Genomic DNA, 218,920 nt, shown 5'->3' with positions numbered 1-218,920 from the left:
TCTGTTTGCCCCTTATATTTATCATTGTTCTGTCATTTTATATTTGTCAATTTTCCTCTTCCATCAGGATACACACAGAGCTTCTAGGTATCATGACTTTATGTGAACAATCTTTGCTTCTAACCCTGTCTCTTCTGGGTGTTCTCAGCCTCTTTTAGTCCTTTACAGACAGACTGTCTGAGCAACAATTATTCTTAATCTGACTCCATTAACCAAACACCCCCCATTCCCATCACTTCCTCGGCAGGAGGATATTAATCACTTTAATTGCCAGAAGACCTCAGACCTGAGGCTCCTGTCCAATCCCCCATCTTTCATCTTGTCTGTTTGGATGTTTCTGTCTTTGTCTGCTTTTATCTTTATTTGCTCTTCCTCTGTATTAACCCCCCCCCCCCCCACACACACACACACACCTCCCCCTTTCCCATCATGATGTCACGTGCATAAAAATGACAAAAAGAAAAAGAAAAAGCTTTTTCTTTATTCAGCCTCCCCTCTCAAGTAAATCAATTACTCTTGAATTGGCACTTAAGCATTTATTTCATTACTTACCACAATTTCATTACACTAATAGAAATCCAGCCAAAATTCCCCAAAAGTTGTGTATATGTGCACATGTGCGCGCATGCAGGGATGAGTGTGTACTGAACATTTCTTGGCATGTGTGCATGCTCTGGTATTTATTTGCTGTCTGATCTGATTAGTGGCTCTTACACTGTCCCTTTCAAATGTTCATAATGAGGTGCTGTTTCAGTTCACCGCTAGGTTAATGAATAAAAGGAGGAAGATGTGGGAAAATTTGCTGCATCTGGGAAAATATATCACAGTGCACCACAGATGATGAGAAACAGAGAAAGAGAGAGAGAGAGCGCCAAGCAGAGTTGTGTAATATCATTTTGTGTGGTGACCTCTGTTAAATAGTGCAGGCTTCCGTATTGCTGTGAAGCACTCTTCGGGAGCTCTGCCCATGGCTGCCCACTGAGCCTTCAGAATTTAGTATTTTAGTATTTATTTAGTATTTATTTATTTATTGTCATTGTCAAGAACAATGAAATTGCGTTTGGGGCTTCCATACAACCCAAAAAAAAGAAGAAAATAATAAATACCCCTTAAAACCCAAGTGTACATATTTAACCCAGTGTGACTCCAATGCAGTAAGACAATCCTTAGCAATAATGTTCGTAGAAATTCAGACAAAGACCTGAGAAACATGACAAAATACAACAATGCAACCCATTCAATATTATTGTACTGTGAGATATGATATCAGATATGATAGTTATCTATTTAAGAAAGAGGGGGGGGGGGGCAGGAGGGGGAAGAGAATAAAGATATGATGCACCAATGCAGACCAGTTCATTGCTATTAAGAAGTTGGATATGGTTATTGTCCGTGAGAGGGGGGCAGAGAGTTCAGGAGCCTCACAGCCTGTGGATGAAGTATGTGTTAATGACACATTTTGATATATTTGTAATTTTATTCAACAAAGCACGATTGCTGTAGACTCGTCACAGAAATAGAAAGCCACAGGAATAATACTGTAAGGCACTAGGCATGGTGGAGCTTCAGGTGCACGTTCATATGTGTCTTTAATTGACAATGATCTTTTACCCTGGAGCAGCAGCCGATTACACGGATACTGCAATTTTGTTTTTCCAAAATCTGTCCACAGATAGTCCAGCTGTCAGGCAAACACCCACAAAAGTGCTCAAAACCACCTTTGATATATTTCCCACTACAACTGCTAGATGTCTCTAAGACCACATTTTGCTGTGATGACACATGGACACACAAGCACTCATACAGAGACTCAAAAGGTGAACAATACCACCTATATTGGGAAACTCTATATCTAATACTGAAAAACATAAAGAAACTTGTACACATATCTGGTCATAAAAATTGGGCTATGTACACTATTGCATACTGTTAACATTCATAAATCACTTCTGGGTCTTAATGAAATGAGATATCAGACACAATAAAAGGTAGTCCACAGCTTTAGGTTTGTCCCACATGTGTCTTTAAATAAACAACTACTTCAGGGTTAGTCTCATGGCTTAATAAGGTATTTTAAAAATGTCCTATTCTACCTAATTGTTTGTATTACTCTATATTTTTCAGATACATTTGGGACATAGAATCTAAGTCATCGTTTCCACTAAATATCTAATCATTCTGGTCTTAGGCTGGTTTTGTTTATTGCATTTATTACATTTTGGTTACAGTAACACTGTTGAAAAAACTGGCAGCCAGGATAACACTCAGCTCTCTACTAATGGTTTTGCTACAGCTTCACCATTGAGATTCATACTTTGACATGCAAATAACTGTTATTCTCTGAGGGGCATTTTAGCATATTCAGGCTGCAGTGCCTGCATTTTCTCCTGAATAAAAAGTTACCAGATTTAAAGGAGGAGTTCAATTTTTTTTTTAAAATTTGGGAAGTTGAGTGATGGACTGTAACGGTTAATGTCCCACTTTGCTGGATTTTATTTTTAATATGATGATTTTTACTTTTAAACTAGATCTTTTATATAACATTGACCCTGTATTAAAATGACTTTCTGATATATGACTGTTTTGATAATAGACCTAAACCCATAAGGTCATGTTGCTAAGGTTTCAATAAGATTAAAAAGTGTAAAGTTGGACGAATTTTTCTTAAGATCTCACTGATACTAGAAATTCTAACTGTAATAAAATGTGCTTTTTAATGTGTCAAAGGGGACAAAGAACTGGAGTGCACTGGCTTGACTTGAGAAACATGGAAATTGGGATGTATGCACATGTAGGCAGGGAGTTTAAATTTAACTGACATAGGACTGATGATGACTTGGATCTCATATGGTCCAATGTAGCGTGGAGTAGGCTTGCAGAAGAGTGATTTGAGAAGGATGCCAGCAAGCCATACCTTTTGTCCTGGTACATACTTGGGAGCGGGTGTCTGAGGCATCTACCCCTACAACGAATGGTTTCGTGGTATCGGGGTGGACCAGAACGGGTGCAGAGGTGAATTGTTGTTTTGATTTAAGGAAGGCTGCTTTGGCTTCTGGGGACCAGATGAGTAGAATCTTAGTGGAGGTGAGGTGAGTGGCGCAGCTACCTGGCTGTAACTCCGAATAAAATGTCAGTGGAAGTTTGCGAAACCGAGAAACAGGTGAAGGTGTTTCCGTGATGTGGGAGTTGGCCCATGTCTTGCACCTACTAGGGAAGAGGATGGACAGATGATGCCGGCTGCCAATGACTTAAGAATATAGTTTTCCACTGCCTTCCTCCTGGGCCTAGACAGGTTGTAAATTCTGCTAGAGGGTAATGGGGCGCTAGGAAGGAGCTCAATGGCGCTGTCATAAGGCCTGTGAGATCTAAGAAACAACACCTTGTCCTTACTAAAGATCTCCTAGAGGTCCTGATATTTGTTGTGAACTGAGGAAAGCACAGTGAGCCGCCGAACACTAGAGAACACTGCAATAGAAAACCCCTGAACCGACTGAGTTCCCCTTAGAAGGGAGACTGCATTGAAAAACAGGGAGACTGCATTGAAAAACACCAGCATGATTTTCAGAAAAGCAGCAGTGGAAAATTCAGAATGAATCCCTCGGGAGTAGGGAGAGGAGTTGGCAATAAAAAAACGAGGTGACCAATTGGAACCAGGAGCAAAATCAGACCTGAGCTCCAATACAGTAGCCAGAACATCCCCTTGTTTATCACTAATGGTTTTACATTGTTAGAAATTGTAAAGTCTGTTCGTGTTCGCCAAGAATCACCTCAGACTGAGGTAACTGAAGGCACCGGAAAATCATGGTAAATACAAAGAATAAACATGAAGACAAGAAGCAATGAGGCTTGGTTACCGCCATGAGGTAGCTGACGAACGCTGATTGCCGTCGATGGATAGCAGGTGAGCAGAACAGGTGAGAAACCAGAACTCTACTCACAAGACGGATGCAGGAAAACACAGACACTCACCAGGATCATGACAAAATGCATCATGAGTGATGAAACTTCCATCCCATTAGAACAGTTTACATCACAAGCTGCTATGTTAAACTATTGATCACCGAGCTCTCTTCAATGCAAAGCAACACTGCATCACCTTTTGTCCCCCTCAAAGCTCAAACATTAATGAAACATTAATCTGTGTTCCTGAGAATTCACTCACTCATCCAGTCAAAATAGCTACAATTATGAGCATGATAATACTTAATACTATCGCTAAAGCATGTGTCCATATTCAAATTGTGTTTATCATAAACATCCTTGCATTTTGTGTGAGTGTGTTTGTGCCACATGCTGAGTGCCATTTTGATTGTTGTTGTATCCCTAAGCAATTCTTTCCCTATGTAACATAAATAATTTAGCTCTCCAGAGGCAGAGAGTGGAGCCCGAACATTCATGGATAGAAATGAGAGTCATGAGCGCCAACTTTCTTCATGTATTGTCTTGCATGGAGGGATGGATGTACAAGGGCTGCATTTCCCCTCTGCTGGTGTGTAAAACCCAGCAGTACTGCAGCGCATGCACACACAAATCATCCCTCATCAGCTGTGTGCAGCCCTGATGGAAGATTGAGCTGCTGCATTTGCATTTCGCCCAAAGTGCTTGGCACACAAACAACATCTCTTGTTAGCCTTTTTTCTGTAACAAGAATAATAGATTACATCTTGCTAAAACATCAATATGTCCCCTGGAGCTCTTTCAAAGCAAAAATAACAGCAGGCTTGAGCGAAGATCATCCTGATCACTCCTGCTCATGTTTTCTGCCCTTTATATTGGAAAAGGCAATCTGATGCTGTAAGCCACCTGTGCAGACAAAACATGTTCCGTCAATAATTATGTTTTTGAAATCTAGAGTGATGTGGTTTTCCCTCCTTGGGGAGTATTAGTTTTGCTGTGTTTTCCCTATTGTGCTACTTACCACCTCAGGCTCTCTGCTAATACTACACTCCTCCTTCTCTCCCTCCTTTATTCTCCCTTACAGGTTTTGCTGAGGTGGCTAACTCTGTAGCGCTGTTGCTGCCACAGCGCTTCTAAAGGAGAAAAACAAACTTATTTAAAATACCAATCCTAGCTCTAGTTGCATCTTTTTTCTTCTTATTACAAAATGTAGTAATTGAACTGCATTCCTGAAAACACTGCTGTATGTGTAAATATGCTGTTGCTGCTGTGGTCATCGCCTTCTCATCTGGAAGTTGTCTTAATCCACTGTTAGCTCATTATTTGCAAACCTGCTTGTTAAAAGTGACAGGCTTGGTGATAAGGGCTTTCTCATCAACAGCGGATATTGGTATGCAACTGACACATACAAAACCAGTCGGGGTGAATTGTAGTGCAGTGCAGTGCAGAGAAGCTGATATCATTTTTTAAATGCTTAAATATTTGTGGGGCAGCACAGTGGTGTTGTGGTTAGCTCCACTGCTTCAGAGAAAGAAGATCTTAGGTTTGAATCCACCAGCCACATCAGGCCTTTCTTTGGAGTTTGCAGGATCTCTCTGTGTCTGTGTGGGGTCTTTCTGGGTACTCCAGCTTCCTCCCACAGTCCAAAGCCATGTACACGAGGTTTACTGGTGACTCTAAATCCATGATGTACCCTGCCTCTCGCCCTATGATAGCTGGGATAGGCTTCAGGATGGATGGATGGATAATTACTGGCACCTTAGCCTAGGTGTACTCCACCTCATTGCTTATGAGAGCTGGAATGGGCTCCAGCCCAACTGTGACTCTGAATTGGATATGCAAAAGAAAATGGATGTACAGATAAATATTTGTAAGAAGAAATAGTAATCAAGCCTTTACAAAGAACTGTGTGTGGTGTTGTTTCTTTTTGTCTTTCTTTGTTCAGAATTTTGGTTAAAACTGAATTATTTAAAGAGGCTGATGCCATTATTTATTCAAGTGCTTCCAAATTCTTATATGTATATGTAGTACTTTTGCAATCTTTTCTTTACTTCCACTGGTAAAAAGAATTTGAGTGCAGAAATAATATCACTTCAGGCTAAAGACACTGATATCTGATATTTTAAGCCAAAATTTCAAATCCCACTAATTTTACTGAGCATTGTGCATATTCAGTGAGGACAGGATCCAAGCACAGAATACTAGAAACCAGGTTAGTCTGAAATCTAAGTCTTTAATCCACAAGCTTGGGGTCATGCATGGGAAACCAGTTTGTAAAGCAAACAAATGCGTTAAGGGGGGAGTCAAAATACATTGCACATAGAGGCCAACCAGAATCATGAGAAACTTGAAAAACAAAATGCACAATTATAGAAAAATGAAGGACCTTCTTCTCCTCCTTCTGCTTCTTCTTCTTTTTAGGAAGTTAGCATCCAAATGGAAGTGATGAGAAAAAATCAAACAAAAAAAACCAAAACAAAACCGTGACAAAAACATTATATTTTGTTGTGCAGCTGTTTTCAAACTTTCATATTAAAGGTTATAAGCTTATTATCAATTAACATGATCAAAAGACACACTGGTTTCCAGTAGTAATTGTATGTATCTCCTTGCCTACCTTGCCTATCCTTAATCCTTATCTCTGCATATTTCAGCTAAAATAGAGCAGAAGATGGAGAAAGATGATGAGAGAAAACTAGAGAAGGAAGAGAGAAGGAATGGTGGAATAAAGGAAAAGCAGGAAAATAGAGCGAATGTGCGAGGATGTGCTCAGACTAAAGAGAGCATATTGATCTCTATTTCATGATGGACTGGACTGAGAGGATGCTTGTCACACTGACAGGCAAAGATAAACGAAGCATCAGATAGGCAGCATTGTGGCTATGCTGACTGCCTGGAAAGAACCAAAAAGCAAGAACAAAAACAACTAAAAGGTTAAACCGTTTCAGGGGGAGGGGGATTCGAGCTAAGAGCAGCGTACCTCATTAAATACTCAGCTTAAGCCCTGTGGATTTCATTGACTGCTAGTGTCCAGAAATGCATGAACTTTATCCTGCATGGCCTCCCCTGAAAAAGGCAAAATAGGCATGGCCCAAAGCAGGAATGTCTGTTTTTGCATCTTGAGACTATTTCTGACTGGAGATCTTAATGTGAGCTGGCCTGGGTGACTAAAGTGGGTCACAGGGTGAAGCCGACATTAAAGGACTGACACAAAGTGGAGTCATCCTTGCCGGAGGGCATCTCACTGCCTCCACTCTGGAATAGCACATATATAGATAGGCCTAAAGAAAGCAACTGCATAATAATCAACCGCCCTCTGGCTCCCCCTCCCTCAGTTTTTGTTCCCTCTCTGTTTTGATTGCTGCCTGTGTCCACTTTTGTGTTTGCTACATGCAGCAACATAAATGAGATTTTTCATCTCATACTTGCACCTTGCCTGCGGGTATTGTATTTTCAGCCTGTCCAGAATGCTCAAATCAAATGGCATCCCAAAGGACATACATTTGTTTTGCTAAGGCTAACCTTAAACCTCCCCGCTAGATCCCTGGTCTTAACCCAAATCCTAATTCCAACCCAAAATCAAGTCTTGACCCTGGTAATCCTCTTAAAGAAGTAAGAAAAGGCAAATGTCCTCACTTTGCATGTGCACGTTTCTCTTACTAAGCTTAAGAGGGCCTGAGAGTAATTGAAACACATCAAATACAGGGTGAGGACCAACAGGCTTTAGGACCCAGTTTTTCCGCCATAATATGGTAGCAGAAGCGCTGAGAAAAGACAATAAGGAGAGGGAGAAGACAGAGGGGGTGGAGGAGCAGAAGAGAGAGAGAGATGCTTCAATGTGGAAAGTCAGAGAAAAGCTGAGTGTGGCAGAAGAAAGTTGACGTGGTGTAACTACAGCAAGGCCCTTCCTTTCTCCGTGAGAGGGGAGAGACTGAGCGGGATACGATAGGAAATGTTGTATTGGGGAAACGGGAGCCTTTGACTAAGCATGCACGTTTACTGCTGCCAGGTTGCACAGGTGTATTAACGGCTACATCCACATGCATTCACAGCCGCATAGGAACCGCTGATGGGATACTGACAAGTTTGACTGTAACTCCGCGCACACGTCCCACTCCCACACAAACACGAGTGCTCGTATTTAGCTGTACGCTGAAATGTACACGCTTTCTGCACCCTCCCACGTGAAAAGGCGAACAGAACAGCGCAAGATCCCTGTGTAACAGCATCCAGCCCTGTGGACTTGTTAAAACTGGGACACTGGATTCCACCGGGACTCACCTCGAGGACAGGACGGATCAGAGTTTCCGACGTTAAGGTGAGGAAATATTCAAAGAAAATTCCGGTGTTACTTACACTCAACCCCCCTTTTTTAAAAGTCAGAGGATGAAAAGACAGAAAGCTGGATAGATAAAAACGGTCGAACCAGTAATAATATTATTTAATATTTATTATTAATTTATTTAGAGGGTTTATGTTTGTCATGTACAGTATGTATGTAATTCTCTGAAGAACAGGCTGACAGTATTTCAACCACAGTGGGAGCTCGTTATATATATATATATATATATATATATATATATATATATATATATATATATATATATGCTCCATTGTTAACGTTTCTTTAGCCATTTATCGCTGTATAGCAAGCCTACTGTGCAGTATTGAGCACCGTAGCAGAGTCACGGAGACCATCTGATAAAAGCCACTTCCTTTTTGTTTTTGTTTTTAATTTAGCTAGTACATCTAAAGCTCTTTCAGCCTTCAGCCAGCATCTGAATTGGCAGATCAGTTTAAGTGTTAAATGTAAAATGTCCGGTGGGAAACTGCTTAAAAAACCTAGCCCAAGTGCTTTCAAAAGACATGCAGGGTGTTCTGGGTTTTTGGTTTTTTGTTTTTTTGTTTGTCAGCAGTCCTAATTAAGAGAAGGTCTTTTCTCTGCGGGGGGTGGGTGGTGCACACACCATGCCCTCGGTCTGTGATGATGATGATAATGAAACTATGTAAGAAACCGTGCTGCTCATCTGCAAGAAACTAATTTTCTAATCAAGTCATTATTGCATTGCAACACACTGATTTATATTTGTTCCTCAAAGGCTTACATTAGCGCTTAATCATAAACATTCCAGCAAGTACAGCATGACAAGCCAAGTCCTGAAAGCTGTACTTTTTGTGAACCAGCTTTTTCTCTAAAGTTTTAAGGTGGATCCTGACAGAATTTTGTGACCATATTGAGATTAACACTAGTACACATACACACACCACAGATAAAAAATACAGGTGTACAGGTCATTACACTGAAGGACAGTTGATGTAAACACAGTATGAATGACATCTGTGCAGTCTTGTTTAGTACACACATTTGCGCAGGCATAGGTAAAATGAAACTTGCTTTACTGAATAAAAAACGGTCAGATAATATTTCAGGGGGTTTAGGAATTCAAGAAATCAGAAATACTATTTTGGAGTGTAAAAATATTATTTAATACTTTTATGCTGGTCTTACTGGCTGTTAGGTGTATACTTTAATTGTTGTCTATTACTACAATGTTTTGAGGTCCTTTATTGTATAAATTACGACATTTTTAACATTGTATTTAAAGCACAGGAATCTTAAATTAATGTGTTGGATTTAATTTTTGTTATTTTGCATCTTTAATAATAATAATAATGGATTGCATTTATATAGCGCTTTTCAGGACCTTCAAAGCGCTTTACAATACCACTATTCATTCACTCTCACATTCACACACTTTAGTAAGTGGTTTACACCTGAAACTGCAGATTTGTTTAAAAATGTCTCTAATCATCTCCCTGTAGTGCAGCGTTTCACTGTGTGTGTTTTCTAATGCTCTTTCATCAGATTTTCACATTTTATTTTACATGACAAGTACCAAAATTACTGCAAATTACTAGCACACACTGTTTGATATGTAACTGCTCGGCAAGCACAAACAAGTAACATTGTCTTAAATGGTGAAATGTTATTACACAGTAACATTAACATAAACCATTATTCATTTATTCATGTGGAAAGCATTTCCACAAACAACACAAACTATATACACATTTACCACAAATAGCAGCACATTGAGAAATATAGCGCATCTCTGTGGAATGTGTCCTATGATGCGTTCAGATTCATATTTCAGATGACTGACTACAACATACTACATATTCCGCAGAGATGCTGGAGCAATGTGCAACGTAGTACAGATGGGTAACTTCTCATTTCTTGGGCCTCACTGCACATGAGCACCAGCTGTGCGAGCAGTGCGTGTATGTGTGTGAAAAGAGACAATCTGACTATGGTGCAGCTGTGTACATGAACATGTGGGCTGGTTGGCATGGACTGCTTCAAAGGGTTTGTTTTTGTGTGTCTAAAAGGGCAAGGTGATGCAAGGCTGCAATGGACTGCAAAGTGTGTTTGTGAATGCATGTCTTGTGAGGCAAACTAAATGACTGTGTGTGTCCGTGTGTGTGTTAGAGCAGGACATGCCATGGACCGATTAATGAGCTCACACTGTCATACACACATTCTGCGCAGGGGGTTTAAGTATTCCCAGTGTCTGGCATGACTGCACTCATTTGTTATTACAGAGTGATTCTGTGGAAATTATCTATCTTTTGCACTCTGAAATGACAGTTACATTTTTACTGGAAGGCACAGTAATGCTGGAATTATCCCATCCAGTTATTATCAAGCCAAGCAGAGGAACAGTACTGAAATGGCAAATTAGCCTCTGCTTCATTTATCCTGCAGTGAGCACTCCACTCCATGGTGAATGTGTTTCCATAGGAACATGGTGTTACTTTGAGCTTCATGTGCTGTGCGACGCTCTTGACGATCCTGCCTGTTTTTTTGCTTATCTTTTCTGTTCAGCTTCCTCTCCTCTCCTCAGTCATTCTGTACAGATCAAGGAAGAGCAAAAGGGAGAAAAAGAGTTTGGAAATGAAATCAATAGGGCCATTTAACCACCGCTTGCGTTTTCAGAATTTCATTTGGCGTATCTCAGAGCCTGCTCTGGCCTTATCAGCCTGACATCGCTGTTCTTCAGGATGCCTTTTTATTACAGTCTGCAAGCGTTTACAGCTCCAATTTCCTACAGCCACTATGCTATTTCTTTCCCATGAGTGTGTTCACTGTATCTGCATCTTGATCTGTATCGGATGAAATATTGCAGCCGTTACTTCCAGTGAGAATGTGAATGTATGCTGAGAGACAGCGAGTCAGTGTGTGTCAAAAAGACTGCAGAGTCGCTGAAAATCTGTGTAAGAGTCAGCAGCAACAGTTCTCTACTTTCACGACAGGGGTTTAAGGCAATATTTCACTTTAGTTGCATATTTCGATGTCTTAAGAACAAGCTGTCTTTTCATGTAGTAAGTGGAAATGCTACTCAAAGAGACACGTTTTAAGTTTAGTACAGTGGCTTTGCCAAAAGTATTGGCTGGATTATAAAAAAGGAACAGAGTCAGATCAAAGAAAAGGAAGAGGGATATGGAGGGAGCTGAGAAGATGCGTGCTTGTATATGTGTATGACAAAACACCAGACTAAAAGGACAGAGATGGGGAGAGAGAGAAGAGGGTCTCTTGTAAAAGTGGTGCCGGTGATATACGGCAGCGTCCTTGCAACCTTCCTTCTACCTGACTGGATGTTTTATGAGCGTTGCAGAATCAGAAAAGGAGGCAGGCTTATAATACAGCTGACAGAAGTCTTTTTATGGTGGATGGGCAGAGGTGGAGGAGGGAGGGAGAGGGTGTAATAAAGCTGAGTGCATCTCTCCTGGAATGAAGCTGCAGCAATTGGGAGGGGGCAGAAGGGAGAGGGGAGGCTGGTGAAGTGCTACAAATATTAGTGTTACGTGAGCGTGTGTGCAAAATGCACCATATGTCCAGATGTGTGCGTATGTGTTAGGAGAGGAAGGCAGTTTGCACAGAGCTTTTGCTGACGTCACTCTGTTGAACAATCACTCAGCCTCCATAAGGCAAGCAGAAAATGGAGCCCTCAGCATACGCCAGCCCAAAGACACCCAATTAATCCATTTTTTTCCCCCTGTGTGGTGCGGTGAAGCGTGCAGTGAGTCACAGAATTGATCTTGAGCCTGTGAAGTAATATACCGTGCAGAATGAATACTTACTGATGAGATATTATGTTGTTTGTTGAAATGACACTTTGTTATTCTGCCGGGAATGAAAAGACTCTTAACACACAATACAAAGACTTTTTTTTTTTACATCGCTTCCTGCTTGTCACCTGACAGTAGCAAATCTTGACCATTTAATTATGATTGATTAATTTGAGATATTCTTACTTTAGAAAATTAAAAGTCAGTTTTACATGAGCTTAATTTCTCCATTTCAGACAACTAAACTAACAGTTTACATATTACATATTAACTGATGATGATGTAGGGATATCAGATCATGCATTGCAGTCCACTGGATAAAGATCTCCGATGTCGCTAAAATGTGTGAACAGTTGAAAAACTTCAGAATCGCTTCTATTTCATCCAATTTCTCTTGGAAAAAAACAAGCTTACCTAAAGCCAGGGAATGTGATTTCCCACAAAATATAGTCAGCAGTAACTTAAAATATATGTTATTATATGTTATTTAAACCTGATTAACTGCTTGCTAATGCAAATATATAATCAGACAGTCACATGGAAGCAGCTCAGTGCATTTAACCATGTAATCACTTTCAAGAGTTCAAGTGTTATTGCCAAAGTTCAAACTGAGAATTAGAACAAGTGACATGAATTGGTTGCTGGTTTCAGATGGCTGGTCTGATTGTTTCCAAAACTGCTAATCTGGTGTGATTTTCCCATACAACTTCCTCAGTTTACAGATAATGATCCAAAAAAAGAAAAGAAAATGTCCAATGAGCAGCAGTTCTCAGGGTGACAATACCTTGTTTATGCCAGGGGTCAGAGGAGAATGGCCACATGGCTGGTGGTGATGGTGTAATGGTGTGGGGGATATTTTCTTTGACCATTTTGTGCCCATAGTACCAGCTGAGCATTGTTTTAATTGCACAACCTACCTGAGTTGTTGCTGACCATGTCCATCCCTTTATGCCTACAACGTGCCCATCTTCTGGTGGCTGCTTCCAGTAGGATAAATTCCCATAGCACAAAATATCATCACCTCAAACCAACTCACTGGTTTCTTGAACATGAGAATAACCTCACTGAACTCAAATGGCCTCTTCCCTGGGGGTTTCAGTTATCAGATCTCATTGCGATAGAGCACGTTAAAAAGGGAGATTCCCTTCATGGATGTTCAGCTTACAGATCTGAATCAGCAACTGTTTGATGTTATCATCTCAATACTGACTAAAATCTCTGATATTATTTCCAAAAAATAAAAATATATTTCCTGCACCTTGTGACTTTATGCCAAGAAGATTTAAGACAGTTCTGAAGGCAAAGGTGGTTCCACCCAGTAATAGCAACTGAATGTAAGACACAAATAGAAAATGGGAAGGAATAAACAATCATTTCTCTGGAAATAGATGTTGAGAGGGTGGAGATTTCAAAAGCATGCAATGACATGTTAAAGAGGAATACTGGAAAGTTTGGTGTTTAAATAGACCAACATATTGGGACATGTTTGTGTGTGAATGACGCAACACAGCTTGAGTTGTCTACCTGAACAAGCGCATAGGCTTGTTACACACTGCTACATGTTGATGAATTCACAATTTTTACATTGTGTAGCTGTATCAAAATACATAAATACAGTGACAGCAGCTGTGCCCCTCCATCAACAACAGTCGAAAGTGTCTAACTGATGTTTACATATTTATAATATTGACTAAATCTTTGGAAAAGTACTGGAAAGTTACCAGCTCAGGCTCCACAATGGACCAGAATGGAGCAGAAAAGAAGTACTTTCACTCCTCGCTATTTTACTCACAATTTAACCATAAGGAATTTTTAGCTTTTTGGACTGAGATTTTATATATGGCTGAAACTGGTATAAAACTCTGGTTCCTGTAAGAGTAAAAATCCTATAAGAAAGACAACATTTCCTCAGCCATACCTGCTACAATTCATAAAAATACAGATATATACACAATATAAAAAATCCCTATGTAACCAACAGAAAGACTCTTTTTTTTTTTTTTTTTTTTACTAAGTGCATAAGGGAAAGGTTCATTTTCATAGGCAACCTTTCAAATCACGCTAATCCTCTGCTCTACTGGGAGCTTATTAAGTAAATCGATCAAGACTCACAGTCTCACAGTGAGATTCTTTTTTACTGGAGTAAAAAAAAAAAGGGTTGATATATAATAAGAGTGCATCTTTTTTTCTGTATGAAGTTATCTGCGCGCATGTGAATCAGGAGTTTAAGTAGCTTGAGCCCACAACCCTCGCAAACTAAACATGAGTAAAAGTGGAGAGTATAAATATTTTGTGTGACCTTGTTCTTCTCTTAACAGACATCAACGTCCTAACTGGCGATCTGGATAGAGAGATTCCTCGTCCTCATCTATCCTGAATGAAACCCTCTTAAGGTGGATGCTAAGCATTAAAATTGCATGTCCCAGTGGAGAGCTGCCATACCAAGTAGCCAACCCGCAGCAATAAATCAACACTAGAGGACTTTTATTTCTTCATTATCGCTTCCTGCAGCAACAACAAAGGAACAGGCATGTTCACAGGCCTGTTGACCTGCGGATGTGCTTCATAGGATTCTATTTTTGGAGCCTCATTGGTTTTACAGATTAACTGCCCTCAAATATGGCCCCAATCCGTTTGTTGCTCCACTAGTTTGACTGCTGCCGGAGGTTGTGTATATTCATGCTTCAGAACGCCCCACTGTGTGACAGTTTAGTCATCTGAAGGGGCACTGCTTCTTTTTGAAAGCAGTTTGAGTTCACTTTTTTCACACTCTTGCAGAGGAACAAACACTTTGCTGTATGTAATGACAGCTGGAAAGACTTTTAAGTTATTCTTGTCAACTCCTAACTAATTGCCCTCTTTCATTGTGTAACTGAGGAAAGATTGACATCTGAAGCTTTTACACCGTTGCCTAGTCAGTGTGCTTAGATTAGTGCGTCATAATATTTTATTGAAAGAGTTTTTCAGTCACACTACAGTCACACTGAATTTCCATTGCACGTTGTTTTTATTAAACTGTCTAGCACTAATCGAGATCTTTCATCGTCAGATTCGAGATTTTCATAGTGCGTGAAAGCAAAAGTAGCTACCATTAGCAAATACGAACTGACGCGGCCATGTGAAATGGAAGACACAGGCCAAAGCCTGAACCATCAAGTCCTTAAAGAATTGTTTATGACATGTGAAGAGAGGACATTTTTGAATTATCCAACGTCACTCCAGCTGAACATTTCACAGGACAAAGCTACCACTGCTTGTTTCACTCTGACATAAATCTGGCATGCTTTGTTGGCCCCAGGGCCAAGCCCTATAACAAGAGAAAAATTAAAGAATAGGATTAAAGATGGATTATCACTGAAATACTAAAGCCAGCAAAGCAGCTGCCTTTGCATACTGTAAGCCCATTGGACTCTTCAGGGAGAAGCTCTGTTGACCGATTTGTAGATTGCATTTGGTTGTTGATGTGGTCACCTATTGGGTGGCTGGTATTAAAAAGGAAAGGATGGAGAATCTAGATGAGCTGGAGCACCCTCTTCTGGGAGAAAGTGCCAATAACAACTGGGGACCAGGGCCGGGGCTGGGACCTGGAACTGGACAGGCCCCAGGTGGGCTGTTCAAGGGAATCTTGGTTAAGTGTGAGGAGGACAGGGCCTACCCTCCATTAACATGGAGGGGCTATTGTGGACATCCCCCTGAGCTTCAGCAACAGCAGCTACTGGATCCTTGCTCCTTACCATGCACACTGGAGTCCTTTTACCCAGCAGCCCCCATTTGGGGCCACACAGATGCCCTGCTCAACAAAGACTACTTGGAGACCACGTTTGTGGACATTCGGCCAGGTTCAACACTGGAGAGGAAGCTGCTGGCTGAGACGCAAGACTTCCACAGTGCATCCTACAGCATGGACGATGAGGATGACCTGCTCCCTGACTCTGACGTAAGCAGTGTTGGACAAGTTACTTTGAAAAAGTAATTAATTATAGTTACTAGTTACTTTTTCAAAAAAGTAACTGAGTTAGTAACTGAGTTACAAGGTTCTACAAGTAATTAATTACTTGAAAAGTAACTATTGCGTTACTTAAAAAAAAATGTTTAACCCTCTGGGGTCCAGGGTATAATTGGCCATTTTTAACCACATTTCAAACATAAAATCCGAGTAGAAAAAGTTATATTTTTTACTGTAACAACCACAAACATGTTTATGGATAATATTTCATAACTTTAAATGCAAATATAAATTGTCAATTTTAAAATCATATGCAAAAGTTTTGCAGACAACAAAGTTATTTGCAACCATTTACCTTTTAGCGTTTTTTATAACCATTTCAAACTATTTACTTAACAATCAGCTGTTCTGCATTCAACAGGATGCCACACAAATTATTTGTGCCACTCCAAATATTTCTGTCCACTATAAAGGAGAACATCACAGCCTGATACCTGCAGGTCTGACAGCAGCAGGTGTATCACTCCTACTGTTTTCATTGAGCATTGTTCTGACACACAACACAAAACTATCCACAACACTACACACTAACTACACAAGACGACACATTAACTACACACTCCAAACACGCTAAACGTCACAAATCTCTCACATCTCAAAACTCTCTCTCTCTCTCTCTCTCTCTCTCACCCTCACTCCTAAAACTTCCCCCTCTCCCTAAACAACAAAATGTCATGTTGCCACATCATTTTTGATTGGTCGGCATGGTGCATTTTTCCACCAACACGAAAGGGCAGGTTTTTTTTGTTTGTTTGTTTTTCTTTGTCATAAGCAGAGAGTGCTCGCTGCGCTGTCCTTAGACAGTAAACGTGGCGAAACTATTGAGGAAAAATCGCTGCGTATATATTGTTTATCATGACTCTGGTTTTACGTGGCCTATCAGCACAATTTAAAAACTGGTATATATCACCTTGTTGCTTTGTCATCTTGAAGTGGTCATGTGATTGGCTTAGCACGACTACTTTATTCTTCTTCAGTCAAACAGCTGCTTAAAGCTGCTGCTTAAAGCTGTAGCGTCCAGATTACTTACAGCTACTTCCGTGGAACTGATATAAATTGCGGTAAGCTTAAGACAGCTTCAACCATCTGTTTGTTGAAAAATAGTAACGCGACCGCACCGCATTTTCTTGTTAGTAACGGTAACGATGTTATAACGATAGAAATAGTAATTAGTTAGATTACTCGTTACTGAAGAAAGTAACGCCGTTATTCCCATCACTGGATGTAAGACACTTAAAAATGTCTTCTCTTTCTTCTTTTGTACCGACAACAGAGCTTGTGCAACCGTACAGGAAATAAAAGCAGGTCAACAAATTTTCCTGCTATTGTTCAAACAGAGGATTCAGGAATATTTAGATAGGTCTGAAAGTAAGCATTAGTTTCTCAATTAGTCCTTTGTTTGTCTGTTAAGTTTCAAAAGTAACAAACCTGAAAGTTTGCATGTAGATGCCCATATTAGTTTTATCAAATCATTCTCATCCTCAGCTCAACCAGATCCTCTTCATTCCTGAAACATGCTACAGAAAAAGCAATGGAGCCTCATACTGTCAGTGTAGGTTCTGGAAACCAAAGAGGAACTTAAAATAGACATGCGAGCAAAGCAGCAATTGAATGCTTACTGTCAAAAAGCCAGATTACATAAAGCTGCTCTCCTGCTGCATAACAGGTAATGACACCATAGTGCTGATAGAAGATGCCAGTTCTATATCATAGACCAGCGGTCCCCAACCCCCGGGCCTCGGACCGGTACCGGTCCGTGAGTCGTTTGGTACCGGGCCGCGAGAGTTGAGGCTCAGTTGTGAAATGTATGGTTTTCAGGGTTTTTATCGGTTTTCAGCTTTATTTTGTTATAATTTTTATTGTTTACTCGGTTTTCCTGGGTCTTTTCACGTGTGTTATGAATAAATCTTCTTTTTTTCGGTACCGGTACTAGTTTTATTTTGTGTATTTATCCGCGACACTTTAAAAGCCGGTCCATGAAAATATTGTCGGGCATAAACCGGTCCGTGGCGCAAAAAAGGTTGGGGACCGCTGTCATAGACCACCGAGCAAAGCCCATCATAAAGTAAAATATAAATTAGCTACGAGATGCCAACAGCAGTCAACAAAATAATACATACTCTAAATGTCACCAATAAATAATGTTAGTGTTTGTACTGTTTAGTCTCACATCAAGGTCAAGTAAAAGCTTTTTAAATAACTAGAACTAAAAGGCTAAGGGATGTTTAATGATTATTACTTTGATTAAGAATGCAAGTAAAAACACAAATACACAGTAGCACTACACACCGTTAAAATCGACAGCAGCTGGCTGCCACAAAGTTTAGGTAAGAGTTTGTTCCCCAAGGACAAAAGGAGAGCTTGTGTAAAATATTTTTTAAGCTCATTCTGAATGCTGGCAGTAGTGCAGTGATGCAGAGTCCTGGGCCTGTGGGAATAAAACCTTGCAGTGACCTTAAATCTGCACAAGACAACATCTTCTACTTTGCTTCACTTCAAATTGTTTTTATAAAAGAACTTAAACTGACACATGAAACTCACAGATTGCTCCATGATCAACATTATGGAAAAATAAGTGTCGCATCCTGATTGATTTTACATGTGAGCACAGGCTTAAATTGATTTCCCTGCTTCTCATCAACACAAAAAGGATTTTATGTCTATAAAAATACTTCCCAACTATAGAAAGATTTTTTTTTGACCAATAGAACAGGCATAATAGAAATAGCCCTGTGTTCCAAGCTTTAAATAAATTATCTTGTTTAGTAAAAAAAAAAAACCACTTTATGTCTGTGTTTGCTGCTGGTTTACAGAACAGTTACTAAAATATAACAAAAGCCTTTTTTGGAATTGTACAACTGTTTCTTACACAAAGTAAAATGACCAAAGTGGTATGACAGGGTCATTGTGAGAGAGCAAGTCAGACTCAATATGCAGCTGTTTCAAAAAAGATGCATGAGTCATAAAGTGCCCCGCGGTCAGCAGAGCTAGTGCATATCCAGACTAACCCCATTCAATCACATTATCTTTCAGACACTAGCAAAGTTTTTAGTTGTTGTGGATGACTTGAATATAAGAGAAACAGCGTGTTTCACTTAATGTTGGAGTAGATCATCTTTGTATGTTTAAGACAACAAGCTGTATCTTTGTTAGATGGACACAAAGAGGTAGATTACAGAAATGACAAAAAAGCAAGGTTGTTTTTTACTTATGCACCTGTGCACTGGCACCTTGATGAAATAAACTGAAGGAAGTTGACAAGGCTGCAGCAGTACTGATCCATGAAATGGATCTTCAGAAATATGTATTCCTCTCTAGAAACAAAGTCTCAGTTTTTCTCTTAACCCACAAATTTTATTGAGACTCATTTTGAAACAAACATCTTTGAGTCAAAATGTTTTTTTTATTCACTTTACACACCGTCCTTGCACAGTACCTTACATTTGAAAAGTTTCAGTGTAATTTTCATTTGCAGGAAAATGAAATGAATGTAATACCTACTGCATTTTTGTGAAGGCTGAAATCTCACAGACAAATATCTGAAAATGTGCCCAAACAAAAACAAATCACCCTAAAAGTATTTCTTTATAATGTATGTTATCGCTTTCTATCCTGAACTCAACCTAAACGCACTCTGTTTGAATCCCAGGACTCATCCATCGATGATTTTAGTGATACAGACAGTGAGAACAACTTCCCTCTGATGATCCCTCAGGACTACCTGGGTCTGGCCTTTTTCTCCATGCTCTGCTGCTTCTGGCCCCTGGGCATCGCTGCCTTCTATCTTTCACAGAAGGTATACGAACACACACAAACACACAAACACACAGACACACCCTCAGTCCTGAGCAGACAAGATACAACTTGGCTCTATCGTTCACAGCTGAGGGTGAGTTTTTACCCTCTGCAGTATGTGTGGACGATCAACGAGTCCAGTTCTTTAGTGTTGTGCAAGTGAAGGATTTATGGAGGAGAGCTGTGACAAGGAGATTACACCTGCAGAATCACACTTCTGAAATAGTACAAAGCTGAGAACTTTAGATAAAACACTTAGATCAAATCCGAATCACAGTTGTCTATCATATGGTCTCTGTTGGTATCATAACTCAGATTTCTTCACATTGATTTCTTGAAGACATAAGCTTGAAAAAAACCACTGACCTCTGTCCTTATGTATCTTTTTCATTATGTGTTGCTTAATTTAATGGGCATGCATATGTATTTACAACCTTTGCATCAAGCAATACATAGAGCCATGACCAAACTAAGAAGAAGAAATAATAGTATTCCTGTACTGGGGTTTTGTCTTTAAATCAATATTTACATAAATATTTCATTGCAGCGCATAAAAACTGCTCGTTGGAGCTCACTGGTTTAAACAACATGCTAAGGGGCATGTACTGTGTTTTGCCTACATTTATTGAATAATAAAGTCACTCTTTCTACCATATGTATACTATAATATGTATAATGTCTGCCTTTCAGCAGGGATATATCCAGTCCAGATGTATAGGGCAGAAATCTAACAGGATACCACATTAAAAATGAATAAACTTAAAGTTAATATAACTGCAAATGTGCTGTTCTAAGCAAACTATACTATTCATACACAACTTTTTCCTATAAGTGTTCAGCATCTGCACACCACATATTTAATGACAATTTAATTAACAGATACAAAATGTAAACAGAAAAAAATTGAATCACTGGCGATCTGTCCAGGGTCTACCCTCCCTTTGAAGGCTATTTCCAGGATTAAATGTGCTTATTATGTTAAACGGCACTTTTTAGAATCACATACATGCTCAATCATAATTTTTGACTCATTGTTGTGCATATCACTTTAATTTTGCTGTTATTGATTGATGTTAATGTGGAAATATTTAAATAAAGTACTGTGCGTTATTAAAGCGCCTAAGTAAATGTACAAGGCTGTCTTTCTACTCGTCACTGTGTTATACTTGTATAACTATGCATGTGACAAATAAAGAACCTTAACCTTAACCTTAACCATATCCATGCGCTCATCTGGCCAACACCTCTGGCCCCTCACCACAGAAGAAACAGGATAAAATTATTAAATCTGATTATTCAGAAGTCAGATGACTGGTCACCCAAAAGTCAGAATTGCTAGAAAAAAAGAACTTATTAGCCACAGTTACTTATGGTAGTATTAAAATACCCCTTACACAAATATCTCTAGACTCCCTTATTTTATAAACTCATCCCTCCAGCAGTGCAGGAGAGAAAGAAATCCCATTAACACTTTTGCAAAGCTAACTGGCAGCATGCTGCAAAGGCCTTTTGATCAGATCAATGGCCTTCGTTAAGGTTTAATTAGAGTCATAACAAGAAACCTCAAGGTGATAGATTTCCAATATTGTTGAGTGCTGCCTAAAACAGGGGTCAGAGTCAAAGGCAAGGACTAGAGGGAGAGAGAAAGGAAGGAAGGAGGAGAAAATGATGAATGAGCTGCAATCGCTGGGTGTGATTTGGAGATGGAACATAATATGGGCTTAGCGTGAGATTGGAATGAGTGGAAGAGGAAAGTGTAGGCCAGGGAGGACATTGACAAATGATGATAAATGCTGTTCTCTCCTATTTTTTTCACTCTAATCTTTATCTCAGTGTCTCGTCTCCTCTTTTACTCAGACCAACAAGGCATCGGCTCAGGGGGATTTTCAGGGGGCCAACGCAGCGTCTCGCCAGGCTCTCTGGCTCTCGGTGCTCTCCATCGTGTTTGGAATCATAACGTACATCTGTGCCATCGCTGCGTTGATTTCTTACCTGTCCGCAAAACCACCATAAAAGCAACTCTTTGAAACGGACATGCATACAAAAGACTGACCTCTCACATATTTCATGAAGATCAACACATGCCAACATATCACCGTTAAATGTCAAATAATCACAGTGTTTGTCTGTCGACTTGTCTGAAGTCACGTTTCATCTACACCAAGCTGAAAAGCTGCGACGCTGAAAACAGAAGCTGGGAGCTGGTGTGTCGTTTATAATCGCTTTGGGATTATAAAAAGAAAAATCAGCTCAAAGGATGTTCTGAGCACATGAAGAAAAATCATTGAAAAAGCAGTCTGTTACTTGTTTAGTGATTTGAAGACTTAAGTTACCTTCTGTTAAATCTGTGCTGTAGTTGTCATCATATGTGAAGCATTACTGAAGTAAAAAAAAAGAAAGAAGAAAAACAGAAATTCACATTTTTCCATAGCACTGTAGATATCAGCATTACAAACAATGGATGAATAATAAGAAGCAGTGGGGATATGTGTCATTGTCTGCCTGGGAGGAGCTAAGTGGAGGGCAGTATACGATTAGATGGAGTCTGCAGATTTATGAGAGGTCATAGCAAGGACGTGGCAGCAGATAAATCCCGATGGACTTCACTGTGGGAGGGCCTGAGCCAGCACTGTCACTTGAGGGGTGAAAGCTGGTGATGATGTTTTAAAACATACGATGAGCCAGAAGCAATAGTCCTTTGGAGAACCCAGAGTTCCTTGCTGACGGGAGGGACCCCGAGGGAAATGCTGCACGTGAACATCGATAAGCTTATCCTGGTTTCACACTGCTTCAGTCACTGTTTACTGACAGAAAGGACTGCCTCTGCTTTGTTTATACCAACTGAATCATTATCTTCATGTTGAAATACACAGAACACTAAATAACTAACGCACAGAGTGTAGTTGCTGGTATAAGAAAATACGTTCACGACTTTTAAAATTAAATGCAAAACTCGGAGGTAGAAAATGGACTCAAGATATAGACATTAAATGTTATCCTCTATATATACACAGGGTTAAGAAATCATAACATATACAGCGGAGGAAAGAGCTGGAAAAAGTGCCAAAAATACAGAAGAAACTCTGAGGATGATCCTTTTATCAGCTATTCCATTATTAGAAGCAGCCAGGCTGTTCACACCATGCTCCTTAAATATAGATTCTGCTATTTTCTCCACCAAAAATAGAACTGACATCTTCAGGAGCTTGCTTCTTGCAGTATGACTGACTTAAAAAAAAGTCTACTCAAAACTTCTGTTCAAAAACACACAAATGCTTTATTTAAATGGGCCAAGAAAAGTTGCAAAAATTGTGATGCATGTTTCAATAACATCCCAGGTTTGGTCATAAGAAAACCCTGCATGGTGAGCTTGTTGGTTTCCTGCTGCAAACTTTGTTTCCTTCAATTGGACCAACATTGTTGCAAAATTGACTGGATAAAGCTCTGAGCCTTTAACTACATAGTAAATGGGGGGTATCCAAGTAAATATAAAGGAATGACTAAGGTGGAAGCTGACATTTTCTATTTAGATAAATAGTTTTATAGAGCACACACTCAAGTACATATAAAATACTATGTTTGCTGCAATCCCAGTGTTGTTTCAAAGCTGGTAATAGATCACTTTTAACAGATTTTAGTAGACAAACCTCTGGTATCTCCGTGTCTTGCCCTTGTCAGCTCTCTCATTGTCGATGCGCTGTGATTCAGCTGTACACTGACAATCCTGAACTACCGTCTGTCTCCACCGTACTTTCATTTTAATAGAAGAAAAACAAATCACACTTTGTTGTTACAGCTGAGTTACGTCAATTATTGATTTATATGGAGGCATTTCACGTGGATTGCTCCGAACGATGAGGCTGTCGTGCGACAGGCTCTGCTCAGGTTTGTCTCGCTTTGTGTCACTCGTACAGATAATAAGCGGACTCTGAACGTGTGAGTCAGTAAGGTTCAAAGGTTGCAGCAAATGGGATTTATTACTACAAAAAATATTCAGGGCTTTTCTTTTCCCCAGGTCACATCCTTGTATTAAATGTATATATTAAAGTGAAAGAAAATCAGCAAATCCCAATAAATGCACTTGTTTGACATTCACCTTTCCTCCTTTCATTTCTGATCTCTCACAAATGTACTCATACAAGCCTTCCCACCATAAAGCACAGCTGTCTACAACTGAACTGAAGAAATTGTAGCCCACAGGGGTTTCTAAATATTTTATTACGACATCAGTGTTTGCATGCATTGTTAAAATAAAAATAAAAAAGACTAGGCAAAAGAAAGCTCCGTGTTTCTCATAGGCTTTTGGAGTATCGCCGCTTGACAGAGTCTCTGTAGAACTGGAAGATCTTCTCTGATGCTTTCTGACTGACTGCTATGCACTGCTGCAGCTGTGAGAGAAGAAAAACAACAACTGAGGATCAGACAAAATATGAAATGCAACAACAACTGATTTAAGTCACATCAGACCTGAGGCAGACAGGGAGAAAGCAAAAATAAGAACCGTTTTTCCAAAAAGTCACACATGAAGCAGAATCACAAATCTAAACTTAACAACGTTGTAGTGTCAGTATCCAGTCAGCATACTGGTTCCCTGTAGGTGGGCCAGAGTGAACCCCATATTTTAGTGTTTCTGGAATAATACTTGTTATTCAGTCAAAAAAAGGGAATCCCATTTGATTTTTCCATTCAATTCCCTTTTAAAGTGTCCTTAAAGAGGTCATGTTTCGATCCATGGGATGGTCTCCAGGAAAAAGCAGCAAAAGAGTAGATTTCTTATAGAGGCAACTAGAGCTGGGCGATAGAACGATAACGATATGTATCGCGATATAACTTTTTCTCGATAGAAAAATTAACCTATCGCGATAGACCTCGCCGCTCTTGTCCTCTTAAAAAAACAAAACAAAAACAAAAAAACAGCCAATCCAAATTAAGTAGCGCAGAGCCGAACCAATCACAGCCGCAGCGTCACGTCACGTGACTTGTTACGTACAGCACAAGTGCCAAGCCGCACATGTGTATTTGTTTGGGAAGCAGCCAGCCACCGTACCGCCCGGGTAATGGAGGAAATGAGTGTGCCGACTAGAAAAATCAACCGAGCGTGACCGAAGAGAAAACAGATGATGGTTCCAATGCCGGAGAGATTGTCAAACGGAAGAGCCATAGAAGTTCCGTAGTGTGAAGGTATTTCGGCTATTTCAAGTCTGACAAAAAACAGAGTGGTAGTAGTAAATTTTGTAGTAAATTGTGCCGAAAGCAAGTCTGGAAATACAATAAACTGGTGCGTGCGCTACGTCCACAGGTACCCGGTATTTTTGAAAATGCAGATTTTTCTATGCGTTTGCACCTTTCGTCCACACGCGTTTTTGGTCACTGAAAACGAAGATTTTTAAAAACTCCGGCCAGGGTGGATATTTTTGAAAACTCCGTTTTTGCATTTACATGTGGACTAGAAAAACTGAGAAAACGCAGTGTCAAAGGTGTGCGCATTTTTTGACGTCACACTGTGCGCCACGTTATTGTTTCGGTGAAATGAATTTCTACAATACTGTTACTGTTAATTCTACTCTCTGCAGTGTTTAAATGCTGACATATACACACAGTTACTGTCCCTCCACACATGACTCGGTTCTGCTTCTATGCCCCAGCTTTGTTTACTTTTTCCCACCAAGGCTTCTAGACTTCTGATTGGCCAACATTTCTGCACGGTTAGGAATCTAGCGCCACCTGCTGCTTTGGCATGTTCATAGCAGCGTTTTCCTTCATTTCTGCCTTTATGTGTGGACGGGATTATTTTTTAAAACGAAAACGGAAAATCTCCGTTTTCAAAAATACCCGTGTACGTGTGGACGTAGCCTCAGTCTCTGACTGGAAGCGCTAATTCGTCATTCGGCTTTTGTCAGACTAAAGTAACTGTTAAAACTGTTTGAAAAGCTCAGCTATACAACAAGGAGAGATTGAGAATTTCCTTTTAGTTCTCAGTTTATTTGATATTGACAAAAGTTAGTCAGTTTTGTCTGTTCTTCTGTAAAACAAACTAAGATTTATTTTTAGAATTAATATTTTGTTTCTAAGTGGAATTGACAATTTAGTCGTCTGTTTCGTTTGTCCTATTTTGAAACTTAAACGCTTTAGCGGCTGCCTTTTGTGTAGTTTGCAATATTTGCCTTTATTTATCTGAAAAAGTCTCATGTTCCTTAAGTACATCTACCCTGTTGAACTTATTATGGGAAATAAATATTTAAATAAAAACAAGCTGCTGATTATTTCACATTTTACTTGTGAGCAACGGCACATTTAAATCTTACAAATATAGTTATTTGGCTTATATCGTGATAGATATCGTTATCGCCTGAAATGAAAAAAACATATCGTGATATGAAAAAATCTTATATCGCCCAGCTCTAGAGGCAACATTTATTATCATTCCTGTCATCCGCTGATCAAAAGGGAATCCAGGAACCCATGGGACAGTTTCATCTGAGTCCAGTCTTCCTGTTTTATGCAAATTGTCTTAATCACATCAGCTGATGATTTATAGCTTGCATTTAGATAAATGCTGTCCCTCTTTTAGTCTCCATATAGATAGCTGCATGCAACCAAAGGCTGCTCAACATGATTGATCAATAGCGATATAAAATAAATCCCCTAAAATTTCCAGAAACTATGGTCCTTTTGGGTAACAGGAGAAAAAAAATACTCCATGATATTGTTATCAAGACTGCAGAAACTCCAAAATGGTTTTTAGGATGTATTCTTGGTTTGGCAACATCTACAAACAGCCTCTGCAAGGGATGCCCAGTCTTTTCTCTTTGAAGCACGCTTTAGAGAAGTCTTTTCTGGCTTGGCATTCACAGTTTTGTTTATTTGAAATGGTGCACACTTTTTTTCCTGTCATTAATCCACTGACCTCATGCACTGAAAACGATCCTTTGGTCGACGACATCAAAACGCTGCGTTTTGCGCTGTCGATCGCAAAAGTCATCAAAGCTCGACTTTCCTTTTGAGAGAGAAAATAAGACACGGGCAAGGAAATTAAGATGATGTCAATCTGTCCCGTTAGGAAGCAAAACCATTACCACTGATACAAATGGAAGTGACAACAGATGCGCTGGACAGACAGTAAGATATTCCAAAAAAGGGAATACTTTAGCTGGTGGCGACTGTGCTGTGCTTGCCTTATCGTTCCTGACTGATTTTTCTCTAGTTTTGTTTTTCTTTGTCATTTAACTGCATTCAATTTATTTTTATTTATACAATTTCCTCCACAGTTGCCTCAAGTAGTGCAGTATTCAGGAGAACAGCCCAACAATTACATGACAGTGATGTCAAACATATGGGCCAGGGGCCAGAGTTGGCCCAGGAAAGACTCCGATGTGGCCCCCACTGGACAGCACTGGAAAATATGAAAGAAGGTGTAAATGGACTGTTCATAAGTTTTACAGTTTTATCTTTACTGATAAAGACGTACAACATGGCTAATCAAGCTAAACCAAAGTAATTAGGTCAGTTTTTCCCAACCTTTTGGAGTCACGCACTTATTTCAGATTAGAAAACAAAATAAAATAAAAATCACACGGCACACAACCTAACAAAAATGTCACAAAAAGCATGTTGATAATTTTTCCCCACGCACCAGGTATAGAGGAATTGGCTTGGTTTGTTGCCAGTATGCCTTTTTTGCTTTCTTCTGAGCACTACTCGTGCTCGGGCCTTTATCTGGGTCAGTATTTCCTCCAGGACCCAGGTCAGACTGACTACTTTTTCTTTTCAAATATTTATGTATTGCTATTACGGGCTGCACCATCTCACAGCATGACTATTATGTAATTTCTTCTTCATCGTCTTCTGTGTTACTGGCTGTTGGCAACCAATTTAATTAGAGCAGCTGATTGTACTGCCCTCTAGTGGAAGAGAATATAATGGTTCTGCCCATTACTCATGCCGATCGTACTAATCAGGTGGAACCAGATAATCTTCCACGCACAGCGGTTGGAAACACTGAATTAAGTAATGTGTAATTATAAACATTTATTTGTTACAATTTAAGCCCTTACAGTTTATTTCTATTTAAGAATCCTATTGAAGAGTCTTTCAGCAACTACAACAGCTTTTCTTTATTATCATTTTATGTAGAAAAACTGAAAAGTACTGTTCAAACTGCATTTCTTTTCCTTATATTAAGATATTTCAAGGATTGAACTTCTTGATAGAAAAGAGTTTCACACGGTATGGTCCACCTAATGTCAAAGTGGGATGTATCTGAGCCACAACGTAAAATGAGTTTAACACCCCTGCCCTATGAACAAGCACTTAGCAATGGTGGGATGGAAAAGACCTATATTTTCTGTGTCATTTGTTTGAAAAGTTCCCAGGAAATTTGACAAAAGCCACCATCAGAGTGTTTTGGGAAGATTTTTGTCACCCAACATTCTAAAAGTCTTAGATTTACCTTTTCCTGAGCTGCAGTGGGGTCTGTGATGATTTGCCCATCTGTGCTGATGGCACAAGTCACTCCGCAGAATAGGCAACTCATGGGCAATCCTGCATCCATAAGAGCCATACATGCAGCATTCAAACAGCAAGACAGCAGCTGAGGAACAGGTAAGGAAGAACACTCACAGAAAACATCTCAATTTTAGAGCCCTACTTGCAGATTGGATATAAACCTCAAAGCTTGCAGCAGCACAGAGTTTTACAGAAGGATACTGAACCATCATCATGCAGGACCTGAAGGATGAGAGTGAGCGAGGAGCGTGGATGGAGCGTCAGGAGCAGAGAAGCCTCACAGGTTTCTCGCACACACTGCTCTTGCGATCGTTCCCTTACACCTAGAAAACAAACAAATCTCGGTATAAAAAAATGAATGCGAGCAGAAAGCTCACGTACCCCACCCTGTGGTCAGCTGTGGCATAGCAACTTTTCCACAGCAGAAACCTCAGAGACATTCTTGTAGATATCAGGATGCAAAAGGTCTATTTCACATTAGCTTCCCCAAAATAAAAGAAGCAATGCTGCATAATGAAAATTTTTACCCCTAAAAAAAACTCACTTGGCAGCCCTACTTTGGGCTGTACCAACACCTCCAGGGTCGCCCGGTCATAGATCTCCTTGTTGACTTTGACCTCAGCTGGTCCGTACACTCCAGCCATCACACTCGTGTCTCCTTTAGACAAGAACAGAAAGGAGCATTATTCAATAAATAACACTGGATAATTAATGATGTCTTTCCCCACATAAACAGACATCTAGGAGGGGAAAAGTAGTAACATCAAATCATTTAAAGCAGTACGACACCCAGTAAATGTGCTCACAGCACATGTATTTTTTAAAGGGGGGACTTAAGCGCAGACACCCTATTTAGAACAAGCTTTTAATAAGAGAACTAAAGCTGATGTGATACTTCTAAATGACAGAAAGTCTCATCGGGCGACCGTGGTTCAGGGGGTTGGGAATCGCATCTGTAACCGGAAGGTCGCCGGTTCGATCCCTGGGCTCTCTGTCCTGGTCGTTGTGTCCCTGGGCAAGACACTTTACCCTACTTGCCTACTGGTGTTGGCCAGAGGGGCCGATGGCGCGATATGGCAGCCTCGCTACAACTGTAGCTTGCCTCCACCAGTGTATGAATGTGAGAGTGAATGAATAGTGGTATTGTAAAGCGCTTTGGGTGCCTTGAAAAGCGCTATATAAATCCAATCCATTATTATTATCGTGTAAATTTCACATTTATTCTTCCTCTTGCACCACAATATTTTTTTTTCACGACACTGAACCAACCCATCCATCCATTTCCGCTTATCATTATCAGCTACCATACCAAAATCTTGCTATCACATCAAATGGTTGATTAAACTGTGTAAAATATACTTTAATAAATTAAAGTTTGCATATAGACTTCTACCATTAAAATGAACCATCGTTATATTCTTACCTCGCTCTATGTTCCTAATTGTTCCATTGTATAATAATTACAGTCCTTTAACATTTTGGTAAAAAATTCAGTCAGGATCTATATATTGCTATCATACCTGCTATCATACCCCAGTGTCCCACTTTCCATTTGATTTGTTACTTGAAATGTGTCAGACATCTGACTTTATTATACATCGTATCCACACATCATTACCTTTAACAATACTTTGTCTCAGACAAGCACCAAACAATTTGACAGTGCATTGAAAGTGACCATCCCAATGCTTTGCCTTACATTTTATCAGCTGTATTTTTCTCATTCTCTCAGCTCTTTAATGACTAAGACCTTTGCCTGCTCCGGTGTTCCATTTCACTTAATGAACACCTTACAATCTGTTGTCCAGGTTGACTGTATTTTCTTCTGTTTTCTTAATAATCTAAATATCTGCATTTTTCTTGATTAGGTGTTCATTAACATACACATTCGTTCCTTTCAACTTTCTTCAGTAGCTCTTTCTTCTGCTTCCTATTAATAAATCTTATAATAATGGCAGGTTTTTGATTCTTGTTTTTCCTTGGAAGAGCATGGCACTCCTCAGTGTCCTTACTATCCATTTCAATGCCTTTACTTTTGAAAAAGCCCATTGCCTGTTCTTCCAGGGAGCGCAACTCTTGCTCAGGCAGCTCCCCTCTCTCCTCTGCTGCTGCCCATGCATATGTCTGGTGCTTGGTTTCCAGACCCGTTACTATCACATCTGTTATTCTCAAATATTGTTCCAACTCTGCCACTCGTCCTTCCAACATAGCAAACTTCTTGTCCTTTTCCTCACTTTGCCTTCTTAATTCTTTAATATCCTCAATTAAGTTGATTATTATTTGTTGTTGTTTTGCAATGGTTGTTATTTCTTCTGACATAAGGTTCAAAGATTCCTTTATGTCCTCCAGTTCCTCCTCATTGACGTTACGTCTTTTAGGCAGCATCTTCTCAATACTTGTGCCCCTTTTTTACTGCAGCCCCAATCAATCCTGAGGCTTGCTAACCTGCGCCTGCCTTTTCCTGTAGCTTCACTAGCTCTTGATGGAGCCTGGTTGTGGCCTGGTGGCTGATGATGGACCCTGATCGTGGCCTTATTTTGACACATAAAAACAAAACAAAGAACTACACAACACACTAACTATACATTAACTACACACTCCAAACACGCCAAATGTCACAAACCTCTCACATCCAATGACTGTGGAATTGCTCACATCTCACAGTTGATCTCGCTCTCTTTCTCTCTCTCTCTCTCGTTGCCTTGCCATATCATCTTTTGATTGGTCAACATGGTACATTTTTCCACCAATAGGAAAGTGGTGGCTTGTTTTTTCGGGCTGTCATTAGAAAATCCAGTTGTTACCTTTTCTTGGTATATAGCTTGAACTTTCAACACAAATAAAAATGTAATGGAGACTCAGTGGGAATGCATCTTGTTGCTATGTCATATTAAATTGGTCATGTGATTTGGAAGCCTCAGAGGGTTAATTAGAAGTTCAACAATAAACCACCTGTGTTGAAATCTGAAATGCCATGTTGTTGATTCAAAATGTGCACAGTAGATCCGCCCCTGGAGGGAGGTTAACACTATGCAATAAATATATTTATTTTATTAATTAGTTGTAGCTAGGCTCAACGTTAATGCTACCTTATTTTAATAAACAACATTGTCATATGCAAAAGTAAGCTGGCACATACCACCCACGCCAGCATAAAAGATGCACCCCTGATTCTCATTATTATATTATTTTGGGTATAAGGGTAAAGAAATTCATGTCACTAACTGAAGTGGCAGGTTAACTTCCCTAACTTTTCTCCGTCCTTTACGTCCAGTTTAGAGGCAAATAAACGCCCAGATAAATGATTTCTAAAATTTGTGTTACCTTGGACGAAAGAAGCAGAACCATCAGTCCGAGACAGCAAGCTCTGTTCACAACCAAACTCTCTCAAAGAAACAGTCAGAGATCCGCAGACCTCCATCGTGGAGAAAGCAGGTTTGTCGCAGGCGGATGGCGTCATCTGTTTTCCCTCTAGTTTAGGCTCCTTACTGATGACATCAGAATGAGAAAGAAATGTTGGCTCTAATAAATAGTTAATTCACAAGAAATGTGGATCTGTAATATATTTCTATGACAACGAAGAAGAAATAATATTTTTCATCATAATTCACGTTTTCCTGACGCAATCTGAAGCCCTATTTTGCGTTAATATGGTTAATGTATTTTGAAAGTACCGGAAGTGCAGCATCTGTATATTAGTGTAGTTAATCACAATGACCGCTAGAGGGCAGACAGCAGCCGCATTTAAACACAACGGGTTCAACCTTTTATTTTCTCCCCTTATTGGTCATAACCACCCACCAGAATTTTATTTACATCAGTTTATTACTCCTTTTCACAGGTGATCATTTACTGGCATGGTCTGAATTGCAACCACCATGTTGCAGTCTCCGCTATTACCACTGGATGGCGATGAACACTCGTGGCTGCAAAAAATGGTTTATCTGCCGTCTGTATTTACGTCATCAGTTAGCTGTGAACTGAAACGAAGACATTTTTAGATTTTGACAAGTAGTTAAAATACTTTATTTTAATATGTCAACGGCTATACCTGCGATATTACTTGGTTTATCATCGGAACTGGAACTAACAATATTCTTTATTTTGCCACTGACGCTGCTTTTACTATTAATGCAGTACCGCAATGTGACCACGGGATGGCAGCAGAGTAGGATTTAATTTTTGGTAGGGTTGAGAGGACGTAGAAATCGTTGTTTTATGACTGAATTTAAGAACAGCTATCCGACTTTATTCATCGGTTCTTCCGTACTGCTTACGGCTCTCTCCTTCCTGGCTGTGTCCTCTCTCTTTTTCTTTCTTTCCTGTGGCATAGTTGCCCTGTGTCTCTTTAATACCAGTTATCGTCAGACTTATAGGTATACCTGACAGGTTGAGTTCGCCCAGAGGAGCGCTGTTTTATTACAAACTGTTTCACGTGTGTTACAACTGATCTATATGTGCAAAAGACAAATGCGTAAATGCCGACGCAAAGCATTTTTTTCTTTTACGTTTACTTCTTTCTGTAAGATGTATTACATATCATATTGCAATAACTGTCAAATTTTGTTAATGTGACTGCGTTAGTGTGTCTGAATCTTAAAATAGGCAATATTGATTTTGATAAGTTAAAATCGCTCAAAAAGACCATAGAAAAACGACCAGGGCACGTCGTTACGCAAAGTGACAGTATTTTAATTAATAGGTCAGCATCACACAATGGACTTTCATCAGGTTAATCCCCCGATGAGGGCGGCCTTTATTCAGAAAACTGACACTCTGCCTTCCTGGGCATCCCACGCATTTTTCATTTATTTATTATTATTGTTATTCTACCACAAAAGAGTGTTAAATCTCGACAGCTTTAATCAATCATTTCTTCAGCTTGTGAAATACGTAAAAAGTGACAAATAAATTTCTTCCCGTTATACTATCTGTGCATCTTTTAAATCCTCACCTGCAGGGGGAAAGGGTGAAGGAGCGTAGTTAGTTCCACCGGCAGAACTACACCTACAGATTAAATGCTACGTAGCATTTCTTGCTTCACATTTTGGGGTTTTATTTTGAAGGCCTGAGCGGATGTGGAGGATACTGTAACCGACTTTAATGTTGCAATCAGTTTGCGACTCTCGGCCTGTAAACTGTGGATGAAAACAGGACGGACAGCGAGTGGTGGTTATTAGCAGTTCCGTTGGGCAGATTTGTGCATATCCACCAGTGTAACTTCTCCTTACCTGGTGTACGGCGGCGGTTAAATCAAACAATTATTGAGTGTGCAGATGGCAGCTGTGAGCAGCATGAGCAAAATGTATGGGCTCTGTTTCCGCGCTGTCCGTCAGACAGCAGGACTGAAGGCATATCGACTGCTTCAGCGCAGAGGCTTCAGGGTAACTGTAAGTGAAAACTCTCATGCACTGTTTGGATTGAGCAATGAATAAATTATGGGAGGCTGGACTGGAGATAACGCTGTCATTAAGAACCCGGGATACAGCAAGGCTCACGAAAGAGTATCGTCCAACTCAATCAAGTAGAAATACTGTTAAAAATAAACTGAATCTTTTAATAAGTTTTGGGGTTAGGTCTTGTTTGCACAAAGATTCTGGTTAGCTACGGAGCCGCTAACTTGGCTAACAACCTTGCTGAAATGCTATACCGATTCTCCAGTGTATCCGTGAAAAGTCAGACTAACTCTCACATAATTAGTGAATACATGTTTGACATTTACTAAACAACTTGAGTTGCAATAAATACTAATTTTACTTTTTGTTGTTTCGACTCTCACACCGGACTAGTTAGCCAGCCAGCTAAGGACTTAGCTAGCCTCTTTTTCCATTGGTCGAACCAAGGGGCGTGAAGGAGGAAATCCGATGTCCTCGAATGCATCATTTTTTCAAAACAACTTTATTTAATTGCTGTTGCTGCTGTAGGTCCTTCACTGCTATTTTATTTCCTTCGATCGCTCCAGCACTTAAATCTGGATGTAACTCTTTAAAAATAATCTAATGTGGAGTTTCTAAAATCTGTATGGGAAAGAGATTTGTGAATTGTTGTTACAGCGGAACAATAGAACTACACTGGAAGGAGTACATACTTAATCACTTCCTCATTTATAAGAACCCAGACTTAAGAAATTAATTCGTTCCCAAGGGTCTTTCGCAAGTCGAAAATTTGCATTTTGCCGTAACGCGGGCAGAAATATTGCCGTTAAGTGCCTTCATAACTTGAATTTTTTGTTAAATGGGGGTACTCGTAAGTCGGGGTTCCACTGTATTGTATTGTCTTCATTTTTCTGAAATTAAGCTTTCTAAAATCTCTAAAGGTTCAACCAGTGTTATTATAGTTAACTAAAACAAAACTAAAAACTTAAACTAGATGTTTAAAAAGTTACCTAAAATAAAAACTAGCCTTTTGAAAAATAAAATAAATAGTAAAACTAAGAATCAGTCACCAAACTTAATTTATAATTCAATTTTATGCATTTCATTAATGCAGTTCAGAGTCCTGGTGGACAAGCCTGTGGGGGGAAAAGAGCAAAATGAAATGAAGCAACACAAATATAAAACAATACATATATACACAATAGAAATTCAGGTACCGGTAAGTTGTTTGTGCACAGGTCTCTTAAGGACCTACCACAGCATTTCAGTCAGGTTAAAGGTTGTGACTTTACTGGGCCATTGGAACACCTTGAATTTCTTATTTTTCTGCTGTAGATTTGCTGCTTATTATCCAGTTGCATGACCCAGTGGTTGTCAGAGAGATGGCTTCACATTTGACTCTAGAATACTTTGGGATACAGAAGAGTTCACGATTGTGTGGCTGCAAAACAAGTTCAAATCGTCACCCCTCCACCACGTGCTTGACAGTTTGTATGAGTTGTGTGACCTGATATGCTGTGTTTGCTTTTCCTAGGGCCTTTCTTTGCCACAGCCACAATGAGATTGTTAATAAATAATGCTTGTATTCAATCCTTTCAGGTTCTTCAGCTGCAGCAGACCTTTGACTCTTCGCTGGAAAAGCCCCAGTTTCCAGGAGCCTCAGCCGAGTTTGTGGATCAGCTCGAGTTCATCCAGCCCAATGTCATCTCTGGGATCCCAGTGTACCGCGTGATGGACAGGCAGGGAAATATCATCAACCCCTCTCAAGACCCTCAGGTACAATCAGCCTGCCTGTGCTCCTGGTTCCCAAATGTGCCCCTAAGACCCCTGCAGTCTGTTGAGCCAATGTTAATTTGTCGATTATGTGTTTCTCTCCTACGCAGCTCTCCAAAGAGACAGTTTTGAACTTTTATCAGAAGATGACGATGCTGAACACAATGGACCGCATTCTTTATGAGTCTCAAAGACAGGTATGTTTCCTCCTGCATTTCCTGGCTCAACCTGATTATTTAAAACACAACATCAGCAGTTTTTGAACTTAAAAATAGGTGTTTCAAAGGGTATTTTCTTTATCCATCCGTCTATCTCCACTTATCTGCTGTCTTAGGGCGAGAGGCAGGGTACACCCTGGATAGGTCGCCAGTCTGCTGCAGGGCTTTTTTATGTTAATTATAATTTCAAATTAAAAATGAATGCATAAAAATTAGATAGGGGTTCTCGAGGACACAGGTCCATCTCATAGGGAAGTTGGGCGCTGACTAGGGAGTGTTTTTGACTTAAAGGCCAACTGTTGCTGATTACTGAAAGAAATCCAGTGAGAGCTCTTGAGTGATCCTGTGACACAAGCAGATATTCACTAAACCATTAGTTTTATTCCATCCAAATCTTTAGTCATTTTGGCTCGAGCTGAACTAAACAGCAAGTGAGTTTTAGTTTTTATGAAGGGAGGACACCAAATAGCTGTAAAAGAAAGAGGTGCACTTGATTTATAACAGCAAAACACAACGATTTCAGGTAAAATTAATGCAAAAAGTAATTATTTTTTCCCAGTTGTTTTATTTTCGTAATTGCTTAAAAAAAAAAAAATCATACTTGAGATTACAGTCTGATTAACCGTCCAGCCCTGTCCGTTACAGGGTCGGATCTCCTTCTACATGACTAACTATGGTGAGGAGGGGACACACATCGGCAGTGCTGCTGCTCTGGATCCAAACGATCTGGTTTTTGGGCAATACAGAGAAGCTGGTAAGAATGAAATGTGGTTTCGTTTGGGCTTTTCCCCCAACTACTATAGTTCTATTTTTTTGGTCCATTGTTCATATGAACATTTTAATTGTAATCAAAACAGTTGACCACTTCAGTGTTCATTTCTACATCTCCTTTTGTTGTTGTTGTTATCACAAATGTCTTCCAGACAACATTTGAAACTGAACAAATTATTTTGCAGTATGGTCAAATGATTACTACAGAAAAAAACTTGTTTATATGAGAATTTAACAAGAATATTTATTGCTTACAAACTGAGTTCATCCGGTTTCCAAAAATTAGTAAAGTTTAGTCAAATTAATAAAATCCAGTGAGTCAAAAACTATTTGCCTCAGTGCCACACAGTATAACCAGCTGTAGGCTAACTGGCATCAGCAGTGCTCCCTCTCATAGTTTAAGGTTTTACCAAAGTAATAAGACTCTTGCCTACCTTATAAAAAGATCATTCCAAGCATGTTAGATAGTTTAGCGAAAGGGATGTGGTGCACAATAATCACATTCCTCCTGTGCTCTTCTGACTATTCTATTCACCGTGATTTTTGTATTTATCAGTGAGAGAATAACAATCATCACTTCAGTATGAGGAATAATAATCATAGCATCAATATAAGGATTCAGACGTGAGCAAATTCTGAGGGGAAGATTGCTGAAATTATCAGAATGGACACATTTGAATGTAAAACACAAATATGTTTTACATTCAAAAAAACTGACCACAACAAAAAAAGGGTTCCCAAGTCTCCAGTCCTTATTTTAATATCCCCACTGTTTGCTCCTTCAGTCGGTCTGGTTCTCTTGTCTTGTGAGAAATCGTGCGACACATCTTCTATTACAGGAGTGCTGATGTACCGAGGCTTTCCTCTGGATCACTTCATGGCTCAGTGTTACGCCAATGCTGATGACCTCGGAAAGGGCCGGCAGATGCCCGTCCACTATGGCTCCAAAGATCTGAACTTTGTCACCATCTCATCTCCTCTGGCCACACAGATTCCTCAGGGTGAGCTCCACGCCTGTGTATTTACCTCTGCTGCCTGAAGCAGGATAGACAAACACACAGCTGTAAATATGTCTGTGGCTCTGTGTCTCTTTCAGCGGCTGGAGCTGCGTATGCAGTCAAGAGAGAGAACACAAACCGTGCCGTCATTTGCTATTTTGGAGAAGGAGCAGCTAGCGAAGGGGATGCACACGCCGGCTTCAACTTCTCTGCCACCCTTGAGTGCCCACTGATATTTTTTTGCCGCAACAATGGCTACGCCATCTCTACCCCTACAAACGAACAGTATAGAGGTGATGGCATCGGTAAGGCTGAATGTGATTTTTCTGCCACTTTTCTGCTGCTGTCTGATTGATGTTCCAGCTGCTCTTATCCACACACCTCTGGTTCTTTTTCTTTAACAGCTGCTCGTGGTCCTGGTTATGGCATGTTGTCCATTCGTGTTGATGGTAATGATGTGTTTGCTGTGTACAACGCTACAAAGGAAGCGAGGCGCAGGGCTGTGGCTGAGAACCAGCCATTCCTCATTGAGGCAATGACCTACAGGTTTGTTAATGTTTGAGTGATTTTGTCTGCGTTTGAAAGGACATGTGGAACAGTTTTTAGGCTGACAGTTCATCACTAACATTTTCTTCATTCTTTATTAATGTTTCATTTTACTACTGAAATTTAACACTTGAATGGACAGCATCAAATAAATAAGTAAATGCACTCAACAGAATTTGGTTAGGTACACCTTGCCTAGTAATGGGTTGGAGATTTTGTTCCATATTGACATGATGGCATCATGCAGTTTCTGCAGATTTGTCTGCTGCACCTCCATGATTTGAATTTTCTTTTTCACCACATGCCAACGGTGTGCTGTTGGACTGAGATCTGGTGATTGTGGAGGGATGTTTGAGTACAGTGAACTCATTGTCATGTTTAAAAAAAACTGTTTGAGGTTATTTGACCTTTGCGACATAACAAATGATCCTGCTGGAAGCAATAAAATTCAATCCTCAGTTAATACTAAGTGAAAATTTCCCCCACACCACGAAAACACCATCACCAGCCTGAAACGTTCACATAAAGCAGGATGGATGGAGGTTTCCATGTTCATCTCAAATTCCGATACTCCCATCTGGAAAATAAACGGTTTCCTGTTCTTGGCTCCCAGTGTAGTCTTTGGTGCTGAAGCTCATCTACTTCAGTTTGAACAGGTTCATGTGCTCTGACCATTCTCCTCATACCTCGGGAATCAACAAGATGTTTTGTTCAGAGAGCTGCCACTCACTTTTGGCGGACAGACCAACAACAGCACGAGCCAGAGTGGCCCACAGACATACTTAAGAGACCAGTTTGTACGCTGCCTTCATGTAATATAGCTGGACAGGCAGCAAACCTCTGCTGGACTACAAAACCAACTTTAACCTTGTAGACTGACAGCCGTGTCAGAAGTTTGAAGCCATCTAACAAAAATGTGATTATGTAGTTAAAATAGTCAATTTTCTTTGTGTGAACTAAAGCCAGCTGCTAATGAGGACTGAACTGTGCAGTTCATCAAGTAAATATGGCACTTTACAAAAGCCAGGTGGCTTTCTTTTAGCTGTGATCATTTTTTAATTTCGCTGTTGTTTTAAGATTATCGATATGCACCTTTACCAGAATGCAAGGGTTTTACCCCCTAAGCCATAAAAGGCTCATTAGATATTGGCAGTAAAGTGAAAATATATTTGATCATCTAAATATTATTAAAGGTTTATAGTTAGAAACGCTTAATATTTTATGTTGCTATAATGGAAATTGTGATTTGGTGTAGAATTTTAAAAGTACATTTTTGGGTTGTAATTGAAGAGTGCTGTACACCACAGATGTACTCATCCTGAAACAGCGAAAGTATGAAAAGTCATGTTAAGAAAAATGTATTTTGTTGATTCTTCAGAATTGGCCACCACAGCACCAGCGATGACAGCTCGGCGTACCGTTCAGTGGATGAAGTGAACTATTGGGACAAACAGGACCATCCCATTTCCAGGCTGAGACATTACATGACAGCCCGCGGATGGTGGAGTGAAGATGACGAGAGGAGCTGGCGAAAACAATCGCGCAAGACGGTGATGGAGGCGTTTGAGAGGGCTGAAAGGCGGCTCAAACCCAATCCTGAACTGTTGTTCACAGACGTGTACCAGGAGATGATACCCAGCCTGAACAAGCAGAGAGAGTCCCTGTGGAGACATGTGCAGCAGTACAAAGAGAACTACCCACTAGACTTGTATGAAAAATAACTTTTTTGCTACGGGGCAAAACAAGTTGAAGTTTGGTTGATAAATAGACTGTTGCACAGTTTTAGCTGTATTCATAAAAGGTAGTTTTGATACTTGTCATTTCTTTCTGCATGACAGCGGGGAGAAAGATTGTGGTTGCAAAACAAAACTCCAAGCTCTTCATGTGTCTGGGTTTGGTGCCTTAAGTTAATAAGATTTATTATTGGTAGTAAAGCTTCTCAAATTTAAATTCACACCTTTATTTCACATTAATTCCAGGTTCTGTAATGTTCTGCAAGTACACTAGAATCACCTGCTGCAGTGTGAATGCATTACTCACAATATAAACACAACAGCGGGCAAAAAAAATGGAACTTGACTTTGTGTTTCTTCTCTTCTTACACTCCTGTTCAGTGACGTCTAACAGGTTTTATTGTGTGTCACTGAAGTGACCGCTTTAACGTATTTCAAAGAACTATTAAAATGCTTCTTAGTATACACACTCAAATTTTAGATGTGATGGTATGCTGTGGTGATGTTACACACTGTTCGAAATCCCAGAACTGTACACTTACCTAGCTCGTGATTGGTGTTTCGTGGAAAATAAACTGAGGAACATTCATTCTTGTTTTTATTTCATTTCAGTTGTATGGCTGGTTTGACCTACATGTGATTTAATGCCTGAATGGGCAATCAAATGCCTTTCCATGATGACACCCAGTCTGGTAACAAAATCAAGCTGCTTTACGGCAACTTAATTTTGTTCACAATACATTTCTTTTTTTGCTGGCAAGATGGTCTATAGAAAATCAACCATGAATAGTACATTAGTGGAGAAACAAATCTTTAATATGCAAGTGCAGTCACTATTTGCCATCTTCATAACCAGTCCCGTTCAACAAGCCAACAGGGAGCTGTTAATCCCCTTCCACAACTTTTTTAACTCCTGTGGGGACCTCTGGTGAACCAGAATAAGGTTTTTATATGCACAGAGATCCTCACGATCTTCTGCTCTGATATCAAATGTCTGAAATCCTGAGTGTGCCTCAGGAGAAATCCCTAAAGCCATGAAACACATCCCAACATAGGCATCATCAATGGGGAAGAAAGGAATGATGTGTAAAAGTGAATAGAGGGATTCTAGCAAAGATCCAGAGATAAGATAGCCACCTCCACCAGCATAAGGAGGGTATGGGCCATCGTAGAAGCTCATAGGGATGTAGTATTTGCTATTTGAGTCCCTGAGGGGACTTCCAGCACTTATAACATGACCAGCATACAAACTAGATACTTTAGAAGCCTCGAGAGACTCGATGTACCTGACCAGTGCTGGGGTGTTGACAAATACATCATCATCCCCACTAAAGACAAAGGAGACATGAGGACAGCTTTTCAATGTCCAGTCGAGCAACATGTTCATTTTGAGCGTCAGGTTTAGAAATGTTTCATGGAAGTCCCACTGCAGGATATCCCCATAGAGTTTTGCTTCAAATGACAGCAGTGGGGTCAGGTCAGGATCTTGTGGTGGGGAGCTCCCCAGAAGGAACACCATACGCACTTTGAGTCCATTTGGATACGTCATCTCTCGGCCCCACGTCTCTCGCACTGCCTGCCTCTGCTCAAAGTTTCTGGGAGATGACTTGATGGCAAAAAGCAACAAGGTGTGGCTCTCCGTCTTCCTTTTACTGAAACCACATTTGTTGGGCTGATCAATCAGAATTGGGGCAGTCCCGCAGTTCATCCCCTCCAGAAAATCCCGAAATTGGACAGGGTAGGAGCTGAAGTCATGCACGTTGATTTGCAGAAACTCTTGATTTGTCAGCCTGCAGTTAGACCAGTTAGAGTTTTGATTGAATGGGTTTCCTCCCTTGTCCAGATTCATCAGGGCTGAGTACAGTAAACGGTTCCAGTAAGCTCTGCTTTTAGGAATGGTCTGTCTGAAGCCAGCTGAAACATTGTGTAAATGAACATGCCTGGTAATGCCCTTCTGTTGGGGAAATTGTGTTCTTACACTCCGTAAACTGTGGGTGGTCTCCACCTGGACAGTCATGTAGAAAACGATTAAAATTAAAGAGAAGAAAAGAACCAGAACACTGAATGTCTGAATACGCGTAATTGACTTGAGGTAAGTAAGCAAAGCTGCGACTTGTGCCATTCTAGATATGAGTCATCTTTCATGGGGACTGGACAATATGCTGTATTCCAGGTTACACCAACTCAGTAGGTTACAAACGGGAAGTACCTGTCAACAGGGGGCAAAAAAAGCAATATTACATCAGAAACTAAAAAGGGCCCAACCTCAAAAGAAATGCATTCACTCTTTAAAAATAGAAATGTATATAGGGCAGCTTATTTGAATTTTTTAAAAGGCAGATTTTGAAGAAAACACAAAAATGTTAAGCTAGAAATAGAGTAGAAGACTATGATGGAGTCCTGGTCTAATCTTGATAACATATTTTAAATGCTGAGGTGACACAACAGGATCGTTAGCCTCAGTGACATAATTACTAATTACACTTCTGTCAGCAAATTATTACCTATTAAAGATCACAGCATCATGATGTAGTTTTACTAAGTTAAAAATTTGTTACTTATACAGCACAGATTCACAAAAACAGTCACCTCCATGTTTGTTTGTTTTTCCATAGGCCTAACTTCAAAAAGTATGATAGGCTAGAGGGTGGGGCCATAAGATCATTAGTAATCTAATGCAGTTTCTGTAATACAATGAACTCTTAATGCTGAATAAAACACTTCAATGTAAGCAGATTATCCCAAATTATGCATTCGTGAATAAATTGGAATTTACATTTCCCAGCTGGAATTTGAATGTGAATGTGACCGCCCCCGTCTCGGATTTGCTACTCTGAAAGTCAACCCCGAGTTAATGATTCAAGTAGCGACAGTGAACGTGGACAATAGAAAAGCTGTAAACGTTTAATGTGTACTGCCACCGTTGTGGATTTATGACTGCACTGAACAGCCTGGCCATCGCTGTTTTAAAGCGCAAAAATCAAGTATTGTGTTGTGTTGCCAGTGATGCTTGAATGGCTCTTCCTCGCTAATCATGCGCGCGAGAGTGACGTCCCTCCCGAGTTCCGATTAATCCAACGCGGAAAGTTGAATTTGCAAACATTTCGTAGGATTTTTTTCAAACCTTTTACAAGGAAGGGTGAAAAGCGGCTTTTAATTAGTTAAGGCAGAACATTATATAACACATATGTTTCCCCTGAATCAATCTATAAATACAAATACACACACATTTATTTATTTATTTTATTAAAGTACTTATTTAGTTCTACTTCCTAATCGACTTACCAGTGTTCAACACAGTTGGATAACCAATTAAACGGCAGTTAAATTAAGAACACCTCTCCAATCCACGTATAATATCAGTGCAAGTGTGTACTGTTAAAACATATTTCTAAGGATATCCAACTGACAAAGATGGAAAAAAGTAGCTTGTAGCCGAATCTGCTAAAAAATGCACCTGCGAACATGTTTGCTCGCCGGTTTTTAATTAGAGGCGAGCAGAGATATAAAGGAGAAACGTCTCGATGGCTGAGGAGAGGAGAAACCTAACAATTAAAAATGCCTTAAAGGACTTCCTCTCTTTTTCTTTCACGCGAGAGCCTTTGTTTCGTAAGCACAAGACTAACTTTGAACGTTTGACATTTTTAATTTTAATTTATGCATGATTTGGTTCAATTGTTATATAACTGCGCAAACTTTACACCTAAGCGGAAGACAACCCCTTAAAAACAAAAAAAAGTGAAACCAATGATAAATGAGTTGCGGAAAATACTTACTGATCGGATTACTGTAAAGCAAGAGGAAAAAATCAAATTAGTTTCCAAGTGTCCTCAGGTACCGCAAACAGATCCGCAGGAGCGCAAAACCTGATCATTTAGCTTTACAATCCTGTTTCTGTTCAGCAGGCGAGGGAGAAATCCCACTTAATGCAGGTGCAGGACTGTATGAGATCAAGTGTTCCCTTCCCACATGTTGAAACCACGCCCACGAGACAGGTATGTTCAAACGTTTGACCGGAAACATCACAAATAATTTAAGACCAATTGTTCACTGACAAAATCATCTGGATACATGAGCACATTGTTCAGATCACTAGAGCTCTTTTTTTTCTTTAATATATTGCATCTCTGCAGGCGTTAAAAACTGTTTGTTTGTTTTTGTTGTTGTTTTGTTTTTCCTTTTCAGCCTGAGCCTAAGACAGAAAAACACAACTCAAACATTAAGAAGAAAAAAAAACATACACTCTTACACTCCTACACGGATGGAAACCATGCAAATGCTCACAAAGTTGAAGGACATCCATCACCTTCTTTTATGGAAATTTTGTTAAACTTGCTGTTAATGGATATGAAAACAATTAGCAAATTAATTACTTGTGTTTATAAAAGCATGCTTTATAAATCTTCATCAAATCAAGTCCAAATCCTGAGAAATTTGCATCATAAGTCAGAGGGGGTATATATTCATTGGAAAAACCTCAGACAGACACTCTTGGCCTCTGCAGCTGAGATCAACCACTATTTAATTAGAGGCGCTCTCCTTTGTCAAAACAGTACACATATGCATTCAAAATCACCAAAGCAAATTTGAGCCTTTATCAATATTGGCATTTTGGTTTTGGTTGGTATTGGTATTGCAGCACAATTATGAATAACTGAACTATTTCTGGGCCAATACCTGATTCATAATAATATACAACTTACATACTGTGTGAAGCCTGCACTCAGAAAGGTAGTGTTCAGCGGATAGAATTTGAGAGAATACTGCAGGAAAGAAATGGTATCTGTGAATACAAAGGGTAATGGTCAAACAATTATGAAGGCTGCTAGTATGGAAGTGAGAGGTCAAGGCAAAAAAGAAGAATGCAAGTTATTTGTTTAGGGCTTATAAGCAGGATAGGCAATTTGGCGAAGGTCACTCTCCTCATCCTCTGTATGGTTTTCTTGATACAGAGAAGCATGGTGGTGAGCCACTGGGCCAACTGAGAAATGGTGTCAAATTCTTCTATTTTGTATAGTATGTTATTGTATTTTATCTTTTCCTATTCTGTAGTGTTTTTCTTAATTTTTACTGCTCTTGACTTGTACTTTTGTTTTTAACTTAGCTTTTGAAACAAATTAGTTTGACTTTCATTCGGCCTGCACTACACCACATAAATGCAATTTTAAGTATAATTGTACTATTATTTCTTTCTTCTGCCCGCAATGCGGTTTTATTGTAAAGCACTTTGATGTACAGTAGTCTTTTAAATGTGCTATATAAATAAACTTTGACTTGACTTAAACTTTTTTGGTCATGTGATCACAGCTAAGGGCAACTCCCTTTCACCCAATTGTGTTGAAATGATTCATAAAATAGCAAAACCTGTAACAAAGAAGCAAGTGTCTTTTCTAGGAATGTGCTTCTAGTCTCTCACATTTATCCCCAACTATGTTGTTTTGGAAACACCACTTTGCACACTATTGTGCATGGGAAACTGAGCAAGCTTTTTTTGTTTAATTTAAAACTTCAGTTCATTCAGAACAGAAGTCCACAATGTTGCCTGCTGCTGGAGAAGGGAAGAAGCATAATTGTGTTTCTGTGCTAAATGAAGCATGTTCCCCTCATGCAGTTCTCTCTGAGACACCTATTACCTTTAAACCTGATTTTGTTATTATTGTAGATTGTTCACCATCTCGACATCCAGCCACTGGTCAGAATCCAGTGAGCTATGCAGTTTTCACACAATATGGAGTTTTTAAATCTGGTTATTCTGCCTTCTTTACAGTGGGGCAAAAAAGTATTTAGTCAGCCACCGATTGTGCAAGTTCCCCCACTTAAAATGATGACAGAGGTCAGTAATTTGCACCAGAGGTACACTTCAACTGTGAGAGACAGAATGTGAAAAAAAAATCCATGAATCCACATGGTAGGATTTGTAAAGAATTTATTCGTAAATCAGGGTGGAAAATAAGTATTTGGTCACCTCAAACAAGGAAAATCTCTGGCTCTCACAGACCTGTAACGTCTTCTGTAAGAAGCTTTTCTGTCTCCCACTCGTTACCTGTATGAATGGCACCTGTTTGAACTCATCATCTGTATAAAAGACACCTGTCCACAGCCTCAAACAGTCAGACTGTCCTTCTGCCAAAGGCTGTTGCTGTGTGGCAAGCTCACACTAGCAACCCTAACCCAGTTTCTACAGGGCGGATGTAGTTCCTTGAGCAGGAGCTGAGCAGGAGGTGACACGTACACACACAAAACTCCTTGAAGCGTAACAAGGAGTTTGTCACTCTTCAAGTGACAAACAAGGAGTTTGTCACTTGAAGAGTGACATATCTCCCTCCCTCCCTGCTATGCAACAGGTTTCCACTGATGCAGAGAAACAGCTTTGGAAGAAAAAACATGGCTGCGTTTTTCAGGATGGTATCTGGCACGGGCCTAATAACAAACCATCTCTGCCTACACATTTTTTCTCCATAATGCTGAATTGGCCAGAATGTTTGATTCGATTTAACAAAACCGATTCACCACAGGCTTCACTACTTACACACCAACGTTTTAGCAGTCTTTGTGCCTTTGTTTGTGCAACGTATAATTCTAGGCGAGGCACACCACTACCCTAATGGGCACACCCAATTCTGATAAACCATTTTGATATGTGATGATTGATCATTTTTTTAAAGTATTAATATGTGGAAAGCACATCCCATAGGAGAGATTTAAGAAAAAAATTCAATTTTGTGAAATCAGTTGACTCAAAGTCTTCTAGACATCCAAAGTTTCAGCAAACGTGTGCATCCAAACTAAAAAAAAAGTACTAAAACTAAGAATATTTTATTTTTAGCTAGTTTTCCAGATTCACAAAATCATTTTAGCTAGTTCTTAGATTTGTTTTACTTAACTATAACTATCCTGGTGCTGCAGTTTCCTCTTCACAATGCCCAGTGTAATGTAAATAAAGAGCAGCAGGAGTATGAGTCCAGCTTTCTGACAAATGAAGAAACTAAATGAAATGTAGAGAATATATTGTTAGTGCCCACACTGTGTGGTGTTGTATAAGATGCATTGCTTATCCTGGCAGAGTATGGGGATCATATTGTTGGTAGTTGCCTGCTTTGCTCATCATCAAGGTCTTTTGTGTTTCATATCATCAGAAATTATATAAATTCTGTAAATCTAACATAGCTGTGAAGAAAACAAGTTGCATTTGTTTGCATGAATTTTATTGTGACTTGGGTGCATTCATTACTTCTGTGTGGTGATAGAGCTACAATGACGACATTTTTAGTGTTTCTAAGCAGCAGAACTTGCCTTAAGGCATCATTGGCTCTAAGGTGGCATGTAAAACATATGAGATATTAAACTGTACCGGTCCTTTAAAAATCTTAAATAGTAAGAGACATTTGGAATGATACTGATCTGAATTGAAAGATTAAGAACGTTTATCCTATATTTCGGTTTAACCCCCCTGTTGTTCTGGGGTAATTTTTGACCCCCAAAGAAATCTTTTGCCATCAAAATGTGTTTTTTATTCATCAAATGGTCTGAAAATAAGTTGTTCAATACTATTCTATGCATGATTAGAATAAGTTTTGTATATTTTTATTGGTTTATGGATTTTTAAATTTAATCTAATAACACCTGTTGTCCTCTGAGGACAGTACAAAGTGGTGCAAAGGGTCATATTGTCACACCATACTGCTTTCAAACATCTTTGATCTTGGATCATTGATGTGTGGGGTCAAACAGTGGTCATAACAACAACAAAACAGGCAGTATAATGAGAAGGCAGGTGCTCTACATTGCACTTGAGGCTTGCGTGCTAATTTGTTTTTTTACCATGTTGTGCAAAAAGGAATGACCAGAAGAACAATGATTATATTTTCCTGTAATATAATCAGGAGGAAGAATCAACTGATGAGGAGGATCCAGGGTTAGAAGATAAGGAAAATATAGCCAATATTTAGACGGCATGCTACTTCTTTCTCTGCAGAAGTGGAAGAAAGGTATAAAGTGAAGGAAATTGATGAAGATGATGATGAGGAGGAATCTGAAATATGTTCAAATAAGCTCTCAGGCATCCAGACATAGTAGTTGAGGGAGCTTGGAAAGATAATGACTGGGCTTCTTGAAGTTTCTTCACTTTTCAGGATGTGAAACTGAAATAGAAGATGTGTCAGAAGACTGCACATCTTTCATTTCAATTATGATGAAGATGAAGAATCAATCAAGAAAGAGGAGTCAGCTGAGGTATAGGAATATATGCAGTCATATGAGGAAATATTGATCTGGTCTTCTATCGTTCCCAGTGACAGACGATGCGTGACTGTCTCATGTGCCGTCTTTCACTGTCACAGAGAGAGACAATCTACCATGGCCTAAATACATACTCTATGCCAGGTCTCGTATTGATGACTTGAAATCCTCTTCAGTGCTCACTCAAGCACTCAAAGCGTTATACACCATGTATCATGCTTTCTAACATTTACATGCCAATGGATGCATCAGAGACCAAGTTGGGGCTCAGCAAGTTGCCCAAGGACACCTTGGTAAGAACTCCAGACTGGAGCACATAGAGGTTGAACCAACAACCATCCAATTAGTAGATGACCAGCTCTACAGCCAACTCAATGACAAACAAGGAGGGACAACAAGAGATGAAGAAAGGTGGATCGAATGCAACTACAGGCATTCCAAGTAAACCGGGGAACTATGAGATAAAAATATGGGCAGTATGTGATGCCAGGTCCAGCTGTACATGGAACATGCTAGACTATGATGGCACATTGCTGGCCTGCAGTCAGGCACGCAAGTTGCCCTTATCATTAGAGAAGGTCTCCAAAAGAAAATGACCACCTGTGACAACTTATTTACTTCATATGCCCTTGGCCTGGAACTGCTGAAAAGAAAGCTGTACTGCGGGACCAGTACAGAGGAATAAACCTGAGCTTCCTCCTTGTGCCAAATTTGGACACGGCTTGGTTCTTATCAAAGTTTGCCTTCACTAAGACCCATGCCCTGGTGTCCTACCATGCCAAAACACAGGTAGTGAGTTGGAATAAAGTTGAATAAAACCTTGAAACACAGAGATGGGTGATTTTTTTATGCTTTATGCTTTATCAACAGTCAAACCATCCATCCATCCATCCATCCATCTTCAACCGCTTATCCGAGGCCGGGTCGCGGGGGCAGCAGCCTAAGCAAAGAGGCCCAGACCTCCCTCTCCCCAGCCACCTCCTCCAGCTTATCCGGGGGAATACCAAGGCGTTCCCAGGCCAGCCGAGAGATATAATCTCTCCAGCGTGTCCTGGGTCTTCCCCGGGGCCTCCTCCCGGTGGGACATGCCTGGAACACCTCACCCAGGAGGCGCCCAGGGGGCATCCTTGTCAGATGCCCGAACCACCTCAGCTGACTCCTTTCGATGTGGAGCAGCAGCGGCTCTACTCTGAGCCCCTCCCGGATGGCCGAACTTCTCACCCTATCTCTAAGGGAGAGGCCAGCCACCCTTCGGAGGAAGCTCATTTCCGCCGCTTGTATCCGCGATCTCGTTCTTTCGGTCACTACCCACAGCTCGTGGCCATAGGTGAGGGTAGGGACGTAGATCGACCGGTAAATTGAGAGCTTCGCTTTTACACTCAGCTCCCTCTTCACCACAACGGACCGGTGCAGCGTCCGCATTACAGCAGCTGCAGCCCCAATCCGTCTGTCAATCTCCGGCTCCCTTCTCCCATCACTCGCGAACAAGACCCCGAGATACTTGAACTCCTCCACTTGGGGCAGGAACTCATCCCCGACCCGGAGAGGGCACTCCACCCTTTTCCGGCTGAGAACCATGGCCTCAGATTTGGAGGTGCTGATCCTCATTCCCGCTGCTTCACACTCGGCTGCGAACCGTTCCAGTGCGAGCTGGAGGCCCTCACCCGATGAAGCCAACAGAACCACATCATCCGCAAAAATCAGAGATGAGATTCTGAGGCCACCAAAGCGAAAGCCCTCCGCCACTTGGCTGCGCCTAGAAATCCTGTCCATAAAAATTATGAACAGAACCGGAGACAAAGGGCAGCCCTGGCGGAGCCCATCACCCACCGGGAACGAGTCCGACTTATTGCCGGCAATGCGAACCAAGCTCCTGCAACGGTTGTATAGGGATCGAATGGCCCGTAGCAATGGGCCAGACACCCCATACTCCCGCAGCACCTCCCACAGGACACCCCGAGGGACACGGTCGAATGCCTTCTCCAAGTCCACAAAACACATGTAGACTGGTTGGGCAAACTCCCATGCGCCCTCAAGTACCCTCGAGAGGATAAAGAGCTGGTCCAGTGTTCCGCGGCCAGGACGAAAACCGCATTGTTCCTCCTGTATCCGAGGTTCGACTAGCGGACGAACTCTCCTTTCCAGCACCCTGGCATAGACTTTCCCAGGGAGGCTGAGGAGTGTGATCCCCCTGTAGTTGGAATACACCCTCCGGTCCCCCTTCTTAAAGATGGGGACCACCACCCCGGTCTGCCAGTCCACAGGTACTGCCCCTGATCTCCACGCAACATTGCAAAGGCGTGTCAACCAGGACAGCCCTACAACGTCCAGAGCCTTCAGGAACTCGGGGCGGACCTCGTCAACACCAGGGGCTCTGCCACCAAGGAGTTGTTTAACTGCCTCAGTGACCTCGCCCCCGGAAATTGGCGGGTCATTCCCCTCATCCCCAGACTCTGCTTCCTCCTCGGAAGACGTGTCAGTGGGATTAAGGAGGTCCTCGAAGTATTCCTTCCATCGCCTGACAATTTTCTCAGTCGACGTCAACAGCGCTCCACCAGCACTATACACAGTGCAGGTAGAGCACCGCTTTCCCCTCCTGAGACGCCTGACGGTTTGCCAGAATCTCTTCGAGGCAGTCCGAAAGTCTTTTTCCATGGCCTCTCCGAACTCCTCCCACACCCGAGTTTTTGCTTCAGCTATTGCCCGAGCCGCATTCCGCTTGGCCTGTCGATACCTGTCAGCTGCCTCCGGAGTCCCACAGGCTAACCAAGCCAGATAGGACTCCTTCTTCAGCCTGGTGGCTCCCTTCACCTCTGGTGTCCACCATTTGGTTCGGGGATTACCACCACGGCAGGCACCAACCACCCTGCGGCCGCAGCTCAATGCAGCAGCTTCGGCAATGGAGACGCTGAACATGGTCCATTCGGACTCAATGTCCCCAGTCTCCCTCGGAATGCTGTTGAAGCTCTGCCGGAGGTGTGCGTTGAAGATCTCACGGACTGGGGCCTCTGCTAGACGTTCCCAGCACACCCTCACTACGCGTTTAGGTGTACCAGGTCTGTCCAGTGTCCTCCCCCGCCACCTGATCCAACTCACCACCAGGTGGTGATCAGTTGACAGCTCAGCCCCTCTCTTTACCCGAGTGTCCAGAACATATGGTCGCAGGTCTGGTGATACGATTACAAAATCGATCATCGACCTACGGCCTAGAGCGTCCTGGTGCCACGTGCACTTATGGACACTCTTATGTTCGAACAGGGTGTTCGTTATGGACAAACTGTGATTAGCACAGAAGTCCAATAACAAAGCACCGCTCGGGTTCAGATCAGGGAGGCCGTTCCTCCCAATCACGCCCCTCCAGGTCTCGCTGTCGTTACCCACGTGAGCATTGAAGTCTCCCAGCAGGACAACAGAGTCTCCAGGTGGAGCACCTTCCAGCACCCCCCCCCCCCCAGGGACTCTAAGAAGGCTGGGTACTCTGAACTGCCACTCGGCGCATAAGCGCAGATGACAGTCAGGACCCGTTCCCCGACCCTAAGGCGCAGGGAACAAACCCTCTCGTCCACCGGGAAAAACCCCAACGTACCGGCAGCAAGCCGAGGGGATATTAGAATACCCACCCCAGCCCGCCGCCTCTCACCAGGGGCAACTCCAGACTGAGACAGAGTCCAGCCCCTCTCCAGGAGACTGGTTCCAGAGCCCAAGCCATGCGTAGAGGTGAGCCCAACTATATCTAGCCGGTACCTCTCAACCTCACGCACTAACTCAGGCTCCTTCCCCACCAGAGAGGTGACATTCCATGTCCCTATTGCCAGTCTTGGCAGCCGGGGGTCAGTCCGCCAGGGCCTCCGCTCCTGGCCGCCACCCGACACACAATGCACCCGACCCCTATGGCGCCTCCTGCGGGTGGTGGGCCTGCGGGAGGATGGGCCCATGTCTCCTCTTCGGGCTGTGCCCGGCCGGGCCCCATGGACTAAGGCCCGGCCACCAGGCGCTCGCCCTCGAGCACCCTCCCCGGGCCTGGCTCCAGGGCGGGGCCCCGGTAACCCTATCCCGGGCAGGGTAAACTGTTCCCTCGATGTCCTTTTCATAAGGGTCTTCTGAATCGCTTTTTGTCTGGTCCCTCACCCAGGACCAATTTGCCATGGGAGACCCTACCAGGGGGCAAAAGCCCCCAGACAACATAGCCCCCGGGATCCCTGGGACACACAAACCCCTCCACCACGATAAGGTAGCGATTCAAGGAGGAGAACAGTCAAACCAGATAGAGTAATTTTTGACTCCAGAGGACAACAGATGTGATTATTTGCTGCCAGTAAAAAACTTGAAGTGGTTTTAAAAAAACAGTTACCTAAATTAACTTTGACATACCCATCTGTGATATTCTGCCAAAGCAACTGACTCTGGTTGTTAACTATAATCTCAATAACTGTCATGGCCCTGGGTCATGTGACCCAGTATTCTGAGTTTCTTGGTGTTTTGTTATTCTTTTTAGTCTAGTTTAATTTCGGCTTATCTAGTTACATTCTGCCATGTTTCATGTCTAAGTTCTTTGTTTGTCAAGTTCAAGTCATGTCTGGATCTTCTTATGTTTCCTGTTTTATTTTGAAAGAGTTTTGTGTTTATTATGTTTAGTTTCACGTGTCCTGTCATTATGTTAATTGTTGTCTGCTGTTTTCCCCATGTGATTCTACTTCCTTTGATCATTCCTTATGTGTATTTAGTCTGTGTGTTCCACTCAGTCAGTGTCAGATCGTCTGATAACCTCACCACAGTTTTCATAGGTTTACTCCATTGTTTCTCTGTGTTTTCTAGTTTACTCAGTGTTCACAGTTTTGTTATAGTTTTTCACTGAGTGTCACAGCCTTTTTGTTAACACAGTGTTCATAGCCTCCTTAGTTTCCCTAGTTCCTTGTTTTTTCTTCTGCAATCAGCCAATAAAGGCTCGCTTTATTTTTGAAACTACGTTTTGTCTCCACCGTGTCTGCATCTGGGTCTACCTCTTTCCTCACACCGGCGCACCCCGCCGTGACAATAACTGATGACTTGATTTTTCTTTTTTACCAGACTGCTGTTTTATCAGACTTAAATTTGAAATAGAATAAAGAAATAGTGTCAAAATGTTTGAATTAAGTTTTAATTAAAAGTGGGTGAAATATCCGCTGCATATTATTTAAGTATCAATCAAACCAGATTGGGTCTGTTTTGACCCCAGAGGACAGCGGGTGTGATTATTCTCATTAAAGTTCAACATATACCACTCTGTGGTTAGTCAAATAGTCAAAATAATCTAAAAAATGTAATATTTTATTGTCTCATTTTATTTTCACTCAAAAATAGGGTATACTTTTATGGAAACAAGGTCTGGTGGCCCTAAATTGCAAAATGAAGGGAAATTTTGTGGTTGTGCTGGTTTTAAGTAAAACTAAGGTGTAACACAGAATTGATTAAGATTTTATACTATGTACTTTAAAAACACTCTTAAATGAGGTGGGGTCATTTTTGACCCTAGAGGACAAAAGGAGTATGGCAAGGAGGACATTAACTGATCATTGCTAATCTGGGAGTTAAAATGGATAGCAGATCTTAAACTTGAAAACCAGGTTAGAGCTGTTGTAAGATCTAGCTTTCTTTATTTGAGACGGTAAGCCAAAATAAAGCCTATTTTATCAAGGCAGCTATTTGAGACCTTGAGGCCTTTGTTACATCTAGGCTGGAACATGCTTTACTGTGGGGTTAGCCATGCGTCCATCAGGCATCTGCAGGTTGTGCAAAATGCTACTGGCACATAAAAAGTCTGAGCACATTACCTCCATTGTAATTTCACTCCACTGTACACTGTACATCCTGTACAATTTAGGAATCCTTTTTAAAGTTCTTGTATTTGTTTTCAAATGTCTTAATGGCATGAGACAGGATGATCATTAAAATTAAAGGATTGTATTACAGTGTCTGCATATTATCAGCAGATAAGAGTTCCATATTCAGAAGCGTACTGTCCATTGCATGGGTTCCAACCTAAAAATCAAGAACCTTTAGTTCTGATTTGGAGTTCCATACTTTATTTATACTGGACTTGGACTCCACTAGAGTAACTTTACACGATTGACAGTTCAAATTCCTTCTTGGTTACCTTATACTGGGCACTGGTGCTTCCCCATATTTAATTGTCAACAATGACCAGTTTCAGGCCAACTTCCTTTTGATGGATTGCCACGCCTGAACAGAAAGTTGGAAGAGCTGGTGGGTGCAGCTGCGTGTCAGATTAAAAATGTTTGCTCTCGTTGATGTCACACAGAGCCAAAGTCTGAAACAGAGTATTTAGAGCAGTCTGATGCATGAGCTACTTGCTATATAGATGTAATAGGGGTTATTTTTACACATGCAAATGAGCAGCAATCAAATCAAATCAAATCAAATCACTTTTATTGTCACATCACATGTGCAGGTACATTGGTACAGCACATGTGAGTGAAATTCTTGTGTGCGAGCTTCACAAGCAACAGAGTTGTGCAAAATACAATAATGTAAACAAGCAAAATACAAGAATGGCTACATCTGAAACTAATAAATATATGTACAATATATAATAGTATATGCATTTCTGGATGTGTATACTAAATATTTTTCTACTTGTGTGTGTGTGTGTGTGTGTGTGTGTGTGTGTGTGTGTGTGTGTGTGTGTGTGTGTGTGTGTGTGTACACATATTTTACAAATTAAATAGAGTAAACAATAAATAAAATATATAAAATAAATATACAGAGTGGGACATGTGCAAAACAGTGGCATTACTGTACAGTATGGAGTGCATAATGTTAAAGTTCCAGTAGTGAAGCTGAGGTGTATCACAACTATTTGGAAAAAGTACTTAAATTCTTTATTTCTTTAAAGGTACATTTAAAGAAATTAAAAAGTATAAGTCCTGATTCCCAACTTAAAGTCTACAACAAAATGGATTATCTAAAGCAAAAGAGCTCATTGTTTCATTTACACTAAATGGTGCATAACCTTGGCTTTGTTATAGTTTTCCTACAAAGATTACACTTATTTCCTTTTTCTAAAGGCATGTAGTTGGAATCCACATAGTTGTGAGATGGAGGGTTGTGTTCCATGGCTGCTTTCAGTAGGACTATCAACTATGCTTATGTAGACAAGACCCAGTGAGATGTCATCATGAAAATATGGTGTTCTCATCAGTTTCATGCTTTACAGGTGAGGATTAAACATGCCTAGTGTTATCACTGGCAGATTAGTGGATAATCAAAGAACTGAGGTGATATGGGCATAGTTAAATCAAGTGGTTTAATTTATTTTTTCATTATTATTGCTTTTTCAATTTTATGGAGAGACATTGCTTATTAGATTCATTTAATGAGCTCCATGTATTTTGTCATCATTATATCTTTTTGCCCTGGATTCAAATAGCTGCGAAAGAACTTTGGAACCAGTGGAATAACCAGACTTTCAACAGAAGGAGGGCAAAACCTTCTTCAGCTGTGACAAATAGACATACGCAACATACAACCTAAATATGATTGGCATTTGTTGGTGTATGAAGGTAACTGAAGATTATAAAAGGTTACACACCAATTGCATTTGAACAATCTCTCTAAAGTTAGAAACGTCCTTTCTGGGCTCGACTGTTTTAATTCATTATTATTTCAATTCAATTAAATTTTATTTATATAGCGCCAAATCACAACAACAGTCACCTCAAGGTGCTTTATATTGTAAGGTAGACCCTACAATAATGCATACAGAGAAAAAAAACCAACAATCATATGACCCCCTATGAGCAAGCACTTTGGTGACAGTGGGAAGGAAAAACTACCTTTAAACAGGAAGAAATCTCCGGCAGAACCAGAACCACTGAAAAGGAAATACACAGTACATCATGGAAATCCCCCAGCAGTCTACATCTATTGCAGCATAACTAAGGGAAGATTTAGGGTCACCTGGTCCAGCCCTAACTTTATGCTTTAGCAAAAAGGAAAGTTTTAAGCCTAATCTTAAAAGTAGAGATAGTGTCTGTCTCCCGAATCCAAACTGGAAGCTGGTTCCATATAAGAGGGGCCTGAAAACTGAAGGCTCTCCCTCCCATTCTACTTTTAAACACTCTAGGAACAACAGCTCTCTGACTTTAGTCTTGTGGTTCCTAGGGTATTTAAAAGTACATTGGGATTCAGAGGCCTTTAACTCCGTCTCATGAGGAACCTGCTCCAGTTTGGGTTCTGGAGGCAGACACCCTCTCTACTTTTAAGATTAGGCTTGAAACTTTCCTTTTTGATCAAGCATAGGGTTAGGGCTGGATCAAGTGACCCTGAATCCTCCCTTAGTTCTGCTGCAATAGGTCTAGGCTGCTGGGGGTTTCCCTTGATGGACTGTTTCTTGTTCACATACCCTTTTCCACTCTATTTATGCACCACTTTGCATTTAAGCATTAGTAACAGTCCAAAGAAAAAACGAAGTGCTTGGTCAAAAGGGGTTGTTTGATTGTTGGGGTTTTCTCTGTATTAATCTAGGGTCTCTACTTTACAAATAATACTTCACATAGCACCTTGAGGAGACTGCTGTTGTGTTTGGTGCTATGCAAATAAAATTTAATTGAATGATCTTTCATTTCAGGGTGGCACAGTGGTTAACACTGTTGCCTCACAGCAAGAATGTCCTGAGTTTGACTCTACCATCTGGTCGGGACCTTTCTGTGTGCAGTTTGCATGTTCTCCCCTGTGTTTGTGTGAGTTTGCTCTGGGTACTCCAGCTTCCTCCCACAGTCCAAAGACACGCAATTAGTGGGGTTAGGTTAGTTTGTTATTCTATATTGCCCATAGGTGTAAATGTGAGTGCATGTGTTTGTTACCCTGGTGACCTCTCTAGGGTGCACCCTGCGGCAGCTGCAATAGGCTCCTTAGGCTCATATTATTTAAAACGTACAGCGTTTAGCATTCAGCTCTCTGTACTGAAGGTTGCTAAGCAAACAAATCCACAAAAACAAATCACATTTCTTTTTTTTTTTTCTTATTTCAGACATGCACTGAAGAAACTGGAACTGAAGACAGGGGTTTCTTTCCAATTTAAAATAAGATTCTCAGATCATCCATCCTTTTCTCCACAGTGTTAGAAATATTGTAATAAAACTTGGATTTTTATTTATTCTTAAGAGCTTGAAAAGAAGGCGACTGGACTTCAGTAAAACATCTTTATTTAAAAAAAAAAAAAAAAAAAAAAAAAAAAAGTCCATTCACATTCTTTTCAAGCCTAAAACGACTATGACCTGAATGACTGAGGATTAAACAGGTTACGCTGCCACCACCTTTGTAAAACCGATCTGGTGTTCAGAGGACAAGAATTTATGAGCAACATTAGCTTTTAAAACAATCTTTATTTGAAATCAAGTGCATCAAGTTATTATTAAAAAATAAATATTATGAACCTTGCCTTTAGTAAGAAATCCACAATTTACAGGTCAGGTGAACAGAACCCTTATTCTGCCTCAGCCCAACAAAACTCTTCCGGTTGTCTCTTCTCCCCCTGCTCAGCTTTTCTTCGTGAGTGCTTCTTTGTCCCTCCCCACACAGGTAACAACAACAACCCTCAGCCCAAAGTGTAGCTTTGTGGACTACATTTTGTCCACTCCTGCCATCACCAGTCACCACAGTGTGATTGGTGTCTCCAAGCGAGATCGAATTTCATCCCCAAAATACAGAACAATAAAATTTGCTGTCGTCTTGAAAAGAACTCCACCTGCAGAAAGGCACGACTTAGTACACCCATACAGGTCCTGTAAAACAGTCAAAATCTTTTCGTGATCGTCTTTCTCCTCTGGAAGCCAATATGTAGTCTCTTCTCTGGGCTTGCCTTCTAGATGATCATAGATGAAAAGGGCTGAAAGATGTCGTACCCTCAAACAGGCCTGCACCTCTTCCACCCACGCGGCAATACCTATACCAGTCTTATTGAACCCTGGGCATTTCCTCTCCCAAGGAAGATAAATCAGTCTCTCAGTCACAGGAGCTGAAACAGCAGAATACCCATGGGTGGATGAACCTGGGGAATTCCACCTTACGTGCCTAGCCCCATGACAAGCGGCCGCACCTCCACTAAAGCAATAAAACATAAAACAAATCAGTAAAAGAGATAAATGAAACAGATACACCCTAAGGTACAGTTCTTTACAAAAAGCATGATTAAAATATATCAAACAATTCAGAGTAAAAGACCATAAAACCAGGAGTCAGTCAAGGCCAGTCCATACATGTTTGTAAAATAACAACAAGGCTACAGCAGCAGCAGTGTGGCACAATCCTGTAATAAAACAGAGGGAAGCAGTCGCCAAAGTCCACCCTACTATATGCCACATAATAACAAACGCAACAGTCCCACTTACTACTCTCTAAAGGGCAATACTAAAATGAGCAGCTTTCCTGAAGAAATCAAACCGCTCTTGGTCACCTTGGATGGGAAAAGAATTCCAAATGCCTCCGTGTGGTAATGAAGCACAGCTGTTTCTTATAAGGCCTCCAATTATCAACTGGGAAGGTGTGGATGTTAGTGCTGCATTCACGGACATCACGTAAAATCCTACCTAAATCTACTTCACTACATCTCCAAAAGTTGATTCTGTTCATCTGGACGTAGCGTTTTGTGGGAGAAACGTTTCGTCGTCACGTTTTCGCTATGTCCAGATGAACAGAATCAACTTTTGGAGATTTACTTACCTGGATGATTGAGCATGCATCAAGACTACTTCACTACAGTAACACTGGATGCAGATGAGCCGTCCTAGCTCCCCCAAGCGACGAAGATATGAGAGTTTCAGGAGATGATGAAAAATAGTTTTCATAAGCCCACTAGGCTCATGATTGTAATAAAAATATTTGTATAAGAGACTGAACATATATATAAATGTGTACATTAAAATACATGTATATGTGATCTTAATATAACAATGTCTGAATGCATTAAAATACTGTATATAATATACTATATATAGTATTTTTATTGTCGCAAAATATGTATTTGAAAGAAGAATGTACATGAAAGAATTAATTTGGGCTTGCACGGCCATTCACGTGCAGCTGTAGCGTGCTGAGATACACCTGGGAACACCTTTGTTCTCTTGTGTTTAATTAGAAGCCAAAAAACAAACAACGGAAAAACGTCTCGAGGAGTTGGGGGGAGGACGCAAACAAATCAAAATCAGGTGGACTTCTTTTTATTCTTACTTTCTCGATAGGGTTTGCACTGACTTTTTACACCTGAGCGGAAGATAAAAAACATTTTAAAAAGTCAAACCGATAACAAATGAGTTGCATCTAAAGTGAAGAAAAATAATAACCCGATTACTGTAAAGCAAGAGAAAAATTCAAAATAGTTTCCAAGTGTCCTCGGGTATCGAAAACTAATCCGGAGCGCAAAACCTTATTTCGCGTTTCAACAGAAAGCGAGAAATGCCACAGGTGCAGCCTTCCCAAAGGTGGAAACCACGCCCACGATGCGCTATTGAGACAAGTTTATTTAAACGTTTGACAGGAAACATCACAAATTATTTAAGACTAATTGTTCACTGACAAAATCATCAGGGTACATGAGCACAGTGTACAAAGCTCTTTTTCTCCCCCCAATTATGTATTGCATCTCTGCAGGCGTTAAAAACTGTTTATTTTTTCAGCCTGGTTACTTAAGACAAGAAAACACAAATCAAAGATTAAGAAAGAAAAACAAAACAAAAAACACACACACTCTCTCTCTTACACTCCTACACAGGTGGAAAACAGCTGTTTTACATTTCTCATGTATTCCAAACCATGCAAATGTTCACAGAGGTGAAGGGCATCTATCACCTTTTATGGAATAAAAGCACTTTTAATGGAAGTGATGACAACAATTAGCAAATTAATTACTTGTGCTTATAAAAGCATGTTTTATAAATCTTCATCAAATCAAGTCCAAATCCTGAGAAATTTGCGTCATAAGGCAGAGGGGGTATATATTCAATGGAAAAACCTCAGATCGACACTCTTGGCCTCTGCAGCTGAGATCTAGCACTGTTTAATTAGAGGCGCTCTCCTTTGTCAAAATAGTACACATACGCATTCAAAATCACCAAAGCAAATTTGAGTGCCTTTATCAATATTGGCATTTTGGTTAGTTTATTCTAAAGCACATTTTAGAAATATATATAGATATAGTTGCTTGAAGTGTTAGTGAGTTTGTGTCCTCTCATTTGTTCTCATTGAAATGAAGATAAAAATAAAACCTGTATTATACAATTGTGCTGGTATGAGTTTTTGGTATTGCAGCCCAATTATGAACAGCTGAACTATTTCTGGGCCAATACCTGATTAATAATAATATACAATTTACATACTGTGTGAAGCCTGCACTCAGAAGGGTAGTGTTCATACCTAAAAGGACCATCATTTTTGGAGTACTGTATTGAATTTGAGAGAATACTGCAGGAAAGAAATGGTATCTGTGAATACAAGGGCTAATGGTCAAACAATTAACAATGCTGCTAAATGGAAGTGAGAGGCTCAAGGCAAAAAAACAAGGATGCAAGTCATTTTTTTAGGACTTAAAGAATAACAGGAGAGGCAAGTCAGCGAAGGTCACTCTCCTCATCCTGTATGGTTTTCTTGATACGGAGAAGCATGGTGGTGAGCCACTGGTCCAACCGAGAAATGGTGTCAAATTCCTTCACCTGAGAAAGTAAGTATTAACACTTTTAATCCAGTTGCTATTAAACAATACTAAAATGAAGTATTTTTTTTCCAACTGCATAAATGTACCTGTTGAGGCTTCAACAGTTTGGATTAAGAAAGCAATCTTTCAGATACAGACATCTGAAAAGTTTTCACAGCGTTTCACTTGTTCCACAATTCATCTAGTTTCAGCCCTACTGCAAATGGATTCAATTCATTTTTCACCTCCAATTCTATACAAAACAGCCCATAATAACAAAGAGGGCGGGGGGGGGGAAGCTAAGTAGAGCTACTACTCCTCAGAAAAGAACAAAACAGCCCATCTGGAATTTGTCAAAATCCACTGAAGGATTCTCAGATCTCAAGAAATTAAGCAAAGAATGTGAATACTTATGAACATGTTCTATTTTTGTTTTGCTTTTATTTTTAATGCATTTAAAAGAATTTTAATGAAACTTTTTCCCCACTTTGTCATTTTGGGAGATTTGTGTGTAGAATTGAGGTAAAAATTAATTTAATACATTTTGAAAAAAAATAAAAAGGCTTAAAAAAGGTAAGCTCTGTAAATATATTTCAGATGTCTGTACAAGAAAGAAGAAACTGACACAGCAACTATTTACTGTCAGAGGACTGTTCTAATAACACTTGATTTGATCACTATGTAGTGATATTGTAAGGTACTGATGCAAATCGATATTTCAGTCATGGGACACATACAGAAAAATCTGACCTACTATTCTCATTTCCATCGCTATAATATTACTGCTGGACTCCAGTAGATTTTTGGGGGGAAATGGCTTCAATGAATGCACAAACCACTCATTATGCAATCCAATTTCAACAATTTGGATCACAAAATCATGAACAGAAAAGCCTACACAATCTGTTGTCCACCATCTCAAGGTGGCATGTCTTTCAACCTGGAAACGGAAGCTACAGTCTGCAAACTCTTTCACTGAACTGGTGTCAAGGTAGAATTACAAAAAACAAGAAATAAAAGACAGAAGTAAATTCTACATTTTTGCTACTTCCTCTATTCTGCTAAAAAAGCAACTGTTTACTCACTGCATCAGTATAGGCATCCACATTCTGCTCTTCCCAGGCATCTAGAAGTTTCTAATTTAGGAAAAAGGAAAAACAAACAAACAGACAAAAAAAAAAAAAAAAAAGAATCAACCCACTTGAAAACACTTTTCAAGCACAGACACGGCTTACTTTACTTACTCAACCCAGATGACTAAAAACAAGATTAAACTGAATTTAACCAAATAGGTTTCAATTAAATTTCAAGGTTATGGTCCAGTTATGTTTTCAACATTAGCATGTATATTAAACCCAGGTCAATCGCATGTGATTAACATGAGTTTAATAGAGAGAAAGAGAACAGGAAAACAAAAACAAGCACAATAGTGGAAATAGATGGAAAACAGTCTCTTATGTTAAATGGCACTCCAAGTCTTCATGATTACTGGATGTGTCTGGATGAGCGATTTAGTCCCAAAATTACATCAAAGCCTACCTTCAACAGCTTGCACTCTCTCGAGTCTGAAAAGGCGGGAAACATTTCTTCATACTTCTGCACAGCAAGCTGGGAAAAGGCAGGGAGATTATTAAAATCAAAGGCTTGCATTACAGTGTCTGCATATTATCAGCAGATAAGAGCTGTATGTAATGGCTTACTTTTGCATTAAGATGGTCTACGCAAAAGTGACAAAGCGCAGCTTTGAAAAAGTGATCCTTGGCACTGTATTTCAGGAGCGTACTGTCCATTGCATGGGTTCCAACCTAAAAATAAACAAATAAATCAAAAAGCACAATTTATCTTTACTCTCCAACTGAAGCTCCCGGAGGGATAAAACCTTGAAATAAAAGCTGCTGGGTGGCATTAACTCACCTGTTCGTAGATCTCAATAGCTTTTTGGTACTGCTCCAGCTGAGCTGCATAGGTTGCTACTTTCAGAAGGCACTTGTTTGCTGAACTTTAAAAGGAAAAATCCAGCAATATGTCAGACCACACATTAACTGAAATCGAGGGTCCTAAATTTAAAAGTAACGCTACAGCTGTAAAACAAGACATAATATTAATGTATCAGAAATTTTAGATAGCACCTCATGTGCTCATTTGCAGTTCCATACTTTAATTCTTTGACTCCATTAGAATAGCTTTACATGATTCATAGTTCATTCTTAATTATCTTATACTGGGCACTAGTCCTTTTTTTAAATCGTCTACAATGAGCAGTTTTAGACCAACTTCCTTTTGATGGATTGCCACTCCTGAACAGACAGTTTGACGAACGGGTGGGTGGATGGAGCTGTGTGTCAAATATGACCAGATTAAAAATGCTCTTGTTGTTTGCTCTTGTTGACGTCACACAGAGCCAAATATTAGAAAAAAACTAAAGTCTGAAACAGAGTATTTAGAGCAGTCTGATGCATGAGCTACTTGCTATATGAAAGTAATAGCGAATTTTAGTACAGATGCACATGAGCAGCCAGCATAGTGTCTTTACACATTTACATTCTTTACTTCCCCAAAGGCAAAAGATAACCGTGCTTATTTAAAATAGTTACCTGGTGGATTCTTCACCTCTGTAGTAATCTGCTGCCTGTTCATAATGAGCAATGGCCTGGAAAAGAAATTAGACAAACATATACATGAATTGTAAACAGAGCTTATTATACTGCTGTTTGACAATTAATAAAAAGTAAACATAATAAGGATTTAAATAAAAAGCAAGAAGAAACAGTTTTTGACCCAACCTTGTCAACGTCCACAAGCTCCGTTTCATATATTTCAGCAATGCTGATATGGTGTTTGGCTGCAATGGTGAAACGCCCCTAAAATATGATTTTTTTTTTTTTTTTTTTTGGAAAAAGTAAAAAAAAAAAAAAAAAAGACAGTGAGAGAAAGCGAGAAATATGAGCTACCCTTTATGTTTTGCATCTGATTTCCTTAAAGATGCTCTTTAGAAATTAAACTGAAAAGAAACTCACCATATCCGTGTAAATCTCAATAGCTCGGTTTAGGCAGTTAATTGCCTCTGTTGAGAAATATATTCAAACAATTATTTTCAGAAAAAGTTTACAATTATTCAGTAAACCAATGTTAGCAAACCCCCCCCCCCCAAAATACATACTACATAATAAAATACAACAAAATTCAACAAATTAGAAGCTATATAAAGGTTCAAGGTGAGTAAATATAGAAGCACCCTACTGTAAAATGAAATTTTTTATTTGGACTCTTCTCCAGTGTATTTGTTCACATTCCCAATTAATAACTATAATATACAGGTTCATTACAAGGCCGATATACTTTAGTTTGTGGCCTTTACTAGGATCAATCAGGATGCCCTTAGTGGTCTTTGTTGAGTACCACAGAAAACATTTAGGGTTTTTTTTTTTGTCAGATCCTTATCCATCACCCAATACTATCAGGAAGTTGTCTGATTCTGCCAAAATTCATTCTACCAAATGACAACAATCCCACACAGGAACAAGATGGGCTATGAAATGTGTACTATGATGAAGGACCGAAACGATTCATCGGGTAATTCGAATAACTTGATTGAAAAAAAGAAAGAAAAAAAAAAAATCCTTAGTACAAATTCAACAATTTCAACGCCTCATTTAATGTACAGCTCTATTCGTCACCATGTAAACGTGAACACGAGTGTCTCACCCACATTTGCGACTAAAAACAGACCTGCAATACAAATGTATTTAGGGGCAGAGTGAATATGAAATTGAACACTAAACCTACGCAGTCCCCAGTTTTATGACAAAAAGACTGACAACACAACAGCAGCACTGATGCTAGCACAGTTTAACGTGGAGCCGGACTCTGTTCACACACTGCGGAAAAAAAAAAAAGAGGCAGCATCATTACAGAGATGATGAGCGCTCAGGTGGAGTCAAAGAAAATGTGTTTCTAGTATCCAAAACAGAAGCACTGTTCCAGTAATCGACATTAAAACCTTTACTGGAAAATGTCTGGAAAGAGTCCTTAATGAGAGCACCTGATTAATAAACTGTGACATGAAGAAAAGCAAACTTTGTAGCTGCTCCATCCACTGCCGTTTGTTTTACATGGTGAAAAATCTGCAGTAACAGGGAGAGTCTAAACAGGGGAATGGGGTGTACTAGACCATATTTATTTCATGGCTTTTGTAACATTTTTCAGACTTAAAGTGAAATAATATACAATACTGTGTTAATGAAACTGCATTAATAGTTAAAAATAAACTTTTTTCATTAAACTCTTAGCCACTGCCCTGTGGGTTGTTAGATAGGACACTGAATTATTATTATTAATATTGATTAATGTCTGCACTTTCATAACGCCTTGTTTTCAGCAGTACAAAACTTTGCATCAAAGCACAAGGAAAACTTTAGAATGCAGATATTTAAGTCTCATTAAAAAGGCTTACAGACAAACTCACTACACTACTCACAACTATGAAGTATCGTACGTCAAGTTTTAATGCCACATGATGGCACTCTTTTAATATCTCTAAATCATAACAGATAAAATGAAATAATGAGATTACAATTAACTTTAAAAAAAAAAAAACAAACAAGAAAATTTGTTTACTCCAATTCTTTTCCGCTTTTCTTTTATTGATGCAGAGCTTATGTGCAGCTGTCATGTGATAAATAAACAGCAGCTAGATGGGTGCTCATTAAATACTTAAATCAAATTAGGATTTATCAAAATTATCATTCTCCTGACATGATTACTAACTTATCTGCAGCCAGTCCAGCAGGTTTGTCAGGTGAAGCAGCTTAAGCTCAATGAGTAATATCATAATAATCAGACACCTCAGTTTATAAAAAGACACGTGGAGCAGAAGGAAAGAAACCTCAACAGCACTGAAGTACTCAAAGAGTACCTGAAACAGGGTCAACGCATGCTCTCATTAATCAGGAATTTGACTGTTTATAGCATTTGTATGAAGTTAAAGATTTAATAAAGTAAATAAAAGATTTAATAACATTTTTAAACCACTTTCACTTTTATTGCTGAAAGCTTTTATATGAAAAGATGTAAAACTTACAAGTGTACTTAATCGATATTATATACCCCAAAGTGATGTAACGTTTACCTTGTGGATCTGCTTTTTTGAAGGCATTTCCAGCATCTATGAAGTTGGTTGCTGCATCATGTTTGCTCTGCATCTGCAGGTGAAGGTGAGCAGCTTGGGAGAATGCATTTCCTGCAGCTATTAAGAAGATAAATTGTTGCATTTTAAAATCACTGAAAAAAAAGAAAGAGGCATTCAATACATTTGTTGTGTTGAAATGCGACAATCATCTTACCACACCAATTCTTGGCCATTTTGTACATGTTAGCTGCCCTCACCAACATGTCACAGGCTTCTTCCAGCTTTGAGGAGCCACTGTGTGACAAAACATGTTTTTTCTCTTAATAAGACACCCATCCATTGCAGATTATCACAGGATGATATGAACACTTTACTCAGTAAAATCCCTTTGGAAAGATGTATAATAAGCAGATTTTTTTTCTGTTTAGTATACTTACATGCAAAATTTTAGCACCATAATAAGAACATTTTAAAAGCAATGGGATAAAACTTTATTAATTTTATTATTATTTTTTCCATTTTTTTCCTCATTACTTCACATGTGCAGAAGACTGCCTTCTGAAATTTTCAGGGCTGACAAACATATTTAAGCTCCGTTTCAAAACAGCGACCAAATCAATTTTGAAATCCACTCTCACACCCAAGTCTCACAATCTAAAGCCAAAATCTAATTTTTGCCCATAAGGATCATGGGATATGTTATAATTTAAATAGTACAATTGCACCAACTGAATGCCTATGACATAGAAGAAGAGGAGCAAGGATTGGCATGCGAAATATTTGATCTACCTTTTTTTTTTTTTTTTTTTTTTTTTTTATAAGTCACTGGTCGAAACAAGTTATAGCGGTCCTTTTCCCAGCCGGCACTCACTGATTTTTCATTCAGTGTGCAATCCTTTAAACTTTAAGTTACTATTTAATAGTGAGTAAAGGTTTGTAAAACCGTATACAAGTACAAATATAAAAGTGTTGACTTTGCTTGTGATTTCAGTCCCATTATCCACACACAACTATCTTGACAATTAAATTTTCGCCACAAACCTCTCGCGGATTGTACAGCCTCATACATAACACGTAGCCTTTAACCTTGCACGTGAGCTCCTGCTACAATAATTAAAAAAAAAAAATCCAACCTGAAAAATTAACCTGCATTTAGGTTGTTATATGCAAAGCCGGTTGTCCAGGTTAGTGAGAGCTAGTCTTACAGGAACATTCGCTACATCACAAGTGCGCTTTCTTCTTTTGCTGTAAACAAATGTGAATGACACGTGATTTGGACAGAGTGACCTTCCGAAAATTGCCCAACAGACGGCGCTATAGGGAAAGCGCTGCCTTTACAATTAAGTGAAATTATCTTGAATTGTTAAACAATTCAGCTTTGGATTCAACTGAAGCTATTTCTAGCATGAAAGCTGCTTTAAAGCAGAGTCTAAAATAAGCAACTACCGACTATTTCGAGCTATCTTTCACACTAAACGCTTTCCAGATATACGACGAGCCGAGATAAGCTAGATATGCTAAACGACAGCCTTGAAAATAACCGCTTAACACTAACTACAACTTATAAAAGCAACCGACAATTATTTAAAATCGTTTTGTCCTGGCTTTTAACCCTTGTGGTCAGCTTCCAACCTTCCGCATAGCTGTCTCCTCTAGCCGAACGTTAACGTTAGCTAGCTGACAGACTCACCCAAACAACGCTCCAAAAAATGACTGAGACGATTTCATTTTCTTTTCAGCCTCGGCCATCAAAGCATTTGCTTCCTTTTCTTTTCCGCTGTTATCCATTTTCAGGCAATCGGTCTGTTTCTGAGAGAGAACGAATAAATGTAAAAGTCAACAAACTCGCTAACCACTGCTAGTGGCTGCAGGCTTGCCTTGTCACATCACCAGCCGCAAAGTAGCCGTCACCTCTGTCACGTGACACCGGAGAACCGACGCACTACTGTTTCTGCTGCTGGTGCATTCAAGTACTCTTTTGCTATCCAGTATACTAGTCATATCTGGTAACCGTTAAAAGTTAAAACAAAAAAGTTACATTTTAATCTTCGTATGGTTTTAGTGTAGTTATTGACTTTGTTTCAGTGAACTGAGCTGTCCTTTTTCTAACTTTGCTAATAAGTCATTCTAATTTTGTATTTAAACTTTTACGTGTCTTTGTGATTCGAGTCTATTTTTGTAGGGAGTTGTAGTTTTTGTGTCCGATATGGAACTCTTTGTACTTGATGTGTTTCTTTTTACAGTCATTATTGCTTCTGGTTTTTGTTTGTTTGTTTGTTTGTTTTTACCAATAGTGGTTCTGGAATATCTGTTTATTGTCTGGTATGAGCTGGTATGAAAATCTAGAACTGGGTTATCCCATAGTCTATCCAGCTAACCAGCTAACAACTACTTCTAGTATTTCTAATCACCAGTAATGTAAAGGAGAACACATCACAGCTGTACAGAGACTGCTGTAAAGTTAAGTGGTGTCATAACAGTAAATTTCTATTCATAAAACACAACCCTTAAAATGTATTAAATAGCCTCCTTCATTTTCTCTTTTGACTATAACTCAAACACAGTATGAATACAAAATATGCATATGTAATCACAAATAGTTACATCCACAAGCTATAATATCCAGCACAATGGTTCTTGGTTTGTGATCAGCCTAAGAATAAATCGATGGATGGATAGTCAGTTCATTAGAACTGCATGTAACGTTACATGTTAATGGGTATTAACACAGTAAAGTGTTAAAGTGATATCACGTGGTACTTCTCATAGTTTGCATATACCACTGATTTCTTAAATATGTTTTTAAAAATTTTAACAAAGAACAATCAAACAGTTCAACATACACAAAGCAACACCACCCTCTTCCCCCCACAAACACACATCCACACCCACACACCTGACAGTTTTACTACACAGCAAGACAATCAAGGCTTATTTAGAAAAATAAACAAATACATGAATAAAAAGAAACATAATTATAATGGTGTTAATGAGTAATTAAGTAAAACAAGGAAAAATAAAAACAGTTAACTGTTCCCCACAAATTCAAGTGCACTGCATGCATGTCTTTTCAGTGTAATCAGTCAGCAACTGCCATCAAGTTGTAACAGAGTTGAGGTTATTTTCCAAGTCTAGGGGCATACAATCTGAAAAGAAGTGACCACACACTCAGGAATAACTCTTCATTTCCTTTTATTTTCCTTCATTATTTTAAATTCAGGGAATTTAAAATAGAAAGTAGCTCGTCCACAGAAGGACTGGTAGCTCCCCTTACGATAAGGGTTCAGATCGCGCAAACAGGTGTGAAATGTGTGTGTTTAGTTAGTTTGTTGTTTGCTTGTTTTAATCAATTTTAAATCATGCTTTTTATTTGTTTTTGTTTCTAATGTCTCTGTAAAGCACTTTGAATCACCTTGTTGTTGAATTGTGCTATACAAATAAATTTGCCTTGCCTTGCCTTGCCTTCATTTCCATGCAAAATGGATGTTAAAAATAGTGATAGTTGTGATTTTATTTGTAGCAGCTTCTGACAAATCCTCCTGACATAATTACTCATGTGATTTGTGTCTTTTTGTGTTTTTGAAATTATTTTTGGCTCTGTTTAGCAGTGCTCAAACAATATTATTGATATGGACCATATAGAAACGTTTGCACATTATAATGCTGAACAGCATACTTCAGGGTCACCACATTGTCCAGGTGAGCAAACCTGATTATGTTTGTAACATTCAGCAGGTGTTGGCAGAACACTAAACATTTTTTGGAAAGTTAACATGGTCCAATATGGCCTATCGCTTTTCAGTATAACTGCAGTATCCTATATGTATATATGGATATTGATTATCAGACAAATAATTCATATCAGATTTGCTGTGTAAACTGGTACACTATTTCTGCTTGCTTTGTGAGCTGTACTAGGCTACTTTGACTGATAAACACTTTATAGCATAATCCGTGACTAAGGGTGTAATCCCCCTGTAGCAAAAATGTAATTTTAATGTATTTTATTTGAAATTATAATCCAATTATACTTACCCACAAATACCTAAATGGAGGAACATTAGAATAAGGGAGTTACAAGACTAAGTTTTATAGGACACAAATAATTAGTAGTTAAAAGTAGTGCATAACTTCAGTTACTTTATATTAAAGGATGCACAGATTAGTAATTTTTAGTAGTGCACTGCAACTGTATCAGGGATGTGCCTTATCAGGCCCAGACGTTTCCAGGTATGTGCTATTTACTTCGTTTTTAAACATCAAGGGTTAGCTTTTCGCGCGATATCAGCTGCAAATCTCCAGTCCTTTTTCCTAAATTTCAGACTTCAGCTTTACAAACAAAAACAGCCCCACAAATTTACTGAGAAATGTGTTTAATTGTACGAAAAAACTTTGCCAAGCACGTCGAAAGAAAAGTTCTGCCACGGTATACGCAGGAGGATAAGATTTCAATCAGGCAAACCGGAAGTCTCCTGTTTCCTGCCTTGTAGTTGGGTCCTGTACAGCAGCCCGTGCGAGGCTGTCCTGGAGACCCCGCGCTGCCTGCACCTCTATCGTCTCGGGTGAGTTTGTTACAATGTAGCAATTTCTCTATTAATCCAAAAAACTGTTACAAAGCTGCAATATTCGCGAACTGCACGCGAGCCACGAACTGCACAGCTACCGCAATCGAAGCGCCACGCTGCCGCACGAACCGGCGAACATGCTCATTTTCCACCGAATTCCCAAGCATACCCCCCTCATCCAAGAGTATTCCAACATTAACTCATATTTTGCTTACAAGGAGAGATAGCTAGCTACGCAATTGCGTTTACGCTTCAAATCAGACAATACTGCCTTGTCTTTGTCAAATCGAGGCATCGTTGTGCACTAGGGGTGTTAAAATTGTGTCACTCGCTGGTTTGTTTTGAATGTCAAAGCCTCAAGCTAGCTGTACGTCTCAATATTGTTGATAGCTTGTTGGCTTAGCTGGTTAGCTAGCTAGGCTAACGAAAGTCAACCCAGATGCGTTAAAATGACTGAAAATAGAGGCAAAACAGTGGTTTAAAATTAAACGTTTTGTTAAATTAGTGTTTTAAGTCAGCAGTGTGGCTACGAAATACTCCGTGTTGTGAGTAATAAGCGAAATATACATGCAAAGCTCTTTGAAAACACTAGCTAGCATGTAGCAAGCCTCTTGCAGTGACTCCATTCATATCCTGCGTACTAGCTGCGCTCTAACCGAGCAATGGCTACGATCTGCTGCTGCTTCAGAGCGGCAACTGGGTGTACGGTCGCTTTATAGGTCTCGGTAAACTCGTGGAAGCTGATTTGAGATGGTGTTTTCGTGTTGTTGGAAACGAAAGGCACAGCTGGTGTTTTGAGTTGTGGTAAATTCAGCGGGAGGCGAGAGCCCGTTCTCGAAATCTTTGCAGGCGGAGCGAAAACCGCGCGTTTTCAGTTTGTTGTCTATTGCCATCCGCTGTTTTTTCGGATTTTAACAAATATGAGTTCTGCTTGGTCTCTCGATGGGTTCGTTACCACATGGGGATTTCTGTTGTTGATAAGTGTAGGTGTTAAAAGACGTTGAATTTTTTGAAAATCAGTTTCTGTATTTAACTGTAAACTTTATTATTATTTTATAATTTAAGGACCTCATATTTTATTTATCACGTCATGCTTGCTTTATCCTAACAAGACACCGAAATATCTGACAGTGATAGGTGATGTAATGATTTAATGAGTCACACAGGGGAAAATCAAGGACTTTGAAATTAATGTGATGGACTTCATAAATGTTTATTAATATTGTTATTAACTAACTATGTAGCCCATACTACCTAAGAGTAATTAGAGTGAGTTTATGTTATTCGGAAACTATAAGAAAAACATTAACATTGAAATTTGTGTTGATAATGTATATCTAGAATGGGTTAATACCATAAAATTTCTTGGTGTGATCATTGATCATAAGGCCTGTTGGAAATCACATATCACTTATGTGAGGGGAAAGTTAGCACGGGGCATTGCTGTCTTGGGGAAAGTAAAACAATTTCTGGATAGGAAAACATTGTATATGTTATATTGTGCTTTACAATTACCATACATGAGTTATTGTGTAGAGGTTTGGGGCAATACATATAAAAGTAATATTCAGACTATAATCATAATGCAGAAAAGGGCTATTAGACTAATAAATCAGGAGGGGTATAGGGCTCACACAAACGCACTCTTCATTAAGACGCAAACTATAAAATTCCAGGATCTGGTGAAGTTTAAAACAGTGCAAATAATATATAAGGCAAGGAAAGGGATGCTCCCAATCGAAATAAGTAAATGGTTCTTAGAAAGAGAAGGGAGGTACAATTTTAGAGGGAAGTGGAATTTAAAATTACAAAGAGTAAGAACAACATTGAAAAGGATGTCTATTTCAATAGCGGGAGTTAAATTCTGGAATGAATTAAAAGAAGAAATAAAGGTCAGTAGTGATATAAACCAGTTTAAAATAAAACTCAAAAAAGAAATTTTAAATAAGTATAAGAATGAAGAAAATGCAATTAACCCAAGACAGCAGTTAAACTGATGTTTATTTTCTTCTGCAAATTAGCAAATCTAAATATAGTTTTAGTTGAACATGAGAAAATATATTTTTGTGATGTTATGTTCTAAGTTGAAGGCATTGTATACGTTTTTTGTTGTTCAAATTTAGATGATGATGATGTAAACCTGAGGGGGTAGGGCTAAATAAGTATATACTTCTGCCTACTTTTCAAACAACTACATGGAAAGATTTTATGAAATGTTGGTGAATGTATATGTTTGAAATAAAAATGAACTGAACTGAGTGTTTAAATATAACTTAGTCTTTTTGGATGCCAAATGACCATGATGGTTAGTCCAGCTTACTGGATAGCTTTGGAAGCAAGAAAAATGTTTAGATTTTTAATGCTTGTGATTTTTCAATAAAATGCATTTCTAGACCTGGTAGAGTTATGACATTTTTACATTACAGCTTAATCCATACCCTAAACTATGTTGGAATTGAAAGTATTTCTGTATCTTGACAAATTTTTAGTCATAAAGAGTAAAATAATACATTAGTTCAGTTTAAAAACAGAATTAGAAGGTTTTGTGCTTTTAGAGAGATACTGTAAGCTAGTATAGGCTGTTCTTCATCAGTGTTGCACATCGATAGGTAATTAAATGTTAAATGTTTAGTTGTACTCTAATAAATTAAAAGGAACGTATCTTATTGTGAAATTGTTTTACTGGTGTGGCTCACTAGAGATCAAATTCAGTTGTATGTGGCTCATTAACTGAATATAGTTTGAACCCCCTCTTTGTCTAAACTAACGATCTGAGAACATAATATTAAGATCTGTGGTTTCTTTTTGTAGTTCTTCTAAGGAGTGAGCAGCTAACTCAAATCTATGTTCAATTACAATTATGACTTCCAACAGTTATGAAAACAAGATAAATGAGGTAACAGAAATATTTTTGCTTTCTTTTTTTCTTTAGTTTCTTTTTGCAGCAGTACGCTAATTTTGCCTTTCGTTTTTTAATCCAGTGTACTTGTTTTCTTTACAGTGGTGTTTATTTGCCTCTCACTAAAAACCCCAAGTCACACCCCCAGATGCTGTGACAGTTTAAATTTGGTTAACAAGCAAAACAAATTAATCTGTTTGGAAACCGACTGATAACCAGGAGTCCAACGGGGAGCAACAAATATATTATTTCATTATTTTTTTAAGTTAATTAGGAACAAAGTAATAGTGATTATGATATTTGCACCAATAGAATAATTTTGACGTTTTCTCATGATGACAAGCAGTGCTGAAAATATGTTTTATTGCTACTTTGCAGTGCTTTACAAAAAAAATTAACAAAAATTTGTTACTTCAAAGGATTAGTAATATTAAATAATCATATGAAATTAATTCCTGTCATGCTGAAGAAGCATAGGACTTGAAAAACATCACTGTTCTGTAGTTCACTATCAAGTGTGGCAAGCCATAAATCAGCTTCTGTGTAAACATTAGGGCTGCCACAAACGATTATTTTGATAGTCGACTAGTCACCGATTATTTTTGCGATTAGTCGACTAATCAGATCATCATCCATTGGACGTACAGCGTACAGCTTATTGCACCAGCAGCATCTGGTCTTATATAACTATCATTAGCTTACAGCTTGAAGTGTTTGTGCTAACTAAAAATAAAGACAAGATGGTAGTTTATTAATTTTTAATGAAATTTGCAGATTGTTTCGGTGAAGTTTAATAAACTCCTTGCTTTCTAAAATATAACAGGACACCGGAGTATATTCTCCAGCGTCTCACACTTCTGATAATCAGCTGTCTGCTTGACAGTTTTAGCTGTGCAAAAACTATAACTTTAATCTCAGCCAAACCGATTTACTCAGGAACAAATAAAATACTAAAGAAAGCCAAACAATAACATTTTTAAGTTATCTAAGTGACTTATATATATGTTTAACCTGACTAGCAAAAGACGGCGGTGGGTTTGAAAACGATTTGCCGGGAGTCCGGTGTTCTCACGGCTCTAGTTAGCCTTGCCCCCGCCTAGCTGACGAGCTAGTGGGTAACAGACGTCTCCGAAAACGTCGGAGCGCTTTTGAAAATATGTGGTGTCTTGATAAACTGAGCAGATATTTGAGGTTTACACAGCTACATTCTCGCCTGAAAATATGTTAAACGTTTATTTTGTGACCCAGAAAGAATAATAAGAGTAAAGTTAAAACTAACTAGCTGCCGCCATTGTTGACAACTGCGCTGGGCTGCGCTATGAATTCTGGGACACAGCTTCTTCTTCTTCGGGGTTTAACGGCAGCTGGCATCCTTGTACATGCAGTGCTGCCATCTTCTGTTTCAGTCCGTTATTTCAGAATCAGAATCAGAATACTTTATTGATCCCTGGGGGAAATTATTTTTTGTTACAGTGCTCCATTTTAAACCAACATTAAGACAAGACAGACAATACGCTAACTAAGAATAGTACAATATATACATATATATACATACATACATACATAAGTCACTTATAAATAAATATTTGGAAAAGAAACATGTGTAGCTGTAGCAGCAAACAGTGTGTTAAGTGGATGCGTTGTACAGGGAGATGGCCACAGGCAGGAATGATTTCCTGTGTCGTTCAGTGGTGCTTTTCGGTAATCTCAGTCTCTCACTGAACGAGCTCCTGTGACTGACCAACATGTCATGGAGTGGGTGGGAGGTGTTATCCAACATTGTCTTTATCTTGGACAGCATCCGCCTCTCCGACACCACCTTGAGGGAGTCCAGCTCCATCCCCACAACATTGCTGGCCTTACGGATCAGTTTATTAAGTCTGTTGGCATCTGCGACCCTCAGCCTGCTCCCCCAGCATGCAACAGCATAGAGGATCGCACTGGCCACTCTTACACTCTTAAATCCTACTACTCATTCCTGCGTCCTTTGTGATCTTACAAAGCTTCAAACGATGCGTCGACTATTAAATTAGTCGTCGACGATTTTAATAGTCGACATAATCGTGACTAGTCGACTAATCGTGGCAGCCCTAGTAAACATGGAGACAAAAATGGCTGGGTTCGAGTCCACTCTGGACATTTCTTGTGTATCATTCCCCTCACTCTCACTGTTCTTTTGCATTGCTCCCTACTGCCCTATCAAAATAATAATAATAATTAAAGCTTGCACTGACAATGAAATAAATCAAGTTGTCATAAAAACAATTTCTCATCTTTAACAGTTGTCATGGATGATGAAGACGGCAGGTGCCTTCTAGATGTAATTTGGTAAGTTAATGATGACTCGATGAAAATCGGCTAAATCTCATCACAAACTGGTCAGCCATTTCTTCCCTTGTACTGTGAAGATTCACTTTGTTTTCTCTTGCAGTGACCCAGAAGCTCTCAATGACTTTCTTCATGGATCTGAGACCCATGTGAGTATGAGTGGGGGAGGGTTTTTTTTTTTTTTTAAAAAAAAGAAAAGAAAGAAAGATGTCTCCTTTTTTTTTTTAAGTTTATGATTTCTATTTACAAAAAGTGAGTTTGTAATTGATGTGATGAGGAGTCATAATTATGCATATTTTTGTTAGTGCTGGCATCAGTTAGTGAAGTGTGACTCTGTACTTAAGTCACTTTAGATTACACGTTAATGCACTCTGAAACCTGCTTCCCTCACTGCTTTCATGTAATTTTCTTATTGCTGTATCTGCTTAATGGTTTTCTTTGCTTTTGATTTGCACTATTTGTAGTTCCAGCCTCCCTTCCCTTTTTATTTGGCATATTCACAAAATGAGAAACGATAATACTAACGCTTCCCAACTCTGTATTACACCTATCATTTTGCATTTTTGTCACTTATCCTTTTACTGGTTCTTTTACAATCTGGGTTTCCTGGACTGTATTCTGTCCTTTCCTTGCCCTTCCCCTGGCTGATGGTTTGTATATTTATCTGTCCTGGTGACTTTTGCCTGCTGGTTTGGGTGCCTTTGGTTTCCATCTTTCCTATCCTTTGTGGGTGTGTCTGTAGTTGGACACTGACGACCTTTTGGATGGTTCAAGTGACCCCTCCAGCTCATTCTTCTCTGCCACTGGGGTGAGTAAAATCCCCCAATGCTCTTCCTTCTGTTTTCTATTTATATATGTCGCATGCTTCACCTATTACTCCTCTCCCATCTACTAACAAATCTACACTTGACAGGCTTTGTTTTGCTGCATTCTGACAAGATATTTTTGTGGGGTTTTTATATTTGCATTACTTTGTTCATTTCCACCCCTTACCATCATATCTAGTGATAAAAATTTACGTGTTACCTGATTTCACTTATTTCCTCTTCGTTTTCCTCCGTTCCTTGAAGGGCCACGTTCCAGAGGTCCAGCCTACAGCCCAGCTGTCGGCCAATGAGTCAACAGGCCTTCCTAGAGTCAGTGTTGACTTGGACTTCTTGGAGGATGATGACATCTTGGGAGGGTCCCCAGGTGGAGAAGGTGGGAGCAATGGCATTGGGACAAATCATGAGCCATGTGACATCTTGCAGCAAAGTTTGGCTGAAGCCAACATCACAGAGCAAAGCTTACAGGAGGCAGAAGCTGAGCTGGACCTGGGCTCCTTTGGAATTCCAGGCCTTACACAGGTGGTTCAGACACTGCCTGATGCCAGCCTTGCTGGGGCTGGAAACAGTGCTGTTGGTGTAGGCATTGGTGTTGGGGGAGCAGCAACAATTTTTCCCGGGTCAGCCACGAGCACCACTGCTACTCCCCCCAACGCCACAACTGACATGCTAGGGTCAGTCCTTGCTCAACAGGGCCTTCAACTCCAATCCCAGGTCATGAACAAGGCAATCAGTGTTCAGCCATTTATGCAGCAAGTGGGCCTAGGAAATGTGACGCTTCAACCCATTTCAAGTCTTCAGGCTCTTTCTAATGGGAGTCAATCTGGACATTTGGGTATTGGACAGATTCAGGTTGTGGGTCAGCCTACCGTCATGACTATCAATCAGTCTGGCCAGCCAATCCTGGCTAAAGCCATGAGTGGTTACCAGTTGCACCAGTCTGGGCCAGAGGTATCAGGTGCTGGTCCTCAGCCAGGGCTTGGAGGCTCAGGAGGTGGACTTCTGATCCAAAGTAATAAAGCTACTCTCGGATCCCCAGCTTTAAATGGACCGGCTGTTTGTGTCAGCAGCACAAACAGCAGCAGTGGTGGTACAATGACTGCTCCTGCTGGGCTTGTGGGTTTTGGCAACACCCTTCTAAGTTCAGGAATAGGATCCCAGACACAACCTCAAGGCCAAATCATGCAGAACGTGATCATCCAGCGCACACCACCACCTATTCAGCCTAAACCCCCTCAGGGGGGAGCCATCCAACCGAAACTCTTCAAACAACAACAGCAGCAGCCACAGCCAGCACCCCAAGTCTTGCAAAATGATGCCCACAAGGCCCTAGGGCTGCAGCAACTTCCAGTTTCTGCTGCTCAGAATGTAGCCTTCCTGACAGGAAAGCCAGGCTCCAATGTTGTCCTGAGTACTCAAGCCACAACTCAAGGCGCTCAGTTTCAGCAAACCCTCTTCAAGCCACAAGCAGCACAACCATCTGGCAAGCCCCTGAGTGTACACTTGTTAAACCAATCTAGCAGCATTGTTATTCCTTCTCAGACAGTTCTGCAAGGTCAGAACCACCAGTTTCTCTTGCCACAGCTGCAAGCAGGTGGGCAGATCCTGACCCAGCACCCCGGGGGCCACATCATCACAAGCCAGGGTCCTGGTGGACAAATCATTGCAAACCAGATTTTAACTGCAAACCAGAATATCAACTTGGGTCAGGTGTTGACGTCGCAGAGCCATCCTGGGGCAGCCCACATCCTCTCTGCACCCATTCAGCTCCAGCCTGGCCAGATGGGCACGCCTACCCTCTTTCAGATGCCTGTCACATTGGCTCAGAGCCAAAATCAGACACAGACCCAGACTGTCTCAGGTCATGCCCAGACAGTCATACAGGGCATGCCAATTCAGAACCCCCTGACCATGCTGAGCCAGGTGGAAGGACTGAGCCCCGCTGTCAGCCTTCAGCCAGCCTTGCAGCCTCAGCCAGGTGGAGTCCCTAGCAGCACAGTAGCAGCAACTATGGCTCAAGGACAGCCTGGAGAGTGTGTAACTGTGCTGGGAAGCTCCACAGACCAGGCTACTCATCCCACTCAGCAGCTTGTACCACAGCCATCTATCCTTGCCATGCAGCCGGCTTCTACTGTGTCCACGGTTACCACTGCATCTTCCTCCTCTCCGTCCATGTCAGTTTCCACCTCTTCCTCTGTCACAGCAGTGGGGCTGGTCCCCCCTCAGGCTCAGCAAAGTCCAGGGAGGTTACTGTTCACCAACCAGGGCCCCAGCATGATCCTGAGCCAAGAGTCTCTGCAAATGTTTCTTCAACAGGTCAGTGTTCAAACTTAAAACTTTTGCTTACCTTGTGTTCAGTTAACATTGTCTAAAAAGATGAATAACATGCATGGAGTGATATCTTGGTTTGACCTCTTTGGTTTACTATTTTACTCCCCCTTCCCTCCAATCCCCTTCCTCCTTCCTTCCCTCCCTCATCCTGAAATGGTAAATGTACTCCAATCAGGAGCAGCACCACCAAACAGAGAATGAGTCAACCCCCTCTGTGGGCGTACCTGCATCTGTAATCGTCAGCAGCAACAGCATCACTACTCCGGCCCCTGCTGTCCATGACAGCCAATTAACTGACTCTTGGGTGGGCCAGAGCCACAGCCCTTCCCCTATGGTAAAGCAGGTAGAAATGCCCCTTTATGTTGAGCCCCACCCCCTTGTTGCTGCTGCTGCCTCCACAACAATGTTAGGATATCTTATCTTTTCTCCTTACTATTCTGTACCTCTCTTCTGCATTGGTCATTGCTTCTATGGCGCTCACCCTTGCTCTGCATTTCCAAAGAACAAATATGATTGTTGGCTTGCGGCTTCTGTGTGTTTCTTACGTTGCTTAATTACATGCAAAGGCATGATCATTCCAGTTGTCCATACCTATTGCGTGCTAACTACTCTGAATTTAGGACTGGCAAACAATATTCAAAGGAATATCTTTTTCTTTTTTTAAATTCATTTGATATTCTTAATCAGTTCTAACATCCTTGACTCAAAGCTGAAATGGGCAAAAGTTATGGTATAATTGGACTATATATTTTAGCATGCTGAAATATACGAGATCTAATCTTTTTTGGCCTTTTCTGGATTTCTGCCTACAGCAGCAAGGCTAGAATAATCTCTTCACTAACACTGCTTAGTCACAGTAAATGAACTCATCTTCATCTGCTGCATTACTGATTAAGGACTGATGAATTGATTCACTCCACACTATCTTCCACCTCTCACCCCTCTGTCCCCTAGTGTGACCAGGGTAATGAGCCCCCCCAAAACCAAAATGACATGTTCACCTATCCCTCGTCCCTCAAGTCTGCAGATCACCTCCTAATTTACCACCACAGACCCACAGATCTTGATTTCTTGCTTTTGTCTACAGTTTTTCTTTTTGGCTCGCTAAATAATCATTGCCCTCTTCTTATGTGTAAATGCTAGAAATAAAATCTGTGAGCTTCTACTACTTTTACTTTAAAATCTATTAGTTTTTAATTCTAACACTTTGCTTTTGTGTTTGTTTGGTCGTTATTTACTTGTGTTTGTGTACGTCGGGATTGGGTGATAAATCTGTATTATTATCTATTAGTTTATTTGATTGTTTCTTTTTTTCATTTTAAAGTGTGTGAGTGTATTATGATATTTGCAATTAGGATTTTTAACCTAGGTGTAAGTATTAAACTCAGTATTATGATGCATACATATAGTACATCATAATAAATATTGATGTCAAAAACGTGAAAAGCCATATCGCCCAACCCTACTTTGTGTCAAATCTCAGATTGTGTGCTGGACACTTATTCGCTATAGACTTTTTGTATGTGATTTTTCTTCTTTTTTTATGTGCTTAATATCCTGATTTCATTCTTCCTTAAACTGTTTGCTCCCTTGAATCAGATAAGCATACTGTATTTTGATTCCACTTCTTCAGGTACCCTCCAGTGGACATCAGCAGCCTCTGAAGATCCATAGAATGTCTCCTTGTCCACCTGCCACAGCACCACCAGTGGCAGAAAGTCCCCAGCCTTCCCAGTCTCCTCTTACTCTGAGCCAGCAGATCCAGTCACCACACCACCAACAGCAGTCACGCCCTCCCTCTCAGCCTCAGCCACAGTCGCAAACTCCTTCTCGCTCATGCACACCCTCATCTCACCCTCCACTCTTTATTGTCCATAACCAAATTGCAGAGTCCCCCAAACCAGCTCTACAGGGCCAGCCACAGCAAACGCCACCCCAACAGACACACATTCAAGTTCAACTTCAGCCTCAGCCGGCCTCTCAGTCTGCCCCTTACCAACAAGACATGCCTCCTATGTCACAGTCACCGAAGCCTCCACCTGCACAACATCAGTTCACTGCAGCTCCTGTCAGCGCTTGTGCCACCACTGTGGTTAAAACTCATGTTCCCATCCAGGGCCTGACATCAGATCAGCAACATAATCTGCAGTTAGTAGGAGCACAAATTCAGACTCTTTCAGCCATCTCTCAACCCTCACCTAAGCAGAAACAGCTGCTGGAAAGGCTTCACCAGGTATCATTACAATGTTACACATTTCTTCTTACTGAAAACTTGTAACGTAATTAGCATACAATTAGGGATCTTGACTGTAAAATCACTGTGTGTATTTTTGACTTATTCTTTTTTCTGAGGTTCAGCAGCATGCTAAGTTGCTTTCACTAGTACAGTTTGTATTGTCGTGGAAAAATAATATATGCGATTTCTGTATATATACTTAGTTGTTATTTTCCTTTTGTTCAGTTTAGTTCCATTTATGATTTTTTTTTCTGTTATCAGTTGGGTTAAATACATTGTGAACATTACCAATAAACCTACCAGTACAATATCAGCATAACTAAATTAGGAGCCTAAGCATGCTCCAAAATATTTTGAATGTAGGTACAAATATATCTGTCCTGATGGTATTTCCAGGTCCAGCAGAACATCATGCTACAAGCTAAGCAGCCTACTCAGCCTCAGCCTCAAATCACCACTCAGTTTAGTTCCCAGCAAGATGTGCCTCTTGATAAAGTGGTGATTGCATCATCATCAGCCAGCACTGGTACACCTGCTCAGCTACCCTCAATGCTGCAGCCGACATCAGTGCTTGTCAAAACTCCTACAGGTTAGACATTAATTATTGTCAGTGATGCAAAACAGACGTTGAAGTGTTTCCTTTTGTAATTATCTTTATTCTTTATTGCTAGCATCAAGTGACTTACAGGTATTCTCAGGAGCCCAAGGGCAAGCTGGAGCAATGGTGAATCAGACTGTCACTCCTGCCAGCCTTACCCAGCCTGCACAGGTATGTAATATAACCCAATTCCCAGTAAGAACATATGTGTGGTATTTGCCTGGCGTTATTTTGTGCTACTCTAACACCTTTGTCAGTGAATATAAAATTTAACAGGGATAGTATTTTCCCAATACATTCCTTTTGTATGTTTTGTCACTTTCTGCTTTTAAATTTCCCTCTTGTTTTCCTTTCTCAGGTTCAGCCAAAGCCAGGAGTGATAAGCTCTGTTGGAGGGGTGACTCTGGGGAAAGGTGGCATGCAGATACAGGTGTTGGGAGCTAGTCTGACTCAAATGCCTGCTCCACAGCCCCCAGCTTCAATACAAGCTCAGGTAAATGAGCGTTGCTACATGTTTGTACTGCCTCTGGTATTTAAGTTTTAGTATGAAGGGTTTTAACCCTTACACTTTATATTTGTTTGTTCCTGTTACAGACAACAACAATAATGAAAATGCCTTTCAGCGCAGAGCCCAGTAAAGAAGCCAGGTATGTTCCATGGTAATTTTCCAGGGCTTCTTTTAATTGATTCTTAAAAGCCATATTTGTGAACAGTATTAATTTTACACACTTCACTGCAGGATGCTAGAACAGCTAAGGAAACATCAGGGTTCAGTGCTTCACCCAAACTACAGTGCCCCTTTCTGCTCATTTGAGGACACACTGCACAGACTCCTGCCTTACCATCTCTACCAGGGAACTGCCAACTCTTCTCAAGATTATCAAAGAGGTAACAAATTGCCTCTTTTGTAAAGCTACCAATAGGGATGGGTATCGTTTAGGTTTTATCCGATACCAGTACCAAACCGGTACTTTTGAAACAGTGCCGGTGCTTAAACGGTGCTCAAACCGGTGCTTAAAGAATGGAGAACACAAAATTGGTCCAAAAACCTCTCATGTTCAGCTGTTTGTAAAAAGATAATAATGTTAGCCTTTTCTGCAGGTATGGGGCATATATGGTATCACTCTTGGCTGACTTAAGCAGTGCTTAAACAATGGAAAAAACACAAACCTTGTCCAAAAACCTCTCATGTTTAGCTGTTTTCCACTTTTTCTTTGGTCATTTTAGCCTTTTTGGCCAGGGTGACGGGAGTATCTGCCATCAAAAAAGAAGACAGCCGCATGTAACTACTACGGTGTTTGCTAGTTCACCTTACATGCATTAATGTAATAACGTGGTTAGCCTACTCAACGTAAATTACACACGAACAACATTAAGCTACTCACGCAGAGAAGAACGGCTTCTGCTGCCATCATCATCCGTCATCATTTCTGCTACACTGGCAGGGCTAGGGGCCAGGACTCTCCTCTTTGGGTTTTTGGGGGATGTTGCTAACTCCGGGTCCGATAACAGGCAACCCACCCGCAGTAGATGTGTGAGGTCTCGCAGCAAGCTATCAAATACGGTGCATTTCTCGGCTTTAAAAAAAAACCGCTATGCGTTGCCAGGTGTTTCATCGGATTTGAGGTGTTACCTCCTTTGACAGTATCACAGTATCAGCTTAAAGCACTTGTTGCAGGCTGCTGAGTTTGCATCTTTTGCTGTGAAGTACAGCCAGACTTTTGACCGCTTCGCCTTGGGCATTTTTAATCTGTAGCTCTGCTCTAAAAGAACTTACGTACCTGGACCCGCCTACTATCCTCAGAAACGTAAAATGATTGGCTAGAATCCAAAGTGTATGACATCTCAGAAAAAAAAGCACCGAAATGTGCGCTGCTTTTCGGTCTGGTTACTACCGTTTATGTCAGAACCGCTGCCATCGTGGCACCGGATATCGGTACCCATCCCTAGCTACCAATGTATTGCTTGATTTATAGTTGAGAATTTTCAACAATTTGGTTCTCTTTTACACAGTGGATGATGAATTTGAGAAGGTCTCCAGCCAGCTGCTGAAAAGAACTCAGGCCATGCTGGATAAATATCGTTACCTGCTCTTTGCAGAGTCAAAAGTAAGTTTATAAATCAGCATGTTCACTGCAAGCATTCTTAGTGCGTTTTTGTCCTGAATTGATTTTAAAAGTGATGCTGTTTGGCATATGAACATGAGCAGAGACTGGGCCCCTCGGCAGAGATGGTGATGATCGACCGGATGTTCATTCAAGAGGAGAAGGTTGCATTAAACCAGGACAAGATTTTGGCAAAGGAGAGGCCAGGTATTTTACCACTGTCTGTGGTTATTAAATTATTAATAAATAATTAAAAAAATTATTAATAAAATTTTGTAGGTATTCAAAAATAAAGAAGGTGTGTTTTAATTATACATTTGTTTATTTACTTGCAGAAGAGTTTGTGGCAAATGTGCGAATGTTGGAGAGTGTTTCATCCCAGCAGAAATTATCATCTGCTGAACCCACCCCAGTGAGCGGAGGGGTATCTGCTGCTGTCCCTGCTCCAGCGCCTGCTGTTGCTGTTGCTGCTGCTCCTGCTCCTGCTGCCATCCCATCCCCTGTTCCAATCATTGCCCCAAACCCTCCGCCTGCACCCACACCAGTTTCTGCTCCTGCTTCTTCTCCTGTCTCAGTTCCTTCTGCGGCCCCTTCTCTTTCCCCTTTCCCTCCTACCAAGCTCGTGATAAAGCAGGGTGGAGGCAGTGCATCTGTGTCCTGGTCCAGTAGCTGTCCTCCTCCTCCAGCTCCACCAGTCAAGCCAGTGGCTGAACCCACTAGCCAGATCTCTACAGTTCGTACTCCAGCATCGTCATCCTCATTTTCATCCTCGACATCAAACTCTCAAGCGGCTGATGATGATGATGCTCTTCCACAGCGAACGAGCAAACCGCCTATCAAGACCTATGAGGCTCGCAGGAGAATTGGTTTGAAGCTAAAGATCAAGCAGGATCAAACGGGGTTCAGTAAGGTGGTCCACAACACTGCCTTAGACCCAGTGCACACACCTCAACCTCAGCTGAGCAGCCAGTCTATGTCCCAGACTCAGCCGCAGTCTGAAGCTGCTGTATCACAAGCGAAGGTTCACCCTTTATCAACCCCTTCGGCCACGGTTATCAGAACTCAGTCCCCTGTATGCACTACTTCGTCTGGCTTGTCAGTCACAATATCAACCTCTCAGTGTAACCCATCACTGAGAGGAAGTGTTCCCCCCATTTCAGCCTTATCTTCCTCCACCTCTTCATCCCATACTTGGTCTTCATCCACCTCCTCATCTTCCATTCAAATGAATGGGACTTTGGATCACCACGACACAGGTGGGGTCAAACACAACCCTGCCTCTACTGCCACTTCCTCACAGACAACTTGCCGTCTTCCCCTTCGAAAAACTTACCGGGAAAACATTAGTCCTCGGGTCAGACCTGGTGTCCCAGGTGGAGGAGATGAAAATTTGTCCTACCCCAGAACCACACCATCACCCCCCAGACACGAGGCCTCAAATCCTCCCTCAGAGCGGACAGTGATAGCAAGTGTGAAAGTAGAGAAGAGAGACAGGGAGGCTTTACTCACTCACACAGATTCAAGCCACGAAACTGGCCGTTTGGGGAGTGCAGTGCAGGGGCTGGACGAAATGGATGTGTTTAGTCGTGGTATCAAAACCACGCAACACCATCATCTCCCACAGCTTCTAGACAGAGAAGGGGCAAAGGAGAAAGGGGAAGAGCACACAGACCAAGAGACAGATGTAAGTAAATATAAGAGGTTGAGTGGAAAAAATCGACATAAGGCAGGAGGAACATTCAGAATGGACCAGCATGCCCCTGGGCCCCCGTCGCCAGAGTCTTCCTTCACACGAGACTCTTTGCTTCCTGCCAAACGCTGCAAGTCAGACTCTCCTGACATGGATAACGCCAGCTTCTCCAGCGGCAGCCCTCCAGATGACTCACTGAATGAGCATCTGCAGTGCGCCATTGACAGCATCCTTAATCTGCAGCAGGAACCCTCTACCCGCGGACACCATATTAAAGGGGGCAACAGCAGACCCCACCAACACCAAAGTCAGCGCCCTGGGGGCTCAGCGCCCTCATCACACAGACCTTCAGTCCCATCCTCTTCCTCTGCTTCTTCATCCTCTTCCTTGGCCCAGCACCCTCAGGTTGGTGGCCGCGGCCACAACGGCAGCCTGGTGCCCCAGACTCAAAGTAGATAACAGCCCCTCAGCCTCGGACTCACAAGGGGAACTATGAAACAGTTTAACGAGGCAGGGGAAAGGGGCACTGTGAAAACAGTATCACTGTAGTACTCTGCCAGGCTGTGTTGGCTTTGTTTGTTTATTTGAATTGTCCAAACATTTCTTTGTCATTTACAGTCTAAAGTTGCCCCATGATGGAAATACAAACATAGTCAAAAATGGTGAATTGCAGACTTGAACATGCTCGACAGATGTGCTCCCTCAGCCAAATTCGAGTAACAAGATGAAATTGTCAGTGACTATTGTTCTCTAATTCTTTCTTTATTTTTCACTTTGGTCTTTTTTTCCCCCTCATTCACTTGTTCATACATTCCTTTCATGTGGTCTGAGCACCAGTCTCTGTCCACAGCGGTTCATCTTCTGGTTTAATCAGTGTCGTAATGAGCATCAGGCATCTTATTCAAACAGTTTAAAAGGTAACAGCTTTTCACTAAGAGAGCTGCAGAAGAAAGGCCAAAGAGGTTACAGCAGTGTAGTACTGTAAACAGTCATAATACATCCAGTGTGCTGCCGGACCTACCATATTTGATTCTCTTATCGCAAAGATAGTGTTGCTCCAGAGATGCAAACAACAAATGCTAAAATGAAGCAGTCCAACTCTTTATCAAGACCACGCTTCTTTATGTAGTGTATTAACCCTAAATATCAGTTGCTTTGGTCTTAAGGTAAACTCCTCTTGAATTGAAAAAAGTGAGTACCATCAACCTCTGTGTGTCTCCATTTTAAACAGATATCATGTCTTTTTTTTCTTTTCTTTTTTTAAGTAAATGTTGAGGGGAAAAAATTGAACGTTTGTAAAATTGGTTTGAAATTGACTGCTCAGATGCTGTTGTACTGTCAGGATGTAAATGAACTTGTAAGAAATGCATTTTTTTCTGCTTCTATTGTCAGATGATTTTCCAGTTTCTTGTTTTTAGACTGCACCTCCACTCACCCCCCCGTTGCCTGTGATGCCAGGTTAGGACTTTATGCATTTCAGTCAGCAGGGGTCAGGCAAGGTTTCTGTGTTTTCTGTCTTTTGGATCTTCCTGTCACTGTATGCCTGCCTCACTTGAGTTTTTGTTTTTCTTTTTGTTTGTTTGTTTGTTTTTATTTCCCCCCCTTTGTATAAGCCTGGTGGACAATTCAAACACAAACACAGCACAAGCATTGAAATTGAAAAAAAGGAACAATAATAATGTACAAAAAAGACCGTGAGAGAATTTGAAGTATAGTATTACAGATTAATTTTGTATTGTATTTATTGTGTATAATGACACTTTTTAAAAAGAAAATGTACATTTAGTAAAACTGTAAATTAAACCTTGCTTCTTTTATGAAATATTGCAGCGTCCTGTCCTCTGCTCTTTTATTCCTCAACTCTGTTCCACCACTCGAGGCTGCATTCCTTTCGTTTACTAACGCTGACCGAGGAGGACTGTATGATAGTCAGGAGGAGGAGATGGTGGTAATGGTTTCAGCACTGGGGTGTGTTCTCTATCAGACAGTCAGCAGGTGGTGCATAGAAGTGAAATCATAGAGCTGGTTTGTATGCGTCATTGCTTGGAGAATCCGCAGAATTTGGAAAGAATAAGTCATTTTTACATGGGGGGTGGGGGACTAGCATGTCTAAATCTAAGGCATGTGATTATACTGAAATACAACTATTGTAAAACAAGGAGTTTCCAAGGTATAGTCAAAAGATTGCAGAGTGAAGTTGTATATATTTAAAATGTGCATAAGGACTGTGGGAGATTTTGTCTTTTTTTTTTTTTTTTTAAAAAGCAACTCCACCCAAATTATTTATTCGCAACCCCCTCCTCCAGTCCACGCCCTCTAGCCACGACTTAGTTCATCCTTGCCCTGAGTAGAGTGTTAGTGCTGCCCACATATTGCCAGGCATCCCTGGAAGAGGAGGTGTATTAAACTTAGAGAAGCAAGCAAGGAGAGAGAGAAAAAAAAATCCTCGGTGTGGTGCGCCTGTGTGTCTGAGTGTTTGCCTTGGGAGATTGGGAACCCTTTCCAGATGATCTGAAGCTCATCTGAAATACATTAAACCCAGGAGAAGAACGATCCTCTAATTCAGCTGCGTTGACGCTCCACTGAGGGTTCCTATTTGCTGTTAGAGGTACACCCATACATGTAGCTGCAGCTCCCCAAGAGACTGTTTTCATCTCCTTAAGCCAAAATATTTTCCAGGCTCCAGAGGGCAAGATTGGAGAGCTGGAGGGAACTCCCTGAAGAAGCCTGCATAATAACTTGGTAAATACTCCTTTTAAACTTTAAATGTGGCAGTAATGATTGGCTTGCATTTTAACTGAAAATATGTAGCTGTAATTGTAAAGTAGAGGGAAAACTAAGCTTTGATTTGGTATATAATGAGTGCAACAATTTATAAAGTAGCTAAATAACTTTCTGTATAGGCTTCTGATATTTTTCACTCCCCTGATACTTGCTGCTCTTGCACATTTCAATGTTACTTTCCATGTTCCAGGTCCAAAATTTTGTTGCAATTCCGGTGTGCAAACCCACGAGGCATTTTCCTTCATCCTTAAACATTATAAACGGATCCCAAAGCCTAAACCAGCTTTTTGATTTTCACAGTGAGACCATAAATCCACGTTTACTCGTACAGCTTGGCCGCAGCAGAACTTTTGTATATAATGGCTACATTTAATGCCTCTCCATTAGATCTCCAGGGTTCGCCATTTTGACAAGAGGGCTTTCCACACTGGTCTTATGACATGTCAGGACTGTGATTACTGTTTTCCTCGGGGGGAGATTTTTTAATATCCTAGTTTAAATTGGATTTGCAAGAGAAGCTCTTCACAGATGAGCTAACATCTGTTGACATGTGTCTTGCCTATCTTCCTTAATGTCAGTCTCTTTCTATAATGAGTTATGCCTTTGACTCTTAATCCAGGGTTTCTGTTTATATAGACTGCTGTAAAAAGATAATTACTCAAGGGTTACATTTGTTTTTCCATGAGAACACTATCTCCTGAGATGTCTCCTTGTATGAGCAGTCTGTGCACGAATTACATGTTCCACTTAGGGGAACTGCAGCGGATAAAAGAATGTCTTACTCATTTCACTGTAAAGGCATGAGCTGTGCCTGAGCAAATCCTGATGCAGGGCTGGGTTTGCAAGTTTTCCAACATGAACACCAACTTTTTCCAGGCATCCACTGAAAATGCTTGGCAGACTGAGGGTGGGCTGAAGTTTGCTTTAGATTCCACATTGTTTCTCTAGAATGTGGCAGACTTTGATCAAGCACACACAGGTTTCTTTTGGGATGTGGAGTTATCTCTTTTTTTCTGTTTGATTAAACCTCTACCTGCCTCATTTTCTCTCTGCGTTTCAGGATCTAAAGGTTTCAGTGTGTTGACTCAAAGGAGAAACTCCCAACTTTAAACTAAACACCAGCCCTATCGTTTCTCTAAGTGTGTGCAGAGAAGGGCTCAAGGACAAGTGAGCAGCATTCGTATAAATACAGGAAACACCTGAAGGTTTTTCCAAGGCTTGGCCACAGGAAATATAACTCCAAGCAACTGATATAACTCTGACACTGATTTTTGCAAGAAGCTCTCTATCCTCTTGTCAATCAATATGTCACGCTGGGGGAGAAAGAATGTGAAGAAGGCGCCTGAGGTGATCCACACTGTGACAGAGGGACTGAAGTCCCTGTACCGCGAGAAACTGCTGCCTCTGGAGCAGTACTATGGATTCCATGACTTCCATTCTCCTAGTTTGGAGGATGCAGATTTTGACAATAAGCCTATGGTGCTAGTTGTTGGACAGTACTCCACTGGAAAAACAACATTCATCAAGTAAGACACTACAATGCTATGGTATACATTTGCCCATTCTTATATCTCCTGAGTATTTCTACTTTATTTAAGTGACAGCAAATATAAACAAACAAACAAAACAAAACAAACTACAAGCTTTTTGTCTGATTTACAGGTATCTGCTGGAGCAGGATATTCCTGGGAGCAGGATAGGTCCTGAACCCACCACTGACTGCTTCACTGCCATCATGCATGGGGACGTGGAGTCAGTCATCCCAGGGAATGCCCTTATTGTAGACCCTAACAAGCCTTTCCGCAAACTCAATCCATTTGGAAACACCTTTCTCAACAGGTGAGAATCTGGCTTTTATTCACAGTGCGTTGTGATTTTTTTCCCCACTAAGCGAGACAGTTACATTTTAGCATGAAATAGGCAGAACATGTGAGAGAACTCATGGAGGGAAAACAGAGAAGGAGATATTAAGATTACAGAGAGTGTTTTAGCTCTGGAATTTCAAGTGCTTGTGCCAAATTTCAGAGGAGGAGGCACTTGCCTTATTTGTGGAAAAATGGTGAAACAGAGCGATATCACCCAAGAGGGTGATGAAAGTTCATGTACTCAGGCAGGAACTGCAATGTATTAAAGTTGAAAACTGAGGTTAGTGGGGTCTACAGCCTCTTAGGGTAAAGAGAAACACAGAAGTCACAGACTGTGGAGGGACTGGAGAAACTGTAGGACAAACGTGACGTTTATTCCTGTCATGTTTACTGCCCAAGCTGATGTTTTTCCACTGTTGTTAGCCAAGGAAGAAGTTACGTCTTACAGTGAAGTGAGGTACTAGAGGCATAGCCACGCAGGCCAGAAGTGACAGGAACTTAGAGTGCTTCTGTTAATGGGCTCCATCATGACATTCTGGTGCAAGTTTTCCAAGCATGCGTTCCTGTCTCCCTCAGCAGGGTATGTTTGAGAATGTATTTGCGTCTCTCCTTTTGCGTTGACTTCCTGTTCTAGGAACCAGTGGGCTCGTTAAGCCCATAAGCTGCAGGAAGCAGTGGTGTTGTTCTAAGCCCCACATCGTTAGCAGGCCTTATTGTTTGATTCTGGCAGTAATGGTCATTTTCCTTCAGGAAGCCCAGAGCAAAAGAGGCCTGCTTGCACACAATGGCCTTCAGTGGGAGGGACAGGGTGTGTGGACAGAGTGGCTTTCAATCTGCTCCTGAGATCGCTCTGGCTTTTTTTGATAAGAATTGACTATTTCCACATAATTTAGACTCTTAAACAATCTTATGTCATTCTTTGTTTGCTGATGAATATGCTAGATTCCAGTGTGCCCAAATGCCTAACCAGGTTCTGGAGAGCATCAGCATTATTGACACACCAGGGATCCTGTCTGGTGCCAAACAGAGAGTGAGCCGAGGTGAGGGAAAAGGCAAAGGTGAGGAGAGGGCATGGGGGGCCTGCAGAGACACACGTCCTTGAACATCAGCTCACAAACTCATCTCCTTGGCACGCCTGGCTAACTCATGGGACCAGTATGCTCTGTTGCAATGACATTTGGCAGCAGAGATAAAAAAAAACAAAAAAACATCTCTGCAGTACACAGCAGCCATAAAATCATAATAAGGAACAGAAACAGTGCAGTCAATTCTGCGAGCACATCTGGAAGAATGTACTGTTGAGCATTAACTATCACAATCACCTCACACCATTTTGTTTTTTTCTAATTTAATATTCACTCATGCTCCAAGCAAACCATTATTCCAATCAATCTGCATGAGCAACTAACAAGTTTAAAGTGTCAGTATACCCAAATTATGAAAACATATTTCCTTGCTTACCGCTGGTGGTATTTAGCCATGTAAACAGTTTTGGTTTGATCACTAGAATTTTTTAAAATATTCATCTGCAAGATTTGCTTCTATATCCTAAGAGGATGGAAGTAAATAAGATGTTAAAAGAGAAGTCTCAGTTTCTCACTCAACAACAAATGGACTGGATTATTCAGAGATACTGAGATGCTCTTTTAAAAGTAGGCTACTACTTTTTTTTTTTTTTTTATCAGTTCTTGTGCTGTGTGTACCACAGTTCAGTTATCAAAAATTTAGAGATGCTTTCTTAAAACCAAAAAAGATAAAAACCAAAACTATCTATGTGGCCATCCCACAAAAAGTATGTGGAATGTGTTTTCTTTGGGGGGATTTTGATGAACTTATGATTTAGTAGAATCATGTTGATACAGATCAACCAGTGCCTGAAAAAATATTAACTAATTTATTAGACTTTCACTTTCATACATTAAGTCAAAGAATTCTTTTTCATTATGTCTTGCACAAAAATGAAGCCTCTGTGACCGGAAATTCAGTCTTTGGGATTTTACAGATTATAATCTTTAGGGTTTGTGTCTGTGTCGACCTTCTTCCCTCTCCTGACCCTTGTTTGTTCAATGCATACTCCACATTTAGGTCTACGGATGAATCAGTGATTGCATCTTTTTTGTTTAAACAGGGTATGACTTCCCAGCTGTACTGCGCTGGTTTGCAGAACGTGTGGACCGCATCGTCCTGCTGTTTGATGCTCACAAGCTAGAGATATCCGATGAGTTCTCTGAGGCCATCGGTGCCCTGAAAGGCAACGAAGACAAACTGCGTGTGGTGCTAAACAAAGCAGACATGGTGGGCACCCAGCAGCTGATGCGAGTGTATGGTGCCCTGATGTGGTCCCTGGGGAAGGTATTTGGCACTCCAGAGGTTCTACGTGTCTATATTGGCTCCTTCTGGGCAGAGCCATTGCTGGTAAACGACAACCGTAAGTTGTTTGAGCTGGAGGAGGAGGATCTCTTTGCTGATATTCAAAACCTTCCTCGAAATGCAGCCATACGCAAACTCAATGATCTGGTCAAGAGAGCCCGTCTGGTTAGGGTGAGCGAGTTGCATATTTGTTCACGTCTCAGCATGTTTTCATTAAATGATTATTCAGAAAGTCATATTGGTGCACTCTGTGTGTTTTATTTCTCGAAATCCTAGGTCCACGCCCACATCATCAGCCACCTGAAGCAGGAGATGCGTTCTGTCTTCAGGAAGGATAATAAAAAGAAGAATCTGATCTATCAGCTACCAGTTATTTTCTCCAAGATCCAGCTTCAGCACAACATTTCTGCTGGAGACTTTCCAGACTGTGCTAAGATGCAGGTTTGTTTGAAACACTGGCTTTGTTTACAAGCAACTTCTGTTAACTTGTGGTTACAACAGGAAAGTTTATTCTAATGTAACTATTAATCTAAGGACTAACACATTATTCTCATTTTTAAAGGAACAACTGATGGTTCATGATTTCACCAAGTTCAAATCCTTGAAGCCTAATCTGATGGCATCCTTGGATGAGTTGCTCTCCAGTGACATTGCCAAACTGATGCCCCTCCTGAGGCAAGAGGAGCTGGAAGCAGGTGATCAACCAGGTGTGCAGGGTGGTGCCTTCTTGGGGACCCGTGCTGGACCTTTCTCAGAAGGTGACCCCTTTGTTGAGGAAAATGGAGAGGGTTGTGAGGAGGAGGAAGATTGGGTGGTGACCAAAGACAAGCCCAAATATGATGAAATCTTCTACAACCTTGCTCCCAACGAGGGGAAACTAAGCGGCACCAAGGCAAAGGACTGGATGGTGAGCTCCCGCCTGCCCAACTCTGTTCTGGGTCGCATCTGGAAGCTCTCAGATGTCGATCGTGATGGCATGTTGGATGATGAAGAATTTGCCCTGGCCAGCCACCTAATTGAGGTCAAGCTGGAGGGTCATGGTCTTCCCCCTGAGCTTCCCAACCGTCTGATCCCACCCTCCAAACGTAGGCAGAAAGGCTCTGATGCATAGACCATCTACTGGCTGTCACACCTATGCTACTGTTGTATTTGCTCTTATTTTCCTGCAGACCCAAATCTAAACGTTGCATGTTAGGTATGCAACGTTTCCTCTGAGAATGATTATAATCTTGCACAATGAACATGCTGTATTTAAATATAAGTTGACAAACAAGGGCTTTCAGAAAAGGATTGTGTATAAGTCAAAGGATCTGTTTGCTTCTTCCCTTTGACTCCTCAAAGTTGGCTTTTTTATGATGAATATATATTTGCTGAGCAGAAATGAAAGGCTGAGTCTAAGTGAGCAAAAATCTGCATGTACTTTTAAAAACTCCAGAGCAATTTTATTCTTAAAAAAAAACACCTTTTTTGACATTTTAACATTCCTTCAGTGTCTAGATATTAGAGATTATTTGTAGGAATATGCCTTTTTTCACATGTGATCAGTCCAGTGAAGCATCATTTAGAAATTTATTTTCAACTTATTTTGTTGTGTTTTCAGCATTTTCTTCTCCATGTAACAGAACAATCATGTACAAATCTAAAAATCTGAATGCATTTCACTCTGATGCTTTACATGTCACATTTTTGTGCTGAATTTATACATTATTTTGTAAATTGTCGCTGTTTACGTTGTATGTGCAGGATCAGGATCTGCGTTGCATAAAAGAACATTACATTCTCAACTAGACTGAATGAATGCCATGTTACTGACTACTGTACACAGCTCTGCCAACTGTTCTTATGTTAACAACCATTGTAACCAAATAAAACTACCTGACTGTGTCTAGTGTCTTTGGTTATTCTTTCATACAAGCAAAAACTTTTGTACAACTTGAAAAGGTTTTTAAACTTAGTTATCAAAATGCCTACAATCTGAAAATAAATAACCTAAAATGGAAGTAATAGCTATGGGGGTTTGATTTGACTCTTTTTCAACAACATTTTGTGTTTTATCAAGCTCACTTGGTCTCTCAGTGACAGACCACATAAACAGTGACTCACAGTCTCCTCTGCCAAGTCCCCATACCACCATTTTCCGAGGCTTGTCGTTCCCACCATCTGAAGCCTTTTTTCTGCCCCTCGTTCTCTTGCACATACACATGCAGTCTATTTGTACCCCTTCATCCCAGTTTAGTTCTATGTTCGCATTCACATTAGCCTCCCAGCACACAGTGTTTGGTTTTGGTGTAAACTATGTGGTATGAGCGTGAATGTGTCCTGTGTAGAGCTGCGTATTTCACATAAGAGTTTCAGGCTTTCCTAAAGAAGGAGTGGCCTCCCCGCCTTCTTTTTCCACTCCTCCATGGAAAGAAACACAAATGAGAAACAGAGGCAATGCAGCCCTTTCCTCGCAGCTCTCCAGCTTACAGTGACTCACATGTGAAGAATGTGGTGGGCTGGACTGGGAGTTATTAATATCTCCTTTCCTAGGGTCTGCTAACTTTCCTCAGGATCTAAACATTGTACCTTTATGAAAGAACTTAAAATTCCCCTTTTGGACTGTTCCCGAGTGAGCCCTGCTGTTTACCACACCCTCTTCTATGTATCTGAGAGAAAAAGTGTGAGGTGATGTGTGTGGAAAAAACAGCTAAATCATCATAAAGACATGCAGTTTCTTGACTAAAAATGCTCTCCTTGTATATTATTAAGTCACAGCTATCAACACCTTCTTAGAGAGTAAAAAAAAATAAATCCCAATAGCAGTTTGAACAGTGCTTGTCTGTTATGTAAATAGTTATTCTGGGTCATAAACCATCTCAAATATTTGGTATTCAAATCAAGCTACCACTGCAACCCTGCAAGCAGCCTAAATTACAGTTGATGACCCCAGCGACGACAAAGATCCCCAACAATGAAGCTTACTCAACAAAACTGGGGTCTCCTTATACGTCACTGATTGTTTATGTGGGGAATTCCTCACTAGGAAACCTGTGGTGGAAGAAAAACTGAGGCCGTCAGCTCTGGAGATGGGGTGACACCTGGTGGATACAGGATTCTTGGCAATCTTATGCTGAAATTGTTCACTGGAGTTCCCAGCTGTAGATGGCAGACTGGAGGCATGCAGCTGTGCACATTGAAGGACATGTTCAGACACGGGAGAAAAAGTGAATCCCTAGTGTGTAGGAAGCCCTACTTGAATTTTAACATTGTTTACAATTTTGGCTTGCAATGTTTATTAAGACAATAACCAAGACAAAACAAATAATTTCCTGCCTTCTGTTTAGGAGTTATGCTCTTGCTGTGTCTCTTACTGGGGGCATGCTATGTATTGCATCTATGCTAAACATCCATATCAAACCAAACACTCACATGATTTTAGCCTCCTTTAGAAGTTCAAACATCTTGCCAGGACGTGGAATATTTAGTTCAGTTCACATTTGTTTGTTTTTTCGCAGTTAAATTACTAACTGGGACTTTCGTTGTGATGTTTGCATCTTCCCCCTGTTTACACAGGTTTTCTCCAAGTACTCTGGCAAATACAGCAACCAGCAGCTGTGAACGTGTCAGTTAATGCATGTCAATATAAAACTGTTAACTTGGATTTGTCTCTTAATATTTCTGCTTTTTGTAGCTATCCTACATTGAGACACAAACAAGTTTAATAATTTCAAGTTCATTTATTTATTTTTATGCAAAAAGGTGAGCAAACAAAATTGAAAACAGCTGTATAAGGTTAGTTTAGCACAAATTACTTTTAATTTTTCCTGCCTATACACGGGACATTAAACTGAGTATGTTAGTGATTCAATCATTAACATGTCAAAAATATTGATGTAGAAATATACAACTTTTTGTAAGAGAAAATCCAACCTTTTGTATTTCTGTATTCTGTATTAAGGAAAAACATTTAGTATGAAAGGTAAAGTTACACTAGCACATATAAGATATAGCATATAAGAAGATAGCACAACCACTTAGAGCTCAAGAACTCATTACAGCTTCTTATCAAATGTCAGAAAAACGGAAATGTAATAACGGTGCATTCCATGGAAAATTTGAAATATTTTCCCAACTATACAGAAAAAAAACTAGCATTTTTCTGCAGTGCTTAGAAACTAAAATGATTTTTGATGTCTTTGATCTGCTTCATCATGTCACCAATTTGCTGTCCTTGTTCTTTGAGGACATCCTGAACAACCTTCTTCTGGGGAGCGTTGAGGGAAACTGTTGCCCTAGTTCCGGGCATATCCTTGCCCACTTGTGTCTTCTGGTACTCCATCTTCATGTTCACCTGTCTGATGCAGTTTTCCAGGTGTTTCAGTTGATCATTGATGGTCTGCAGCTCCTTCTTCATTTCCTTTTCACTGTTTGACAGTATGGGTAGCTGGCTTTGCAGGCTACACAACACTTTCTTAACCCTGTTCATAATGGTTTCTTGGCGATACTTTGCATCTTCGTATTTATCAGCCAACCTTTCTGCTGCTTCTCTCAAACTCTTCCTCTCCTCCCTGCACAGAGACAAATCCTCCAGCTGCTTGTTCTTCTGGCCTGTCAGGAGTTTCACCCTCCTCTGCATCTCTTCACGAGCCATGTCCTGCTTGAGAATGTACTCCTCGCGGAACACCTGTGTGGCTCTGCTGAGGAGCTCCAGACACTCTGGAGGTGGTGGTGATGTGTCCTTGTCTCCAGCTTTAAGTACAAGAGGATTGGTGGAGCTCCGTGCCAGGATGTTGCGAATGTGCTGCTCAAAGGAGTCTTCGGCCAGCCCACGCAGAGGGGAGCTGGCAGAGCCCAGACCTGGGTGGGAGCAAAGCAGGGGAGGGGAAGGAGGGCGAATGGAGCTCAGAAGGGGTAACAGAATGCACTCGTAAGTGCTGGTGATGCAGATCATGGTGGCGCCCAAGGCAAGGTCAGACACAATCAAAAAACCACGAATTGGAGCCGACTGACTGGTCAGGAGCGGTCTGGTGCAAAGAATGTGCTCTACAATGCAGCGCTTCTCAGCAGCCAGCTCCTGGAGACTGTCCTTATCCTCCTCATCTGATTTAAGGAACCTCTGCAGCTTGTTGACCCAGATTAGCCCCACGCTGTGCACTCCTGCTTCATGGGTGCAATGATACCGGTGCTGACAGAGAGGGTCTCTGTGCAGTTTGATTGGACAGGTGAAATCAAACTCTTGCGGCTCCTCGTCCTCTCCCGTTGCCACTTTAAGTATGAGCTCTAGCTCAACACACTCAAACACATAAAGAGCTGGCACTGTCTCTGTGCCTCGGATCCACTTTTCCACTGCCCCCGTGTCATCCTCTTCTTCAGACTCCAGCACGACACAGTGATACAGTGTGCCAGTTTCTGTGGCGATGACCAAGATACTCGGAACACATGGCAGGCACAGAATGGCACAAGCATCATAGCCATAGTTATCCTCTGCTGCTGGATACATGGGGAGAGGTCCAACGGGTTTACTCAGACTTATACCGTTTACCTGGCTCGTGTAGTTCACATAGGTCTCCCCATTTTCGTAAAGAATATAGAGAGGGTAGACCAGCTGGTCTTTGGAGACCTGTCCTGCCAGCTGCCGAGGAGGGGATGAAATCGGCCCAAAGTCAAACGCCACTGCTATCTCTCCCAGAGAAGCTGCGTACGAATGCACCGGAGGGTCGAGGCTGCTCTCGTCTTCTGACTGCGACACTGGCAGGATTTTGGCCGGTGTCTGCGGAGACTTCAAGCTGTAAAATCTGATCGTGTTGTCTGAAGTGAGCAGCACCATATGTGGCTCGTCAGTCTCGCTAGGGTACCAAGCAGCCTGTCGCAGACTGACCGACGGTGAGCTGGTGAAGAAGCGCTCCGCCACCGGGATGGTCTTGCAGTTGATTTTGCTGCGTCCGCCTTCAAACTCGGACCTCTTGCCCCACCGCAGAGGAAGCTCCAGGACCGAGACGCCTCGTTGACCGACCAGCGCGACATGGTGCTGTGTCGGGCTCACCAGCACCTGGCACACTTCAAAGAGCGGCGGGTTGATGCACAGCAAGGTCTGATACTTCCCGCTACCGGAGCTCTCCTCTGAGTTTAAGTGCCGCAGGTTGGTTGTGTAAAACACGCGGTCTGAATCGTCCCACACGAACAAATCCGCTCCCAAACAAAACGTGAGGTTCTTAGCGATCCCTCTTTCACTCGAGGTGCACTCCAAATCCAACTTCTCGCGTATTATTTTGAATATCGTGTGATTCGGTAAGTCATTGAGCCACCGTTCTGAATTGAGTGCCGCCATCTTGATCAACTGTCTGATTTCTGAAGGAAGCAGTAACGTGTTTTGGTTTTTTTCACGACAGTCATTTAACGTGTTACGGTGGCCGGTGTCGTATATTTTGCAGAATCACCATGGCGCTGAAAGAGACCGCTGGGCTGTATGAGACACTTAAAGCGGAGTGGAACAAGAAAAATCCAAACCTAAACAAATGTGGAGACCTTCTGAGCAAGCTTAAGGTAAAGTCGCACATTTGCTTGTCCAGGGTTGATTGTAGGAAGGAAGTCTTTCTATTTGTAAACGTTAGCACTGTTAGCAAACAGATTGCTAACTTACGCTAGCCCAGCTAACGCTGTACGTTAACGTCAGTAACTGGATAAACACCGATAATTAAATTAATTTTGGTTGAATAGTGTAGAGTTTTCACTTGCTAACTACAAACCAATGTTTGGAGAGGGATCGAACAATATCATCATTTTAGGATAATGATGAAACAAATGATTAACTTAGTCAATGAAAGCTAACGTCACTGTACCTTTCGTTAGCTCAGTTTTCTGTTTGGCAAGTTTAAGCCGAGTTGAAAGAGGTATCACTAAAAAGAAGAACCTTTTTTTCTTTGCTTTTTTTTTTAAAGTGACTCGTGATAAGGACATCAGCAAAGATGTTTTTCGTATTCAAAAATTGTTCGTATATACAACCAGTTTTGCAAGGCAAAGTCAGTCAAATCTGTTATATTTCTATTAAGAAGCAACCATTATGAAAGTTATATTAGCCTATATATAAAATACACCTATTCAATTCAATCAATTCCACGTTTGGTACAGCCACTTGGAGATAAAGAGCTCATTGCAGCTTCTTGTTAAATGACAAAAAATACAAATGTAATAACCAAGTGCATTCCAAGGGGAATCTGAAACGTCCCCCCTAACTATACACAACTAGCATTCTCTTCAATGCTTAAAAACAAAAAGGGTTCTTGATATCTTTGGTTTGGTTCATCATGTCACCAGTTTGCTGTCCTTGTTTACTAAGGACATCCTATTGGACAACTGCCTTCTGGTGGGTATAAATGATAATGTTGGGGAAATTTCACATTCACAAAACAAGGTGGACCATCTCCAAGTCAAGCTTTATTCATTTTTTAAATTAGGAACTATTACTATTACAACACGGCACTATAGTTAAGATCTTGAAAAGGGAAAAAAACTGTTACAATAAAATATAACTTTGATAAATTAGATTGTTAATGCTTGTTACAGCTTTTTCCTCTGTATCTTGTGTTCTTCCTTGTTTCTTCCTTTTTTCTTGTGATATAACCCTGGCATTGAGATGCTCTGTATATGTAATTGTTATTTTTTTAAAACAGAGTTTGACTGAGAAACGAAGGAAAACAGTTTCAACAGGAGTCTGACATCAAAATAAATGTTTTATAAGGTTGTCTAGGTTGTTAGAACTCAATGAAAACCAACTTTGGGGTTTGTTCTGTTACAAATGATGTGTTGTAATTTAGATTTACATTGTTACATTTATCTTTTCTTTTTAAACAGATTTCATTGTTGGATCTGAACTTTTTACCTACCAGTGGATCCTCTCTCACCAAGCAGCAGCTCATTTTAGCTCGTGAGTACCTGCAAATCAAGCTGCCACAAGTTAACACAACAGCTTTTTAAGTTACTTGCAAAATAATTTCTAAGTACAATTTATGTTTGTATTTTAGGTGATGTACTTGAAATAGGAGCCTTATGGAGCATCCTCAAGAAGGACATCCCATCCTTTGAGCGATACATGGCCCAGCTAAAATGTTACTACTTTGATTACAAGTAAATGCCACTTTCTCTTAGAGAATTTGTTGCCCAAGATTGAGGTCTTTTTGTAACTGAAGTAATTATTTACATCTTTTTCTTTTTTAGGGAAGAGCTGCCTGAAGCTGCTTACATGCATCAGTTACTTGGACTGAACCTGCTCTTCCTGCTTTCGCAGAATCGCGTGTCTGAGTTTCACACAGAACTCGAAAGATTGAGTGCTAGAGATATTCAGACCAACGTGTACATCAGACACCCAGTGTCTCTAGAGCAGGTGCTATAGCTTACTTATGGACAATGCCTGATTTTGATTTGGATGATTTTTATTGTGTAATATCAGGTGTTAAAGAAAAAAAAAATTTGTGTGTCCAATTGGAAATTTGTACCCGTAAATTGCTCAAAATTAGTGATATATATATGCATGCATGCTAGCATTAGTGTTAACTTGAAATTATAGAAGCTACATTTGTAAAATAGTTTTGATCCTACAATAGATGTTGCATCAGAGGGTTATGTTTGACTGCTATTTGCAGTAATTCCTTTATATGCTTCACTAAGATTTAATAGATTGCTTTTGGCCTGAGGTAGATTGATGTGTGCTCTGATATTTTATACCCATTATGTATTTAAAGGTATATATATTAATTTACACAAACTAAATATTTATTTGGACAAATGCTTGGCTTATTGGAGTTTTACTTATACACAATAATTTAAGTCCTGTTATAGTAACTTTGATGTAAATGCAATCTTAATATTTTATTCTCTCTCTGCTAATTTCAGTACTTGATGGAGGGAAGCTACAACAAAGTATTCCTAGCCAAAGGCAACATCCCTGCTGAGAGCTACACCTTTTTTATAGATATTCTTCTGGACACAATTCGGTAAGGACCATAATGATTTCTATGCCTTTTACACATTCTGCATTCGTTGTGAATTTTAAAATATTTATCAGTAGCCTACAACCACATAACAACAGTTAGGTGTGCAAAAGCTATTTTAATCCATTTTACATAGTTGCAGTGAATAGTGTAAAGACAACTCAACACAACAAACACAATGATTTATTTTACTCTCATAGTTGTACCAATACTTTAACCTGAGCAAATGTGAAATAGATGGCAGTTTAAACACCTTTTTAAACAATATCTTTCCTGTCTTTGTCTAATTTTTAATGTTTTCTTGATTTGTACTGTGAACTCTGGGGGGAAAAACAACTTCATTTCACTGTGTTGTGCCATAATAATGTAGAAATGTATAAAACGTCATTAAAAATACAACTCTGTCCTTTGAAGATGACTTTAACTAAAGCTGACCTTTTCAATTGCAGCGACGAGATTGCAGGTTGCATAGAGAAGGCGTATGAGCAGATCCAGTTCAGTGAAGCTACCCGTGTGCTTTTCTTCAGTTCCCCCAAAAAGATGACAGATTATGCCAAGAAGGTAAGTCTGTTTTCATTTGGGAATCAAGCCTGTAGTCAAATCCAGATATTATGAGGAGGAGACATTAGATTCCTGCTGTGATAACATGATTTAAAGAAATTAAGTTCCTGCTTAACTCTGTTGCTTCTGCTTATGCAAATGCTTATTAAGATTTATTAGGTAAACACTGGCTGTCAGGTGGCCTTGGTGCCTGAAATATTTATGTAAAGTCTAAGTTGGTTCTTAATCAACGTGTTATGTTGTAGATGTCATTATGATTGGATATAGGAAGGGGAGTTGTCAGAAACTGGCTTGTTAATATACAGGAAAATGTCCCTCCAGATGTTAGATAAAATTTGTGCATAGGCAGAACCTGAAAAATAAGTAATATTCATAACATCAGATGGAAAAGATACATTTTACTGTTTGTTTTCAGATGTTCCTTAACAAGTTGTCTATAATTAAAATAAAAATCCTTCCTAGATTATTGCATGTAATAAGTCAAATAACTACATAAGCAATCTGTAACTGTTGATTTTCATTTTATTTTTTATTTGTTTAAATGAATACATTTTCCCCCATTTCAGAGAGGATGGAATTTGAGTGCAGATGGCTATTACTCTTTCACCAATCAGCAACAGCGGACAGAAGAGGTGAACATCCCTTCTACTGAGCTGGCACAACAGGTCATCGAATACGCACGACAGCTGGAAATGATTGTGTAATCCGCCCCCAGGAACACACTCAACCATGTACAGATGCACTCAGACAAACACGCCACTGGTCCAGTATACATCCAGTCAGCTCAAACACAGTTTCACTAAGGGATATGACTTCCTTTATTGCCAGAGTGGTTTATTTGTTTCCTATGCCTCACAAATCAACTGGCATCCATTATTCCTGTTTTCCCAAATCTACCTGGAAGTCTGACAGATTGGTTTTTATTTTAATACAAAACCCCCCACTGAAAATATCACCTTTGGTCTAATTAGCAGTTGCTATATAAATATCTATATTGCAGACATGTGAGAGTCTGAGTGTTTAAAGCCGGTTCTTTTATTCAAAATACCATCTGTCCAACGTTAAACTTTAGTTTTCTTTAGTCATTCCCAGATATTTCTTTTAAACACTGGGTCTCTTCTTTTTCAACTGTAAGAAAATTTAAAGTCATCACCCTAATTTTGGTATTCAGTGTCAAACAACTGTCAATAAACTCACCATTTTTTTCCCTGAACTTCAAATTCTTTTTGTATCAAAGTTTTCTCTCCTGGGTAGAACAAAAATAAATGTATTGCCCTTGCCTTGTATCTAAAATTGCCACTGAAGTTTGTGTTTGACTCTTCCTCACTAGACATTTTGTAAACACATTGATCTACAATAAATGATTCATAAAACAAACTTTTTGCATGTTAGTGTTGTGTTCTTTATACATTTCTAACTTTCCCCAGAATTAAGCCACTGATAGCAGCTCAATAGTAATGCCTTCTTTCATTGGTCAGTGTCTTTTCTAGTCTCTTTCAATGTTGAGTAAGCTGGATGCAGCTGGTGCATTTGGAAGTGGAATCAAAAATAGAATTACTGATTATTAACCAATGGTACAAAGGAAAATATAAGGAAGAGTAAAATGCTTGAACTTTCATCTTAAGGGTAAGATTGGGTCCTAGTTACGATCACATAGTTATTCAGATTTTATTAATGATAGCCAGATTCCTTATGTTGAACGTATACTATACCATACCATACCACATGTCTCCTGTGCACTTCTTTGGGTGCTAAGCATGTTTTGGTTATTCTGACATGCCAGAGGTGGTGTTGGATATCTGACTTCAGAGCACCCAGCAACTGGTGATGATGCAATTGAAATAAATATCCATTCAGTTATTCATTATCCCTTTCTGCAATTATGAAAAAAGATTTAAAACAGACTATTTTTCTTTTATTTGTGGTATGTTGTTTTAGTTTCATTGTACAACTCCTTTAATCCACGATTGTTGGGTTTTTTTGGTTGCTTGTTTTTAAGAGATGTGAATTGCACTTGGAGCTGATGCAGCTTGTGGGATTTGTGTTACTGGGTCACAGTCTTGTGAATCTTTTCATTGCTTCAGAGGGGCAAACTAAATGGTAAATGGCCTGTATTTGTATAGCGCTTTACACAACCAGTCATCCACCCATACATTCACACACTGGTGATGGCAAGCTACATTGTAGCCACAGCCACTCTGGGGCGCACTGACAGAGGCGAGGCTGCCGGACACTGGCACCACCGGGCCCTCTGACCACCACCAGTAGGCAACGGGTGAAATGTCTTGCCCAAGGACACAACGACCGAGACTGTCCAAGCCGGGACTCAAACCGGCAACCTTCTGATAACAAGGCAAACTCCCAACTCTTGAGCCACAATCGCTCAGGAATTGAGTCCATCAATCTGTGTATTGTTTCACTGCCATTGCTGGGTTTCATTTGATTTATACTTATTTTCCTGATTGTATTAATTTGTAGGCCATTTAAGCAAATTAAGGTGTTATGTGGCCAGGTAGAGGTTTGTAAGAGCATTGTGAATAAGATATGTAAGTTTTGAATCATTAGTAATATTTTGTGTATTCAAATAACCTTAAAATGACAGATTAACCAAAAAACAAAACAAAAATAAACTGGTTTCACGGTGGAAGTTTAGTTTTTTGAGTACTTGGATGTGTAATGACGCTGCCATGTTTTGTCATTGCCTTACACTTACCGGCCACTTTTTAAGTTACACCGGTTTGAATGATTCGACATTTGTATTAACAATCAATCTGTTCAATCCTTTAGGCATGGTTAAGATGACTTGCTGAAGTTCAAAATGAGCATCAGTATGGGGAGGAAAGGTGATTTAACTCACCTTTAATTAACTTGAGTGGTTAGGTATGGTTCTTGCTGTTGGTGAGTGTCTTAGAAACTGCTGATCTACTGGGAAATTCTCACATCCATCTCCTGGTCACAGGAAAATGGCAAGACTCCTTCAAACTGTGAAGAAAGGAAACATTTTTTTAAGGAAGGAAACAGTAACTAAAATAACCAGTTGCAACCAAGGTATGCGAAACAGCAAATGGGCTACAGCAGTAGAAGACCACACAGGGTACCACTTTGGTCAGCTAAGAACGAAACGGTTCTAATTCCACAAGTCGCCAATAGGATAATCCAAGAGTCAAAAAATATTTTGTGGTCTGATGAGTCTCAATTTCTGCTGCAACATTTGGGGTCAGAATTTAGCATAAAGGACATGAAGTGTGGATTCATCCTGCATTGAATCAGTAGCTTAGACTGCTTCTAGTGGTTTAATAGCGTGGGTGATATCTTCTTGGCCCCTTTAGTACCAACTGAACATCTTTCAAACACTATAGTCGGTCTTAATATTGTTGCTGTCCACCTCTTTGTTACTAAAGTGTGCCCATCTTAGCTGCTTTCACGAGCTTAAAATATATCACATTGGTTTGCTGACCATATCAATGTCAGGTTCACTGTGTTGAAATGAACTCCACAGTCACCTGACCTCAATCCAACAGAGAATCTTTGAGAAGTGGTGGAAAAGGGAGATCTACATGATGCATATTGCATCTGATAAAACTGCAATGCTATTCCATGAATGAATTAAAGTGAAATTGTGGTGTGCCTCCAAACACATAGAGATCATGACATGGTGCTGGACGTAGTTTGGAAAAATGCAGTATGTGATATAGCATATAGTTAGGGCTGGATCAGGTGACCCTGAATCCTCCCTTAGTTATGCTGCAATAGACGTAGGCTGCCAGGGGATTCCCATGATGCATTGAGTTTTTCCTTTCCAGTCACCTTTCTCACTCACTATGTGTTAATAGACCTCTCTGCATTGAATTGTACCTGCTATTAATCTCTGTCTCTCTTCCACAGCATGTATTTATCCTGTTTTCCTTCTCTCAGCCCAACCGGTTGCAGCAGATGGCCCCGCCCCTCCCTGAGCCTGGTTCTGCCGGAAGTTTCTTCCTGTTAAAATGGAGTTTTTCCTCCCCACTGTCGCCATAGTGCTCGCTCATAGGAGGTCATATGATTGTTGGTTTTTTCTCTGTATCTATTATTGTAGGATCTACTTTACAATATAAAGCGCCTTGAGGTGACTGTTGTTGTGATTTGGCGCTGTATAAATTAAATTGAATTGAATTGATCCACCCCCCCCCCCCCAAAATTATAATATCTTAAATACCTGTCTCTGCACTGTTAATACCTGACATTTTGGCGAATAACGAGCTCATATTGTTGTTGTTGTTAGTAGTAGGTTATTGTTACTAAAATTAGTAAATTATGTCAAGGTTTAACATTAAATATGTTTTGGGTTAGCCTTCATGAAATATTTTTTCTAAACTAACTTAAAAGTGATGAAGACACATAAAACATAGATTCGTTTGTGATTGCGTCTGAGCCGTTTATTAAGGGACTGTCCGTGGTGCTGAAAACTAACCTTGGGTATTTAAACACAACATCTTCTACAGAACTACAAGAGCGAGACAGACCACTATCACCAAGAGAGTTGGCTTAAAGGGATTAGTTTGGTTACTCTAATAGTGTAAGTCCTTTATCTTGTAAAGTGCCGTGAGATTATGTTTTTTGCATTTAAAAGAATTGTACATGTTAAAGTTGTGAGAACCTGTGTGTTTAAATCAGGTTATTTTTCTGATGTAACATAACTGAGCTTCAGGGATGAATGAAAAAGTAATCTCTTTCTCAACTTAAGAAAAAATTTCTTTTCACGCTTGATTTCCAAGAATCTCCATTGTCTGGTATGTTGTTGTTAATTCACACTTACTTTTTTTCTTTTAAATTAAAATGCTAAATGGATTAGAGGGACTGAACGGACAGTAGAAAGTTAATTTATAATAAGTGAATTTGATGGACATGGAATAGGCTCACGCTATAATTTTCATTAAAGAGACATTAAAAACACGTGGCAGCAATGCCTATCATTGCCGCTTTACATTACAGTTCTCATTGTGGTATTTCTGCTTTAACTCAAAGCAGTCCAAGGACATTGTGAAGAATTGCAGGAATTTTAACGGAAAGAGACAAAACATAGCTGGGCTACTTTTCTCAAACGTCGTGAGAAAGCAGTCTTTATGAATAGCTACAGTGCAGCATAATTTTTACAAGTGCATTTGGTGTATTTATGGCCTTAGAGTTGAAAACTAAAATGATTAGTGGCCAGAGTGTCATCTATTCACATGGGGTAAATTGTACATTAAAAAATATGGATATTATGTAACTTATAGGAACATCCATAGTGATATATATTTTTTTCCAAGTTCAAACAGTAGGCTGGTATATTTATGGCAGAAGAAAGTAATAAATTACCACAAAATAAAAGGTTGTCACAGTGCCATTGATACACAGTGTTATGTGCCAGTAGCAAACTTTTTTTCCCTGTAGTAAACAGTGACATATATATATATATATATATATATATATATATATATATATATATGTATATATATATATATACACTGGCTTATACTAAAATAGTAAATATGCATTCTAATTTTATTTTACCTGCATTTATTTCTCTTAGAAAACACTAGCGGTAAATATACGGCCTATATGAATAGCCGCAGTGAGGTAGTATACAGTATATTCGTTGTTTAAAAAGTAACAAAAATGGTCATAAAGTAAAAAGTCACCAGAGTGTATTGAAACACAGCGTTTAACCCCAAATGCCTTCACATTGGGGATGTACCATTTCATTACGCTAAGGTGAATTGCTGTCCATGGTGCTGAAACCTTTGTGGATTCGCCCAAACTATGGACCTTGTAGTGGACTAAATAGTATTTTTGCCCTGCTTTTGGTTGCATATAAACTGTATATATAAACAGTTAAAATGTAATTAATACAGACGCATATTACTGTGCCGGGCTTATACTTTAAAGGAACTATGCAGTCGGATTTTATTTTACCTGCATTTCATAGAATTTCATAGAATTTAGTTTTCTCCACAGTTATCACGGATCAACCAGAGGTCATTGATGGTTTTACCGAGCTTTTCATTCACCACCCACGTCACTGCATGTATCAGCAACTCGGTATCATTATCAGCCATTTAAAATCACATGGTGAAAAACCCTATAGGCTAGCTAAAGCCGCGATGCTGTCAATGATTAGTGTGGATGTGCTGGCACAGGGCAGGTAGAGTGAGAAAAGGAATAAGAGAGGGAGTGATTTGGAGCGAGAGAGAGAGAGAGAGAGAGAATGAGGGAGGGAGGGAGAGAGAGAAAGAGAGAGAGGGAGGATGCTGCCAGCGGAAAATGGCTGCTGCAACCTCAAGCCTATCCTGATACACCGAAACGACATCAAGGTGGAGAGAGAGAGCGAGAGCAAGAGAGAGAAAGATTAGGAAAATGAGAGCAGATGGAGAGAGAATGTGAGCGAGCCTGAGTGTTTCCTGAAAGGAGGATAAAAAGAGAGAGAGAGGGAGAGAGAGAGAGAGAGAGAGAGGAGACCCTGGGGTGGGCTGCTGCAAGCGGCGGGCAACACCGAGCCATGGAGGGCGAGTAAGTCCTTACATTTTCATTTTTAACATTGCACATATATATTCAATCGTCCGCCAAAAAAAAAAAAAAAAAAAAAAAAAAAAAAACGGATAGGAAAGAACGCCACCACCCTCAGTGTTACACCAGTATCATGCACTGTTATCACATTCGGTGCTCTACAGTTTAGCAGGCTGCCGAGAATAAAAACACCATTACGTAGTTTTGAATCAACAGCATACACCCCATTTCCGATATATCCACGCCAAATTGTGATAAATGTCAAGCCACCTACATGTGGACCTGTGCTTTTTGGATGACTGGCACACGGCATGCACGCACAAAATTAACGAAATAACAACAATTATTGTACTGAGCAAACATCGGGTGCTATGCAGCAATTCAAAAACGAAATGCGTGGTTAGTGATTGGTAAAAACAAGCACGAAATCAGTCAGTGTGTAAAATGTATGGAGGGGGGAGGCGAAATATGGCGAGTTTGGGGCCAGCATCGCGTCATTCAAGACATGGCTACAGTAAAACGAGGGAGGGATGGAGGCGTTGTGATTTTTATCAACGTGTCTCGGGGTTTCATTATGATTTTTTAAAGCCAAACTTTATGAATGAAATGTGATTTTTCTCTCTCCCTCGCTCTCCCTCATTCTCACCCCTCCTCTCCTTCTTCCCTTTTCTAATCGGGCCCCCTCCCCCCATCTCTCGTTTCCTCTCCATCCTCTCACCCACTCGTTCGTTTTTTCCTTCTTCTTCTTCTTCTTCTTCTTCTTCTTCTTCATTCTTCCCTTTTCACACGCGATTGCATTGTATTTGGGCCTAAAACGTTTTTTGCGGCGAAATGTATAACGCGCAGTGCAGTGTCAAATCCAGTCTCGCTCCATCCCATTCATAAAAAAATATAACATAATATCGGGGTGTGTTAATGAGTGCGTGCAGCAGGGGCGGAATGGAGACAGGGAGCGTCTTAAGAAAAATAATTGCAACAATTAAAATTCAGTGTGCTTTGAAAAATGACAAAAAGATGCAGCTGTGCATGCATTACAAACACATGTCGAACTGCAGTGCTGAATTATTCAGCCGATTTGGCGAGAGCAGCTTCTTCTTCTTCTTCTTTTTGTAAGAATGCCGGGCCTCTGATGGCGATGGGTGCGTTCATTGATACGTCTATCTTGGAAACACTCATTCTTCCTCCCTCCTCCCATTTGGCCATTTCTCTCCTCCTCAACCTTGGCGTTCTTTCTATCAATTTGCTCCATAGCCCCTTAATTTTGAGCCCATATAGCTCACACTATAGCTTAACATTCTAGCTTTCAAACATTAGCAGCAGAAATGCTTAGGAAATGCTAACACCAAGCCAGACTGATACTTAAAATTAGATTTACCGGTCACATGAGTAATTGCCTTAGCTATGAGTTACTGTATGATATACCTTTGAGTGGTCATGTTGCATAGCCACGACTCATAGTCCAACTAAGCTGTCAGTTTTGTGGTTTTTGTGTGAATTTCTTTATGGAAACATGTGTGCTGAAATCCTCACACTGTACTGAATTTTTGTGTTCTGAAAGTTGATCTGGCTTTACCTGTTTTCACTTGAATGACTGTGCATATCAGTTGCTGCAGGTATTTGTGCACATGTGTGTGCCAGTGTGTGTTTATTATTATAGTGCATACCAATAAGTTTATTCTGTTCATCTGGACTTAGAGCTTTTTAGTCTCAGGGTGAAGAGAAAAAGTCACTTGGATGAGTGACAAAGTCTTTCTCCCACTGAAAAGGCTACAGCCAGATGAAGAGAATAGACATTTTGGGATTTCCTAACCTGGATGATTGAGCATGCATCAAGACATTAGGATACACTGGTTAATCAGCCATGGCCTCGGCTCACTCTTGGTTTCCCTGACAGTGTGCGTGTTCGTGCGGTGGTGATGACACGTGATGACTCCAGTGGCGGTTGGGTGCCCCTTGGAGGTGGTGGCCTCAGTCATGTGGTCATATGTAAGGGGCGGAGTCATGATGGCAGGGGACGGAGGGAGTACATCATACGTGGAGAACGGCTGCGAGATCGAGCAGTGAGTGTGTGCGTGTGTTATGCCTGTCTTTGGTGACACGTTGCTTGTCAACACCATCCAAAGACTGTAGATATATGCTGTCTTAAAACTTAAGGAAGGACTAGATCTTAATTGGTTAACTAACTTCTTAAATTGTCTGGAATGATGTTTCTGTCTAGCCGGTGCTGGAGTGTGCAGTGCAAAAAGGGTTAGTGTACAACAAGGTGAACCCCATCTTCCATCACTGGCGAGTAGAGGATCGAAAGTTTGGCCTTACATTCCAGAGCCCTGCCGATGCCATCTCCTTTGAGAAAGGGCTTCAGACTGTCATAGACAAGCTCGACAGAGGTAGACATGAGCTGCGTATAAAATATGATTCATAGAAAATATGCAGGAAAACCTAAGTCATCTCTTTTTACGTTTACAAGGCTCTGACTCGCCCTCATCCTCCACGCCAGAAGAGGCCGACACTGAGGATGACGGACAAGCTGTGAGTAACCGAACAGGTCATTGTTTGACCACATATTGAATAAAATGGGTTTGTGTATTCTGTCACCTGACCCAAATGCAGTCATTGTTGATTTTTGATTTGCGGGGTGGCATGCAACCTCTATCAGTCTCATACAGGAAGTGAGTCGTCATCCAACAGCAGAAAGGAGATGCTTCCCAAACCCATCACCATAGTGACAAGCGAGTCATCGTCTACTTGCTTCGTGCGGTCGGAAGAGTTTAGTTTTGGATCCAGCCATGCTGTAACCACGCAAACACCTGCTCAGGTAGCACACCACCTCCTGCTCTAGCTGTAGTTTACTGACTAGACCATACCACTGCACTGAGAATAATGTGCACATCTTGATATGTGCATTTGTAACTGATTTTTCAGTTATTTGCACTTATTTGCAGTTATTTCTCGTCAATAAACACTTTAAAAGCTGAGTAATGATTTCTGCAGACAACCTAGAAAGAGGTTTGTGAGCTGTTTTAGATCCCCCCCCCCCCCCCCCCCCCCAAAAAAAACCCCATCAACTGTTTTGGTTGATTTTTCCCCCCTCTGTCCCCACTGTTAAGTCCATGCAAGTTTATTTGTTCTACATTGAGAATGCATAAAGTGAGATTTTAACAGGTGTGGCCTTTTCTATTTCTTGTGTATGGATGTGGGATATCTGAGAAATGAAAACCTTCTATAACCACTGCCATAGTACACAATGTTCCTGACTCACTCTGTAATCCTACACCCTCTCCACAGATCCACACCAGGTCGGGCCAGCACCAACTCTCACAAATGACGGCTGTGTTGAATCCCCCGGCGCCCCCGCCCCCACCTCCTGCTCCACCTACTCCTCCTGTAGGTCCCCCAGCCTCATCTCCCCTGTCCCCCCTCTCACCCACTATTTCATTGCTGGAGGAGGGAGACCTGCACAGTGTGGACCCTTGCAAAGACCTGTGGGGTTCTCGAGGTTATGAGGATTACAGACGGGCAGGGGCCACAAGGACTATGGTTGGGGGGCTGACTGGCGGTGTGGTTGTTGGTGGTGGAGGAAGCCTGCAGGACAAGTCAGAGCTGTGCGTGGTTCGCTTTGAGAAGGAGCTGGCAGGAGTGGGTTCGGCGGGCTGTGATGTGACTGTGAGCCTGGACAGTAAAGCCTCCCAGCGTTTATCCTCATCGTCACCCATCTGTATGTCCATGCCCAATGCTGTATCCGGCGTGTCCTCAGGTGCCGGTTCACCCCAGGAGACGGGTAAAGGCTCGCCGTCGCCCTGCTGCATCCACACATCGCTGGCCACTCCCCGGTCGCGGACTCGTAAGAGAGGAGGAGGGGCCAGTAGTAGTGGTGACCCAGGAGCAATCTCTCCCGATGATGACAGCCCGTGCCCTCAGGCTTCATCGTCATGCTCGTCTCGCTGTGTGTACTGCCGCTCTGTTTTCAGTGCTTCAGAGAATGGGCGGGGCCGATGCAGAGATGCCCCAGACCCGGCCCTGCACTGCCTGCGCCAGTGGACCTGTGTGTGGTGCGCAGAGAGTCTGCTCTACCACTGCATGTCGGACTCTGAGGGAGAGTTCTGGGAGCCTTGTTCATGTGATGACTCAATGGGGGGCCACCCGCATCCCCTCTGCTGTGCCCGCTGGTTGGCCCTCCTGGCCCTGTCTCTCTTTGTGCCCTGCATGTGCTGCTACCTGCCTTTGCGCGCCTGCCTGCGATGTGGGGAGAGGTGTGGCTGCTGTGGGGGAAAGCACAAGGCAGTCCGATGAAGCCAGGCTTTTGGGAGGGAGGGGTTTCCTGGACCGAGGGGGTTTGGGTATTGAGAGAAGAGAGCATCCGTTAGGACGCAGAAGGTTGGCCCTAAATAGGAACAGTGCTCTCAGTAGACCCAGACCTCTGGCCCGCCAAAGCCCAACAGCCTTCCGCTGCATTCGGCTCTTTCTCTTTTCAACCTGGGGCCTTCCTCACTGGTCCATGCCTGCTGTAGGTGCATTGCACTCAGACCAGGCTCTGTGGGAGTTATAGTGGATTTATTGAGGAGTGGCTGATCTAGAGTTAGCTGTCAGTGACTTTATCACAGAAAGAAGGTGGCAGAGGCAACAGTGAAGTGTACACTGTTTCAAATGTCCGTTTTTTTTTTAATTTAGAAAGGAAAAAAAACTCAAAAAACAAAAGATGTTTATATATATGATTGTTATAATTTTAATTGGTATATTTTATTAAATGTAAAACATATTGACAGAATCCCCAAATGGCACACACATTCACGTACTCACAAACATGAGATCTTGGGGAAGTTATTTGTTCCATGTTGGCCTGTTTATCAGTCAGATGAACAGATGTCACCCTTTACCTCTAATTTTACCTCAGATGTTACTAAAAACAAGGAAAGAAAAAAAGGAGAGATGTTTGGTGTGAATGAGCACATGGTGCATGCAGTCTTCAAGAGAGTACAAGCATCTGAGACCACTAGTGTTGTCCTTTGATTATACCGCATTATACCACAATGGGAGAAAGGTTATCAAATGCAAAGAGACAATTATTGTTAAGGGAAGTTGCAATGATGACCACCAAGACTTAAAAGTCATAACATGATTCATAATGATCCTTTGTAACCAAACACATGGTTACTTTTTTGTTTCCAAAAAGAAAAAAGGAGAATATGTGTCTAGCATTCAGCACCCTCACATTTGCACATACATGTATTTTTCCCATATTCCCAAGTATTTTCAATATATATCATAGAAATCCTCATATCCCACCACTGTACTTGTTGAATCAGTCAAGGTGCTTACAACTGAGGCCTCTGAGCGAGTCTATTCTACCTAATGTACACAGTGACTGCACTGTCCCCAAAGAAAAACAAAACAGGACCCCATGGTAACCAATCTGTTGATGTGTCTCGGCCTCTGTGTGAGACACCACCAAAAATTTAAGTGCAATGAACAATGTTTCAAAATTTATTTTTGTACTGGTTAGTCATGTTAGTATACACTAAGCAGTAATGGAAAAGTGTTGAAACTGAATACTGTAGTGTGTTGCTGTGCTCGACATCAAGCATAACAGAAAAACAGGAACACAAAGTTGTCTTTGAGCAGCAGCACGTAGCTCGCAGGTGCGACATTCGAACGCGTCTGCTGCAGACTGTTGACGCTGTGATTAGAAAAAGACACATTAACTTGAAAACACTGAACGAAACAGGCGATGCGGTTTTTATATTGCTTTAAGTGGAAGGTCAAAAAAGCTGCTATTTTTACGCTATTCTATTCAAACGTTCCCACTGCCTGTTGTCAACTGGAGTGGTTGCGTGATTTAGAAACAAAGCTCCAAGTTTCTGTTCCACCCAGGGTGCGGAAGATTTTGTAAATTTAAAGCTGGCATTAAAGATGAATTTGCCCTGAGACATTTTTAAAAATGTTGCTGGTGATGTACCTTGCATTTCTATGTTTTATTTTGCTGATTGGCAGGATACATTTCTACTTCCAGTTAATAACCAGTTAAAGGTGCATTAATAGTTCATTTAGACCAAGAAATGGACAAAAAAAATCCTTTCATTTTTGTAGGAATTCCTTAGAATACAGGTACAGGGATATTTGTTTACAGTATGTCTTTTTGTTTCACCTTACAAATTGCCACATTGCATAAAAGCACACCAGTTCCACTATAGAAAGGTGCGTCACTTCCAAAATTAAATACAACAAGAAAATTTGGGCTTTTTCTGTTAAGTGAAAAAACTTAAATAAGGCCATAATGGTTATATAATATGTATTAAATGCAATAAGCTTTAAGTCATTAAAAAAAATCATCACAAAGTAAAAAAAGTTGATTGTTGTTGATTTTGCAGCTTTAAAAAAAACAAAAGTCAACAAATTTAAATAACACATGGAATGTACTGAGAATCCCAGAAAGGTAATACAAGTGTAAGTGATGGATATACCTTTTTTTGTATAAGGAAACCAGTGCTGACCGAGTTTCGTTGTCTCAAATGCAGCATCACCTGGGTGGACTTTAAATTATGGCAGAATGAACCTTTCAGAAGCTTCACCATGTTATTTACATTTTAAGTTTAGCCAAGAATTTTTATCCAAAGTGACTTAAAGTGAGTGAAGAGACAGTAGGGTTCAGAGTCAGGACATGCAACTGCTGATGAACACAAGCCTCGATCTCTTGGTTATGGGACATTGTCTTTACTACTAGGCCAGCCTGCCAACATTGTTGGTCCTCTTAATTTTTTAATTTTTTTAAAGACGCCCTGTCACAATGGCAGGAAATCCAAACCCAGTCACAAGACTGCCATCCCCTGATTCAAAACCTTTGTCTTTCTCTCTCACACACACACACTCACACACACTCTCTCCACAAATCTGATAGATCCTCACACACAGACACACGTGTTCACTCGATGGTGCAGAACTAGTAAAGCCATTGCACACAGTTTGCTGCTTCTGGTTCAGAAATGGTGTTAGAGTACAGTACTGACAGTCATGCGATCACAATTGCAGGCCCCATTCTTACATCTTAATAAATGTGCCTTTTGATTTGAGTAATCAATAACTTATGATTTCTAAGTAACTCTGTATTAAGTACTATTTCCTTTTTTGATTATTAATTTCTGCCAATGTGCATATTTTCAAATGTACGTATTTATTAGTTTCAAAGTAATTAATGAGATATTACCTGTTTATTTATTTATTGAGATATTTATTCTGATTCTTTATTTTTTTGAGACAGGTTTTTATCTTCTGTGCTGTCTTACTTCTGACTTTGTGCCAATGTGCTGCTTTGAGGTGTTACATATCGTGGGTTTGTATCATTATTAAACCCTCACTCTATATTTTAAAAGCGTTTTCTTCTTTCTCATGTGTGCATGTATAAAACTCACTGTGCCGTTTCCCAAACACTGGTTCAAATTGCTTTATAACTGTTCCATAGAGCTGTGGAAGGAATCTCTTTTTTTTTTTTTTTTAAAGAAAAAAGCCTATAAATGTATTCTTTTGTTAAACACACATTTATTTCTTGCCTTTGATTATTACTCAAATATTTATATTATATTTTGTAAAAAAAAAAAAAATTAAGGAGACTAGTTTTCTAAATCTGCATCTCTCCTACAGGAACAGGACTTTACAGTAAGCTACAACAGAATATAACAAGTGACCACTAGAGGGCAGGAACATTGCCTTAAAAAAAGATCCACAAGTATTAAAAAGGGAGGAAGAAGACACAAATTTTCCATTAAAATAAAAACAAAACAACACCCCCCACAACCACCACCAAAACTGTGATTAGCTGTTATCCTTTGGATGCTGGGGTCCATTACTTTGCAGAATACATGTGCTGCCTTTTATGTTTGAGGATCTCAGTGGAGGTGAGGGTCAGGTCTTGATTGCACACATCACAGTGATAAACTCTGGTAAGGCTTGATGAAGAGCTTGCTTTTCCACCCTCTGGCTCTGAAATAAAATACAAAATAAAAACACACACAGTTGGCAAACGCACGCACACTTCGTATCAAATTCTTTAGCTCTTCTAAAATAAAGTATGTGGCCTAACGCTTAATGTGTTAAACCAATCAGAGTACAAAAGAAATTCCTGACCTTCCTCAGGCTGCTGCTGTTCTCCAGCCGGCCTGCAGGAAGCTTCATGATGCATTCTTTCCAGTGGAGTTAGAGGCATGTACAGGTCACAGTTGGGACAGCTCCAGAAAGTACGTAAGCACTCACTGTAGAGGTCTTTTGAATCCTGCGAATCATAATTTAGAAATACTAAAATAATGCGTAGATTTAATAAGACAAGCTGCGCGGTTTCATTCCAAAATGATCTGTTTTCATGCATGAACAAAATACTCGAGACATTAAACCTAGAACTGACCATCTATTGTTTTAATTTTTAATTGTATTTTTTCATTATAACTTGGTTGAGGAAATGGCACCTTATAATCCATATACAGCCAAACTGCAGGTCTTTAACTATTTTTTGTCTGATGTCTCTGTTGATGCAGTTAGGTTAAAATCCTGGTTCTGACGTACACTCTGCATCTATATGAATAACATTGAGAGGGACAGTCTAGTATATAACAGTAATTTTGAGGGTCATTGTCTAAAAAGTTATGGATTCCACGTACAAGGTAAAAGTATTTCAAAAAAATGCATTTTGTCACTTGTATTACTTTGGAAGAGATTAAATTTCTGGCATAGCTTTTGATTTTGGAGGTTGATAAGTGAAACAATATATAAAGAACTCTCAAATAACTTTTTAAAAACCCCAGACAAACTTACAGTCATGAAAAAGAAATTTCCAATGTCTTTCATTTCTGTGGTTTCAAATATCAGGACATATAAAAAAAAAAAAAATAATCACCTGGTCCTAACTATATTCTTTCTCATGAGAGGTTTAAGCATAGCCCCTTAAGGTCCTGCCAGCATTTCAAGTGGGCTGAGGTCTGAACTTTGGCAGGGCTATTCCAGCACCTTGATTCTTTTCTTATTCAGCCAGTCTGCTGTAGATGATCAGTTAGCCAAGCTTTAGCTGTCAGATAGATGGCGTCACATCTGACTCCAGTATACTTTGTTATACACAGGAAGACTCCAGACCAGCAAACATCCAAACCTACTTTAACACAGGTGGTCACACTTGCAGATGTTCAATTAATCAAGTGCATTTGATTAACAACTGGCTGCTACTTTCCATCTTAATTCACATGAAAGCAATTTGGGTAATTATTACTTTTATTATATTTATATATATATGTTTCATTTTCTTAATTTTGGGATGTTTTTAGGATGTTTTAGAGACCAGATGATTTTTTAAATTATGTTCTGATATGTAAAACTCTAGAATTGTCCTTCTTTCAACTTCCATTGCTATATAGGGAATGTAATATGTAAATACAGCCCTAAGAGCTGAAACAATAATTTCTTTGAAACTTTAACTCAATGCATTTCTGAATTGCTGCTGTTTTTAGACAAACTCACAGCCAGACAGTTGTAGGTGAAAAAGTTGGTGACACGTAGGCCTCCTTTAATGGGGTCTGGCTTGGCCTCGGCTCCTGGAAACAGCGGGTTTAAATCTCCAGCTTTAGTGTTCGACGACACAGACTCAGACTGAGGACCAATGTACAGGTTCTGGGTCTGGAAAGCTGAGAGTCGCCGAAGGCTATAAGTGACCTGTCAGGGAAAGTAAAAAATACACAAAAAAACATTTTGACTATTAACGTATTGGTCTTATGTACATTGTTTACATTTTATCAGCTGTTTAGTGATGTGTTAAATTGTTTCTGGAACAAATGGGCGATTCTTCTAACTTTATCGTTCTGCTTCTCTGTGTTCTAGGATCATCAAGTGATGGCCATTATACAGTAACAACCAAGCTGGCACATCAGTACCTCAGTGTAGAGCAGAAAGCGGACCAGGCTTTCACTCAGCTTTTGCACAACTCTGCGGGACACCCCCTGCCCGACTGCTGCTCCCCCTGTTGAGTTCTGTCCCAGCTGGGCCTGCAGCAGGCGCTCCCACTCAGCCCTGAGAGTAAGCGCTGTGGACAGCACCTTCAGAGCCTCCTCTGGCTCCTTCAGCTCCAACTCCAGCCAGCCGTCCACCACTAGTCGCGCACAGTCAGCGTTAGTGTCCACTGAGTTTGCTACCAGCAGCAGCGCCTGGTGAACAAATTAGAAATGATTAATACATCATATATGAACTGGCAAAAACTGGAAGTAATGGAAGAGACGATGAAATAAAACCATAACCTGACACAGAATCCCCCAAAAAGTTTTCTTTCCCACAGCCATTATTCATCCGTATATTCTGATGTTCCTCTCTTTATTAAACCTGCACACTGACAACATTGTGCCACAGTTCTTGCTACTTAATATGTTACTAAGTGAAAAAAATAAACTAAACTGGAAGAAAGGAATACACCGTCCAGTTTAATTTACTGTCCCATGTGTGGTGCGTACCCAAATAGCACATCGTAATACAAAGAGAATTCCATGTAATCCAGGTTAGTTTAATTTAAAGCATGCAACTTGGTGCAACACTGGAGCGAGTGCATTAATGGATTTCAAGAAAATATTACTATGTTAAGTATTTGTCCTACTCTGAATCGGTAATAGCATCGAACTGGATTCGTTTTGTTTACATTCACAATATCAGGTGTCTTTAAGATAATACAGAGCATTATTATCCAACATGTTTTTTTGTTTAAATGTAGTGGTTTGTGGAGGAAATAGGGATATCCCACATCAGGTACTAACTTGTAGCGCTGGAACCCGCACACAGTTTGACAAATAGGGTTTGTTGGTCTCCAACAGAGTGACGAAGGCTAACAGCTGGTGTTTGGTGCTGTCTCTCCTATCAGGCCCTGCAGGCAGGAAACACAGATGACATGTGAGATATTCAATAGAAGATCAAAGGTAAACTCAGTGATCAGAGGGCGGAAAAAGAGAGATTTTGTTTAACTGGAAACAAATGAAAGCACTGCTGACCCTTTATTGCCTTGAGCAGGTTACGGTTTCTCTTTGTCATATAAAGTTGGACTTTATATGACAGGAAATGTGGTTTCATATAATAAATCAGATTAGTGAAGATGTTGTTTTTGCTAGTTTTAAAGTAACCTTGAAAAAGAAATGCTCCTCCTTGGTATCTGATTGAGAATTTAGGCTGTGAAATGTAAAATTGTTTAGGAAAATCTGTGAAATGCTGTGTTTAAATATCTTAAAATATAATTCTGACCAGATTAACCCACCAATGTAAAAGCATTATCTAATTACAAGCCAAATTTGTACAAATATCAAAAATACTTTTATTTACAATCCAATCTAATTTGTCAAAGAAAAATTCAAAATATCAGAATCAACCAAGCATCTAAGCGTGAACTGATGGTCAAAGAGAATCAAACAAATACAAATACAGTGACTCTTTTTATGAGGGACAGATTAAGATTTTTACAAATTAGACATCACATAGAGGTGGTAACTCTTTGGATAAGACGTAGTCTGTTGTTCCGAGGATCTTTATAAAAGCTTATAAATCAATGCCAAGGTTTAGATGTTTTCCTAAATGATACAGTGGATTAACAGAATGAAAGAAGAAGGCATAATACGCATAAAGGAAAATTAGAAAAAGAGGGAATTTCATACTGTAGCTGAAAACATGGGGAAAATTAAATACATAACAATGAAAAAGTATATTAACTCTGTCTTGGAGAGAGTTTCGATGAAAGAACGTGATGAGATTCTTCACCTGCACAAAGCAGTTTTTGAAATTTCTCGAGGAAATTGTTGCTGGAGGGGTTTTATTCCCCCATTTTTTTGGTGTTGTACACTACTACAGTAATACTGGTGTAAGGTGTAAGACGAGCATGGAATAAATATCCAATGTAAAAGTGCCCCTTTCTGTTAAGGTTTGAGACTAGATATATTAGAAGAATGAAATAAAAATAAATATTTGTTCAGTATTTTCTGATAGCCAGTAAGAAAGCTCTTATAAGAAAAAGGTTAGCATCAGTCTCAACAGAGAAAGGAAGGTGAAAGTTTGTACACTGTTGGGAACTTTGGACAAGAGGTATCATCAGATCAACTGTGTAACGGCTTTTATTTTACATCTTCTGTACAAAAAATAAAATAAAAAATAAGAATGTGAAGGTAGGTTGTACCCATTTCTCCAGTGTCACCCTCAGGCACCTGTAACACTTCTGGGTCACTGGCAAACACACTGGTTGGGTGAATCACCACTCCTTGCTTATTCCTTGTGTGAAACACCTACACAACATAAGATCACAAAATGGAAGTTTCATTTTTCTCCTTACTTAATTTTTTTCAGTCACCATAGAAATAATCAGATTACTGTATATTCATACGTTATAAAAGGAAATTCAGTGTAGAAGGAAGCCTGACCTGGTCAGAGTCTTTGCGGGTGGAGTTGTGTTCATCGGGCAGTGCCAGCTGAGGGTACAGGCCTCTGCAAAGCAGCAGCTTGAGCAAAGCCTGCTGGTGTGAGGACAAGTCCTGACTGACAGCCTCCTGCAGCTCTGACACATTATGCCGTAACTTGAACTTCACCTCCTATTGCAAACCAAACAGCACCATGGGAAAAAAAAATATTAATAATAACAAAACTGACTTCAGCTTTTCACCAGAGCCTGCTATACTTGCTGCTTTATTTGAAAGTTGAACTTACCTGTTTGAAAAACAGGAATAGATCATATTTTTAATAAAAACTAGGCAAAACAAAACTTGGGATGGGATGTGATAAAATTAAGAACAAGTTTATAGTGATATTTTTTTCTGTTACATCTTCTAAGATACCTGTATGTCCAAGTTCTGTCCAGACCCCTCCTTGTTCCTCTTAGACCTTCCTGTTTCCTCTGTGTCTGATCCTGAAGAGTCTCCTTCCTGACCCTCCTCCAGCCTCAGGACTTTACGTTTGCTTCCCTCCTGCTGTTCATGATCTCTCTTCAGCTGATGCAGCTTTCTCCTCTCAGTTAGCCTCTCCCTGCGTTGCACACGGTCACCACCAGAGGGAGTGCTATCTTCTGATTCCAGCAGGCTGTGGCTCCTCAGCAAGTCCTAATAATGAGAGGGATTTCAATACTCGTTGTCAATCGCTAAAAAGCCTGAAAATGTTTTATGAATGTATGAAATGCTTTGTGAGGAGCCTGCCTTGAACTGTCTGCGTAGGTTCACCATCTCATACAGCCGCTGCTCCTCCAAGCCTCTCCTTCTGCACCATTTTCTTGATCCACCACCTCTCTCCCCTTTTACCTGTTTTCGAAATCAGTTTTGCGTCCAGTGAAGACCATTTTATGACCTAACTGCTCCAGTGTTGATTCTCATAATATTAAACATCCAACACAACATGATGCTTGTTTTACTGACCTCCACCCAGGCATTGAAAGTGTTGAGGAGGGTAAAGGGGTCTCCTTGGTTGCTATGCAGGGGCTGCCGGGCAGTGGCACAATCTGGATTGTGCTGTGAACTACGGAGGAAAGGTGACTGAACGCTGAGGGCTGCTGCCACCGTCAGCACGGGCTCCACCAAGTTAAACAAACAGCCCAGCACCAGCATCTTCCCTAAACAGACACAAACATGCTTAACCTGAATCCAGCTGATGGATGATCACAAGACCACCACTGTGTCACTGTCAATCCATGTGAAACTTTGTATAATTACTTTTTAATGAAAGAAAAGCCTTAAATTATGTATATTACGTATTTTAACGTTTTAAAAACGTTCTTGTTATTTCTTCCACTTTATTTCACTCTCTTGCAAGCATCCTAATAGTGACTTAGGAAAAAACAAAAACAAACAAACAAACTCCAACATGGTTCTGCTGTATGAAATCTTACCTATGACCACATCAACGGGAAGCTGTGCCAGCAAACTACCAATAGACGTCAGTTCACCACGACTGTCTAGCGCCCCCTGTTCCTTTAGATAAAAAACAGCATTCTGGATACTTGCAGCCGGGGGTGGATCAATAAAAACAAAGGAGAGTGGATCTCCAAGAGACATGCTCTTCATCTGCAAGAACAGAAATGAATAGATGAAGTTAAAACTTATGCAGAAGAGTTTAAAAAAAAATCTATTACTATTCTACTAACCTGCTATTCACAGAATCTTATTACCTGAAGAATGAGGGAGTCCAGAGCAACTCTGTGGATTTCAGGCACAGGATAAGGTGCGAAAGCATTGTAGTCAGACTCTGAGTAGAGCCGGTAGCAAACGCCCGGACCCGTACGACCAGCTCGACCTTTTCTCTGCTCAGAGCTGGCTCGGCTGATCCAGAACTCTTGTAGGCGTTGCATCTTGGCTTTAGGGTCAAAACTCATTTCTTTCACCTTTCCTATAAAGCAAGTTAAAAAAAACAACAACAATTTTTATAGTTGCCGTTCTACTTTTAAGTAGTGCATTATTTTGCTGTCGTTAACACTATAGCATTCTCTATTTTAAAAGCTAAACAAGAAAATGTAGCTTTGCACATTCAACTTCTCTGAAGCCTTTTACAGTGGGGCAAAAAAGTATTTAGTCAGCCACAGACTGTGCAAGTTCCCCCACTTAAAATGATGACAGAGGTCAGTAATTTGCACCAGAGGTACACTTCAACTGTGAGAGACAGAATGTGAAAAAAAAATCCATGAATCCACATGGTAGGATTTGTAAAGAATTTATTCGTAAATCAGGGTGGAAAATAAGTATTTGGTCAATAACAAAAATACAACTCAATACTTTGTAACATAACCTTTGTTGGCAATAACAGAGGTCAAACGTTTACTATAGGTCTTTACCAGGTTTGCACACACAGTAGCTGGTATTTTGGCCCATTCCTCCATGCAGATCTTCTCGAGAGCAGTGATGTTTTGGGGCTGTCGCCGAGCAACACGGACTTTCAACTCCCGCCACAGATTTTCTATGGGGTTGAGGTCTGGAGACTGGCTAGGCCACTCCAGGACTTTCAAATGCTTCTTACGGAGCCACTCCTTTGTTGCCCGGGCGGTGTGTTTTGGATCATTGTCATGTTGGAAGACCCAGCCTCGTTTCATCTTCAAAGTTCTCACTGATGGAAGGAGGTTTTGGCTCAAAATCTCACGATACATGGCCCCATTCATTCTGTCCTTAACACGGATCAGTCGTCCTGTCCCCTTGGCAGAAAAACAGCCCCATAGCATGATGTTTCCACCCCCATGCTTCACAGTAGGTATGGTGTTCTTGGGATGCAACTCAGTATTCTTCTTCCTCCAAACACGACGAGTTGAGTTTATACCAAAAAGTTCTACTTTGGTTTCATCTGACCACATGACATTCTCCCAATCCTCTGCTGTATCATCCATGTGCTCTCTGGCAAACTTCAGACGGGCCTGGACATGCACTGGCTTCAGCAGCGGAACACGTCTGGCACTGCAGGATTTGATTCCCTGCCGTTGTAGTGTGTTACTGATGGTGACCTTTGTTACTTTGGTCCCAGCTCTCTGCAGGTCATTCACCAGGTCCCCCCGTGTGGTTCTGGGATCTTTGCTCACCGTTCTCATGATCATTTTGACCCCACGGGATGAGATCTTGCGTGGAGCCCCAGATCGAGGGAGATTATCAGTGGTCTTGTATGTCTTCTATTTTCTGATGATTGCTCCCACAGTTGATTTTTTCACACCAAGCTGCTTGCCTATTGTAGATTCACTCTTCCCAGTCTGGTGCAGGTCTACAATACTTTTCCTGGTGTCCTTCGAAAGCTCTTTGGTCTTGGCCATGGCAGAGTTTGGAGTCTGACTGTTTGAGGCTGTGGACAGGTGTCTTTTATACAGATGATGAGTTCAAACAGGTGCCATTCATACAGGTAACGAGTGGGGGACAGAAAAGCTTCTTACAGAAGACGTTACAGGTCTGTGGGAGCCAGAGATTTTCCTTGTTTGAGGTGACTAAATACTTATTTTCCACCCTGATTTACGAATAAATTCTTTACAAATCCTACCATGTGGATTCATGGATTTTTTTTTCACATTCTGTCTCTCACAGTTGAAGTGTACCTCTGGTGCAAATTACTGACCTCTGTCATCATTTTAAGTGGGGGAACTTGCACAATCGGTGGCTGACTAAATACTTTTTTGCCCCACTGTACGTCCTCATTTAATTACGTTTTGTCATTTAAAACAAAGCTTTGCTGCAAAATTTAAATTTCAAGGATGGACCATCAAACTCTAGGGGGTGAGAATAAATGTACCACTCGTTCCATACCTGAATCAACAACAAAGCGCACTCCATCTATTGTGACTGATGTCTCTGCAATATTGGTAGAGATGATGCACTTTCTCACCCCAGGAGGAGCAATATCAAACACCTGAAGAGTAACACAGTAACAGAGGCACAATTAGAATTAGAAAATCGTAACTCTAAATAACAGCTTAAAAGCTGACTGTACCTTATCCTGCTGAGCAATTGAGAGGGTGCTGTGCAGTGTTAAGATTATCCAGCGACGTGTGTGTGTGGCATAAATCTGACAGGCCTCCTGGATGGTGGAGATCTCTGCCACACCGCTAAGAAAGAGCAGCAGGTCACCACGCTCCTCTGGGGGGTAACGCTGATCGATGCCCTGCAGGATGCGCAGATACGGTCTAGGATCCAGTTTCTCAGACTTTGAGGACTGCTCCTCAGGAGGAATGGGCTGGTAAATAACCTAAGTACCATGCCAGAGGGGAAAAACAGGACATTAAACAAAAACAACTCTCAGACATGTCTGCTACTTTGATACAAAATTTTACCATTTAAATTTGTAAATAGAAACCAACATCTAGACTACCAAAATTTGCATTGTGCACTTAAAACAAATACAGCAAGTACAATCATTTTTTAAAAAGTGGCTTTCTTAAAACTTCAATCATTTGACTCGTTGTTTGCATTTTATCCTAAATTAAAAAAATATATATAAAGAATGAAAATGTTTTGGGCCAGTATCTTTCCAGTGCATGTTTTTTGCCTACTAGATGCAAGAGGCAAAGTTTTAAAAATCACATCATCTTGAGTAAAATGCATATTTACACCTGTGTTTAGGGTTTGCCTCTGGTTACCTGAATAGGAAACAGCCTGCCTGGGACCTGCAGTACAGGAGCACCGCTGAAATAGTTAGAGAACAGTTTGATGTTGATGGTGGCTGACATGAGGATGAGACGTAGGTCTGGGCGGTCAGCCAGCAGAGAACGCAGGACCCCGAGAAGAAAGTCACAATGGAGGTGTCTCTCATGGACCTCGTCAACAATCACAACCTGGTACCGAGCCAGCGTACTGTCCTGCTGGATCTGTCGAAGCAGCAGCCCCTCTGTAAGGAACAGCAGCTTGGTTGCTGCGGTTCGACTTGTCTCAAAGCGGATCTGGTACCCCACCTGAAAAAGACCAATAACATTTGTGAGCTCCAAGAAACTGAAAAATATCATATATTTAATGCAGTTATAATGAAGTCAGTGTTTTAAGCAAATTTCTATAATATATTTCACTAAATTAAATATGGATTTTATTCTACTTGCTGTAGTTATCCTCATCTAGACGGAAAATAATACAGTTGGGTGAATAAGTATTTGATCCTCATCTGAATTAGTCAGTTTGCTCACTTATAAAGAAGCAAACAGCCTCTAACTTTTATGGTAGTTTCATTTTAATAGAGCAAGACAGAATATCAACCAATAATCAATAATCAGGAACAAAAAACAGTCCATAAAAATTTTAAATTCATTTGCATGTTACCGAGTGAAATAACGATTTGATTCCCTACGAAGCCGGCAGAATTCTGGCTTCCACAGATTGGCTGTGTATCCACGTAACAAACAATTTACAATCAATAAATCAATTACAGATACTTCTGCTTTCTGAGTTATGTATATAAAGCATACCTGTCCACAGAATCAGTTTCTTTCATTTCAACCTCTATCAAAGGATGTCAGGGAATCAGTTTTGAGATGCCAAGCAGCAGCCAAGAAACTTAAAGAATTTAGAGATTTATGTAAAGACAAGAGGGCCAAAATCCCCCCTGAGATGTGTGCAAACCTGGTGACCAACTACAATGTCTTACCATCATGCGTGCCCACAAGGGTCAGGGTACTAAGTCATGTTTTACTTGGGGATCAAACACTTATTTCACTCAGTGGCATGCAAATCAATTTATAACTTTTATCTAAAATGGTGGAGGGTTTTTTTTAGTCTGTTTTTAAGATTTTTGGTTAATATTATGTGTATCTCCATTAAAATAAAACTAGCGGTAGTATAAAAATGAGAGACCATTCATTTCTTTGGACGTAGGCAAACTTACAAACTCAGCAAGGGATCAAATAACTATTTACTCCACCATATGTTAAAATTGTATTTATTCTGCTCAAATATTGATTATATTCTTTTTCTATTTCCTTTTTTCCCTCCTTTTAGTTAACCGATGAGCAAAATTCCAGCTGATATTTTTTCGGTCAACAGATGGACCCGAATTATAAAGTAAGTTTTTAGAGTTTCCTAAAGTTTCCATAAAGTCATTTTACTTTGTACTTTTAACTGTTTTGGATGAAAGGTTGGGATTGAATTCAACAAATGTAACAATCTGTCCTGACAAACCTTTGATCCATACTGATTGAGGCTCTCAAAGCTGACTCTCTTTGCGAGGGATATACAGGCAATGCGCCGAGGCTGGGTGCAGGCGATGTTATTGAAGCCAGCAGAGAGAAGGTACTGAGGGACTTGGGTTGATTTTCCACAGCCCGTGTCCCCTGCCACTACAACCACTGGGTGAAGTCGCACCAGCTCCACTATCCGATCCCGGTACTGGAAGATGGGCAGGTTCTTCTGCTCCCGGCGAAGTTTGGCAATTTTTCCAAAACTCTGTTTCTGGCTAAAATCCAGGAAATGCAGGAGCGCTAGGCGGCAGTCGGAGACCTGTTGAGCCCCTGGTCCGGAGGACCTCTGTCTGCTTCTATGCTCTGATTTTCCCATGCGCTCCTCGATGTCCCTGGTGCACACAGATACGTTAATCCGGTAGCGAGCATCGTACTCTTTGGGAAGGCCAAGATCCACCTTGCCCCTGTCCCTCCCTTTGTCTTTGTCCTCCTTTCTGATTTCCGCGCCTGACATGTCTCTCTTCGTTTTAAACCTCTGGAAGCGCTCAAAGAAAGCCCAGAACTCTTTATGTTCAGAGCTGCCAACCTGGATGTAGTCATGCTCCCGGAAAAAGATTTCGTCCAGCTGGGCTCGGCATTGCGAGCTGCCCCAGTCCCAACTCCTCTTCTCTGAAGCCATAGCGTTACTAGCAAAAAACAGCGTTACTTACCTCCACCAGAATTAAGCAGGAGGCGGGTTAACCCCCCATATAATACACAACTTCCACATGTATTCGCCTTTCCAGGCTCGTAGCAGCCTTATGTTACATCTATACTAGATAAACTAGAGAGCGCATTTCAAACCCTAAAGGTTTACATTTGCCTGAATGACACGAATCTTTAATACTGCTTTAAAATGCTAAATACAGACAACTGTATATTAAAAAATAAAAGCCGGTGGGAAAACTGGAAAGTCTAAATAGGGGACAATAATACGGGTGGACAACTTCCGTTCCATCCTTTAAAATCTTCCGGTGAAAGCCAGCGTTTAAAAAAAGAAATGGTGATTTGAAGAGATGTCACGCCCTAAACCTGCTCCTCACATGATTAATTTGAATTTGCCTTTGTCCATGGTAGAATGATCGTAAAGTATATCTTTAATTACTAAAAAAAAAAAAAAAAAGAAAAAAAAAAGGGGGGACAAGAATTGGATGGACAATTATTTGAGATTTCCGCAAATCCACAAAGGGTCAAATATATACTTACACCCCCACTATTAGTTGTAAACATGTTCCTTTGCAAGTTGCACCTCAACCAGATCATTTTGGTACCCATCAACAAACTTCTAGTATCATTCTGGCACCCTTATGCTACAAAATTTGGTGTTCTTATGTTTGAAAGCTTCACCTTTACTCCACCTCTTGTCAATGCGGCTTAATAATTCAGTCTTTGAATTAGGAGCTTCTTTCTTGGTTGGAACCCTCTCAGTCCATGGCAAAGTAAAACTCGCTCCACTGTGAACAGTGACACTGATGTTCTTTAAATTTCCAGTTCATGCCAGGCTTTAGTCTTGGTGGTTCCTGAACATCTTAAACATTTTTCTCTTTCCTGAGGGCGACAGTTGAGGTCCTCCTTCAGACCTTGGTAAACTGGTGATGTAACCAAACAACATGTACTTGCATACAGTTGTTTTAACCAATGATACTGAAAACTTTCATCCACTCTCGTTTGAAGATTAGAATGGAATAGAGCTTTATTGTCATTGTACATGTACAATAAAAGTATGGGTGCTCCACACCAACTGTGCCAGAGGGAAAAAAAAAAAAGAAAAGAAAAAAAATCGGGCATGTATGTTGAGGGTCAAGCTCGATGCAATACATAAGCATCCTGAAACAAAGAGTAGGTGAATGACTGTGCAGGAGATAAGAAATATTTTTATTTAAAAATATCTGCAATAAAACACACATTTACAAATATTTGGAAACAATTTAACTTTGCAGCTAGTACTAATATTGTGGAGAATTGAAGCGTGGTGACATGTTACAGCAGAAGAGAAAATTTAAACTAAACCTGTGTTTGACCATTTTGTGTTTAGAAAAGGGAAATGAGTTTTTTTTTCCAGAGATTTCAGCTGAACTTGTGAACTGATCCATAGGAGGTAAGCTGCAATGAGCTTGCTGCCTCAGAGCTTTTAATTCAGAAGTCAGGGAGGAAAAATATAAAAAAACAAAAACAAAAAACAAAACAAACAAAAACAGTGTTGGGAATTTCTTAAGATATAGAGTTACATGTATGAAATAGGTAACAATCACACTGGAATCTACTGTGCAGGAAATAACATTATTCTCCATTAAAACATGATAAAAATACACAAAAATAAAACATTTATTTACATTCAAAAATATTTCATCAAGCCCCAAATCACAGTGCACCTAAATTGTGTTGTAACTGCTCTTAAAGCATGTTCCTCACTGCAGCTACTATTGAGAGTAAAAGCCACTTCATGGATAATCAGAGTGTTTTGTTTTTTGTTTTGTTTTTTAAACTGTGGCACTCCTCCTCAGTCCTCATTTATGTCCATGCCTTTGGCCTTATTTGACAATACAAACTAAACTCCTGTCTTTTCTTTGATCCAGCCACGGAATTTGGTAACTGTTGTATAGATGCCTGGTTTGTTTCTGCGAGCACAGCCATCACCCCAACTGACCACTCCAGCCAGGAACATACGATTGCCGGAAGGACAGGACAAAGGACCCCCAGAGTCTCCCTAAAGCAGAAAAATGCACAGGAACACAGGTAGACATGTTAGCATAGAGGCAATACATGGGGATGGTGTGGGGATATTATGAATATCCAATTATCCTCTTGACTTCTGCAGCGGGCCAAAAATGAAAATCAAAACAAACACATTAATTCTACTTTCTAAGGTGAAATTCCTCTGCTTACCCCATTGTATGAATGCATGTCACATTCTATTCATATACTATTCATCAATATATCCAAGACGACCTAAAACTGTACATGTTCTCTCATGACATTTACAGATTTAGTTCAATCAATTAATTCCTCCATCTACATCATGCCACTGTCTGCAGCACAAGCAGGGTTTTTTGTGTTTTTCCCCAAAAAAACAAGAAAGAAGAAAAAAAGAATATCAAAGTACCTGACAAGCATCAACTCCTCCACTTAGAACACCAGCACAAAACATCCGAGATGTGATCTGGCCCCCCATCAAATCGTCACACACAGCTTGGTTTATGATTCTGACTGAAGCCTTTTGGAGCACCACTGCAGCAGATCCTGAAACAAACACACACACACACACACACACACACACACAAAGAGGAAGTCACATCACTGGGCATCTTTAAAAAGTTGAAAATGCTTGTATTACAAGTGGTGTTTATATAAAGACATATAGTAGTTTACATTGGCTGATTTACAAGGTGTGTACAAACCCAAAGAATAATTACTAAAACTAAATCTAAAACACAGAAAAACAAGAGAAATTATTTCATTTTATGCTGATTTAATGTGTAATGTTGAGCTCAAGTTCAGGCTTTTATATTTTTAGTTTTGGTGGCTACAAATATTTGTTAAAGTGACAAATCATTTACTCACCTCCTTCTCGTGTGGCACCCCACCCAGTGATCCACACATCCTGGCCAGGTGGAAACTCATGTTGCGCAGCTGGCAAGCAGATGGGTTTTATGTAGTCACTGTAGGTGACAGGACTGTCCAGCTCCATCAGGGCGATGTCATTGTCAAAGGTGTAGTGGTTGTAGTTAGGGTGAGGTATGACCTGCTTCAGATTCCTCTTTTGAACTGGACTTTCTAACATTTTCTGTGTATGAACGCCGAGGTAAATTTCCCAAGAGCCAGGCTGGGAGAGTCTGAGGAAGTAAGCAACAAAACAGATGAAGGATTTTATTCACGGTCTCAATTATTAATGAACTTATAATAATTAGCATATTATGTGGCACTATATATAATTCCCATTATATGGCATTTTTAAAATATACTTTAAGTCTGATTTCTCAGTGCTTGTTGAATATAATAAGATGCAAGTCTGGCTGTGATAACTGCTTGCAAAATGGCAAGGGCCGAATTATTTTTCACCACATTCAAGGATTTTGTTGCAATTTAAAAAACGTTCAATTTACATCTTTCAAGTGAAACTATTAAATTCATGATTTGCTTATTTTAGCTTTATTATTTAAATAATTTAAGCAGTACCTGAGGCTTTTCTTAGTTTTATTAAAGTGTATAACAGAGTTGTTGTTATACTGACTGCGTACCATACTCTACTCTATGTAAAGATATTTAAAGTCTTGAAAAAAGGATAAATTAACTGAAGTCACACAGAATTTGTAAACAACTTTGATTTTTCTAAAGTAGACTTAAAAATAATGTACTGAGGACAAATATTAAATCTGTTATACGCCAATGGTACTCATTTTCATTCATCTGGATTATAAGATCTTCTAAATATGTAAAATAGGAACAACAAGCAGAGACAAATAGCTCTCATTTTACACAGAGAGAATATAAGATCGTATTTTTCACAAAAATCAATGTACTGTGTCAAAGAGAGACAAAGAATAGGATAAGAAGTTACTTTAAAGAGTTTTCATCTTGCACACAATGGGCAGCAGTGACCAGCCATTTCGGACTGATGAGGGATGCGCCACAGACGTGACCGTATTTTTTGGCATGGAGGCTGACCTGCCAAGGAAACTCCCCTTGTTCTGCATTCTGACCACCTACAATACGTTGGGCCCTCCCACGTGTCCCACAGTCTGCAAAGTAAACAACAAATCAGTCAAAGGGCTGGTGCGCTGCAGCTTATTGTGAACTGGGTGGAGCTCCACACCTGTTTGGATAAGACAACCTAAACTGCACAGGTGAAGGATGAATGATTAATTTAAATGTGATTTTTTTGTGACATACTGCAGTTCTCCTCATCAGATCCATCACCACAGTCCGGCGTCCCGTCGCATTCTGGATTCACTTTACTGATGCATTTATTGTCTTTACATTTGTATGTAAAATCTGTGCAGCCTACAGTTAAACCTAAGGAGAGAAGAAAAGGAGAAAAATCAATCCAAAGCTAATTCAATCCATCTCTAGCCATTTCTCTCTCACTCTCTCCCACCATCTATCTATATGTATAGCAAAGTTGGGCTTATCTGTTGTACCTCCTGTGGCTTTTGTACAGTCGTGTTCATCTGTTCCATCCCCACAGTCGTCCGTTCCATCACATTTCAGCTTCTCAGAAACACATTTGCCATTCTTACACGTTATTTGCCCAGATTCACACCCACCTAATACAAAAAGTAACAGGCATGTTTAAGCATTTCCAGTGCTGATATGAAACATACTCCATCAATGTTACAAGGCCTTACAATCCAGCTCATCTGTGTTGTCTCCACAGTCATTCACGCCATCACATTTCCAGAACTTGGGCTTACAGAATCCATTTCTACAACTAATATCAGTGGGACTGCAGCCTGGGAAGGGGGGATAATGAACATTAAACATTAAAATGATTCTCAGGATGTGACAAATCCTCTCATAAGAATAAAGAGAGCAATTAAAAAAAAAAGTGTAGTCTTAGCATCACGACTAAATGGTACTTACTGCATTCCGCCTCATCACTCATGTCTCCACAATCATTCCAACCATCACATCTTAGTGCCGGCTTAATGCAGTTGTTATTTCTGCACTGGAACTTGTCTGGACAAGCTGTGAATGGCATGGTTAACATGAGAAACACTGTCCTAATGTCAAAGAATACTCATTATTTGAAAAACTAAATTGCTTACGATTTTGGATGTCAATGGCCTCATATTGTGCCAAAAAGCCCTGGTCCACACGAGACTCATCAGAATAAAACACCACAGTCATTTTGTTGGTGCTGCTGGTTTCTGTCACTGACCCATCAGGTTTTTCTCCACACCATCTGAAAAAATGAAATGTACAAGCAATGACACACCTGCTTTGTTCTGGCATTCCCGTTTTTTTAAAGCACAACAAGGACTCACTTCTTTCCGTTGACCTCCACATAGTCTTTGTCACAGTTTGTGTTTTTCTTTCCCAGCTGGGACAAGAGTAACCTTTTGAATACGAGCTTCACTACCTTTCCAGTAGGGACCTTAATGACAATAAAAAAAGATTAAAACTACATCCCACAATGGGATGTGATCTTCAGGGGTGGTACAGAGCAGAAATATGCATGAAACATGTCATATTGTTGAGTAGTACGCCATTTAAGGGACTGACCACTCACCTCTATTAACCACTCACATGTAGTTTTAGGAGGGTAGTAATTTGGGTAGTTGGGAGAAGTAAAGTTGCCTTTTGAACCTATCAGCCTCTCACCACATGCTATAGCTGTTCAAAAAAAAGAAAAAAGAAAAGAAAAAGATGCATCAGCACAAATGTCAAACACTTAAGTTGTTCCTTAAAAAACTGCAGGTAAACTTTAACTCCTACCTCTATTTCCTGTTTGAACTTGTGAGACTTGTGCTCTAAAACCTGGGAAGGACTGGTCATGAGTGGCCATTGTCACCAACATTACATTGCCAGAGGACAGAAAGCTCAAACGTTTACTAGGTAAATATTTGCCACACAACCTGTAGAAAGCAAAGAGAAAACAATAACGCTCTGAACACACTGCTAACAGACTGATACACAAGGAAGATTTGGTCCTTTAAAAAGCACATATTTCACTCTTTCGTGACATGGATTCATCCCCTGCCTTCCTTCACGTGTGGTTAAATTACTTTTCACTATCGTTCAATGTTATGTATAAAACGCTTAAAAATCAGCTTCTTGGCAGAATTTCTTTTCACATAATAAGAAAATGTAACAGTGCATTACCTCTGAAAGTGACTCATTTTTCAGCAGAGGTTATATTTAGCTTCTCTACAGAAAAATGTTTACAGAAAAGTGTTTTGCTATTGCACTTATCTCATCAGGGCAGAAAAACCACTACCCACACACTCGTAAGTCCTTCCTGCGGAAAGCTTTCTGTTCTCTGATTACATGTAGTCTTGGTTATAACTAACAGTTACATTTACAGCTTCAGTCAAAGTGCTCAACAAATTCTGAACAAATTATTTGCAAGTGCTATTAATCTAAAATGAGGTTTAACCAACATAACCGCACCATTATGTACAGTTCGACGAGAGTTTCTTAATAAGTAACTCCTCCAAACTTAAAAGCAAAATATGCACCACTTAATATTGTACCATAAAAACTAAACATGTTTTCAGCAAACAGGGAACTGAGTGAAAAGTGTGTGCTGCTTCAGATTGTGATAAAGGGGTTGCTTGATCTCACAACAGTGAACAGTAACCATATACTGTGTTCACTGCACATATGGAGAACAGGAAGGGCAGTTAGGAGATTTAATACCTAAGAAAAACAGCACATCAGTAATTTGTGAGTATTTTGTGTTTGAGACTGGAGACGTGCACCAGAAACAGGTACTGCAAAACCTGTTGCACTAAAGTTGTAACATCTAGCAGAAACGCAACCAACTTATACCGGCACTTGAAAAATCACCACAGGCTTTTGCATGAAGAGTGCATGACAAAAAAAGTCTGGCGAAGAGTCAAGTGAAAGTGGTGCTCAGGCTCATGGTCACAAACAGCCTGCAATTACTGCATCTTTTGCCAGTTTAACTCCGTTAGACAAGAGCAGCAAAAGACATTGGGAGATGACTAATGCCATAAAACACTACTTTCGAACTGGTTTCTGATGAGTGATGGACTCCGCCAGAGCCGACCTTTGTCACCGATTCTGTTCAGAATTTTATGGACAGAATTTCTAGGTGTAGCCAAGTGGCTTTTACTCGGGTGGTCTCAGAATCTCTGCTTTTCGCAGATGAGAGGTTTCTGTTGGCTTCATCTTTATTTCATTAAGTTTAATTTTGTTACCGTTACTTTTCAATTTTACTTAAAAAGATGATTATGTCATTTTCTATCATCTTTATAAATATTACTGTACATTTTGAATTTTTTCCTGAAGCTTAATTTGAAGAAACTCATGAATCGAATTGGAAACGAAATATCGGCCAGAAAAATAACAATTAGATAATTTCCTAAAATTTTTAAGCTGCACTCCAGAGTTTACTAGCAGATTGTTAGCAGTCAAAAGTACCAAATTTACACTTTAGTAAAAGAAATGTCAATGCAAAAGCATCAGCAGGTACATGCTTTCATATTTTACTGTAATCCTTCAGTGAGATCAGTAGTATTTCATTGTTTTACAGAAAAAAAATGAGCTCAATGAAGCGCAATAAAAATAAAAACATGTAAAAAATTGGTGTGATGATCACGATGATAAATATTAACATAATAATAATAATAAAAATTATAATAATAATACCAGATGTAGCAATGTTTTTTTATCTGAAGGAATCTTGAAACTGATGTTTTAAAGGGCTAACTCACTCTTGCATAACCAGACTCTCGATGGGCACCAGGGAATCGTAGATTTTGATAAAATCATTCTCGCAGCTCTCTTCCAGTTCAAATGTTTCAAATACCAGCTTGACTACATAGCCGTGATCAGCTCTCAGCTGCCACTGGATGAAGGTGTTAGGAGGATACGGACTGTTGGGAAAACCCGGTGACTCGATCTGTCCTACATAATCAACCTTGGCATGCTCTGCAAACTGCAGATTATCTGAAAGAGAAACATTAAGATTTAGAATTTAAGCTTGTGAATCACTGTCACACATTTTAAGACAGATATATTAATATTAATATTACTAAAAGTATGCAAATGAAATGTAGTTTCGTTAGTGGTCATGACCATTCTGCAGTAAGCTTTTTCCATTTTTTGATGTAAGTGAAACTGAATAAAAAAATGGTTATTTATTAAAAAAAAACAAAAAACATTTGGTATGGAAAAAAGAAGTAAACAAGCGCCCTTTTGGTTTCTACTCAACTCCATGGCAGAAAAATGTTCTACTCTAAAAAGAGACTAACAATAGTGAAGAAAGGTGTCGTCCCTGGTAACATGTTCTATAGTGTAAGGTATATGTGGTTTACTATTTTCGGTCTATGTAGAGGATTTGTTAGTAGCACTTCTACTGAAATGTTAAAAACAAAAAAACAAAACTTGAACACTTACCCTTAAAGGATCTTAAAAACATGCGATCATCCAGAGCTGTAAAGTTGAAAAAAAAAAAAAAAAAAAGAGAAGTAAAAAGACACAAGGTTAGGACTGACTGAAAAACAATCACAACCAGATAGAACGTGACAACTGACAATATAACAAACAAAAGTGTATGTTTGATATAGAATGACAAGCAGTTGCTTTCACTGTACCTGAAGTGACCACATTTTCAAAAGTCAATTCACTGATAGACATGCGCATTTTTTTCACTAGCTTATCTACTGAAGTCATTTCGTTGTCGACTGCTCTTTCTTGCCCCACGGGGATGTTGAACTCAGACAGGTAGTAGGCAATGACGCTGCCCTCACTAAGAGCAATGACAGCAGGGTTAGAAACAACAAACACATGACCATTACACACACATATACATACATACATGGCAAGTGTGAAGGATTTATTCCTTCACACTTCATGAGCTTACCTGAAGGCCTGAACTGTAGACTCGCGGTAGTATTTTGACAATAGAGGACTTTTGGAATAGACGACTTTAAGCTGAAAAGAGATTGAAGCAAAATCATAAAAAATGAAATGAAATGAAAAATGAAAATAGTGTTGACACACAGAAGTTGGTGGCATTCTTACCTGTGAAATCACCTGCTTTGCTAAAGCCTTAAACTCTGGAGTGTTGGAGTTCTCATAGTCGTTGATAAATGCCTGGTTGGTGATCCGCATGGACCCGCTGTACATCCTCTTGACCCGCTGGTGTTTACGGACTATAGGATAACAAAAGACTCAATGTGAACCACGGCACAAGAAACATGCTTAGTATTCACTACTGCTTCTTCTCCTATGCCAAGTGTTACTGCTGTTACTTCTTGTGGCTTTCAAATGTTTCTTTCTCTCATTGAGATTTAACTATCCCTTCAGTAAACCCTCGATTCTAGCTCTTTTAAATCACGAGCTTTAAAACTGTCTAAACTTGTGTAGGTTTCCATGTGCAAACATACAAGCAGAATAAAAAGTTATTTTTGAACTTTTGAAAACCACGTATGCTTATATATTTCTACACATTTATAGAAATAAACTTGGGACTGCATTTGTTTCTTGAAGCTTGTCAGATTTCGGTGAAATTTGATGCAACAGATTGAAACTGTTAGAGAATTACAGATGGGTAGAGATGACTCATGCATGCCACAAATATAGGAATGATTTAGTTACTTAATCTTTAGCAATAAGCTTTCAACCTTGTGTTTTTTACTGTAAATTTAATTTTGTTTTTATGACATTTTTTCATTGTTTATCTGTAGCAGAGTGTGTACCATTCGTTCAACGCTGCAGGTTTTGAACAAAATGTACGTGCAGTACATTTGCCTATTAAACAGAGATGTACTTACAGTGGAAATGCCAGACTAGTATTCCAGCCATAAGAGCTACAAGAGCGGCCAAGATCACCACGCCAATCACAACCCCAATTTTCCCTGGGTGCTTTTTCTTCTCAAGCCTTTTGATGTCCGATGCTTGTAAGTGGAAATCATTATCCCAGTCTTTCTCCTTGATGAAAGACAGACAGTTGAACAGATGAGAGAAAGATCAACATGTAAAACTCAGGTGCATTAATATCAGCCAGCTCTAAATATTAATCAAAATTACAAAGGTTTAGACTTGTGCAGATAAAGGTGCAAAGGAGAGCAAAGCAAAGCATCTCACGCCCTCATGAAAATATGATCATAAAGATAAGCAACAGCAGCAGACAGCAAGCCAACACTTGCGTATTTAAGGAATGTCCCTGCTATTGGTGACCTACATGACTGTTCTCAGATACAAGAAGTGTGACACATTGAAGCTTGAAATGTTATAATAGTTTTCTTTTGAAATAATTTTCCAACTGAAAGAGACATTAAAAAAATCTGTGAGCAAAAAATTGGCTCGTGAGCAACAGAAAAGAGAGATTCACTGTCTTGTGCTGTTAATGAATGAAACGAGAACTTCATGCCATGACTCATGCTCTGCTGTTACCTTTCAGAGGTGAGACTGGGGGGGAGGGAGTACAAAGGTTTCAGCATGTAAAATCCTGTCAAACCTGCTTGGCGGCAACTACTCACAAACAACATGTTTCTGTAAGTGCTTTGTGTAGCGTAACATTAATAAAAGAAATAAAAGACTACGACATGCTTTAGCCTTTTTTTTGCTTTATAAACCACTGGAAAGGCTTTCTTTCTGCCTGTTTAAACTTGAAGCTCATTATATAATTAAATAATATATTATTTTCCATTGATGAGGTCATGACTCAAGCATATAAATGTGCTGCTTTGGCAGAATAGTTATTTGTAAAGAGCAAGCTTTATATTTGTCACAATTAATCATAATGTTAAATGCTAACTGAAGAGTTTATGCAATCTATATCCACTTCATTGTTCTCATGTGCGGATTCATTGATCAAGTTGCAACGTAAAGGGTCTAGGTTAATAAAAGGAAGAATATATCTCATAGAGCCCCATCTACCTACTACTACTGTGGTTGCCTTTGCAACAAAGATATAGTACTAAGATCCATTCATATATGTAAAAACAGTGTATTTAAACTCTTCGTGAAGCTCAAAATGTAAGTCTTAGTGTTAGGTTAAACTGTTAGAGAAAATTTCTTTAAATGGCCCAACATCTAAAATGTCAGGTTTTAACAGAAAATTGCTAATTATACTTGAAGAACACATACAATCAGCCCCAGCCTCTCTATCAACAACCACGACATGCACGGTACAGCAAAGCAACGTAGAAGTCAAATACCATTCACACCTGCTCCACTGTGCAAAATCTTGACACTATAAGGGACTAGAGCTGGGCGATATAAGATTTTTTCATATCACGATATGTTTTTTTCATTTCAGGCGATAACGATATCTATCACGATATAAGCCAAATAACTATATTTGTAAGATTTAAATGTGCCGTTGCTCACAAGTAAAATGTGAAATAATCAGCAGCTTGTTTTTATTTAAATATTTATTTCCCATAATAAGTTCAACAGGGTAGATGTACTTAAGGAACATGAGACTTTTTCAGATAAATAAAGGCAAATATTGCAAAATACACAAAAGGCAGCCGCTAAAGCGTTTAAGTTTCAAAATAGGACAAACGAAACAGACGACTAAATTGTCAATTCCACTTAGAAACAAAATATTAATTCTAAAAATAAATCTTAGTTTGTTTTACAGAAGAACAGACAAAACTGACTAACTTTTGTCAATATCAAATAAACTGAGAACTAAAAGGAAATTCTCAATCTCTCCTTGTTGTATAGCTGAGCTTTTCAAACAGTTTTAACAGTTACTTTAGTCTGACAAAAGCCGAATGACGAATTAGCGCTTCCAGTCAGACACTGAGGCTACGTCCACACGTACACGGGTGTTTTTGAAAACGGAGATTTTCCGTTTTCGTTTTAAAAAATAATCCCGTCCACACATAAAGGCAGAAATGAAGGAAAACGCTGCTATGAACATGCCAAAGCAGCAGGTGGCGCTAGATTCCTAACCGTGCAGAAATGTTGGCCAATCAGAAGTCTAGAAGCCTTGGTGGGAAAAAATAAACAAAGCTGGGGCATAGAAGCAGAACCGAGTCATACGTGTGGAGGGACAGTAACTGTGTGTATATGTAAGCATTTAAACACTGCAGAGAGTAGAATTAACAGTATTGTAGAAATTCATTTCACCGAAACAATAACGTGGCGCACAGTGTGACGTCAAAAAATGCGCACACCTTTGACACTGCGTTTTCTCAGTTTTTCTAGTCCACACGTAAATGCAAAAACTGAGTTTTCAAAAATATCCACCCTGGCTGGAGTTTTTAAAAATCTTCGTTTTCAGTGACCAAAAACGCGTGTGGACGAAAGGTGCAAACGCATAGAAAAATCTGCATTTTCAAAAATACCCGGGTACCTGTGGACGTAGCGCACGCACCAGTTTATTGTATTTCCAGACTTGCTTTCGGCACAATTTACTACAAAATTTACTACTACCACTCTGTTTTTTGTCAGACTTGAAATAGCCGAAATACCTTCACACTACGGAACTTCTATGGCTCTTCCGTTTGACAATCTCTCCGGCATTGGAACCATCATCTGTTTTCTCTTCGGTCACGCTCGGTTGATTTTTCTAGTCGGCACACTCATTTCCTCCATTACCCGGGCGGTACGGTGGCTGGCTGCTTCCCAAACAAATACACATGTGCGGCTTGGCACTTGTGCTGTACGTAACAAGTCACGTGACGTGACGCTGCGGCTGTGATTGGTTCGGCTCTGCGCTACTTAATTTGGATTGGCTGTTTTTTTGTTTTTGTTTTGTTTTTTTAAGAGGACAAGAGCGGCGAGGTCTATCGCGATAGGTTAATTTTTCTATCGAGAAAAAGTTATATCGCGATACATATCGTTATCGTTCTATCGCCCAGCTCTATAAGGGACTAATCACACAATAACACGTTTTATTTATCGACACAATGTTACGACGTAGAGTATTCTTGGATAGATAATAATCTACAAAGGAGAATGACTAGAGTGAACAAGTTGAAACAAGGTGGAGGAATTCAGACAGCAACCTTGGGAGGGCCAGCTGCTCTGGGAACTGTGAAGGTTCCTGGATGTTTTTATGTCCAAACCCCTCAAAAATATATGCCGAAGTTACTTGATGAAAAGAAGGTTATCTAGAGTTTTGAGTACTTTTTGTCGACAGGTTCTGAAACAATAATTTCTGGCATTTTGCAGATTGGAAGATTCCATAGCTCATTTTGTTGAGTGTAATTAATGAGCTTTGGGAATGCAACCACATAAGCAGAATTATTAGAGTTTTCCATACATCCACCCATCCGCTTCCACTTATTTAATTCCTGGGTTGCAGGGGGGCTGGACCCTATCCCAGCAGCTGCCATAAGGCGAGAGGTGGGGTATGCCCTGAGAGACAGACACTGTCACATTCACCCCTACGGGCTATTTAGAATCACTAATTAACCTAACCCCGCAAAGTGCCATTCTTTGGATCACGGGAAGAAGCCGGAGTACCTGGAACAAACCCACACAGACCCAGTGAGAACATGCAAACTTCACACAGAAAGTCCCTGACCAGACGAACTCAGGATCTTCTTGCTGTTAGGGAGCAGTGCAAACCACCACCAGCTTTTATTAATTTCCTTGTAAAGGTTTGTTTTTGGCCATTATGATACGATATTATGATATACTGATTACATTTGTAAGATTTTAGAAGTATAGCACATGCATGTTACTATATTAGAATACAATTTACACAAATACTGAGTAACTTGTTATTGAGTCTCAATAAACAGATGCACAAATAACTGTGTGGCTATGTGGCACTGATTGTCTCAGTGTGTGCATTAATCGATGTCTAGATGCTCATTAAATACTCTTTAGCTATTAATTACTAATTTTGGTGATTTAAAAAGGTGAAAAGCTGAATAGGGAGTGTGGGTTGCTCAATCAACTGCTCTCGTCTGTACATGAAACTGAAAACTGTTTCTGAGTATTGAAGTTCTTTTCCACTCACTAAATTGTTTGTCTGTAGGCAAACCAGTTTTTGCTGAGTGAGTCAGTCAAGATAGCACAGCTTAATACACTGACATCAAGTAAGTGTGTGTGTGTGTGTGTGTGTGTGTGTGTGTGTGTAACACAAACACAAGTAGCCTTATACTTTAAGTCCGAAAAATTTGCTGAGTGGAGATGTTTCTACCCACACGTCTTTCACTGTATTTCTACGGCAATTTGGTTGACTTCGTCTATGCATGAGTATCAGGAAATAAGTAAAAACAATGTGAAGCCCCATCACTGAACAAAAAGAAGCAAGTGACTTACCGACGCTGGGGTGTATCGCGGCCCACTGCTTAAGTGATCCATCTTGGGGTCACTAATCAAATGGAAAACGACTTCAAACGTCTGAATTTCTCCTCCTCCTCCTCTTCGCCCTACCACTCCTTCTAAAAGCCAATTTCCGAGGTGAACCTGCAGGCCTTGTTTTTTTTTTTCTTTTTCTTTGTTTTTAAATGTGTTAATTCGACAAATAAAAACAAAAAACAAAAGAAAAATGTGTTTTTGTCCTTAAAAAAAGGCTCCTCTCAGTCGAGGGGTTCGCAAATGTCTCCCTGACGAGAACGCGTCCCCTACCTTCGTGACAACAGGTGACTACCAGACCAAACAACCTAGGGAAAAAAAACTTTTTCCGGCAGCTTCAGGTTTCTGTCTCCACCCCACACACCTGTAACGACTTCCTGTTTACTTGACACGGGCGAAACATATGAAATAAAATAATGGGAAATCTATTAGATTAGATATAGATAGCGCGAGAACTGTCTTTTCTTTAATGGTGGCTGTTTTAGGTTTCACTGTAAAGGAGAGGATACACCTGTTTACGAGGTGGGGCTAGAGTTCAGGTATTCATTCAGGTGAACTGCGCTTCCAGTTCTTGGAAAAACGCTTTATTGTGATCTTATATTTGGGATTTCTACAAATATCAGCATAATTAAAGTAGGACAATGATTTAATTGTGTGATTTTTATAATTATGTTAAAGCTTCACTTATAGTTAGTATCAGTCATGTGATTGCGTGGGCTTATTCGTGAAACAGTGATGAATCACTTCTGAATCACCTGCGTTTTTTTTTTTCTTATAGTGAAACGGTTTTGTTATGCCGCCAAACAGAAACAAGTCCGCGAGACGTATTTCATTCAACCAGAGTATCAAACCGCAGAACATGGCGGATTGATATAAGCTGATGAATCCGTCTGAAACAGAAAATGAATGAGAACTCTTTGAACTAGTTGAAGTACGGAAGAGGATTAGGGCCACTGGGGGGGGGGAAGTGGACACGTCTTTTTTTTCTTCTTTTCTTGAATTCTGAAGATTTTTTTTCCAGTGGCCCTAACGCTCTTCCGTATTGAAGTGATTATTTTAGTGCAATGAAAAATAAATAGGCTGTTCCGTTTTCTTAAATTTATATTTTCTGGTTTTCATTAAACTAAACATGATTACATTTTGGACAGCCGATCAAACAGAAATTAGTGTTATTATTATTTCTACCTTGAGTTTTTATGTGTAGATTACTTTGAAAGTCCAATTAAAGCACTTCTTAAGTATTAACTTTTGCTCCCACTACAAAAAAAAGCTATTTATGAAAAAAAAAAACAACACACCCATATGTAAGTTGTGAGTTTATTGATGTGTATCCCCCTTGTAACCATAAATCTGTTTCCACTGGTGTCAATCAAAATGTTTTAAATCACTAATATGCATAATATATTAGTTCCCAGTCCCCTCCACAATCAAGCAGGCTATTACAAGATTGAAGCCGTTTGGGTGCATAGTGAGACAGTCACATACAGAGATACTGTCACAGGAAGAGAAAGAAAAATAGAAAACAAGAAAAAAACTCAAATATATATATATTTTTTTTTTCATATAAGAACAATGCACACCACATGGAATCCTCTGGAAAAAAGCCATGATTGCAACATCAACTATACAGGCATACAAAGACAATACTAAGATAAAGAGAGAGAGAAAAGAGGATCCTAGGATTCAGTTTACTTGTTTGTGTCGATCTCTAAGCTGTAAAATTACACAAGTTTGCTTTTTTAAAATCTTTCTTCCAGAAACCAGTTCTCCAAGCTTCAACTTTCTGTGTGTCTCTGTCTGCCTGCACAGCCCTCCAGCTCCAAACTGTTTTCAGGTGGCTTTGATGTATGGCCGGCCCAAGCATGTCCCAGTGCCAAAATCCTAAAATCAACACTGCAAAATTTTTTACACATCCCAATAAAAAAAGCAAAATTTTATTACCAGCCAAAATTCATACTTTTTTTTTTTCCACAAAAAGGTAGACTGAGTCATTTCCTAGATTTCTTGTTCCATACTACGCATATTGTTTTATTTGTGCCTCTGGACTAGCACTGCTATAAGTTTCCATACTATTCTTTACTTTATGACCAGCAAAGCTAGCTAGAATATGAATGCACATCATTCCTAAATTTGTATTCAGAGTAGCCTCACTTATACTGTGTTTTTACTTCAACACTTAAGAACCCCCTTTAAAAACAAAGCATTGTCTGTTTGTGGTATGTCTTTGCACACCTCAGTCTATGTGACACTACACTGAAATTAAAACCTAAAGGGCGTCTGTGAAATACATAGCATGGAAATGGCTTCCATAATACATTCAACTATGTAACACATATCAGTAAGTCTTTTTATTTACTGAACTTCCCTAATGATAAAATATTTGTGTGGGCAGAAGGGAATACATCATCACATTCACTTAGTAAGGGGTTTGGAGCAGGGTTTGTGAGATGTATTTGAGCTGGGGGCCTGTGCACACCTTTCCTGAAGCTTTCTTATTGTGTGCCTGCAAACATTCACGACGACAAAGCTAAGAACCCTAAGCCAACTCATAACATCTCCCCTGGGGGAAAAAAGGTGGAATAAAAACATCTATTCTTATATATATTTCAGTTGTATATGTATACAGCATTTTGTTATCATAACAAAGAACAGAAAGTAAATAATTCATGATTTCACTTTTTTCTCAGTTGTTGTTTCACTAAACGTTTTAATTGGTACAAAGAACCTTCATATACAAGCAATCTATCGAGAGGAAAAAGAACAAAACGTCAATTAGTTTTGAGAATACCATCAGAAACTGCATGAATGACACTTTGCATGATGGGGAAACAAAAGCATAGTGTCTAGTAAGCGGGTTTATTGATGGCTGCTCAAAAATAATAAAATTTAATATGATTCGCCTTTCAAAAAAAAAAAAAAAAAAAAAAAAAAAAAAAGAAATGTCCGGAAAAAAAAAAGTTATACATCTTGATCTGAGATAGCTGTATGATAATTACAGATAAATCTGCAGAATCACATTTTCCATTATGCAAACTGGCAAATACATCACCTTTTAAAAAGAAACATGATCAAAAAGAGCACTATAGTACAATAGTAGCAGTAGTAGAAGTAGTAGCATTACTTAAGGATTGTTTTGAACAAACCAGTAAATGGAGTTTGGATGTATGCAAATGATTTTAACAATAGCATCATGTTGGTCAGTAGTATGCTCCCCTCGGTTGCCATCCTCTTATCAGACTCTACAGCACCCCATGTAGGCTCTGGTTAGATTTGCATCTGCTCTAGGTATTTGTAGGTGGGGTTTTCATAGCCGTGGTTCTGCATCTTGTTCAGGTGTCGTTCCTCTGGTGTCAGCATGGGGTCAACCTGCAAGATAGAGAGATAGATAGACAGATGCACTTTTTAAAAAATAAGACCACTACAAAGGCCTACATATGACAACTCTTCATGCTGTGGCATACATAAATGCTGCAGGGGGACAATAATCTAATTTGCATTTCCATATCCAGCTCTATTCTGATAATTTAATAGCTAGCTGATACTTGGAATAAGAAGAGCCACAGTTCATTAGAGAGCTCTGCTGTGTGGTTATGCGCCCTCCAAATAACAGGTGGCTTACCTCCACAATGCCATGACTGATTGTGCCATATTGCCTTTTCCTCAAAAGCACCAGGCTGGTCACAATCACAGTTGCTATGGCCACTGCGATCACCAGCAAGCCAATCAGTGCACTGCTACCGAAGCTGAAGTCTTCTCCCAGAGGGCGGTAGGACTCCTAACAGGAAGAATGAGTCAGGGAAAGACAGGGAGAGCAGTCAGGAGACAACAAATGCAAACACAGCAGACCACTGAAGCAATGAAAAGAAACAGCGAAGTTGTTTTTCTGCAATAATGAAGACACTGCATGTACGTACTAGCTACCTCATCCTACCTCGTTCTATTTAGCCATTCTGAACACAAGATTCCCCTGGACCTTTTTATGTTTAGGGTACAGAGGAATCTTGTAGTAGCTGCTACTTCTGTGATATGCATATAATGAGTGGAAACATGAATATGAACGTATCATTTGAAAGTAGATCTGCTATGCTGTGCAGTTTGCCTCCAAAGCTGCACAGATTCCCAAGGCACTACTGCCTTTGCTTACTCTCTGTCCCTTTAAAGAGAACTGTTGGCAGTGATCGTTTTTTGGGGAAGTTTTGTAGGTGGTTCACTGCTAAATCAATAAAATCAGATCAATTGCAACTGTGACATGAGGTGTAATTTGTTATCACGATCAATAGTCATAATGTAATTCATGTAAGAATTTCCCTTTAAAACCCGAGACAGTAAATTATTAACAAGAGTGAACTGAAATGAGATTTCAGCCATCCTTCAAAGTTGCTTTAAAATTAGAAAATAAATTAAGTGGAAAAGAGCAGACTCTTTAAGCTACGTTACGAAACCATAGAGACAAATCAGTTTTTTTGTTCTTTGGGACACGATTGACTCGTGAATAGTGTGTGCACATGCATGCCAGGTATCTTTGTGGAGGATTGTGTAGTATCTTGGCTAGTTCGATATATGCACACAATCGCAGTCACCTCCGCTCATCTTCACAATCTAACCTGACACATATGACACAAACTAATCATATGTGGACAGCCACTGGGGTAAGGGGGGGGAGGGGATTTCACCGCTCGGTCTCACACATAAGCTGAGCACGCCCAGTTTGTGTGGATTCACATCCATCATATGAACTGAGATTTTCAATGTGTACATTCAAATACAGTCACATAACAAGCATGCACCCATGCAGAAATAACCAAAACAAGTTAGCCTCAACAAAATATGGTGATAAAAGTGAGGGGTTCAGGGGTCTGTTTCAGTGCAGTTGTTGTTTTTAAAAAAATAAATTCTGTTCTTTTTATTTACACAACCATCAGCTGCAGAACTGGTGTCTTTGCACACTCCCACACTCCCTCCTTCTTTCATCTTCTCCCACTACTGATAACTACAGTTCCCCAGAGAGCCCTTTGGAGGGTGCTGCTGTACTCACCAGCTCATCATCATGCATAACGCTGACTCTCTCTGCACTGTAAACCACTTCTTTAACATCCAGTGACTCATCAATCACCTGTCAACACAGACAGGGGAGCCCAGGTTACACTCACCACAACGTGTGTGTGAGATCGTGCATGTACGACAGAGAGAAATAGGAAGAGAGAGGCGGGGGAGAGTGAGAGGGTGTGAATGTGCAACGCAGTAAACTGTTAAGGATTATCTGTGTTTGGGTGATGATACATTTGGAGCTGTCTTGTTCAAACTGGAAGGAGAGAGGGAAGGGGGTTGCAAGCATCAACAACAGACTTTCTTCTAGGAACACAGTTAACAAGTCTTTCTAAGCAGACTGTCAGCCTCTCATTACTGAGAGCCCCGGTCTGAAGAATAAGCACGATGAGTGGAGTGGGTGTGTTCAGGAGGCAGAAACTAAATCTGCTGTTTGTAGAGACAGAGCACTCCAGAGTCTGTTTGTCACAGAACATAACCACGACGAACATTTTAGCTGTCACCACCATTTTTACATTTTTTTCCAGTTTGCTTCGCTTTCAAAAAAACAAACAAAAAAACAACCCACTAGCATTTCCAAAAAAATACATGCATGCACTCAAAAAACTTGCACAACTCACATTAACACAGACACGTAAAAGTACACGCAGCTTTACAGTTGATGTTGGATTAGCATGCGAAACAGCAAACATAACACTCGCGCACACAGCTGCCAAGCATAATTTGAAATCCATGAAGAAGACTGCTGCGCTTGGCAAAGGAAAGTAACATGCAATGACTGCTGAACAAAGTGTGGAGTTGATCTGAATGAGGGTCGGTTGGCAGAAGCCAAACGCCGACACGCAAATAGCTCAGTGTTAGTTAGCTGTAACTATGACAACATAGTTACTGGAATAATCTGTCTCGTTAAATGCTGAACTTAAGAGCTATGTGAAAGCACAGTGTACTCATTAATCTGTCTCATCAGCACAACTGTATCAAATTGGGGTTGCTGGAATGATATCTAACTGTTCGTGTCCTGTGTTTTGCTTTAACAATGCTTCTCTCAAGTCAGAAAGAAAAATATGTTTTGAGGCACGAACACAATCACAAACTGACAATAGAGCTCTTACCACATTCTCGCTGACCTTTGGTTTGCTGTTGATGATTCTCTCCTCAGCACCAATTAAACCATCTAAGCCAGACATGGCAGACCCTGGAGGAGGTAAAGGAGCACAGTCAATAACAGTAAGTTAGCACAAGCAAACAACCAAACTGGGATGGCGGTATCGGTGGTGGATAGCTGCACATAGATATCCAGCTACTGTCCTTGCACCCGTTGCATCAGTCTCCTTAGTTCACTGGTAACAACAAAGACCTTTCTTCCCTTCAGCACAGAGCGAGCACTGTGAGCATGACACTGACCTTCTACAAAGGCCCCCTCGAAGTGGTGCTTTGCATTTATCTGCAATTTCTCTGTAAACATGCAGTGAGTCACTGAACGAGACCCCACTAAACGACTGTGAATATCCTGGTATTTTGTATCCCTCACATAACCGTATCACTGTAGTTCAACTCATACAAATCTTCAAAAATATATGCCACACTTACAGTTTCATACCAGGGACAAACACATCAGAAAAGGTAACGAGAGTAACATTCAGTATCAGCTTATTGCCTTCGGCGGGTGCTCCAATCTAGTCAGTACCAAACAATTAAGAATAATAAAACTGTCTTCTGATTCAGTGTGGGACAAGTATGCACGTTTGCAAGCCTCGTTGAGCAGTGGTGCCAATCACTCTGGCAGGGCAGGTTATCAGATTGTACTGCAGGCTGCGCATAATCTTATATCCAGCTATAACAGTCACAGCAGCATGGGAACAATGGGACCACTCATGTATATAGATTTGATAAGTCCTGAAGCAGTTTTCCTATTTTGCTAAAAAAAAAAAGAATTTAAGTCATTTATCAACAGATTAAACAGAGTATTTCAGGCTGTGGGTCAGCAGAGGAAACACTGAGCCTCAAACAGGGACACTAAATCTACCAACTTCTATCAGGAAGTAGGAAACTGAGGAGGAAAATGAGTTTGTGGGAGGTGAAATAATTACGGTATTTTGACAAATGCACTGAGAACAGGATGACAACGAACACACAACAGTGTCTCTGACGCGGGGCTGATTGTGACCTAGCTCTACCTGATTTCAAAGCCACTGAATGTGTTATTTACCATGAAGTGATAATCCTAGTATGACAAAAAGCACAAAACATAGCTGGGGGCCAACGGGAAAAAAAAAGTAGAAAACAACCAGACGGCTTCTGATAAAACAGAAACAGTAAGAATACCGAAAGGAAGAGGAGAAGGAGCAGAGTGAAACAAAATAGTAGATGGGAATGGCTTGGGGAGATGAGTGGGGGCAGAAAAACAAGATGCAACAGAGGCACCAACCTTTCTTGAAGGCACGTGGGGAGTCTGATAGATCGCCTTGGCATTTGAAATGAGCAACAGAAAAAAAGAAGGTCAGAAAAGGGAAAGGAGAGAAGAGAAAAGAACTCAGGTAAGAAGAGAAAAGGCAGGATTATCAAGCTGTGTTAATTGATTAGGAAGAGTTCAGCAGGGAAGAATCCAAAAATAAATGATAAAGATAACTAAACTCCAGAAAGGGAGCCATTTTAGAATTGGCTAGCTCTGTCTCTGGGCTGTTGGTTTGGATACTAAATGTTGCTTGGGGCTTTACTAGTAATTTGCCTTCCTTCTCGCTGGAAGCGTTCCATCCATCATTTTTTCTCTCCTTGAGGATTCAATCTTTTGATTGGCGCAGATGTAAAAAAGAATAGAACCATAACTGCTTGTTTCTTTCCCTCTTGCTTTTGGCTCAAGCTTAGTAGCAGACCCTGAGGCTTTGTGACTTTAAAAAAAAAAAAATCTTAGCAGTTCTGTGTTGAAGGCTAAGCCAGTGGGAAATATGCAGGCGCAGATAAGTCTCAACCGTGGACTACAGTGCACATTTGCTTGGCTCAAAACACAATGTAAACCTATTCTCTTTCACTGTGCAACATGCTTCGTCACCACTGCCCTTCAGAAAGACTTATGCGTAAGGCCTATTGTTCTCCTCACAGCCACAGCGTTGTTCACGATCTTGCTCGTGACTGTGTCTGCTCACCCTCTGGATCTGGACGGGACCCCAAGGATGTGACCTGGATGGGCCGGTAGGGTTTGCCCTCAGACAAAGGAACTTCCACGCTCTCCTCTGATGAGACGGTGACATCTGGCTGTGATTCTGAGATGGATGACAGGAACTGGTCCATGTCAGCTTTCTGCTCTTGGAGTAGCTCATCTGCAGAAAAGGGCAAATGACAGAGTATAAACCTGGGGCATGCCGACACCTGTAAACTGGGGACATGGCAGCAGCAGCGGTTTCTAAAATAAGCTTCATTGATTACTGTTAGCATATTTTTCCCCAGCAGTCAGAACTGCTGCAAGAAACGTCTGTTCCCATTTCTGCTAACTACCAATTATTATTTTTCTGAGAGCTATTTTCCGTGTAAATCTGCACAACTCCCAACAGAACACTGCACGGCGAAAGCTGTGACCCAGTTCTGTCACTGCACCCACTCCACTTTAACGTGTGCTGCATCACTATATTATGGTTCCTTTAACGGAGCAAAGGAAACAAAAGAAAAAATATTTTAATGAGTGGACACTGTCTGCTTTAAATTGCACCACTACGTCCCAACAGGTCTAATTGGAAAAATGAGGGGTTGTGAGCAGAGGCGCCTTAAAAACACAGTAATAGCTGTATGTACAGCTGCATAGCTGTATTCAATTTTCCACAACTCAGCCTTTTCTCTGTTTTTAATAATTGGAGTGCTAAAACCTTCCATCTGGTTTCTTTTAGTGTTTGTATTTCCTTCTGCACAAAGAAACTAATGGCAAAGGATACAAATGAGTCCCAAATGAGCCAGAGAAAATGTGACGTACTGACTTCTTTCTGGCACATTTCCATTGCTGTTTTTAATCTGATTTCATCAAGTTGCCCAGGGATCTTTCATTGAACAGGACTCACCAATTTCATCCTGAATCTCTTCGGCCACATATGGCACTTTGTAGAGCAGTGACAGACTCTGGTTCATCCTCTCCTCGATCACTCGCAGGTGAGTCATCACCTGAATTAAAAAAAATAAACAGGGTATCACGTGACAAAAGAAATTAGCACATGATTCTATTTAGTTTAATTAAAACCAATCCACCAATTGGAGACAAGCGCTTTGATAATTCAAATTCAGCATCAGTTCCCAAAGACCCCCAAAAGAGTTTCCCCATTTAAGACACATAATTGAATTCAATTTATAATTTTATAGGAAACCTAAAAATCCTTAATAATGATCAAGAAGGATTATGTTTCTGGATCATGAAACATTAGTTTAAATGGCCAATTTTATGGTATTTAACACATTTCAATTACTGTAACATTAAACCAGTGAATATACACCAGTGAAAAAAACAAACAAAACAAACAAACAAAAAAAACCCCAAACATGATTATCCCAGAAAATCCCTCTTTGTTGCCACCTTTTGTCACCTAATAATATCTCAGATCACAGCATTGACTTTTCATGTTTGGAAATTTGCACAGAGAAGCTGTTCACAGTGACACGAGGTCACTGTGTGTGAAACGATTAAAATTAATCTTCAGATATTGGTGTCAGCAGGAAAAGGAGGTCGAATCTAACTGAAATCTGAAGGAAAATAATGACAAAAAAGAAAAGGGAAAAGTTGGAAACTGACTTAAAATTTTCCCCAAATGTAATGAATCACTATACAGTACAAACTTGAGGGCAGACAGCTCTCTGTTCTCCAACTAGCATATTTATGTACTAAACTAAAGAGAGCTTTTCATGACCACACATTTAAACAGAGCCGCCTCAGAGAAGAATTGCGCTTTCAGGAAGTGTGCATATTCCCTGAGATGAATCCAGACTCGCTCACAGCCAGCTGACTTCCAAACATAAAACAAGTTGCTGCGTGTAATATTCAAATTAGTCTTGAAGCTCCGAGCCGCTCTGACAGGATCTGCAGCCTGTCGGCCCCAATGATCGCCACCATATCACAGTGTTGCAAAAATAAAAGCAACTCGTTTGATGGAAAAGATTTTTAAAAAAATGTGGCATGTCCAAAACATTTCCAGTCACTACCACTATTTCTATAAACAACATGTTTGAAGAGGAGAAATATTTCAGTATTCTTACTGCCAAAATGGTTGGCAGGAAATAAAAAGCCCCTACAGACAAAGCTGACCAGCTTTTGGCAGGTAACCGGTGTTTATTTCCAACTATGATGATTGACTGCTTTAATCTCCCAGCACATGGCTGCAGTGCACCAGCGCCAGCAACAGATGGCAATGATGCACCTTTCCCTATTAAAGGTGCTCTGCAGCCCGCTGGCACCTTCCTGTCTGTGTCTAAGAAGCATTTCTGATTAAGGAAACTACATTGTCCCCATGTTGGAAAAAGCAATTTTGATGCATCAAGCAACCTTACTAAAGTCAGACAGGTGAGGGTAAAACTGAAAATAAGTCTAGGAAGACAGAGGCTCTAGGCTTGGCAAAAAAAATAAATAAATACATAAATTGTCAGGGCACAACAGCATAGATTGTTTTTTCTTCACCATTTCCCAGATCCAACTATTTATCTTAAAAGAAAGTCTCTTCCGTTCCTCTGTTCTCTGTGTTTTTCATCCATCTGCTGCATGATCAGTCATGGTGGAGGATAAATGGTGTCGAAGGGCACTGACACACACACACAAACACACAGAGACGAGTACATCTAATAGAGGAGCTTCTAGCCAAATCCCCGTGCAGCCGCTCAGAGTCCAGCATTACACAAGACCTGCGCAATGTTAATCTTCGGCTGAGGCTTAAGTGAATGAAGCACTCGCCCTCCCTCCATCAGGCAAGCCTACTCACTCCTCCTGGGCTTCAGCTAAGAGCAACAGACACTCTTTCTACCTCCTACACACTTACAAACAGGGCAGAAATGAGCAGGAGACATCATTATCCCTGCCTTGTCTGAGCAGGAATAGGAGTATATGATCTTAGATTGGCTCGGCATGAGGTTTCAGATTTATTGAGACTGTGTCCAATACATTACATCTTCATTGTCAAAACCAGCTGCAGGGACCAATTAAGAAAATTGAACTGTACAAATGCAAAATATTACGCATTGATAAATGATTAGCTGTTTTAATCTAATTAATTCTAACAAAAAAAGATAAACATTTCCTGAATCACACGTTCATAATGTGGGGATTTTATGTCATTACCTCTGGGCCCTGACAATTCTTAACCTAAATCAAATGAGGTATTAGTGATAATTATCAGGAACAAACCCACTGACCTGTGACTTCATCTGAGCAGCCTTCTCAGGATCAACAGCCAGAACATGCTGGTAGTGGCGGATGGTGTGCTGGCGGTCCTTGTTTTCAGCACGGACGTACCTTCTCAGGGCTTGCAGGATGCGGTGGGGCTGCGGAAAAATGGGGCAGGGTGATCAGTTGGGTCAAATAGTACAATATGGCCTTGGAAACATTTCTGTATAACACTGGCTGTTGCATGATTGAATATTCCTGTTTCGTGAGAGTATAATTGACATGCATTGTAATGCATTTCCCTTTTCATTTTTAATTATCAACCAAAAAGTGATATTCATTGTTTTCATTCAGCCAAATGTTTCATTCATAGGATTCAAATTTAATCAGATTTAAGTTTATTTAAGAAACCAATCCTCAAAATGACAAGCCCTTTTGTTGTTATGTGCCTCTCATTAAAAAGTCTGTGAAGGTTCTCAGTCATCCAGGTCATCGTAGTCTAAGGAGCTAGTCCAAACGCTTTTCTTTCCAAGCTCCTTAGACTCTCATTAAAAATGACCCATTTAGCTTTATGTTAGACATAAAATAAGTGAAAATTATTTTTCTCTTGCTCGTCATATATCCGAGGAGAAGAACAATGAGAATGCTGGCTTGAAATGCAAAATGATTAACTTCACATAAAACATAACATAAAATCTTCTGCAGCACTTACAGAAATAGCATCAGACTACAGATGATGCAATTAACAGTTTTGGAGGTGTAACGAAAGCTGTGCTCTTAAATCTGGCAACGTCATTAAACTTGAAATGAGAACAAATGAAGGCATTAAATCAATTCCCTTTTTGCTGATAAACCCAACATTAGTGGTATTGGAAAGGTGACCAGCACCTTCTAACAGAGTGCCAAACTGTGTGCTGGCAAAAAGCATCAAAAGTCTATTAGATAAAAGGAATTAAAAATAACTTGACACAAGGATTATAGCTGTAGGGTGAAATGTGATTGACTTTGTGCTTTGGGGGATTTGGGGATATGTGTTTTTATGGGTGCAGTAATCCATTCTCTTCATGATAGACTGCAAGTTGTCAGAGGCTCTTTTTAGCAGGATATGAGATTAGCTGCAATTGGTGGTAAATGTGGCCTGACAGAAATATATGCGTAGATTTATTTTCAAATTGACTACGGAAAGGAAAAAGAAACATCCAGATGGAGAAAGGTAAGGATGACAAAGTTGCTCTGAGAAGCAGGTGTGTGCCATTTACCCTGGGGGGGTCAGCCTGCAGGGCAGCCAGGTAGTTCTCCAAGGCCAGACGGCGTCGGTCATTCAGCATGGCCTCTACCCGGGCGAGGTGAGTCTCCACCAGCTGTTGCTTCTCGCTGGCTGCTTCCTCCTCCAGGGACTCCACCATAGCTTGGAAGTGCTGTAAACCAGTTCAAAATCTTACATATGCACACTAAACTGCATAGCACTCTTTCAGTTTCTACTAACAGAAAAACACAAGTCTCAATTTCATTCATGTCGCCTTCCAGGCTTGTTAAGGGACTTGGGGACTCATTTAGAAGGTTTCCCGTTCAAACAATGTCCTCATTTAGCCTTAGAGTGATAAAGATGGAACAGCCAGGGAAACGGGATCTTTAATGGTACAGGGAGTGAGGGACCCAAGCCATCATCCCTCATTCAAACAAAGGGACAAACCGAGGGGAGGGGCGACTCCCATGGGAAAGGATCAGTGTCTTACCTGGATCAATGTCTGCCGTTCAGCCTTGGGCAGGTTCTTAGCCTGGCGATCAGCTTCTTCCCACTCTTTTCTTACCTGGAGAGAGAAGTGCATAGAGAGGGAAGGAAGTGAAATGGAGATAAAAGGCAGTCCTACGATGACTCAGAAAACTGCTATTTTGTTGGGAAAACAATACCAGGTAGGTAAGAAACTGATAAAGTACGACTTTGTTTCTTGTTGTTATCTCAAATTCAAATGATTTATGTGACTTCTAACTTATTTATTTTTTTTTTTTTTTCCTTGTTTATTACTTTATTTTGGCAAGTAATAAATGAACATGTTTCTTAATTTCATGTTATCAATTTGTTTTTGTTATTTCAGGAATCTTAACAGGAAAGAATATTGGCCGTCAAGGTATGATGTGACAAATATTGCAGCTTTTCTATTATGATGTAACTCCTGCTTAAGTTTGTACTAAATAAATTAACTATCTTAACTATGTAAATACAAAAAAATACAATATAATTAAACTTGTACTAACTATTAAACTAGTTACAGGCAGAAAACATGAGTAACATAGGCTGTTGTCAGTAAGCTCTATATAAATGGCAGTCCAGTATAGAGCACTAGAAATAATGGGGAAAACACAAGGAAGGATCTGGGAACAAATTGGCAGAATAAACACTAAAGACAGCAGTGCAGCACAACAATGAACAAACATTATCCCAGACACTGAGAGCAATCATTGTAAAATGGAAACACAAGGCTAGCACAGCTAAACTTAATCAGGGATAAGACAAGGGAAGTAAAGCTGAATACAAAGCATAATAGACAAAAGACTACAAAAATAAAATGGGAACACAAAGAGGCCTAACACAGAAACAGACTCTTAATGAGAAACATTTTACATAAAAAAAAACATATCAATTCATACAATATTCTATTTTTATTGTGTTTTTACAAGAAACCATCTTGAATCTACAATACTTTTTCTTGTAGATTCAAGATGGTTTTTTGTCCTCTTTTTAAACTTTATTTTAGTCACGATTGCTTTGGGTTTATTTATATATAAATATAAATGAATATGTTTCTTAATTTTAATTAATCAATTTGTTCATTATTTTGTTGTTTTATGAGTCATTAGCATTCATGATTTGCAACATTGAGGTATGTTGTGGCACATAATGCAGGTGCTCTATTAAGACATAATTACTACTAAAGTTTGTACTGACTTATTCATTATAAATACACAATATATAAATGCATGCTAACTAATAAACTAGATACTGTGAGAAAACATGACTGATAGAGTGCTGTACTAATGTTGTCAGCAAGTTCTTTTTTTTTTTTTTTTTTTTTTTTTTTTTTAAAAACAACATAGATAATACACTTGCTCCTTTTCCTCCTACAAATATCTATTTGACTGCCAATGATGCAACAAAAAAGCTACCAGCTTTACTGAAATAAATCTCTTCAAAGCATCTGCGATCATGTACAATGTGGTCACACAGTGCAGCTGAGCGGAAAGATCCTTACATATTGCCTCTCAGGAATCAGCGTCCTGATTCTTGCTGGTAAACTCACCCTCTCCATGCGGTTACGGTGTCTGATCTCCAGCTGCTCCTTGGCTCTCTGGAAACGACTGTGCTCCTTGTCGTCGGCGGGGGTTTCAAAGTAGATGTCGACATCATCGGTGGGCTGAGGAGTCGGGGGCATGGCTGCAAAGTCAGACACAGATGGCGAGAGGTCAGGGCAGCAAACTGACAACCGGACAGACTGACACACATAGAGAGACGGGCTAGCAGACCAGCCGATCCTGGCAGAAACAGGTAGGCAGCAAGACAGACACACAGGCAGACAACTGGGCACAGAGAGAAAGAGCTGAAAGGCGAAAGGAGATTGACGCCGGACCTAAATCCTCACAGATGCACTCCTCTCATTGGCATTCTTCCACCCTCAGTAAGTCTGATAAATTTAAGAGAATCTGACAGTCTTTCCATTTCAGTTCTTTTCATCTTCCAATCGGCTTTCTGCTGACAGGTCGCATCTCCGACACTAATAGAAATATCTCCGTATTTGACAACTGGGTCACAGGGGGTGAAGCCAGAGGGCTCTGTTCTATACAGTCATGCACCGCTCCCTCCTCATATCCCTGCAACTTGCAAAAACAGTCCTGCTTCAGGCTGGCAAATAGAAAGACACCTCAAGCACTTTGGCCCCGTCATCTTAAAAAAGAGGAATGGGTTAAAAATAAGGACCTTTATTTTCTAATTCCTAAATTTAGCAGCTTCAGTCCTTAAAAATGAAGAAAAAATTCAGTTGGTTACAACTGTGAACTATGTCTAACCTGATGGGAAGTAAATCACTGCAGGTGCAAAAAAAGGGGCTACTGACTGACATATGCTGGTGGTTTCTAACAAAAATAGTTGCAGTGCTCTGTGATCAGAAGAGACAGGTTGCTGATAGACAGACAGAAACAAACTCATGCCGGGAGCAAACATTGACCGTCAAAGAAGAAGAAAGAGGAACACTACTGAGGGGAAAGTATGAGTGTTTTTTTTTTTAATTGAAATTTAGTTTAAATTTTAAATGCGTTTTACAGTTTTCTCTTTTACTGCTACAGAGAACTCCGATTTGACAGTCAGGCAGAAGACTGGAAGAAAATAACATTTCCAGTATTTAATCTTTTATTCAAATAATTTTATATTCAAATGAAACCTAATGAAAATGTGATTTCTTTCTACTAGATAATACTAATATGGAAAATGTCTGCAGTTCAAAATTAGTAGAGCGTTTCACTAAAGTAATGAACCTGCTATATCTTGTCTTTACAAATAAACTATTTCATAAAAAAAGTAAATGAAAAATGTCATTATGTGTAGTGATGCAAGGATGAAATCTGACGGATTAAGAAGTAGCAAATAAATGGTAATTTGAAGAATTGGTTTACATCATCATTTAAATATCAAACAAAATCTGACTCACATTTAAACAGATTTCAACTAATTTAACTGATGATAAAAAAAATACCTTCTTTGCACCAAGAAGATTCTGTCACTTTTGATATGATTTTTTAAACTGAAATAATTAATAAAAATAATTGTTTGGAAAAATAAAGCAAAAGAGAACAGCTTAGAGTATATTCAGGAGGACGTGGCTGTGAAATAACGTGGAAAGAACGACTGCAGAACAGGTGTTCTGTTTACTACATCTATAATTTCCTTGAAGGCTTTCAGTGGGAAGTTTGCAGCAAAGACACAAACAGATAAAGAGAGCGGAGGGTTTGTTAAAGCGGCCTCTGTCACGTGAGACTTACTCAGACGTTTGCACACGGCCATGCAGTACTCCTCTGAGTCGAAATTGTTGCGGTTGCCGGCACAGCCACCGTAAATGAAGCGCACACACTTCCTCTGGCTCATGTCGAAGTGCCAGCGGGGCATGGAGGCACGACAGGGGCCGGTCTCAGCCTCCAGGGTGCACACCGCTGCCAGAGTACAGCTTGTTAGATCAACCAGCCATTTTGGGCAGCAGTCTCAATTACAAACACTCAGAAAACTACAGAAACTAGATAATAACATGTTCATAACCTCCTTTCTGTTCAGCCTGAGCTGGACTTATCTAAGAATGAGAAAGGGTGATATGTCCCTTCAGTCTGATACAAGAAGAACAGTTCATCACAGTATCTGGTGTGAGCTCAGCTTATCTAATTACAGACCGGTGGGGATTTAGGTATAACTGCATCTAGCTGAAAGGTTGAAAAGGTTTGATTATATTTAAGATGTAGGTAGTGGCAAGTGCATATAAAGGGAGAGTTAGAGGGAGGGGGTTGAGTGGATGATATGAAAGCATCTAACAGCACATTACAAACCTTTCACTTCTTGTAGAATCTTGTCCTCATCCTGGTTGTCAGACATTTTGCTTTCTTTCTTCTCATCCTCATCCTCCTTGTCAGCCTCCTCGTCCTCATAGACATAGTGGTACTCCTCCTCGTCCTCCACCTCCTCATCTTCATCCTCATCTACCAATTCCTCCTTCTGTGTGGGCTGCTCGTCAGCTGGTGTCTCGCTGATGAGGGAAAGAGTCGGTTAAGTGAAGAGGTGTAAGCCATTGAAAGGAGTGATTTATCAAGAGAGACAGAGCAGCTGCCATGGATCAATGTCACAAAACTTTAATTCATCCAGATGGCCAGTTACATCCGCCCTTCCCAATGCAGCGCTTATTTTGCTTGCAATATTTCATGAACACATCCAGATGCAGTCTGCCCTCCACCTTCGCAATTGCTCACCTGTCCTCGACAGCCTCCTCTTCATCCAGGTCCATCTCGTCAATCTCCTCATCCTCTACCTCTTCATCTTCGTCATCCTCCTGGGAGGGGAGGGAAGGTTGGGTGGACTCTGTGCGAGAGGCGGGGCAGCACACGTATTCTGTGCCTTGGAACTTATCAATGCCACAGGGCAGCAGCATGCCATAGCTGTGCAGCACCATGGAGCTCTTGCCGCAGGCCTGGGGGGTGAAAGAAAAGGGCACGTGGCACGGGGTCGGTCACTCTCCAATTTACCAGCTTTAACTTTGACAAAGTGATATTTGTTGAACTTTTATTAATCGAGACAATTTTAAAAGACCTCAGCATCAACGAAAGCCTGGCCTGATAAAGGAGTATGTGAGTTATGGAAGAAGCAATCATCTTAAGAGCCTCAGGACACAACCACCAGGACTTCCAGTGTAGAATGCCAAGGACAAGACTTCCTGTTTCTTTCACTGATCTTTGATAACAAGGTTATTTGCTATTCCAAGTGACTGTTTACAAAGGTGCAACCAAGCCCATTCAATCAAGATTAGTCAATATTGGTGAATCTCAACAATAAGTAAGAGACTAGGCAACAATGGCATTCATAGGAGAGCTCCAATGTAAACATCACTGCTGACTAAGAAGAACAAAAAGGCTGCTCTCACATTTGCTAAATATGTCTGAAGAATCTGAAATATACAAGTGTAGCAAATATGCAAAAGAGAAAGCAATTCAGAAAAGGGGAAATACTTTTTCCCAGCACTGTAAGAACATTTATATGTAAGCTGAATTTCATTGTTTATTCTAACTTCAAGAATAGTGCTGCGCAGAGGAGGTTTCTCCACCAGCGGATAGAGCTCATTCTTCAGCCACATACTGACTGGAATGATAAAAAGTCATGTAGTCCTTCAACTGCCAAGCTATTTTTCAACAATGCTGATGCAAGCACTGAGTGCAAGCTCGCTCTAATTGATGGCAGCTGAGAAACTCCACTGAATTTGCCGCCCTGCTTAAGAACATCCCAGTGGCAGGTGGTGAGGGAGAGATTGTTTTTGAAGCATTTTTCTTACTCACTTATTCCCTCTGCCAAGATTTATCCGTGCTTAGGTGTAACATATTTGTTATCGACTACAGGTTGTTTTGGATGCCCCACAAACTAAGGCTGAAGATGATACTCAGTCTTTGGCCTATTTTTTTTTGGACTGTAGGACTGAGGGAGCATGAGGCAGGGAGTGACATGATTGGCTCTGTGAGCCGTGGTCATACTGGCCCCAAAGGGGTGGCTCTGGAGCCGCCCTGTGGGATTAGCTGCATTACAGCCACAACACTAATCTGATTAACAGCTGAAATGTGAGGACTCCCCATCCGTCTATGATCAGAGGACCTCAGAGACTCTCAGAGACAGGTGGAAAGACATTAGAGTGGAAATACGGGCAAGTAATATAAGAATGATCCGTATGACAGGAAGAAGAGACTTGTTTAATCTGCGAGTTAAAGCTAACAACGTCTTCCCACAGGATACACAGCCTCCCACCATTTCCTGTGAGGTGATTCCTTCCTTACCTCTTTGGCCACACTGTGCCATTGCTGGTGGCTGACGCACATGTCCATACGCTCCTTGTGAAAGAACTTGCACTTTTCAGGAACCAGAAGGACGTCACTCACAAACTCGCCCACTGTAACAGCAAAACAGAAAATGGACCAATATGCCTGTTATTCACACCACCAATCTGTCCAAAAAAAGCCTAATCACTGCCTAACAGCACTGCCAGGGTTTATAAAAATATCTCATAGTCGGACTAAAAAGGAATAGATGAAGAGCAAAAAAGGGGGCCAAGATTCAATAATTCATAGCTGCCTGGTCCTAGATACTTTATTCCAGCGGTATAACAGAGAGGGCATTTGGCACTTTAACACTTGTAGCTGCCTCAGAACCTGAGAGGGATTCATCTCCCTTCTATAGCTGCATCTGTTACCCATCTGCAATCAAAATGGCAGTGGAGAAAATCAGGTTTCACACTGTGACTCTTTTAAGGTAGTCCAGGCTCTTCCTGCAAGAAAATGACATCATTTGCTTGATGAATTCAATTCAGCGATGTTTTATTCATAGAGCGAGCTGACAGAAAGAGGATCTGGAAGAAATAAATGGCTTGAAAGGTTTCTTGTGAGTTCCTATGAATAGATTTAAGATGAAAAAAGAAAAACATGCACGTCTGAGAAAATGGTGCAGGGGTCATAAGAAAGATTAAAAAGGACAGTGACTGCTCACATGCTGGCAGTGTGACAAGTTGCTCAGGTAGAGCCATGGCCACCAGAAACAGATGGAAAGCCAGGCAGCCAGGCAGGGAAAGAAAAAGAGGGCCCAATGAATAGAAGGTTTAGAGCGCGGGCTGAAAGCACACAAATCAGGGTCTAGAGGTTTCACGATGAGGGCTGGGAGCTGTCCTATAACTGCTCATTTAGTGGTTCGCCCTAAACTCGGCCTCAGGCAGGGCTGCTGGAGCACAGGCGAGGCGAGGCAGGCGGGTAGAGGGCGAAAAAGCAGTGTTTTGGAAAATGAGAGGGTAGGATAGGAAGAGAAGAGAGCCTGAAATAGTAGAGGACTCAGCAGCTGCTTCTCACCACCCCCCCTTCAGACCCCCGTCTGCTTTATACCCACCAATGGTTAAGGTTAGCCACATTAAGCAGATTTATCCAGGTTCTCTACTTAGACACATCAATTGCATCTAAGTAATTGTGCAATTGCTGGTTGGCACAAAATTATTCAACAGAATACTGAATGCATCTGATTTAACATTTTATCTGTCTTCTGGCTTTCAATGAAGATATGATTCATGGCTTTGTTTGACACTTCTGTCACTGAACATTTTATACCCTTTATTCTCATTACTTGTTCTTGCACTACTTCTATTTCACCACATTTTATAGCTCAATTTCTGTCCCATATATCTGCAATTCTATATATTGTTAACGGGTAAAAATTAGCTCTGTCATGACTCCACAGGGCATTACAGTAGAATAATAGAACAGCCAAGCCCAATAATATAACAAAATTATTATAAAATAAACACTTGAAGTGGCCATTCTGCATGATTACTCCCTTCATTTTTATGGATTTGCTGCTGATATTTCTGTCCTCCACTTTTAAGCAAGTAGAGCTCTAACAATGACATTTGCTCACTTTGTAGGAGAACAACTTTTATTTTATTTCATTGCTGCTAATGATTTAAATTGCCTTCCGCTTTACTAACTCTGGCCTCCTTTCCAGAGAAACTGAGAAGCTCAAGGACGAATATGACTCCCTGTAACCCTCAGCTCCATATATTCTCCACCGGATGCTAAGCGATTCATTTACTTATGCTTTCATTTCGTCCACTCACTCTCAGAGGCTTCTCTGGTTGTGAGGTGGAGTGGGTTTCAAGCAGATGCCGTATGCAGTCACACTGCAGTGGGTGATGGATGATGGTGTTCGGTGAGCAGCTGTGCCTTGCTCACTGCAAGAAACCCAGCACCGTGTGTTTTCTGTGCATTATCAGTTTGTGTAGTTGCAAGTGTGAGCATACTCTTCTATTTCGGTGACCTCCTCTCCACATACTCTATTCATCCACTTTTCCTTTAACCTGCCATCTATCAGATGCCCTTGCTAACACTGTCAAATTCCTGGTCTGGCTGCACCGAATGCATATAAGGCATGTACTGAAGATCCTCTCACTGCTGCAAGGTGCTAAATCATAGCGCATAGCTTTTGTGTTTCAAGGACTCTCAAGGTGAAACCTGCTGTCATTAATTTCAGTGATAATTTCTACACCCTAAATTCAAATATAAATATGGATGGAAAAAATGAGTGTTTCCTGGACAAAAATAGTTTGAAATACATAATTTTAAAATAAATTAGAGGAATATTATTAATACATGCATGTACCTGTTGCTTTGTCTGATTTTAAGCCATATAGCTCGTTTAATGTGAAGTTATTTTTGATTTCTTGGCTAACCTGTCATTTACATTTGGATTGTGCTTTTTTGGGGAGGGAACCAGACATTTCTAAAATCAGGAAGTAGCTGGAGTTCGATGACACATAATGGAAAGAACACTTCATTTAACTACTGGTTTTAGACCCTAGAAAATGTTTTGTGATGGCCTGAAGACTTATTTCTGACTCTGCAAAACATTTTTCAAGCCATAATGGAATACTAACAGATAGCGCACCAAGCTTTTTTTGTACACATTTTCAGTGTATTCACAATAGCACAACTCAGCATCTGTTACGACAACTGAACTTGTCACTGTGTATCCTGCCCTTTGTTCCACCAATAGACTTAGTCAACAGGAAAAGCAAAGAATGTGCCATGTGCATAAATGTTATGCAATTATGTACATTTCCCACCCACCTAAACATCGCTTTAAAATGCCTCCTGAAAAGTCTACAAAGTATCTTAAAAAGGCTTTAATATGCCTCAAATAAATGATGCCATATTGGAGACAGCTACCAGGGGCAGCAGAATTTAAGCCCCTAGTTCTATAAAACCAAAATGCAAATGTAAAGTTGTCTCAATAAATCAGTGTTTGCAAATACAAAGAGTGCACCTATATTTTTCTCCAATAACATGCAGTCTGCAGTCAATTTAATCACTATGTAACAGACACGCCAACAAACACCAGAGTCACACATGTGCAATAACCGTTTTTACCATTCTAGACATAATAATAAAAAAGTCTCTAAAATAATCCTGACTCGTCTGACAAAGACATCATGCTGCAGGGATTAAAGCGCCATGGAACAAAAATCGCATTCATTTGCAGAGCCATTGTTTGAGGACAGGAAACATGGAGGGATTGTGGCTCTGAGCCTTTGCATGGAGAGAGATGGACTACAGCACAACCCATCTCTCTCCTTTTACACTGAGCTTCTTCCTTAGCACTTGCATTATTCATATAAACCTATTAATTTGACATGGGTGCAGGTCTAGCCCTTTTAATCAAATCCTTCCAGCTAAAGCCCAGCTCCCTTTGGAGCATTTCATTTCTTTTTGAATCTAGTATAATTAAAGTACACTGACAAACAAAAGGCGGAACCTCTGATGTCCATTTCTCTGAAACATTATGCAGACATTGCAAACAATGAATAATTTAAAAGCACTTGTTACTGCATTTGATATGATAGAGAGGCCTGACAAGTAATGGACTGCAGAGAGGAGCCACGGTGAAGTGGCAGAAGCATGGCATGTCATGAAGCGTATGATCAGAGCCCTCCAACTAATCCCCCTAAAATGCTCCATTACATAATTAAGCAGTAACCCTCTGAACAGCCTTCTTCTCACCAACACCTTATGTTTATCTCTCCTTCTCCATCTGCCCTCTGCTTTCTCAGTTGAGGCTCCTCATTTGGAGCTTAGCAGAGCAGCAGAGAGGGCTCTGTAAATTGATAGGGCATGAGTGTCACCCCTTTAACAATGATGACGAAAAATGTGCAAGAGTGAATCCTTAATTATTCTAGAAGAGGTAATGAAATTGGCCTAATCAAATGGAAGTCGTTTCACTGCTGTTGAACTATGCTTAAAGAGTTCAGGTGCAACAGTCAGCTGTAGTGAAAGTACAGTCCTATTAAGTATTGTAGCCTCTGGATGTCAGATGAGAGGAAGCCATAGTGAAATTTTGGAAAAATGATTCCGCCTCTAAATCTCTCATCTGTATTCACGTCTCAGCCACCAAGTAGCCGCTCTGGATGTGTGTTTGCTGTCCCATGGAGTACCCCAAAACCACCTCTCTGCATTTGCCAAAAATGCTCTTGAATGGTAGCCTATTTCACAGTCCAGTGCAAGTGCTAATGGCTTTTTCATCCTGGAAAGCGGCACAACTCAATCAGCAAGAGGCCTTTGGACAGAGGAAGAATGTCGGAAAGTGTTAGCAGCATGAAGGAAGATGTTTTTTCTTCCTGACATGGCTGGACAAATACAGGGAGGAGTTTCAAGACTCCATTTCTATCTTATTGCAATCCTCAGCGGTAGCAGGAGTGTACTGTGTTTTTGTAAGTCAGGGGCCACAGAGGCATGTGGCCTGCATAGTCTGGGGCTATATCTGACATTTAATAAACCAGAATATAGCCATGTTGCCACTGCTGATTACAGAGATTCTGCAGGAGACAGGGGAGAGAGAGCATTGTCTATGACAGTGCAGGCGAATGGCGAAATGGGGAGTAATAAAGTAGGCCTCCTCACAGACCCCTCTCTTGCTGACCCTGTGTGTCTGTGTGAGTTTATGGCCACTGTCTGAGGAAGGGGGGATAAGATTGCAGTTTATTGCTCAACAAGCCTCCCCAGCAATAAAAGGCTCATGGCCCTAAGCCATCCATTCTGAAACACATTAGCTCCCATCCAGCCTGGATCTGCTCAATCTGCAGCTCAAGGCCAGAATTAGTCAACTGAATCAGACTCCAATATTGCTCTATGTCACCTCTGCCTGTGGCTAAGATGTATCATACTCTAATCTTTCTCCACCCTGATGGATAATACAGACAAAGGGGGAAAATGAAGAACATCTAGATTTGAAGGGTTATTTACCACCTAAGTGATTTCTCCCGACCCTTGAACCACTCATAAGTGCACAAGCTTACCTAAGCATTTGTAAGGCACTACAACATGGGCGTGCCCTTTGCACACTTTCTTCTCTTTCTTGCACCAGTTCTCAATGCGAATGGGCTGGTTGGCTTCCACCACATTTGTAATCTGGAGTTCTGGATACATCTGCAGGAAGAAGAAGACCCAAATTAATATTAAGCACTGAGAGAACGTACATTTGTGTACGTGTGTGTCCGTGTGTAGATGTGTGTGAAAGAGAGAGAGAAGGTGAGATAAGTGGAGCTTCAGTAGGATCCTTTAATCCACACTTTATACTCTCTAGATGCCATCTGTTCATCCGTGAAAGAGCATATGATTTACACTTTCCCCAAATGCCAACAAAATGTCATTGGTAAATGCAACTGAAGCTTTTGAGATAGGTTGCTTGAAAATGTACAGCCCTGCTTTTTTTTTTCTTCCCTTGGATGGCTGCATAATAAACCATGACACCATTTCCAGAAGCCTCCTGGGTTAGCAGGTATAGTAGGAGTACTGAGTAAATAAGAGTGAGGATATCCATGTTGTGTAAAACTTCGTTTTAGAGGCAGCTTGAGAAAATGACAGTCACAAGATCTGGGAATTTAAAAGCCACCCACCATAGTGTAAATAACACCTTATAGCCTCTCTAGCGACAAATCACAGAAAAATGAAAATTGGCTTTTCCCCTCACCACAGTAGCTAATTTCCCTCAGTACACATCAATTTAGTCTTCAATGCCACCCACCTAACCTAAAATGTCCTCAACAAATAATTTATACTTAATAATCTAAAGTTGTGCAAAAGTTTGTTATTTCATTGTGAACCTACTGTGAAGCAAACCCAGCTGTTTTGAACAGACACCATTTTCATTTGCCACGAGCAGGTTATCTTAGTTTAGCAAGAAGGCTGAAAAAAGAAAATAGCCTGGCTCTGTCCAAAAATCTGCCTGAAAGCAGCTCTAAAGTTCACTTATTAAACCGGATATCTTGTTTTTTTTTCCAGTTCACTGCTTTTTTATTTTTGTACAGACATGAGATCGGTTTGATCCTCTCATCTAACTCCCCACCAGACAGAAAACAGGCGTGTATCCAAAAATGTCAAAGTATTCTTCTCAGTTAACTCTCAGTAAATGACATTTAATATATTTCCTGACAGCAGCACCAATAAGCTGCTAAATGGAACAAGAAAAATGAATAAAAGCACACAGTAGACTGCAGGTTTAGCCATCACACATGTGCCACCCGAAAACTCTTAAAATCAACCAGACATGATGAAATTATTATTTTATTATTTAGGTATAAAAAGTATAAAGAAAATGTGACAAAATATATGTTCAAAAATACATGAATTTAAGAAAATTTCCTTGTTTCTATGGCACAAATGGGGGATAAATGGCAACGTAATGTCATGCTCAGTTATCACAAAAGTCATCATCACAGTTGTTTTGGTCAGTGTTGAGACCAGGATTGTTTAACACAACTACTCAAAGACTTTACTTAACAGGCAAAGCTTAATTTGTTAAAACTTCTCTGAACTTTAATTATAATTCAAATTAAACAACTAAATAACTGCTAGAAATAAATAAAGAAACCAAATATGCCACGGTCTGGCACATTCATTGAGAGGTAAATGGAAAGGAAAGCAAAACAATTACTGCAAAACAGAACGCAGCAAAATAATTGCTTTATCTCGATTATCTAGCTTTAATAATCATTCAAAGCCGAAAGTGGTTCTGAAATTAAATTTGATTAATTGCAGTCATATAAAAACAACTATCCAAAAAAATAATAATAAAATAAAAATCCTTGCAATTGTTACTTCAAACACGTTTCTTGCACTTTCACACAGTTGCATCCCTAGCCATCTAATTTAATGAACTGACAACTCATGAAGCTACTGAGCGTTCTAAGTAGTAAATGAGTTTCATCAAGTCTGTGAGACTGACAGGATAAAGACGTGTCTGTGTCACAATGTCTTACCTCCTGGCAGTACTGCAGTATACCTTCTTTGGTTCTTACACAGCTCTTAGTCCCAGATGGGTCTGGTTCCCAGCGGCCGGTTTGAATGTTGATGTGCATGTTGAGCTTTCCACAGAACATCGCCACCTGTGGCTCGGCCACAGCAAACCCTGTGCCTGCGTTTGCTGCCAGTGCCTGCAGAAGGACAAGAGCAAAGAGAGAAATAAGGGTTAAAACACTCAGTCATCATAAAGCCCATAAAAGCTGGGGAATAAGCTGGTTGACAGACTTGAGAAGCTGTCTGCCCCACTCCCATCTCTCATAAACACCATTCTGCATTATGGAGTCTGATCGGATAAACCAGATTCGGATTATGTGCTGTAATACAGAACTTATAAGACATGAAGTATTGCATGTCTTGGCTGCTGCCAACTCTCTGCTGCAGTGCTGAGAGAGCAGAGGGATTCAGACAGGAGACAAATTAATTGCACCTGGGGAATATTTGGCAGGGTGGATGGTTAAACAAGTGGAGGTTTGATTGGATTTGTGCACAACATTTTTAGCTCTGATGTGCACTGAGTAACTAAGAGGCTTCACACAGAGAGCAGGAGATCAGACGGGGAAAAAAACTGCAGTCCGTCACGCCTCACAAACCAGGACATTCCTAGTTGAAGGCAGAGCTTTGATTGTCTAGACCTCCCGGGACCAAAGTCTTTCTACAAAGTAGAGATCATTTATTCTTCAGAGTAAACAATCCACACACTCTGCATCATCAGGTCAGCTGTGCAGACATATTAGAACAAGATAAGCAGGTTTTTCAAGATATTCTGGAAATATATCCATAATATTTCTTTCTTCTAACGCCATTCCCCATCTTTGTTTACTTGCACACCCTTTGATCTTAACTGTTAGCTTCTGCTATCTTTGTATACTCTTCTCTGTTATGATTTCCTAAACAATATACTGTAGTTCCTTTTTAAGCAAGCAGGAAGCACAAACACCCAGATGCATGTCCTTCATTTGATAACTAAACAGCTCTTATGATATCAAATGGACACATTCAAAGCTACTGTGCAGTCATCTGTTGCACAATTGGCTTTCATGTGGCTCGGTGTGTGTTTAGCATGGGTCGTGTCATCGGCTCCTCATTGAAACAATAAGTCACATCCTGCTAATGTTCACGTGATGCTAGTGGTGCTACTGCACAGGCATCTCATATTAATCAGTGAAGCGATGTAGGTCTGCATGCCAAACTGTCCCAAAGCAGACACTAGGGAGTCTCCAGACAGGGAGTGGAACAGAACTGATGCCCACTTGATTGTCATAATATCATCAGACTGAGTAAACACGCTTCAGCCCCAGAGGGAGATCAAGGCAATGAGTGGCGACACATTTCTGACCATTTGCTGGGTTCTCAACACAGAGAAGATGTGGGCAGAGGTGTCGCCGCTGTAGCACTGAGCCAAGGACAAAACAGCTGAAGAGCAACGCTTGAGTAACAGCGTGTTAGACAAAGCTCTCTGTTTAATTCTGTGCAGGCTCCCAGGCTGACAATGGATGCAGAACAGAGTAGAGTGAGGACAAAACAAGTGCTGTGTAATCAGCAGTTGGCTGTGCTGCGTGATGAGCTGCAGAGTTAACCAGAGCTCAGTCTGCTTGCACACAGACAAACACACATCAACTGAATAAAGCTCCAGCCCAACACATACCTACATAAGTATACACGTGCACATTTAGCAACAAGCACATCCTCAAAACATGTCCGTCCACACAGACTACCTGATTATGCCTTTACCCTGCTCCAATACTCCCTCTCTGAACTAAAATAGGCAATCAAACAAGGAATAAAACGGCAGCAAATCTCAAACGGTTAAAAACTGAACACTAAGATTTAGGTTATTATTACAGTTATTGAACTGTAGCTAGATAGAGGCTTACAAAAACAAATACAGTACTGTATACTATATACATTTTCTTTTCTTTGAATTTACTTCCACTTTGTGTACTTATACACACATATAATAATGTTTTACCTGCTGGCCTAACAAATTCTTCTATTTGAAAAATTTTGTAGACTTTGCATGGTGAACTATGTATATTTTTACGCTGTTAAATCCAACAAACTGTTAATTGTTGAAAAGACAGCAACTAGCGAGGATTGACCTGAACAAAAAATTTAAGCCTGTTTGCTCTCCACCTGCTTTCTCAGGTATTCTCAGAGTGCCTCAGGAGCAGAGAGGTGTAGAGGGGATAGTGACAGCCTGACTACAACTACAAGGTTGCCGTTGAAAAACAAGTGTTGGGTGTGTCTCGACACCCCTTTGACTCCCGCTTTATATTTAATTCTTCAAAGACAACAATAGCACTGTAGGAAGAGTGGAGGCAGTTAATACCACTGTGGTAAATCTGCAGTCACATGCCAGTTTAGGAGCCAGACCTGCACAAAGAGCAGTGCAATGGAGGGCGTCTGAGAGCGCGAGAAGTGACACACAGAAAACTAGCTCCTTTGTGGTTCCTGTCTTTTCCGTGTCACCTTTAGAAAACACACGGCGAAATGCACACTGCTACAGGAGACGTAGATTCCTTTGTTCTTGATTCAACATGTCGCACATTTTGGTCCAACTTTGAAACAGACAATTTTTGTTTGGTTGCGACTCAGCCTTGGACAGTCGCTCATCTGAATGTCATTTCCAGAGCAGTCAAGCACACAACTGGAGTGTCATTGTTCCAGTTCTTTATGTCATTCAAGAACGATGTGCTCTGTCAACCCACGAGGGCCAGCGAAATGGAGGTTATATGCAATAATATTTAATTACGTTCTTCAATCTCGATGTGATTCAACATGAAATAGAAGATCAGGCCACTATTTCATTTTTTAATTTTTACAGTACAGCAGCCCTTTGACTGTCAATTATTTTTGCTGATATTTATGATCAGGGTGTAAAAAAATCCTCATGTAATGTTATTGCTAATTCAGCTCGCTAGACCTGAAGGCTTTATACAAACAGAAAAAACAGATTAGATTGCCTGGAGACATGAAATAATAGATTAATAAGTGGGATTAAAAAAAGATGAGCCTTCAGCATATTTTGAAGAGCAAACGGGAGCGTTGGATTGCACTGAAAATCATGCTGTCTTTTGAGATTTTGTTGGCATACAGAAATATGCTTCGATACAAAATATTTTCTTTGTCATGCGTTACCACCATTGTGTGTGTGTGTGTGTGTGTGTGTGTGTGTGTGTGTATCTCTATGCTGCTAAAATACAAAAACAATCTGAATGTAATTTTAACTGCTGAGGCACACACCTCACGGACAAATAAGCCACCGCGCCTAAAAAGTCATCGAGCCCTCTCATCTCTCATTACTGACTCACCGTGAGATGTTATATCGTGTAAGTGTGAACACCTGCTCCTGTGCGTAAGCTCAGCAAGAGGGGAGACAAAAGACGGCGAGAGGGAGTGGAAGCTGGAAAAAGGGAGAGGCGGTGAGACAGAGGAAAGCTCAGGCAAATTGGGTAAACAGCAGCAGGAAACATGCGCCGATTGGCTTATATCCCAGCTTCAAATATTATTCTCAAGTCAATGCAGACTGTAATGGAATAAAGAAGGTGGCGTGAACGCAGGAGAGACAGGCGCTTGTCAAAAGCTGTGTGGGTTGAGGATCATTCAGCTCGTTTTCACTCTTTACTCCAAACACACACCAGTGTGTGTGCCACCGCTTTCCCAGTCCGCCTCCTACACACAAACATGTTTTATTGGTCTGCTCTGAGAGCCGAGCCAAGTTCCACATAAAACAAGCTAAGACATGGCAGGGCATGTTGTGCTGTAACGCATGAAACACTGAATGAACACACAAACAATGCTCCTTTTTATTCCCGTAACAGATAAATATACCACAGATATTAGAGCCTGGCCCTCTAAGAACCAAGCTACACAAACAGAGTGTTTGTCGTTTGAAGGGTAAAACATGAGCGAGTTAAAGCATCTATATCTAGTCTACATTAAACCACTGTTTGCTATACATTGTGTACACATTTGACTTATTTATTGCTGTATTGTTACATAAATATAAAGAAACAGAGAAACACTTCTAATTCTCTTTTACTTCAAAATAATATATTTACAAGATAAATGCTGAACCTAAGTGCAGTGAAATCTCTGTAAAAGATGAATCAACATAAATTTGCAAGGGACAAGATTTTGGGACCAGAAGCATGCTCTCTACGGGGACTGTGGAGAAGAAAATAAGGATGATCGGGTGTTTTCTGATAATGATGCATGATGTAGCATTTTAAAATGTATCTGAATTCATAAGCACTTACTTGTGGCATATGGGAAAAGACATAAAGACATCCACTGTCTTTGCTGAAAGCCCTGAAAAACTGTCCTCCAGAGGATAAGTCATTAGAAGATAATTGATGGTGATTTTCTTTGCTCTGTGTCATTTCCCTTCTCTTTTTACCAACATTTCCTGTTTCGCCCCACTATTTCTATCATGTAATGACAAGAAATGCTGAAAATAATCGACATGACATGAAATGAAATAACAACAAGTCACAGAAACGGTCTAAATGGATTAACGCTTTACATTTACTGAGATGGATTATTTAAGTTCAGGCCATTATCAAGTCTGTGGAGGACATTTTCCCACTGTTTGATATGAAAGGGAGAAAATGATTTTCCATGCAAGCTCTGAAAAGGACTAAATAAAGCCCGATATCGGTAACAATGCAGATTGTGTGCAGAAATAAGAGAATAAGGAAGGTGTAGCTAAGACAGCTGGCACAAAAACATCCCCCCAAAAAAGAAAAGAGAAAGAAACATTCCTTAATGAGGCTTCAGTAAGCCCCTGCAGGACCAGTGCGGGTCAATTATTACATGACCTACCACACAGCATCTGGGCAAAATCCAGAAGAAGCTAATCCAATCTGTGTGTATGTGTATGTGTGTGGTTGTGTGGTCTCAGGTTGACCTGTCAGGCCAGTATGCATGAAAAGCGTGTGAGCTTGGGACACACACTGAGAGAACAGTGGGAAAGGGGAGATGAATACATAAGAGTCATAATCTTCAAAACAGCAGGGTTCGCACCTCAGAGGTGATCCACCAAAGCAGTCACAGAGGTGCAAACTCTGAACGTGCCAAAACAAACTGTACACAAATTTCCTCCGTGACCAGACAGTCGAATAAACGGTGGAGCCTGGCTTCTCTCATAAACAGTTTCTGGTAATCTGCCCATGTTGTGCATAAAAACAGCTACACTGCAGTCCGCTCCAGTGTCAACTGTTCTATAAACTTTTCAGGCCTCACTGAGCGGTGGCAACCGGTCTAATTTTGGCAGAGGTATGGTGAAGCCATTCTCACAGTCTGGCCCCCTTTTAAAAGCAGCTCCAGTACGAGGCACCAGTCAGGATTTCTCATGTTCACAGAATGCTTAGCGTCCATGTGACTCTGCAGAGAAATGCCTGGCATCGTTAATCCACATAATCCTTCCCTCTGGTGACTTAATACTTAAACAAGATATGCAGTAGTGAGAAAGCTGCACTCACATGTACAGGAGGAAAACCTACATGGACAATATACAGGAACATAATAAATGTAATATTGATTTGAGATGTCTTATTGCTTGCAGTAAAATGTGTGACTGAGCAGCCATTGTTTCATTGTGCTAATGTGTGTGGGGGAGCAATTAAAGCACGTTTCTGTATTAGTTTCTATAACAGCCGTTAGTATGGCTTGTTTATTGTTTCTTTAGTTTGTTGCTTCTGTAACTGCATTTTCTTTGAAAGGCAAACATAATTCATTTCCCTTTAAACAATATGCAGTGGTTTGAGTCACTGATCAATAAATACTTTGCTCGGTGTTCAGATTTAGACATGAAAACACCCCCATGAACACGACTAATGAAAAGAAAACATTTTCAGAGAATTTCACTCGTACAGACGGATCTGTGGATAATGTTAGCTCGAAGAAAAGAGGAAGGAGACAGACTTTGGCATTTTTATCTCGTTTAAGTATCGACGGAGCAACTTATGCTGCACAGATCGAAATTTCAGCGGTGACATAAACGCAGATATTTTTCCAAACAAAGCGCTTCATTCGATTCACTTTGGGTGCCGCTGTGGACCGAGACAAGAATCAATGTAACGGACACAGACGTGTTCATGCCGACAGTGATTTGAAGTATGGAGGAGCATTCAGCCTGCTTACGTTTTGCCTATTTAGATTATGAGCTTAATGTGTGCAAAGAAAAGGGGGGTTAAGCTGTTTACCTGAGCCCACTGTGTTGGAGTAAGGTGACTATCACAATAAAAAAGAAATAATGACATGTGTTATAGGAATTACTGTTGGCAGCTTAGAGGAAACTGAATACATGAGGAGTAAGTCTGAGATTAGGAAAACATTATTAAAATGGATATGACAACTTAACAGGAAGTGGGTGACAGTTCAGGGATTAAAAACAAATGACAAAACTTTGATTTATTATCTGGAATTTACTGATTATTTATACCGAAAAGCTGGCAACTATTTCCCCTCGGTCTTATGGTCATGTTTTGCCAAAAGTTTAATTCAATAAGAAACACAGGAAATAGTTTTTTATGAGAAGTGTAAACCACGGAATCAAAATCTATATATATATATATATATATATATATATATATATATATATATATATATATATATATATATATATATATATATATATATATATATATAAGCTAACTTCTTTCAGTAAGAACGTAACATTTATATTACACACACACACACACACACACACACAAATGTAGCTGTGATTCCTGCCAGTCGTGAAGCCCATGGGAAGGCTGGGCGTGAGCCACTGGCACCATCACTACACAAACAACAGATAACAGACGAGAGGTGGGGGAGAGACTTTCAGCAGCACTGTGACAGTGACATTTTCCTACTGACCAAACACCTCTGCCACCTCCCACCCTCAAAGGGTAGACAGTAAAAGCTGAATAACAAAAGGAAAAAGGTGTCATGTTTGTAGAATTGGAATCCAAAGGGCAAACCCTCACTGCAATGCAAATTGGCTCCTCTGTCTGAGCAAAATGGCCTTTTGTCTTCACCATCTAAAGTGTCCTGAGACTACCCTAGAAGGAAATGCCCTATGAGTCACTGCCCCAAACCAACAGTGCAAAAAATGCATTTGCATTTCAGGGAACAGTTGATTCCAGTTAATGACATTCTCCCCTCTAAAGTCAAAACCTAAACATGTGAAAGTTGCACTTCTGCTTCCTCCTCCTTACACAGAAACATTACTCACTGTGATCTTCCTCTATGAGTGTCCTTTTGTCCAACTACAAAGTCTGCATGTGTTTGAGCGAGTGAAAAAAAAAAGTTCTTCTTCAACATTGAAAAAGTCAAAAAATACTTTGAAAACAAAAAAACTAAAGTACAATTGTTTTCAAGGAAAGTTTTTTTGCTCTTGAGTGTGTCTTTCGGTGTTTGTTAGAGTTTAAGGTGACAGGGAGATGCTTCACAGAGGACCGAACATAATACTTCTAATCACTAGCGGTCACCTCTGTATGGTTCATTAACCTCCCATCATTCACAGCCAGACTGAACCGGACGTGAGAGAAAAGTCTCTTCCTTCTCCTTCAAACTGTCACATGGGAGCAGAAAAATACTCTTACCACACCCTTGAATTATCCATGACACACCAACCCCAACCCCAGCCTCAGATAAGACAGTCAGCTTATTAGTAATTCTCTATGCTCCTCCACCTGTGCTTGATTGAACATGCCATTGATAATGAGACTGTGTGGGACTGCTTCAAAGTGTGAAAGAGTAAAAATACAGTCGTGTAACCATATGCATTTCATTTCTCGAGCCAGGAAAATGATTCAAATTTGACAATGAGTTGATCAATTAAGGAGAGTTCAAAGGATGATTGATCTCAGTGAGATGCAATAAGGAAATTTTTACCTTTCTGACTCAAGATGTATCATCAATCCAATTTTCTAACAGCTTGTCCAACTATGACTGAGCCTTTCCGCCCGGATATGTTCAGCACAAGGTTAAGACAGAGACAGACTCACATCTACAGTCAGTTTAAAATCACTACTTAACCCAGTATTTTTTTTTAAAACTGTGAGACAGGAGTAAAAGTAGGTTGAAGAAATGTGGTTCATGTGCGTTGAGATTTAAAAAAAAAAAAAAAAAAAAAAAAAAAAAGAGGGGGAAAAAAAGGCCTAGAAGACGGTTTTGTGCTTGCTGACTTTTATCTTGCTGAAATTCGAATTGGATCCTTTATAAAAAAAAAAAAAAAAGAAAGAAAAAAAAAAAAACAAAAAAAAAAAACTTGGTTATTCCCACAAAAAGCCACCGAATACCATAACATTCATGTCTTTGGACTGTGGGAGGAAAGTGGAACACAGGAAAAAACCCACAACAACATGCAAACTCTACACAAAAACCCCAGGTGATCAGCACGTTCAAACTCAGAACCTTCTGGTAGTTGTTAGGTTGTTAACAAAATCAGTTGTTAGGTTCTGATTTTGAGCAGTCTGACTGGCTGCTAGCTTTGTATCTGGGATGTGTATGTTTTCATGTTTGAGTGTGCATGTGTGGATCTTCTGAGAACTCTGGTTTAGTCCCACAGACCAAAGACATCCATGCTAGGTTTACTGGAGGTTCTAAATTGGCCTTTAGCTCTGCAATGGACTGAGGACCAAAGTGTACCCTTCTCTTTGACCAACATGAGTGATTTTGTTCAGAGTGCGATACTCTCCAAAACATGAAATATTAGCAAAAATAGGGGGTTACTACACATTTGTTACATTAATAAACAGAAAATAAATATGGGTGTGAAAACCACATTGATATAGTAGAGCCGTTTTCCTTCTGCAACACTGCTCTACTATATCAACGTTATTTTTAGTCTATTGGTAGGTGGCTACCAGGCATCATGATCATAATATATCCCGTCATAATATTCACGTTTTCTGGATATAAATTTTTTTATTGGGAAATTAAAATAATATGTTGCTACAAATGTGTCATTTTAATGGCTCATTGGTGAGTGTTTTCTTGGAAACAGGATGACATCATATTTTATACTGATAAGAACTTTGAGGGGTCTAAGATGTACTCAACTTCCAAGATTTTGTGGACTATAGCAAAACACTTTAAAGTTATTTTTTAACTGCAAAGTAAAGTGTTCACTGGTGTTAATCTTCCACATGTTCTATGTTAAAACAAAGTTAACAGTTCCTGAAACGAGCCAGATTTTAGCTGAAACTCGGATCTCTTGCTCTGTAAGGCTGATATGCTTGATTAACGGAGATAAACATCAATGAGACTCTTTTGTAATTAAAATCTAGCTAAAGCACGCGCACTTCGCTGGTTACAGGCTAACAGTTGTGGTGATTGAGCTGTGCGGGTCTGCCTGTATGCCAGGGGGAGATAACATGGCCTCTCTCCAGCTTACAGCAAACGGACGTGAATAACGACTTGTTCAAATGTCTCGTCACTATGGAAACGATCTACAAAAGCATCCCAGCTATTCACACAGACGAACATTGGGTCTGCAAGAGGAAAGAGAGAAGAAAAGAAGGAGAAAGAGAAAGAGGGGAGAAAATGATGGGGTGAAAGATTGAAGAAGTGGAGCAGGGGAGAGCGAGGAGAAGAAAGCAGGGAGACAGATCATTAGAAGCGACAGAACGACAGGACAGAGACAAAAGAGGGTGGTTCAGAAGAAAAAAAAAGAGAAAAAAAAAATGGATAAAGAGGGAATGAGGCCACAGTTACAAGAGACTGGCATATGAGCCAGTGTGGCAGAGAGGGAGAAGAGCTGCGAAGGCTGAGTGAGTGGCACTGGGGATAACACAACAATAACAGCTGCTCTGCCCCGTTTGGTGCATTCAGCAACACTCTGTCCTTGTGTGCAAACATGAAAATGACCCTCAGCTCTATAGGATTTTGCACATTTTCCCTGGCGTTCACACATATACAGAGCAGACGTACAGTAAACAAAGCTATGTCTGTGCTCGGGACTCTCCTGAACAAAACAAAAAAAAAAGTGCACTCATTGCCATGGCAGTGTGCGTCAGTCTGTTCAGCAATGCCACAAGCAAATACTGCACCAACTGCTGCTGGTTCCTTCTAAAATACTTACCAGACAGTGAGTCACGGCTTGACTTATGGGAGGAATCCTGATCAGGGGAGGTAAATACTAAACAGTGCTAGAGTTTCAGGACAACTGCATGCCACATACACTGTGACTTCAAGAGGTAAAAAAAAACAAACATATGAAGTGATTGATCTTAGCTGAGTTATTAGTTATTATTAGTAATGGTCAAGTGGCAACATCGGGGGCTTAAAAAAAGCCAGGGTGGAAGTGCAAAAAACTCCAAGCCTTAAAAACACTATGACATCACCAATTAACCACATCAATCTTCTACATTTAGTATAAGGTAGCGCTAGAGGGACAAAGATCAATTTGTCAAGACAAATGAATCCCAAACTATCCTGACTCGAATAAAAGCAGTTTATAAATTAGAGATGTCACAATATGTTGCCCATGATAGCACTGTTACAAGATACAGTGATGCTGCAACAACAGATAAATTACTAAACACTCATATCAACACCATCTGGGTAACTGAAGAAGAATAAATCACCCAAAACAGGCAAAAGGTAGGAATTTAGTTTTTTTTTTTTTTTTGTGTTTTCAATGTTTTTATTATAGTTCTAGCATGAGAGGTCATGATGTTGAGATACTGCAAGTCAAACTGTGAGGAGAGCCCATTTAGAGCACAAGTAGGTGTAAATACAAATGGATTTGATAATTCAAGCACTTCAAAATGAAGCGATGCAACAGCTGTATAGGATTGTGTCAGGTGCTGAATATACTGCACTGCTATTTATCATATAAAAAGAAATTTCTAGGTAAAACTGCAGCATCAGTGGGAAAGTCAGTGTTTATCCAAGTTTACAGTGTGGTTATACTATTTCTGCAATATGTGAAACGATTTAGAGGTGAAAGATTATGGGAAATAAGGTTGCAAAACAGGGCTGAGTTTGACTACATTCACATACATTAGCAAACATCCACCCACCTTTTGCTTATCCAATTCAGGATCGTGGGGGGACTGGGGGTGTATTTTAAATTAAATGGCTGTTGCAAATACAAATAAGGAAGAATAACTAGCTCATTAACTTTACTAAAAACATCATTACCACCACCTGTCAAACCTCCAAGCTGCCCACAAATGTGGTGATTTAACTGGAAAAAGATATTTGGATGCACATAAAGATCTGACTTTTACCAGATGTTCATTCCAGTTGAGAATGTTTTTAAATCTTTCCATGCTGATGTACGATTCCCTGACAGGAATGAAACTAAATTAGTCTGGACGAACATGTGTGAAAATGGAGGACCTGCAAGTCAGAGTATTTGTCTGTTGGCTTTTTGTGGTGAAAAGCCGATGACTGCAAAATCGCTTCAGCCATCAAAGTGAGAGCAAATTCAAATTCACATTGTGTCTGAATGCAGTCTGCTTTAAACTTTTCACAGAGTTAAAAAGATCCCAGGCGGGCTGACTTTCACAAAAGCATCACCACATTGCTTCACCCAGACTCTGTATGCTTAGCAGCCAATTTTAAGATTTAGCTGGTACTCTGACCATTTTTGCAGCTTCCTAATATATACAGTCACTCAATATCATTTCCAAATGTAGCACTGTCAAGCAGCTGGGACCCTATTAGTAGGCCTTCATAGTCACTTCACATTTTCAGTCAAAGCCTGAAAATGCATCTCTTCAAGATGAACTTCATGGCAGCCTCTCACTGCTCAATCATACAAATGCCATCTCTCTTTTTCCCCTCCTTTGCTTGCTATAAACTGCTCTAACAAAAAAAGAAGGCTGACATCTACTTCACTCATGTTTGTTTTCCTCTCCTCTCTTAAAGGATCACCGTATTGTCACAAGAATATTGCCTGCGTGCTGTCACTCTCATCTCTGTACTCCTAACTGTATGCTCCTTGTTATCATTACCTTGTAATTATGCTACGTCTCATTTTAAGAGGTTGTGGACACAAGAGCCGACTAAAAGGCTAAAAGTGGAGAGATACTAGGCCAAGAGGAAAGAAAAAAAAACACTGTTAATTAGAGCAAAGTACTTTTTTCCTTCCAGTCTTTTCACTGGGGAGAAGGTGCGTCTGGGCTATTTATATGCAGCTCCAGTTGGTGGGCCAGTGGGGTCTTGTCTTGCAGGCTCGCCCTGACCAATGGAGCTCATTCAGAGAAAAAAAAATAAACACTCACAAACTTGATGAGAGTCTGTTGTTTTGTCAAGAGAAACGATCCTCATTAGGACTGCATTTCATTCGATGAAGTGTTACAACAGTGAGCTCAGAGTGGGATTACAACGGTGAAATAGATTTAAAGGTTCATTCGCTTGATAAAGAATTCTACCAGAAAGCTGATTAAAACAGGTAAAAACCTGCTTCTGTGACATTTACATTGCAAATAAGGTATTCAAAGTGATTCCAGTCTGCAATGGCATGTTTACAGGACAAGCAGGTAACGTGGGTTTATATAGTGAGTTACCTGATGTTATTGTAGGTAGTGTAAGAGCCGTGTGATATTTACATCATCATTTCATCAATAAATATAGGGAGTAGGCAGCATGGTGGCATAGTGGTTAGCCTCACAGCAAGAAGGTCCTGGGTTTGAATGCACCAACTGGTTGGGTGAAGGATTGTGGGAAATAAGGTTGCAAAACAGTCAGGGTTTTCCCCGTTTCTGTGTCCATTTTCCTCAGGTCTATGGCAGCTGGGGTAAGCTCCACCCTCCTGTAACCCTTAAGTGGATATGGGGAGGTGGATGGATGGAAATATAAGCAGCGTTAAACTCTGTGGTGTTATCCTGCCAGCTATCTAAAGCTAATCATGTGGTTCAAGAAGACATGATGTGTGTTGCCTCCTGCACGCTCTTTCCAGGGAGCCCTCTCAACTAAATCAAAGTAATTGCAGTAGTGAAAATCTATTTGCAGCGATCTATCTTCTGCTCTGTGCTACAGGTGAGAAAGGACAACTTCAGACAAAGTGCTGACTTCATTCTCCTGATATTGTCTGTGTTCATGTGGGAAAATGGCTAAAGAAACAGATCTAAGACTTTGAGTGCCTCTGAGATTAGAAAATACTGCCAAGGGTTTGTAGAAGTTCTCACAGCTGTGATGATTTTATCCTATCACTGCATTCATTTGGGAATCCGTGGTGAAAGGCCTTCTGAATGCAGAATGAATTTTTGTGGGTTTTTTTTAATTTTTATCGCCAACGCCCACAGTGTTAGTACCCCCAGCTGTGCTGGCAAACTGAAATCGATAACAGGGCTGCATTGTGCATTGCTGCAAATCAACCTGTTTCTTTACTGTACACATGAACATGATCGATACATTCATGGAAATGCTGAGTCTGACTCTCTACACCATACATGAGTTGATAACTAATACAAAGGTAGAATTTGCCTTTAGACAGTATGGTTAGATGGTCCAAGTGTATCAGAGACAAAAACACGAGTCCATGCAAAGTGTGCATCATGTATCCATAACCTGAGTCCAACAGGTTAACCAAAGGGACAAAAAAAAAGAAAAAAAAAAGGCCACGGATACGATTAACGTGTCCACTCTGTGACATCACAGGAAAAAGGTTTTCACTCCTCTCCATTTAAATCTTCACGCAGGCTTCCCCTGTAATACATTTTCTCACATGAGTGCTGTCAGTGCTGTGTGGTCACACCATCTTTCTCTCAGCTGTTATCTGTGGCACGTCAGACACACTGAGCTGCTGTTCAGATGCCCGTTTGTTCAGTTACTGATGGCTGACATGAGGATGCCTGCTGCATCCTGTGTTTTATTATTCTTTCATTGTGAGGGCAGGAGCTGCTGCTGAAGCGAGGCGAGCAGAGCAGAGCAGGAGGGAAATGAAGAGCCATTTCCACCACAGCCCCTCTTGACATAGATTTCAGACGGCATTCATCTCCCTGGAATATTTCTCCAACCCGTTCACCTCTCCAGCCCTATCAAACATTGCCTGAGGACCATCCACAACCATCATAATATTGCATTTGGTCTTCCCTCCTACCTGGTTAGATTAGCTACATACAGAGCAGATTGGTTTTTCTCTGGTGGATGAGCGGGAGGCAGCGAGCACAGTGAATGGAGCAGTAGATGGAGGAAGGAAGCAAATTTCTTTTGATTCTGCTTGGGGAGTAGAATTTGCAGTGCATGCTGCAAATTTGGGAAGAAACACGTCAAGTGATTGCAAGGGGCTGACTAAAGCTTCCTTGTTAGTCCAATCACTGTCAAGAGAAGTCGGGGAGGGAATACAGCAACAAAGAGGTGCTGAAGGCCAGAGGCAGGGCTGAAGAATGCTACTATTAGAGAATAAAACAGAGTCTGCCATCTATCGCAAAACCATTTCAATAATTATCCATCATGAAAAATTGATCTGCGTCTCTCCTGGGCTGGCTCGTAAAGCACAGCAATGAGCTGTCACAATAGCTTTAAAATGGGAAATAAAGAGACTATAAATTGGTGATTGCTACTTAAGAGTCACAATTCTTACTTTGAGTTTTTTTTTAAATAGGTAATTGAATTTAAGAATTTATCATTTTGTGAAAAACAGCAAAACATGCTGAAAATTCAGAGTCTAAGATCCTTGATGTTTTGTGCACAGAAGGTTGGCATATGGATTAAAATAAGTTAGAGAAATTACTGGAAATAAGTCTGGTGCTGCAACGATCAAGTGATAATTACACCGAGGGCTTTACCCACAGCTTGTTGCTTAGCTGCGAGCTAAACAGGTGCATGATTGCATAAGTAATGTACCGGAGTTTAAACCATTTCTTCCAGGAAGAAGATAATTGCTTTTCATTTTTGCACTAATGACTCAAGGACTGCGATGATTGAGGTCCATTTTCAGGTGAATTTATTGCAGCATCTTCACAGCTGCGCGGTATGCTGAGCATGCGTGTCTCTTCTGCAGAGCTCCTGTCACCACAATCACCCATTCTTCTCTTCTGCCCACTAAAAGCTCTCAGCATGAGCAATCCCTTCAATCCTTCATCCCCCTCCTTTCATCTCTTTTCACTTTGAGTGCTCTGGACAACTCTCTGCTAGCCTATCTCCTCTTCCCTCAGCCATCTCTATACATTTACCTCTCGGCCTGTTTTTCCCGCTCTGTCCGTATGTCTCACTCCCTCTTTGAGGCATGTGAGCTGGCGACCCTCTCAGCCCTCTCTATCCCAGCTTACGATCCACGTGTCCTGGAGCGGATTACATTCTTGACATCACTATGCCAGATGTTTATGACTAAAATAGACATAACATCTAACCTCACCACTAAGTCAAAAGAATGCATATATACTTGGCTTGACAGGAGGCTCCTCTGTTGTAATAATAACAACATTAATAATACGATTTATACTAAAAAAAAAAAATGTTTCTTTCCTCACAACTGCTTCCTTCTTGTTACTTACTGCTAAATTTACCATTTTCTCATGTTTTCCCTTCCCTTCAGATTCTTCCTCCCCTGTATATTCTTCTCCCAGCTCTTTCTCGCGAACCAGTGGAGATCAAATAGCCGACACGCTGTCCGGTGTAACATACACATTAGCATGATTAAACTGGCCATCGGCTGCGCATTTATTAAAAGCCCCTGTGTGGGAAGTGCTTTTTAGTCAGTGAGTTGAGTAAACATGGATGGGCTGTGTGTTTGCAAGTGTCATGTGTGTGGTTAGCCTAGTGGCACCAAGGCGGACAAGTTAATGAGTTAATGCAGGCTTTTTGTGAGGGATTTGAAGTCATGTTATGAAGCGATAGCTCAGTTAAAAGTGATAACCAGGCACGGAAAAGCAGGTGGTGGGGAGGACTCCAGAAGTGGCATCACGGGAGATTTGGAGCTTAGGCAACTGTTAGACGTGGCTCAGCTTGTTTTGAACTATGTGCCTGTGTTTTCTACAGGCCACTTTATGTGGATGCAGACTCTTCCCCTACTTTGTACTGCACTCTCAGCAGTTTAAAAGGGGAGGATTAGACACAGGAGTGTGCCTCCTTCTCGTCTGCTAGAGCATAGTCACCTAATCTCTCATGCTGAGGAGAGGGGATTTTGGAAAAATGACCTGTGCTCCTTCACTTTCTTTAGCTTCTCTTCTTTTCATGTCCTCCAAGTTGAGTGAAAACACAACTGGATCTTTCCTTCCTACCTTGCATCCTTCCTTCCTTTCGTCACTCCCACTCTTGCCTTTTCATTTTTCTGCTGGATGACTTCATGCTCATCAGCATGCAGCACCACACCGCTGCTCCTCAGAACCAGGGAGGCTGGCAGACAGGCAGGCAGACTTGTCAATAAAGGAACCAGTAACAGGGTACCTCAGCAAGGCCTCCAGCCCTGTCACTGATGTCTTTCTCAGCTGCCTGAACTCCCTCAATTAATGAGCATGTAATTGTTGAGCAAGCAGAAGAGAAACTGGGGAAGTGAGGAGGAAAAAGCAGCTATGAGGTGAGAGGTGCAATTGACGAGTAGTATATTGAGAGGAGAGCCGGGTGAAGGAAGCACAAGGACGGACTGTTCTAGTGAACAAAGTAAGACATAAAATAGCCAATTTGTCCAAAATGTGCGGTGCAGTAGAGAAGAGAGCAGAGGAAGAACATAGTGTAGTGTCTAAATCAGAGGGCTGGCGGGGGGAACGGTGCTCAGCATGAGCCGACCTTGACAGCAAGCAGCTTCAAGGGCAACATGGAAATATCACATTCGCTCGCTATAATGCAGCCATGAGTTGCGGTGAGGCCATCCTGGGGCGGGAGTGCAGCCAGAAAACTGCTGGAGAAAGGAGGAGATCAAGGGCATGTAGCAATGTTTCCAAAATGTGTGACAACAGGAAATGATAGCAGCTTACAGATTCACGGTGTATGAGGAGACGGTTGTTGACCTGTCCAGTGATACCAGGGATTTGACTCTGATGCCACAGCCAGTTTTAACATTGTGGGGTTCAGTATTAAGAAACCAAATGAAAAATGCAAACGTCAAGTAGCCTGCCCCGTTTTACTCTGACATCCAGTAAATAGCAAATGGTAGCATTTTGACTACAGGAGCTCCCCCACAGGAGAAGAGACCTTTCCAGCTGACAAACCTGGTTATAAATAAAGTCTAAATGATTAACCACCCCAAAACATCCATGCTTTCTAAAGGATCAGAAAAGTTCAGGGAGAGGTCGGCTATGCTAAAATGTCACTGATTAGTCAAGCGCAGTGGTGCTGAAAGCGGTTGTGTTGCTGGTCAACAACAATGAAACAGCCCAAGAGGTTTTACAACCAACAAAATTCCAGCACTTTCCCTGAAGACACCCAGAAGGTATTTGAAGACTGACCAGCTTAATGTTTGTGACTTTTAGCACTGCTGTTCAAATGCAAATCCCAGATCTGAGTTAATTGGACTCCTCTCTATCACTTTGTCACAAAAGTTAGAGAACAAAATACAACTTTTCAAATGAAGTCATTTTATCATACAAAATATCAAATGTTCATTTTCCCAAATGTGGAGCACTGACAGACCAGCAGTCTGAATCTTACTCACAGGAACATTATCATCAATGAACTGCGAGACAGCCTTCATTATTCTCATATTACAAATTTACATGTACCATAAGCCCTGAGGATTTCATGTTAAAATGGATTTTCAAGAGAAAGAAAATATTAAAAGTCCTACATTTTATATTAAATTCATTTTTCGTCACTTACTGAAGTTGTATTCTTTTTCTCTCTAACTCTGATTGCTATTTGGAGGCATGCTATGGATGGCGACTGAGTTTGACTTTGGCCGCGGCATGCAGTGTCGCTCTCCCATGACCACCCAAGCTGACTTTAAATGAATCTGTGCTCTGATTGCAGAGCTCCCTGCCTCTCCTACTCCCCTGCAGATCCTGAGCAGTGGAGCAGAGACACAGCCCACACGTCTGTATTAGCCTGCGCAGCTCCAGGCAATGCAAGGGAGGCCATCTTTACCAGGGGAACATGATGGATGTAATATAGATATGCTTATCTGTCATTAAGCTCTGCTCTGCCCTCCCTCGGCCTCTCAGCAGGGGGAGAGCAAAGGGATTTCAATCAGACTAGTGAAGATTATAACTCTAGTGAGACGTGCTGAGGCCAAAAGCTAATCAGTCATGTCCCTATAGAGAAGGCACATACTTCACAGCAGGAGCATCCATCTCCAAGCCTGTCTACTACTCGCTTTTTGTCAACTGTCTGACCTTGCTTTGCCACCTCCTGTTCCTTTCCCTGCAGTGTACGGCCCGTCAAACCCTGCTGCGGTATCCTGCTACTTGTCTGGGTGAGATCCCAAATCTAAATCAGCACAATGACAAATAGTATGAGGCTGACAAATCCCTTTGCCCTCACATGACTGGGCCGCAGAGCCTGCCTGTCAGCTCCAAGCACCTCAATAATAGCGCACTGATTCTAAATATGAAACATAAGGATGGGATGTGATGAACACTGAGGGGAGTGGTTGGAGGGAAGGTGGGGAATGGAGAAGGTGGAGTTTGCTGAAGGCAGCTAGCAGCTCACAAGGCTCTATAATTAGCTGCAGAAGATCAAATGACTTTTAATGGGTTTGTCTGAAAACAGCAGACTATTTCAGATTTCTGCTCGGAGCCATATTCATATCTCATCAAACTAATGGAATTCTCTAGAGTGCTTGATTGGGATTTATCTCAGATCAAAATGGCTGATTGAGGTGTGCAGCAGAAGCATTCATTAACTGCAGTTTTGTAATGAAAAAGAAAAAAAGTCCCATTTCAGGCCAGAAATGCATAAAATTGAAATGGCTCTAACAAAAAAAAAATTAATTTACACATAATGTCAAACAAAAGTCCTCCAACTTGTGATCTGACAGCACTTCTAAATTCACGGCTTGATGCGCAGTCATTGTTGCTTCAAGAGTCATTTCGCAGTGGGCTGATAGTAACTCTTGTAACAGATAATGGAAACCTATACTGGTCATTGGTTGGAGAATTAAAAAGACAAATACTACCAGGATGATAAGAGGGTCAAAGCTTGGCTAATATCAGATCTGGCTGGATGAAAGTTGGGTACCGAATGCTAAGTATACTTCCTAAAAATCAAGCCCAGAGCATGCAGCAATACCCAGTAACACACACTGTGAGCAGCAATGAATAGGCTCAGGGGACTTTTCAGTGCAGGAACAATTTGCTGATTAATTGAGTAACTTACCAACAGAATATGAACTGCAAATTTTAGTTTAAAAAGGCCAGCTTCACCAACATGAGGATCTGCTGCTTTTCTGTGTTTAATTATAAATAAACTAGAATACTGCTTGACAGAACAGGCATCTTATTAGGGCAGGGGTCAGCAACCTTTAACACCCAAAGAACCACTTGGACCAGGTTTCCACGCAAAAGAAAACACTGGGAGCCGCAAATACTTTTTGACATCTAAAATGAAGATAACACTGTATATATTGTTTTTTACCTTTATGCTTTGTGTGAACAACTAAGGTGTGTTGCTTATGAAATCCATGAAGTGCTACAGAGAAAATTACATTTTATTTATGTAATTAACACATTTTGAACTCCTAAAGAACAAAAGGAAAGACATCCAGCTGAACTAAAATGATCCAAACAAAAACTGTTGTGGCGGGGCGTGGTCGGCAGCGCGGCTGCAGGGGAGATGGACGCACCTGAGCGGCACCCGCAATCACGCCTCGCCGCCTTAACGTCTGTGCTATCTATGCTGTTGTGTTGGTATGTGTCGGGCTGTGAGCTGCAAAGCTACAGCCGGCTGTATGCGTACAGCAACCGTGTGTGAAAAGTGGTCAATAAAGAGATGCTGAAAAGCATGTTCATGCAAACATCGTCGGGTCTGCCGTGATATGTTTACAACGACACTTCTGTTCCTGAACCTCTGCGCACAGCGTCTGCAAATCGGGGCTGTACGAAGTCACTTTCATCTTTACGCAGGACTGTAAGCTGTCATCTGTGAGGCGTGAGCGTAGAGCTGGGCGATATAAGATTTTTTCATATCACGATATGTTTTTTTCATTTCAGGCGATAACGATATCTATCACGATATAAGCCAAATAACTATATTTGTAAGATTTAAATGTGCCGTTGCTCACAAGTAAAATGTGAAATAATCAGCAGCTTGTTTTTATTTAAATATTTATTTCCCATAATAAGTTCAACAGGGTAGATGTACTTAAGGAACATGAGACTTTTTCAGATAAATAAAGGCAAATATTGCAAAATACACAAAAGGCAGCCGCTAAAGCGTTTAAGTTTCAAAATAGAACAAATGAAACAGACTAAATTGTCAATTCCACTTAGAAACAAAATATTAATTCTAAAAATAAATCTTAGTTTGTTTTACAGAAGAACAGACAAAATTGACTAACTTTTGTCAATATCAAATAAACTGAGAACTAAAAGGAAATTCTCAATCTCTCCTTGTTGTATAGCTTAGCTTTTCAAACAGTTTTAACAGTTACTTTAGTCTGACAAAAGCCGAATGACGAATTAGCGCTTCCAGTCAGAGACTGAGGCTACGTCCACACGTACACGGGTGTTTTTGAAAACGGAGATTTTCCGTTTTCGTTTTAAAAAATAATCCCGTCCACACATAAAGGCAGAAATGAAGGAAAACGCTGCTATGAACATGCCAAAGCAGCAGGTGGCGCTAGATTCCTAACCGTGTAGAAATGTTGGCCAATCAGAAGTCTAGAAGCCTCGATGGGAAAAAGTAAACAAAGCTGGGGCATAGAAGCAGAACCGAGTGGTATGTGTGGAGGGACAGTAACTGTGTGTATATGTAAGCATTTAAACACTGCAGAGAGTAGAATTAACAGTAACAGTATTGTAGAAATTCATTTCACCGAAACAATAACGTGGCGCACAGTGTGACGCATGCACCAGTTTATTGTATTTCCAGACTTGCTTTCGGCACAATTTACAGTGCACGCTACTCTGTTTTTTGTCAGACTTGAAATAGCCGAAATACCTTCACACTACGGAACTTCTATGGCTCTTCCGTTTGACAATCTCTCCGGCATTGGAACCATCATCTGTTTTCTCTTCGGTAACCTTCGGTCACGCTCGGTTGATTTTTCTAGTCGGCACACTAATTTCCTCCATTACCCGGGCGGTACGGTGGCTGGCTGCTTCCCAAACAAATACACATGTGCAGCTTGGCACTTGTGCTGTACGTAACAAGTCACGTGACGTGACGCTGCGGCTGTGATTGGTTTGGCTCTGCGCTACTTAATTTGGATTGGCTGGTTTTTTTTTTGGTTTTTTTTTTGGTTTTTTAAGAGGACAAGAGCGGCGAGGTCGATCGCGATAGGTTAATTTTTCGATCGAGAAAAAGTTATATCGCGATACATATCGTTATCGTTCTATCGCCCAGCTCTACGTGAGCGGTGTTTGTTTTTAACATAGACGGTGGAGAATAGCTGCTGACATAATTTGGATCCGAAGATCCGTAACTGGCCTACCTGGGGTTGAAAGTCTCGATAAAGGCACGGCGTTTCGCCGGGTATACCGGCTTCCGCGAGTGTGACGCTTATTTTGAGCGATGAAAAAAAATAATATAATATAATTTTATTTTTATATTTCAATATTACAATAATCTTCCAATTTAGAACTACAAGTTAAAAAATAACTAACATAAATAAAATACACTTCAGATTTATTTTCCCAAACCACGCGGAGCCGCACTATAAGGACTAAAGAGCCGCAGGTTGCCGACCTCTGTATTGGGGCATTGTGAAAGAAATATGATTTGTAAAGACAAGTTCAATTCCTTCAAAATGAAAATTGAAAAACACTGAAAAATAATCCCCATTCACAAGTCTGTCCTTTTGCCTACCTGACCCTGTAAAATAAACATATATTCCTAAAAATATTTAAATGTAAATATCCTGAAATACTCCCTTATTTCCAAACTACACTACATTCCCATGTTTTAGCCTGTCCTTAATCTATACAACACACAAAAATCTATCATTTATTCCCATTGTCAGGGCAGGGAGGGGATCGGCAGCCTGTAGCTCTCCACCATGCATGAAGAACTATTACTGAATTAATTGCAGTGCATGAATATAGGAGCAGAACACATAATTATGGGGGCGCAAAACTCAAAGGAAAAATGTTTTTCTGTATTCGATCAAAAGAAAAAACACATCTCATGCTTCAATGCCAGGTTTTCCCTTTTCACTTTCTCTCTTTTATGGGTACAATCTTCCCTTGTTATGTCTTAGTCCCCAGGGGAGCATCCTACAGGGCTGCTGTTTGTCCTTGGCCACGTTCTCCTTGACAAAGTGCTGTATCAGACTGGTTGCTAACAGGGCCGTCACAAAGCTCGAGTACCAGCGATGGCGACGGCGGCAGCAGAAGCAGAAGCACCCGAAGCAGGCCTCTCTCTGGGGGTATATAGTTACACTGCAATGCTTCTATCTCTTACTGTTCTGACATTTTCATCTCTTTACACACACAGAGGAGGGGAGGGGGCAAAAAAAGGATAAAAAAAAAAAAGGATGAAGTCTGTGCTGTCCTTGGTTTCAATTTGGATGATAGCATTTCTACTACAGGCACAGAAGCAAAGTGGGAAGAGATATGTAGGAAGCCCAGTAAGCAGGGAGGGAGCTGGAACTAGCATGCTCTGTTTTCCCTGGCAGCGGGTGGAGCATTTGTGCAGTGCTCTCAGCAAAACAGAGCACTGTGGCAGCAAAATAGCTTGCCAGTCATTCAGCCTGCTTATCAAGACAAGACTACCACCTTTCCCCCATTAACCAATCAAAAAAAGGCACTCTGTGCTTATACCTGTGCATGCAGTTTAAGTTAAGAGAAAAACCTTATCAAATGGGACCCAAGCCATCCCAAAACAACAACAGAGCAGTCACTGTGTCTGTGATCATCCCCATCATGCCCCAAAGCACGTTCAATGCGACACCAAGACACAACACACCAAAAGATATGACCTCCCAGCATGCTGCAAGCACACACCGTGGAAAATAATGACAGACACAAATATAGCCACACACAAAAAAAGAAAAACAGACCAGCCCACAAGCTCTCTCACACACAAATAAAGAAACGAAAAATGGCATCCAAGAAAAGACATCAATTATGATTGAAGTTTGGAAAACTAGGTCTGATTTCACTCCTCTTGTTTGCCAAGAGACGAAACTCAGTTGAAGATGGGTTCAAACAGATTGAGGGGGGGAGGGGGGAAGGGGGGGGGGGGGGCAAAACCCCCCCAAAAAAAACAAAACACACACCCCTTGAGTAATTTTTGCTTTTACATGTTGTGATGCAAATGAACATGCAAACAGCAGGAAACAATGCCTGGCACACAGTTAAACTGGCTCTTTGATTCTTTGCTGCCTGCCTCTATCTTATCCCACTGTGTGCAAGTAAAAAAAGAAAAGAAAAGAGGAAAAAAAAAACCCCAGACAAATCAGTGCAGAGGCCTCGCTCGCGCCTGCACATGACTCATTGATCTGCACACCTGAATAAGACCAGGAGCGAGGGGAGGGGACAGTAGACAAAGTCCTCCTCTCATATGGACAAGCAGGGACTAAGGGTGAGACAGGTGGGGCCATAAGCACAGACACGAGTGCACTGTAACTCATAGATAGCACACCAGATATTTTATTCATGGGAAGAAAATTTCAAGCAGCAAGAGTGACTCACTGAGCTGCGGGGACACACAAACACACACAAACCCACGTTCAAACCGAGTAGGGGGTTGACAGGGTTTATCCAGCCCACACTGACTGACTTCTCTTTGTCAAACAGAAACTACATTAAAAAATAAAGTCCGAAATGGCAGGGCTCCTTTAAAACGGATTAAAAGGCATGTGTTTGTCTGCTGAACTCGCCACAGTGTATAGTTACTTTCAGTGCTATCACAGGAACAGAGCTGCTCACAGCACAATAAAGTGAGGCCTTTGGACTTCAGGCTATGCATTCCTGAGCACTGTGGCATACAAACTGACATCTTGGCATCTGTGCTGAGCCAGGCTATTGTTGAGAATACACAGACACAGGTGTAGTGCCGTTCACCTTGACTGCATATACATGGGGTAGATTGTTATGGCTGTGCAGATTGTCCTACATATGGCAGAGGGCCTGATGCAACTTAAGTGATGTGCAGCCATGGGTGTCTTGATTTGAACCCACTGACTCTGAGCCAAGTCCCCATCGCCCAGGATCTCTCACCGAGAAAAACTGACTAAATATGTGATGAGCAGAGCTGCAAGAGGACTCGGGTGCACAAACACACACCCACACGCAGACACATTTCCAGTTGCAAAAAAGAAAAAAAGACAACTCTGCTCACTTTGGATAATTAGGGCGCGCGCAGAGCCTCGGAGACAAAGCCTGGCATCGTGAGAACAAGGCTCGCCTGATGAGGCCTCTCTATTTAAATCCTCAGGATGAGCCGCGAGTGTGTCTGTCGATGGAATCGCTCCAGGAGACATGCACAAGCTTGGAGGAAGAATCAGCCAAGAATCAGGCAGTGAAAAGAAAGACGGAGAGACAGACGGAGACAGAAAAGTCTAGATGAACCGAGTGGCAGGAAGGTATCTTTGAGGAAATGAAAGGTTAGAGATTAAGGGCTTAGATTCAATCAGACATACCTTCCTACTGTTAGCCATAGAGCAGACTTCAGTGTTGAGCGAACGCCACTGATATTACACACAGGTGACTCACTGTTTTCTGTGCCACTTTGAAGTCAGTTTGCCTCTGCAGGGTGTGGAAATGAGGGTCTCACTGTGTGGGCGAGTGAAATCAGTGAGCGTATGAGTGTGTGTTGGGACAGGGTTTCTGGGATTAGTACCGTTCCCTTTGCAGATCTATAAGCACCCAGTGTTTCTTGTCACTAAGAGGATTCTTGGGATACGGGGCTGTCCCAACAATTGAAAGCAAGGTTTTAGGTGCTAATCTACAAATTCAAGGGCGGGTGAGGCTGATGCTCTGCTGATGGAGCACATGTCACCGCCTTCACCTTGACTGACATGGCTGAACGTGGAGGTCAAAAAGGCAATCTTTACAGCTTACAGAGCAAAGAAAAGCACCAGCCTATGGAAGGCTTTAACTGTGCTCCACCACCCACTATGTTATATTGACAGATCATTATCAAATGCAAATGCTCCCAGATAAAACATTGCCAGCAGTCTTTGTCCTTATTTCTGCTGGGCATCGAGATCCCCTCTGTATGGTAAGGACACCCTGGGTTGTCTCAGGCTATTCAAGGACACACAAAAGGCCTTCATAGGAAATCATTCAAGCCTGCTAACCGACAGCTCCATAGCTCCCGCCCCAACAATCACAACCAAGTGGGGGCAGTCATTCACATGCAATTGTTCACTATCAGCCCATATCCAGAGCAAATACACTTGAAAGCACACTTTAATATCAGCTTGCCTATAAGCACGCACACAGGCTTTGGCTTATGAGAAAACATTGTTGAAAGAGGAAAAAAATCTTCTCTCGATTACCTCTGCTCGTCCATTCCTCTAAGGCTATTCTGACTAATGCATGTTTGTAAACAGAGTTTTGCCAAAGTCACTCTACTAGCATGAGTTAGCACTGCTGTCTCTTCCATACAAGTTCTGTCTTGCCTTGAGCTTAGAAACATGATGATGTATCTGATGCTACAGGCCAGCTTGAAGGAAAACACTAACATTTTTTAATGACAGGCACAAAAATGTGATGTGGTGTTGCATAACACTACATTTTACACTGTGTGCGTTGTGATAATCACTGTTTGCTAAGTAAGTAGAGAATAAAATGTACTGAATGTAATAGCTGTTCCTGATATTCTGTATTCTATTAATCCAGTGGGAGCTATATTGGCGAATGCCTGTGTGTGATGTAATTCTCTGGGTAAACCTGCTTCTCATTTCCAAATTATCTCCAGAAAAGATGCAGCTGTTCACTCATGATTCTCCACAAGTGAGTGACATTTAAATAAAAACCCAGATTCTTGTTTTTTGGATCTGAAATGAAACGGTCAAAAAACAAAACAAAACACACACACACACAAAAAAACAAACCTCACTGCAGTAAACCCTGCAATACAGAGATGGCCAGATGAGAAAGCTAACCTACAGCTGAAGAAACAAAAGCTCACAATCTGCCACTCTCACAGGTATTCAACAAAACTAAACTGTTTGCACAGCTGAAGTCAGCAGGCTACTCCCGAAACACGAAAAAGGCGGAATTACAAAATGAGAGAGCAGTTTGGCAATCACAGCAGAAACAAAATGAGGAACAACGGAAGGTGAATACTGGATAAAAGGGGAAAACCATGTCTGACAAATGGTCAGTGTGATTCTTAGAAGCTTGACAATCACAACTGAAAAGAAATGAGGAACAATGGAAGGTGAGTATTGGATGAGAGGGGCAACAACCATGTCTGAGCAACAGTGAGTGATTCTTAGAAGCTCTCAGTGGCTTCAGCTACCTTAGCTGTGCGTCCACAACCTCATTAGCATTGCCCAATCTCCACACACCAGCGACTCCACTAGCAAACAAAAGCAGCAGTGAAAAGGAGGAAGATGGCTGCTTGGTTCAAACTACTGATATTTATATTGAAAGGGCAAAACAGCTTGACTTCATTATTGTGTCTGTTTAGATACACCTCAGTGTTCAACTCAATTCTTAGAAAAAAGCTAACCTTTGTGAATATGTATTTTACCTTAATAAATTGAGCTGTGAGCTGATGTTGATCCTGAATAGTCAGATCATAAATTGAATAAATACATTGTAAAATATTTATCCCTTGGGGTTTGTCATCTTATTTCTTCAGCTCTAAGGCATTTTTATTTCTGTTTTACCTAACAGCAGCATAGTTTGGTTCAATATCAAATCTTTTTCTTTGTGAAGAAAGTGTATTTGCAAAGAAGGCAGGTGCAAAAACAAATATGAATATCCATATTCTGTCCATGCAGTGTTTTACTGCAATAATCCAACAAAGAAAAAAGGCCCGTCCTCCAGGACACCCATCGATTAAACCACAGGAATCCTCAGCATGTGCATTACAGTCAAGATGCAGAGCAGCTTCCATAAATTTCTGAATTTAATCTGGGTGACTGATCAGGAAATTCATTGATTTCATCCATTAATCATCTCAGGAGAGTCTGTCCTGTATCGATCAGCACGTCCGTGTGGTTAGTAAGGCTGACTGAGGAGGCAATCATTGCAGAGGGGAGAGGTCTTTGTAGAGTGTGCAGCAGCATAGATTTTGTTGGGGACATAATAACCATTATTTCCCCACACACAATGCCAGCCAATACCGCCTCAAAATGGCCGAGGTTTTTTTTGGGGGTCGCAAATACAGGAGAGAGAAACATTCCCTGCTAAATACAAGTGCCAGGAAAATATAACTCGTTAAAATGTTTTGTCATGGCTGCTTCCACAGTAAGCAGCAATACTTATGCTTTAACCTCTGAGGGGGAGGAGGGTGGTGGGGCTGTTTGCTGTGAAAATGGGTGCATTGTTATCCACTGACACACACGTCTGACACTGCAGGCATCACAGTTTTGGTGAGCCAGCAGGAAAATAGGACATCACGTAGATAAGTGTGCAAGTGTGAGAGCGTGAGTGCTTGAACAAGGAGACCAACAATTGGACCATTTGTGTCAAACATATCAACTACTGAGAGGTAATTCAGTGCTTCTAAATATATTATCCACTCTATAGAGCAGGAACTCAAGTCTGCTATAAAAGGTGGACATCCTGTTGACACAGGAAAAGCTACAATTAAAATAGACTGCATAGGTAAAAGGATACCCCTTTCTGTAATATCGTCTATACATTCATGACGTACAGCAGGCTGCATGACTGTGTGTGATCCAGTGCAGAGGTTCTATGTTTCCCTAAATGCCTGACTAAGCACCAATTGTCTTTCGTTTGATCTCTGCACCAAATCCTGCTATAGTTCTCGTTATAGGACATTTGAGCCCCACGCTGGTCAACTCGCCAATAAACTGCAATCAGTGCATCAGAATGAATTAAAGGAAGTAAACTGAGTAATATTTAAGTAGTTTTAATATGTATGAACACAAGGCGAAGCATTTGCAACTATAAAAAAAGCAGGTAACAAAGATTTCATAAACCCTTTCCTCCCTGCTGAATTCATTCCGCTACCTGTGGGAATCCGAGTGTGGAAGAGAAAAAGTCTTATCAGTATATTTCACATCAACCAAGGTAACATAGTGTATTCATTAGAAGATCGGCAAAGCTTAGCCGTAAGTACCTCATGTGAGGACAGGGCAAAATAATCAGCTTTTGCTTGAGGCTACCACATTGGTCTTTGGATCTTAGACTAACCTGGTAGGCCTACACAGTAAATCAGGAAACATTTCTTCTCACATACCTCAATGTAGCCGGCCAACGTTGGAACCACAATGCCCAAAATAAGGACAGATATCGCTGGGACCGAACCCATCTTCCAGGATCTCGGATAATGCTACTGTAAATAACTTATATCCTGTGAGCTATTTCTGTAAGGTGACCTCCGAGAGAATAAAGACCAAATCAAGTCCAGGGAACAATCTGATGATCAGACCCCGACGAGCGAGACGAGTCCTGCTTCGCTTGTTTTGTTACCCGAGCTCGACAGAAAACGTTGGAGGGGGGGCTGACTGTCGCTCTCCTCTGGAAATGTGGATTGTGTGTCTGTGGCGCGGCTGATCTGCCCCTGCTGCCTCCTCCCTCCCCTGGTTCCTCTGATCCAGAGCAGTGCGCACTGCGCCATCAGGCGGCTAGCGCGCAAACACCATCCACCCAAAAATATAAAGCACATTAGAATTAACAGCTGACGCAAAATATTGGGACACTTATTGGAGGAATAATGTCATTTACTAAATGAAATATACCTAACTATATTTATCTGCAGTAAGCTGTGGGCTATAAGACTTCTTCACTTAAAGACGAACTTTTTTTTCAGACAGTGAGCTTTTGTGCCAACGTTTCCGGAAACGAGGAATATGGGCGAGTTTCTTTTTCATGTGTCACTTAAAGTCAGTACCGCTGCATTTTTATAATAATAAATGTATACATAAAATTTATGAACACAACATGAAAGGTAGCAGCATTACTGGTCACAACCACTTGGCTTGTACTTTATTCGTCTTAAAAGCTTGAGCAGAATCCCGAAGCATAATTTTAACCCATCTGAATCTTCAGGTTTGCATTACTATTACTGCACCACATATGTGGAGTACAGTTGGCTTTAAAATGTTTACATAATAATAATAATAATTTGACATAATCTCTACACACATTCTTTTACACACATTTACTGACATACTGATGCCAATGATTTAATATTTTTAACAGATTAGTGGAATAAGCTTTTACATACTTAACTAAAAGAAAACAATGCAACAATACTACACATATATACGGTGTATATAATGCATATATAATTTGCAAACCTTTGAAACAGATAAAATGAATAACTCTTAGGACCTAAGACCTCCCACACATTTTGATGAATATAAGTGTATAAATAAATTGGGGGCAAACCAACAATTACCTTATAGATAAGAATATCCCAGTGGTTGAATCCACCCAACCCATGCATACAATGTTCAGCGGTGAATAAGAGTTTTAAAACTTGTAACGAACCTCAGTGCGCTTGATAGACGGAAACTAGCATATGTAGGTCTTCCCTGGACACATGCATATAAGTAACATCACTGTAATCAAGTCCAATAATAAACGTGGAAACTACAACGCTCTGTCTTGCCTCAAATGAGAAAAAGGACTTTCTTCTAAAGTAAAACCCAAGTTTCAGTTTATATTTCTTGACCAGCTGCTTAATGTGAGGTGTAAACAATAGTGAGTCATCAATTGTAATTTCAAAGTACTTGAACTGAGATACTAACTCAATCTCAGAACCTTGAACTGTAGTAATACATGAAAGGTTCAGTTTTCTAGTTAGATTTCTAATTTAAGAACATCACTTTAGTTTGTTTAGCTTTCTTTTTTAGCTTTTTAAATCAGAAAAGTTATGCTGTAATGTTGTGAATGGGACTGAAGCTGAAAGAGAGCATGGCTAGGAGTACATCATCATATGGCAAACAAATAAACAGTCTTGTACATGTGGAGGTCTGGATGCCAGGTCTATGGAGACATTCAACCTGAAAGCTCTGAAGAAGCTTTCAGGATTCTTTTGGGCATCTCTGTCTTTCCTCAACGGTCCATTTGGCAAAACTTACTCATTTAGGCTGTTAGCTAAACAGAACATGTTCAGGAAAAAGCACTTTTCACTAAAACGATACCCGTTGATACTTGTCTTGTTCATAGTATTTGTATACAAACATAGTGAATAGACTTTGACTATTTTACAAGATTGCAAATGATGTGAGCAGCATGCCTCAGTTTTGAACATAACATCACAGAAGAAAATTAGATTTTCTTTGTTTACATAAGGTAATGATAAACACACAGTCGCACACACATGCAGCTTGGGTGTTTTGTGACTTGAGTTTGTTTTACTAGAGTGTCAGTTCTATTTCTCTCTGATGGTTTATTGAAAAAAGCCTCATGTAAATTAGATTTTTGCTCCAGGCAGCATGCACGGATCGGTTATTAATTTTTATAACATCAGTTGTTAGATGTGTCAGAGCAATTCTAATTTGCATATGTTTAGATTAATTTTGGTATGTGTCAGTTTGATCCCCAGATACCTGAGTAAAAATACATCCAGAAAAAAAGAGAGATAATTAATTTCCTGTTTCGGCTTGCCAGTTAATATAGTCCAATGAGAATGCAACAAATGACATGTTTACTTTGTTGTTGTTGTTTTAAAATTATTTATTTAATAAAAAATTGCTTTGGCTGTATAAAATAAGTTCACTTGAATGTAATGCTACCTGTTAATTAATTAGTTATCTGAAGGCATTCAAAATCCAACGTGAACTGTGGAGTTACATTTCAGAGGTTTAAGGAATTGTCTCAGTATGAAGTAACCAAACTCACAACGAAGTGTCAGTTTCCCCCAGTTAAGTATTTAGTACTCATTCATTACATGAAATCAGCAGGATCTAGTGGGTTTGTGTTGTGGACTTGATGTCAAATATAATCAGACCCATGAAGTCAATCTAGCAGTCATTATAACTTCCTGGGTAGACATTACAAGTAAGATTTAGATCATGGATGTCAAACTCATTTCATACTGTGGGTCACATACACTTTGATTTTAAGTGGCCTGAACCAGTGAATATATATATATATATAAATAACAGATGTGAAAAAACAGGAAGTTTTCTGTGATTTCCCTGTTTATATATTACTCATTTACTTTGGGATAGTATGAATGGCAATGAGGGAAGTGTTTATCAGAAGCCAAAGCTGTAAAACTTATGAAAATACAGTTAAAAGTTAAACATTTATGCCTTGCTTCACATTTCCTAAAGCCAACCTAGTGGACTAAATTGGATTCCGTTCTGGCCACCGGGCTTTATGTTTGACACCCTTGATTTAGATGATTTCTCATTCTTGTTGGCAGATTCTCTTAAGCATACTAGGAAGCATCACCAGGTTTATTCACAGATACTCAGTGTTTCAGTCTGGGTTTCAGCCAAACCACTTGAGGACAGTGAGAAACTCATCTTGAAGTTTCTTGCTTCAGATCAGTTCTAGCCAATCTCCCTGTTGCTGTACTTTTTCGAATAGGTACGAGATGGTTTTCCTCAATAAAAGTCATTTGAATGCTCTTCAAAACACACAAAGCAGGGTTTCACATATCTTTTACAGTCTATTCTGTGCAGCGGCTCCACCATAAAAGGCAAAGTCGTAATATTTTTCTGCAGTGAGGTTATTCCACTGACAATCTTGCTCATATACTTACTCCAGGCTGTTATCTGAATGAGGAGCTCAAGTCTTTCCTAAATTGCTGCATTTCACAATTATGGATGGCCTTCTGTTCAAACACTCAAAGTTCTCTTAATGGTTTTGTAAAACAAACAAACAAAAAATAACAGGAAATGACAAATGGTGGGTGATTGAGCATAGACTGAAGTGCAAGAATCAATGATTGTTTATATTGCACTTGATTGAAGTGATGGCAAATCTACTTTTATAGCAATCAAACAAAGCAACCACTGTGGTGGCCTAATTTCTTGAAGGTTACAAACGTTACTGGATCGCAAACCCAGTAGTATCATACTAGAATAAATAATTTTAATACTGCATTAAAAGCGAGATAAACATGAAAAACCTCTACCAGGAGTATTTGGCTCTCTCTAGTGGAGATCTAAGGGCACTAGCATTACAACTATAAGAGCAATATACATATTCAATCCCTGTAATATTCTGGATACTTATAATTGAGCTATTTATATATATTAGAGCTATTTCTTTTATTATTATTTAACTTTGTACTATATTGTATTATTAAACTTCATTTAATCTGTTACTGTTCTTATTGTTTTGCAGCAACTGTAATCACATAACTTACGTAGGAATAAATAAAGTATTCTGATTCTGCAACATCATTGCAAGAAAAACAGGCATTTCATTGTTCCGGTAATCAGCTTCAAAAGACACTCAGACATTAGTAATAGAATTGTGTGAAACTAAGAATTAGCACATAGAAAAGATACGCTGTTGCAGGTGGACATCGGACCTTTTCAGGCCAAAACAGTAACAACCGGAAGTACCGGAAATAAATCTGTATTACAGCTAAATTGACTTGATGATCGTTACTTTCTACGCGTCCACGACAGGGAATCGACCAGTAGTGCTTCCAGTGGTATTTAAGTCACAACTCCACTCTTTAATAGACATAAAAAATATTTATATGTACAAATAAAGAGATTTATTTGTATATTCCACATATGGATGTGGTAAAAATGTTACCACAACTTTGAAAGGTTGCGAATCGCCTCTGTAGATGTGATTAAATATAATTGGATGACCACAGGGTATAATTTTTTGATTGGCTATAAATGAACTGCTAAAACTGAAATGTTATAACTAGAACGAAAGGAAGTTACAACTATAACATCAGTGTTTATTTTAAAATAATTTATATGTCCTCTGAATACAAAAAACATTTTGTTAAAATAACGTCTTAAACTAACACACCCGCCTGTTCTTAAGTAACTAACTGCCAATCAGAAACCACGAGCTTGCGAGTTACCAGGCAGATTATGTTAATATATGCAATGCGGCCATCTCTGCAGCTACCATTCTGAGGTAAGAACAACTTGTACGTTTTCCAGAAAATTAAAGAAAACCCGGGACTGATTAACGACCCGTTCTGTAGCTCGATCGCTTCGTAGTCTCTCCGTTACTGTACATTAAATGTGCGGATTGTTTAAGCGTAGCTAAATCGGTACAAAATGTATTTTTTTCTGTAGGTCTCTTCAGATGTAGCCGTTGTTGTTAGTCCCACCCAAAATGGAGCCTGTTCTTCCTTGTTCACAGTAGACTTGAAGGGCTGGACTCAACTAGAAATGGGGGACGGGTGGGTCTACCCAAATAATTCAGGCCCTTAGCGCTTCAAAACCAATGTTCCTAAAAAATGTAAAATGTGGTCCATGTCATTCAGCTTGACAAGTTATGTTTGTCTCAAAGTGCGGCCTTACATTGGGACTATATGAGCGTAATGCTAATGTAGCAGTGCAGTATATGCCCGGGTTTCTACAGCACTGGTTTTTGTGGTATGGTCCAGTTGGGACTGAGAACCTGCGGGGTTAAAATAGGGGGGAATTGAATCTAATATTGATTATACCAAGTAGATTTCTGAATTACTTTACCGACACATGATTTTTCACCGTGGTTTTTGTGCCGATGTGCGGTTGTATTTAGACACAGTTTTCCGGGAGGCCTTGCCGGCAAACCGCCTTTTCCCTCGTACCCCCGCTGAGAGTCTTGTGTGTCCTTTCTGTGCACGAAGAAACATGCTGCCTTTATTTTGGCTTGCATGCTCTGTCACCCGAGCGAAACGCTGTCTGGCGAGCCAAAATTTCAGCTTCAAACGGCCTATGGGCTCGTATCTTTTTCCATGTAGCCCAAAAGTGGCTACTGCAGTACTCCATTGTTGCAGCTTCACAGCTACTAATACAACGACAAGTATAATATGACATCGATGAAGGTGTGACAGACACCCATTCATAAATATACTTAACAATATTAACATTTCTGTAGAAAAAAAAAACTGCAAAAAATGTAATTCTGAATGCTAGTCTATGATTTTAGACGTCAAACTACCAATGACATGAGCGTCTCCCCTTCTGTATTAGCTATTCTATTTATCGTTATGTTTTGTTATTTTAATTAAAATAACACAAATCCTCTTATCTCTGTGGATTGCAGACACCGTGGCTGTCTAAGGAGGGAAGTTATCGTTGTGGTGAAAGGCCTGGCACCTTGCTGCCATGGAGACCAAGCAGGAACCCTCAGCAGTGTGGAGTCAGACTGTTAACAGTGACTCAAGCAACGGCACACAGGTCCACCGTCTTATTTGATTTGTCTGAACAGCTACAGCAGAGTCATACAAACTGAAAAGATGCAAGATGTGTAATAATAATAATTTAAGCATGTTAACAATTGATCTTTTGCACACACCCACTTTCTGTCAGCTGGCACAGGTGGCTGCTAAATCGTCAATTCACCATTTACTTTTATGGAAAAGAGTGACCCATCTAAATAAATGTTTCCTGCTCATCAAATCGGATGTAATATTGCTGCAGATGGTTCAAAGCTTTTGTGTTATGTATACACATGTTGCAGGTGCATTTTGAAGGTGGCACTGTGGCCCAAATAGTGTACAGTGGGGATCAGGCAGACAGAGGACAGCAGCAGGTGGTTTATACAGCAGATGGAAACTCCTATACCTCGGTAGAGTCTGCAGAGCACACACTGGTCTACATACACCCTGCAGATGGCACTCAGGTAAGATGGGATCTTATTCAGAGGAGAGATATTTTTATCTGACATTTTAGGCATGAACATGCCATGTGTAAGTAGGACGATATTCCCTGTTAGGCAGGCAGTGTTTGGTGTTTAATACAAACAGGACACAATGTGTTGTGTGTTAACTAGGCTCCTGTTTTATGAGAGCGATTCTTCATGACTTATATAAGACAGTTTGCAAAAAATAATAATTATAATTATACTTTGGCCACATTCGATATAGCCAAAGTTTCAAGTAATGTTGTTGTCGTCCAAATATTCTCTATGAGCCAAAGGTTCAGGTATCAGGTATTTTTTTTCATGTCTTGGCTCTGGTGTCAATTTGGACAGATATTCCTAATATGGATAAAACAGACAAACAAGCCAACTGTTTAAAGTTAAAGAAGGTTGAAATAAAAGGAGGGGAACTGGAACTAAAACAGATGGTTTCAGGCAGTGGATGGATGGCGGCCTGTTCACTTAGGTCATGTGCTGACAACATTATTCACTGCAAAGTACCACATACTCACCTCATTGTTCTTTCAGACCGTATTTGCTGATCAGCCACAAGTGGCTTACATTCAGCAGGACGGTACAACTCAACAGGTGAGTTTATCAGCTATTGTCAAATTACCTGCTCTCTTTTGCACCACATTGTTTTTAGAGAACCCTTAACCAATTAAATGTCGTTTATAGGTCACAGTGCTACTGCCTGGCGGGCAGAACATGAATGCAGCCAATCTGCATGTTCTCAGTAATGTAGCAGATGCGCCACAAGCTATCCTGGAGCCGGTTTCCCAGGTGAGGATGCATTGTTTGTGTGGAGCTGTTTAGCTTTTCAAACAAGTAAATAGCCTTTGTCTGCTTTTGTTTTTAACATCCATTCAGGTACAAAGTAGGGAAACACAAGCACAAACTGTTTCATGAATGATGAGCTTCATCTTTCTAATTGACAAATTCAAGCAGAAACATTATTTTGTAATTCCATTACCAGTTATTGCTGTAACCAGATGCATGCAGTCTTTCTTTTTCTACTGACATACTGCACTGCATAAATAATGACATATGATAGATTAGCAACAAAAATCATCCTGAGAAATCTCACTAGCTAACATTTTCATTTCAGCATCAGTCCCTCAAAAAGAATATAGAAAAATGTTTCCTGACTTTAAAATGACTACGTGATCAAAGAATGTTGTTACATTGTTTGGAATCCCCCCTCCACCCCTCCCACAGGAGCAGTTGTCTGTGTCCAATTCTCTCACCTCCATGGGTGACATCGCAGACCCTCCTTCTAGTCCTCTTGGGGCCACAGACTCAACAGACGATTCTGATGAAGATGAGGATGAAGACTCTGAGATGGACGACTGGGAACTGCATCAGCCTCAATCATTTAACCCTCACAACCTCTGTAAGTTAAGTGTTGTCAATAAAAGTCCAATGTTATGGTTATGCTTCCTCATACGGGTTGCCAAAATGCCTTTTTAGATTTTAGTGAAAGTGAGTTTCCTTAAAATGTTTTCAGTTAGATTTTTTTATACCTATTGGTGGTGACTTTGCTCTTTTATTGTGTTCTGTCAGGGTGCGAGGAGTGTAATATTGCAAACCCCTCAGTTTGTCTGAAGCACGGTCCTCTCCACCCCATCCCCAACCGGCCGGTGATGTCCAAAGCAAGAGCCAGTCTTCCTCTGGTCCTGTACATTGACCGCTTCCTGGGCGGAGTGTTTTCTAAGAGACGCATCCCAAAGCGCACACAATTTGGTCCTGTGGAGGGGCCACTGGTTCCACAGAGCGAGTTGCAGGACCACTACATTCACTTGAAAGTAAGTAATTGCTGCACAGCACTGATATTTACAATATTTATTTAATTGTATTTTCTTGCACTGTTCTATGGAAGAAAAAAATGTAAGTGAGAATTCTGGGAAAATACAGGATACCACAAAGTTTTTATGTCTATATAAACAGCTCCTAAGCAGAGATTTAAACTGGATTGGTGATCTGTCTTTCTTTTTTTTACTAAGGTGTGTCTGCTGGATGCAGAGAAGGATGGAGAGAAGTCTAATGACATGTGGTTGGACCTTTCTGATGAGGACAGTTGCAACTGGATGATGTTTGTGAGACCTGCTCAGAATCACCTAGAGCAGAACTTGGTGGCCTACCAGTACGGCTCAGAGATATTTTACACAACTATCAAGAATATCCAACCCAAGCAAGAGCTAAAGGTCAGTGTTGTTCAGAGCAGAATGCATTCATTTGAGTTTGATTTAAATGCTTTAAGAGGCCGCAAACCAGAACTAATAGAGTGTGAAAAACATGAAGGATATCTAAAGAAACCACTGGAGTCTGTCTTTTTAATGAGATTTTCCATTGCAGGTCTGGTATGCAGCATCATATGCAGAGTTTGTAAATCAAAAAATTCATGATGTTACAGAAGAAGAGAGAAAAGGTTTGTCTCAGCACTCCGTCCTTACTGTTCTTAATATTAACACCATGCCTCTGTCCTGCTTATTTTAATCTGAAGTATTAAACTATCAGAAAGGTGATGTGTTATTGTTTTTGTCGTGGTTCCTTCTGTTTCTCACTTTCTCCTGTTTCTACAGTGCTTCGGGAGCAAGAGAAGAACTGGCCTTGTTATGAGTGTAACCGTCGCTTTGTGAGCTCTGAACAACTGCAGCAACATCTCAATATGCACGATGACAAATTAAACTCTGTTACCAGGTAAAACTTTTTTTTTATCACCTTATCTCAAATTGTTCTTTTTATTTTTAATGCATTCAGCCCCGATCACGTCTTCACTGTTGTTCAAATCGCACAGGTCTAGAGGCCGGGGCCGAGGAAGAGGCAGGAAGAGGTTCGGGACAGGAAGACGACCTGGACGCCCACCTAAATTTATACGTTTGGATCCACCAGTAGATACTGGTGGAGAGAAGACAACAGTAAGTGGCGCATTAATACATGCTGTGTTGATTAATGGAGTAGGTCAAGATTTAACACTGATTCGAGATAATTTAGACAAAGTGATTCTTTGGAAAGTTACAGATTAAGATATTATGAAGCAATCATTTGAAATCCTAATGCATAAAATAGTTGTTTGATGAGAAAAGTCGTTTGTACTTTTGTCTTAGAGCAAAGTAAAAGAACTAAAATGTTAACTCATCAAATCATAACATTAGTCAAAAAATGCTAAATAGGGAAATGATGAGTAGGAAGACTAAATGACAATATCCCCTTTATCTTTTTATTAGGAAATGCTCGAATTGACAGAGAAACCAGTGGAAGACCATGCAGAGGGAGCTCAGAATGGGCTCAAGGTGGTGGAGATAGAGTCAGAAGGGGAGGTCGGGACAGAGACAGAGAGTCAGCTTATACCTCCTGCTGGGGAACCCGTTCCAGAGTCTGTAGCGCCGCCCCCCAGTACAGACCTGCCTATTCCATTAAAGGAGGATCCGGCACAGAGTGTCCAATCAGATGCTCATCTCACATCGCAAGACATGCGTCGTGCCAAGAGAATACGGGTAAAACTGGAGATTCTGTCTGCTTAAAGGCAACATTTACCTTTTCATTTAGCTTATGTGGTGCCATAGTGCCCATGCTTGCTTTACAACAGTGTGTCTCTCTTCCTCAATGCCTGCTTCCCTCACAGATGGATGTGCAGGTAGGTGGAACCTGGAGGATGACTGAAAAACACAAGGTTCAGGGATTCCTTTTGTCATTTTCCATAGTTTAATGTTTTTCTCAGGAGATACCCTCCTCTGACACACTCCACTGCATCTGTCAGCCTCTTTGTGTGTCTTAGCTGATTTCAGAAAACATTGCTGAGGTATCTGCTAGTAGATCTCTGTCTCTCTCTTTTGCAGAATGCAGCGCTGCAGCACCTTTTTATCAGGAAGAGTTTCCGTCCTTTTAAATGCACAAACTGTGGGAAGGCCTTCCGGGACAAAGACAAGCTGGAACAGCACCTGCGAGTCCATGGTCGGGAAGCCTACACCTTTTCCTGCCACATTTGCAGCAAGAGCTTCACGACTGATTCGGCCCTGGATGATCATCTCCTGGTACACACAGAGAATCGCTCCTATTCTTGTCTCCTGTGCCCAGAAACTTTTGAAAGGCTGGACCTCCTCAAAGACCATGTAGGCGTCCATGCTGTGGATGGCTTCTTTGCTTGTCCTACGTGCAAGAAGACATTTAGTGATTTCATCCAGGTTAGTGAAACAGTGATTTTTAAATGAGCTAACAGCTAGCCTTCAGGGCTAACAGAATTTGTTGGACATGACCTTAGCTAACATGTGACATTTTAGCTGACCAACAGTTGTACAGCTCTGACCTTGTACCTGAAATATTTTTCTGTTCTTGTTTAAAAAAGTCTTTTGTCATACAAGGTAAGATGGAAAAAAAAAATCAGACTCCACCTGCTTTTAACTTTGGCTACAGTTCCTACGACTTGCTCCTGCTAGAATTTTATTTTGAAGACAAGGTAGAGAAAGAAGGTTATTTTCACTAAATATTCGCTCCCACGGTGTGTGCATGTGTGTGAATGCTAGATTTAAAAAGATAAAAGTGCTGTATGGATGTTTGACTGAATAGAGATTGACAGACCACGTGACTTTCGTGCATTGCATGCCGGGAACTCGTGGCAAAACAATCAAAGTACCGCATCAAATGCAAGCATTTGCAGCACCGCAAAACGTTCTTTCTCCGGTTCCAATAAATTCTTGCTTTTTCTTTGCCCCCCAAAAAGTCATGTACAAAACGAAGGAGAACAATGCCGGTCCGTACAAAGACGGCAAGTGTTTTGAGTGCTCAAATTATGTAGAAAGGTGCTATATAAGTTTCATTCCAGTTACCTGAGCCCATTTTAGGCGTGAAATCTGTGGTTTTGTCTGTGCTTTCACACTCAGACCTCATCACTGGTGATTTTCTTCGACAGGAAGGTCAGGTCAGTTTGACAGAGAATTTCATAATTGTTCCTTTACTTGAGTTTGAGGTCCTGAGTGAAATTACAAGGTGTCAGAATGAGACCTTCAGGTATTGATACAAGTGTAGAGCATCCAGAGCAGGTTGTTGCTGCAGAAAGAGAAAACCTTTAAGGGGGCAGTCAAATTTAAATCAGGTACAGCTTTTGGTTTCATGGGCATAGTCACTAAACATGTTGATCGGACCTACTTTCATGTCTATGGTTTGCAAAGAATAAACAAAAAAAAGGTTTATGAATTAAGCCATATTAGTCTATAAAGCTATTTGAAATAGCCTCATGTTTTTTTGTTTTTTAATTCTCCTTACAAGCAGCTCTAAACAGGTGGATTTAAAGCTGAATGTTTTCTTCAAATAGTAGGTCAAGGTTAAAGATGGCCCATTTCCAAGAACATTGATGTTTTTGTGACTAAAACGTTTAATGCTGTTATGAGGTTTCAGATGTCTTTACAGACATAACAACACTCAGTTCCAGACCACAAACTATGCCTTTCTTTAGGTAAAGAAGCACATCCGCTGCTTCCATTCAGAGAAGAACTTCCAGTGCCCAGACTGTGACAAGGCCTTCTGTCGACCTGACAAGCTGCGTTTGCACATGTTGCGCCACTCTGACCGCAAGGACTTCCTGTGCTCAACATGTGGCAAACAGTTCAAGGTAAGATTAAAAGGAACAGCATTGAGAGATAACACTTGATAAGGTTAGTTTATAGTTATGTGTTCTAATCTGACATTTTTTTTTGTCATAATAAGAGAAAAGATAAGCTGCGGGAGCACATGCAGCGGATGCACAATCCTGACAGAGAGGCCAAGAAGGCTGACCGGATCCACCGCTCCAAAACCCTCAAACTAAAGGTCCCCACCACTGACTTTGAGAGCTTCATGTTCAAATGCAGAGTGTGCATGATGGGATTCAGACGCAGAGGAATGCTGGTGAGCTACAACTCACGGAGAGATTTTAACCTGATATTGAATTCCAGTGGTCGTGACTCTTATTCTTCTGGTTACAGGTTAATCATTTGTCCAAGCGTCATCCAGAGATGCGTATTGATGACGTGCCTGAGCTAACGCTGCCAATTATCAAGCCCAACAGGGACTACTTCTGCCAGTACTGTGACAAGGTTTGTTAATCCCCCCCCTTTCTGTCCACAGGGAGCTTGGGGATGGACTGATTTGTTTATTTTAAAGTATAGCCTGTTGTCCATCTATGCATTTATCAAATCGTGGTTGTGGAGGGGCTGGATCCTGTCTGGGTTGTCAGAGGGCAGGTCACATCAGTTTGTTTCTGATGGCAAGTAATCAGCTTTCAGTCTCATATAAATTGAGTTTTTAAACCAAAAACAACAAATTATTGGATAATTCTTCTTTCACTACCAGCAGAGGTGTTTTATGTTCTTAGTTTTCCAATATATCATCGGTTACATGTCTAAATATGTTTGTTTGGCGCTTAATAGGCGTTGCCATGGGAAACAACAACTAAAATAACTTCATGCGTCCACCTCTGTGTCATTTTTAATCACTCTTAACTGGAGCTAACGCCAATAACTACACCTCATTATTGCCTTTGTTTTATCTATGAGTACATGCCAGGTGTACCAATTCCCACTTGGTCAAGCGCCAGATATTAATTGGTGCCAGTTTGTTTGTATTTAGTGTCAAAGGGACCTAAATCTATCAAATGAACTGATCTCTGCAGGTGTACAAGAGTGCCAGTAAGAGAAAAGCTCACATACTGAAAAACCATCCAGGGGCAGAATTGCCTCCCAGCATCCGTAAGTTACGCCCAGCTGCTCCTGGTGAGCCAGACCCTATGTTGAGCACACACACACAGCTGACAGGTACCATTGCTACTGCACCAGTCTGCTGTCCACACTGCTCCAAACAGTACAGCAGCAAGGCAAGTGAAGTTTTATCAAAGAAGAAATTTGTTACCATAGAGATTGTTTGTAGAAATCACAATAAGGTGTGCTTTTTTTTTTCTCTTAGACTAAGATGGTTCAACATATCAGGAAAAAGCATCCAGAGTTTGCTCAGCTAGCCAACACCATCCCGACTACAGCAGTGATCAGTAGCACTCCTGCAGTCATCAGTACAGATGGTACCACAGCGGAGGCTGTAGTGGTAAGAAAAGAAAAAACAAAAACATAAGGAGGATATTGCCTTAACATGGATAAATGAAAAGTTTGCCTATAGGAAATTTCATAATATTCAATGTATGGATTTTCTTTTCTTCACAGACCACAGATCTGTTGACCCAGGCTATGACAGAACTTTCTCAAACACTAACCACAGACTATAGAACAGCTCAGGGGGATTACCAGAGGATCCAGTACATTCCTGTCTCCCAGGCAGGAGGTACTTTGTCCCAGCCACAGCACATTCAACTTCAGGTGGTCCAGGTAGCGCCGGTAAGCATGAAAGTCTAATCTACATTATTTAAAAAGTTCATAGATGCTTAGGAAGCTGATAATCTCGATAGGATGCTGCCTAAAAGAATGCAGGTGTTCCATAAACTGCCAACATGCTGGTGTAAACTCATGTCTAGTTCCAGAAATGAAGCTTATATATGGTTACCTGATCAAAAGAAGAATTTTCTCTCATTATCTAATTAAGTTGACCTTGTTAATTTAAGGGTTCAAACTAGCAATTTTGAAGCTTTTGTTACTTTCTTTGTGGTTTTTGAGTTTGTAATTAGAGCTGCAAAACTACCAGCTACTGTGAAAATTCTGGAAAATTGCTGCTTTTAGTTGTAGTTTTTGCTTCTAAAGAACCTTTCAGTCTTTGTGTGTGAAACTATGCAAGCAAAATAGTTACAGTGTTTGCTATGTATCAGTTATGTATAAGTAATATTATCTGTTTTCCAGGCTTCTTCCCCACATTCCCAGCACCCGACAGTAGATGTGAACCAGCTACACGACCCTCATGGTTACAGTCAGCACCCAATCCAGGTGCAACACATTCAGGTTACTGAGCCCTCAAGCTCTGGACAAGGTGCCACCCAGGTGAACCCACACTGACTCTGGGGATAATTTTAAGCTAGAGTAATTAGTTATTGTATTTGAGGACTCATTTAAAACAGTCGTTTTGAAACTTAAGTGTATTTGGGTAACAAGGTTTCTTTCTGCATATTAGCGAAACCCTGTAAGCACCATAATGTTAATCGCGAATCTCTTTTTCTGATTTTCAGGTTACTGGTCAGCCCCTCAGCCCCACCTCCCAGCAGACTAGTCAGGAGTTGAGCCCTGCCCAACTGACTCCTGTCACTTTAGCCCAGAGCCACACCCTCCAGACAAGCAGCCCCCAGCAGCAGGGGACGGTGCAGCACGCTTACATTCCGGGAAACTGGAACTACCGAGGCTACTGTAAGTACCATAACCAGTCACGTGCCGTATGTTTTGATGCTTCTGTGCTCTGTGATTACCAGTCAAAATCATATATTCCTGTTCTTCCAGCGTCTGAAATCCAGATGATGACACTACCTCATGCACAGTATGTGATAGCTGAGGCTAGCACTCCTGTATCTGGAGTCAGCAGCAACCAGGTGAAAACGGTGAGTGAATTTGATATTTGTTAGATGAAAATGACAGTTGAATTTGGCTTTGTACTACACAATGAGCATATGTTTTTATATTCAGTGCTCCATACTTGAAAGTGTTGCTTAACAGTAGATGATGCTTCATAATTTACAGTTAAAAGCTGGATTACGTAAATATGCGGTAAAAATAGGAGGCGGAAACTTGAAACCTGCTTTTTCCTAGTCAAAGGAAAAAGAAAAAAGATTTATTGTATAACTTGAAATGTTATCATCCCAACAGACACACTACGTGATCTCTGAGGGTCAGACTGAGCTTGAGACGAAACAGACTCTTCCTCAGAGCACAACCCAGACACACACCGAACCACTGGAGCAGCAGCCGACGAATCAGCAAGCTACCACACAGTACATCATCACCACAACCACAAATGGTAGTGGCACCAGTGAAGTTCACATCACTAAGCCCTGAACTGTGCAGTGATGTTACTTTGCAAAGCCAGTGCAGACTCACGGACTAATCCTGCATGTTGTCCACAGCAGCTTGTACGCACATGAATAAACAAATACCTTGTCATGTGATCCTGCCACTGTCACGTGTGTATATACAGAGATGAAATGCATCAACACAGTTTTATGTGTCTGTAAAGTGTTAAATGTTGTGTTGCAAGCTGCCAGAACTTTATGAGAAAAATAAAGTCAGTCGACAGTAAAAAATGTGATGCTTTTATTTTGGACAGATTATAAAAAAAAAAAAAAACCCTAACCTAAATACATGTTTTAAAAAAAGATACTGGGATTGAAACTGCTAATACTTGAGTTATTGAAGTGATGGGAAGCTTCTACAGATTTGATATCCCATTTTGCATATCTGTAATTTTGCACACATTCCTTAAAGTATTTGTAAGAAAAAAAATAAATAAATAAAAAAAGAGAATATGGAATAAATATTCCAAAATGTCAGAAATGAGTCATGGTCCTAACACATTTGTTACATGTTATCTGTTATCCTAGAATATTGTTGCTCATGTCTGGTATGATTTTACTCTGTTGAACTCTGTTACTTTTTGCTATGTGGTTGTTTTTATTTTTACAGTCTGGACTGACTTGATAATCAGAAATTTCCAGTGAGTCATTTCACATTATTTGTCTTTGTTACCATACCTCTGTTTAGTAAAGTAAATACAAACTGTTCCATTCTTTGAAGATACTCTATTGACTTTAGATGCCAGTTGTAATTGTCGTAACTGACACACAGTTCATACCTAAATGATGTTTGGTTTTATAATGCAACGTTCTTGGAGATACAGTTGCTGTTAGACTTTAAATAATCTGGAAATAACCTGGAAACCTTGAACAAGACTGCAGACATGTATTATAACTATGAGGAGCTTTACTCCATCACTCCTGACTCTGAAATCCCAGAGAACCTCCTTTATTTGTAGTGTCTTTCTTATTGAAAAATGATCCAATGAAGACTTTTTACACCACATATTAGAACACAGTTAAATATACACTCAGCAGACACGTTACTAGGCACAATTTTTGGATCCCTTTTGACTCAGATCTGCCTTAATTCTTTATGGGATAAATTTAACAAGGTGGTAGAAACATTCCTCAGAGATTTTGAGCCACATTGACACGATAGCATCACACAGTACAGTGAACCCACTTTCATTTCAAGAAACTAGATTGTGACAATTAGAGTTTTGTGACTTATACTGGTGAAAGCAGCCACCAGGAGATGGTTACATTGTAATATTGTTCAATGTAATATTGTTCAATATTACATTCAGTAAAACAATACATTACAATATAGCAATTAGTACTTGCATTTGTTTTTGCAAATGCAGAGATCAGTCTGCAAAAGACAGCAGCAAAACAGAGAGTAGGAAAGGCTTTATGTGTTTGTTTTACACTTAAAAGACACTTGAATATAAAATTATTTATTTAACATAACATAACCAAGACACAATGATCACTAATAAATAGATGTCACGTGGCATGGAAGATAGACGGAAGACTTATCTTGGCCAGCTTTTATTTCCAGTAAGTCAAAGGTGACCTGAATTAACTGACGATCATCCCATGCCAGCCAATCAAGGATTGTAACACCCTCCGTAAAAATCAAGGGTCCACCTTGAAATGGGGGAAAAAAAAATCTGAAAGAAAAGCATTAACAGAAGGCAACATTAAAACGGCTACCACACATCCTGGCCCTCAAACGAGCCAACCCCCCCCCTACCAAATCCAATTTTCCTTCCCGCACACTGTCAAAAAAATAAAAATAAAATAAAAATCTGTAAAAACAGAAGAAAAAGCCTGATCACCTTCTCTACAAAAACAAAGTGAGTTTATGTTGTGGTTGTTTAGCTTTTCAAGGTGTGTGTGTTACTTTAATTATAAACTGCTTATGTTGCAACAGAATGCTGTTATGTGTATGCAACTCTACATGTATTATAATCCTTTGTATTTGTATTCTTTTTTTTTTTTTTTTAGCTTAAATGTAAACAATAGCAACAAAAAACAACAACTTTAAAATGTCCTTTTGTTTCTCTTTTTTTCCCTCAGAATAAATTCTGACTAGTCTCAATGGTTGAGATGGAGGAGCAAAACGGCAACATGTTAACCCCGACTGCTGAAGTTCCTGTATGAACTGAACAACTCTGAAAATCCAAGGAAAAGCTGCGTGTATTTTATTTAAAGCTCAGATGGAACTTGATGGACAGATGCAGGCTGCATTCAGGACTTTATCACACTGGCATATGAAGAGTGGTACCAAGAGAAAGTGTGCACACACAACATGTCACTTTATGCTTGCTCTTCTCCTAGCCTCTGGTGTCACTTTGCAGCCACTTGTCTTATTATGTCTTATTTGTTGCGATTTAGGGACTGTGCGCATAAGCAGAGGTTTTTGCTTGGGAAGTAACCGTGTTTGTTTTCAGAGGCTTCTCTAACATTTAGTGCTCATGAAATATGTCAAACCTTTTCCTCTACTTGAAGTTAAACAGCTAGGACAGAGAATAGGAGACATCTCCCACTCTGTGTTCTTTAACTGAAACCATAAAACAAGTGGAGTGAGTGAAGGAGCAGGGCTGAATGAGCTGGAGGAAGAGCTGCAGCTGGAGGAGGAGATCAAACTGATGTATGAACAAGACTCTCTGCTGAAAAAGGTGATATAATCAAAACAGATTTTTTGATGTTATAAAAAGGCATTAATCAAATGCATGGTCTAAAAGTAATGTCTTCAGTAGACATCTTATACACTCTACACTTAGATCCACTTGCCACTCAGTATTACGGTTATGGGCTGGGCCAAGGCTTAAATTATTTCCTGGTAGTATCCAAGGCCTCAGGTGTGGCCAACTTGCCGTACTTCTTAGGCACCTTTTTCATTGCACCTTTCTGCAACTCTGATAGTTGTCTAACTTCCCTCCGTGCTACCTTGATCTTGGCCTCTAGTCTCCTTCTCCATGGAGGGTACTGCTCCTTGTGGCTATCAGTGATGGGAATAACCGCGTTACAAGTAACTCAGTCACTCAAAGGGAATAAAACTTTCATCTTTACGTCATGGGGAGGTCCAAAGAAGGCACTCTTTTATTTATCTTTCTGTGTGACAGCCAAAAAAAAGCCCTCTTAGCAACAACAGACGAAACTATAGAAAAGGTTCCTAATTGCACAATTAGCACAAATAACACATCTAAACATATAAATTAATCAACAAAACATGAATTACTATTTATTTCTTATTTCTTAATATTTCAACTACTAATTGTTTCAACCTTAAATATCTAATAAAATGAAATGAAATGCGAGAGTTGCCTATGACGGCAGCAACATACTTACTTTAAGACATCAAAAATCAGACATCATATTAATATCATATATTAATACAAAATTAATTTTGTATTAATATCAGAATTATTTTTGATAGCAATGGTTAGATATGTACAAGGAAATAAGTTGAAAAAAAAACATCCATTTTGGGAAGACCTTAATCTTTTTAAACTACTGGGAGCTGTGACACGAGTCAGTAGATTCAGTATTTTTTACTTTTTCCTCCCTCTCTGTTTTCCTGGTTACTAATAAAGATGAATAGAAAGATTATTTTAAAAAGTTTTATTTCGTTTTTTTTTAAGAATAAAAATCTGTTCACTTTATATTTTTAAACTGACATGTATTATAGAATACTAATAATTAAAATGATTCATTTAGACTCATTTTTAGACAGATACAGAATGCTCCATAAAAGCAGCCTTGTCAAATGAATTATTTAATGCTATTGATGAGATGGGATGGTTTTGCTTTTGTTTTAAATTCTGCAAACTGACTATTAGGTTTTTAGGTGTTAAAATAAGAGATTCATTAAGAAAATAACACCATAATATACTAAAATAATAATAATATCCTAACCCTTCATCTTAATCATAACAAATGTGATAATCTCATTCTATTACTTTGAAAGGATTTGTATACATGCATGTACAGGCACTTAAAATCAACTTAAAACGATCGACATCAGTTGACAGCTAATTTCAGGAGACTGGTGATTGCTTGGTTGCTAATTTTAATTATTATTTGAGATAATCTGTGACAGAAAAAAGCAAAAACTGTCAGTGTTCTTTCTATTTTTTAAGGCTCAGGCCCTTGCCATACTATCATTACTTGTTAGTTGATTTTGTTTGATCTTTTTCATTTTTTCTTAAAAATCTCTAATCGTGAAACCATTGGTGCCTTATTTTGGTGCCTCTTCAGGTTGAATTGATCTTGTTTGAAGTTTATTCCTGTCACAGCTGCTAGATGGCAGCATGACCTAAGAGAGCAGAAACACACTTAAACTCATATTCATTGATTATTACAACTTAAACAGACAGTGCTTACTAATCTGATTTATACATGGGGATTACTTATTGAAAATGTGCTCTGTTTCATTTGTAAAGCTCAATCTTGCAAAAATAACTTGGATTGTTTGTTGCACAGATTGGAACTGGTCATTGAGTTTGTGATTCATACAGAAAGTCGTGACATTTGGAGGGCTTGTTGCCTGCTCCTGGAGTAAATAGGTGGAACTGGGCTTGTCCTTTGTACAATGGTGATCGGTATGTTAAGCACATTCCAGATGGATGGAATGCAAGGAAAGGAAAATGCCACTACCCAACTAAAACAATTCTTCCAGTTAAACCAGTTTATCATACTTGTTCACGTGTTAATCACTTTCTCAACACAAGTACATCTACACAACCTGCTGTTATTTTTAGCCAGAATGACTGTGTCTGTGTTGCTCCTATGCCTTGTTTAACAGTCAGCTACCTCAAAAAGCAAGGGGTTTCAGGAAAGGCAGACGGGGTAAGCTGGGTGTGGGCCTGTAAATGGATGGAGCGGGTAAAGGAAGTCGGGAAGGGAGAACGTGAAGAAAGGAGCCGAAACCTGCAGAGGTAGGAAGATCACTATCTTTCAGCTACTAGCCTTTGATTTGAGTTCTTCAGTACACTGATTGTGTGGTGCTAAAGGAAGGATATGTCAGTATAGTAATTGCTTTACAGCAAGTTTTAAAGCCAAAGTCTTCTGTGGTGGTCATGTCTTAGAACTTACCATTACACACAAGGCAAAACATCTGAAGTAATTATAAATTAGTATACTGCTATTTTAAGCGTTAGCCTCTCTGACACAACTGGAAATACAGCTGGTCTGTTATTGTGAATTTGGAGGATTTCAAGGATACCATTATTTGTAATGTTCCATCACTATTTGTGCTGTTTTAAAAACAAGATTTTGTAAATTCCAGTCATTATGCGGCAAGCGATGATCAAACCTTAATGTTTATTAAAGGGAATTTTTGTCTGCGTAAAATTTGTGCTGGCCTGAAAGAACTTTCCCTTGTCCTTCCCATTTAGCAACCATTTAATAGTGTTTTTAATTATTAGGTAACCTTGATCTCACACTGTCTTGGTTTTGTTTGCTTTACCTACAGTTCAGCTCAAACACAAGTTGTTGCTCAGTCCCAGCACACACCGTGGTCCCAGATTGTGGGCACGTTGGGAGCCTGGTATGGCTTTACTCCAGTTTTTGTAGTTTGGTCAGTCTGCCAAGTGGAGGCACTGCCGCACCCTTCTGTACTGATAGTGGATGTGTGCTGGAGGCTACTCTTTGTGTGCCTTCTGTTGATTTCTCTGGGAGGTTGCATCCATGCCCTGAAGTGCTGCCTGCAGCCAGGACAGAGCCAGGTGAGCACAGCCTCATGGACTTGTTTGTGTTTTTATTTTTGTGATATTTATTCACTGACTTTTTCTCAATTCCAGGGAGAGCCTCCAGGGACTGAACAGGAGATTGTGACTGAAATCAGGAATGACCAGTGTTTACGGTGAGGCTTTATTATTGTCACACTTATATCGTCTTCAGTTGGTATGAATGTTTTTTTTTTTTTTTTTTTGGCAACAGTTTTCTAATAAATTACCCAAAAATTGTGTTGCATGTAGTGTACAATTTTTTGCTCTTTTCTTCAGGATGTACCAGGCAAGAAACCCAGGTGTGAATATTAATCTGATTCTTGCCCTGGCTGACAGCCTGCTGCTGTGTGTGCTGCAGGAACCTCTGCCAGACCCCAATGTGCCCCACATTCAGGCTCTTCTCTCCAGACTGGAGGTAAAACAAAACCAACTTAAGGAAAAAAAATGCACCTCACCCCACCCCACCCTGATGACTCTCTCTCTCTCTCTCTCTCTCTCTCTCTCTCTCTCTCTCTCTCACACACACACACACACACACACACACACACACACACACACACACACACACACACACTTGCCTCGAGCCATACTTTTCATCTCCTGTGTTTTCAGTTGCGTTATGCATTTAGAGCAGTGTAAAGTCTTTGTTCGTAATATAGATCAGACCCTCTACTCAGGAATACATAGATATTCTAACCGCAGGCAACACATGCCATCACTGAGCTCCTGTCAGTCCTGCTCTGAATTAAGTAGAGTGGAATGAGAAAAGAATTTAATGTTCTGTCTCTTTCTGCCTCCCCTGTCTATCGTTCTTGACAAAACAAACCCATAATACTAAAAATCAGCCTGTGAATCCTCTCTGTTTCATGTTAGTCAGTGTCTCACACACTGGAGGTGACTGATGTGGGATCAGAGGTGGGACTGGATGAGGTGGACCAAAGCTCTGTAGTGACAGAGAAACTGAAACTCCTCCACACCTACCTGCAGCAGAGGTGAGCTGCTAGTGTACCAACCATCTGCTTCCATGGAGCCATAGTTTAGTTGCATTTATGAGACACTCTTTTTCTGTCTGACAGGAGAGTGTCCCTGCGCACTCTTGTCCAGGTGCAGGGGGACTTTGAGGCCAGTGTGAAGAACATGCTGCAGGGCTTAGACGACCTCTGGGCTCAGCTGGAGGAGCTGCATACTGGGGTCACACTCTTCAAACAGGAGACCCAAGGCCACAGAGATCTGGCCTCTGCTCA

General features: G+C 40.4%; 15 protein-coding genes and 1 long non-coding RNA gene across 30 annotated transcripts in view; 8 read left to right on the top strand and 8 right to left on the bottom strand.

Moving 5' to 3' along the window:
• Nucleotides 1–7,704: 7,704 nt before the first annotated feature.
• Nucleotides 7,705–23,919, top strand: tmem91 (transmembrane protein 91). The gene is made up of 4 exons (XM_085244107.1): nucleotides 7,705–8,215; nucleotides 14,346–15,964; nucleotides 19,683–19,829; nucleotides 21,686–23,919. Exons 2-4 carry the CDS (start codon nucleotides 15,530–15,532, stop codon nucleotides 21,839–21,841), a joined length of 738 nt encoding a protein of 245 aa, XP_085100233.1. The 5' UTR covers nucleotides 7,705–8,215; nucleotides 14,346–15,529; the 3' UTR covers nucleotides 21,842–23,919.
• A 108-nt stretch (nucleotides 23,920–24,027) lies between these two features.
• On the bottom strand, nucleotides 24,028–31,815 carry exosc5 (exosome component 5). The gene is made up of 6 exons (XM_085244108.1): nucleotides 31,658–31,815; nucleotides 28,878–28,991; nucleotides 28,535–28,656; nucleotides 28,278–28,418; nucleotides 26,736–26,825; nucleotides 24,028–24,216 (listed from the first exon to the last, which is right to left on the bottom strand). The coding sequence occupies exons 1-6, from the start codon at nucleotides 31,791–31,793 to the stop codon at nucleotides 24,121–24,123; spliced, it is 699 nt and encodes a 232-aa protein (XP_085100234.1). The 5' UTR covers nucleotides 31,794–31,815; the 3' UTR covers nucleotides 24,028–24,120.
• Nucleotides 31,816–33,392: 1,577 nt separating this feature from the next.
• bckdha (branched chain keto acid dehydrogenase E1 subunit alpha) lies at nucleotides 33,393–40,336 on the top strand. Its single transcript, XM_085244102.1, has 8 exons — nucleotides 33,393–33,723; nucleotides 35,308–35,484; nucleotides 35,592–35,678; nucleotides 36,345–36,453; nucleotides 37,310–37,471; nucleotides 37,567–37,773; nucleotides 37,873–38,014; nucleotides 39,393–40,336. Exons 1-8 carry the CDS (start codon nucleotides 33,610–33,612, stop codon nucleotides 39,733–39,735), a joined length of 1,341 nt encoding a protein of 446 aa, XP_085100228.1. The 5' UTR covers nucleotides 33,393–33,609; the 3' UTR covers nucleotides 39,736–40,336.
• Nucleotides 40,337–40,425: 89 nt separating this feature from the next.
• b3gnt2l (UDP-GlcNAc:betaGal beta-1,3-N-acetylglucosaminyltransferase 2, like) lies at nucleotides 40,426–43,735 on the bottom strand. Its single transcript, XM_085244103.1, has 2 exons — nucleotides 43,524–43,735; nucleotides 40,426–41,956 (listed from the first exon to the last, which is right to left on the bottom strand). Exon 2 carries the CDS (start codon nucleotides 41,867–41,869, stop codon nucleotides 40,610–40,612), a length of 1,260 nt encoding a protein of 419 aa, XP_085100229.1. The 5' UTR covers nucleotides 41,870–41,956; nucleotides 43,524–43,735; the 3' UTR covers nucleotides 40,426–40,609.
• Nucleotides 43,736–57,348: 13,613 nt separating this feature from the next.
• On the bottom strand, nucleotides 57,349–58,534 carry LOC146560185 (uncharacterized). Of its 2 annotated transcripts, none has more exons than XR_014888216.1 (2): nucleotides 58,439–58,534; nucleotides 57,349–58,086 (listed from the first exon to the last, which is right to left on the bottom strand). It is a non-coding gene; the product is annotated as an uncharacterized LOC146560185 (long non-coding RNA). The 2 variants fall into 2 exon arrangements; XR_014888217.1 differs by having other exon boundaries at nucleotides 58,374–58,463.
• A 949-nt stretch (nucleotides 58,535–59,483) lies between these two features.
• On the bottom strand, nucleotides 59,484–67,731 carry napab (N-ethylmaleimide-sensitive factor attachment protein, alpha b). The gene is made up of 11 exons (XM_085244104.1): nucleotides 67,489–67,731; nucleotides 66,013–66,092; nucleotides 65,799–65,915; nucleotides 63,688–63,734; nucleotides 63,454–63,531; nucleotides 63,265–63,320; nucleotides 62,585–62,669; nucleotides 62,371–62,475; nucleotides 62,210–62,278; nucleotides 61,756–61,806; nucleotides 59,484–60,689 (listed from the first exon to the last, which is right to left on the bottom strand). The coding sequence occupies exons 1-11, from the start codon at nucleotides 67,584–67,586 to the stop codon at nucleotides 60,588–60,590; spliced, it is 888 nt and encodes a 295-aa protein (XP_085100230.1). The 5' UTR covers nucleotides 67,587–67,731; the 3' UTR covers nucleotides 59,484–60,587.
• Nucleotides 67,732–70,301: 2,570 nt separating this feature from the next.
• Nucleotides 70,302–87,196, top strand: bicra (BRD4 interacting chromatin remodeling complex associated protein). 5 transcript variants are annotated; one of them, XM_085244080.1, is made up of 15 exons: nucleotides 70,302–70,360; nucleotides 75,545–75,590; nucleotides 75,694–75,739; nucleotides 76,333–76,398; nucleotides 76,661–78,730; nucleotides 78,921–79,079; nucleotides 80,379–80,978; nucleotides 81,378–81,570; nucleotides 81,653–81,750; nucleotides 81,938–82,072; nucleotides 82,174–82,226; nucleotides 82,319–82,467; nucleotides 83,593–83,687; nucleotides 83,786–83,891; nucleotides 84,020–87,196. In XM_085244080.1, exons 2-15 carry the CDS (start codon nucleotides 75,550–75,552, stop codon nucleotides 85,831–85,833), a joined length of 5,625 nt encoding a protein of 1,874 aa, XP_085100206.1. In that variant the 5' UTR covers nucleotides 70,302–70,360; nucleotides 75,545–75,549; the 3' UTR covers nucleotides 85,834–87,196. The 5 variants fall into 5 exon arrangements, with proteins under 5 accessions (XP_085100206.1, XP_085100205.1, XP_085100204.1 ...); XM_085244079.1 differs by having other exon boundaries at nucleotides 78,921–79,088; nucleotides 83,789–83,891; XM_085244078.1 differs by having other exon boundaries at nucleotides 78,921–79,088.
• A 357-nt stretch (nucleotides 87,197–87,553) lies between these two features.
• On the top strand, nucleotides 87,554–94,277 carry ehd2b (EH-domain containing 2b). 2 transcript variants are annotated; one of them, XM_085244098.1, is made up of 7 exons: nucleotides 87,554–88,116; nucleotides 89,219–89,684; nucleotides 89,821–89,997; nucleotides 90,966–91,081; nucleotides 92,152–92,564; nucleotides 92,670–92,834; nucleotides 92,956–94,277. In XM_085244098.1, the coding sequence occupies exons 2-7, from the start codon at nucleotides 89,464–89,466 to the stop codon at nucleotides 93,502–93,504; spliced, it is 1,641 nt and encodes a 546-aa protein (XP_085100224.1). In that variant the 5' UTR covers nucleotides 87,554–88,116; nucleotides 89,219–89,463; the 3' UTR covers nucleotides 93,505–94,277. The 2 variants fall into 2 exon arrangements, with proteins under 2 accessions (XP_085100224.1, XP_085100225.1); XM_085244099.1 differs by having other exon boundaries at nucleotides 87,695–88,116; nucleotides 90,966–91,063.
• Nucleotides 94,278–96,092: 1,815 nt separating this feature from the next.
• Nucleotides 96,093–98,804, bottom strand: nup88 (nucleoporin 88). The gene has a single exon (XM_085244097.1). It carries the CDS (start codon nucleotides 98,701–98,703, stop codon nucleotides 96,544–96,546), a length of 2,160 nt encoding a protein of 719 aa, XP_085100223.1. The 5' UTR covers nucleotides 98,704–98,804; the 3' UTR covers nucleotides 96,093–96,543.
• Nucleotides 98,805–98,812: 8 nt separating this feature from the next.
• Nucleotides 98,813–103,300, top strand: psmd8 (proteasome 26S subunit, non-ATPase 8). Its single transcript, XM_085244106.1, has 7 exons — nucleotides 98,813–98,918; nucleotides 100,227–100,299; nucleotides 100,397–100,499; nucleotides 100,590–100,755; nucleotides 101,265–101,365; nucleotides 101,812–101,923; nucleotides 102,490–103,300. Exons 1-7 carry the CDS (start codon nucleotides 98,814–98,816, stop codon nucleotides 102,625–102,627), a joined length of 798 nt encoding a protein of 265 aa, XP_085100232.1. The 5' UTR covers nucleotide 98,813; the 3' UTR covers nucleotides 102,628–103,300.
• A 4,759-nt stretch (nucleotides 103,301–108,059) lies between these two features.
• spred3 (sprouty related EVH1 domain containing 3) lies at nucleotides 108,060–115,811 on the top strand. The gene is made up of 6 exons (XM_085244100.1): nucleotides 108,060–108,451; nucleotides 110,343–110,508; nucleotides 110,667–110,835; nucleotides 110,916–110,977; nucleotides 111,105–111,263; nucleotides 111,734–115,811. Exons 1-6 carry the CDS (start codon nucleotides 108,441–108,443, stop codon nucleotides 112,736–112,738), a joined length of 1,572 nt encoding a protein of 523 aa, XP_085100226.1. The 5' UTR covers nucleotides 108,060–108,440; the 3' UTR covers nucleotides 112,739–115,811.
• Nucleotides 115,812–115,958: 147 nt separating this feature from the next.
• Nucleotides 115,959–128,391, bottom strand: dhx34 (DEAH (Asp-Glu-Ala-His) box polypeptide 34). Its single transcript, XM_085244087.1, has 16 exons — nucleotides 127,045–128,391; nucleotides 125,520–125,831; nucleotides 124,874–125,128; nucleotides 124,690–124,792; nucleotides 122,589–122,806; nucleotides 122,310–122,484; nucleotides 121,840–122,033; nucleotides 121,624–121,725; nucleotides 121,270–121,530; nucleotides 120,859–121,026; nucleotides 120,618–120,723; nucleotides 119,218–119,324; nucleotides 118,351–118,620; nucleotides 117,941–118,132; nucleotides 116,564–116,708; nucleotides 115,959–116,419 (listed from the first exon to the last, which is right to left on the bottom strand). Exons 1-16 carry the CDS (start codon nucleotides 127,720–127,722, stop codon nucleotides 116,283–116,285), a joined length of 3,423 nt encoding a protein of 1,140 aa, XP_085100213.1. The 5' UTR covers nucleotides 127,723–128,391; the 3' UTR covers nucleotides 115,959–116,282.
• A 547-nt stretch (nucleotides 128,392–128,938) lies between these two features.
• st14a (ST14 transmembrane serine protease matriptase a) lies at nucleotides 128,939–142,403 on the bottom strand. The gene is made up of 19 exons (XM_085244088.1): nucleotides 142,005–142,403; nucleotides 137,546–137,702; nucleotides 136,794–136,924; nucleotides 136,633–136,703; nucleotides 136,364–136,518; nucleotides 136,167–136,202; nucleotides 135,482–135,716; nucleotides 133,518–133,657; nucleotides 133,312–133,415; nucleotides 133,067–133,176; nucleotides 132,848–132,984; nucleotides 132,663–132,767; nucleotides 132,428–132,532; nucleotides 132,221–132,346; nucleotides 131,973–132,095; nucleotides 131,641–131,821; nucleotides 130,644–130,915; nucleotides 130,186–130,322; nucleotides 128,939–129,789 (listed from the first exon to the last, which is right to left on the bottom strand). The coding sequence occupies exons 1-19, from the start codon at nucleotides 142,044–142,046 to the stop codon at nucleotides 129,631–129,633; spliced, it is 2,526 nt and encodes an 841-aa protein (XP_085100214.1). The 5' UTR covers nucleotides 142,047–142,403; the 3' UTR covers nucleotides 128,939–129,630.
• Nucleotides 142,404–143,343: 940 nt separating this feature from the next.
• Nucleotides 143,344–196,729, bottom strand: aplp2 (amyloid beta (A4) precursor-like protein 2). Of its 7 annotated transcripts, none has more exons than XM_085244089.1 (18): nucleotides 196,417–196,728; nucleotides 168,009–168,182; nucleotides 166,047–166,176; nucleotides 160,999–161,111; nucleotides 159,433–159,650; nucleotides 159,016–159,212; nucleotides 158,464–158,631; nucleotides 156,732–156,865; nucleotides 155,169–155,243; nucleotides 154,692–154,850; nucleotides 153,462–153,590; nucleotides 151,133–151,232; nucleotides 150,230–150,403; nucleotides 149,515–149,550; nucleotides 148,199–148,281; nucleotides 147,076–147,153; nucleotides 145,660–145,815; nucleotides 143,344–145,406 (listed from the first exon to the last, which is right to left on the bottom strand). In XM_085244089.1, exons 1-18 carry the CDS (start codon nucleotides 196,486–196,488, stop codon nucleotides 145,305–145,307), a joined length of 2,298 nt encoding a protein of 765 aa, XP_085100215.1. In that variant the 5' UTR covers nucleotides 196,489–196,728; the 3' UTR covers nucleotides 143,344–145,304. The 7 variants fall into 7 exon arrangements, with proteins under 7 accessions (XP_085100215.1, XP_085100216.1, XP_085100222.1 ...); XM_085244090.1 differs by having other exon boundaries at nucleotides 148,214–148,281; XM_085244096.1 differs by lacking the exon at nucleotides 158,464–158,631 and having other exon boundaries at nucleotides 196,417–196,729.
• A 4,298-nt stretch (nucleotides 196,730–201,027) lies between these two features.
• prdm10 (PR domain containing 10) lies at nucleotides 201,028–212,416 on the top strand. Of its 3 annotated transcripts, none has more exons than XM_085244084.1 (23): nucleotides 201,028–201,248; nucleotides 202,371–202,504; nucleotides 202,788–202,949; nucleotides 203,496–203,555; nucleotides 203,646–203,750; nucleotides 204,186–204,360; nucleotides 204,531–204,772; nucleotides 204,971–205,171; nucleotides 205,323–205,395; nucleotides 205,550–205,667; nucleotides 205,765–205,885; nucleotides 206,195–206,464; nucleotides 206,807–207,151; nucleotides 208,420–208,575; nucleotides 208,671–208,850; nucleotides 208,928–209,038; nucleotides 209,614–209,814; nucleotides 209,904–210,038; nucleotides 210,155–210,325; nucleotides 210,782–210,919; nucleotides 211,105–211,279; nucleotides 211,370–211,467; nucleotides 211,733–212,416. In XM_085244084.1, the coding sequence occupies exons 2-23, from the start codon at nucleotides 202,433–202,435 to the stop codon at nucleotides 211,919–211,921; spliced, it is 3,498 nt and encodes a 1,165-aa protein (XP_085100210.1). In that variant the 5' UTR covers nucleotides 201,028–201,248; nucleotides 202,371–202,432; the 3' UTR covers nucleotides 211,922–212,416. The 3 variants fall into 3 exon arrangements, with proteins under 3 accessions (XP_085100210.1, XP_085100211.1, XP_085100212.1); XM_085244085.1 differs by lacking the exon at nucleotides 201,028–201,248 and adding an exon at nucleotides 201,499–201,519; XM_085244086.1 differs by lacking the exon at nucleotides 201,028–201,248 and adding an exon at nucleotides 201,767–202,149.
• Nucleotides 212,417–216,735: 4,319 nt separating this feature from the next.
• The window catches only part of LOC146560174 (uncharacterized), a 4,077-nt gene continuing 1,892 nt past the window's right edge, over nucleotides 216,736–218,920 (top strand). The window contains exons 1-6 of the mRNA XM_085244101.1: nucleotides 216,736–216,884; nucleotides 217,421–217,673; nucleotides 217,749–217,810; nucleotides 217,953–218,091; nucleotides 218,550–218,668; nucleotides 218,753–218,920. The exon at nucleotides 218,753–218,920 is cut by the window's right edge and continues 13 nt beyond it. Coding sequence (XP_085100227.1) covers nucleotides 216,736–216,884; nucleotides 217,421–217,673; nucleotides 217,749–217,810; nucleotides 217,953–218,091; nucleotides 218,550–218,668; nucleotides 218,753–218,920 — 890 coding nt within the window. The remainder of the gene's footprint in view (nucleotides 216,885–217,420; nucleotides 217,674–217,748; nucleotides 217,811–217,952; nucleotides 218,092–218,549; nucleotides 218,669–218,752) is intronic.

The sequence above is a fragment of the Mchenga conophoros genome, linkage group LG14 (assembly GCF_057382185.1).
Source record: "Mchenga conophoros isolate Kocher_MC1m ecotype Shallow Benthic linkage group LG14, M_conophoros_male_GT1.1, whole genome shotgun sequence".
Lineage (NCBI taxonomy): Eukaryota > Metazoa > Chordata > Actinopteri > Cichliformes > Cichlidae > Mchenga > Mchenga conophoros.
This window is presented reverse-complemented; position numbering and strand designations above follow the sequence as displayed.

Coding starts and splice junctions, on each gene's coding strand:
- tmem91 (XM_085244107.1), top strand. CDS start 15,530: ATGGAGAATCTAGATGAGCTGGAGCACCCTCTTCTGGGAGAAAGTGCC. Junction 15,965..19,682: donor ACCTGCTCCCTGACTCTGAC/GTAAGCAGTGTT, acceptor TTTGAATCCCAG/GACTCATCCATCGATGATTT. Junction 19,830..21,685: donor CCTTCTATCTTTCACAGAAG/GTATACGAACAC, acceptor TCTTTTACTCAG/ACCAACAAGGCATCGGCTCA.
- exosc5 (XM_085244108.1), bottom strand. CDS start 31,793: ATGACGCCATCCGCCTGCGACAAACCTGCTTTCTCCACGATGGAGGTC. Junction 28,657..28,877: donor GCCCAAAGTAGGGCTGCCAA/GTGAGTTTTTTT, acceptor TTTGTTTTCTAG/GTGTAAGGGAACGATCGCAA. Junction 24,217..26,735: donor GATCGTTTTCAGTGCATGAG/GTCAGTGGATTA, acceptor CTTCTCTCACAG/CTGCAGCAGTGCATAGCAGT.
- bckdha (XM_085244102.1), top strand. CDS start 33,610: ATGGCAGCTGTGAGCAGCATGAGCAAAATGTATGGGCTCTGTTTCCGC. Junction 33,724..35,307: donor GCAGAGGCTTCAGGGTAACT/GTAAGTGAAAAC, acceptor CAATCCTTTCAG/GTTCTTCAGCTGCAGCAGAC. Junction 37,472..37,566: donor GGCCACACAGATTCCTCAGG/GTGAGCTCCACG, acceptor TGTCTCTTTCAG/CGGCTGGAGCTGCGTATGCA.
- b3gnt2l (XM_085244103.1), bottom strand. CDS start 41,869: ATGGCACAAGTCGCAGCTTTGCTTACTTACCTCAAGTCAATTACGCGT.
- napab (XM_085244104.1), bottom strand. CDS start 67,586: ATGGATAACAGCGGAAAAGAAAAGGAAGCAAATGCTTTGATGGCCGAG. Junction 63,532..63,687: donor TTGAGATTTACACGGATATG/GTGAGTTTCTTT, acceptor ATCATATTTTAG/GGGCGTTTCACCATTGCAGC. Junction 62,476..62,584: donor CTATTGAGATCTACGAACAG/GTGAGTTAATGC, acceptor GTTTATTTTTAG/GTTGGAACCCATGCAATGGA.
- bicra (XM_085244078.1), top strand. CDS start 75,550: ATGGATGATGAAGACGGCAGGTGCCTTCTAGATGTAATTTG. Junction 78,731..78,920: donor TGCAAATGTTTCTTCAACAG/GTCAGTGTTCAA, acceptor TACTCCAATCAG/GAGCAGCACCACCAAACAGA. Junction 83,688..83,785: donor TGCTCTTTGCAGAGTCAAAA/GTAAGTTTATAA, acceptor TATGAACATGAG/CAGAGACTGGGCCCCTCGGC.
- ehd2b (XM_085244098.1), top strand. CDS start 89,464: ATGTCACGCTGGGGGAGAAAGAATGTGAAGAAGGCGCCTGAGGTGATC. Junction 89,685..89,820: donor GGAAAAACAACATTCATCAA/GTAAGACACTAC, acceptor TCTGATTTACAG/GTATCTGCTGGAGCAGGATA. Junction 92,835..92,955: donor CAGACTGTGCTAAGATGCAG/GTTTGTTTGAAA, acceptor TCATTTTTAAAG/GAACAACTGATGGTTCATGA.
- nup88 (XM_085244097.1), bottom strand. CDS start 98,703: ATGGCGGCACTCAATTCAGAACGGTGGCTCAATGACTTACCGAATCAC.
- psmd8 (XM_085244106.1), top strand. CDS start 98,814: ATGGCGCTGAAAGAGACCGCTGGGCTGTATGAGACACTTAAAGCGGAG. Junction 98,919..100,226: donor ACCTTCTGAGCAAGCTTAAG/GTAAAGTCGCAC, acceptor CTTTTTAAACAG/ATTTCATTGTTGGATCTGAA. Junction 100,500..100,589: donor TGTTACTACTTTGATTACAA/GTAAATGCCACT, acceptor TTTCTTTTTTAG/GGAAGAGCTGCCTGAAGCTG.
- spred3 (XM_085244100.1), top strand. Junction 110,509..110,666: donor AACGGCTGCGAGATCGAGCA/GTGAGTGTGTGC, acceptor GTTTCTGTCTAG/CCGGTGCTGGAGTGTGCAGT. Junction 111,264..111,733: donor CCACGCAAACACCTGCTCAG/GTAGCACACCAC, acceptor CCCTCTCCACAG/ATCCACACCAGGTCGGGCCA.
- dhx34 (XM_085244087.1), bottom strand. CDS start 127,722: ATGGCTTCAGAGAAGAGGAGTTGGGACTGGGGCAGCTCGCAATGCCGA. Junction 124,793..124,873: donor CAATTGCTCAGCAGGATAAG/GTACAGTCAGCT, acceptor GTTACTCTTCAG/GTGTTTGATATTGCTCCTCC. Junction 121,726..121,839: donor CTTTCAATGCCTGGGTGGAG/GTCAGTAAAACA, acceptor TTTCGAAAACAG/GTAAAAGGGGAGAGAGGTGG.
- st14a (XM_085244088.1), bottom strand. CDS start 142,046: ATGGATCACTTAAGCAGTGGGCCGCGATACACCCCAGCGTCG. Junction 136,203..136,363: donor TGAAAATGTGGTCACTTCAG/GTACAGTGAAAG, acceptor TCAACTTTACAG/CTCTGGATGATCGCATGTTT. Junction 132,347..132,427: donor CAACACAGATGAGCTGGATT/GTAAGGCCTTGT, acceptor TTTTTGTATTAG/GTGGGTGTGAATCTGGGCAA.
- aplp2 (XM_085244089.1), bottom strand. CDS start 196,488: ATGGGTTCGGTCCCAGCGATATCTGTCCTTATTTTGGGCATTGTGGTT. Junction 154,851..155,168: donor AACGGCAGACATTGATCCAG/GTAAGACACTGA, acceptor ACTGGTTTACAG/CACTTCCAAGCTATGGTGGA. Junction 151,233..153,461: donor CTGCTCAGATGAAGTCACAG/GTCAGTGGGTTT, acceptor TTTTTAATTCAG/GTGATGACTCACCTGCGAGT.
- prdm10 (XM_085244084.1), top strand. CDS start 202,433: ATGGAGACCAAGCAGGAACCCTCAGCAGTGTGGAGTCAGACTGTTAAC. Junction 204,361..204,530: donor ATTTAACCCTCACAACCTCT/GTAAGTTAAGTG, acceptor GTGTTCTGTCAG/GGTGCGAGGAGTGTAATATT. Junction 205,886..206,194: donor CTGGTGGAGAGAAGACAACA/GTAAGTGGCGCA, acceptor TCTTTTTATTAG/GAAATGCTCGAATTGACAGA.